General features: G+C 40.7%; 6 protein-coding genes, 1 long non-coding RNA gene and 1 other non-coding gene across 15 annotated transcripts; 5 read left to right on the top strand and 3 right to left on the bottom strand.

Annotated features, from left to right (window-relative positions):
* The first annotated feature begins 77,712 nt into the window (after positions 1 to 77,712).
* Positions 77,713 to 77,785, top strand: TRNAT-UGU (transfer RNA threonine (anticodon UGU)). The gene has a single exon. It is a non-coding gene; the product is annotated as a tRNA-Thr (tRNA).
* A 6,552-nt stretch (positions 77,786 to 84,337) lies between these two features.
* HHIPL2 (HHIP like 2) lies at positions 84,338 to 95,436 on the bottom strand. Its single transcript, XM_067729536.1, is given in 10 exon segments — positions 84,338 to 85,130; positions 85,830 to 85,912; positions 89,017 to 89,098; positions 92,671 to 92,772; positions 92,775 to 92,815; positions 93,905 to 94,238; positions 94,241 to 94,406; positions 94,409 to 94,586; positions 94,702 to 94,714; positions 95,397 to 95,436. Coding segments are annotated over 10 exon segments (1,344 nt in total). The 3' UTR covers positions 84,338 to 84,825.
* A 3,725-nt stretch (positions 95,437 to 99,161) lies between these two features.
* TAF1A (TATA-box binding protein associated factor, RNA polymerase I subunit A) lies at positions 99,162 to 135,856 on the bottom strand. 5 transcript variants are annotated; one of them, XM_067729702.1, is made up of 11 exons: positions 135,720 to 135,856; positions 134,173 to 134,298; positions 130,101 to 130,270; positions 125,664 to 125,777; positions 120,358 to 120,556; positions 115,784 to 115,914; positions 114,847 to 115,005; positions 108,343 to 108,409; positions 107,109 to 107,232; positions 105,445 to 105,599; positions 99,162 to 99,728 (listed from the first exon to the last, which is right to left on the bottom strand). In XM_067729702.1, exons 2-11 carry the CDS (start codon positions 134,291 to 134,293, stop codon positions 99,595 to 99,597), a joined length of 1,374 nt encoding a protein of 457 aa, XP_067585803.1. In that variant the 5' UTR covers positions 134,294 to 134,298; positions 135,720 to 135,856; the 3' UTR covers positions 99,162 to 99,594. The 5 variants fall into 5 exon arrangements, with proteins under 5 accessions (XP_067585803.1, XP_067585801.1, XP_067585799.1 ...); XM_067729700.1 differs by having other exon boundaries at positions 134,173 to 134,305; positions 135,713 to 135,851; XM_067729698.1 differs by having other exon boundaries at positions 134,173 to 134,307; positions 135,719 to 135,849.
* A 76-nt stretch (positions 135,857 to 135,932) lies between these two features.
* On the top strand, positions 135,933 to 139,244 carry LOC137220091 (uncharacterized). The gene is made up of 3 exons (XR_010941468.1): positions 135,933 to 136,042; positions 136,229 to 136,376; positions 138,914 to 139,244. It is a non-coding gene; the product is annotated as an uncharacterized lncRNA (long non-coding RNA).
* Positions 139,245 to 156,670: 17,426 nt separating this feature from the next.
* MIA3 (MIA SH3 domain ER export factor 3) lies at positions 156,671 to 210,459 on the top strand. Of its 2 annotated transcripts, XM_067729691.1 has the most exons (29): positions 156,671 to 156,842; positions 159,688 to 159,821; positions 163,591 to 163,677; positions 165,932 to 168,734; positions 170,310 to 170,471; positions 172,728 to 172,873; positions 187,737 to 187,868; positions 190,794 to 190,815; positions 191,530 to 191,618; positions 192,242 to 192,319; positions 192,405 to 192,515; positions 193,841 to 193,912; positions 194,092 to 194,196; positions 194,887 to 195,009; positions 195,119 to 195,230; positions 196,364 to 196,419; positions 196,510 to 196,600; positions 196,747 to 196,885; positions 202,673 to 202,774; positions 203,837 to 203,897; positions 203,997 to 204,032; positions 204,112 to 204,179; positions 204,303 to 204,403; positions 204,573 to 204,710; positions 205,422 to 205,490; positions 205,616 to 205,695; positions 207,662 to 207,812; positions 208,827 to 209,069; positions 209,745 to 210,459. In XM_067729691.1, the coding sequence occupies exons 1-29, from the start codon at positions 156,710 to 156,712 to the stop codon at positions 209,963 to 209,965; spliced, it is 5,865 nt and encodes a 1,954-aa protein (XP_067585792.1). In that variant the 5' UTR covers positions 156,671 to 156,709; the 3' UTR covers positions 209,966 to 210,459. The 2 variants fall into 2 exon arrangements, with proteins under 2 accessions (XP_067585792.1, XP_067585793.1); XM_067729692.1 differs by lacking the exons at positions 156,671 to 156,842; positions 159,688 to 159,821; positions 163,591 to 163,677; ... (2 more) ...; positions 172,728 to 172,873; positions 209,745 to 210,459 and adding an exon at positions 186,481 to 186,774 and having other exon boundaries at positions 208,827 to 209,676.
* Positions 210,460 to 211,645: 1,186 nt separating this feature from the next.
* Positions 211,646 to 254,268, bottom strand: AIDA (axin interactor, dorsalization associated). 2 transcript variants are annotated; one of them, XM_067729696.1, is made up of 10 exons: positions 253,976 to 254,266; positions 246,176 to 246,245; positions 238,631 to 238,684; positions 238,165 to 238,219; positions 232,883 to 232,946; positions 232,536 to 232,642; positions 217,651 to 217,773; positions 215,552 to 215,674; positions 213,624 to 213,741; positions 211,646 to 213,511 (listed from the first exon to the last, which is right to left on the bottom strand). In XM_067729696.1, the coding sequence occupies exons 1-10, from the start codon at positions 254,083 to 254,085 to the stop codon at positions 213,415 to 213,417; spliced, it is 921 nt and encodes a 306-aa protein (XP_067585797.1). In that variant the 5' UTR covers positions 254,086 to 254,266; the 3' UTR covers positions 211,646 to 213,414. The 2 variants fall into 2 exon arrangements, with proteins under 2 accessions (XP_067585797.1, XP_067585798.1); XM_067729697.1 differs by lacking the exon at positions 215,552 to 215,674 and having other exon boundaries at positions 253,976 to 254,268.
* Positions 254,269 to 254,323: 55 nt separating this feature from the next.
* On the top strand, positions 254,324 to 274,825 carry BROX (BRO1 domain and CAAX motif containing). Of its 2 annotated transcripts, XM_067729694.1 has the most exons (14): positions 254,324 to 254,707; positions 255,325 to 255,387; positions 257,623 to 257,739; positions 260,562 to 260,668; positions 261,007 to 261,103; positions 263,959 to 264,054; positions 265,029 to 265,101; positions 266,097 to 266,202; positions 266,915 to 267,004; positions 268,756 to 268,841; positions 269,678 to 269,759; positions 270,057 to 270,207; positions 271,411 to 271,570; positions 272,564 to 274,825. In XM_067729694.1, the coding sequence occupies exons 3-14, from the start codon at positions 257,639 to 257,641 to the stop codon at positions 272,648 to 272,650; spliced, it is 1,236 nt and encodes a 411-aa protein (XP_067585795.1). In that variant the 5' UTR covers positions 254,324 to 254,707; positions 255,325 to 255,387; positions 257,623 to 257,638; the 3' UTR covers positions 272,651 to 274,825. The 2 variants fall into 2 exon arrangements, with proteins under 2 accessions (XP_067585795.1, XP_067585796.1); XM_067729695.1 differs by lacking the exon at positions 255,325 to 255,387.
* Positions 274,826 to 284,188: 9,363 nt separating this feature from the next.
* FAM177B (family with sequence similarity 177 member B) lies at positions 284,189 to 287,899 on the top strand. Its single transcript, XM_067711186.1, has 4 exons — positions 284,189 to 284,356; positions 284,642 to 284,708; positions 287,261 to 287,358; positions 287,717 to 287,899. Exons 1-4 carry the CDS (start codon positions 284,189 to 284,191, stop codon positions 287,897 to 287,899), a joined length of 516 nt encoding a protein of 171 aa, XP_067567287.1.
* The last annotated feature ends 459 nt before the right edge of the window (positions 287,900 to 288,358 follow it).

Below are 288,358 nucleotides of genomic sequence, written 5' to 3'. Positions count from 1 at the left end.
GAAGAGTGGCCCCCGCTTGCCACAACTAGAGAAAGCCCTTGCACAGAAACGAAGACCCAACACAGCAAAAATAAGTTAATTAATTAATAAACTTCTACCCCCAACATCTGCTTTTAAAAAAAAAAAAAAGTTCCCATTTCTGGATACCTAGTTGGACCTCTTGGCCTCTTCCCAGCTCAGGAAGTGTGTTCTTCTTCCCCTTTGCACTCTCATTCTGTCTCTGATCCCACATCTTGTTTTTAGCAATATAACCCAAAATACATCCTTAGTCTTCCTTCCTTTTAGCCCTCCGTCCTTCCCTCCGCTCCACCTCTGCCTGACATCACACTAGCAGAAATATCCCACTTGTTAGAAGGATAAGGACTCTTTGCAGACTCTGCACATTAATAGGACCTCAGCACCTCTCCTGGACCTGACTGAACAGCCAGACGCATGAAGTCTATGGAGATCTTTTGGTGTCTTTCTTTCATCATATTCATTTGTGCGGAAGGGGAGATTAAAATAAGGTTGAAGAACTCTAAGTGGATTTCAATCATCAATATTGCTCCTCTCTACTCAATCATGAGGACTCAAGGGTGGTCCATGCTCAATCATTAGCAATCCTGTGGCCCAGTGAGAGTCCCCTGGTTCCCATAGGCCCCCCCCATCAAAAGTAACTTTGTCCCCTGGCTGACCTCGACTGCACCCAATCTCATTCACACCCACGAGAACAAGAGCCAATAAACTGGATTACAGCCCTGCGATTTTGCCATCCCCACACATCTGGGCTCTGTTTGGGGCTGGTTAGTGAACTCATTGGTTGTTGGTTGGAAGAGTTTTGTTTTCATTCACAACTTTTCAGAAAACTTTGGAAAGTTAAGCTTGATTCAGAGTCTTCTCCGGGGTTCTCTTCTGGTCATTTCCTCTGGAGAGGAGAGAGGAAATACAAGGTAGCATCTAAGAAAACAAAGGCCAGTGGCTGACAGATCAGGGTGTAGGGGCTAAGCACACACAAGGATAACCAGGAGTCCCTTCCACCTCCCCCAAAGCAGCTGGGAGACTGTACCCAGTAAGGGGGAGGGCAGCTCGTTCTGACCTTGTGTGGCTAATGCAGAACTATGCACAGATACACCAGGGCAGCAGATCAAACCGGGGACACTCTCTGCCCAGCACCCCCCTTCCCTCAGCTTCAACCTGTCTCTCCCAGCAGTCTGACATCCCCTCCCTCTTGCTTTCCTGAATGTGTCCTTCCCTCTTGTGGTCTTGACTTTTCAGAAATTTAAAGCCCCTTTAATACTATTGACTCTGTCCTCCTCTCTGCAGACACACAGAAGAACACACATAGCACAGATTTCAGACACACATATGCACACACGCATGCCCACACACACAGAGCAAAGATTTATTGCTCTGGAAATGTTACCCCTTCTACAATTCTTTGAAAAGTGAGAGATTCCCCTCCAGAGATGGAGCTGGAGGGCATTGGTTGGGGGAGAGAGAAAGGCCTGCATATTCAGGCAGCCCACCCAGGCTCCAGGCATCTGGTGGGAGTGGGGTGGGTCAGGAAAGGGGAAGGAGCCAACATAAATCACAAAGGTTGGCAGACTGGAAATGCCACTTGTCCTTTGAGAGAGCTAAGGCTTTAGAGTCCTTGCCGAGATTCAGATGCTTCAGAGCTTTATCAAAACATCTGGTCAATCTGCAGGTGGATAAGCACCTCCATAGGAAAGCTCTCATTTCCAGAAGCAGAAGCTGCAGAGCAGTGAATCTCAAGGTGGAGACAACAGCTCAGTAAGTTACCTGGGGAGCTGGTACAAACTACACATGACCATTCCTGAGATTCTAAGAGGCACGTCAGGCCTCCAAGGCCAGCTTGCCTAACTTTAAAAGCTCCCAGTGGGGCTTCCCTGGTGACGCAGTGGTTGAGAGTCTGCCTGCCGATGCAGGGGACACGGGTTCGTGCCCCAGTCCGGGAAGATCCCGCATGCCGCGGAGCGGCTGGGCCCGTGAGCCACGGCCGCTGAGCCTGCGCATCCGGAGCCTGTGCTCCGCAACGGGAGAGACCACAGCAGTGAGAGGCCCACGTACCGCAAAAAAAAAAAAAAAAAAAAAAAAAAATAGCTCCCAGTGATCCCATTACGTCATCACTGTAAAGTCTTCCTGATACTGATTTTAACTCCACAATCTGGGCTGCCACACACACATACAGGAGGGATGGGACCTGGCTCTGAAATGTGCAATACCAGGTTGATTGGAAGCGCAGCTGCCTGGGCAAGGAAACTAGAAGGAGGAGCCCAAAGATCTCCACAGACTTCTGGGAAAGAGTCGGGACAATATTTTAGCGTATCCCTGAGAGCTCTAAATCTTCTTGCTACTTATAATGGCTGCATCTAAAGTTGTCAAAGGAAATGCAATCCTGGATAGCATATCTAAGAGTTTAGGGTATGATGAAGAAGACAGTGCAGACCTGCTGCCCTCCACCTGTCAAGCCACCCAGGGAAGGAGACTGTGTTCAGTTCTGGGTACCACTTTATAAGAGGAAGGTGATAAGCCACAACTCATCCAGAGGACAGCAGTGAGCACACTGCAGGTTCTGGAGGGCTGTCACATGAGCAAGAAGAAAGGGGTTCATTAATAAGGAAAGCAGAAGGCTAAAGTGAGCAGCACGACAGCCTTCAGGGCTCTGAAAGGCTGTGCCAGGAGGAGAAGAGGTTGTTCTGTATAGCTACAAGAGGGACAGGTGAGAGGAATGAAGGGAAAGGCACTGCAATAAGCATTTCACAAATATCACCATTCAGTCCTTACCACAACCCTGTGAGGTAAGTGTTTTCATACCCATTTTCCAGACAGGCAAACTGAGGCTTGATCATTTAAATAATTTATCCAAGTTAGCCAGTTCCCACTGGAAGAGAATTACATTCCAGTCTACATCTGTGTGATTCCCAGCCCTATTCTTTCCATTACTCCATAAAAGAAAATTTACCCCAGGAGCAACAATTAGAGGAAAGAAGATAGTGATTCAACATAAGAAAGAATTGTGCTGGGTGCTCTCAGTGCCTCACCCCAGCCCGTACCCCAAGGTCTTTCCTAGTTGTGCATCCATCTCCCCAGGTGCTGAAGAGTGTTGACTAGTAAACACTATCTGCTCCCTTCTTGGGAGATTTGTCCTCTAGCAAACAAAAAGCTAGCCCCTTGCCCCACACCAGACTCCCCACACTGCATACCTCAGCCAATGACTGACTGGCTGACACAGAGATACAAAAGGCTGGACCCCTGAGCTCCCAGCAGGATCCACTCTGTGGTGTACTTGTGCTCCAGAGCATCCTGTGGGACGAGACTGCAGCTAGTGGCAAGCAGAGTGCTCCTTATTACTAGCATTGTCCCCTGCCTGATTCACTCTCCGGAGCATACTCCCCCACTTGCAGAAGAATCCGCATCTAGGGCTGTGCTTCTGGAGAAACCCTAAGGTGCCTCATACCACTGGCTTCTTAGAGTCCGCAATTCAAGGTGTCCAAAGGGTGTGAGTTTGCAATGAAGAATCAAAAGAATGGATGGGAGATTCATAATAGGGAGGGAAGGTTGCTAAGGGAGAACTCAGGGTCCAGCACTGTTCTTGCCCTGCAGAGTTGCAACCTCAAACACTCCCCTGAGAGCAGTGTGGCTGACTGAACCCCAGCCCTAGGCTTCACTCTCATGGCCTGTGTGATATATGATTACAGCACAACTTTATTCCCTGGTAGAGTTTCTATTTAGCATTCATAAAATGTTCCAACCCAGGGGTCAAAAGAGAGAAAAATAAAGGGAAGGAATACAATTAAGCAGAATCATTTCTTATAAATACAGACACTAAAAAGAAATAGTTTCTCTTTCCCTTTCTTCCTCCCACACATGGATCAACAGGATCCTCTACTAAGACAAACTCTATGGATGTGGTTGTCCGCAGTCTGAATGTGGAACGGGGTTGTGGTGGATTTGGAAGTGTGCCTCTCCAATCCCCCCTCAATGAAGGATTTCCCACCCCAGTTGCTGGAAGTGCTGTAAGCAGATAGCCTCCAACTGTCAGCTTTCAGGTATTGCCTTTGCTGCAGAGAGCCACCGCACAAGGGTCACACTTTTGTCCATGTGGTCCACATCCAGTGACCAATCCATGCAAGAATACAGAGACCTGGCCATCTCAGCCCGACTTAGGACAGCCCCTGTGGTCCCCACTCCCTGGCTGTTCGTGCCCAGATGGAATCCCCTCTCCTTGAATGACTTGCTTCTAACAAACAGAATATGGCAAAGTGATGGGATGTCACATCTGTGACAAACTTACAAAGACTATGACTGCCATATTGCTAGCTCGCTCTCTCTCTCTCTCTCTCTCTTCTTGGAACCCTCTCTTGCCCTTTATCCTGCTCACTGTCTTGTGAGATGCCATATGCAGAGGTCCACAAAGAACAGAGCAGGACTTTTACCAGTAGCTTGTGATGAACTAACAGCCCAGGAGAAACTGAATCCAGCCAACAAATACATGAGTGGGCTTGGAAGCAGATTCTCTGAGCCAAGCTTTTCAGATGAGACCACAGCCCCAGCTAACCTGACTGCAACCTTGTGAGAGCTCCTGAAGCAGAAAATCCAGTTAAGCCATGCCCAGATCCCTGACCCACAGAGGCTGTGAGATAAGCCTTGGGTTCAATGTTACCAAACAATAAATAACTAATACAACCCTGAGGAGGTATTCTAGCTCCAAAGCTCCCCACAGGGTCAGCTGAGGCTACTACTGGACCTTCATTAAAGTAAGAAGGAATACACCCACCTTTTTAAGGAATACACTCCCTCTAGCCCCTCTATTAAGGAATACACTCCCTCTAGCCCCTCTATGAAGGAATACACTCCCTCTAGCCCCTCTATGAAGGAATACACTCCCTCTAGTCCCCTAATATTCCTCTATTAAGGAATACACTCCCTCTAGTCCCCTAATATTCTCCCTTTCCCCTCCCTTCCATGGATGTTGATGCCAAGAGCACTCCTTAATAACCATCCTGTAAGTTAAACTCCCTCTCTGACTCTGCTTCCTGGAGTCCCCAGCCTGTGACAGGGCTCATCCAATAAACATCTTATGGAATAACTGCAGCCTCCAAATGCAATTCTTGTTTAGTAGTATTTAGTAACATCCCTAAAAAATACATGATTCCATTCAATTCGATACATATTTATCAAGTACAAAAGTGAATAAGGCTGACAGATGTGGTCACTGGCCTCAGGATCTTATCACCTACTGGGGAAGACTAGCATTCAACAAGTAATTAATGAACTATGAACACAAACCTTCAGATTCTTGAAGAAGAAGGATCGAGAGTTAGCATCTCATCTTTCCTAATCCATTTTCTTTCTCCTCCTCCAAAAAGAGAGATGGAAAGGGCACCAATCTGTCTACTTCACCCCAGATGATCTTCTCTTCCGATGCAGAACTGGGAAGCCCACATTCTTCCCAGGGTCATACTCTCAGGACAAGGCTGGGACTTCTACCCCTGAACTAGAGTGAGCCGATGAGTCTCTTGATAGGCTGTAGATTTTTGAGAGCTCCCCCAAATGTTAAAGAATAACCTAGAGGTGAGGAATCTCCAGATCAATCTGTACCCAGTGAATCTTCTGGGCCCTGGGGGTCAGCCAAAGTTCATCAGCACGTCCTTTCCCATAAGTGACATAAGAGAGAGAAGAATGTTGGAGAATGTCTCAACCAAAATACCAGGACATGGTCCCCTACCGTGATCCTAACCAAAATCATTACCATTTGAGGAGCTGTGTTTTATTTGCCATCTTCTTCATAGCATTTAACATTACATGAATTATGGTACCCATTTGTTTACTTTTTTATTGTGTGTATTCACTTAGAATGTAAGTCTTTTGACGGCAAGGATTTAGATTGTCCACGGCAATGTTTCTAGTGGCTAGAGCAATCCTAAGCCATAGGTGGAATTTGATGAGCATTGGTTGAATGAAGGAGCCAATGAATGAATGAGCGAGTGAATAGTTTAGTGCCAACCTTTGGATCCTCAGATCTTGCTCCATTTTAACAGTATAGAAGCTCTAGAGGAATGGAGAGAGGGGGTATCCCCACATAGCAAGAGCTCTGGCTGAAGAAGCGCAGGAGATGTTTTAATACTAGGCACTTTGTGTCATTTATTCCTCACCACAAACCTATGAGGTAGCACTTTGATCTTCATTTTACAGATGAGAAAACTGATGAACAGAAAAGTGAAGAAACTTCTCCAAAGTCACACAGCTGGAAAGTCACTGAGCCAAAATTTAAACTCAGATCTCTCTGACTCCAAAGCCTTAGCTCTTTTCCTTCGGCCTACCTTACCAAGACTGAATTTACAGACACAACAAAAGTATAATCCATTTATTTCAACAAATACTTTCGTACCACCAAAGGTATGTCAACTGTAGGCACTTTAAGAGCAGGAACTGAGTCTGCCTTTACGCATCATTGATCTCCAAGCCTGGGACCACGCCTGGCACAGAGTCAGTGCTCAATAAATATTTGGTGAATGAAATATGTGCTAGGTGCCTAGACTATATAAAACAGCCACCATTGTTTTCCTCATAACGCTTAGAAAATAGTGGGGCCACAACCACACAGGAACACACCAGAAAGGATGATCATGAGAAGAATTTATTGAGCATTTGCTATGTATAAAGTGCTCTTCTAAGCAGTTTTCACTGATTAATTTATTTAATCCTTTCAACAGCCCTTTGTGGTTGGTACTACTATGATCCTTAATTTACAGATGAATGAATGGAAGCCCGGAGAAGTTAAATAGCTTGCTGAAGATCACAAAGCTAGTGAACGGTGGAGGCAGGATTTGAATCCAATCAGTGTGGCTCTGCACCTGTGCTCCAGCCATAGGGCCCTCTACTGCCTCTGTAGGATAGACCATGATGATCACAACAGAAGTGGGTACCTGAATGCTGAGAATTCCTAAAGGCATTTGATAGCATGAACTGAGAGAGGAGTGGATTGACACATATATTAGTCCACTCAGCTGCCATAACAAAATACCACAGACTAGGGAGCTTAATTTTCTCACAGTTCTGGAGATTGGAAATCCAACATCAAGGTATCAGCAGAGTTAGTTTCTCCTGAGGCCTCCCTCTTGGGCTTGCAGATGGTGGCCTTCTTGCTGTGTCTCACGTGACCTTTTCTCAAGGCCTTTGCACGTGGCGTGTACGTCCCAGGTGTCCCTTCTACTTCTTATAAGGACACCAGTCGTAGTGGATTAGGGTCCCACCCTTACAACCTCACAAACCCTAATTACCTCTTTAAAAGCCATGTCCTCAAAAAACAATTACATTGGGAGTTAGGGCTTTAACATACGAACGTAGGGGCAGGGGAGGGGCACAGTTCAATCCATAACAACCCTGTTTGAAATACAGCACCATCAAAAATACAGGCTTCACATCTGCAGCAACATGGATGGATCTAGAGATGATCATACCAGGTGAAGTAAGTCAGACAGAAAAAGACAAATATCATATGACATCACTTATTTGTGGAATCTAAAAAAAGATACAAATGAATGTTTTACAAAACAGAAGCAGACTCACAGACATAGAAAACAAACTTATGGTTACCAAAGGGGAAGGGGTGGGGGGTTGGGATAAACTAGGAGTTTGGGATTAAGAGATACACACTATTATATCTAAAATAGATAAACAACAAGGACGTGCTGTATAGCACAGGGAACTATATTCAACAACTTGTAATAACTTATAATGGAAAAGAATCTGAAAAAGAATATATGAATATATATACACACACACATATATATACATATATATCTCTCTGAATCGCTTTGCTGTACACCTGAAACTAACGCAATATTGTAAATCAACTATACTTCAATTAAAAACTTGAAAAAAATTACAGGCTTCATATATCCCCAGTGAGAGCTTCCACAAGCCCTGTGAGACCAAGCACAGCCACAGGTCAGGAGCAGAGCCATGTCTCTGTCCTGATTTGATCCATCTGTCCCCTGCCCCTCTGCCGAGACTTTCCCACCCAAGGGGCTGACTACCTGAACAATATGCCTTCCTGACCCCATCGTCAGCCACACACACAGAGGCCATGTCTACCCAGAGCTGCTGTGTTTGTGAAGATGATGAATTATTGATGTTCTGTTGGGGCCAGGCAAGTGGGGTCTTAACCCCAAGGAGCAGAGGTAACCCCTCCAAACAGAAAGCCCCTGGAGACTCGCCTCCCTTCAGCAGCAGCTTCCCGTAGTTCCTTAAGGGAAGGACACACACTCAGTTCATAAGTGTAGGGATTTGGTTTCAGATTGATGCTAAACTGAGTCTCCTTTTTTTTTTAATTTATTTATTTTTGGCTGTGTTGGCTCTTCGTTGCTGTGCGCAGGCTTTCTCTAGTTGCGGCGAGCGGGGACTACCCTTCATTGCGGTGTGCAGGATTCTCATTGTGGTGGCTTCGCTTGTTGCGGAGCTCGGGCTCTAGGCGTGCGGGCTTCAGTAGCTGCAGCACGTGGGCTCAGTAGTTGTGGCTCGAGGGCTCTAGAGCTCAGGCTCAGTAGTCATGGTGCACAGGCTTAGCTGCTCTGCTAAGCAGGGCTCGAACCCGTGTCCCCTGCATTGGCAGGCGGATTCTTAAGCACTGCACCACCAGGGAAGCCCAAGGCTAAACTGATTCTTAAGAGGCTTGAGAGAGAACTCTCAAGAAGGCCTTCTTAAGCTGATTATCTACAGAAGCCAAGATGCGATCATGAACTTCCTTGCTCATCTCCTAGGTTTAGGTCTGGAGGGGAGCCATTTAAGGAAGTGGGCTTTGAGAAGTTGTCTGCCCTGTCTTCCTGCCTTCCAATGGGATGGCTCCCAAACAATTCGAGAGTGGTATCAAACTGCTAGGATTTGTAAAAACTTCCAGAAAAGGAGAGGGAAGAAGAACACACTAGCTGGATTTGGGTCACACAATCCACCCCTCAACCAGCAGCCACAGCAGTCCAGAAGAATAATTCGTCCACCTATGAATTACCTTCAGGAAAACAGCAGCCACCTGGAGGGCAGTCAGGTGTTTGCCCATGACCTAGGGGAAGGGGGGAACCCTGAGGATCTTTTGTGCTTTGTCAGGTGGGGAGATGGAAATTACTTAGCTACACTTTGTGAAATTCAGCTTAAATAGAAGGATGTTCACTCACGCTCCCACCCCACTGTGAAAAAGCTTTAACTGATTCTGACTGCAGAAGAGCCAAGGGACATTGTGGGTTAAAACTTACACCTCCAGTGAGCCAGCAAGGAGCCAGCCCTGCATACAGAGTACAGTGCAGTGTGCCCAGCATATGATATCACAGCCCTGGCGATCCCCCCAGTGCCCTAAGGTAACAACTATGCTATTCACAGTGTCTTTGCTTCCATAATCTCCAAAATCAAATCCAATCTAAATGTGAGATGTTTCAAGGAGAGAGATCTCTAATGAGCATTTAGACTGAATGGCAAAGCACAGTCTCTTTTTTAACTGCATTAAATTGAAGGGCATACTTAGAACGTTGCATAATTGAAGGTTACGTTTCAGGAGAGGAGGTATCCTCAACGTGGTATGTCAGTTTGGGAGTCTATATGACAGTGGAGAGGTGATGAGAAAGGGGCCTATACCTAGAAAAGTTCTTTCAAAAAACCAGACCACTCAAAAGAACTCAGGCCATTTCCTCTTCTAAAGCATGACGTGTGGATCGCTCTGTCACAGGCCAACTGTGGGAAAGCTGGTATTTTATGTCCGTCCAGTGAATAGGGGTACCATCTTCCTCATATTTTTCTTGAGGGGCCTAGAATTCACACAGGTTCAGCATATTTCCCAAGATGACTCAGCCAATACCCAAGTCTTCTGACTCCCAACCCTGTTCTTTGTTCAAAGCTCTATGTGGTCACTTGGAAAAATAGGGCGCTGTCTTTATGAGTCTCTTCCCACCTCACAGACAATGCATCTACTTGGCCCGCCAGGGGTGGGTAACCATAGAGAGGTGCCTCTTGCACACTCCATTGCACCCTTTCTTCTCCACAGTACGTCCACTGTGTGTGCAGAACTTCAGTTTCAGCACATGTGCACACACACACACACACACAAATTATAATGAGACATGGAGATAGGAAGATAGTTCACTGGGAGATTCACAGTTCTGACCAATTCCATATCCTAGGGTTTTCTGATCTCTCTCCTTAAAAAATCATAGCCCTGACAGATGGAACCCCAGTTACACACACAGACACACAGACACACCAACACCCACACCTCCCCCAAGTTCTCAACCACTAGTCTGTCTTTCAGAGCCCCCTACTGTGGTCAGACTGGCTTTCTCAGTGGCCCAGCTCAATCAGTCTCCACACATAGATCACACATGGATTAAGAGATAAGTAAGTGCTGCCCACTCCCACCTCATCAATCATTTAGATCCAATCTTTCATGGGGAAGGGACAGCACATGCCATAGTGGCTCAGAACAGAACTTAGGTCACATGGAGTTGGATTTACATCTCCCTTCTCCCGCTCGCAGTCTATGGCACTACTCCAGAGAGCATCACACTGTCACCTCCAGGGGGCGCCATTCACAAACTGCAATGTGAATGATGCCCCCAGAGTGTGGGCAGGCCACAGTCCTACCCACTAACTTGAGCAAGTGCTTAACAATCTGATCCTCAGTTTCCTTTATTTATAAAGTGACTACTTTAATGTCTACATCACCAACTTATTATTTTAAGGTCACCTAGTCTAGGATCAGGCCCACACAAGGACTGTCAGAGGGACTTGCTTTAAGGGCTTCATGAAAAGAAGTCTACAAGCCAAAGTTTTCCCGTCCCTACCCATGAGCTTTACTTAATTTGCCAGCCAATCTCAAACCCAGGTAGTTTTTACTACCTAAGTTCTTCATGGAAAGGAGTAAAATTGAGGAGAACAAAGCCACTATGGGACAGCTGAAGTTTGGATTAGAATGATAAGGAGCCATCCCCACCATCCACTCCTAACCTGCCCCCATCGGACATGCCACCTCATCCTCAGAACAGGGGAACCATGAGACTCTCACTCCTACTCTTCAGACAAGGGATTTGAATATAGAATTAACAAGGATAAGAGTTGGATACGAAGGAAAATAATCTCTTACGTTTTTACCATGTACATGTCATATAGTTTGTTGTAAGTGGCTCTTCCCAGCTAGGGTTCTGGGAGAGAGTTATGCTCTAAGGCTAAAGGGCAGACGCCTTCATACATACAAGCATACACATCATACATAATGAATTGACTTCTCTCCTTCTCATGGTACTATCTATGTACCAAGGTTAAGAGAATTGAGAAAATCGTCACTCAAGTTGTCTTCAGTGTTCCTTAGTTAGGATGAGGAACCCAGGAGATAAACAAGGAAGATAACATTATTCCCAATTTACCGATGAGAACACTGAGTTTAGAGAGGTGAGTCACCCATGGTGACAAGACAAATAAGAGACAGAAGTAGAATTTGGTCTCCAAACTCCAAACCAAATGCTCCCAAAGGCACTCACATAGGTGCCTAAGATGTGTCTTAACAGCAACTGTAATCCTCAATCACATGAGCGGGAGCTCAGAGACTTTCAAGGAGAAAGGGACTTAAAGTTCATCTGCTGCAATGCTCTCATTTTACAGATGAGAAAACATCGTAACAGGTGTCATTGCAATGTCCACTTCTCTCTAATGAGGTTGTTTCCACATTCCAGTTAATAGTCCATATTAATGTAACTTTTCTAATGTAGACATAATGGATTCTGCTAAATAAAAAAGATGCAGTGGTATCTATTCTTTTTCATTAACTGAATCACTTTGCTGTACACCTGAAACTAACGCAACATTGTTAATCAGCTATACTCCAATATAAAATAAATTTTGTTAAAATAATAACAATGATAAAAGTAGAAAAAATGCAATGGTAACAGATGGATTCAACAAGTCCTGTCTTTTTAGTGACATATTTATGTCCAGTGCCCTGGCTGGCCAGAAACTAGCAGTGTGACCTGAGGAAAGTCACTTCAACCTTTCCAGGCTCGAGTTTCCTCATTCAGATAATGAGGAGTTTGGATTGGAGAATTTACTTTCCATTAAGGTGCCTTCCAACTCTAAAATCCCTTACCTGTGAAAGTACTTTAAGAGGTCATCTACTACAGCCATCCCTACCCCAAACCATTGTTGAAGAGCAGTTTTAGTCCCACTTCATCGTTCTTTGTGTCTCTCATTCTGCAGATGGCTTTGGAGAAGGCACGTTTTTAAAACCTGTAAGGTCCAAGCAACATTAACTCCAAACAGCCAGACCAGTCCTTCAGACGTTAAAAGACAAGAGTGTCCCATTCCCCAGACGCAGCCCTAAGGCACCCAGCTCTGTGCCAGAGTGATGTCTACACTCACATTGGCAGAGCCCTCTTCCTCAGACACCCAAGATTTACTGCTCTAACCTGAGGCAGCCACCTGCTTCTGAGCCTCTCTACCCTGGAAAGGAAGCTAGGTACAAGGTATTCCCAGCAGCTCAGTTTCATGTGGTCAAAGTCTGTCTGATGGTGGCAATTCTTCTACAAGAGAATGACTATCAGGTGTCCAAAGGGGTTATTGAAAATAGGAAGTCAGTGTATAGAGTCCAGTAGACACTAAGAAGATGACAACAGCAGGTAACAAGTTGGACAAGGCAAAATATGATGGGATTTAGAAACGCAGGGTTTCACTCAAAATTGAGGGTGTTTTTTTTAATAATTTGTATTTGAGGAAGTATAAAAATACAGAAAGTAAAAAGAAAGAAAACTAAACTAGATAAAAAACACCCATAGTTTCTCCACTCAATTAAAAATTAGCATTTTTTTACATGACTCCCTAAATGATAAAAAGAAATAAAACAGAATAAAAGATGAAGCATCCCCTATAGCCTACTCTCTGGAGCTCCCCTTCCCCCAAGACCCCCGTAAAGTCAGACACATACCACACACACACACACACACACACACACACACACACACACACACACACACGCATGCATATGTGCACACACACGGGCATACTTAGTCACAAGACCATTCTCATGAATTTAGGGTCTAATCTTTTAACACATTTCATAACTCAGTTTTTGTTTATATATCTAGATCAGATCCATTTAAGGGAGCATGAAATGCTCCGTAATAACTAATCACAATCTCTGAGTTTTTACTTACTGGTGATGCCTTATGGGGATTTTTGCACTTAAGATACCTCTTGCTTATTCTAAAATATATGGTTTCCATTACACAAATATATATATATATTTGCAAATTTATATATATGTACACAGGTAATATAATATGCCTATTTATCCCACTAATGATAAGGCACTTCTAATCAGAGGTCCACTCACAAATACCTGCACTACTTCTCTTAGCGATTCTTTGGATTCCTGTGTCTGCCCTCAGGTCCATATGAACACTCAGTCCTTGTCTGGCGTAAAAAAGTTATAGTATCAGAGGTTTACATCTGGTTTTAACTAGAGAACTAATGGATAAAATCTTGTTTGTCTTTTGACATTTCCTTAAAATAAGAAAAAGTAGTCAGTCCCATTTCATGATGGGGCCACTGAAACAATGTCATTATTGTCATAAATAGAGAAGGATCAGAGAAGTACCAGGTCCAAAACTTACAGTCTTTCCTGACCTTAATCAGGCAAACAATCATACAGACAAGTGAAACACTGCCTTGAAGGCTCTTCAAGACCTACTTCCGGATCTCACGAACTACTTCAACCTCTGGTTTTGCAGTTGAGCCACAGAGCATGGGGAAAGTGCTCAGTGCTGGGAAGGGGGATGGAAAGTCAAGTTCCGGACTTGGGGTGCTTGACTTCCAAGTCATGTGAGGTCCATCCTAGAAAGCTGGGAGTGAGCGTCAGGTTCTAGCCATAAATCCTAGAGGCGGGATCCTGATTTTCAAATGATACTCCATGGAGCAAAGGAGATGACTATAGAGCAAAGTAGTGACTACGTCAAGCACTGTGTTGAAATACTGAGGTCACTTTCAGGCTCTACAACAAAGAATTCTGTGATCAGTTAGCAATGTCTGCCATTGGCACTGAGGGAAAATATCATGTTACCTGTATGCAACTTCTATATTGAAAGAAACTATCAAAATTTAAATGTTAATATTCCTATTAGATGTCAACTGGTTTCTTTATAACACTCCTCTTCAAACGTTCATTTGCATGCTCCCTAAAATGTTTTTGAATATCTATGTATTTTTTTAGTTGACATCTAAAATTTTTCATCATAAGTTTAGAATCACAAAGGGTGTGATTTATGGGATGTTATAAATATTAATATTTTAAGATAAATACTAATATTAGTCTTGTAAGTATATGAGATGGAATTTAAGTAACAATTTAATAGCCACCATTATCCATTTTTTTTAAATAAATGAGAAACCCTTTATGTCAGAATATTTGCAACACTCCTTTTCCTCCTTGATTTTAGTTTCTTTCTATTTCTCTGCAAATTTTTATCCTAATTAATATAATATTTTATTTGCATAAAAGTGTTTTATCATAATTCACTGCAATAAAATATGTTTAAGTATTTGATAACTATAAGGCTTTAAGAGTTTTTAAATTTTCTCCTGGATTGAATTATTGTTATATTTATTAATATAAAATTGATCAAAAGAACATGAATATATTAAAATTTTCACTAAATAATTATTAAACAAATGTCATTTTTAAAATTACATCTCTTCATAAGATTGATGAGGTTGGTTTTTTTCAATTAGGTCTTCTATATGCGGATAAAATTACTTATAGTTAGACCGAGACAGAGTTTAGGATCTGTTTAGAAAAATTGTGAAAGATTTTGACATGGGCAAAAGAGATTTTGGGGTGTTCTTTCCATGAAAATCTGTGTGTTGCCTAGAAAGATGCCCCTGCTCCCACGAAGGTTATCTGATTCTATAGGGTTACATGACTTTGGTTGTCTTTGACAGTTTACTTTACAACTCTGCAAACTGTAACACATTGAAAGTAATAAAAATTATTCTTGTCCATAGAAAATGTAAACCAATTCTGTCCAACAGAGATACAATTGATTTCTGCTTTTTAGAAAACATGATTCCAAATATTAGATTCCATTGCCTTAGAAGATTATAAGCAGTATTGCATCTATTAGATTCATTACAACATTTATGATTGCCTGTATATATGTATGTCAGGATTTTTCCTTTTTGAAAATTATGTTGTAAAAATCAGTTATATTTCTACTTTTTTTTATAGACAAAAGCACTAAAAAATTTGTTCATATATATGAGATAGATAGATAGATGATAGGTAGATGAGAATGGAAGTTTAGTTACAGCAAAGTCACTCTATCTGATGTTCTGAGTATAGGTCAAAAATCATATAATAATCTACAATCAACATTTATTTTAATGGTCTTAGGACTAAACTCAATTTAGTCCTCCTTCAGTTTTGAGCCCCAGGGAAAGACTCCGAATGGGAGAAAGTTATTCATTCACTTTGTAAAGTGGAAGCAGGGTGCTTGTAAATAAGAAGGTAGGAGAGAAACACTACAGGCCTGTTTAAAGAGAGAGAAATTTTAGGAGAGAACATGTGTAGGAATTGAGGATATTGATATTGATTCCCTTAAAAGTTCTCTGGAAAGTCTTTGTGAACCTTCATGAGCATATGTGCACAATGTGAAGAGCATTCCTTTAAGTCATCTGGGAGAAAAGCCACCCCATGCAGAGCCGTTGAATTCAACAGAACCAGCTGAGAGTCCTCCAGACTTTGACTTTGTTTCCCAATTTTCAATCTTTCCTTCCTTCCTGATTTAATTCTAGCATCCACCTTGCTGGACTCCAAGTTTCTTCCAGCAATTTCTGTACAAGTCTTGGTTGCTTTGCCTCTGGGATATGAACTGACTCAGTCTTTGATTCACTAATGCCCTGAACTCACCTGACCCTTTTGGTTTGCTTTTCTGCACAATCTTCCCCTTATGCCAGGAAGTGTTTACAAAATGCTTTTTAGGCTTCCACCTCCAAAGTTTTCAGGCACTAAAACCTGTGAGAGTAGAGGCCCAGAACACCCCACAAAGAGCACAAATTTATTGTCTCATGCTTTAACTTAAACTTTCACTTGAACTTTGCCTTCTATTTTGCAGTTTGTCAGCATCCATCTTAGTTTTCTAAGATATTTAAAATCACCTGCCACTGAATAAAATTGATTCTCGAAGAGGAAATGTCAGGATTATCTTGTGACTTAGAGTACCTCCTTGCATTTCACCAGGAAGTTCTGTTTAAAAAGTGTCTCAGGAAGCCATTAAAAACCATGACATGACACGTAATCAGGTCAGACTTAGCAGAGAGCAGGCCCTGAGAGAATGAAGCATAAGTTAGGTAAGTTTTAAATTTGGGAAGAAGGTGGATAAGAAGGTTGGGAACATACAACCCTTCCATTACAAATGGATGTTGTAATGGAGTCCTAGACAGTTGTGGGGGAAAACATCCTGGAGATACCCGGAGAAAGAAGGCACTAGGAAGGCATGGCAACAGGAGAAGGAAGGGTGCAGTAGAAATATACAAAGGATAGATTGTTCATGATTTTGGACAGTCGTCCTCCAGATCAACAAAGTTGTAGTCAATAGCACATAATATAGGGAGGAAACAGAGCTAATGCTTTTATTCAGACTTCTAAGGAGCATAACCCAAAGGCTAGCCTCCTTTGAAATGACAGCTTCAAAACTAACCCCTGAGTCAGGAGTGCTCTAAGCAAGAACGTCACTTTAGGAGGTGGCAAGAGAAACACTGAATCTTCCTCACCAGAGAGGACAATTTCAACCTCTTCTTTTATCCCAGGAAGAATTAGAAACATATGCTCATTATTTTCAAGGTTGCAGGGGGAGAAATAAAAACAGCCTATTATTTTCATACCTCATTTGCAGAATGGACAAGAGAGAACACATAGCCCAGAGGAAAATGGGCATCCTCTTCAGGTCCTTGGGATGATGGGATCTGCTCCATCCTTGAAGCCCAGCAGAGGGAGGACCTACTCCCACAGGTTCACGTACAGCAGGGACCAAGACATTAGCTGCTTTGTTGATAATAATTTTATTGGCCCCCATCATCCTCTAAATCATGGGGCATCTAAATGATAATGCACTATGATGAATGGGCTGAATACCTATCAGAAGTTCAATAATTATTGATCCAAGGGCAAGATTGGGACAACTGGGTGGAAGCCACACATATGAAGAAGGCTTTATTGCTGCCCTCAAGGAGTCTTCCTTCTAATGCATGCAAGATGGTCAATAGCCAAGTCCTTTAAATATGTCCATAGTGGGGACTGCCCTGGTGGTGCAGTGGTTAAGAATCCGCTTGCCAATGCAGAGGACATGGGTTTGATCCCTGGTCCGGGAAGATCCCACATGCCACAGAGCAACTAAGCCTGTGTGCCACAACTACTGAGCCTGCATGCCACAACTACTGAAGCCCATGCACCTAGAGCCCTTGCTCTGCAAAAAGAGAAGCCACCGCAATAAGAAGCCCGTGTACTACAATGAAGAGTAGCCTCCGCCAGCTGCAAATAGAAAGAGCCCACGTGCAACAACAAAGACCCAATGCAGCTAAAAATAAATAGATAAATTAATTTTTTTAAATGTCCATAGTGCATATAGGATCAATCCATCAATAATTATATATTACTCATCCACTTTGTATCAAGCACCACACTAGACGCTATGAGATTCTCAAAGAAGAAAAAGATTTGCGACCTGACTTGAAAATGTTCACAAGCTGGTTGGGCAAATGGGATTCACCCACATGTGACATTTGTTGAGCAACAAAGAGTCAAAATGTTTCACAGGCAGGAATGGGTGTTCAGAAAAAGGAGGGGTCAGTGAGGTCTGGAAAGTCCTAAAAGGTTTTATGGAAAAAGAGACATTTAGCCAAGCCAGAAGAATAATTAGTATTTGGGCAGAGCTGAGAAAGAAGACACACTTTACAAAGACAGCAATTGGGGTAGAGGCACTGAGGAAACAACAGCCATAACAGGAATTGGGGGCATGGAAGGAACACCAAAGATGGGGCATGATGGTGTGGACAGTCTGTGTCAGGAGTGGTGGGAAACAGAGTCAGATTAAGGAAGGTCAGGCAGAGAAGGTAGGCTTGACAAGGTCATCAAAAGAGGTTATGATTGGGCTTCCCTGGTGGTGCAGTGGTTGAGAGTCTGCCTGCCGATGCAGGGGACATGGGTTTGTGCCCTGGTCCAGGAAGATCCCACATGCCGCGGAGCGGCTGGGCCCATGAGCCATGGCCGCTGAGCCTGCGTGTCCGGAGCCTGTGCTCCACAACAGGAGAGGCCACAACAGTGAGAGGCCCGTGTACCGCAAAAAAAAAAAAAAAAATTAGCTTTGAGTAAGGAAAGGACATAGAAAAGCAAAGTTTTGAAAAGAGCATCTTGAAATAAGTGTGTTAATCTAATTGGATATGAGTTTTATCTTGAAGCCTAACCTGGAGAAAATGCTGGAAGAGGTAAGCCCCAAACTCAATTTGCAGTGTTCACAGTGCTGTGTGCACAGCAGTTGGCCTTCATTCAGTCATGCGTTCAGAAAACATGGAGTACCTACTATGTTCCAGGCACTGTGCTTGGCACTAGGAGTACAAATATAATGAATAAAATATCATTCTTTTCCTTGAGTCCACAAACTGCTCACCTTGGCTCTGTTAGACTGAATTGGTCACAATTCTTTATGCATGACACAAGCAGCAGTTTAAAGTATGCTTGTGTGGTTGGACAAGCTCTCTTGAGCTTCTGCTATCTTGATGAGAAGAATTTCCCCCACAGACCTCCTGCCCCTTCAGCCTGGACCCAGAATGAACATGTATAGAGCAGAGTTTCCCAGCCAATCCATGGACCTGAAGCCTGGAGGAACATCAGCTGACCAGCAAATATACAAGAAATAAATGCCTATTGTTACGAGCCGGTAAGTGTTTGTGTTTGTTATACAGCAATAGCTGACTGATACACTTGCTCTCAAGGCCCTCCCTAATCAACCCACAATCTACATTTCCAACCTTATCTCCTACTTCTCCTCTACACATATTTTACAGTCCAAGTAAAGTGGACTACTCACTGGGCCCTCAACCAACCCTGCTTTCCCACATTCGTGTCTTTATTTGATTCAAATCTCACTACCAACATCATTCTATCTCTGCCTATCAAAATCCTACTCATCTCATGTGCTACCTTCCTCTAAAGCTTTTCCTAATTCTAGCTGTAGAGATGTGAACCACCCTAGACTGGCTCAACACTATCTCCTCACCCCCAGCCCTACTCACTTGTCTTACATCCAGGCCAGACTTACCTTAGTGATAGCTCATGTTGTTTCTATGGTTACAAAGCCCAAGCTACCACTGCTGCCACCACAGACCAAAAGGCACTCATGGTTAAAAACTGACCATATCTGTGCACTGGACAGACTGGACCCACTGAGGCTCTGGCCTCCCAAGCGACCCCCTGAAGGCTGGATAGCACAAACCCAAATTGGGAGGAAGTTGGTGTCCATGGAGCAGACTTTAGCCAAAGACAAAGAGGAGAGAGGTAAGAGCTCCCTCTTCCTTTTTTATGACTTTTCCATGCAGTATCTCTGGATATGGCCCATGTGATGGAGCAGCCATCTGGTTCCCTGCAAAGCTGCAACCAGCTTAGCAATGCACCATCTTGCATTTGCTTTCCCTTCCTGCCTCACTTCCCTTTTTGCCTCACTGCTATTTCCCTGGGATTGCACCCCCAATAGAGTATTGCATTATAAGATTTTATTTCTGGTTCTTTTTTCCTAGAACTTCAGCTGACACACTAAATAAATATGATCTCTTCTTCCTTTGCCCCCAAATGGTACTTTTAACATCTCATTGATGATACTCTTTTCATTCTGCTTTGTGTTAAAGCTATTTCTGATGGATCCGCCCACACCATTTGCTATGTACTTTATATGTAGTGGGCACTCAATAGTGCTATAGTTAAATGAAATTAAATTTGTATCATTAAATTCAAGTCAAAGAGTAAAAACAATCATTCTAGTGATCAAAATATATTTGTCCCATTGGTCCCATGAACTATATTACCTTCAAAACTCTACTCCAATTTCTGCTTTTCCCAGAAGTATTGACACAAAACAATGTTTTGTTCCATTGGACCTCACTGTAAATAGAAATATGAATACTTGCAACAACTTTGTGGGGATGCACAAAGGCAGAGAAAACATGTGGCTAATTAAGGACTGGGCAGGGGACAGTTAATATTTGTAAATCCTTAATAGAATAACAGAGTTACCACCCCCTTGCCAGCATCATGACAACATCCTCCTTCCACCTCTGTGTAAAGAGTACTTCTAGATGTTTCCAAACACAGCATGTTCTCATAAATCACAGTGGCATTAACTGAATCTCCTTAGACTCACAATCTATCACTACAATGATAACAACAGGAAAAATATTACAAAATCCAATGCATTGTTGATGCATTGTGTAACGAATGCCCATTCAGTAATTACACTCCCTCCTATTAAAAATGCAGGGTAGTGTAGTTGGCAAGAATTAAAATGTTTGCTATAAAAATAAATTTGAGGATTTTCTCTTTTTTTAATTTTTATTGGAGTGTAGTTGATTTACAATGTTGTCCTAGTTTCAGGTGTACAGCAAAGTGAATCAGTTACACATATACATATAGCCACTCTCTTTTTAGATTCTTTTCCTGAGGATTTTCTGATTCAAATGCACTGTTGTTGTAATGTTGGGCATATTTATGCCAGGATACTTACAAGCACCATTACCTCAGCATAAGCAGTGATTCACTTGTTGTTTTTACCCACTCTCCATAACCCCCTTCCCATGCCTCCACCACCAAATCCTCACTTGTGGCCCACTCTCTGCAGAGGATCCTTTTCTTATAGCCAGAGGCTTAGGGCATGGCAAAGTGAGTAACAACAAGTCAGGGTCCCAAAATGGGACAAAAACAGGGAAGATTTCCAAAACGCTGTACATGGCTCTCCAGAAAAGAGCATGGATAGAGCCACAGTGATAGGACAGCTAACGGACAACAGTCCTCCTCCCCTGAACTAGTGGTTTGGAGCCCCACAACCAACTGGGGCTCGTTGGGGGGATGATCTCCATGTGGAAAGGATTCATCGTGGCCACAAATCAATCTTAAACAGCTCACCCCACCAACATAAATGCTCCGGAAGGTCACATCCTCCCATCCAGACTTCACCCCACAGGTTGCCCTCTTGTGGTTTCCTTTGCCCTCTGAGTATGATTCACTTTCATGCATTTTCCAGAATAATCATTTTGCAAACAGAAGAGCAGATGATACAGTGTTCTGGGATCCTGAGAAAGCCAGGGATAGGGGCAGGGGAGGAGCAGCCTTTGAGCAAAGGAGGTTTCAGTTCCATGAGACATGTAGACACTTTCTTATTAACAGATAAACAGGACTTTTTAAAGTTTCATTTGCCTGAAAACATTATTTTGAAACAGACCCTTTCTACCATTTACAACTGGAAATGTTTTATTCCTAGACTCAGAAAAAGTGAGAGTAAAAGATAATTCCCTGGGGGACATTGACACCCTGGACCCTGTGAATGAAGGTGAACTGAGTAAGGAGGAACCTGGAAGATTTGCTCTATCAAGAACAGTTAAGGGGACTCAAGCACTGTTCTAGATTGAATTGGCTCTCCCAGAAAAGGCATGTTTAAGTCCTCACCACCAGAACCACAGAACGGGACCTTATTTGGAAATAGGGCTGTTGCAGATATAATTACTTAAGATGAGGTCATACCGGCATAGGGTAGACCCTTAATCTAATATGACTGGTGTCCTGATAAGAAAGGGAGAGAGACACAGAGGGAAGATGGCCATGTGAAGACTCAGAGACACAGGGAGGATGCCATGAGAAGATGCAAGCAAAGATTGGAGTGATGCCGTTACAAGTCAAGGAACTCCAGGGATCATCTGCTATCATCAGAAGCTAGGAGAGAAGCATGGAACAGATTCTCCCTCGGGAGGATCCAACACCGCTGACACCTTGATTTCAGACTTCTACATTCTAGAACTACGTAAGAATAAGTTTCTGGTTTTTTAAACCACCCAGTTCATGGTGCTTTGTTACAGCAACCGTAGGAAACCGGTGTGGATGCTGACCATGGAAAAGCTGTCTCCCCACATGAGAATGACTGCTACATCAAACAGGGTGTATACTACCTCTGTGTGGAGTCAGCAAGAAGAAACAGGATCACTGGTTGCAAGACACAGCTCAACATAAAAAGAATCATGTAACAATTAGAGCTGCTTACCTAACTGAGTGTGGACCACCCAGAAGTCCATGAGACCCTTCACTGTATTTTGACTGTTCCTACAGAATCTAGATGACATTTTATAAGGGGGATGGTACAAGGGGTTCATAGTTAAGATGATATTTTCACCTCTAAGATGCTTTAATTCTGTGTGGTTTTCACAGATATGGTTTGCCACCATCCCCATCCTGATCCCCCAAGGAGAGCCATAGGGTTTAATGAGTCTCTGTACACCTGTACCTATTTGCCCTGAGGTGCTGGTGTATTATACATGTTTGCTAACATATTTGCATTTCTTATTTTGTTTCATGATGCTGGTAATGGAATGGGTATGCATTTCCTAAGTACTCACCCGTTTTGTTTTGTTTTATTTTGTTTTTTGACGGGAGGAAATGCTGTAATGTGCTGATGGTAATGGGAAGTGGTGGCTGGTTTGCAGATGGATGATCAAGATTAAAAACAGAAAAAAAAAGAAAAGAAAAGAAAAGAAAAAAGCTTTGCATCAGGACACAGGACGTTGTTTAATCCATGGTGAGAAGGCTTGTATGTCTTGCACTAACAATTACCTAAAACCAGTCAAGACAATCCCTGGCACTTTTTTGGTTGCTTTTCCCAGATTTGAAATAAAATGCTATTTGCATTCCTTAAAAATCTAAGCAGTGAGATGAGTAACGTGTCTTACAATTAATGAGTCACATTTAAACCTGAGCAGCAACTCCGTGTGATCTCCAAGTCTAACAGACCGGGGAGGTCTTGTAAATGAAATTGCTATTCAGCAAACATATGTCCTTGGCGGTCCCTATTGGAGGACAGTCAGTGGGAAAACAAAAACAAGGAAAACCAATTACTGCAATTTGTACACCAAGAAGGACTGCATTCGATCTATGCGTAGAAAAATGCCTGGGTACAAATGGAAAAATGGCACTTAAGTGGTTTCACCATCATTTTTACTGATGACTTTTCACAAGTATCAAAAGGCAGAGGATGAGAAGTGAGGGAAAAGGGCTTATGGTAACAGCAAGTTACTTCCAGCCTCTGGTTTGGATTACTCTACTCCATAACGACTACAGTGAAATGGGCTCTCTAGTTGATAGGAAAGAGAGTGAGAGATCTTGCTAATGATTAGTTAAACCAAGTGACTCTGTCCTCTGTTTCCACCCCAGCTGGGTATTTTACAACAACTCAATTCTGACACTAACCATCCAGGGTTATTATCAAACTCCACAGACTTAAAAACTCAGCCCTCCACAAGACCACCCTTATTCCAGCTTCCAGACACAAGTTTCAGGGGTCCCCAGGCCACCCACATGTCTGACAAAATTGTTACAAATTTGGGGGTTCCCAGGACCCCCTCAGGTTCAATAATTCACTGGAACAACTCACAGAACTCCGGAAAGTGCTAAGTTACAATTGCAGTTTATTACAGAGGGTCCACACAGGGCTGGGTCTGGGAGGGAGTCAGAGCCTCCGTGCCCTTCCCCTGTAGAATCAGGCACATCCCCATCCCAGCACATCAGTGTGTTCATTAGCCAGGAAGCGCCACTGAGCTTCAGTGGACAGAGTTTTTATTGGCATTTGATTACACAGGCATAACTGATTCAATCATTGGCCACATGATTGAACTCAATCTCCAGCCCCCTCCCTTCCTCAGAGGGTGAGTTGGTCCAAGGTTCCAACTTTCTGATCACGTGTCTGGTCTCTCTGGTGACCAATATCCATCTTGAAGCTAAGGAGGGATCCACCACAATTCACCCCATTAGCATTACCAAGGAACTCCTTCACTCAGGAAATTCCAAGGATTTTTGAAGCTCTGTGCCAGGAACCAGGGACAAACACCCCCAAATTCCATCACCGCCCCAGTCCCGTCCCATCTCCTGTGTTCACCACACACTTGACAAGCACAGGTGTTTTACAGGGAACCCAAGACATCTGGCCTCACCCCGTCCCTAGGCAGGGACGCACTCAGTTATTCCTCTATCTTATATAAACTTTTAAAAAATGTCATCAACTTGACCTCACAGTATCTTCTATAGTACTCTGCTACATGCAAGTAGTAAGTAAATGCCATCTGCAGTAGTAAAAGGAAAGGGACAGACAGAATCATTGAGCCTGGGTCCTGTCATCATCTCTCACCAGGCTCAAGTGAGGACAGACCTAGGAATGAAGCCCTGTGCTTGTTCTGTTAATAGACATATGGTTCTGGCAGAACTCAAATGTAAGCAGCTATTCCTCTTTACTTTAAACTCTGAAACCAGTCACTAACATTTCATGAGCACTTAAGCATTTTATATGTATTTAATTATTCAAGCCCCTCAAATATCTTATGAGATATTAACCAATCCCCTCTTGATGGACATTTACGTTGCTTCTGAGGTTTTTCTTAACAAAAGCAGTATTACAGTGAAAAACAAGGGTAAATCCTAAGGTTTGGTGTCATGAACCAAAACTTCAGCCACTTATTATTATCCCCATTTTATAAATGAGGAGACCAAGGCACAGAGAAAATAAGGATTATGGTTACAATTTCAAACAATATGGAAAGGTATTAAACGATAAGTTAAAATCCCCCTCCCTCTCTGACCCTCAGACTATTCACTAAAATTAATAACTATTAAAATTTCATTGTGAATCCTTCCTTATTTTAAGAATATCATTCAGTTAGGACAGTAAAATAGATGATAGACAGAGAGATAGATAGCTCTTTTCTTTATAAAAATGGAATCATAGTAAAATATATATTCCTTTTTTACTTAATGTTATTAATTGGCTATTTCTCCATATTAGCACGTACAAATTTACCTTAATCTCCTTAACGATATATCATAATGTATTTAATCCATCCCCTCTTGATGGACATTTACATTGTTGCCAATTTTTTTCTTAGTAAAGCAATATTACAGTGAATGACGAGGGTAAACCCCAAGGTCTGAGTATCGTAAACCAGTACCTCATTTATCTCTCATCCCTCATCCAAAGCCGTGGTAGAATCACAGATACCCTCACAATATTGGCCCTGAGACAGCCTCAGAGTCTGTGCCCCAGCAGTGTTCACAAAGCTCTGCAAGAAGCATCTTGGGTCTGTGTTTCTGCTCAGTGCAGGGATGCAGACCCCAATCAGGGAGCTGTCCCTCCCACCAAAACAAAGTAGAAGGTAAAACTTCCCAGTATTTCAAGACAACAGAGAACACAGAAATAAAACACCCAAGCAGTTGGCCAAAACACAGAATACTTATATCAGAGGAAAGCCCAAAACCTGACCTGGACCTTCCATGGGGGGAGGAGCATCCTGAGTGGAAAGGGCAGGTATTTCAGAGTCAGGAGGCACTGCAACCCTGCCTTTTACCAGTGATCTGACCTGAGCATTAGCCCCGTTTCCTGATGTCTAAAAGGCAAAAAGGAATAATAATTTGGAGCATACAGAGGAAAAATTTATGAAGAAATGTTACATAAAGTACTGTGATACCAGCTAATGATACCTTCCAAATATTCCCTCACATATGCCCAGGTAGCCAGAGATGTTTGTTATCATCTTGTCTATGCAACACTTCATTCAGGCACTTTACATCTGCAATCTGCTTCATCCTGTAGTAAAGATGAAAGTAGGCAAAATCTTCCCCAGTTTACCTATGGAGAAAGTATGGGAAAGTAGAGAAGTATGTAAGGGGCAGGCGGATATAGTTATAGCTGAAGGCACTTGACAAGGAGAACCAGAACCAGAATGCTGCTGGCTGCCAGCTCAGAGGGCTTTTTCTAGTCATTTACATCCTGTTGTTTGCTGTGGACATCAGCACATAATATAATGCCATGTTCTATCATCTCTGGACTGGAGTAAAAGATGTAGCAAAGTGTATCATTATCATGTACCCACTTTTGTGACTCTATTTTCCCCATTTTCCTGTGGTGGCTTAATTCCCCTGGATGCACTGTTTTCATTCTACAATCATTAGCTGCAGACATGAGTTGCAAGGATTAGAGAGCCACAGTCAATCTGTGTGATAGATGGTGGTCCTGTGTTCTTGCCTCTCCTGGCCGGGGCAGCTCATGTCTTGCCAGAACCAGACCCCAGAGCAGCAGGCTCCACATAAGAACAAATGAACCGCCATCAGCTTAATGCAGGGCATGACCAAAGGATGCTGAGTGTTAATAGGCTGGATTCCCTCTCTGGAGAGTCTAAAGACAGGGATCAGAAGTGAAAGGATTAATAATGCTGGATAGTTCCTAGGCACTTAGTACGATGATTCATCAGCCTTATAAAGCCCTTCGCAAGACCATTGCAGAGTTAATATATACACTTTCAACGCAGAATGGCACAGAGCAAAAACATAGACTCAGACTTCAAAGAGCTGGTTTCTAGTCAAAGACCTGCCACTTTCTAGCTGTGAGAGCTCAGGCAAGTGTTTTACCTCTCTGGGCCATAGTTTACTTATCTGCAAAATGGCGATAAATGATACCTGACTTGTCTACCTCTGAGATTGTTGGGAGAATCAAGCAAGATCACTCACGTGACAGTGTTTTATGAACTCGGAGGTATGACATAAAGTGGTTTCGATGACACAATGAGAGTGACAATTGATGGATGGATCGATTGATTGATTGATAGCGTCCTTCCTTCCCAGACCTACCACAGTCCTCATTATCATATTCATCGGGTTTTTTTGTTTTTGGGGGGGTTTTTTGCGGTACGTGGGCCTCTCGCTGTTGTGGCCTCTCCCGTTGCGGAGCACAGGCTCCGGACGCACAGGTTCAGCGGCCATGGCTCACGGGCCCAGCCGCTCCGCGGCATGTGGGATTTTCCCGGACCGGGGCACAAACCCGTGTCCCCTGCATCGGCAGGCAGACTCTCAACCACTGCGCCACCAGGGAAGCCCCATATTCATCTTCTGTGAACAGGAGAATCACGATTAGACTTTTGTGAAACATATTTACTCCTCACAGGATGTTCTTTCTATAAATGAGTTTTAGGTAATAATCCTGCACTGAACTTTCATAGTGGGAAGAGACTACATTCCAGAATTCCCCACTTTTCCAAGGCCTAGTCAAGAGGCAATGGGAAGTTTGACGCCGTGTCCTCTCAGCTAAAGGTCAATGTCTGTGAGCAACTAGTAAGTTCAGGCATATATGTATCTCTCTTTCCCGTGCTAAATTTTCAATTAAAAGGACTTGTCATTAGAACCATTAGCTTTGAAAATTGGTTTGCTGAGCCTGACTCCCTGGCTTGATGGGCAATATTTTGCAAATTTAAATGTAATTTGCAGAATTGCAAGTATACTTTTATTTCCTGAAGTCTGTAAAGAAGACAAATGTCCTTGTTCTGGGAAAGAATCACAGGCACTATAAAGTTTCTTTTTTTTTTTTCTTACTTGTTCTCACCACAGAAAAGAAATGATAATTATGTGTCATGACAAAGGTATTGGCTAACACTACGATGGCAATCATATTGCAATATATAATTTTATCAGATTAACACGTTGTACACCCCAAACTTACACAATGTTGTATGTTAGTTATATCTCAGTAAAATAGATATATGATTGATAGGTAGATGGATAAATAATCAACAAACAACTTAATCCCTGGGACCCATGACTGTACCTCATATGGAAAAGAAAACTATGTTGCAGAGGTGATCAAGTTAAGGATCTTGAGATGGAGAGACTGCTCTGCCAGTATTATCCAAGTGGGCCCTAAATATAATCGCATGTGTCATATAAGAGCAAGGCAGCAGATTTGACACGGACATACAGAGGAGAAGGCAGTGTGACCAGGCACAGAGGCTGAGATTGGAGTGATGCAGCCATGAGCCAAGGAAGGTCCCAGCCACCCAGCTGGACGAGGCAAGGAATGGTTTCTCCCCTAGAACCTCCTGAGGGGACACAGCTCAGCCAACACCTTGATTTCCGTTTAACTACACTGATTTCAGACCTCTGGCTTCTGGTACTGTGAGAGAGTAAATTTCTGTTGTTATCAAGTTGTGGCCATTTGTTACAGCAGCCTCGGGAAACTCATACATTGATGTTAGGAATCAATAATTCCAGGGTAATCGGAAAGATGTGCAATTATAAAAATCAAAGGAATTAAATATACTGTACACACTACTATTAAAATTAAGTTGAAACTATCAATATGAACTCGTGGATTCTTAAATAAGATATTGCACTGACTCTAAGAATTACCTTTTTGGTTACCTTTTTATTGAAGTGTAATTAACATATAGCATTGTGTTAGTTTCCAATGTAAAACATAATGATTCAATGTTTGTCTGCACTGTGAAATGATCACCGCAAGATGTCTAGTCAACATCTGTCACCTTACATGGAGTTGACCCTTGAACAATACAGGGTTTAGGGACGTCAACCCCCCACACAGTCTAAAATCTGTGCATAATTTTGCAGTCGGCCCTCTCCTCCACAGCCATGGTTCCACATCCCTGAATTCAACCAACCATGTACGTCTAGTACTGTAATACGTATTTAGTGAAAAAATTTGTGTATAGGTGGACCCTTGCAGTTCAAATCCATGTTGTTCAAAGGTCAACTATGGTTACAAAAATTTTTTCTTGTGACAAGAACTTTTAAGATTTATTCTCTTAGCCACTTTTCAATCTGCAATACAGTGCTATTAGCTATGGTCACCATGCTGTACATTACATTTTATATGTTTTTACTTATTTATTTTATTTATTTATTTATTTATTTATTTTTTGCGGTACGCGGGCCTCTCACTGTTGTGGCCTCTCACGTTGCGGAGCACAGGTTCCGGACGCGCACGCTCAGCAGCCGTGGCTCACGGGCCCAGCCGCTCTGCGGCATGTGGGATCTTCCCGGACCGGGGCATGAACCCGTGTCCCCTGCATCGACAGGCGGACTCTCAACCACTGCACCACCAGGGAAGCCCTTATTTTATTTTTTTAAGTTAATTTTTATTGGGGTAGAGTTGCTTTACAATGTTGTGTTAGTTTCTTCTGTACAGCAAAGTGAATCAGTTATACATATACATATATCCCCTCTTTTTTGGATTTCCTTCCCATTTAGGTCACCACAGAGCACTGAGTAGAGTTCCCTGTGCTATACAGTAGGTTCTCATTAGTTATCTATTTTATACATAGTAGTTGTATATATGTCAATCCCAATTTCCCAATTCATCTCACCCTCCACCCACCCCTTGGTGTCCATAAGTTTGTCCTCTACATCTGTGTCTCTGTTTCTGCTTTGTGAATAAGTTCATCTGTACCATTTTTCTACATTCCACATATAAGCAATATTATACAATATTTGTTTTTCTCTTTCTGACTTACCTCACTCTGTAAGACAGTCTCCAGATCCATCCACGTCTCAACAAATGACCCAATTTCATTCCTTTTTATGGCTGAGTAATATTCCATTGTATATGTTTACACATCTTCTTTATCCATTCCCCTGTTGATGGACATTTTGGTTGCTTCCATGTCCTGGCTATTGTAAATAGTGTTACACTGTTTGTGGGAATGTAAATTGGTACAGCCACCATGGAGAGCACTATGGAGGTTCCTTAAAAAACTGAAAATAGAACTACTATATGACCCAGCAATCCCACTCCTGGGCATATACCCAGAGAAAACCATAGTTCAAAAAGATACATGCACCCCAGTGTTCATTTACTTATTTATTTTATATAAAGTACCTGATTATTCTTCCTTTAACAGATATATTAACCCTAAAGACTAATGCAACTCTTTCTCATTCCTCTGACAGAGTAGAGTGTTAAGGGACAAGAGCTTGGCTGTCCTGGTTGTTCAGTCCTTGGGGTCCAGGGTGGAGCCCATGGAGGGCAGGAGGGCGTCACAGAGTTGAGACCAGTGAGGAGAGTCATGTGCCGTGTCCTGCAGGAGAGCCGGAGCCAAATTGGAAATGGATGTCAGAACAAGCTGTCGACCCTGAGGATTTAGCCAGCAATAGAATAAAGACAATGGGCCAAAAAGGGACGTCGAGCAATGAGAATATGTCCCAGTGTCACTATCTATGGGACCATCTTATCAATTGCTAGCATCCATTTGCCAATGTGCGCCAGGATCACCTAAGTGAATTAAGACGATGTAATACTTTGTGAGTTGCATGACTCCAGAAATCCGCTCATCTAAATATTTTAAAATACCTTGTTTAAAATGTGCTTCTCTACTCTTTAATATGGAATCAAAAAGGTACAGTGTGGGACTAGCAATTATCTAATCAATCTCCCTGCCTATAGGTAGTCTTCCTTCATTTATTCCAAGCAGACAAAGGTCTATCCTCAAGAAGTCTGAAGAAGACAAACTCACAGCTTCCCCAGGTAATTTTCCTATAAATGTAATCATGTTTACCAAAAGAGACTTCTCCTGGGATTGTGCTTCCCAGTTCTAAAATCACCAAGCCCATATTTGCCTTCCTTCCTCCATTTTTTCTTGATCTCTGCTATATTTTCCTAATGACCCCTTCCCATGTAGCTTTTCTAACACACCAAATTTGCTTTTTATTTCCAGTGGCATCAAAATAGATATTATACACTTAAAAATGTATGTGCCAGAGACTATGTAAACAGCCAAGTCTAAACTTGACTTGTTTATCAGGCAGGAAGACAGAAGCTCCCTGGCACCTAACTCAGGACATGTGCACAATTAGAACCAAAAGGTGCACTGTACTCAGTCCAGCTGGACACATGCCATGGCTTAAGCCAAGAAAGTGAGCATTGGAGCCCCATCCAGACCTGTAACACACGAGCTCTTACAAGGAGGCGCAGCACTAATCTCGCATTCCAGCAGGTCACAGTCCTTATGCCAAGCATTCCAATGACACTCCTTTTCTGGTCCTTCCTCAAAGAAGGAGCTGGGGATACTGCCAAGAATCACATCTTGCATCTGAAAAATGGATCCCAGAGACATGTGTGCACTGATACCAGGGTTGGGTCTCATGGTGCTAAACTTCCAGACTCTATTTAGAGGAAGGGAAGCTGCTTCCAGCTTCCCAAGCACCTTCCTGGCTCCCCAGTACTCTCTCCCCACAAACACACACATACATATAAGGTCATGGACAAATGTCTGTTAGCCTCCTGGAGGAAGTGTGACACTGTCTGCAAGACTACAGAGGTTCCATTTGTATTTTGAATTGTTTTATTAGGGCAAGAATTTGTTAAAAGTGTAGCATACACACACACATATGACATATCCCTGGTAGGCATTCCCTCTGTTGCACAGATTCATTTATCCAACAGAGAGCTGGTATCCTTAGGAATAGAAGTAGTTGTGGCATCAGTAGTAATAACTAATAGCTACCATTTACTAACTGCCTCCTATGTATTAGATATTGTTCTGAGTGCTTCACATCCATAATTTCCAATTATCACGTTCACGCTTTGACTTGAGTTTTTGCTTCTTCTTCTACTGATGCTGAAATGGAGGCTCAGAGAAGCTTAGACACATGATCAAAGTCACACTGCTCACCAGCAGAGACAGAGCCAGGATGCAGGTCCAGCTGCATTCTGGTCCAATGCCTGGGCTCTTCACACTGCGCCACAACCAACCCCTTCTCACAGTGAGAACGAGGTGGAAAAAGGAATGTGGGTTCCAAGTCCAACCTGTCTGTTAACTAAATCTCCTTAGATGTAATTTATGACCCCAGTACTTGGTTGAAATAGAGTTGGCCTCTTTTATGACTTTTTTTTCCCTTGCAGACATTTTGGCGCTCTTCTCTGAGTGCTTTTCTCTTTTCTTAATCTACTTTTAGCATGAGAATATTTGCACATATAAATAACACCCCCTCATTTGCATCTTACCAAGACACAAGTCAAAATGCTCTTGGGTATATTATCCATCTTCCACTGTATGTTCTCCTCTGCTTTACCAGTTCCATGTTTTCTTTTTCTTTTTCCTTTTTCCAATTCAGCCATGTAGGATAAATAATACACTTGTTCTACAATTGAAAATTAATCTGAAAACAGAGGGCTAAGTCGTACAGTATGAGAGGAGGACAGGTCCTGGGGAACATTTCATCTCCCTCCTTATATTAAATGGTTTCACCAGATGTTATGAATGTGAGGATATAAACTTTATCCCCCAGAAGTCTGAGTCAATAAAATTTTTTTAATTAAAAATAACAGAATAAGGGCTACTGTACGTGGGAAAAATTGCCAAGCTATAGACTATATTATTTAATAATAGGCTCTACATCTCCAGATTATCATTAATTTTATGAACCTAGGCACTTTATAAAACATTGATCTATTTAACATTCTTCTTCTCTCTACCTGAAACAATCATACTCTCTTCCCTGCCCTACTTTTCCCTCCCCTGGCTAATTTCACTCATCCTTTGGGGCTCATGTTAGCTATCACTTTCCCAAGAAGTCTATAGACTCCCCAGGTCTGGGTTAGAAGACCTGCCTATGGACCCACAAAGCACTGTATTCTCCCCCCATTATAGCCCTTTAAGTTCTCACTCACAGTCCTTTCCACTCTTACTCCTCACCAAATCCTAGATGATACGCATGTCCGTGAAGATAAACCACCCACGTGATGATACATCCAGCAATGTGACCTTGAAGTTCATGGATCTCCCTAACTCTGCTCATTTACTCCACTGCATTTGGACCACCCATCCTCATGGCCACACCTGGTTTTGTCATCACCCAAAAATCTTGAACTCCAATATTCTACTCTCTGGCCATTCTGCTAGCCTTTAAGTTCCCGTAGTTTCTCATTCCTACTACACTTACTCCCTGGCCTCACAGAGTGTTCTAGTCTCTTGGCTTCTCAAACTTTTGCAGTCAGCAGTACTTTTCCTTCCCATCCAAGTCTACATCCCTGAATAGGTTACCTGAACTATTCTGTCTGTTAACCTCGATTACCTTGCATTGTTATCTGTCTACCATGTTACTTAGGAATATTCCAACCCTGAGTCAACCCTCCAATCCTCCTTCTCCATCCCTGTATCCACCAGCTGCACCACTGACAAAAGTCAGGCAGCTCTCAGGGTTGGTTCCACTACATATTCATGGCTTCAAAATTCATCTGAGCTCTAACACCAACCAGCAAACCTTTGACTTGTCCTTGGTCGGTCCCTCTTTCCATTCTCTGCAATAATTATTCCAAATGTTTACCATTCTCTTTCTATCCCTTAGATTTCTTTCTTTCAGTGGATGATTTTACCTCATTTTTCGTCAGTGAAGCTGAAGTTATGAAGTGTGATCTTCCTCATCTTTTCTCACAATTATCTGTTCATTTATTTACACCCATATCAGTTTTGATTCCTTCCCTCCAACCTCAGAAGATGTGGTATCCTTCCACCTAGGACCTTGCTCTTATCTCCCTGGACATGGTCTCCTCCAGAAACCTCCATAACTTAACCCCCCCCTTCCATGAAGAACATGAAAGAAACAAAAAGCAGCATATCAGCCTTCAAATAATTTAAAATCTGCTTAGAAAGACAAGGTGGAGAGACATTGGGCCAAATAATAAAGCAGATGAGTAAAATCCTCAGCCTAGTATTGTCTCATGAATCTAGTACCCAATCATAAAAAGCCAATACTGAAAAGGACTACAAGGTCATCAAATGCCTCTGTTCCAGGTAGGCATCCAACTAAATGGACCAAGAAAGATAGTTGTCCCATCACCCATTAAAATGCTCCAGAGATGGAAATTCCAACAAGTTTCCATTCCAAATTGGCAGTTGAACTTCCCCCAGGAGCATTCAGAAGAGATGTATTTTGACGGCGAGCCAAACCTTTCAATTGTCTCCTATTTCTTGAAATGCCTCATTCAAAAAGACCACAAGGCAATCAACTAAAATTACTTTCTGGAAATGAATAATGTGAAACTCTGGGAAAGTACAGTCAGCCCCGGGACTATCAGAGTTACAATAGATAAATTTCTTCTTGGAGGACTTGAAGATAACTTACAAGAGTAGGGTGATCTTCGCCTGGTATCTGAGAGTAACCATATCTAGAGAGTGAGACATACACACTCACGTGTGTGCGCACACGCACATGCACACACACACACACACACACATATACACACACAGCTTACTTTGCCCCAGCCAGAATCTCTGATGTCCTTCTCTCCCTTCCTCTGCTTTTTCATTTCTCCCTGGGAGACTCAGTCTGAAGCCCTGATATTTGCCCAGCCTGCTTGATGGAAGTCATCCAACCCTGTACGGTGACTGATAAAGGCCTTGCAACAAGGTCATTAATCCTGGACAGTCAGCCAAACCCAATGCAGCAGTCACAAGGCTGATGCTCTCTATTAGCCATGGAGTTAACTCCACTTTTCCTCTAGGCTACAGCATCACAGATGCGAGACACAGCGAGACACTGGAACCTAAGAGCGAAGACCACTGCACAGGGGCAGCCAGAATCCCCCAAAGAAGATTCCTGCCAGTGAATGTGAGACCATCTGTAATAGTCATCAGTAAAGTAAAGCCATGTTTTAAAGTTCCTGCTTATACGATTTAGCCAAACTTTATGTCCAAGATATATAGCCCCCAGATTTTCCACTCCTAAAATAGTTTTCCTTCTTGGAAGGATTTAGTCACTGAAATACATGAATAAGGCTTGAAGTTATTGGGAAACAGTGTGGTGGTATGTATTAAAGGGCAGGGAACCCAATTAAGGACCGGACTGAGAACCTGGACCTGTCTCCACCACTAATGTACGTACAACAGTGACCAAGTTGGAGTTCTCTGTATCCGTGACCACAAAATAAAGAAAAATTAGAGAACTAGGAACACAATACAGGTAACTAGAAGTAAATTATATATATATATATATATATATATACACACACACATATATATAATTCATATATAATATATGTGAATATATATACATATATATCCATGACATTATTACTGCTGCATATGTATAAAATGGACCTTAGTTTTAATAAAAAGAACTAAATAATTTGATGACTCAATTTATTCATTTCAAATCATCTGCTCCTTCCATCAACTTTGAGAAACATCATGGCATGAAAGGAAAGAGTACTATATGGGGAGTCATCTAAATTCATTTCACCAGTGAGAAATCCAAGACCCAGAGAAATTAGATGACTTATCCAAGATCTCACAGCTTTTAAATGGCCAAGTCCAAATTCCAGCCCAGGTCTTCTGATTCCAAAATATGGTTCATTCTCTACGAAAGGAAAATGCTGCAGGTTCTGCACAACTTATCACTGAAACTTACCAGTTATTGCCCCTCCTAGAATATTCTTCCAAATTACAACACCACATGGATCTTGCTGAGCAAATTCTATATCAAATTTAAAGCTTCCCTGACTTTAAAGCTCTACCTGTTTTAACAAGTTCAGTGTCTCCTGTCTCAGTACTAAATATATGGAATTCTGTACAATTTTTCGGTTTGTATGACAGCTATTCAAAAAGAACAGGGCTCAGAGGAATTGCTGGTACAACAGGTGTAGTTTGGGATTTTGCAAGGAGCTCAGTACCCTATTAGAAATGTGTATTTGACATTACCTATGACTGTTTTGCTATGGTCTTTAAGAAAAAAAGGCCACTTTTCTAGACCATAATGGTCAAAGAGTTCTCCATGGAAAGAGTTTTAAACAAAATACTTTTGTGCAGATATAGATCACCAACTTACATGAAGTTCTTTGGAATATAATTACCTATTAAAAAGAATGGATTAAAGCAGTGTTGTCCAATACAAATATAATGCAAGTAATTTCATATCTTCTGATAGCCACAATTTTAAAAAGTAAAAGGAAATAGGTGAAATTAATTTTAATAATATATGTTATTTAAATTCAGTGCATCCAGAATATTATCATTTCAACATGTAATCAACAAAAAAATTATTAACAAGATAGTTTACATCCTTTTTATTTTCATTCTAAGTCCTGGAAATCTGGATTAGCCACATTTCAAGTGCTCAATACCCACACGTGGCTAGTGGCTACTGTATGGAACAGAGCAAGGTTAGAGAAATCTATTCATTCAAGGGGATGCTCATGGTGTGTTTTTAAGGGGGAAGTGCAAGGTAGAGGATATTAGATAGTAAGAGTTCATGTTTAAGGGGAAAAAGGAACCTACACGTATCAGGTGTATTTATGTAGGCTTGGATGAATATGAAGAAAGATGTTGAAGAGTATATACATCAGGCTTTTAACACTGGTTATTTCATGAGAATATGAATTGAATGGGCTGGGTGGTAGATAGAATACTACTAGCTATTTTACATACATCTTTGTATTGTTTCACACATTACAATGAGTCTGTATTAATTTTTTACTTTGTCTTCAATCTACCAAATAGATTGGCAAAAGTTGGGGGGCAATGGGTTTAAGAAGAGGAGAATTTTAGTTGATATAGCAATCAGAGCACATGCTTTCAGAAAGAAAGCAAATTAAAGAAATTTTATATTTAACTCAACACACTTAATGACAAAAACAAATCTGTTTGGAAATGATGTAGAAAAATAAGTTGTTATTTGAATTTTAGAATCAAAGAATATTGGAGAATCAGAAGTCAACTCCTCCTCCTGCCCCATCAAAGAAATTATTCCACCTCAGCTTGAAAGGGAACGTTTGGTGTCTTACCAGATATAGCCAGTGCTAAAAGGTCACTCCTTTGCCAGGAATCTCATTCCAAACCAACTGCCTTCCTAACCCAAGTTTCTCTTCACATTTCAAATGAAAACACCAGAATTTGACAAGTCAGTTAATAGCAGGAAGAAGTAAAAAGACATTGCCCCAGTCATACCAAGGCCAAAGGCTACTTTGAGAAATGGATAGTGGACAGCAGGGTATCAATATAGTTCTGAAGGTAGATGAGGATCACCAAGCCCAAACCCATCTCAGCAGAGAGGGGCCAGGAAATGGCTAGAGAAAGGAGTTCAAGGAGGGCTCAGAGTAGATCCTCAAGATCACCCTCACCACTACCCCTTGACAAATCTTCTTCCTATTCCTGTAATTCATCAAATTATGGCTTAATCTTTGCACGCGGCAAAGTAAAATGGAAAACTGTGTCAATAAAAATGCTGACAAAAATACGGCCTAAAACATACACCTGGATGATTCAGAGAAATTAATTGGAAACAAGAGTTGGCTAAATAACTCGTTCTCCATTCCACTGAGGTTAGGAAAGCAGGCCCCTTAAAAACAAGATAGAATGGAAGCCTTAAACTTCTTTTAAAAAGTAAAATCTTAATAATAAAAGAAAGATAGCATGACAACTCTTTTCCCGTTCAGCTGAAATTATTTTCCATAGTCCTTTCCTGAAGATTATTCTCTATATCCTGCTGTAATCAACATAAGAGACTTCCACTTACAAATCAACTCATCCATGAGCCATATCAAATGATGAGCTAATGCCTTTTGCTCTGGCAGACTCTCCTACTAACATGTGAAACAGACTCCCACAATAATGACTCAATACCAGAGTTCTGAAAAGAATAAATCAGCAGACACTGGTGACTTTTTTAAAAAGTCAGCTGTGGGACTTCCCTGGTGGTGCAGTGGTTGAGAATCCACCTGCCAATGCAAGGGACACAGGTTCGAGCCCTGGTCCAGGAAGATCCCACATGCCATGGAGCAACTAAGCCTGTGCACCATGACTACTAAGCCTGTGTTCTAGAGCCCACAAGCCACAACTACTGAGCCCGTGTGCCCCAACTACTGAAGCCCACACGCCTAGAGCCCGTGCTCCACAACAAGAGAAGCCACCGTGATGAGAAGCCTGCACATTGCAATGAAGACCCAATGAAGCCAAAAATAAATAAATAAATAAATTTTTTTAAAAACTCCCTAAACCAACCACTTGAGAGTAAAGGGCAGTCTGGGACATCCATCATACTGAAATAAATGCAACACCACCCTGTGACGACATGGTGTGAGGCACAAGGAGAGGGGAACACTAAGGGTCTCTGTCCTCAAAGAGCTTCAGTTCAACCAGAGCCCTCAGATGGATGAACATGGAAAGTCAGCTCTAGCAATCCCTGAAATAGGCCAAGTAACAAGTGGGGTTGGCTGGGGACAGTCTCAGTGTGTTGTCCCACCATAAAGATTAACGGTCTTCCTTCCCACCCTCCCAAGAAAAAAAAAAGCTCCCTCTGCTTAAATAAATAAATAAAGTCAGCTGTATGGAATCAAGGTCTAAGGAAAGGAAGCAAGGAAAGAAGAGACAGACAGAGGACATGGATAAAGCATGATGGGTGGAAATGAGTAGTGAGACATGTAACAGAGCTTCAGTTTGCTATTTGCAGTTAATCATAGCTCTCTGATGCTATAAGTCCCTATTCCAGAAAAAAAAAAAAAAGACAGCAGAGTGGGAAGACCCTGAATTTACCTTCTCCCACAGACACCAAAATTACAACTACTTACAGAGCAACTATTTATGAGAATGTCCTAATGATTAGCAGAAAAGAGTTCCCACAACTAAAGACACAGAAAAGGAACCAGAACAAGATTAGTAAGGGGGCAAAGATCTAGTATAGTCAGGACCCACACCCCAGGTCAGTGACTGACAAATGGGAGGAATATCACAATCATACATGTCCTCCCCAAGAAGCTAGGGGTCTGAGCCTCACATTCAGCTCCCCAACTGAGGTCTCCCATTAGGAAAATGAAACCCTAGAATGCCTGGCTTTGAAGGTCAGCAGGGCCTGCATGTGGACAACCAGAGGGCTATAGGAAACAGAGACATCACTCTTAAGGGTGCACACAAAATCTCACACACTCCAAGGCCAGTGCAGAAGCAGTAGTTTGAAAGGAGCCTGGGTCAGACCCACTTGCTGATCTTGGACAGCCTCTTGGTGAGGCAGGAGGCAACTGGGACACCCCCCCGCAAGGATGGAGACACTGGCAGCAGTCATTTTGGGGAGCTTGTTCTACTGTGATAACACAAATGGTAGCAAGCCACAAGTTTTGGAATCCTCCCTCTAGCCTATAAGCATCAGGGACATGGCTCCACCCACCAAGAGGCGGGAACCAGCCCGGAGCCCCTCTGGGCTGTGCAGACAACTACAAAAGAAGCGTAACTCACCCTCCAGCAGACCTGCAGCAATTGCACAAGACATGGCCTTGTAGCAAACCACGGTGGGGTTCATCCCCGCCTGCCAGTGTGCCCACAAAAATATAAACCTCCAGTCATAAAATAAGCAAGCCATGGAGATGTAATATACAGCGTATGGAATATGGTCAATAATATTGTAATAACTTTGCATGGGGACAGATAGTTACCAGACTTATCGTGGTGACCATTTCATAATGTATGAAAATGTCAAATCACTATGTAGTACACCTGAAACTAACATAGTATTGTATGTCAACTATTTCGATAAAGAGAGAGGCAGAGAGAGAGAAGTTCAAGAGAGTGTGCAAATAAAAACATTATAGATATATATTGCTTAGGGAAAAAGCATTGTCATTGTCTTTTGGAGTCTCATGACCATCTCTTCCAGTGTCTCCCTTTGGTAGCATTTGAGGCATTTTAAGACTTCCATGATGTCAAAACTTGATGGTAATGTGATTTATTCCCAATATCCCTTGATTCCCCTAGTAGCTCATTATGAATCCATCATATCTTAACTTGTCTAACGTCTTGGACTTTTCTGTAATCTCAATCTGTGATGTGTTTCAGAGAATAATAGTTCCATATCATAGAGTCAGTGAAGACTTTTCTTGTGTTTGTCCTTAAACTGTTTCTCTCAGGCTTTAAGGGTTGCCTCTAAATTCTGTTACTGTGAAATTTACCATCAAGTCCATGTTTGTGCTATGTTTGTTCCCTTATAGTTTTCTTAACTTCTAGTGTTCCACCCTCAACCTGTACATACAGGACAGCCAGAAAAACAGACAGATTGGACTGTTATTATTTCTGCCTGGAAGGGTTTCACAGTGGATGATTTTCTACCAGAAAAAAAAAAAAAACTTTAAAAGCTTAGCCTCACATTAAGTCCCCACTTTATATCAAGCTATGAGGTCAATATGGAACTTTCAGGAAAGAACATAAATAGAAAAGTGACCACAAGGAACATGGCACCTATTTAACAAATTGTTTGCTAGACTAAGAGCTTTAATCACCTGTCCCTAGATCTTTATCTTCTTACCTCCTACCTATCCTCTGGTTTAAGATTCAGTATCACTTCCCCCAGAAAGCCTCCATGACCCACCAGGTCCAGGCTGTAAGCTCTCAAGGGCCCCTATAACACCTTCTCACTCGCCATTTCATCATTATATTATAGTTGCCTTTTATTTATCTGTACCATGTTCCCTGAACCAGACCATAACTCCCATGGCAGTCTTGGCTTCAGACATTATGTCCAGTGCCCGTCACAGTGCCCCCAGACAGTGCAATAAATAGATGAGAAATGCATGGATGAGCCATTTTATCATAAATAACAAACTTTTCGACTGCATTAACAAAACAATGTAATGTGCATCCTTAAAAATTTATAAGCCATGTGTGACCAGGTCCCATATGAAGCCTCCATCACACTATCCACTCCCCTTACAGCAGGGCTCAACACCTCAATATACCCCCAAAATTGATTAAAATTCATCCTTCATTAATAAAAATGAATACTTTATTGAAGAGTTCATGGGAAGACAAGGAATGAGGTTTACATTCTCATACCATAAGGAAAATTTTCTTTAAAATCCCCTGCATACTTTTCTATTCTTTCCCATGAAGTTCTCCTAATAGCCACATCACCCGTCTTCTCTTCTCACGGCCCCCTTTCCAGCCTCGGAAGCCCCCTGGACACAGCCCCCTTCCTCTCTCAGCCCTTCCTCAGCTTCTGTCCATCTCCATGCTTTAGGTAGCAAAGATTCATTCCAACTTGCATTTGCCCCATCATCATCCAGTCCAACAAATAAATGCTTCACCTTGGGATCCACCCTCATTAGAAAGCTGAACTATATATCAAAATTACGTAAGCTTTCCCTGAAACCTACTTACAGATTGCAAGTTCATAGAGGGTAGAGATCATGTCCACTTAACCAGCCAGACCAATTCCACATCCAATCTACCTTCTTGGCTTCCAGTCCTGAAAGATTTGTCAAAAAGATCTTTCCTTTTATTCTATGTATTCTGTGATCATCACCTGTCCACTCAGAAGTGGGAGGGGACAGGAGTTTCAGCAGAAATTGTTTTTAAATACATTTCAAGAACCTTGAAATACCTCTTACCAAGTGGGCATCAAATACTTTGAAAACTAATCATCTCAGTCAAGGTTCAATCAGAAAAGCAGAAGCAGTAGGAGCTTATATTAAGAGATTCATTACAAGAAATTACCTATGCAGTTGTGGGCACTGGCTGAGCACACCGATATCCCTAAGGCAGTGAGTCAGGAAAGAAAGATCTCAGCGTTACCGAAATCAGGTCGGGCTGCTCACCGCTAAAAAATTAATACTCGAGAGAGAGACAAATGTTGGTAGAAAGGAAAGATGCTTTTAATCAGAACGCCAGCAATCTGGGGAGATGGTGGACTCAGTGTCCCCCAAAAACCATCTCCGAAGATTCTGCTCGGCCATGAAAGTTTTTAAAGGGAAAAGGGGAAGTAATCTCAATCATTGAGATAGGGGGTCAGAGTCATTACCGTGCCCCACTGTGTGCGAGCTTGTGTGCCGGCCTGTATGCAGGCTTGTTGACGCCTTGTATCTTCCTCTAGATATTATCTTGTTCACACAGTTTAGTCACACAGTTTGGGAGATTACTGAAGGGGAAGCTAGGGAAGAGATCTAGTCATCTGTTAATCACTTATTCTTCATTTCCACTTACTTGATCTATGGAGAGAACCAACAGCTTAGGCAAGGTATTGTGTGATCAAAAGATTTGAAAGGTGTGCTTGGGCCAGAGATGAGTGGAGCATGGCGGGGGGGGGGGGGGGGGGGCTGGTTAAAGGTTAGTGACAAGACCAAAGGGGTCTCCCGCAGAGAGCTCTTTCCTGCCCAAAGCTGCTTACGTGGGGCTGGAACTCACAGGCACAGGCTCAAGCTGTCATCCAAGAGTAGAATTCCTTCTTCCCCTTGGGAAGCCGCAGCCCTGCTTTTAAGGCCTTCTACCGGATTCAGTCATGTCCCCCCCAGGTGATCCAGCATGATCTCTCTTAGTTAAAGTCACCTCCTTGGGGTCAACATGATAGATAATTATATCTGCAAAATGCCATCACAGCAAGACTTAGATTAGTGTTTGTTGAATAACTGGGGACTGTAGCCTACACAAGTTGACACATCAAAGAGGCCGTCACACCGTAGTAAACACAATAAGAAGAAGAAGACGCACCTGTGGATCATTCCATGCCACACACTTCACATATGTTTTCTCTTTTACTTGTCACTATCACTCAATGTGACATCACTATCTCATTTTACACAAACTCTTCAGGATGACGATTAGGGTTAAAATGCCATTGGGAAGGCAGCAGCTTGTACAATACTCTGACACATTTTAGAGTTATTAGCCAACTGCTCTCTGTTAGTACAGACAGGAACACGAAGGGTGGAGAGGAGATTCCTCCTCCAGCATCTAGCGGAGAACGTGACAAAAGGCTCCTGGTTGGTGCCCCCGTATCCCATCCACCAGGGCCCACCTCCCACTTCTTCATTCAGGGACTGCTCATCAAGGGACTTCAGGGGCCAAAGACTTAGTACAGAGATTTAATGCAGACCAGAGTTTCTCAGCTGCATCATTACTGGCATTTGGGGCTGAAGAATGTTGAGGTGCTGTCCGTGCATAGATAGGACATAGCAGCATCCCTGGCCTCTGCCCACTAGCTACCAGTAGCAACCCCCCCTCCCTCTAGTTGTGACAACCAAAAATGTCTCCAGATGATGCCAAATGTCCCTGGATATGGGGAGGAGGGAGAGCAAAATCCGGTTGAGGACCACTGGTGTAGACCAAGAGTTCACACAGATGACACCTAGAAGGAAAGTGTGGAGGCTACAACGTGATCACTCCAAAATAGAGGTCAGTGGTCTCTCTCCAGGAACGCACCCATTATTTGGGAATACAATGTACTCTCACCTTCAGGCATACTCTGCTCCCTCAGCTACCTGTCTTCTTTGCCTGGATAATTTCCAATTGTCTTTCAGACTCTCTGAGCACCTCAGGTCTGGGAAAGGTGCCCCTCCCATGTGTCCCCCACAGAGGCATTCATTGCCTGGTCTCCTGCCTGTCTCCCCCACTAGATGTATGTTCCATTCCAGCACTAGCTGTGTCTTACTCAGCACTCCATTGCCTACGCCTATCACAGTGTCTAAGACTGGTGCTCAATTAATACTCTTTTTTTGATAATACTAAAATCTAAATTTTATTAACTTTTTACCCCATGCCAGGCACTGTGTTAAGAAAGAATGAAAGGGTAACTTGTTAATGAGGAATGAATGAATGAATATTGAATGGGAAACCTGATATAAGCTACATGTTATCCATCATGGTCAGAATTATACTAATTATCTCAATACTGAGCATATTCCTAAATATGCAATGCAAAGACTAACAATTTGTAAAGAATTTGTACCCTGTTGTGATATTGTGATATAATAAATATATATTTGGGTCATCCTTCAGGGTTCCTGGCTCAGCTCCCAAAACCCTTGGAATTTCCTGAACAATAAGAGAAATGGGATCACTTTTTGTTATAATATTTTGTCCTTTGTCCTCATTTCCTGAAATCCCTTCAGAGCCCTCAAGGTGAAATGGGTATCACGTTATCAGCCCCTTTCCACCACAACTGAGTTTATGTTAATGAGGGGACTTTGGGAAATCACCTAAGAATGGGGGCTGGTTGCCAGGGGAACCAACCTGAATAGATGGTTGGAATTTTTAGTCCCAACCCCTGATTTCTGGGGAGGCAGAGGGGCTGGATGTTGAATCAGTCACCAGTGGCTAATGATTTAATCCATCATGCCAATGTAATGAATCCTCCATAAAAACCCCCAAAAAGGACAAGTTTTGAATAGCTTCCAGGTTGGTGAACCAGAACGCTTCCATGTGCCATTGTGTTGGGACCCAAATTCCATTAGGACAGAAGCTCCTTTGCTCGGGAACTCACCCTATGTATCTCTTCACCTGGTTGTTAATTCCTATCCTTTACCATCCTTTGTATCAAACCAGAAATCAAGTGAGTTAACTGGTTTCCTGAGTTTTGTGAACCCCTCTAGCAAATTAATTGAACCCAGCAAAGGGGTTGTGGGCACCTCCGATCTATAGCCGGTCGGTCAGAAGCACAAATGACAACCCGGACTTACAATTGGCATCTGAAGTGGCGGGCAGTCTTGTGGGACTGAACCCTGAGCCTGAGGGATCTGACGCTATCTCCATGTAGATAGTGTCAGAATGGAGTTGAACTGTAGGTCACCCTGCTGGTGTCTGAGAACTGCTTGATGGCGTGGAGAAGAAAGCCCCTACCTTGTGATCGGTCCCAGAATTGAACCTATGAAATACATCTTACATTAAAACTTCAGTGAACATAGTTTGTCCATCCATAATAATATGGGGGTGCACATTTAAGGTATTTCCATCTTTCAGAGACATAAGTAGGAATATCAATTATCACATTTCACTCATGGGGGATGAGTCGCTTGAATTCAGTTCTTGATAGAACACCGGATAAACAGCCTTTTCTGAGGCAAAGACATGGTTTCTACACGAACTTAGTCACTTTTGAACCGCTGAACCATAATAAAAGGATCAGCAATTTTCCTTTCCCCCAAAAGGCAGTTACCATGGGCCCGAAGAGACATTTCTATTCTGTACTTAGCCTAGATTTTACACAAGGGACTAAAATGTTGCATTATTTGAGCCCAATCCATCAAAACTAATGAGCCTCCTGCACTTGATGGTTCCTCCTCTCCATCATAAGCTATTATTGGCGACCTATGTATCCTCCTCTTTCCAGAGCTGCCCAGGGGCTCAGCCACATAACTCGGGCATAACTGCCTCGTAGTCTTGCAAGCAGCCCTGCATGTTCGTGCAGATGGCCGTGCTGAGAAGCAATTCTTCAGATGGCTCCAAAGAGCTCTGTGCAATTAAGGATATGCAATCTGGAAAGGCCCCAAGCCCAGACAGTGTACCCAGTGCTCTCCATTCAGGCCTTCCAGTGATCATTGGCTCAGCCCTGTTCCTCCAGTGGTGAGAGGAGTGACCTAGAAGGAGAGGGACAGGTATGCTCCTGTGCCGTGCTCAGTGACCGTTCTGAAATTACAGAAGGAGAGCAGTTGGAGAAGTAACCTCAAATAAATATTCATGAGAAGAAAAGCAATTATCCACCTTATGTGCCACCTGCCCTACCAACCCAACTTAGCCCACACCTGTGGGAAGCGGAGGGGGGCATACACACAGATCACGGCTTCCCCTCGAAGGCACTCACAGAGTCCAAGGGTCCAATGCCAAACCAGGAATTTTGGCACACCTGACCTGAAAAGATGGAATTTTTTGTGTGTGACCTTTAAAACAGGAACCAAAGCCATAGAAAGATGGCATGGGGTAATGGAAAGAGCAAAGTTTTCCGAGTCAGACTGGCCTGGGCTCAAATCCCAGCATTAACCCTTCTTAAATCCTGCCGCTTACTACTGATTAGCTGGACAGCTTCACCATCCTCACCTGCACAGTAGGGAGAGACACTTACCTGTGTCAAGGGCTGGGAGACAGGGCAGAGGGACTGAGATAACAAATAAGAAGCATCCAAGCGTGGCTGAAATGAACAACTATTAGTTCCTCCTGTCCCCAAGGATTCCATGTCATGGGGGAGAGACACGATTTGCCAGTGTCAAACCATTAACACTGATTGCCATAGTGGTGGACGAAGGTATGCAATTCCTAGAAGTTTATTGACTCCCCACAGGACTTTTTAAGGACTTGACATAGTTAAAGGATTTGGTATTAATATAAAATATTTCTTGACTATTTTTCAGTTGTTTTAAATAATGTAGCTCGTTGCATAAATTCTTTATTTCCGCATCCAGAGCCGTGACAAGGACAAGGCCACCAGGGTTTACCCAGCATTAAAACATTTAGAGGGCTTTCCTGGTGGCGCAGTGGTTGAGAGTCCGCCTGCCGATGCAGGGGACACGGGTTCGTGCCCCGGTCCGGGAGGATCCCACATGCCACGGAGCAGCTGGGCCCGTGAGCCACGGCCGCTGAGCCTGCGCGTCCGGAGCCTGTGCTCCGCAACGGGAGAGGCCACAACAGTGAGAAGCCCGCGTACCGCAAAAAAAAAAAAAAAAAAAAAAATTTAGAACACCTCAAAATTATAAATTGTGCTTTCAAAAGTGTTTTACAAAATGGCAGAAATGAATAGAACCAGAGAGCCGATGTCAAGAACAAAGACCCCCATTCACCCAGGGGCCCCTTCTGAGCTCAGGGACCGTAGTCCCACACTCACACCCCACCCTCCTCTGCACCACGTCCAGTGGGAGGCAAAGGATGGTCTCCATTGCCCCCAAGCTGATATTCCCTGGCAGTACACGATCCCCAACCTCATGAAGCCATCCGAAAGCAGACTCTGGCTTCCTACAATGAAAATTCCAGCTTTCAACATCATTCCAAGTGGGCGGGGTAGGAGAGATGGCAGTTAAATCGGGGGACCCTATGAAGAAGACGATTTCTATTCTAACTGCTTATGATTTGCGTCCAGGCTGTACCCTTTTTGCTTTGTTTTTTGGGTTTTTTCCCAGTTTGTTCATCTGAGTGTGTGTTTGAAAAACCAGGGAATAGAAGGAGGAAGAGAAAGGATTTGGGTGACTGATTACTCCACTCGATAAACACCCTGGGCTCATGGTTCAATGATGCCAAGAGAGAATCGAATTATTCTAATTCTGGGCTGTCAACCACTTTCCTTTGCCAAAGCAGAATAGGGAGCAAGTCGTTGGAGGCACCTGGGCCCCTTCCTGCCTTCCAGACAGCCAGGTGGCCATCACTGCTGCCTCCAAGCAGAGACAGATGTCAACCACCAGAGCCTCTGTAACCTGGAATTCTGCTTTTACATCGACATTTCTCACCCTCCTCACAGGGAGGGGGGTCCAAAGTTTGACTCAGTGTTGCAAGCTGGCTTCACCCATGTGACACACCTGCCCTCTCCCGGCCTGTCCACAACATTCACACCTCCCACTGATGGCCGTGACTGCCCCTCAGCTCCCGGACCCACCCAATTCCCCCAAATAGAGATGGACAGTTTGCAAGAGAAAAGGCAGCAAACAAGAGACCTCTCGTCCAGTCTCACCACCTCTCCTACCCTGAGGGGAGAAACACACACGCGCCAGCCCATCATCAGAAGCCTGAAGTATCTACCTTAGAACCTCAGCCTTTGAACCCATGAAACCTCATGCCTGAGGGTGGGAACAGAATGCAGGTTTTCCCCTCAAACCTGGAGTTGTGCAGAGTGGGGCAGCCCAGAAGAGGCAGGGGAGGGAAGGAGGAGAAAAAAGTTGGGGGCTTCCCTGGTGGCGCAGTGGTTGAGAATCTGCCTGCTAATGCAGGGGACACAGGTTCGAGCCCTGGTCTGGGAGGATCCCACATGTCGCAAAGCAATTAGGCCCGTGAGCCACAACTACTGAGCCTGCGCGTCTGGAGCCTGTGCTCCGCAACAAGAGAGGCCGCGATAGTGAGAGGCCCGCTCACCGCGATGAAGAGTGGCCCCCGCTCGCCGCAACTGGAGAAAGCCCTCGCACAGAAACGAAGACCCAACACAGCAAAAATAAATAATAAAAAAAAAAAAAGAAGGGAGTCATCCTTTAAAAAAAAAAAGAAAGAAAGAAAAAAGTTGGTTCATAAGACCCTGCTGTTTGGGGTCAAGACCCAAGGCAAGTCTTCTTTTTGCAAGTTCATGACCATCCTCCTCCACCATAGCCTTTCTAAGGGTTTTGAGAAAGAGCCCTAGAAGGAAACTGTAGCTCCTTCCCTGCCCTTGACTCTCTGGAAGCCCTCTCCATCTCAACCCCTGGGCCCACACAGCCTGGCCTTGGCCTCACCTGCGACATGTGTACACTCCTCGCTGCCCCTGTCTCCGAGGTCCCTTGGTACCCAGCCTTTCCTCCCTCCTGCCTTTTGCTTGTAGGCCCATATGCTCATTGGCGGTGCTCACCCAGCTGTATCCCAGTCCTGTCCATTGGAAACACCCCTTGATCCAGCTGATCCTGGGGAGACGTCAAGGAACGGCCTCGACTCAGAGCACAAGAAGGAACTCATGAGGCCACGGAGCTGGTGTTTGTCATCATCGTCCCAGATTCTCTTCCATACATTTTCCTACTGTTTCCATTCCATAAAAACCGTGATGAAGGTCATTGAGGGTGATGAAGAGAAATAGGAAAATGCAAACAAAGCCCTCGTGTCCGGGGACGCATGGGCCTCGTCCGCAGGCAGAGCTGCTAGAGTGACATGCGGCCTCAGGCCAGTGTTTATCAGCAGAGCCTGGCCCAACGGCAGCGTCAAAGGGAGGCTGAAGGATTAGAGAAGGGCAAGATGGATGCGGCCCCTGTGAGTAGTGTAGAGGTCAGCAAGTCACCCTGTCCAGCTATAAATACACGAGGTGTGACATCTTGACAAATGTGGGGATCTCCCTTATTTTCTTATTTTTTTTTTTTTTTTGCGGTACGCGGGCCTCTCACTGCTGTGGCCTCTCCCGTTGTGGAGCACAGGCTCCGGACGCGCAGTCTCAGAGGCCATGGCTCATGGGCCCAGCCGCTCCGCGGCATGTGGGATCTTCCCGGACCGGGGCACGAACCCGCGTCCCCTGCATCGGCAGGCGGACTCTCAACCGCTGCGCCACCAGGGAAGCCCCCTCCCTTATTTTCTTTTCGATGGCAACTCTGGACATATTGCAACCCAGTCGTTGTATATAAATATTCAGACCCTGACAGCTCCACAGAATGCCTTTCCCCACCCAACACGGGTATTCTCTGTTGCAGCCTACGACTCGAAGCTGGGACAGAGCTGGCCTTCAGGCACCAGCAGGAAGGTGGCTCAACCACAGCTGGGAAAAGGGCTCACTTGTCTGCCCCGCAGGTTTGGGAAGAAGTAAGGATCCTGAAGGGTCCTGCCATCACCTCCACACTGCCTGGGCCACGTGGTGAACAATCATATTAAGTTTCAGCTTTAGATGCAGCATATGGCTTTGCAAAAGTCTGGACAGGGGCCTTGTCATCCCCTCTCCCACTGTCTTTCCGGGAAAAGAGACGGAGGTTAAGATGATAAATCTTATGCCCCTTAGACAAAACCAAGCCCATGATTCTCCGCCAAAGATAATTTCGTTCTCCATGCAGTGACTCGGCATAACATCTGTTATATTAAAGGTATTTGAACGTCCTCTTCCCTACCCTGTATCCTTGAACCGTGGTCTTCCTTTCTGCTTTTCTACTCCCTGCCCCAAGCCTGCATCCAGGAGCTTGTGTTTTCCATCCAGGTGAAGTTCCTCCCCAACCCCCACTGGCTACAGAAACCTCCTTATTCTCTTTCACACATTGTTACCTCTGCCTGGAATGTCCTTCTCTCCCTCCTTGCCCTTTTGTCCAACAAGAAATTCCCACTTCCAAGCTCAGCTGGGACCCCCGCTCCCAGGCTGTGCTGACCCCTCGCTGCCTTCCCACCTTGGAAGTAAGCGCCTCTCCTAAAGCCTTGACTACACTGTTTTGCAATTACATGTTTACATGTGTCCTCCCGGGAGTATCTGATTTTGTTCATCTTTATTTTCTTCATTGCTCTGCCCCCAGCCAGCATGAGAAGCATTTTAGATGCATTGAATACACTGACCAAGACCCTGGTCTCTCTACTTAATTCTCCAACTCTCCCAAGACCAGCATTATTCAGCCGCAGCTGCATTCCCGCCCTGCTTTTCAGAGCACGGAGGGAAGTCGTGAAGGGTGTTCATCATTCCTGACAGTTTTCTATCACACCTCTCACTCTAGATAACCTCCTAGGACAGGCCACCTAGAAGAAATCTTTTTAAACTATGCTTTGGAAACCAGGTTTGGTAGCAAAACCCCTTTGTCACAACAGGAGGGTCAACAACACACTAGGAGAGAGTCAGAAGAGGGAGAAGCAGAAGGACCTCGGATCCTGACTTAGCAGCAGCGATGCCCTGAGGATGCCAGCCCTGTGCCAGCTCCCCAAGCCCCAGGGCAGACCCTTCCCCCCGAGGGCCTTTAGGCAGAAGCACCTCCCACACAGGGCATCTGAGGATGGAGGGCAGCCCACAGGGAACAGGCTGCTTCATCAGACATGTTTACCCTGCTGCCTGCTGGTGGCCAACTATTCTTTACCAGAACTAGACGATACATTTCATAACCCACCAGAACTTCAGCAGATGGAGAACTTGATGGGGATGACGATGAAAGAATCACTTGAAGGGGGAGGGATAAATTGGGAGATAAGGTTTGATTTATACACACTATTATCTATAAAATAGATAACTAATAAGGACCTACTGTATAGCACAGGGAACTCTACTCAGTACTCTGTAATGGCCTATATGGGAAAAGAATCTAAAAAAAAAAAGAGTGGCTATATGTATATGTATAACTGATTCACTTTGCTGTATACCTGAAACTAACACAATATTGTAAATCAACTGTACTCCAATAAAAATTTAAAAAATGGGCTTCCCTGGTGGCACAGTGGTTGAGAGTCCGCCTACCGATGCAGGGGACACGGGTTCACGCCCCGGTCCGGGAAGATCCCACATGCTGCTGAGCGGCTGGGCCCGTGAGCCATGGCCGCTGAGCCTGCGCGTCCGGAGCCTGTGCTCCGCAATGGGAGAGGCCACAACAGTGAGAGGCCCGCGTACCGCAAAAAAAAAAAAAAAAAAAAAAGAATCACTTGAAATAGGAGGGTCATAATATAGGCTGTGGGCCTCTGTTAACCCATCTAAATTATCTCTGTACTCCAGACTCAAGGGCAGCCGTCTCTTCATCACAATAACTCCTAAATTTATGGGACCTGGCCACCTCTCAAACATTTCTCTTAGCAGAGAGATGTTCCTACAAGGTGGAAGGTCTTGACTGCCTCCATCAGGAAGAAAAAAACATCAAACTTGCACCTGACTGACCCTCAAACTAAGTCCTTCAGTGTTTCCCATCTATTGCCTTTCTGCCTCCTTGGTTAAAAATGGGAATGGCATTATGAATTGGTGAAGTAAAAAGAGAACGTGATCCGGAGTAACAGAGACCAAGGTTCCAATCTCAGCTCCACCGTTTACTCCCTGTGTAACCTGGAGCAAGCTCCTTGATCTTGCCAAACCTCATTTTCTTCATCTGTAAAATGCGAATGAAAGTGTACACTTCAGAAGGCTAATGTAAGAAACAACCTAATGTCTATAAAGCGTCTAGCAGGTTTCCTGCAATGGAAGAACTTCAGTAAATGCTACTCCCTTCACTTTGACCCAGGTTCCCAGAAGGTAGGTGTTACATGTGTAAAAAGGGCTTCATAGGCAAATAAATTCGGAACATGCTTGGTTAGACAACTTTAAACCCATTTCTCCTCTGCAGGACTTTTCAGAGCTTTTAACCTGCCAACATGAGCTGTGAATCTCCAGGAGGTACTATAGTACCAAGGCTTCCCAGGCCACTGTGACCACAAAACCCTCTTCATAGACACCACTCGGGGGCAGTGCTCTGGAAATGATGCTTATAAAGAGAATATAGTTTATAATGATGCTTATAATGATGCTTATAAAGAGAATATAGCAACTAGATGCTTTAAATTAAAGAGAATATAGCAACTAGATGTCACACTGTTCAGACGACTTCTTCTGGAATATGTAAACAGCCACTGGTTCCCTTTAGGGAAACCATCATCAAAGTAGAGAAGTCAAACTCAGTTTACTGCATAAAAGGAGTGCTTATCCCAGCCCTAACTTTCTGCTAGACATGGACCATCGAGCAACACCTGCTGCCTCAGCTTCACTGCTAATCATCTCTGCTGATGTTTCCCAGCACTTGCTTTTCTGGAAGAATCAGAGGCCAAAAATAAAAGCAGAGGGGTGAATGATTAGGCATTTTTTTAGGTGTTTGTCTGATTGGATGCCTCATATATGAATGTACTCTAAATAGGGATTTCTGGCCCAATTTGTAGCAACAGAGAAATTTTCAGCCATTTTATTAAGTTTTCACACGCTTGTAAAGGAAGCAGGCTAAAGACTTGCGTGCCCGGTTGGCAGAGTTAGAAACCGACAGCCAGACAGTGCCGCTGGAGAGCGAACCACCGTGAGAGGAGGGCATAGCCTCCCTGAGGCTCTGGTTTAGAGGCTTAACACTGTCTTGTATTGTCCTCGTCACTTCTACTCATCAGTTGCGGATCCTGGCAAGTTGTGAAACACGGCCAATCCTGCTTGTAAGTAAATTTCACCCTGCAGAGGAAGGGAATTAACATGCATGCTCCGTCTTTCCAAAACTGTCTGCCAGGTGTGAAGAGCCCCTCTAGATGCTGTGGTCCAATCAAGCTCTGCCTAGTGACCTGCCTACAAGCTTCACACGAGGTTGTGGATTAGATGCAAGGACAGTTTATCCCTTCATGCAGATGAGAATGTCAGACGGCTCGCCATCACCACCGTCCCCTGAATCCCGGGGCACACTTAATCCCGCCGCTAAATCAAATGCAAAGCATAATGGTATCGACTTGGGCCAGGTGGAGGCGAGAGCTTTAAAAATAAGTGTTAATGTTACCAAGTTGCAACCTCAATATCCCCCGTCCCCGCGTACCCCTCCCAGCTCCCTCCAGCTGCCTTCTTCTCAGTATCATCCCATGCCTAGAGCAGTGCCTGCTCCGACAAAACACACGGTCATTTCTGCAGAATGAAGAACCATCTGTTGAGCTCTTATGCTAGGAAGCCCTGTGTGGGGATCTTATCCTCACACCAGCTCTGCTAAATAGATAGTCTTCCCATTTGACAGATGATAAAATCATGGCTCAGACACGTTCAAAACATACCCAAGGATGCTCTCGCAGCATCTATATCCCAGGCAAGGCCAGAGAGGACTGAGGAACTGGACAGCCAACCTCCCCATGTCTGAAGTGGTGGACATCTGACTCAGTCACTGTTGAGTTGCCATTCCAGAAACTTCGAATATCGTTGAAAATGGGAAACAGTAATGCTGCATTTGTAATCTTGACACAATAATTTCCCTCCTCCATCAAGTGCTCCCTATTTGCCAGGCATTATTCTGCATAATTTATATATGTTACATATGTAATCCTCACAACAACGCAATTAACTAGGTATGATTCTTGTCTCTCATTTCAGGGAGGAGAGGACTAAAGTAAATTATGGTCAAATGAATTCTGAAACATGCAAGAGCCAGAATTCAAATCCAGACAAGGCAGCCTGGCTCCAGAGCCCACACAGACTCCAAGCCCTCCATTTTCCCATCCTCCTGCTTTACTCTCATGGCAGGGAGGACTTCTTTTCTCATTAGATTAAGCGTAGTGACCAAATTTTATTCACCTTGTATATATGTGTATGTATAAACACACCCTTAGCACAATACATGGCACATAAGTGCCTCATAAAATTTTAATTCTTACATTAGTTAACTCTACCTGACTGTCTCTTTTATGTTCCTAATTTGTAAGTGAGAAATCATGTATTATTTTGGTCCCATTTTTATAGGCAAGAGGTTGCCTTATCTCTTTCCAAACAGCTTTCAGAACTCATCAAAAAATAAAAAGGGAGTCCACCTGGAACAAAATAGCAGAAGCCACATCTGAAAATAAGCTCTTCCTAACAAACACACCAAACTCTCAGGAGGAAGTTTAGGGAAGCTGTTTGGGGAATTGATATGACTCACTTTCACCAGTGATCATCGACAAACTACCTGCTGAGGGTTGAAGAAAATCTAGGAGCTTCTATCCTGCAAGATCTTGACAAGACCTGCTTCAGCCCTGACTGCCACTAAAACCACCTGGGAAACTTCAAATAAATGATGCTCAGGCCCACTCAGAGGCCAATGTTGTTGGTCCGGGGAGGGGCGGGGGGGTGGGGTCCCCTCCGGCACATCAGCCTCTTTTAAAAGCTTGCAGGTAAATGTAGCCAAGGTCAAGCCTCAATATACTGCGTTCAGAGCGGGACAGATTTGTCGGTGGAAAGACTCAAAGAATGTTCCTTACAAATACAGCCCAAAGCATAGGTCCTCACTTTGGAATGATGTTGCGTTTTCATTCAGTTTTTCACGGCACCTTCACAAACAGAGGGTGTATTGGTGGGTGGCTGACCTCTGCCCACCGAGAAGGCAGAGAGCTGAGGTAAGTCCATTGCAGAGACAGGTCAGCGGCAGGTAAAGACTTTAAAAATCACTGGCTCACCATCTATGGGGTCAACCTGGCACTCCCCAGCCCACCACATGGAAACAGCTTCTGCCCCCAGCCCCACCCCAGGACACCTGGTAACAGTCCAGCCAGCACAGCCCACGGTGGGAACCCCAGGGGATGCTCACAACACAATGTCTGAACTGTCCACTGCTGCACACCCAGGGCCTGGAACAATGCCTGGCACGTAGTAGGTTCTCAATAAATATATGTCAAATGAGTCATAATATTGGGAACACTTCAAGCAGGACAGTCAACAAATTCTCAAAAAGTCTGTGGGAGGAAAATAACTCAAGTGACTAAGGCCACAAATATTCCAAAAGCACTCGACTCAACCAACGAACATTTCCAAAATATTATATATAGAATGGATAAAAAAACAAGGTCCTACTGTATAGCACAGGAAACTATATTCAATACCTTGTGATAAACCATGGAAAAGAATATTAAAAAGAATGTGTATATATATATAACTGATTCACTTTGCTGTGCAGCAGAAATTAACACAACAGTGTAAATCAACTATACCATCAATTTTCAAAATAATAATAAATAAATAAACAAGCATTTCATCAGAGCAACTAAGAGCTTAAAAACCTACATATTTTTATGATTTCATATATTTTATGTAATGTCCAGGCATGTGCTCAGCATTGTATAAAAAGGTAGTTATATACAATCTAACCTAAGCTTCAGAGTAACTAAAAGCTTCAGAGTTACAAAGAGGTAGAAACTAGTATTAACTAGACTTGAATGTTACCAATAAGGAAACTGCAGCTTATAAAGTAACTTGGCCAAAGTCGAGCAGTGAGTAAATGGTGGGGCTGCCTGATGTGGAGTCTGTGCCTTCTCACCACACTCCTCCAAGGCAAGGTATGGAATACTCTGGATTAGAGACTCACAGCTGCAGGGAGAACTAGAAAAAACAGAGCATGGATGACCACAGACTAGGTCCTCCATCCCCTACCCCAGGTTCGGGGTGTTGAGGGCAACAATATGACCTTGTGATGGTTTCAGGGAAGCAGCTGTAAATTCTCTCAATCCTCCCAGATCCAGGAGCCCAGGATGGAGTCAGTGAGGTGATTCAGTTGATTCCCAATCTCTCTAGCAAGACTCTAGAGAGAAGTGTCCCCACCTTCCTTGGGTCTCTCCCACCTGTGTCAGCCTCCCTCATCACAGAAGAAGAAATCAACACCACGGAGACCACCTGCACTTGGTCATTGGAGGCTGGGGTGGAGGCAATGGTGAGGTCATGGAGGGAACTGTGGCATGATTCAGACTACAGCAACTGTAATCAACCTCGGTATGAATATTCGTGTCTCACCCAGTCACTCACCTGCAGAACAACTTAATAGCCCAAGCAGACCCTTCAAACGAAATAGTGTTGTAGATCTACTAACATGTGATCAGTAGGAAGCTCACATTCACCCATTCTGCAACTGTCAGCTCTTCTCTCCTTCCCTTCCTCCCTCCCTCCTCATGCCCCCTCACCTGTGTTCCTGAGCACCCTATACCCACACATCTCTGAACGAGTCCATGCACACGGCAGATGAGTCATTCATGCATGTATCTGTCTCTTCTGCTAAGCTGGGATACCCTCAGGGCAAGGTCCAGGTCTTCGGTATCAGTAGATCTCCAACATCTTGCCCTGTTCCTGGCATGTGATTTGTCCTCACGTTGGTGGTCCGGTTAAAGTCCAACCATCATGCCAAAGTGAGCAACATTACCGAGGTCTTAGATGTCAGAAGGTCCTTGTGCCTTTACAGGGGTTCAGCATAAGCTGTTAAAATATAAATCAGAATACATGGGATCCCTCTTAGGCCAACTTTCCTTCCCTAGACACCAGGCTACTGAGACACTTCAGTGTTGTCCCCACCACTTCAGCCTTCTCATCCCCAGGTCTCTGACCTACAGAGGCACAATGAAGCATTTTCTTTCTTTTTTTTTATTTCAGGATTTTTTTGATGTGGACCATTTTTAAAGTCTTTATTGAATTTGTTACAATATTGCTTCTGTTTTATGTTTTGGTTTTTTGGCCACGAGGCATGTGGGATCTTAGCTCCCCAACCAGGGATCGAACCCGCACCCCCTGCATTGGAAGACAAAGTCCTAACCACTGGACCACCAGGGAAGCCCCACAATGAAGCATTTTCATCACTGTGATGACTCATTTATACAGACACACAGATTGGCCTATTCGCCAGTGCACGTGAAAAACTAGATATGGAAAAGGAAAAACTTGATCCCAGGCCAAGGAGTTTGCACAGCTTAAATTTATCCAAATTATTTTGGCTTTATTACCACACTGCAAAGTCTACAAGACATGGAAGCAACTTAAATATCCATCAACAGATGAATGTCTAAAGAAGATGTGGTGTGTGTGTGTATACACACACACACACACACACACACACACATATATATATATATGTAATGGAATATCGCTCAGCCATAAAAAAGAATGAAATAATGCCATTTGCAGCAACATGGATGGACCTAGAGATTATCATAGAAGTAAGTCAGACAAATACAAATATATGATATAACTTATGTGTGGAATCTTTAAAAAATGATACAAATGAATTTATTTATGAAATAGACACTCAGACATAGAATACAAACTTACGGTTAGCACAGGGGAAAGGGGGAAACAAAGATAAATTAGGAGTTTGGGATTAACAGAAACACACTGCTATATTAAAAATAGATAAACAACAAGTACCTACTGTATAACACAGGGAACTATATTCAATATCTTGTAATGACCTATAATGGAAAAGAATCTGAAAAAGAATAAATATATATATATAATATATATATGAATCACTTTGCTATATATACCTAAAAGTAATATAACATCATAAATTAACTATACTTCAATTTAAAACTAAATAAATAAAATGAAAGAAAAAGTGCAGAATTCTGGTAATGGGCAAGTTTAAACCAAGACCCACTCCTGCAGTTACTTGCAATTACCACTTACCGCTTGAGTCTGCAGTGAGCTGTGTAGAAATAGCCAGTGTTCCCCTGGGGCTCTGCATGCCACCTGATGAGGTCTCTGGTGCCACCTGCAGCCTCCCGATGCCATCTCCATCCTCAGTAAGGCGGAGAGAGTGAGGGTAGTAATGTGAGGTGTGAGAGAGGGAGAGGGTGCATATAATAATGAGATGACAATGGAGGTGAGGCCTTGTGTGAGCAGCCTGGTGACAGCAGATAGAAGTATAAGAAGGATCCTGACTTCTTGGCCTGTAAAACGTTCTGAGCACCTCAATTCCAATGGGACTTGGAACTCAACACTGCCAAGCAATTCTCAGGTACCAGCTGGGTGTCCTACAATTCGACTCAGTCTTGACACTATTTACACAGAGATAGCATCAGATCCCACACATTAAGGGCTCAGTGCTACAAGACTGCCCTCCTCACCCTACTTCAGATGCCAGTCAAAAGCCCTGGTTGTTACCTGTGCTTCTGACCAACTGGCTATGAATCAGAAATTCCCACAACCCCCTCTCAGTTTTGATTAATTTGCAGCTCACAGAACTCAGAGAAACATTTTACTTACTAGATCTCTGGTTTATTAAAAAAAGGTTATAACTCAGGAACAGCCAGATGAAAGAGATGCATAAGGCAAGGTATGGGGAAGGGACATACAGCTTCCATGCCCTCTCCAGGCTCACCACTCTCCCCAAATCTCCATGTCTTCGTCAACCAGGAAGCTCTCCTAACTCTCTCTTTTTGAGTTTTTTATGGAGGCTTCTTTACAAAGTCATGATTGGTTACATCATTGGCCAACCTTGATTGATTCAACCTCCAATCCCTCTCCTCTCCCTGTAGGTCTACAGTGGGACTGAAAGTTCCAACCCTGTAATCATATGGTTGGCTCCATTGCCAACCAGCCTCCATCCTTAGGTGAGGACCAAAAGTCATCTCATTAATACAACAAAAGACATCTTTATCACTCTCATCACTTAGGATATTCCAAGGGTTTTAGGAGCTCTGTGCTGGAAACGGAGACAAAGACCAAATATATATTTCTTATTATAAATCACAGTATCACAGCCTAGCATTCAGTCATCCAACAAGACTGGAGTCAAACCCCAGGTCACCATGTACGAGCTGTGAAACTTTGGGCAAGCCCCTGCCTGTAAACTGGGTTATCATGACTGCATGTCACGGGGCCACCATGAGGATGAAGTTACTAACCGTATATAACTGTGTTGCAACAGTGTCTGGCACATTATAAGTGTCATAAGTTTGTTATTGTCATTATCTGGATTTTAGTCCACATTTCTGATCACCTAAGTGGCATCAAACTCTCTTAGCCCTAGTTCATTCAACTTTCCTTCATTCATTCAAGAGATACCTCTTTTTATTTTTTTGAATTTTTTTAATTTACTTTTTATACGGCAGGTTCTTATTAGTTATCTATTTTATACATATTAGGGTATACATGTCAATCCCAACCTCCCAGTTCATCCCACCACCACCACCACCCCCCGCCGCTTTCCCCCCTTGGTGTCCATACATTTGTTCTCTACATCTGCGTCTCTATTTCTGCCCTGCAAACCGGTTCATCTGTACCATTTTTCTAGGTTCCACATATATGCGTCACTATATGATATTTGTTTTTAAGAGATACCTCTTAAGTGCACAATAAATTGAACTACCTGATCATCTCTGTACTTGCCCTCAGAGCTTTCCCACCTAGACCATATTTCCTTCTCTGCACGGCCAAATCCAAACTCTTTGAATTCCCAACCACCTCCTCTATGAAGCCTTCCAGGTTAATCCCAGTGGGCGTGGCCCCCCCCCTCAATTCACAGGGCACTTCACTTTTCCTCTCATATAGCATTTAATACTGTATAACCCAAACCTTAGCTTGAAGCTCCCTAAGGGCAGAACCAGTATATTATTCATCCATATGTTTCCCACAGTATAATCTCTCACATATAGTATGGAGTCAGTAAATAAGTGTGGAATAAATGAAAGAGAATTTAGGCTAGCAACCAGGAGAAAGAGGCTCTCTGGCCTCTTACAAGAACCTGTTTAAAGAAACAGGAGATCATCAATTCAATTCCCCTCCCCTAAAATTGATGCCAAAATCTCAGCTTCTTTGTACACTGGTGCCAAATTGAATCTCGGAGACAGAGTTTGGGGTGAAGTAGAAACGGATAGCTTTATTACTTTGCCAGGCAAAGGGGGAACACAGCAGGCTCCTGCCTCATAAAACTATGTGTTCCCCACTTGGAGAGGATAGTGAGAAGTTTTATAGTAATGGTTCAAAGAGGGCGTGATCAGCTCATGGACATTATTCTGATGGGTTGGTGGTGAGGTAAGAGTCAGCATCATCAACCTTCAGGTTCCAACTGGTCTGGGGTCTACATGCTTGTGGGCAGCATACCATTGTTAATCGTTAACTTCTCCCACCTGGAGGGGGGTTCAGTATCTGCAAAACAGCTCAAAGATATTGTTCTGTGTATCCATTGATGGGGAACCAGGACCCTGCCCCAAGGATGCACTATTGTTTCTCTTGACTGTTCCTCCCATGTCTCTGAAAACCCTCCCTTCCCTAATTAGCAACTGTTTGAACCTGCCCTTGGAACTCAGGGGAGGTCATGGAGGCTGAATGAAGCCTATGTCCTGTAATCAAGAAATGGGGGACACAGAAAAGCTTTTGTGCCCAGGAGGCCCACAGGGTCCTGCTCGGTTTCATGAGGCCTTCCTATATGCCCATAGCACATAGTTCAAACCTTCTTTGCCCTCCCTAAAAAACTGCACAGTCTCTCAAGGCCTACCACCTCATGGCACACTTTACCATTATCCTGGGGCCACCAGAGTGAATGCCTCCGTTTCTCCCACTTACGTCCATCCTCCCCCCTTCCCCACATTGCTAGGAAACCCAGCCTTCTTCTTTCCAAAGGCTGCCCTTTCCTGGGCTCAGGACCCTGTTCCTTATTTTGATTTCTCCCAATCTTGCTCTCTCCCTCCAGCATCTTCCCCTCTAAATTTCCATAAATTATTTCTCCTTTGCTTACCAGGATCAGCTCTGCCCAGGGCAACCTTGGACAATTCACTTAACCTCAGCTATAAACGTTAAGAGAATAAAACCCATCTCTCAGATAACGTTAGGTCTCCTTGAGAACAGAGATCACTTATTTTTACTCTTATTTGGGCATTCCTCAATATCTTGCAATGGGTCTGGCATATAGTAGGTATTCAATAGATGAGACAAAGATAAGATTAATGAGTAAGTCCCAGTATGAATTAATCAAACCTCCCATATTAATTGAATCAGTTTTTCTCTGAGGAAGAGCATTTGACGTTAACACCTCACTCCCAATCAAGTGAGAAAATCCCGGCTGGGCCCCTTATCTCAGAAGGAGTCTTTTTTTAAAATTTTTTATTGGACTATAGTTGATTTACAGTGTTGTGTTAGTTTCAGGTGTACAGCAGAGTGATTCAGTTATATGTGTACATATATCCACTCTTTTTTACATTCTTTTCCCATACAGCTCATTACAGAGTATTGAGTTGAGTTCCATGTGCTATATAGTAGGTCCTTATTAGTTTCCTATTTTATACATAGTAGTGTGTAATGTCAATCCCTATCTCCCAACTTATCCCTCACAGCCCCTTTCCACCCTGGTAACCATAAGTTTGTTTTCTAGATCTATGACTCTATTTCTATTTTGTAAATAAGTTCATTTGTACCATTTTTTTAGATTCCACATATAAATGATATCATATGATACTTGTTTTTCTCTGTCTGACTTACTTCACTCAGTATGATAATCTCTAGGTCCCTTCATGTTACTGCAAATGGCATTATTTCATTCTTCTTTATGGCTGAGTAATATTCCAGTGAATATATGTACCACATCTTCTCTCCCCATTCCTCTGTCGATGGACATTTAGGTTGCTTAAGGAAACCATAAACAAAATGAAAAGACAACCCTCAGAATGGGAGAAAATATTTGCAAACAAAGCGACCGACAAGGGATTAATCTCCAAAATATACAAGCAGTTCATGCAGCTCAATATCAAAAAAAAAAAAATGCAATCAACAAATGGGTGGAAGATCTAAATAGACATTTCTCCAAAAAAGACATACAGATGGCCAAAAAGCACATGAAAATATGCTCAACATGACTAATTATGAGAGAAATGCCAATCAAAACTACAATGAGGTATCACCTCACACCGGTCAGAATGGCCATCATCAAAAAATCTACAAACAATAAATGCTGGAGAGGGTGTGGCGAAAAGGGAATCCTCCTACACTGTTGGTGGGAATGTAAATTGGTACAGGCACTATGGAGAACAGTATGGAGATTACTTAACTAAAAATAGAGCTACCATATGACCCAGCAATCCCACCACTGGGCATATATCCGGAGTAAACAATGATTCAAAAAGCTACATGCACCCCAATGTTCATTGCAGCACTATTTATAATAGCCAAGTCATGGAAGAGTCTTTTAGATTCAGATCAAAATGTGATGCTATCGTCCAGAGAGCAATGCCATCCCTAAGCCTCTCACATCTCTAGGCAGAGCTGAGCTGCTGGGCAAATTCACAACTCTCATCAATGTGTAATAGATCTTGATCAATTATAAGACTTCAGTCATTTATGGGAACAGAGTTTTTATGCTGTTGCGTTATATAAATCTGATTTCTTTGGGCGGGTGTATAAATATTATTTGTCAGTATAAATAATTTGTTATACCAATTTGCTGGCTTTACTCATCTGTAAATCCTGAGTCTCTAAAAACCCTGATGTGTGATTCATGTACCCATACCTCCCCAATCCTAAGGGACAGAAGCCTTTCCTGTCACACATGCTGCCCTCTTAAACTGTCATCCTTGGTCTCACCTCCCTTTCCTTATCAAACCCTGGTCACAGTAACTTGAGTCATGCCCTCCCATACCTGAAGCTCCTGAAATGGGGGCCACCCTCTCCCATTCAGCTGCATCCTCCAATCCCACTGCCAGATTGGTTAGCATTTTCTTGGACTTTTCTACAAGATTTCAAACCACTAAGCAGCCCCTCTTTCCTGAATCTCTTGCCTCGTTGCCGGGACAGGACAGCACCACCTGGCTCCCTTTCCCCCTCATCCCTAACCCACCCCTGTCCCCCAAGTTCCAGCCTCAGACCTCTGACCCCTCATTCCTGAAGAGCTCACTTATGCTTTGGCTCCCACCTCCCCTTCATGAGGACACAACCTCCAACTTGGGCCCCTCTAGGCTCCAGGCTGGAATTTCCAGCAGCGCCCTGGACACCTGCACCTGGGCGTCCTGCCAGCTCCATGTTTCTAACACTGGATTCCTCATCATCTTCCCCAAAGCACATTCCCAGTCAGAGATGCCACGTCTCTGTCCATCCACTTGTTCCGCAAGCACAGGGCAGGTTATTGCAGCAGCGGGCAGAATCCGGCCCCCGCCCTCAGGGATGAGAGAACTCAGACAGTAATCAAAGAAATAGATATAAACTACAACGCAGATGGTGATGAAAGAAAATACAGCAGGCTTCAGAGACAGCTGCAGCGAGAGGCTCTATTTTACGCAGATGTTCATCGCTCTCGGTCAAGATGCGCTCCTCCAATAAGTGAGTCTGGAGAGAGAAGAGGATAAGATCTCACCGCGGGACGCATTGATGTCTAGAGAGGAGGGGGGGCAGCCTGGGAGACCGAGAAGGAGCTGCTAGGGCAGTAAGAGGACAACGAGGAATAAGGGCCTCGAGGCAAAGGCAGGAAAAGTGTTTCAGGAAGGTCAACCGAGGCCAGTGCCCCAGTGGGGTGAAGACTGAGAATAGACCTTTGGATCCGGCAACATGGAGGTCACAGAGACAAGACAGGGGTAGATTCAGTGGCGTGTGGAGGAGACGGGTGAGAGAACGAGAGGTGAGAGACGAGCTAGAAACAGCAAGTCTTCCGCGGAGCTTTGCAAAGAACTGGAGCAGCAGCTAAAAGAAAACAAAATCTAGGGTGGGGTTTGTTACGTTGGGAGGTTACCGCATGTTATTTGTATGCTGGTGTAATCCAGTGGAGGAGGAAACTGTGTGGGGCAAAGAGAAGAGGTCGTTGCAGAAGCGAAGCACTTGATGGGAGAGAAGGTTTAGGACCCGGCGCGCCTGTGGACAGCGTGCTTTCAAGAGGAGCAGGAAAGGGTCTCGTTGACACCTCCCTAAAGCCCTAATCTCGCCTCTAATCTACACTCCAGATTCTTCAGTCTTGAATCAATGGCCAAACATGGTCTTTTATTTACCGGGTACTGTCGATCACTTTCACCACGTGGTTTTTGCTCTCACTGCCCTCACTCACAGATCTATTATTACAAGTCTTCTTCTCTATAAAATATGTTTGCTTCAGCGTTCAAAGCACAATCACAGGGAGCCCTCACCTGCCCAGATGAGCAGGCCAAGAAGTTTCTCCCCATCGCTGGACATGGTCTGTGGAGAAGGGGCGCTCCTTGAGGCCTGTTTCCGCAATCATGGCCCTCCAGATGCTGGTCTCCGCTGCCTCCTGCCCATCTGGGCTCCCTGATGGAGCCCAGAGAATGAAAGCAGGGCAAAGAGAAGGCCCCCAGGAGCTACAGCTGCTGTGACAGGTGCTCTCCACACTCACCCACGGATCCCAGGACCACCAGACCTCTCAGCTTCTGACCTACTCATTCAGCAGAAACAGCCTAGGCCAGGGGCAATGGCTCTTAGCAATGACCTCTGTCCAGCCACAAATTCTTAAGGAACAAGTACAGCTCTGCGGATGCCTAAAATCAGTCCTGGCTTCTCCCGTGGCTTTGCATGGAGGTGTGCACCTGGCAGGCACAAGCCAAACACTGCTGAAGCTGCTCCCCCACTGCCACAGCTGGAAGTCACCCTGCAGGGTCAAGGGTAGCTCATCCCCAGCATTGGAGGTGCCCCAGGCCTTCACACAATCAGAGTCTGGGCCTGCGAAAGGAGGAAGGTGCTCTTTCACCCAGCCCAAGGACTGTCTTACTCTTGCCCAGGATGATTGACCGTTGAAACATCAATTTCTTGAACAGTAAAATCCCATCCCTACCTGTAAGGACCTGGCCATTTTCTAGGAGCTCAACGATAAAATAATCCAACATGGATATATTTTCCAAAGTCTAAGCTATTCAGGCCTCTCAATGTCTTGGCAATGAAGATAATGCTAAATTTTATACAGATAAACCCCCAAATATTAAGAGCTAATCCAAAAGAAGTTAATTATTGCTCTCATAAAATCCATTGGGTACTGGAGAGCTGGATGGAGCTCTGGTCCATATAGTCATTCAGGATCCAGGCTAAGCGAGCATCAGGCATCTTCAATACCCGGTTTCCAAGGTCACTGCAGTGCAATTCTGACACCAACTATCTAGACTCAGCAAAGACCCCACAAGCTTAGGGCACGGCCCCCACTTAAGACACCAGCTGCCAGCTCAGGCCACCCACACTTCTGCCCAACTAGCTACAAATTTGGAGGTCTCCACAACCCCCTCAGGCTTGATAATTCACTAGAATGACTTGCACAACTTAGAAAATTACTGTATTTGCAATTACAGTTTTATTATAAAGGATACAAATCAAGACCAGCCAAATGAAGGCAAGGTCTGGGAGGGTCTCAAATGTGGAGCTTCCATGTCTTCTTCCCAGGGAATCAGGATGTGTCACCCTTCTGCCACATCAGTGTGTTCACCAACCAGGAAGATCACCCAATCTCAGCATCCAGGGTTTCCATGGGGGTTTCATTACATAGGCATGATTGATTGAATCATTGGTCACATGATGGAACTCAATCTCCAGCACCACCACCCCCATCCCTTTCCCAGAAGTCAGGAGATCAGGCTGATATCACATGACTCAAAACTTCCATCTTCTGATTCCATGGTTGTTCTTTCCCATGGCCAACCGCCAACCTGAAACTATCAGCGTGCCCATAATGAGTCACCTCGTTAGCACGAACCCAGCTGTGGTCCCAGGGCCCATCATGAATAACAAAGACAAAAGCTCCGTCACCTTGGTCCTCAACACCCACCTGGCTGATAACGGAAGAGAGAAAGTAGACAATTTCCCAAGAAGTAGGTATGAGCCAGGCCTGGAGGTGATATACGTGGCCACACCTAATTGCAAGAGGATCTGGAAATTTTGATCTAACTGTATTCCCAGGAAGAAGAGAAAACAGATTTATTGAACAGTAATGCCACAAGGATACCTTATTAACCTGGGATAATAATATTTGTCTTAGAGGGACAGGCTGAGGATAAGCGATTATAAAGTTTCTTAGCATATTACTTGGTACATGATGGGCAAATGATTAGCCTCCTAACTATTCTCCCTTCCTCCTTTCTCCCTGATCTGTCTTCTCTCTATTCTTTTCTACCCTTTGTTTCCTCTTTAATATTTCTTAAAGTTCTACTTTTCTCAAATCTTTCCCTACTCCCCACCCCATCTGGAGAACTTTGACAGTTCCCCCGTTGCCTTCAGGGCAAAGTCCAAACTCCAGAATCCGGCATTAAGGCTCCCACCCCAAATTTCCTACTTGCCCGCCCGTAACCCCCCATCATGAAACAACTCCTGCTCTCAGAACATACCATGCAGGTCTGCTTCAATTAGATTCTATCTGATCTCTGGCCCCGCCGAAATCATACATATATTTCAAGACCTAACTCATTTCCCATTTTCTCCGTGAACCTCTACTGTCCACCCAGGTGTCACTCCCTCAGACTGAACATGTCATCTCTTCCTACTGGGCATTTGTGATACTTCTTCATATTATTCATTAACTTCCATCTGTGTAAGTCTTCTTACCGCAACTCTATTCTAATTCCCTGAGGGCAAGAACCATGTCCTGTACTCCTTGCATCTCTCTAGGTTACCTAGGGCAGCACTTTTTTGCAGAAAAGAGACCTAAATAAGTACATGTTGATTGAGGCATGAACTTCAATAGTACAATGTACTAGGAAGAGTTCAGATCTGAGCCTAAAATCCAATTACAACATTTTCAAGCTGCATAATCAGAGACAAGGTCATCCTTGAAGACATCTCTAAATCAAGGCTAATTAGTGCTACCAGACAGGGCGGTTGTGAGTAGTAAGTGAGATAAATGTATGTAACGCACCTCGTGGTTTCCTAAAACACAGTGTGCCCTCAACAAATGTTAGTTCCCTTGCCCAGCCACCCTACCTGAAACTGACGACACAGAATGACCTGGGAGGAGACAGGCAAAGCTGACAAATGTACTTTACATTCCAAAGCTCAAAGATTCTGGCCCGGGGGAGGGCGGTGGGGCTCAGCTCTTTTGACAATATGCGGAAGACAAGATGCTCTTTGACTCTCGGGAGGCCTGAAACAAGGTTTGGGAGATGGCGAGATGCTAGCAAGTTCAAAATCAGAGTTATTTCAAGAATCGTTTGCATCTCAAAGGTTTGACCTCAGCAGGGAGCTGGAGACTGTCCACCACTCTGTCACTTTGGCAGGAAGGTGAATGTTCAGCCCCGAAGAATCACTGGCCCAGACAGCCCTGGTTTAATAGCCCAGCAGTAAGGGGACTGGCCTGTCCCAAACCAAATGGGGGAGGATGGAGGCTCATTCGCTCAGGCCTAGACCAGCAAGCTCATGTCCCCCTTCCATGCTGACAGATGTCTTAAACTGGCCCTTAGGAGAGCCACCCTGTGGGACACCCAGTTGAGTCCATGGCTCTTTATAACACGATGAATGGGTGCAACTCGGGATAAAAATAAAGCCCTGCACCTACGTGGAGGAGTAGATGTATATCTGTATGTCCTTTGAATTATCATCAGTGATTGAACGAGAACTCATTGCATATTCTTTCCAGAGCAGCCTCTAGGCACTTTTTAATCCGAGGGAAAAGGCAGAGTCTCTGCTTCTCATATGGGGCAGTTGAGTCTCCTGCCTACCTGCTTTCTCAGAGACCTGAGTTAGCCTCCCAGCTCTACCACCCACCTGCCCCAGGACTTTCCGAAGTGATTCACCTTCGTTTCGTCAGATGTACTGACCTTGCACGTGCCGTGAGCATTAACTGAGAAAGCTGATGTCCCTAAAGTGCTAGCAGTGCCCCTACTGCGCCATCCATGAGAGCTATCAGTACATTATTACACGTCAGGAAACTGAAGAGCAGAGACTAAATTGTAACAGTTTATTAAGCACATGTAGGGACCGAGTCTGGGCAGACACAAGCAAAAATGAAAAGGGACTGAATTGGTGGGAATGGCATTAGCCCATCTCAATTTGAGGCCCCTCTACTGGCTTGAACACTTCTTCTGACATCACGTGTGGCTGTCTGGCCACCTGATTTGCAAACCTTCTAGGTTCTGATCGATGTGCATGCCTTTGGAGAGGTTCAGGCCCTCTCGCAACCATCCTGCCCATTCAATCTATATTTTACAGATGACAGCAGAACACAAAGGCATCAGCGAAATGACATTTCCAAGGTCAAAGGGCTAGTTGGTGGCAGAGCTAGAATGCAGGACTGTTGGGTCTGCAGCCACCCTCTCAATCCTGTACCTTTCTTTCTAAAGCCCTGACCCACATGGGACTTCGCAGTAGCGGCTACAGATGGTGGAGACCAGTGGCAAGATGATTGTGAATTTGCATCAGAGCCAGTGAGTCCAAATCCATTTACAGTTGGGTTGGAGAGACCGCATGGTAACTGCTGGGCAGAGGGGCCAGTGAGAAGTTTGGCCCCATCACCATGACAACATGCAAACAGCACTTCCTCCTTGCCAGTCCCATCCATGGCCACCTGTGATCTTCACTCTGCTTACCTTCTAACGTGGGCCAGAAAAGTGATCCCTATTCTAACTGGTAAAAAACCTGAGGGTCAAAAAAAGTGGCATGGCTGCCTAAGTGCAGGGCCAAGCCGTTCATAATTCAGGAAGAGCCAACCAGACAATTAGAAGAGTCTTCGCATGACGACTACACTTTTATGCAACAGTCGTGACAGAGGCACATCAGTGCCAGATCCCAGGCCTATGGCTGAGCTCAGCTGCTTCTCATTCTCTTCTGAGGCCAGGCCTGCTGGGAGGTTTCATTTAATTGTGTATTTTTATCATTTGATATATGTAGCCAGATGCCTGTAAGCAATAAATGCCCTTTTCCATCAGTTCCAGCAAGAAAATGTACCTGCCATGGTAGTATTTGCTTCATTGGGCTGCTGACTTATTTTAAGAACTAAATCTTTCCTGTTACTATATTTTTCACTCTGGGGTGCATGTACTCCAAGACTGACATTAATAACTTAACAGGGAAGGCACCGTCCTCTCGCGTGAGAACGTAGCGCCACCTAGTGTCCACTCTCTCAACCGCAGTCGAGATAAATAACGGTGGTTAACCTTGACAAAAGTTTTGTGCTCTCAAGGAGAATTTCTACGCGCATTCTTCTCTTCTCGCATAATAGAGCTTGCCTAGCAGTATTATATTTGTGTTATTTTTAATATAAATAAGTTAAGACACAAGGCTCCAACAAGAAAGCTGAGTAAGTTTTCTACTTGCCAACTCCGGGTCATACTTTCCAACTTGGGTGGCTGTCATTTATAAACGATGAGCTCATGAGAGAGGAGGACTAATGCAACCCCCAGGTGCCCAAAGCACAACCGTGGAGAAAGGCAGCCCTCCCGCGGGACCTGATGCAATCGTCCTGGCTTCACTTAGCCTTTCATACCAGCGACTCTAAGCTCTGGATGCAGGATTATCCTCACAGCACCCCCAAGGAGTATAAATCTCAGTGTTACTATTACCTGCAGGAACTCATATGTAAGAGGTGCTAAGTCTTTCCTCTGTGGCAGCTACCCAGAGATGGGGCTGTTTACAGCCCCTGTAAACTCAGCGCCCCTTTGCTCCCCTGCCAGTGCGAGAACCAAAATCTATCATCCCATTATCACTCAGTGGTGCTGGCCTTCAAGCTCCCCATTCTTTTCAGGTATCTAGAGCAGAGTTTCTCGATCATCAAACCAGAGTTTGGCACCATGGAGTTGGATGACTCTTTGTTTGGGGGCTGGGTGGCCTGTCCTGTGCACCACGAATGTTCAGCTGCATCCCTAGTCTCTACCCACTAGGTGCCAGTAGCATCCCTCTCCCCCGTTATGGTAATCAAAATATCTCTAGACATTGCCAAATGTTTCCTGGGCATGAAAAATCAACCCTAGTTGAGAACCACTCTTCTAGAAGGCAAGTACACAGAAATATAAGACAGTAATACTAACAACAACAACTACTGCTGCCACTGCTACCACTTAAAAGGCACAAATTGCATGCTAAGGGGTTTATGACATTATCTTATTTAATCTTCACAACCCAGAAACCAGTTTGTGTTGACTCTCTGAGGAAATACTTTACAGATAAAGAGACTGGAGCTCAGAGATGTCAGGTAATGTGGCCAAGGTCACACAGCCAGCAGTGGCAGTTACCATTTAAAACCAGGCTTTTGTGACTCCAAACCCTGAGCTCATCACCACCTCCAGATCCCGGGACCACAGGTCACACGTGTCTCTGGAACAGTCTTGATTGTCCACAGTCCTTCTAGAGTGTGCTAGCACCATTAAAATAATATATCCAGGTTTAGGTTTAAAGACATAAAGACTGTAGCTCTTCTCTGTAAGAAAATCAATCCAAAGTGTTATGGCAGAGGAGATTTTGCTCCAGGGGAAAGCCCTGGGTCTGGGTTCAGACCCTGTGGCCAATAATTGACTATATGGCCTTTATTTGGGGTCAATTATTTAAGCTCTCAAATCTCTGTTTATTCATCTACAAGATAAAAAGGATGGGTTAAATGAGGTTTTCAGCCCTGGATGCACACTAAAATCATGGAGAGCATACTAAAAGGAACGCCTAGGAGTCACCCGAAACCAATGAAAGCAGAATTTCTGGGGCCTGGGCAATAACATTTCTAAGCCCCCAGGTAACTCAGTGTGCGGCCAGAACTGAGACTCATGGGACTAAGCCCCTCAAGTTCAGTGTTTCTACCTTAGGACCCAACTCCCCTGAGACGGGAGGTCCTCTTTTCCCCCTTCCACAACACACAAAGCTGTTTTGGGGGTGCCTAGCTTCTCTGTCTCCTAAGACTGTCCCAAAAGCCTTGAACAATTTCCTGGGACCTCCTCAGTGTCTCAACTGCCCTCCAGTCCCTGAACGCAACATTTCCAGCCTCTCATCCTACCAACCCAAAGTCTGGAAATCCCACCCCACTGTCTATGGCAGGTGGTGGGTGGAAACTCCTTCTACAAAAGGCTGCAAAGAGCAGGGAACATGACAGAAGACAGCTGACAGCTGCGTCCAAGAAAGACTATCCCCCGCCTGGCCTCACTGAGCGCTTGCCCAGTCTGACTTTAATAAGGTTAATTCTAATCCGTGGTCTTTGGGGAGGTGAGAGAATCTCCTCTTTCTGGACAAGACTCACTGCCTCCTATATCAGCTCAGAGAAGAGTGATAACATCTCACTCAGCAGGTCCCCGAGAGGAGCTCTGGATGCAGAAATGGGGCTGCATCCCTTCTTTTGCCTCCTGCCACCTCCGTTTCCGACAGATGATAGGAGGGCTTCACTCAGTACTTCTAGGACCAAATGAGTAATAAAAGTAATTTACATCAGTAAGCGCTCCCCAGACACCAGGCTCCGGATAGAGTATTTACACGCACTTCTTCATTTCTTCTTCCCAAGTACCCACGTGAGAAGGCATTATTGTTATTAACATCATCATCATCATTATCCCCATTTTACAAATGAGGAAAGCGAGTTGTCTGCATTCACCCTTCCTGTTCCTCAGCCTTGGTCCCCATGATGCCACCAACTATCTGAATGATGGCGGTTTCCCACCGGCCCATGAGCTCTACAGGGACAGGGACCACATCCGGTTTGGTTCACCACTGACTCCCAGACTGGCAGGAAAAGAGCCAGAATTCAGGCTCAGGTAGGCTGGGCCCTGCATGCCTGGACAGTCTGTAAAGAAGGCTGAGAAACCATTTCCTGGGAGCTGAGCAACCTGTCAGGAGTGTGGACCATGACAGACACGAAAGAGAGTATCAAAGGAGGATAAATGGCTAGTGGTGTCAAGTACTGCCAAGACACCGAGGTTTTATCCATGACGAGGCCAGGGAGGGTCATTTCAGGGGAGCTCTGGGGTAGAAGGGAGCTGGAGGGTTGAATGAGTGGGAGGTGAGGAACAGAAAGAACTGTTACCAAGTCCAAGCTTGTACTGCTCTCCGCAACACGGGCCAATAAATCGAGAGACAAATTGTTGGGGCAAGAAATAGGGACTTTATTTGGAAAGCCAGCAGACCAAGAAGATGGCGGACTAGTGTCCCAAAGAACCATCCTCCTCAAGTTGGAACTCAGGCCTCTTTTATACTGAAAGAGGAGGAGGGAGAGTCCTGGTTGCAGCCAAACTCCAGAGGAGATGTGTTAATTGCTTCCTCCCTGCAGCCATTCACACATGGGCCTGGTCCTGTGAGCTAAACAAAGGTATTTTAGCTTAATGCTCATTACCTTGGAGGCAGGGTTCCCAGAGAGGGGCCATTATGTATAATTTAAGCTTTAGTGATTAACTTGTAACAGAATACAAAGTTTCTTCCCTATTATGGAACAAGTGAAGACAACTCCCTGGGGTGGAGGGAGAGTTTGTTTTGGTTTGTTTTCTCTTGTTTTATTATGCTTTTTGTGAGAGAGATTCCAGCACGTTAAAAGCTGATGGGAAGTGTCCAGTGGAGACTGAGAGGCTGAACGTTGGAGGGATAGAGGGTAGAGTGGGTATTGCAGGTCCCCGGCTGTCTCTGCCACAGCCAGAGGGAAGGCCAGAGGGCCGACCAGACCTCGCAGGTCCACGTGGTGGTACCTGAAGGGGAAGTGAGTCTGGCCCTGGGCTGGCATCTTTACACCAGAATTTTGTTCTACCCTCACGACCACCCTGAGAAGGATGGACACTTTAGCCCCTCTGCACAAGTGAAAAAAACGGATCCTCAAAAGTTAGGTAACTTCGGTGCTGCCAGCAAAGGGCGGAGCTGGGCTGGGCACCAGGCCCCTCTGACAATGAAGACTGAGCTGGTCCATGGTGCAGCCTGGAGCCCTCTGCAGTCAGCAAAAGGTGACCAGGACCAGGTGTCACTAGATTCTAACTCAGTTACCAGACCCCAGAGTCCCCGGTCTTCCCACTGCCCTGCCCTCCCCCTGCACTTTGATCTACAAGTGATCAACCTTCACCTTCCCGGAGTGAGCCAGTCTTTGTTGGCTCAGCAGCTCATGAACAGATGCCAGGATCAGTGGCACCAACCAAATGAGACCTTGTCTGAGCTAGTAAATTAGCTCAGCAGGTGGTGGGGCTAGGGGTGCATCTTCTCCAGCCTCTTTGGTCTTCACCCCTCCAGATTCCTCCCTCCCAGAACAACCTAAACACCAGCAACCCCGGTCCCACCACTAACTGGCCGTGCACCCTGACCCAATGACACCCCCGCACGGCTGGTGCACACCTAGCTCCAGACTCAGAATTGAAGTGCGTGCATCGATCCCATCCAAAAGGCCAGCAATCTGATTAAAATCCTGTCTGAGAGAGGTCTATTTTGCATGAGATGGGACCAACATCCAGGAGATGAATTTTGTTACAATGATTTTAATAAGCGGGTGCAATCCATCGGGCATAGGGCAGGGAGGCATTCGCTCTTGAACTGCCCCCAGGAAGGTCAGAGTCCGCCCACCCACGTGTGGGACACATCTGGCCTGTTAAAATCAGACACAGGGCTTCCCTGGTGGCGCAGTGGTTGAGAATCTGCCTGCCGGTGCAAGGGACACGGGTTCGTGCCCCGGTCCGGGAGGATCCCACGTGCCGCGGAGCGGCTGGGCCCGTGAGCCATGGCCGCTGAGCCTGCGCGTCCGGAGCCTGTGCTCCGCAACAGGAGAGGCCACAACAGTGAGAGGCCCGCGTACCGCAAAATAAATAAATAAATAAATAACAAATCAAACACAGAGACCAGACTCACAAAGTCCCTGAGCAGACAAGACCAGTTTACTTATACAAGCAAAGCTTAATTTAGCTTCTTTTGCAAAACAAGCAAAATGTTAACTTGACCTAGATCACTTCTTCCTTATGCTGCTGAAAATCAGAAGCAAAACATAAACTGTTCCCCAAAACTGATACGAGGTAACCAAGAAACCAATTCTTTTTCATTTCAGAACATTCTAATATTGTAAACAATTCTAATACTGTAACCAATCGCTGTGAAGAATCAACAGTCACAGACTCCACACTATATAAGCTGCTCTATAGCAATATTCCTTGGAGCTCATTCCATGGTTCGGTTTCAGTGCTCCCCATTTGCAAACCATCTTTTTGGTGCGTGCACAATACTCTTACTATTTACTGCTTCAGTGACTCATTGGTTTTACTTCTGTTTTTCTTTCTGAACCCTTGACAGCTGGAAGCGGTATGGGTCCGGGCTGTTGAGAAGAGCTGTGTGCCCTGAGTCATTCTAGAGGATGCTATAGCCCCTCCCACCAAGGGTCTGGGCAAATAGAGGAGAGGGTCATCTAGGACTCAGGGTCCCTGACCCCAGCATCCCAGATTCTGAGCCCCTGAGGCCCTCCTGTGTCCTGAGTTCCCATCAACCTGGGGGTGGGGGGGAGGTGCGGGTCAGAGTTCAGACACCTGGGCCAGGCAGCCAGCTTCACTGGACACTAAGAACATTGCAATGCACTCAGGTATTTACCCTTCCTCTCTAGCACTAAATGGAAACCTGGATGGCAGGGATTCCTATTCTGCTCATTTTGAATCTCCTGTAACTAGACAACCCTGTATGCTCTATGCTTCCTGAGACATGGGGCCACAGTCCCTAACTGCTCTCACTTCCACTTGTGAATCTGTGTTGGGTTTATAAAGCAATAGGGTCCTCGACTTCCTGCCCCTCCCCTTCTTTAGTGATTTTCCTCTCTCTCTCCAAGCCCAGACTCTGGGATTCTCCCAGCTAAGGGGTCCTATTCCCACCCCACACCCCTAGATCACTTGTGGGTGGGTGTACAGAGGGACCAGATCCCAGGGAGGACCCTCCAATTTCCTCCCTCTCTTCACATCCTGGCCCTCGGGTACCCACTGAAGAGCCTACCTTTCATCTTGGACGTCAGCCCCTTCCCCTCCTGGGGCCAAACTTCCTCATCTTCAAAATGAAGTGCAGGCTACATAAACTTGAAAGTCCCCCCTGACCCTTACACCTCACGTCCTCACCTGATTTTGGATGGGATAAAATAAGGCCTGCTCCCAGGACAGCGGATGCAGGAACAGTGATGCCGAGGACAGTGCAGCAGAGCCGCTGCCGCAGGTGGGTGGAGACCCGACCTCTGTCCTACATCCCCACCTCCCGGATGCAGGAGACTCAGCCCTGCACAGCTGGAGAGAAAGGAGAGCTTGTGGGTGACCGGCAAGCAAAGCAAACTGCCATGCACACTGCTGCCTTACAGCAAAAAAAAAAAAAAAAAAAAAAAACCACAGCATAGTTGAGGGACTTCTGTTTCTATGTCCTCCTCTCCCTTCACCCAAATTGGACCTTGGAGGCCTTCCCTGCTCCCAGTGCCTCAAGCCGGAATCTCCCCCTGAGATGTTCTGCTCTGGGTCAACCATACACTAGGGGGAGATGTTCAGCCTATGAAGAACAACGCCTGTCATGTTTGTATCTGGTACTTCACAATCTCTGACCACTGTCAAGTTCACAACTGTGTTGAATCCCCCAGAGTGCTCTGAGATAGAACCAGAATGATGGCCTCCATTTTACAGGTGGTGAAAGGGCTTGAGCTAGAGCTCGATGGAGGGGGTCAAGAGAAGGAGGAAGGGATATAAAATTAAATATAAAACCCTCCCAGACATGGTCCTCTAATGCCGTGTTACTTATGAGCAAATTACATTCTTTATAGGATGCCCACCCTACTGATCTTTCGTCCTACAGTTCAGAAGTTTGAGTTGAGAGGAGAGGGTCCATTTTTCCGTCACATCCCACCTGCGGCTGCCTGCAGATCCTCTTCACCAGGGCTGTGGGGAAGGCTGATGCAGGTGAAAATCGCTGGTGAAGCTCCCACTGGCCAGAAGCAGCATGGGATCAAGAGAATGGAGGGGTGCCTTGCTGCTGCCTTGATTCAATGCCTGATCTACTTGTTACAGGTTAACTTGTGTCCCCTCAAAATTCTCATGTGGCAGTCTTAACCCCCAGTACCTCACAATGTGGCCTGTTTGGAGACAGAGTCTTTACAGAGGTAATCAAGTTAAAGTGAGATCACTAGGGTGGATCCTAATCCAACATAACTGGTGTCCTTATAAAAAGGGAAATTTGAACACAGACATGGACACATATAGAGGAAAGAGACACCGGGAGAGGACAGCCATCTACAAGCCAAGGAGAGAGGCCTGGGTGGGATCCTTCCTCAAAACCCTTGGAAGGAAACAACCCTGCCAACACCTTGAATTTGGACTTGTGGCCTCCAGAACTGTAAGACAATGCGTTTCTATTGTTTAAGCCCCACCGTGTTTGATATTTTGCCAAGGCTAGAAACAAATGCACTCCTCAGAATCACCTCAGATGGAAAATAAGCCAGTTCTTGGTGCTTTTGGCAAGATGACGTGAGACATTAAAATCAGGCTAAGATGTTACAGGCAGAAGAAGCCACATAACATGAGAAATGGAGGGGTTTCCTAGGCTTGCTGAAGAGGGAGGAGAAGTTTGTATGCAAACAATGAAACTACCCGAGGAGTTTGCCCTTTATCCTTAGAACAATGAGAAGCCCCTGGAGGCTCCTGGAGCAGAGGAAGGAGGAAAGCCTCGCAATAGGCCAGTCAATCTCAGAGCAAAGGGCAGGGAAACAGGACAATAAGAAAATCCGATAGGCCAAGGAAACTAAAGGGTGTTAAAAATTCCAACTTGTATGGAGAGGCTGTGGAAGTGGAAGTAAAGGAAAATGATGACACGACACCTCCCAAAACGTCTCCCTGATTTCTCCTGGCTCACAAAATGAACATCATCGTAGATGTCATTCATTCAGTATTTATTGAGCACCTACTGTATGCTAGACACTATTCTAGATGCTGGGAATACAGCGGGGAATAAAACAAAAACCCTTGGCCTCGAAGAAGGAACATCCTAACCTGGAGAGAATAATAGACATAATATTAAGCACAGGGCTTCCCTGGTGGCGCAGTGGTTGAGAGTCCACCTTCCGATGCAGGGGATACGGGTTCGTGCCCTGGTCCAGGAGGATCCCACATGCCGCGGAGCAGCTGGGCCCGTGGGCCATGGCTGCTGAGCCTGCGCGTCCGGAGCCTGTGCTCCGCGACGGGAGAGGCCACAACAGTGAGAGGCCCGCGTACCGCAAATAATAATAATAATAATAATAAGCACATTATCTAGAAGGAAAGAAAGCTAAGTAGCATGAGGCAAAAGGGCAGGATAAGGAGGACAGTGCAGCTTTAAAGGGGCAGGGGGTGGGTGTCTTGTTGATAAACGGAATGTGAGCAGACACCTGAAGAAGGTGAGGGAGAGAAGCCTGCAGACCACTGCGAGCGGGTGACCACCATCCTCCTTCGCGCGGTGACGGGTCATGCTGCGGGCATAATTTCATTCCCTCAGTAAAGAGTTAATTAAGCAAAAGGAAATAAGGCATCGTTTCATGATCCCAATCATTAAAAAAAGAGCAGGGACAGAGCTTTACTTATTCACTCTAATGTCTAATAGTATGTAATTACTCAATAAATGTGTTGAATCAATTAATTCATCCATAATCGATAACTTATTTAAGTTATAAGAACCAAAGACATTCCCCCTATAACTTCCCTATAAGTGCGAAACTTGATACAATTTGTCATATAAACACTAGATTGGAGAATTTTTTAAGACGTAAAGGTACCACTCATAACGTCGTCGGAACATTATTTCATTCTTGCATTTTCCCTTCCAGCACTTATCTGTATGCATAACTTATCGTAGGTGTGATTTAGTATTTTGTAATCATAAAATTTTGAGACTGGGCTTTTTTCTACTTATTGTGTTGTCTTTATAATTGTCACTGATAGAGGATGCACAGGGTCAGTTTCAGACTGCCAGAAAGCAATGTTGCTTCCAATGTCCCTGAACTAGAGAAGTGCCCGTAGAAGACAGGCTCCATAGCTCAGTGGTTAGAGCACTGGTCTTGTAAACCAGGGGTCGCGAGTTCGATCCTCGCTGGGGCCTCGTGTTCCTTAGTACTATTTTTTAAAATCGTCCTGTATAAACAAGCACCAAAATGCAAAGTGATTTCTGAAAACGTTACTTCTGGCAGGATTAAAAGTTACTCCTGAAACGCAAATCATGAGCATCCTTACTGTGCTTTAGAAGTGACCCGGAAGAGAAAATCCTGGAATGCAACAAAGAGCAGGAAAAAGAAAAGAAAAGCGGTCCTCTGCGACCCAGCGCTACCCGGACCTGCGGCCCAAGAACCGGCAAAAGGGAGGCGCGAGGCTCCACCAGCTAGTTTTCAACGCCCTGCAGACTCCCAGCACTGAGTTACAAAAGGAAAAGGGGCGGCCGGCGCTGGGAACTCGACCTCCGGCGGGGCGCGCGGGGCGCGCGGAGGCGGTGCTGCGCTTGCAGTTACGCCGCTCGGCCGGCGGGCGGCGCTGTGGCCAGGCTCCCCCTCTCCTGTTCCCGGCCGGCGAGTGCACCTTCCGACACTATTCCCGGGGCTCAGAGAATGGCCAGCGTGGCCTGGACTGAGGCCCGCGCTGCGATGACACGTGGCAGCCCTGGCTTCGGAGCCCAGCCTGGCTCCAAGGTCCTGCCCCCTTCGAGAGGAAGGGGGAGCGATTCATAAAAATAGTCTCGGGCGGTTTGGGAAGCCAAGTTTTGCAACCGGTTTCATTTCTCCGTTTTTTCCCTGAATTTCAGAATGTCGCGTGACAGTAGGGTCACGAGAGCCTTTTCTGAATAAATGAATTCTCTCCACCCAGGATTTCTTGATAAAGGATTGTCTGTAAAGTAGCCACTAGTCACATGTGGCCACTGAGTGCCTGAAACGTGGATATTCCGGATTGAGATGTGCTGAAAGAATAAAATACACATTGGATTTAGAAAATTTAGTACCGAAAAAAAAAGTGAACTGTCCCATTAGTAATTTTTAATTGCTTACGTATTGAAACGATAATACTGTAATATATTGGATTAATTAAAATAAGTACATTAAATTTACCTATTTTTTTAATGTGGCTACTAGAAAAATTTTAATTACATGTGTGGCTCCCATTTGCAGCTTTCATATTTCTGTTGGATGGTGTGGGTTCAAGGAGCCAGGGTCCTGTGACCTTGAGTTCAAGGTTAATTCTTAACCCGTGCTCACACCAGGTAAACCTTTCATCTCTGGGTCTCCCAGAGCCAGTACCGTGCCTGGCAAACAGTAAGCATGGCATTGGTTGAAATGAAATCACATATCTCCCCAACGTAATCTAAAACTCCACAAAGAACAAGAGAATGTTTTTGTTTTTTAACACCTTTATTGGAGTATAATTGCTTTACAATGGTGTGCTAGTTTCTGCTTTATAACAAAGTGAATCAGCTATACACATACATATATCCCCATATCTCTTCCCTCTTGCATCTCCCTCCCACCCTCCCTATCCCACCCCTCTAGGTGGTCACACAGCACGGAGCTGATCTCCCTGTGCTATGCGGCTGCTTCCCACTAGCTATCTATTTTACATTTGGTAGTGTATATATGTCCATGCCACTCTCTCATTTCGTCCCGGCTTACCCTCCCCCTGCCCCATGGTGTCCTCAAGTCCATTAAGAGAATGTATTTCTTAAAGTGGGTTAGTTTTGAGAATGATGTAACTGTAAGAATTTCTACCTTGGCTTGCAAGATTTTAGCTCTGGAAAAACACACATGCTTTTTTTGGTTATTTTGCCCTTCTATGGTCTGGATATCTGCTGCTAGGAGTGCTGGGAGACAAGTGGTCAGAGTGCCTTGAGAAAATAGGCCCCATTTATGCAGGAAAAATATACATAATTATCACATAAGGGGCATCACTTCATTGGCGCTGAATGCCTTTTTGCAAAGCCATTTCAAATCCTCAAATACCTTAATACCAAGACTCCTTACCCTGGCTTTACATGGTCATCAAGTAACACAGTTAGTAAGAAAAAGATGCAATCCAGTCCCATCTCCCTCCAGCCATTCCCAGTCCTCATGTTTCATCCCCTTCCCCCTCTTCCTGCCGGTTTCTATAAAGAACAAGCACATGCAGGTGTGCATTTTTCTGAACCTTTCAACTCCTCAGGCTCTAAGGAAGTTGAATACATGTTGGCTGTGACCTAGTGGTTGTTTTCTCACAGTCCTACCCCTTCATGAAAGTTCACAGGCATTGCCAGCCATCTTCCAAAAAATAAAGCCACTTTGCCGGAGAGGAATACCCTGCCTCTCCCCCAGGTTCCCAGCATTTCAGGGTACCTGTTCAGTTCCTTTCTCTAGACCCGCTATCCTCCTGTTGAAAAGCTGTGTTCAGAAAGCCTTGAATTTGATGGATGTGGTCCTCTATTTTAACAGATGAATTCTGAGCACCTTTCTCTCAGGGCTCAAAACACTTTCCAGTGTTTAGGACTCTGCTCTTTCACTGCTGAGGGTGCAGGTTCAATCCCTGGTTGGGGAACTAAGATCCCACAAGCTGCCCAGCATGGCCAAATAAATAAATTCATTAAATTAAATAAAAGCATGACCAAAAAAACCCACTTCCAGGACAGAGACTTTTTTTTTTTAATTGAAGTATAGTTGACTTACAATACTGTGTTAGTTTCAGGTGTACAGCAAAGTGATTCAGTTATATATATACATTTTTTTCAGGTTGTTTTCCATTATAGGTTATTACAAGATATGGAATATAGTCGTCTGTGTTATACGTAAATTCTTGTTGCTTATCTAGTTTATGTATAGCAACTTGTATCTGTTAATCCCATACTCTAATTTATCCCTCCCCACCTTCTTTTCCCTTTGGTGACCATAAGTTTGTTTTCTGTGTCTGCGATCTGTTTCTGTTTTATATATAGATTCACTTGTATTATTTTTTTAGATTCCATGTATAAGTGATATCATATAATATTTGTCTTTCTCTGCCTAACTTCACTTAGTATAATATTCTCAAGGTCCATTCACATTGCTGCAAATGGCAATATTTCATTCTTTTTTATGACTAATAGTCCATTGTGTGTATGTGTGTGTATACATACACACACACACACATATATATATGTGTATATATATATATATTATATATATCACATCTCCTTAAACCAATTGTCTGTTGATGGGCACTTGGGTTGTTTCCATGTCTTGGTTATTGTAAATAGTGATGCTATGAATATTGGGGTGCATGTGTCTTTCCAATTAGAGTTTTCATCTTTTCTGGGTATATGCTCAGGAATGGGATTGCTGGATCATATCGTAACTCTGTTTTTAGTTTTCTAAGAAACCTCCACACTGTTATCCATAGTGGTTGCACCAATTTACATTCCCACCAACAGTGTAAGAAGGTTCCCTTTTCTCCACATCCTCTCCAGCATTTATTATTGTAGACTTTTTAATAACCAGTGTGAGGTGATACCTCATTGTAGTTTTGATTTGCAGTTCTCTAATAATTAGCGATGTTGAGCATCTTTTCATATGCCTGTTGGCCATCTGTATGTCTTCTTTGGAGAAATGTCTGTTTAGGTCTTCTTCCCATTTTTTGATTGGATTGTTTGTTTTTTTGATATTGAGTTGTGTGAACTGTTCGTATATTCTAGATATTAACCCCTTGTCAGTCGCATAATTTGCAAATATTTTCTCCCATTTCATAGGTTGTCTTTTAGTTTTGTTGATGGTTTCCTTTGCTGTGCAAAAGCTTTTAAGTTAGATTAGGCCCCATTTTTTAATTTTTGCTTTTAATGCTTTTGCCTCGGGAAACTGAGCTAAGAAAATATTGCCATGACTTATGTCAGAGAATGTTTTGCCTATGTTCTCTTCTTGCAATTTTATGATGTCATGTCTTATATTTAGGTCTTTGAACTATTTCAAGTTTATTTTTGTGTATGATGTGAGGGTGTGTTCTAATTTCATTGAGTTACATAGAGCTGTCCAGTTTTCCCAACACTTGCTGAAGAGGCTGTCTTTTCTCCATTGTGTATTCTTGCCTCCTTTGTCATAGATTAATTGACCATAGGTAAGTAAATTTATTTCTGGGCTTTCTATTCCATTCCATCAATCTATATGTCTGATTTGTGCTAATACCACAGTGTTTTGATTACTGCAGCTTTGCAGTATTGTCTGATGTTTGGGAGGGTTATACCTCCAGCTTTGTTCTTTTTCCTCAGGATTGCTTTGGTAATTCTGGGCCTTTTGTGGTTCCATATAAATTTTAGGATTATTTGTTCTAGTTCTGAGAAAAGTGTCATGGTTACTTCGATAGCGATCACATTAAATCTGTAAATTGCTTTGGGTAGTATGGCCATTTTAACAATATTAATTCTTCCAATTCAAGAGCATGGGATATCTTTCCATTTCTTGAATCATCTTCAATTTTCTTTATCAATGTTTTAAAGTTTTCAACATATAGGTCTTTCACCTCCTTGGTTTAGTTTATTCCTAGGTTTGTTTGGGTTTTTTTTAACACAATTTTAAACAGTTTGGTTTTTTTTTACTTTCTCTTTCTGATATTTCATCGTTAGTGTTAAATACAACAGATTTCTGTGAATTAATCTTGTATCCTGCTACCTTGCTGAATTCATTTATTAGTTCTAATAGTTTTTGCATGGAGTCTTTAGGGTTCTCTATATAGAGGACCATGTCATCTGCAAATAATGACAATTTTACCTCTTCCTTTCCAATTTGGATACATTTTATTTGTTTTTCTTGTCTGATTGCTGTGGCTAGAACTTCCAATACTATGTTAAATAGAAGTGGTGAGAGTGGGCATCCTTGTCATGTTCCTGAATTTAGCAGGAAGGCTTTCAGCTTTTCACCATTGAGTATCATGTTGGCTGTGGGTTTGTCATACATAGCTTTTGTTGAGATATGTTCCCTCTACCCACTTTGGTGAGAGTCATTATCATGAATGGATGCTGAATTTTATCAAATGCTTTTTCTGTACCTATTGAGAAAATCATATGGTTTTGTCTTTTCTTTTGTTAATGTGGTAAATCACATTGATTGATTTCCATACGTTGAACCATCCTTACAACTCTGGAATGAATCCAACTTGATCATGTTGTACGATCCTTCTTATGTATTGCTGGATTCAGTTTGCTAATATTTTGTTGAGGATTTTTGCATTTATATTCATGAGATAGGGCCAGACCCTATTTTTGCCATACGTCTTTGAAGAAAGATTGTACAGGAAAAAAATGAGACAGAATGAGCTCATATATTCTTTCCAGAGGTTAGATCCAGTCTCCCTGAACTGCACCAGGATTTTCAGCCATCTTTCAACAAAATGATGCAGGGTGTAAGCCCTCCCATCTTTATGTTGATATCTTCATCTGAGAAGCTAAAAGTGTAAAATATCAGGGTTGGTCAGACCCTGAAATTCATTTCTATCCTGGAGAGTGTGTACAGAGAATGTCGCCTGCCATTTCAGTAAACAAAGGATATTGTGGCTATAAGCCATCAGCCACTGCAGCCTCCCCTGACAGTGCACCCTGAGGAGAATTCAGGATGGAGAAAAACAGGAGACTGGCTCTAGAGAGTTAAGATGCATACCTAAGGAATAATTTCAGTGAGCCCAGACTCTTGCATCTTCCCATACATAGAAAAGCACTAAGATCTTTAACTTGAAATGTCTCTTTGTTGTGATTAACATTAATCTTTTGATGTTCAACCACATGTTTTTTGTTTGTTTGTTTGTCTGTTTGTTTTCAGCAAAAACTCCCATATATCCTGGCTCCTCCCTTACCTCTTTGGAACAGTCCCTCAGAGCTACCTGAGGGGCTGCTATCCTGTGCTATAGTCCTCAGTAAGTCTGCCAAATAAAGTATAATTCCCAACTTTTAGATTGTGCGATTTTTTTCAGTCAACTAGAGTGTTCATAAGAGCTACAAAGGTAGGCAAAAGTAAAGAAAAGCAAAACCATGAGACAGGGCAAAGGAAGGTAGCTAAGAGATGATCTAAAAATGATCTTCAGAAAGTGATGACCAGTGTTTTGCATCTTTAATAAAGACAAAACAAGAGGAAGAGAATCAGAGAGGCTTGGTGTATTTAGATTAGGTTAGGTTACCCAACAAATGGAGTTTGCTAAAGAAACAAAATGGAATCTACTTCTTTGGAAGTCTAAAATAACCTGTCCAGGATATGTCCAACCTCATCTAAAGCAAGGATCACGTGACCTCTAAAAGTCCTTAACAACCCAGGCATTTTTGGTTTTGTTCTGCTTAAGTCAAATTGCCTATACCGTTCTGGATGCTTTGCACAATTTGGAGAACTTCTTGAAGACAGGAGTCATTTCCTCTCTTAGCCCTTTCATTCTTCAAATACCTGGTTAAAAGCTACCAACCCTCATTGAGGTCCCTCCAGGGAGGCAAGTTCACCGGAGGTTGACAGGAGCATTGGCTCAAGTCCAGCTGAACAATTCCCTGCTCCCTGGCTGCTGTGGTCTAGGGCACACGGCTTAACCTCACCAAGCCTCACTTCCCTCACCTTCAACGTAAGTTATGTGGCAACACATAAGAAGCAAGGTTTTGAGGTTTCAGATAATATAATATATAAACTTAGCACAGAATAGGTATGCAAAAAGTAGTCACGTTTATTATGCTATTTGCCAGGGCAAAATAGTAGGCACTGGAGGTACAGAACAGGACCTAACCTTATTCAGACCCTGATCTTTAAAGGGGGCAAAGGAGATGACCATTTTAGAGGGGCTCTCCGAGCTCAAAGAAGCTTGTCTATTGGAGCAAGTGTTGATTTACTACCTTAGGTCACAGGCATTTACAAAGCAAAACATAAACACATAGTGGAATTCCAAGCAGGTTTACAGACTAGTGCACATGAGTAGCCAGGTGCCCTGGCAACATGGGGTTTGGTCTCCCCGCAGAAGCAGACAAGGAGCATCCGTTTAGATGGAAAAATTCCCGTGGACAGGACAACAGTGCCGCCTAAATCAAGCTCTCTCCGCCGGTTCCCACCTCCACCCCCGGCTTCCCATGCGTCTAAGGTCACCTTCAGCAGTAGCAGCTTCCGCGTGGCAAGGTGGTTCTCTGGGCACTCGTCCCCTGACCTGTCACCGTGACCGAAGAGGCAGAGGGACACTTCTGCCAGCTCGCCTCCACTGTGCCGACTGGCTGCCTCTGCCTCGGGGGCGTCTCGGGCTCTTCCTCCTCTTCCCCTGGGGGCCTGGGGACCACGCTCTGGCTCTCTGCTTTGCACCAGACCTTGGAAACGTCTTCCTGCTGCTTGTGGGAGAAGCCGGCTTCTTGGAAGAGCCTTTCTGAGATGAGGTCCGGTCTGGACTGGAAGCTAAAGTTGCATTGGACAGTTTTCTAGCAGCTTCCTCGGACTTCTTCTTTAGCAAGTCCAAGACAATTTCTGGGAAACAAGCGTTTATCTAGGAGAAATATTAGTTCTGGAAAGTAGCTCGAAGAATCCTATGGAATCCTATGCCCACTTGAGGGTTCTTGAATATAAATTCTTTTGAAGTTAATATGTTTAATTCCCTGGCCTTGATCTAAATAGATTACTTTTGTAATGGGACTACTCCAGAGATGCATGGCTCTAGAATAGTTCCCTTAAGATACTGTCCCTCCCCTGTAAGTCTTTCCTGACTACCCTCCCGGGGGGAAGAAGTTCTCACTCTGAGGGCCTTCTCAGTCCCCTGGGCATGCTTCTAGCCAGAACCTCAATGCTATATTTATTTCTTCATTTGCCTGCACTACATGCCCTCCTCTCCTCTGATTCTAGACTCCTACAGGTCAGGTTCACTGCTGTATCCTCAGGGATTGGCACAGGGACTGCCACAAAGTAAGTACTAGATGAATGAATGAATACTTGAACGAACAAATGAATGAAAGAATGAATGGCAGCAGGTCACAGCAGAAGCAGGTGCTGCCCCCTCTCACCCTGGTACACAGAGGAGACATACAGACCACAGGTAATAGTCCTCAGGCAGAGGATAAGCCTTAGGTGAGGAAATAAGACCTGCCACTCCGGGATTGCCGCTGTTTGCAGAGGGCACTGTGCCGGCACCTGGATGCCAAGGCCTGAGCCTAAAGACAGAGAGGGACTCACTAGCAAGTGGCCTGAACTGGACCCGCTTACTCTTGGTTTTCACCGGCACTGGCTTGTACTTGCGCTTGCCTGGAGGTGCTCGCCTAAAAACAGAGAGAAAAAGTGAGGATACAAGACTCTGAAGATGGAACCATGAAATTCCGGTCACCAAAGGCATACATGTGCAAGAACTGGGTTCAGCCCTCCCTTATCCATAGGGATGGGACAGATATAACAGGAAATCTGCGATGAGCTCAGACAGAGAGGAGAAAGGACATGGACATCACAGGGACACTGTAGTGAGGCACTTCGGGGACAGTGTAGTGAGGGGGTTGGAGCATGGGCTTGGCAACAGAGAGAATAGGGTACAAATCCTGGGGACCATGGGCAAGTAAACCTTGCTAAGTTTTGATTTTCGCTTCTGTAAAATAGAAAAAGTAATATCACCCATCCTCACAGGGAGGCGAGGAGGATTAAATAAGAACTGTGTGCTTGGCACACCATAAGTGATTGATATATAATTTTTTTAATTCTTTTTTTGTTTGTTTTTTTTGTGGTACGCGGGCCTCTCACCACCGTGGCCTCTCCCGTCGCGGAGCACAGGCTCCAGACGCGCAGGCTCAGCGGCCATGGCTCACAGGCCCAGCCGCTCCGCGGGGCATGAACCTGTGTGGGTTCTTCCAGGACTGGGGCATGAACCTGTGTCCCCTGCATCAGCAGGCGGACTCTCAACCACTGCGCCACCAGGGAAGCCCTAAATTATTTTTTAAATGAGATTTTAAAAAACGATTGGAGCAGTGCTCAGCACATACAATTTTCTTTAAAGAAAATCTCTTCAGATACTCATGGCACGGCCCCTTAAGTAATGGCAGCCTCTCTACCTCCTAGTATTCTGATTCTCAAACTGCTGTCCCCTGGGTGCACCTTCTGAAACAAAAGGGACTTTGCAGACTAGGAACACTCCCGGCTAGTTGGTGGTAAAGCTGAGATTCAAACCCAGCATCCGGGGTCTATGATTCTAAGGGAAGGGCAGAAGGAAAAGATGGAAGGGGAAAAGCATACGTAAATAAACCAACTGCTCCTTAGAATGCTGGGGAGGGTGCATTTAGTGCAAAGACGGGCTAAAGAAGTAAGCAGAGCAGAATCTGGACCCACTGCTACAGAAGTCTGTACAATTCAAGTCGTCATTATAACTGAAGTGAATAGGTAGTGCTGAAATGACTGAGCCAGAAAGAGGAATGCGTTCCTATCCTCTGTCACCTCTTACGAGCTCTACCTCGGGCAAGTGATCAAAGGTAGCTAGGCTCAGTTACCTTATCTGTAGATTGAGGGTGTTACCCTGTCTCACTGGGATTCTGTCGGCATCAAATGTCAGCCTGCACACACAGCACCCAGCACAGTGCCTGGGACACAGAAATGACTCCATAAATGTCAACTGAGAGAAAGGCGCATGAGAAGTGCAGCAGCCTTCACAGTTGCTTTATGATTGATCTCTCACGCCACTAGAGGTAAGCTAAATTATCCCCCAGCCGAATCAGGAAACCGTCAAAGGAAAGAAAAAGGGATTCACATTGGAAACCTGTTGATAGAAAGAACAGAAAACTCCCCACCCAGGCACCTTCAGCCTCTGGAAGCACTTTAAAGACCCTGGGTTTGCTTCATCCCTCAAGCACAGGAGATCTGCATGGAGTAGACCCAGCAGTGGAGACAGCCAGTCCCTAATTCACCCCTGACAACCCTGCACTCCACCAGGAGAGTCCCTGGGCACAACCTCAGGGACTGAGTCTCTTCTGGGAACGTCTGAGAACACCAAACCCAAGCCCGGTTGCCAAGGGGAGCTGTGCTGGGCTGGGCTTCTGAGCCCTCACCAGCAGCACATGTACTCCGAACACCACCCCAGACATGGTAACAGATGCCTCACAGGGAAGTCTTCGTCTGCAGGTCTACCTTCAAGCTGATTCACGGGGAGACTTTCTGGCTTTGGGTAAGAATCCTGAGATAAATCCCGCACACTGCCCAGAGCTCTCAGGATGGATACACTGCATCACTCTCCCAGGGACAGATACGGACACACCTTCAACAACCTCACAAATGGGAGTCTGTAGTATGGCTTTTGCCTGATGAGTTGAAGGTTGGTTAGTCTCTGAGAAATGTGGGCAGGAAGCAGAGTTAAACATCGTAGAGTCTACCAAGTGAATAAATCCTCTCACTGAATTCCAGGAAGGATCAGGTGGAGACACTGAGAAACCTGACAGTTTTAGATACTCCCAGGGATTGTCCCAGGACCTCACAGATACCAAAACCCACTGGTGCTCAAGTCCCTTATGTAATATGCTATGGTGTTCAGCATATAACCTACGCATTCTCCATATACTTTAAATCATCTCTAGATTACTTGTGATACCTAACACAATGTAAATGCTATGTAAATAATTGTAGATAAATATAACTGCTATGTAATTAGTTGTAAATATTACATAAATAGTTGCCAGGGCATGGCAAGTTCAAGTTTTGCTTTCTGGAATTTTCTGGAATTTTCAAAAATATTTTTGATCCACAGTTGGTTGAATCCACAGACGTGGAATCCATGGATACGGAGGGCCAACTGTATGTGCCAAAGACCAGCCCATGGGACAGGGTGGCAATATCTACTCAGGTGGGCAGAGGTGTACACCCACTGTCAGATGATCCCAGACAGAAGTCTCCAGAAGCATAAAAAAAAAAAAAAAAAAAGACAGGAGCCACAGGTCTGGACTAGTCATCCTAGAAAGGCTCAAGATCCTCATTTCCAACCACAAAGAGACCGTTTCCCCAATATTCCATAATTCCTACAGATGCATTGTCCTGCAATTTGTCTGCCCAATCTGCTTTTTTTTTGTTTTCATGTATTTATTTGGTTACGCCGGGTCTTAGTTGTGGCACGTGGGCTCCTTAGTTGCAGCTCACTGGCTCCTTAGTTGCAGCGTTCATGTGGCATCTAGTTCCCCGACCAGGGATCAAACTCGGCCCCCCGGCATTGGGAGCTCAGAGTGTTAACCACTGCGCCACCAGGGAAGTCCCAGACCAGTCTGCTTTGCATCTAAAAGAAAGATACGCTCCGTTGATCGTATCTGGTAATTCTTGGGGAGTGAGGACTGTTTTTCTGACCTGCCATGGCGATAAAGACAAGCTCCAATCACCTGAGAAGAAAAGGTAACCCAAGTCCCACCTCGATGGGTCAACAAATTTGTAAATGGATCCATGCGGTGTGTAGGCGCTTGGGTAGGAGGTGGCCAGGAAGTAGAGCTCCCCTGATAAAACAGGAACAGGCCATCAAGGACAGGACACAAGGCCGGGCCAAGACAGCTGAACACACAGAAAATCATCACCAGGGGTTGTGGCCCTGAAATGCGTGAGCCCCAGGAAGGGGTCCCTGAAATCCTGACTGACAGTGAGGCCTCAAGGTCTGTGAGTTCCCCAAGGAGAAAGTCCATCTCAGCCCCCCAGACCAGCTTGGGGTGTCCCCCACCAGAGGCACGTTTCTGTTCATGTTCTCTGAGCCAAAGGGCTTCTCATCTCATTTATCACCTCTTTGCTTTCAGAAACTTCACCTCAGTGAGCCTCCATGTCCCTCCCCAGTTCTCCATTACTGATAAGGAGTCTCCGTAAAGCCCAGAGATAGGCAAGCCACAGGCTGAGGCCCACTTATTAGATACTTTATATTCTATTACCCCTTCCTTACTGTGTTAGTCCCCCTTCCCCCATCTCACCGTGTCCTCCAGCTCCACCTTCTTCAGTCTTGGGTTCCTTATTTCCTGTGACACCCTCCACTCCTCGGCACCCCCTTGGTCTTCTCCACACCCCACAGAAATCACCTCCACCCACTGTCTTCCTCATCTCTTTTACCAGGGGCCCCTTTTTCCTCCCATTTCCTCATGTTTGAACTCCAGAAAACACTGCTCCCTTCTCATGGTAAGTGCCTCATTCCACCTCGTTTCACGGTTCCCTGTGAGGGACAGTGTAGGGTTTATGAGCCCAACTTTGGGTAGATAAAACTGAGTTTGAAATCTGATAACACCCATTACCATCTGTGTTGTCTTGGGCAACCTCTCCACCTGGGTAACGCTCGTGTTATTTATTCACTTGTAAAAGGGAGATAAGAATATCCTCCCTGATTATTAGGTATTAAATGAGAAAGTATTCAGTCATCGGCAGTTCCTCTTACTTCCTTATGTCTCTGTTCCCTAAAGCCTGGCACCGTGACAGTTTTGTGAGCCTGACACAACTTTTGTGCTATCGCACTGGGTTTAATGCCCTTGCTGTTGTGTGATTTACACAAGCTCTCTCTCAACCTTATGGAAGGAAATGTCTTACTAAGGTGCAAATTGGAAAAGTCTAGAGCTTTAGACAGCTCTGAGCTAGTTAAACAATCTTCTTCCTTGAATTCGTGGAGAGCAGTGACTAATGTTTGTCTCAGGCCGAGTGTGAGACTGATGTTCTTTGCAGAGGTAACGCACACAAGGTAACAACTGACTAATAGACTTTGGTTTCGTGTATTGACAAACTGTATTTATAATCTTCCCCTTGTAAGGGGGTCTGAGGACTTAGGACAAACCCTTCCCTAGAGCCAGTTTGCCCCTCTGATTAGAAACCCCAGGTACTATCCAAGGTGATGCTGACATTAGATAAATGAGGTGTCTACCAACTGTCTTCATGTGCACAGGTCACCCTCGGGCAAGGGTCCCTCCAAACCACGCAAACAATTTCTGGTCTAAAAGGAGAATTGGAAACCCTGCATTGCTGCATATTCCCTACACATGACTACAGTTGGTGTAAATTATATGTTCCAAACATGCCATAGATTTGGACATGCATGTATTTTCAGGGGAAGACAATGCTAGAAGTGAATTTCATTTGTAGGGTCTGACATTTTTAAAAAATGTATTTTAGGGCAAAAAAAACACACCAGAAAACTATAACAGGCCATGTAAAGCAAAATGCACACAATGTGAATTTACTGCAAGCTTTGTGACCTCAGCCAGTCCTCCTGAAGATGTGCTTCAGTGACTGACATTCAGAAATCCAACCCTTCAGAACTCAGCCACGGGTAGCCCCACACCCGCCACTCACTTATTTATTTACTCACTCGTTTATTTGTGCCAGCTGTTGGTTAGAAGAACTCAGGAAATAAACTGTAGCAACAGTGAAGGCAGAGCTCTGGTGCAACTAAAATGTGGCTTATCTCAAGCTGGTGACTAATAGTAAAATAATGAAATAAACTGAGTTCTAAACAGGTCAATAATGGGAAAGACTATAACACATGCAGAAAATCTGAATCACTCTTTGCAAAAACACAAAAGCAAGCAACTCTGGAAGAAAATAACTTGCCTCAGGGACAGCCTCCCTGGCTTTAGGGAGCCATGGCCGCTGGGCCTGCGCGTCCGGAGCCTGTGCTCCGCGAAGGAAGAGGCCACAACGGTGAGAGGCCCACGTACTGCAAAAGCAAAACGAAACAAAACAAAAAAATATTCATCCTGAACTATCTATTCATAAGCTAGCTGAGAGGAAACGGTGCAGCTGCTGACTGGTTTTCTTTATGTCCAACTCAAGTGAAGCTCCTGTACAGCCACCCGTGGCTCAGAGTGGAAAGTGGGAAACCATCAAGGCTTTGGTTTACACTTGTAGAGTCCTGTGTCTCGAAGGGACCCCTAAGAGATCATTTTATTCTCTTCCTTGCCTCGAAGCATGGCTAGGTGCAGTGCCAAATACCGGAAGGATCACAGGCCTTGTTGCCACTTACATAAACAAAATAAAATTTTAACTTTCAAATTGACACATAACTTATGTAAAGCTTAAATTAAAACCTCATTTTCTTATTTCAAAATTTGAGTATATTTATTAAAGCTGAGTCCCTCTCTCTCTCTCCCTCCCTCCCCCCCGCTCTTATGTGCACGCATGCCTTGCTTTGCTGATGCCCTTAACATATGCCTAATCTCTCTAGTGAGTAGCCTCCTACCTAGCTGTCTACCCTTTTCTCAGATCTCTCAGGAAAGAAATTCTCCCTTGTTCATTCACAGAAGTTGCCTAACAAACTGTTGGCAGCGTCAGGAAGAGCCCAGCCCAGCCGGTGGATCACCAGAGGTACCTTCTCTCAGGCAACACCAGCAGGATAAACACCCACTGCCTGCCCCACTGTTGGCCCTGTCCACGTTTGTATAATTGCAGATTAGAATAAAATCAGGAAGGAAGGAGTACATGCACCTCCTTCATAGTCAAAGAATTGAAAATACTACAGTGTAGACCTTGGCCTGCCCTGCACAGTGAGCTGTGCAGTTCAACAAAGAAGGGGTAAGTCGGCATAGTCAATCTGTTTCCTCTTTGGTGAAATAAACGTAACAATTACATCATGGGGGTGTTGTGATTACTAAATAAGATTTTAAAATGTAAAGTGCTTAGAACAGTATCCAGTACATTATAAAAGGTGACTAGGGCTCCCCTGGTGGCGCAGTGGTTGAGAGTCCGCCTGCCGATGCAGGGGACACGGGTTCGTTGCCCCGGTCCGGGAGGATCTCACATGCCGCGGAGCGGCTGGGCCCGTGAGCCATGGCCGCTGAGCCTGCGCGTCCGGAGCCTGTGCTCCGCAACGGGAGAGGCCACAACAGTGAGAGGAGCGCATACAGCAGAAAAAAAAAAAAAAAAAAAAGGTGACTAAATGACAGTGAAAATAGAAAAAGTGGTAGTTGCATTTTCAATAACAATAATAAGAGTAATAATAACAATAGTAATAATAATGATTATTATGATAATAAATGTTCAGTTCACAATGCCTGTGATTATCTAAGTTCCAGTAAGCAGAAACAGAATAACCTTGTACGTTTGTTACCTGCTTCACCTTCAGCAAAGGAGATGATAAATTTGCCGTATGTGCTGATCAACCCTGGGAAGGCACAGGACTCAGTGTTGCCCTGGCAAATGTCCTGTTTCTCCATTTCTTGGTTTTTCTATCTTCCTGCAAAGCCATAAGTCGACTAGATGAAAAGCAAAACCTTATATTTTAGGAATCCATATTTTCACCCTGCAGGATATTTTTTCCTCCTAGAATCAAGGAATCCTTGACTATCAGGAGTGAGTCTCCCATAGGAGACCAATAACTAGCTTCCCTCAGGAATCAAAAAAGCTGCTGCAGAGATATTTCGGTCACCCACTTGCCCTAGATGGGTAAGTTCACTTGCTATTATAAGAGGAGCTTGGTGCTCTGTGAAGGTTGCACCACTACAAAAGACTAATCTAATTTTTATTAACTGGTTAGTTGCTCAACACCTCTAAGCCTCTACAAAATCTATCAATCTATAAAATGGGGGATGGTAAGAGAATTTACCATAGGCAAGCATTGTGAATGTTAAATAAGATAATATATATAAATATCTCACTAAGTGTCTGGCATATAGTGAGGGCTCAAAACCCAGTAGCTGGGGCTCAGCCTCACTCTCCGCTCTACAAGAACTCTCAGTCCCTTCCTTCGGGCAACCACACAGGGGTCAGTCTATCACTTCTTCATGCTCTTTTCAATCCCCTAACCTGTCTATATGGGAAGAGAGAGACAAGGCAGAAAGGAGAAGGAAAAAAGGCAGCATGGTAGAGTGAAAGAGCAGGAGTGTGGGGTCAGTTAGAACTGAGCCATTCATCTGACCAGCATCAGTAACTTAATGGCCTTGCGTCACAGCTTCCTGCAAGGATGAGTATTCCCATGTTATGGTAAAGGACCTGGGATCTAATGGTCACGCAATAATCAGAGGCTGCTATTATATTTAATATACTGATATTATCTAAAATCATTTCTCAAACCCTTACGGCTGCCGGCCTTTGCTTACCCTCTGTAAACTCAAGCAAGCATGGTTCCAGGTATAACTGTAAGGTGGGTGGCTGTAGCCATGAAGAAGCCATGGACTCAAGAAGCTAACTTGGGTTAACCTCAGTAATCAACAATGACTCCTTTATCATCATTATAAGCTAGTAGGTCTAAACCCAGGAAAGCTCTCCTATATCATCTCAGAGGACTGATTGGCAACATTTTGAAACACAGTACACAGCTGCAGATTCTCGTGGGTATACCTCACCTCTCCGATTTGGGATCAGCTTTGCTGGGATCTGCCCGAGAAAGCTTCATCTCACTAATCCGAATCTTTTCGACCCTCTTCTTGCCCAGGCATGAATAATAAATATAGAACTTGCGGTTGCGGTGGAATTGGGGATGAAAAGCCAACCCCAGGAAGCCTCTCTCATCCCCCATCCAGGGAGTGATCAGCACGATGCTCTTGAGGTCCAGGAAGGGTTGCTCCAGGTGGCTCCCATCAGGCAGATAGACCCCCACCTGCTCGGCCACGAAGAGGTGACGGGTGCCGTCCCCAGCGTGGACCATGGAGACCGGGTTCCTCAGCCCGGGGGCCACAGGCAGCCCCGAGGGTTCTCGGCCACCACCCCCAGGTTGCGGTTGAGATGGCCACTCCTCAAGACGTTAGGGAAGCAGTGGGCCTTGTCGGGAAGGTTGAGGAGCCATTAGAAGCGCGCGCCATCCTTTTCATGGGATTCCTGGAGGCGGCGGTCCTTGGTAAGCAGAGCAGGGAGACTGCGGAGCGGCAGTTAGAGTGGAATGCAGAGCAGTAGTCAGAGCAGAGGTCGGGAAGGTTCCGGAGGGGCGTCCGCGGGTTCTCAGCATCATAGCGGTGGGCTGCGCAGGGCGAGCACTCCTGGAAAAGAAGAGGCAGCTCAGCCCCAGCGGGCAGACGGACCACGGTGGAGCTGGAACCAGTTTTTGAGCAAACAGTGGGAAAAAAGATCTGGGAAAGAACCAGGATTCTGGAGCTCCTGTTACCAACTACTGGTAAAGCTCCTCTCTGGGACCCAAATTTTCTACCCAGTTAATGCTTCTGAAAAGCAGAAAGGGAAAAAAAAAAATCCTCACATTCACTACACCATCTCTAGCATTTTAAGTTCATTCTTGACATATAGAGTTTTATTAAACGATCACTTTTTTCTAAAAAAGAGAGAGTACCAAATGTCTCCATCTTTCCCTTTATCCTAAATGCTGTGTCTGTAAGATTTGATTTCTTTTTGCACATCTGAAGCAATGTGGTAAGGGTTTTACATTTGTTGAATCTCAGTGTTGGATCCGTAGTGTTAATTACTTAATTTTCTGTGCTTTTCCGTATGTTCAAAATATTGTATAATTTAAAAATAAAATGATCAAAATGAACACGCTACATCATTCCCAGGGATTAGGCATCTAGCAATTTCTTCCCTTATTTATTAAAAATATTGAAGTGTTTAATATACAAAACACCATGCTGGGAGCCACACAAATTTAAATTGTGGCTCTGGGGCCATATGACTGCTCTTGACAAACATACAAGGACTGTGAACCAAAGGAATATCTGCTACTTGGGCCTCCCTGAACTATAGCGTTTTCTAGGAGGAAAATAGAATATTGTGGGCAGACAACCAACTCTCAATAGTGACGAAAGGCAGAGGCAAGTGAGATGAGGAAAGTAAGAACGACCAATTTAAAGGGGGTAGTTTGGGGCTGTGGGGGTCCTCTGGCCCAGAACCCACTTCTGATCACTGATGCCTCCCCCAGGGCCGTCTCATTCATGTCTGTTCTCTCATCACTTTAACAGAGGGACCAGCAGCGTTTCTCAGATATGTTGAGTTCCCCATTCTTTCTTATTTCAGCCCTGATTGCAGACTGCAGAGCGACTTCTTGGTTATCAGAAAGAGCAGAAGAAAGAGCCCAGAGACTCACAGCATCTCTCCCTGGGCTGTTGTCTGCTTCTATTCAGGATACGTGTCAGAGCTGCTGACAAGAAGCCATATAAACCACTCTGAGTCCCTGGCTGAGCTGTCCACCCCTGGGGAGTAGAAAGAAGAGAGATGGAAGACAAAAATAAGGATGAAATACCCAGGAGCAAAGGAGGCTGTGGACATATAATCACTACCATGGCACACTCTTATGCAGCAATTTAGAGTCTGCACAGTTGCCTTTACTCAATCAGCTCAGTAACTATCATTTCTCTGTCTTAGAAAATGAAGGCCCGGGCTTCCCTGGTGGCGCAGTGGTTGAGAGTCAGCCTGCCGATGCAGGGGACACGGGTTCGTGCCCCAGTCCGGGAAGATCCCACCTGCCACGGAGCAGCTGGGCCTGTGAGCCATGGCCACTGAGCCTGCGTGGCCGGAGCCTGTGCTCCACAACGGGAGAGGCCACAACAGTGAGAGGCCTGCGTACCGCAAAAAAAAAAAAAGAAAATGAAGGCCCAGGAAGAGTCTCTATTGTGTGCCAAGCACTGTCCTCTGCACGGGGGCTATGACAGTGAGCAAGGTGCGCAAAGGGTCTGTTCTAATGGACCTTACGCTTGCCCCAGGTCAGAGAACCATTGAATGGATGGGCCAGGGCTGTTGTGACTCTACTTTGGCATGGTGTGATCAAAAGGGCACGAGACTTGGAGCCTGAGCCTCCGGATTTGTGCCCCGACACTGTTTGACCTTCAGTAAGTCCTTTAAAACTCCTGATTCCTCATCAGTAAAATGGGGGTCCTAGTAGCTGCCTACAGGATCATTGCTGGGAACACACCATGTGTGGGGGGGAAGAAAGAGGAAGAATAAAGTTGTGAATTTTAATAGACACTTGTAGCTTATTCTTTTTTGTTTCATTTTTGGTTTTGTTTTTAATTTTATTGAAGTATAGTTGGTTTAAAATGTTGTGTTAATTTCTGCTGTACAGCAAAGTGATTCAGTTATACATATATATATTCTTTTTCGCATTCTTTCCCATTATAGACATGTGTAGGTTATTCTTATTCCTCAAATTCTTAAAACTGGAGAGCTGTTGAATTTGGCTTTCTGAAACCTCACCCAAAAGGGAAGGGGGAGGCAGGAGAGAGGGAGGGAAGAGACATTTTTATCAGAGGAATATCTCAGAAATTAAGAGTCTCGGTGCTGCTCATAAGAGCCCGCTTCTGCCCAGATGGTTTTCCCAGAGTTAATTCTCCAGGAAACAGCCAAGGGGTGGAACCCGAGGTAAGAGAGGACAGCCCGGAGCGATGCCTCACAGGTGGCTGGCTTCTGTGCCAGCCTCTGCTATGTTCCCTTCACTGGGAGTTGGGGTGGCCCGTTGGCTCTGGAATCACAGCAGGAGAGCCAAGTAATTGTGCTGACATGCCCAGGCGGGTCTCAGATCAAAGGTCTGCCTGGATTTGCTGTGTCTCACCCCCAGCACATCATGAGAACACTCCTCCTCACAGCAACCTCTTTCACCTGCTCTCCAACACAGACTCTCCCCTGTACCCCTGAAGCCCTCTTCCCACAAAGTCAGTGTGTGCATTCTGCATCCAGCGTGGGTTCGGGCTGAGACCTACTGAGGTGATGTCTGCCAAGCATGTGGGTTTTGGCTACTGGAGAGCCAGGAGAAGCAGAACCTCTGAGTCATTGCCACTCAGCAGCTTGAAGCTCTCCTAGGCCAGGTCTGGAAAGCTGGGGAGAGCCCCCATCATCACACCAGAGACCCCCTGGCACAAATGACCAGGACGAGGGCTGCATCCCCACGGATGCCACCACTTCCCCCATGTGCTCTGTGAGCACCACAGGTGTGTGCTGTGCTCAGCTCTCAGAGCCCTGCAGGGAGGACCCAGACCATGGCTGCCCAGACAGCTCCATGAAGAATACCAATCGCATTCTTCTGGGGCCTGAGAAAGCATCAGGGCCCGCAGAACCCCAGAGGGAGAGCTTTGGGAAACCTGTGGAAACCAAACTCCACCTCAGTGTGTCTGTGCAGAGCCCAAAGCCCCAGGTGGAGGCAGCTGGCAGGTGAGCAAGCTTCTAAAGGGCTTTTAAAATACAAACGTTTTTGTAACTAAGAGAAAAGTCAAGGGGAGGGAGTCCTTAGAACGATCCCTGGGGTACTGTTCAACATCATACCTCGTTGAATGTTGCTTTTTAAAACATAATACAGCATCAGTAATTCATTGGTGGCTGTGCTGATTCCACGGGGTTGTTTGCTCGAAGTTCAGATAATGTCATTGCTCTGGAAGCCTTGGGCGGGAGGAGATACACTTGGACCAACTTCCACCAGTGAATCTACAGCCCTGAGGCCTCAGAAATGGGAGGTGACCGTTTACCCTGTGACGTGTAAGAATGAGTGCATTCTCTTGTTCCGTGTAGGACCTGAGAGTACTTTTTGGTTGTACTAACGTTTGTCTCAGTTTTCCTTTGCCATGAAAAAAAAATTGAGTCCAAAGGAATGCCTCCTTTTTGGAAAATAATTTTAAATGATTCTGTTTACAGAATTAGAACTCGGCATTAAAAAAATTAACTTGGACATATGAAAACACAAATCTTCCTACCTACCCAGGACATGTAAATCAGATCTTATTGCTTTGGGCAGAGTGATTACAAAATTAGCAGGGAGAGACTGGCTTGCAGGTCCCATCAGATGTAATGACAGCATGAATTTCTCATTATTAAAATATGTAATTTAATATAATATTATATTGCATAATATATTTTAGATATAATATTTTAGATATAATACCATAATACATGTGGTTATGTAATAATTATGCAGTAATTAATTTTATCATAGATGTCTCAATGTCAGTTCAGTAGGTTTGTATGAGCATGTGCAAAGCATTATGCTGGAAGAGGAATGTTGAACAGAAAACTGATGCACAAAACAAACTTTTTCAAGAAATTTATGCTCTGAGAAGAAAAGTTAAAATAAATTTCCAAATAATACAAGGCAGATTATATTAAGATAATAAGGAAGGAGCAAACTGCCAGTGGATTCCAAGGAGGGAGAGATGACATCAGGCTGGAGGGGACAAAGAAAAAAGTCTTAATGAAGGTTGATCAGGGTATTGAGATAAGGTACAGATGGGGAAGAACGGAGGACAAATTTTGACTGTGAGGTGAGCTTAGGAAATAAACCTGGAACCACCAGCTGGGCCAAGACCGAGTATCTGAAATCACTTTAGTTCTCACTTTTGAAGCAGGCATGATATTTCCTTTAAAAATTATTGTATTAATTCGCTAGGGCTGCCGTAACAAAATACCACAAACTGCGAGGCTTCAATAACAGACATTTATTGTCTCACAGTTCTGGAGGCTGGAAGTCTAAGATCAAGGTGTCAGCAGGGTGGGTTCCTTCTGAGGGCCAGGAGGAAGAATATGGCCCCCGTCCCTCCCCTAGCTTTTCAGGGTTTACCAGCAATGTTTTGCATTCCTTCGCTTGTAGAAACATCACCCCAATATCTGTCGTTGTGTTCATACAACTTTCTCCCTGTGTGCATGTCTGTGTCCAAATTTCCCCTTTTATAAAGACATCAGTCAGATTAGCACTCACTTTAATGGTCTTATTTTAACTTGATTAACTCTATAAAGATCCAATCTCCAAATAAAGTCACATTCTGAGGTACTGGGGGTTAGGATTTCAATGCGTCTTTTTGGGGACACACAATTCATCCCATAGCAGTTACACACACACACACGTTGTTTCCTATGGCAAGTGCCTTTTTTTAAAAAAAATAAATCTATTTATTTATTTTTGGCTGCGTTGGGTCTTTGTTGCTGCACGCGGGCTTTCTCTAGTTGCGGCGAGCGGGGGCTACTCTTCATTGCGGTGGCTTCTCTTGTTGCAGAGCACAGGCTCTAGGCACACGGGCTTCAGTAGTGGTGGCATGCAGGCTCAGTAGTTGTGGCTCGTGGGCTCTAGAGCACAGGCTCAGTAGTTGTGGCTCGTGGGCTCTAGGGCGCACGGACTTCAGCAGTTGTGGCGCACGGGCTTAGCTGCTCTGCGGCATCTGGGATCTTCCCCGGCCAGGGTTCGAACCTGTGTCCCCTGCATTGGCAGGCGGATTCTTAACCACTGCACCACCAGGGAAGCCCAGCAAGTGCCTTTTAAAAACGATATTGTGAGGTTAAGTTCTGGTGTTTATCCTAGAATCAGGTCATGGAATAAAATTGAGAAAATATAAAAAGAAATGCTCCAGCTCAGTACTCTTGCATATAGTTTACTGATTTCTCTGGCATTTATCTGCCTTCTCTCACAGTCTGAAAATGAGCAGGCACGTTTAAGCTCAGGGAAAGTATTAACAATTCTTCTCATTTGTATTATGTACTATAGTTTATGAAGTATTTTCTCACTTCATCTCATGTGATCTTCACAATAATTCTATTAGCTAAGCAGGGTAGATATGCCATTACCAATGTATAGACAAGTGGCTTAAGTCTGAGAGGTTTCATGAAACATTTAGGGTCATGCTTTAGGTGACCGCAAAAGATGGCAAGGAAGTTTAGGTGTTCTGAATTACATCCCAGATTTTTCTCATTCCATCATGATGTATAAAAGTATTTTTTTAAAAAGAAAGTACACGAACTTCCCTGGTAGTCCAGTGGGTAAGACTCTGCACTCCCAATGCAGGCAGCCCAGGTTCGATCCCTGGTTGGGGAACTAGATCCCACATGCATGCCGCAACTAAGAGTCCACATGCCACAACTAAGAAGCCCGCATATGGCAACTAAAGATCCTGCATGCGGCAACTAAGACCCAGCACAACCAAAATAAATAAATATTAAAATAAAAATAAAAAAGAAAGTACAGCAATCAATTTTACTTGTCTCCATTCTGTAGGTAAAGAAACAATGAAAGCATATGATAAACCCAGGATTCAAACCTAACAGTCTCCTGAGGCCCTACCCTTGGCAGAAATTCACCAAGATTATTACTGCCTATGGGACAGGTACACTCAGTCCATAGCTTTCATAAATTTTCATTCAGTTCTACTCAATATTTAATAAGCCAGAAATTCTGTTAGGTGTTGGTGATATGGAGATTATTAAGGCTAGGTAATATACTACTGAGAAAGACAGATGTACAAAGACCATTAAACAATGTGGTGATTTCACAAGAGTCTGTATGGGGAGGGATCAGTGAGGACACAGAGAGGGAACCTTCCATGCCCAGGAGAAAGGATGGGTGATGGATCCCCTCTATTCTTTTTCCTGCTCCCTAGCTCAGGGCACTACAGGTTATAAACATGACTAAACTGGAAGGCAGTACACATAGCACAGAGTGTGACCTTTGGAACCACACTGATCGGGTTATAGTCCTGGAGCCAGCATCTACCAGCTGTGACCCTGGGCAAGTGACTTAATCTCTGAAGACACCACTTTCTTTCTTGTTAAGATAGGGATAATTCATAGGACTGCAGTGATGAGATGATGAAATGTAAAGCCCAAAGTGCTTGATAAATTTTAGCCATTATGACTCATGAAACTAGCTTTTAGTGGGCTTAAAAAAATTTCACAGTTGGAAAAAGTTTCACATTGCTCTTATTGCACAATTAGATACAAACATTTGATAACCATATCTACTCATTTCTCCTTCATTCTCACCTCCATCCTGCTAGGGACCATGAGAATTCATAAATCCTATTTTAGAGTTTTTGACTATAGGTTTCAGGGAGTAGATGCCCTGACGATCTTGGCTTAGGCTTTGAGATTCTGTCCACATCCTCTGGGAATTTCACCCTTATAGTGTTGATCTTATATGGAACTCCTTTACCACCCAAGTATGGACTCTCAGTGGTGAAGCCGACCCTATTCATTGGTAGTTTTCACTTGCTTTACTTTGGTTCTGTGGGGCACCTACTTGTTTCACACAAATATTATAAAGTTGGGTAGTTATTTGTTGATAGTCCTTTATTTACGAAGTATAAAATATCGAATTATTGACAAAGCATAATTTGTCCCCTAATTTTCTGACAGATGGTTTGAAATTGGTAGGAATGTAAGCCAATGGGGAAAACGTGTGGTTTGCCACCTTAATATCGGACTTGCTCTGAAGTTAAGGAGCCTTCATGGAACTCAAATACTAGTTATCTGAACAGTAAATGTATATGAACCAAGACAGTTTTCAAGAAGCACTTACTCCACCAGTTACCACAACATATTAGAAAGCTCAGCTTATATTCCAGGAAAGTTGTTCTTGGCTTCTGAGCAAAGCTTTCCAATGGGCTTCCTGTATGACCCTGGGACACTATTTCTCCACTGTCCAGCTACCTACTGCTGCATTCTGGTTTCCAAGAGAAAGGAGAGGGACACAGTAGTTCTAGAACATGTCTTAGATTGCTGTGCAAGGCAAACAAGCAAAACCAACAAAGCTAGAATCCTTTAAAGTTAGGCCAGTGCCAGCTAAAAGCAACCAGGCCCCTCCCACCCTCTCTGACCCAAATGAGTCCTCCAGAGTCAAAGGTAGCTCTCTACCAGAGGTCACTTAACCCCACACTGCCATGTCTTACTACCAAAAGAGAAAGAGGAGGAGTTCTTTTCTAAATCCTTCTGTTTCCTCAACAGAACTCATCACCAATATGTTCTTCATGGTGGTAAACCTAACATAGATCATTTGCATCTAAAAGAATACACATGTTCATTTAACAGTCCCACAAGTTATATTTCATTACACAATTATCAGAGGCAAATTATCTGCAAACAGCAATAACTGCTGTAGAGCTATATGCTCTGATTAAACAAATGTATTTTTATTTGAAGATTATTCCTTAATAAATGTTACATTTAACAGTACAAAAAAAAAGGAAAAATATATTTACAAAGAGCAAAGGCAATGAGACTGTTTCTTCAGTTATAACCGATAGTAAAAGAAAATATAACTTTTTCATAGCCAAATAAGCTACCTTCTTAAAATATCAAATAAATAAATACATTTAAAGCTATCAACTGAGTTACTACTCTGTAGCTACTAATCTGAAGTAACTAAAATTCAGTATCAGAGTCCTGGATTTACAATGCTGTATTTTTTCACTGATTTCTTTATCTGCTTAATTTTCTTCTTTAAGACTTGATGATCTTGTTTTGAAATATTCCGAAAATATCTACAACCTAAGAAACAAAACAAGGCAAAATAAAAAGTTTTAATACTTATCATCAAGTTCTTCAAGTATATTTCTACATTTTAAAAATTTTGCTTCAACTCTGGCATACTGATGATTCTAAAAGTAGAAGGATTTGTATTATCTACACCGATATGTCTAAGCCCATTCTCAGAGCTGTCACCAATGAAATGTACTGCTTCCTACGTACAAAAATATTTCTGATGCGTCATAATTAAAGCATATACTTTAGCTTGTTTTCTACCTTCCCTCCTAAACCTTAGTTAAGGTGATATGCATATTATATATATTCGTATATTAAATGAGCCTTCTCCAGAAGCAAACTACTAGAGCTCCCTTCTCAATGATAAGTTGGTAAAAGAGCCAAAGATGCATTTATGACAATAAGGAAGTTCTCTGTAGAAAACCCTGATGTGAAGAATTAGAATAAACAAATCACAGGTTAGAAGAAATCAAAAATTTAATCTAGTCATTCCCGCCATCTAGCAGGCAGCTGGATGGTGATCATGCAGATATGCCAAAGGTGCCAAAGGTGCTCATCAGAAGTTCTACCTGCTTTTCGTAGTCTTACAATGCTAAGAGGATCACTAGTTAAGTATTTCAGAGACATGAATCAAATTCCTGTAAGAAAAACGTAAACTGGATATTATAAGAGATTTTCTCTATTTAATAAATGAGATCATAAAAAACATAGGAAAAATTAATTTTATTACAGTCTCAGTTTGCATTTATTCATAGTCTCTGGGAACTTGCTAGAATATATATTGTACCTAGAGTAACAATTTTTTTTTTTTTTTTTTTTTGCGGTACGTGGGCCTCTCACTGTTGCGGCCTCTCCCACTGCGGAGCACAGGCTCCGGACGCGCAGGCTCAGTGGCCATGGCTCACGGGCCCAGCCGCTCTGCGGCATGTAGGATCCTCCCGGACCGGGGCACGAACCCATGTCCCCTGCATCGGCAGGCGGACTCTCAACCACTGCGCCACCAGGGAAGCCCTAGAGCAACAATTTTATTATCCCTGAAAATAGTAAGGTGAGAACTGCTAATATTTTATTAGCTGGGAAGCAGTGGCGTGTGTGGTGTTATATAATAATTTGTGTTTCTAAACACATCTACCACTTTAGCAAAAACAAAATACTTTGTACACAGATTTCTGCTTCAGTCTAGAATACAGAAAACTGGAAAAAACTCTGCTACCAATCTAACACAGAGAAAAAGCCAAATAAACTACAATTCCTAACTTCAAGCCCACCAAGCTAAAGTCACAGGGCAGCCAAGCAGCCTGAACTGTTGGGAGAAAAGGCCCCTCCAAGGAGAAATGGGCCTGGTTCACCTTGAGCAGAGCATGGGAGGAAGGGCAGCCACCGTACCCTACTCCAAGCTCAAAGCAAACGGAGGCCACGACTAAAATTCGAATCCCAGGAGGTACTGAGGGTAACCAGATCAAGAACAAAACCCAGCACAACTCCCAATAGACTGACTCAACCCCCATACTAACACCCTGAAAGAAGAAAAGGTGAGTCCATTCGCAGACATTTTATGCCTGATATTCGCAGGATACCTCAGAATGTATAAAGCACTTTGATGTGATGTTTGTGTGATGCTTAACAATCCTGTAAGCAAATAGGGCAGGTGTTACACTGCCCATCTCAAACAGAAGGATCCCAAAGGTTAACTGCTTGACCTAAGTGACATGGCAAGTAAGGGACAGAATTGGAAGTTAACCCAGGTCTCCCGACCCAACTCAAACCCAGGTACCTTTTGATATCTGTACCAGGAACCTCTACACTCATAAAGTAGAAAGTCACAGTCCAAATCACATTTGTTTCTTGTCATCAGTACATCAGAGAGAAATTTTTAAAACTACTTTCATGTTTGCTAATCCTTTTCCTCCCATAAAATCAGTATTTTACTAATCTAAGTAATCATCTGAAACATTAACTGAGAATACTAATTCCAAATCAATACAAATTATATCTAAACCGACCTGAAGAATCTCTTTAGGATACTTTAAACTCTCTGGCCACATAGTGCTTACTCATGGCCACTGTGAGGTCACTTTCTTCACCTCTGGACACGTTCTGTGGCAGTCTCATTTCAGTACTGGCTACCTTTCTATATTTCAGTGGTACAAAGCAGGTAAGAGTTTTAACAGCCAAGATATTCCCCAAAGAAAAGACCAATTTCCCTTTCTTTTAAGAGGACTTTTAAGTAAGTTAATAGGAGGTATTTTTTTTTTCTTTTCTGAAGGGAAGAAAATATCTCATCCTTACAGCAACAGGTAAGTAAATATAAATAACATAAAGCTGTCATAAAAAAATGAGGTCAATAAAGAATATTTTTCTATGTCTAATATAGTAGATAATCTCAGTAAACTTTCTCTACAGCACAGCCAAATGGTCATTTGCTGTGAAAACGGTGCATCCTTTATCTTAATAGCCCCTAAAGATACTCAAGTTAGAGCATAAAAACCAATGACGATCAACAATATGAAATCACTGTTTCCAATCCATGGAAATTCCCTACAAGCAGATCACCTGGCCCGAATTCAGTATTCATTTTTCCACTCAGCAGTTATTTTTCCATCATATAATACCCTTAGATACTGTTTAGGTAAACTCTAATATGAATGAATGGTCACACTTTGTAATTTCAAAATCACCTGAAAGCTATGGCTAGATAAAAAGAAAACAAAACATGTACCTTTTCCTAACAATAACCCAGCTACCAAAGCTTTCTCACAAGCTAAAGCTTTATCTTCCTTCCAATCACTTTTTGCCCGAAAGTAGCTGAAGTGAAAGCTTGGCCACCAGTTTTTCCTGGAGTTCCACTCTTCTTGAACCCAGGCAAGATGACTCCTGGAAAAGAAAAGTGTCAAAAGGGAAGGTCAGTGATGGAGACAGACCTATAGTGTCAGAATCTGAACTTAAGTAGGGTCTGTGGAAAGATGACAAGGAAGATGTTTCCAAACTAGCTTCCAAGTATAGCCATGGCATAGCACACGCATGAAAGCAAATCCTTTTTTGTCCTCTTTGATCTCCACGTCCCATTTTCCATTTAATGAAAGAGCCAGTTCAGTACAGCACAGCAGTTAACAGCATAGACTCTAAGGTCAAAATCTCAGATTCAAATCCCAGATCTTCCATCTACTATCTATGTGATCTTCGGCACGTTGCTTAATCTTTCTGAGCCTCAATTTGCTTGAGGATATTAATGGTGCCCCTCTCATAGCACTGTTATTAGGATTAAACTGGTCCATAGTATAGCAAGTGTCATATAAAGCTCTTTGCATGCTGTCTGGTACAAAGTACATTTTCAACAAATGTTAGCTATTGTTATTTATTTCTTAAAAGTTACTTTAAAACCTTACTTTAAAATTATATGCTACAAAGAATTACTATCCAAATTGAGATGGCATTATTATACGAACACATAGGTTTGACAGCTGAACCCAGGCAGTGCTAAGTATTCCTCAATAATTTAATAGAGCAAAGACTTATTTAGTACCTATTTGCCCCTGTGGCAAAACTTCTAGAGGTTTAAAAAGTGAGCAGCACATTTCTCTGCCTTCAAGAACCTTGGGGTTAGTAAGGGTTTGTACAGTGCTTTAGATTTGGAAAGTGGTTTACAGGGAGTACATCAACATATCACACCAAAAATACTTCCTAATCAAGACTGTTCTAAGGTCAAGTCAGGTCTGAAGCCTGAAGCAAGTTCCCACTGATAATGAATTTCCTAAGCAACTAAAATGGATATAATAAATCAATGAAATTTAATTTTTGTGATATCCTTTATTCTCTCACACACAAGGTAAAAATGACAAGGGCCACTCCTTTTCTTTTACTCAAAATGTGGCACTGATGATTATTTTGATCAGAGGGATAGCTTTAGATACCCAGCTCACAAGGGACTTAATAAATATTTGCTGAATGAATAACCATGACGATTTTATGAGGTCCTAAAAAAACCCACTGAAAATGACTGAGAACTGTTGGGAGAAAAGCTGCTTCCCATGTGATCTTACAAGTTGATGACACAAATCACAAACAGCTTTACAAAGAATCTAGTGAAGAGTGGAGGTGACCCCTTCTGGTCCCTATTTCCAATTAGAAAGCACAAACTTAGCTCTTAGCAGAGTAGTGGTAAGGGCTGTTACCCATTTTGATAGCACAAAAAGTCCGGATAGAATTTTTGTATGTTTTACTTGTGACTTCTTATTTCCTGCTCTTCTGACGTACTCAGAAGAAAACAGCTGAAGACACAGTTCAAGAAATCCAAAAACATAAACAAAGAACTTTATTAGCTAAAATACTATAAAACATTATTTATGCTGATCCAGTAATAAACACTGTATGTTTCTTACTTACCCCATTAAAGTCTGTCTGAGATATTTTGCCAAATATTTCCAAGCAGTTATATTTTTAGTGCATCCAGCAAAATCTAAGACTCCAAATAATACCTCCAACCCCAGTTTACGGTGTTCTTCGTTTTCTGCAATGGTCACAACAGTTAGAGTTTACAGAAAGCACTGAAGAGCACAAAGCTAAAAGATTATATTCCACTGATACAGTATCACTGAATCATAAGCCTTCTAGTTTAACAGTTTAAAACAATTCATTATGATCATACTCTCCTGTGATGAATCTGAAGAATTTGATAATTTAGTCCACATTAATGAAGGCAGGGTGGTGAGTCTGACCTCTATATGGGTTTATACTACTGAGAACATTACTTAAGGTACCGGCCCTATTTGGGCATTTTATATATGTTCTCTTCTATTACGAGAAGAACCGAGGTAGTCCCAGTACCTACTGGACTTAGCAAGCGGATTTCCTATGAAGAATTATGTTCTTTTCTATACTGAGGTGAATCCCAGTAAAGATTAAAATAAGCTGAATCATATAAATTGAAGCCGTTTTTCTTTTGCAACCATTGCCTAAATTCTATAGCAGAGGTTAGCACACTTTTTCTGTAAAGGGCCAGACACTATTTAAGTTTTGCAAGCCTTACAGGCTGTCATAACTACTCAACACTACTGTCATAGGGCAAAAGCAGCCATAGACTGCTTTTATATTTTTGTATATAAATAAATGGACATGGCTGTGCTCTAACAGAACTTGATTTATGGAAACAGGCAGGAGGGGACTTCCCTGGTGGTGCAGTGATTAAGAATTCTCCTGCCAATGCAGGGGACACAGGTTCTACCCCTGTTCCAGGAAGATCACACATGCCACGGAGCAACTAAACCTGTGCACCACAACTACTGAGCCTGCGCTCTAGAGCCTGTGCACCACAACTACTGAAGACCGTGCACCTAGAGCCCGTGCTCCACAACAAGAGAAGCCACCACGATGAGAAGCCCACGCACTGCAACCAAGAGTAGTCCCCACTTGCCATAACTAGAGAAGGCCTGGGTGCAGCAACGAAGACCCAATGCAGAAAGAAAGAAAGAAAAGAAAGGAAGGAAGCAAGGAAGAAAGAAAGAAATACTAAAAAAAAAAAAAAAAAACAGGCAAGAGGTGGTTCTGGCCCATAGCCACAGTCTGCTGAGCCACAGTCTATAGCTTGTCTGCACAAAGAGATTTAAAACAAACTACTTACCTGATTTTCTCAGTAATCTATGGAATTCTAACATCAGTTTATGAGATGGTACAATCTGATACAAAATCTGGAAGAAAAGATAATCTTGTAATTTTTACACATTCGAAAGGCAAGATCTCTAATTTCAGCTTACTTTCAAATAAAGTTCTTACTATCTAATATGCCCTTGGTAAAGGAATCAAGGATTTAAAAGATACTTTGCTTTGTTTTTTTTTTGCGGTACGCAGGCCTCTTACTGTTGTGGCCTCTCCCGTTGTGGAGTACAGGCTCCAGACGCGCAGGCTCAGCGGTTATGGCTCAAGGGCCCAGCCACTACACGGCATGTGAGATCTTCCCGGACCGGGGCACGCACCCGTGTCCCCTGCATTGGCAGGCGGACTCTCAACCATTGCGCCACCAGGGAAGCCCAAAAGATACTTTGCTTTTATCCAGTTCAATTATGGTATAGAAAGGTGTTCTATGTAAAGCTATTTAAAAAAAAAAAAAATCCCTCCTAATAACAAGATAGTTGGTTGGGAGGGTGGGGGGATGTGGATAGACGGAGACATTTTTATTTTCTCTATACTTATACTGTTTACCACACTTAAAAACTTAATTTCTTTTCAGTAGCCAGGACTGAGGAAAAAAAATAAAAAGAGAATCAATATCACATAGGAAAGATATTTAATATTTATTGATCACAAAAGGTCACAGAATATACAAAACAAAACCCAAAAAAAGACAAGGCTAGTTATTTTGGAAGATTGTGTTCAGGAACACAGTACATTAAGAGTATTCAAGTCAATATTTTTACAATCTTTTTACACAATAGGGACAAGTTAAAGGTTTTTCTTTCTAAAAATAGGATGGACAATTTTTATGAATATGCAAAAAATAGGATTGAAAGTATATTTCTCACTTAAACACATTTAATATTAGAGATGAATTTATTCTGTCTGCTGCTGAGGTAATTTAACCTTACACTGAAATAATTTCCCACAAAATGAAAAGTAAATTTGTTCATTTCTCTTAATAGTTTTTAAATTAGAGATCAATCAACATGATCAATATACCAATATCAGAGAGTATTATTAAAACTCAGTTTTTACAAAATCACATTTTCTTTTTTGATTTAGGGAATTCTGTATATGGTTCAATTCACTTAGATTTTTAAAAAATATTTTATTGAAATATAACATATGTACTAGAAAGGTACACAAATCATGAGTGTGCCATTCAATAAACTTTCACAAGTTATACATACTCACATAATCAGCACCCAGATCAAAAGATAGAACACTATCAGAACTCTGGAAGTCTTTCATCAGTTTTGTAAAATTCTTAGCCATTGACTCATTAAATATTGTCTCTGCCTGTTTGTTTGCCTTTGAACCCCATTCTCTCTACTTTCCCTGGGCTCCAATTACAAGTAGTTCAGACCTTTCACCAAGTCCTTTGTACACTCTTTTCTGCACTTTTTATCCCTTTTGCTCTTCCTTCTTTAGCCTGATTTTCTACACAGTTCATTAATTCTCTCTTCTGCTATGTTCAATCTATTTAAACCCATTTATTGAGTTAATTTCAAATACTGTATTTTTCAAAAGGAAAACCAGAATTTCTCTAAATCTATCTTGTCTTGAAGATAAGTGTTGAATACAGTTATTTTCTATTCCATTTTTTTAAAGTCTTTTCAGAACACCATTAATGAATGACAACCTGAGTGAAGTTCAGCATCTTGCTTTTGTTGTAACTGTCCTTAGTATTTTCTTGCACAAATGGGTAAAGAGAAATCTTGAAGAGTAAAATTAAAATAGCAACTTTAAAAGTATATTACGCAGTTTGCAGGTAAGACTGTGGTACTGATATTAAGATAGACATATAAATCAATGGAACAGAATTCAGTGTCCAGAAATAAACCATATATATCCATGATCAATTGATTTTGACAATGGTGCCAAGACAATTCAATGGGAGTAAGAAAATTCCTTTCAACAAACAGTGCTGGGACAACTGGATATCCACATGGCAAAAGAATGAAACTAGACCACTACATCACACCACATACAAATATTAACTCAAAATGGATCAAAGACCTAAAGGTAAAAACTAAAATTATAAAACTGTGAAGAAAACCTAGGTGTAAATATGTGTTACCTTAGATTAGGCAATAGTTTCGTAGATATGACACAACTAAAGCACAAGCAACCAAAGGAAGAACAGTAAATTGGACTTTATCAAAATGCATCATTTTTGTGCTTCAAAGAACACTATTAAGGGAACTCCCTGGTGGTCCAGTGGTTAGGACTCGGCACTTTCACTGCCGAGGGCCTGGGTTCAATCCCTCGTGGGGGAACTAAAATCCCGCAAGCCGCACCACTCAGCCAAAAAAAACCCATTATGAAGAAAGATAAAGATAACCCACAAAAAGGGAGAAAACAGAAAATAGTTGCAGATCATATACCTGATAAGGGTCTAGTACCCAGAATATATATAAAGAACTCTTACGTGTCAACAACAAAAAGATAAGCAACCCAATTAAAAAATGGGCAAAGGAATATTTCTCCAAAGAACATAAACGAATCGCCCATTAGCACATGAAAAGTTGGTCAACATCATTAGTCATTAGGGAAATGCAAATCAAAACCACAATAAGATACTACTTCCCATCTACTAGGATGGCCATAATAATAATAATAATACAGTAACAAATATGAGCGAGGATGTGGAGTAATTAGAACCCTCATACATTGCTGGGGAGAACGTAAAGTTGTGCAGCTCCTTGGCAAAACAGCTTGGCAATTCCTCACAAAGTGAAACATAAAGTTAGCATATTCTGGTGATTCAGCTTCAAGGTATGTATACCCAAGAGAACTGAAAACGTATGTCCCACAAAAAGTTTTACACAAAAGTTCACAGAAGTATTATTCATAATAGCTGAAAAGTAAAAACAACCCAAATGTCTATCAATTGGTTAATGGATAAACAAATGTTGTATATTCATACAGTGGAATAATACTGAGACGTAAAAAGGAATGAAGTACTGACACATGCTACAACATGGATGAACTTAAAAATATGCTAAGTGAAAGAAACCATTCACAAAAGGCCACATATTGTATGACTCCATTTATATGAAATGTCCAGAACAGACAAATCTATAGAGACAGAAAATAGATTAGTGGTTACCTAGGGTTTGGGTGGAGAGGGTAGGTGTGGGCTAATGGGCACAGTATTTCTTTGGGGGGGGGGGTCATTAAATGTTCTATAATAGATTATGATAATGGTTGCACAACACTGTACATATACTAAAAAAATTGGATTGTGCATTTAAAACAGTGAATTTTATGTTATGTAAATTCTATCTCAAAAAAGCTGTTAAGAAAATGTAAAGTGCCTTGAATCAAGAATAAACCAGATTTTCTTTAAAAACATTTTTTTAAGTATTATGCAGTAAAACAAAGCCTGTTGAAAACTTTATAAAATGTACAGTTTCCACATCTGAAGGTTTGATGTCAATTTTGATGACTATACAAGTACAGATTAGAGCTAATTGGCTTTTTAAAAGGAAGACGTAGAAAAGGATTTTTCTCAGTCATTTGTATAGGCTGAAAAGGACCTTTCTTTTTCCTCTAAAATATGATTAGAAACTGACCATGAAATATATAAAGAACTCCTAAATTCAATAACAAAAAACTGAAACACCTAGTTCAAAAAAGGGATGTAAACAGACATTTCTACAAAGAAGGCACACAAATAACCACTAAGCACATGAAAAGATGCTCAACATCACTACCCTCAGGAAAATGCAAATCAAAATAAAAATGAGATACCGCTTCGTACACCTCAGGAGATCTATTATCAACTTCTTAAAAAAGAAAAGTAACAAAGTGTTGATGAGGATGTGGAGAAATTTAAACCCTCATGCACTGCTGGTGGGAATGTAAAATGGTACAGCTGCTATGGAGACAGCTTGATGGTTCCTCAAAAGGTTAAACAAAGAAGTATCATATGATCCAGCAATTCCACTCCTAGGTATATACTTAAAATAACTGAAAGCAGGGACTCAGACACATACTGTACACCAATGCTCATAGTGGAGTCATCCACAAGAGCCAAAAACTGAAAAGAACCCAAATGTCTACCAAGAGATGAATGGATAAATAAAATGTGGAATATATTTGTATAATATATATATATATAATGGAATATTATTCAGGCTTAGAAAGGAAGGAAATTCTGATACATGTTATAACATGGATGAATCTTGAAAACATTATGAAATAAGCAAGACATAAAAGGACAAATACTGTATGATTCCACTTAGATGAGGTTCCTAGAATGAGCAAACTTATAAAGAGACAGAAAGTAGAATAGAGGTTGCTGTATGCCTGAAACTAACACAGTATTGTAAATCGATTATACTTCAATATATTTAAAAAAAAAAGTAGAATAGAGGTTACTAGGGGTTGGGGGAGCCTATTGTTTAATGGATACAGAGTTTCTGTTTGTGATGATGAAAAAGTTCAGGAAGTAGACAGTGGTGATGGTTGCACAAAATTGTGCATGTACTTAATGGTAATGCCATTAAAATGTGCACTTGAGGGACTTCCCTGGTGGTTCAGTGGTTCAGACTTCGAGCTTCCAATGCAGGGGGCGCAGGTTCAATTCCTGATCAGGGAACTAAGATCCCAGATGCCAAATAGCGCGGCCAAAAAACAAGAAAAAATGTGCACTTGAAAATGGTTAAAATGGTAAATTTCATATTACATATATTTTACCACAATAAAAAAAAATTTAAGGAATACCATATACAGTAACAATCCCAAACTTGAAAGACTTAGGGGTAAATTTAACAAAATATATACACTAAAAACTACAAAACATTTCAGAGAGAAATAAAATACCTAAATTAATGGAGAGACATACCATGTTCACAGTTTGGAAATCTCAGTATTACTAAGATGTCTATTCTCTCAAAATTGATCTACAGATTCAAAATCCCAAGATATTTTTTGTAGCAACTGACAAACTGATTTTAAAATGTACATGAAAAGTCAAAAGACCTAGAGAAGCTAAAAGCAATTTTGAAAAAGGACAAATTTGTATGACTTCCATGACATGATTCCAAGACTCGCTGTAAAGCTACCATAGTCAGGATGTGTGGTATTGGTATACGAATGGAAATACACATCACTAGAACACAATAGAGTCTATATGCATGGTCAATTGATTTTCAACCAAGTTACCAGTGTAATTCAACAGGTAAAGGATAGTCTTTTCAACGACCCTTACCTCACACTACACAAAAAAATTAGCTCAAAACCTGTCCCAGACCTAAACATAAAACTGTAACACTTCTCGAAAACAAAACACAGAAGAGAATCTTCATTATCTTGGAGTAGGCAAAGATTTCTTAGACAAAAAATACTAACTGTAAAAGAAAAATGAGTAAATTGTACTTAATCAAAATTAGAAATTTCTGCTCTTTGAAAGATACTGTAAAGAAAACAAAAAGGCAAGCCACAGACTGGGAGAACATATTTACCATCCATATACCTGACAAAGGACTTGTACCCAGATTATATAAAAAAACTTCCAAATCAATAAGACAAATAAGAGAAACTGAACTTTCATACTTTGATGGTGGGAATGTCAACGGTATAGTCTCCTCAGAAAACAGTTGTGCAGTTTCTTAAGTTAAACATATACCTTCCAGCAATTCCACTCTTAGGTAACTACCAAAGAAAAATGAAAATATATGTGCACACAAAAACTTGTACATGAATGTTCACAGTGGTATTCATAATAGCCAAAGAGTGAAAATAACCCAAATGTCCATCAAGAAGTGAATGTATAAAAATGGAATAATACTCAGCAGTAATAAGGAACAAATTACTGATACAATAATATGGATAAATCTCAAAAACATTCTACTGAGCAAGAAAATCCAGACCTAAAGAAAAAAAAAAAAGAGTACATACTGTCAGATTTCATTTATATGAAATTCTAGAAGAGATAAAACTAATCTATAGTGACAGAAAACAGATCAGTGACTGCCTGGGGCCAAGAGTACATGGGCAGCTTGGCTGCAAAGGGAAATGAGGGACTTTCTAGGGTGATGGAAATGTTCAATATCTTAATTATTATGGTGTTACATGGATGCATATATTTGTAAAAATGCATCCCAGTGTACATTTAAAATATCTGTTTTATTGTATGTAAGTTAAATTTCAATAAAGATGATTTCCTAAAAAAAAGCAATGCAGAACTTTCCAACCAGGGTGACAAAACAGTTTCTGAAATATTGATCCTCTCCCCTCCGTCTCACTTGGGCAGAAGATGGGGGAATGGTAGTGATGGGGGGTCTGCCGGGAGGCTGCAGCCTCCTGTCTTTACCTCAGTGTGCCATACATACACTGTCATTTTCTCTGGATGTTACAACATGAAAGTTGGGAAGCAGTGACCTAAGAATGTCTTAAAGTAGATCCCCAACCCTGTTCAAACACTGACATAAAAATTCTCTACCTTAAGCACACTTATCAGTTTCTCTCTTGGTGCCTTCTCTCTCTTTAAAAAGTTGTATAAGTAGATATGAGCATTTGGATTTGATGGGAACTTTTCATCATAGGCGTAATTGGTAAGCACCTCTCGGGCTCCATCTTGATCCCCATAGAATTCCAGCATCTATATAAAATAAGTCATGATATCTTAGCTAAATTCTGTAAGATAGCTATAGGAAATATCATGTACAACTTAACTTTATTGATAAGCACAAAAAAAGTCATACAACTGAAAAACAGCATTTACTATATAGGGAACAATAGTGATGCCAGTTTTTGCTTCCAACAGCATATGTTACAACCTCCATAGAACACAGAAGATCATAAAAAAGGCCTACATGGTTTCCCATTTTTCCCTTATCATATTTCGTTACTGAAAAATGCAGCAACTTCAACATAAGAAGTGTTCCTATGAGAAATAAAGTCTTCAAAGTAGGGCACATTAGGACCAAAAAAAGACCATACGATGCAACTAACCTCAGTGCCCTACATAACTTTAGCCACAAAAGGAGTGCATAAGGAATTATAATTCCTTTCCTTTCATTCCTTCCCGTCCTGACACAGGAATTTCCAGATTCACTAGCATACGGTTTCAGAGATTATCTTCGGACAGCATAATTATCACTTTAGCACTAATGAAACTTTCAAAAAGCAAGGGACTTCAGCATCCATGGATACTGAGGGACTACTGTATTTGGCCATGACACATTATCCAATGGTGAAAATAAACACAGTAACGTTTACAGTATATTGGTAAAATAAACAAAACTTATCCAGACCAAAAAGAAGCATCATATTCTTTTAATTTTTAAACAATTTTTTCCATTAGTTCCTTTCTGATCAATAAAGACTAAGCTTATAACAAAATGAAACTAATAAAACCTTATGAAAAGTTTACTTACCTCTACATAACTCTTCACAAAAGGGTCCCAAACTCCAGGAATCTGAATCAATGCACAAAGGTTTATAGATGTCTTCCAGCTGTGGTTGAGCATATTCTGGGACGCTGTGTTGTAAGCATAATCATCCTCATCTGTCCAAAGACAAAAGATTTTTTAAAGTATTCAGTACTGAGGACTTCTGCAGAATCAGTACTCAGTAACCTACCCACAAGAAAAGCTCAGACCCTGATGGCTTCACTAGTGAATTCTAACAATCACTTCAAGTATAGTACTAATTCATCACAAACTCTCCCCCTAAAAAAGGACAGAGAGAAAACACTTCGCAACTGATCTATGAGATCAGAATCACCCTGATACCAAAACCAGACAAAGACAACACAGGAAAATTACAGACCAATATCTCTTATAAGTATAGATGCAAAAATTCTCAACAAGATACTAGCAAACTGAATCTAGCAACACATAAAGTGGGATCTATTCCAGGAATGCAAGGTTGTTTAACATCTGAAATCAATTAATACAATATTCCAAATCAACAGAATAATGACAAAAACCTCATAACCATCTCAATTGTTGCAGAAAAAGCATTTGGCAAAATTCAATAACCTTTCATGATAGACACACTGAACATCTAGGAAAAGAAGGAAGTTCTTCAATCTGATAAAGGGCATCTTATGAAAAACCCACAACTAATATCAGAATTGATGGTGAATGACTGCATGCAAGAGAGAATGTCCTCTCTTGCAACTTCTATTCAACATTATAATGGAGGTTCTAGGCAGGGCAATTCAACAAGAAAACAATACAAACAATGTCCAGATTGGAAAGGAAGAAGTAAAACTATCTCTACTTGCAGATGACATGATCTTGTACATGGAAAATCCTAAGAATACATTAAAAACTTATTATAACTAATAAATGAGTTGAAAGTTGCATAATATAAAATCAACGCACAATAGTCAATTGTATATCTATACACCTGCAATGAACAATCCAAAAATGAAATTAGGAAAATAATGTCATTTACAATAGCATCAAAAACGATAAACTACTTAGGTATGAATTTTACAAAAGAGACATAAAATTATAGTCTGAAAAGTAGTATTGTTCAAGGAAATTAAAGAAGACCTAAATAAATAGAAAAGACATCCTGTGTTCATGGGTTGGAAGATTTATTAAATTAATCTATAGCTTTAATGCAATTCTTATCAAAGTCCCAGCTGGCTTGTTTGCATAAATGACAAGCTGATCCTATAATCCATATGGAAATGCAAGGGACCAGGAATAGCCAAAACAATCTTTAAAAAGAAGAACAAATTTGGAGGATTCACACTGTGACCTCAAAAGTTACTATAAAGCTACAGTAATTAAGACTGTGATATGGGCATAAGTATGGATATATATAGATCAATGGAAGAAAATTTAGAGTCCACAAATAAAACTTCATATATGGGCAACTGATTTTTGATAAGGGTACCAAGACAATTCAGTGGGAAAATAATAGCCTTTTCAATAAATATGCTGGAACAACTGAATACCCACATGCAAGATAAAGTTGAACCCCTACATACCTCACGTGATATGAAAAAATTAACTCAAAATGAATTAGAAAACAACTGTAAAACTATATAACTCTCAGAAGAAAACATAAGTCTAAATCTTCGTGACCTTGGAGTAGGCAAAGGCTTCTTGGATGCGACAACAAAAGCACAAGCAACAAAAGAAAAAACAAACAACTTCATCAAAATTAAAACCTTTTGTGACTCAAAAAACATCTAAGAAAGTAAAAAAGATAACCCACAGAATAGAAAAAAAAACACTTCCAAATCCTACACCTATCTGAAAAGGGACTTGTACCTAGAATATATAAAGAACTCTTACAACTCAATAATAAAATAATAAGTAATTCAATTAAAATAGGAGAAAAGGATCTGAATGCAAATTTCTCCAAAGAAGATATACAAATGGCCCACAAGCACATGAAAAGATGCTCAACATTATTAGCCTCTAGGGAAATGCAAATCAAAACCACAAGATACTACTTCACACCCAGCAGGACAGCTATATCAAAGACAGATAATGGCAAGTGTTGGGAAGGACGTGGAGAAATTAGTACCCTCCTCATACACTGCTGGTAGGAATGGAAAATGGCACAGCTGCTTTGGAAAGAAAACAGTCCAGAGGTCCCTCAAAAGTTCACAGCAACATTATTCAAAATAGCCAAAAAGCGGAGAACAACCCAAATGTCCATCACCCAATAATGGATACATAAATGTGGTATATCTATACAATGGAATATTAATAAATAAAATAAATAAAAAGGAATGAAGTGCCATTACATGCTACAATGTGGGTGAACCTTTAAAAACATAAGGCTAAGTGAAAGAAGTCAGTAACAAAGAAGTCAGTCCTACATATTTTAGGACTCCATTGTATGAACTGTCCAGAATAGATAGATCTCTATCTAGAATAGATAGATCTCAGCAATGTTGTGATCCTTAATCTGGGTGTAGTTACATGGATGTTTGCTTTATAATTATCCATTCTACCAGACATTTGTTTTACACACTGTTTCAGGATATATTTCACAATCTTAAAGGTTTAAAAAGAGAATCAGTCTTTCGAAAGCAAGCTGATAGAAGCACAAAACACTTTTTGGTACCAGTGCCACTTTTTGGCCAAAAAAGTAGCCCCCACCCCCAAACAGGGATTGGTATTCTCTTCCCAGTGGGTCAATTGAATAAATATCAATATGAACCTGGAAATGAAGTGGTAACAGGAAAGTAGGTATGAAATGATATCCAAAAAAATGGTTAAGAAAGAAAGGCAGATCCCTGAGTAAGTACAAGTTAGGTATGGATTTGCCATGGAAGGGGATTCCCAGCCGCCAAGTGCATCAAAGCTAACGAGCACAGGCCACAGCAGCAAGGAAAAATCCCAAACCAGCTCTGAGCATACATTCACATGTTCCATTCTTATGAGCTGGTTATACAGAACTAGTTCTAACTTTTTTTTCTCATTAAACAGACACATGAGGTTAAAGACCATCTAAAGAGCGCCACATATTATCCCATCTTTATCTCTTGTTGCTACAGAAGAGTGTCAGCTGCAGAAGGTACTGAATTATCTATCCATGGGAGTGATGGTGTAAATGCCACATTCCAACTGCTTTAATCATCATATATTTGCTTGAGTTCTACTTAAAGTGTAGGAAGAAAAGTAAATACTGACTTTAAAACTTACCTAAATCAGTATCAGCAAGCCTTTACGGCAGGCATTATGGCAAGGTTAGCAAAAGAAACAGAGAACAGATATATGACCTCAAAAGACTGATGAGTCTACACAGGGAGATACAACAAAAAACACACATGAAAAAACTTAGAATGACTAAAAAGCAAAAGGTGAAGAGCCAAATGATATAGGCTGAACATGCAGCTGATACGTTAGACTTAAGGTAAAATAAGGCGGGGTCTAATGAGTCTTGAAGGGCAGATGGCATTCTAGAGGAGGAGAATGCACAAAGGCCTCACAATATTATCATGATGAAGACAGCATTTCCGAAGTGTCTTGGGGGAGATCAAAGATGGGAAACAGGGGCTTCCCTGGTGGTGCAGTGGTTGAGAGTCCACCTGCCAATGCAGGGGACATGGGTTTATGCCCCGGTCCGGGAAGATCCCACATGCCGCGGAGCGGCTGGGCCCGTGAGCCATGGCCGCTGAGCCTGCACGTCCGGAGCCTGTGCTCCGCAACGGGAGAGGCCACAACAGTGAGAGGCCCGCGTACCGCAAAAAAATAAAAAAAAAAAAGATGGGAAACAGGAGGGAATTTTGAGATTAGTGAGCCCACATGCCCAGAGACCAAGGAAATACTATCACATAAGGACAGTAAGGAAACACTGCTTAACACAAATGACGTGATAAATGTCAGAACTGAGACTTGGGTGGAGGATGTGAAAATAGAAAGGAAGGGGTCATTCCTAGAGGAGTTATGGAGAAAAACTATACAAGGGAAAAAAAGTACAGAGAACGATCACACAGCTCCAAAGAACAGAAATTTAGGGACAGGAGAGGATGACATCACCACAGAAAGTCAGTTTGAGAACACATAGTTAATTTTTGGGGTGGTCAGTAAAGAAAGAAAACTGTCTGTTCTGACCTTTATACAAAAGTGAAACAACATTATCTTGCCCTACTCTTTAAACGTATTTTCCTAAGAAACAACATTATGAAACAAACTAAACTCCACTGTAAACACACAGGAAATAATGCTTCTTATATGCAATAATGCCTGCTGAAGAAAATTTGTAACCTATCGTAGAAATCATGTTTAAGAAAGCAGTGAATCTAAAATGGTCATGAACTTAATCTATGAATCACCTAATTGATGTCTGAAAAGTTTTTTTAAATATCAGAAATTTTATAAAGGATGATCAAGAATTTTACATCCACAGAAATGTCTGTTCTCTGTACTATCTAGATAAAGCCAAGCTTGGAAGTAGGGGAATTAGATTACTCCTCCAGACCCCTTCTGTCCCTCTGAGTCAGTCTTACTACTTATTACTCATATTCACTCACCAAGCTGAGACAATTCCATCTTCTTTTTAGACCAAATATAATACTGCAAAAGCCCTTTATAGGCCTGAATAAGGTTGATTAACACTTCCTGAGAAGACGACTTTTCACCGTATCGCCATGTCTCTGCCTGGCTGAGATTTCTGTTCGCATCCTCAAGCATACCATGATGCAGAAGGTATAATGCATGTTGTAAGGAGATCTGCAACAATAAGAAAAAGCCCACCGTCATATAGGTCATTAAATAACCCTTAGTCAAAAAGCTCAGTAAATATATGATACATTCAGGCTAAGACCTTGGTAGGACACAAATGTTGGAGCAATATTGTCCTCATCAAAAATTTCAATCTAGCAGAAAGACAAATGAAAAATTATCATTATGTAAATGAGAACTAAATTATATAAACTTACAAAGAGAAGGCAGTGTGAAAAGAACAGGGACGTTGAAGACAGAGTCCGGGCTCAAATGCTACTTTAAAGCTACATAAACCTGAGTAAGTTACTCTCACCCTTTGTGAGTCTCCTCTTTTATATGGAACAATTATTATTAACCCTTTTGAAGGGCATTAAGGGGATTAAGTGAGATGATATATTTGTATACTACCTAATACCTAGTTTAGCCCATAGCAGACAATAAATTATTTTATACATGTTCTATAAACTCAGAGAAAACATCTTAATAAGGGGTGTTGAAGAATGGCACTGGTTCAAATGGAAAGTGTATGCCTGATACAGGAGAAGCAATAAGAATAATTCCACACAGAAGGGAGGGGCAATATAGGTGTGGTAATCTTAATAAGAGGTACAAACTAATATGTGTAAAATAAGCTGCAAGGATACATTGTACAACACAGGGAATATAGCCAATATTTTACAATAACTGTAAATGGAGTATAAGCTTTAAAAATTGTAAATCACTATACTGTACACCTGTAACTTACACAGTATTATACAGCAACTATACTTCAATTAAAAAAAAAAGAGTAATTACACAAAGAACGAGCAATACAAATAGGGAGGACATTAAGGAGGAGAATAATGGGAAGTACAGTTAATCATCTGAACAGAGTCAGAGTTCAAACCTTCATCTTAAACTACTGTAATAATTTCTCAACTGGTGTCTCTAATCCTGCCCCCACTACAATCCATCTTCCACGTGACCGCCAAGGAAATCTCATTAGTCATTTGTGTAAAATCCTTCAACAGTTCCCATTGCCTATAGAATAAAAATCTAAGCTCCTTAGAAATGGCACACAGAGTTCAGCTTCCCCTGGCTTCTACCCACATGATTTTTAGAGTAACTAAAGCATTAGACACAGAGCTATTAAACTCTTTATTATCTCCTGCCATGCTAGACTACTCTTTCCTGCAGTATGCACTGTGAATACCCACTAGCTTTATCAGACTCATCTCAAGCCTCACTTCCTTTCTTTCCCGACTCCCCTATTCATTCAATCCCAGCCCTTTCCAAAATTCCAGAGAGCCGACCATTTTCCACTTTGTCTTCTCCCTGTACAGTACACTTCTACTATGGCACCCATAACCATTTATTCCATTTACATGCCTGTCTCCCCCTACTGCAAGAACCACGGCTAGCACATTGTCTGGAAAACAGCAGCAAGTGTTTTTAAAATTGTTAACAGCAGAACATGTTTTATTGCCTATCCTAACTACCACCCTCAGACTCCAGAGTATGAAATAAGGTTCCTCTCAGGTTTCTTTACTTCAACTGAGTAGATTCCATGAGCTTAAAAGGATCTAGCCAATAATTTACTTAAAACTCTACCTTCCCTCCCCAATCAAATGGCTATCCAGTTTCTCCCTGAAAGAAGAAAATGGGAGCACACAACACCAAGGCAGACTATTCCCTTTTTCCAATTGTTCACTTACAAAATTCTTCCTAAAGTAGAACCATATGCTGCCTCCATTTAGTTTCTACTTGTAATGTATGTGGTCTACCAGAAAATAAGATCATAAGGGAGAACATGGCACATAAGAGAAGCAAAAAAGTTTTCCTAAATTAATAAAATCTGAAAAGAATCCTAAACTAGGTAAAATCATTTTTCAAAATTAGAGAGCAGTGGGAATATAAAATGCTACAGCCACTATGGGAAACACTTTGGTGGGTCCTAAAAAAGTTAAACATAGAATTATATGTTCATACATACTTTATATATATATATATATAATATATGTATTTGTATATATGACAAAAATGTGATCCAGCAGTTCTAGTCCTAGGTATATATCCAAAGGAATTGAAAGCAGGAACTCAAACAGATACTTGCACGCCAATGTTCACTGCAGTGTTATTCACAATAGCCAAAAGGTGGAAACAACCAAACAAGAGATGAAAGGATAAACAAAATTTCACAGATACATACAATAGAATATTATATTGTATTAAGCCACAGAAAGGGATAAAGTCTGATACATGCCAACACATGGATAAATCTTGAAAACATTATGCTAAGCGAAACAGCAGAACATAAAAGGACATATATTATACAATTCCACTTATATGAAATACCTAGAATAGGCAAATGCATAGATACAGAAAACAGATCGGAGGTTACCAGGGCCTGGGAGGAGGAGGGAATGAGGAGTTATTGCTTAATGGGTACAGAGTTTCTATTTGGGGTGATGCAAAAGTTTTGGAAATACTAGTGAGGGTTACACAACAATGTGAATGTAATTAATGCCACTGAATTACACACTTAAAAATGGTTAGAATACCACATTTTATGTTATACATATTTTACCGCAATTTAAAAATATTTGGAAAATAGGAAAAGTAAAAACAAAAAATCAGAGGGTAAATATTTTAGGCTTTGCAGGCCATATGGTCTCTATCACAACTCTGCCATTGTCCTACTAAAAGCAGCTACTGACAATATGGAGATGAATGGGTGTGGCAATGTTCCAATAAAACTTTGTTTGGAGGCACTGAAAAAAAATTAAAAAGCAAAGCATTTAAAAATTTTATTGAGAAAGTGCTTTTAGTCTCATATATACTAGAGAGAGGGAGATGTCATAACATTTTGGAGCGTGTCAATTCTTTTGGATAAGGCTTTTATTAAAGGAGAAAGTTCCACCTAAACATTAGAAACACTGAAACATTTTCACACATGGATCAGAACAGTCAATATTGTGAAAATGTCCTTACTACCTAAAGCAATCTGTAGATTCAATGCAATCCCTATCAAAATACCAATGGCATTTTTTACAAAAATAGAAAAAAATAATCCTACAATTTGTATGGAACCACAAAAGACCCTGAATAGCCAAAACAACCTTGAGAAAGAACAAAGCTACAGGTATCACATTTCCTGATTTCAATCTATATTACCAAGCTACAGTAATCAAAACAGGATGGTACTGGCATAAAAACAGACACATCAGACAAGTGGAACAGAACTGGGAGTCCAGAAATAAACCCATCCATATATCGTCAACTAATATTTGACAAGGAAGCCAAGAATACTCAAAGGGCAAAGGACAGTCTCTTCAATGAATGTTGTTGGGAAAACTAGATATTTACATGTAAAAGAATGAAACTGGATCCCTAACTTACACCACTCACAAAAATTAACTCAAAATGGATTAAGGACTTAAAGGTAAGATCCGAAACTATAAAACTCTTAGAAGAAAATAGAGAAAAAAATTCCTTGATATTGGTCTTGGCAATGATTTTTTAGGGTGTGACACCAAAAGCACAAGCAATAAAAGCAAGAATAAACAAGTGGGACTACCTCAAACTAAAAAGCTTCTGCACAGCAAAGGAAACCATCAACAAAATGAAAATGCAGCCTACTGAATAGGAGAGAATATTTGCAAATCAAGTATCTGATAAGGGGTTAATACCCAAAATATATAAAGAATTCATACAACTCAATAGCAAACACAACAAAAAACACATTACAATTAAAAATGGGCAGAGGACTTGAATAGACATTTTTCCAAAGAAGATACACAAATGGCCAACAAGCACATGAAAAGGTGCTCAACATCACTGTCAGGGAAATACAAATCAAAACTACAATGAGACATCACCTCACACCTGTCAGAATGGCTAGCATCAAAAAGACAAGAGATAACAAGTGTTGGTGAGGATGTGGATAAACAGGAAACTTTGTATACTGCTGGTGTACATTCTCTTCAGGATGTAAAGTGGTCCAGCCACTATGCAGAATGGTATGGAGGTTCCTCAAACAAATTAAAAATAGATCTACCATATGAGTCAGCAATCCACTTTTGCATATATATCCAAAGGTGAAATCACTATCTCGACAAGATATCTGCACTCCCATGTTCACTGCAGCACTATTCACAAAAGCCCAGACATGGAAGCAATCTAAGTGAGCACTGATGGAAGAATGGATAAGGAAAATGTTACACACACACACACACACACACACACACGATGGAATATTATTCAGCCACACAAAAGAATGAAATATTGCCATTTGTGACTACATGGATGGGCTCTGAGGGCATTATGCTTAGTGAAATAAGTCAGACAGAAAATTGTAATATTGTATGATCTCACTTTTATGTGGAATCTACAAACATCCGACCCATAGAAAGAGAGTAAAATGCTGGCCACAGGCTGAGGGGTGGAGAAATGGAGAAATGTTGGTCAAAGGACACAAACTTTCAATCATAAGATGAGTAAGTTTGAGGATCTAATGTACAGCATGGTGACTATAGCACTGTTAACTTGAAAACTGTTATGAGGATAGAGCTTTAACATTCTCACCATAACAACAACAACAAAATGGTAGTTATGTGAGGGGATGGAGGCATTAACTAACCTCATTATGGTAAACATTTGGCAATACATCCATGCATCAAATCATCACATTTTATACCTTAAACTTACATGATATATGTCAATTATATCTCAACAAGGCTGGAAACAATTTTTTTCTCAAGTATTCAAATTCCCAATTTGTTTAGCTGTTTCCCTTTTCCAAAAGCATCAATTCTCAGAGATCTCAACTGACTTAAGTAAACATATTAGAATTTGGCCCAACATCATAATGAAGCACAACTGCCACCTCTGAAGGACTGACTCTGGCAGCCAGAGATACACAAAGAGAAGATAGTTTCACTCAGACAACGTGGTAGGCAACAGGAAATGGAAAAGTAAATGGTTCTCACGATGCTGCTTTCTTTCAGCTTCTCTTATTGACCCAGGTGTCTTACCCCGTTTCTCATGCCTTTTACATTACCTACCTTATCACTGAGACAAGCAATTTTTAGAAATGAATGCCCCAGATGTAAATTCACAAAACCTGTATACTCACCTTCAAGTAATTCATGACACCAATATTTTTCATCCGGTCAGCAAAGGTATTGAAAGTCTCCACACTGCTTTTGGGATGATAATAAAGAATTTCACTTCCAAGCCTCCAAATAATCTGTCAAAACAGAAATTACTAACAAAACTGTAAAATCCTTGCCTTAACCAATATCTAAGAAAGCTATTTTTTTATGATTACAGCGTTAAAAAACCACCTATAGTTCCTTTTTCTAGACACCACTACCGTCAACATTTTACTGTACTTTACCCAGTGAAACTAATATTATATCTTATGGGATAAAAATCTTTTCTGCTGATTAAGTGAAAATACCAGGTAACTACAATAGTAGTTAGTAGTCTAAAGAAGGTAAGCAGTTAAGATACATATTGAAAATAACATTTTTAACTAGTATAGCAGGAAGAATATTAATGTCAGAAAACTTGGGTTCTATTAATATTGGCTTCTTCACTGCTCTCAGCCTCATCTTTATTATCTACCAAATGAGAGCTATGGACTAGATGTTTCTTGAGATCCTATCAAGTATCTACAACTATTGACTATATTTAGACTATATTTAGAGCTCCAATTTAAGAATTTTTATCGGCTATGGACAAATTTTAATAAAAATATTTTCACCCCAGACCACCAAAACTTTGGTGACAGAACTTGGAGCTCTTCTTTTGCATGGTCTATTCTCTTACCCCAATTTAAAGTACTTCAATAATAGTGACTTCAAAGTAAATTTAAGTGGATTTTAAATCAATCCTTTCTCTGAACATACATACTGATTGTTTTGTGTAATCGTAATACTCATCTTCCCAACTCAGAAAGACCAAGATTTCATTTACAGAACACCAAATTGCAGTATTTTGATGCTTAAAGAAAATGTGGAGATTATCCTATCACAGTGGTTCTTAAACCTTGTTGTATGTAAGAATTACCTGGGACACCACTTAAAAATAAATATTCTAGGGATTCAGACTTCAGTTCAGTAGAACTGGAGTGCAGCACAGGAATCTATATTTTAAACAAAAGCCCTATGTGATTTAAACAGAGCCCAAACAAGTGTCTGGAAACCACTGATTTAATTCTTTCATTTTGTAAAACAAACTCTGGACCAAAAGAGACTGTAACTTGCCCAATGTTTTACAGATCTATATAACTTTAGTCCATTACTAAACTTTCAATCAATGGTTAAATTTTTTTCTTTAATATTTTTTGGCTCTATTAAATATCTAACTGATGCAATGGTTACTGTAATAGTAAAAGCTACTTGAGATATTCATGTGAAGTTATTTGTGGATAAACTGTCTTTTACAGAATAAATTTAACAATATATGCCAGGCACTGTTCTAGATCCTTGCCCTTGTGGAATTTACATTCTATTGTAGAGAGACTGACAATAACCAAGAAATATAATAATTAAATTGGCAAGTATTATGGGAAAAGAATGAAGCAGGATAAAGGGATCAGGAGTGCCAGCTGGAAAGTGAAGGGGGTTGGTGTGCAGTTGCAATTTTATTTTATTTATTTATTTATTTATTTTTGGCTGCGTTGGGTCTTCGTTCCTGCGCACAGGCTTTCTCTAGTTGCGGTGAGCGGTGGCTCTCTTCATTGTGGTGCGCAGGCTTCTCATTGTGGTGGCTTCTCTTGTTGCGGAGCACGGGCTCTAGGCACGCGAGTTTCAGTAGTGGCTCGTGGGCTCTGGAGCACAGGCTCAGTAGTTGTGGCACAAGGGCTTGCTCCACGGCATGTGGGATCTTCCCGGACCAGGACTCGAACCCGTGTCCCCAGCATTGGCAGGTGGATTCTTAACCACTGCACCACCAGGGAAGCCCCAGTTACAATTTTAAATAGTCAAGGTAGGGCTCACTGAAGGTGTGACTTGAAGGAGGGTGACCATAGTGATATCTGAAGAAAGACCTTCCTAGGTAAAAGAAATAGCAAAGGCAAAGGCAATCAGGAAGGAGTATGGTTGTTTAAGGAAGAGCAAGGAGGCCAGTGAGGTTGGAGAAGGAAAAGCAAGTTGGACAGTAATAGGAGATGAGGTCAAAGGGGGAAAGGGAGTGGGCAGAGCACAGAGAACTTTCAGGCAATCTGAAGGACTCTGGCTCTTACTCTGAGTGAAATGGGAAGACACTGCAGTGTTTTCAGCAGAGGAGTGACATGATTTGACTTATGTTTTAAAAGGACTATGCTGGGCTTCCCTGGTGGCGCAGTGGTTGAGAGTCTGCCTGCCGATGCAGGGGACACGGGTTCATGCTCCGGTCTGGGAAGATCCCACATGCCGCAGAGCGGCTGGGCCCGTGAGCCATGGCCGCTGAGCCTGTGCGTTCGGAGCCTGTGCTCCGCAACAGGAGAGGCCACAACAGTGAGAAGCCCGCATACCGCAAAAAAAAAAAAAAAAAAGGACTATGCTTCATCATTAATCATTAGGAAAATGCCAACCAAAGCTACAATGAGATACCACTTCACAACCACTAGGATGGCTAAAATCAAGAAGACAGACAATAATACGGTTGGCGAGGATGTAGGGATGTTGGGACCCTCGTATATGGCTGGTGGGAACGTAAAATGGTGCAGTCACTCTGGAAAACAGTCTAGTGGTTCCTTAAGAGGTTACATGTATTTTATGCCCCAGCAATGCCACTCCTAGGTATACACCCAAGAGAAATTACAACAAACGTCCATACAAAAACTTGTACATAAAAAAAAAAAATCTTGTACATAGATGTTCAAAGCAGCATTATTCATAGTAACCAAAAGTGGAAACTACCCAAATGTCTAAAAACTGATGAATTGATACATAAAATGAGATAAAGCCATACACTGGAATATTATTTTGCAATAAAAAGAAATGATGTACTAATATGCTACAATATGGAAAGGCTTGAAAACATTATGTTCAGTGAAAGAATTCATTCACAAAAAGCCATATGCTATATGATTCCATTTATATGAAATGTCCAGAATAGAAAGTAGATAAGTGGTTGCCCGGGGCTGGGGGTTGGAAAGGAGCAACTACAAGTGGGTACAGGGTATCTTCTGGGCAAGACAAAAACTGTTCTAAATTTAGATTGCCGTAATGGTTGCACATCTCTGTGCAATTGAACTGAACTGTTCAATTTAAATGGGCAAGTTGTATGGTGTGTTAATATATCTCAATAAAACCAGTTTTTTTTTTTAAAAAAGGATCAGTCTGGTTATGCTTAAAATAGACTGCGGGGGTGGGGGAGGGCAAGAAGTCATCTAAGTGAGGTGAGAGGGACTTGAGGCCAGGCGCAGCAATGGAGGAGGTGAGAAGTACTCAGAATGCAGGGAGCGTGCTTTCAAAGTAGAGCTAACAGGGTTTTCTGATGGTTTGGATATGGGGTATAAAAGAAAAAACACCCCAGAGTTTGGCCCTCACAATTAGATACATAAAGGAAATGTCATCTGAGATGAGGAAAATTAGGCTGGACAGGGAATATCAGAAGAGCTAGTTTAGATATGTTACTATGATATGACATACCATACTAGCTGATATTAGACATCAAGAGGTGACGCTGAGAAGACAGTTGGATACAGAAATCTGGACTTGAAGAGAGATGTCAGGACCCCAGATACACAATTGGGGATCGCCAGCATGCAGACTGAATGTAAGGCTATGAAACTGAATGAGATCATCAAGAGTGAGTTCAGATAACGATAACAACTAAGGGTTAGAGTTCGTGGGTAGTCCCACGTCAGAAAGCAAAGGAGAAGAGGAGCAATCAGAAAAGGAGACTGAGGAATGGCCAGTGAGGTAGGAGAAAAAACTGAGAGTACTGCATCCTGGAAGCCAGACAAAGAAGCTATGTCACACAGGAGGGAATGATCTACTATGTTTAATATTGCTGACAGATCAAGTTAGATGAGCACTGAGAATCTGCCACTGGATTCAGCAACATGGAGATCACTGTTGACCTTGACAAAGCAACTTGGTAAAAATGGTGATGGCTGGTGGGTAGTCTAACTGGAAAGGGTTTGGAATGGACGGGTACACACAACTCTCTCAAGGAGTTTTGCTGAAAGGCAGAATGGAGAAATGGGGCACAGCCTGTGGAAGAAGTAGGGGTCAAGAGATGATGCTAAATGGGAGAAATAATAACATGTTTGCTTGAAGATGGGGAACGTCCTACAGAAAGGGGAAAATAAGGACACAGGGAAAGAATTATTTAAATGAATGAGTATTGGGGAATCTGAAAATTCAGATTTAAAACTATTTTTGTCTCCTTTAAAATGATAATAGGAAAAAGAAGTGTGCAAAAAAACGTCCTCATACAAACTCTCTACCCAAAACCACTTTTAGTAGCTTTTAGTAAAATCAATCAATAGCAAAAGCTATTCTGGGTGAAGTTCAAAAGGCAGAAAACTCCCAGGATTCTGTCCTATCTTCCAGCGGACTCAGACCTTACTTACCTCCGGTGCAACCTGTCTCTTGTTGCTATCTGAATCTTCCAAGATCTGAAAGTAACTGTGCATGTATTCTGCAGCTCGCTGCCACTGGTGCTTCAGCAGAGCTTCTTGGATAAGACTTAAACAAGCACTTGTTGTCTGCGCAAAATCCTTCTCCTGTTTTCCTCCAGTCGCTATCAGGGTTAAAGAGGAGAGTCTTGACCCACAGTGACCACAAATCAACAATTCAAGAAACATTTCTGATAAGCATAGTTTTAACAAGTAGAGCAGTAGGTATTACTTAACCCAACCCATCCCCAATTCCAAAGCTGGTTCCATTTGAAACAAACTCTTCCACCCATTTTAACTAGTTTTAGCAAATGAAAAAAATGTCTAATTAGAAGATGTCTAATTTGACATTCTTGGGCTACCGAGATCACCAGATCCTTCAAATCTGATTCAACTGTCCTTTCATCCTTGCACTGAACAATCTGGGAAGAATCTCTTAAAGAGGACCCCAAAAGCACAGTCCCAAGTATTTAGAATGGGTAAAAATCATCAGGGTCATCCTAGGAAAGTATGGTCTTTTTTTACCTACCTATGTTCTGAAAACACCAAGAGGTGCACTTTTATTTTTTAAGGACTGAGTTCCCAGTAACTCAATGGTGTAAATGCAAATGAGATTATAATAACTGTAGACATTGGCATTTATATCTCTAAAGTACTGACAATCCTCTTGTTAAGAATATTTGTGCTTAGTTACAACCCCGGTTATGAGTAACAGGTGGCATATTGCCACCTCTTCTCTTCCCACGCTACTAAAGACGCGTACAGGCCAGCAGTCTTCCATTTGGGGTACCCTCACCCCTGGGAGTACACAGAGACTAATAAGTACCATGCAAAGATAGTTTTACAGCAATCAACTTGCAGATCTTCAACTTTCTCACATACTCTTTCCTAAAGTTGATCTCCTAGGAAACTGTGCCTATACACAAGGCTTCATGATCAAAATCATATTTTACCTTAAGGTGAAAATACAGGTGTTGAGTGTTGAGAAAGTGAACGACTCTAACACATCCATTTGCAAGTCAGGTGATTTTTAATTCTTTGCTTATCAAAACTGTAGGAGAACCTAATAATTTTTTATTTTAGATCACTATGTAATTTTTTCATAAATAATTCAGAAGGAATCCAAAGACCTGATACATTGCTATAATTAAACTCCATTCATTGCCAGCTAGTTACTTATGTGACTAAACTTTCTCAGAATTTCCACCAATTAAAACAAAATACAGTAGAATTGAAGCTAAATCTTTTCTCATTCTAGGAATACGTAATATTCATCCACAGATATAAGAACTGGAAAAAAGTGATAACCTTACCCATTTTATTGAGATAAATAAGCAATAAAAATTTACCTTTAATACTTAAAATTTAACAAAACTTGTAACACTACTTATGTTATTTTGATTCGGTGGGTACAAAAATCAATTACAATGATTTCTCAATCCAGAAGAGATTTTAATACTTAAAACCTTACAGGATATTAGCAAAAATTAATTAAATGTAGATACATACTTTATGGCAAGAATAAAAGTATAAAAGAAAAAGGAACAATATAAAATTTCCATCTATTAAAAGCTTTTTCATAAATACTAAATGGATGATAAAGGTATCACATCCCTATATCATTTAGATTCCACCAAATTATTTTTTTAAGTCACATGATAATTTCATTTAAAAGTGCCAATATATGCCAAAAATTATGCCTTTTGCAACTCTCAAACTTATGATACAAGTTTTAGATGGCACCTTAAAACTGTGCAAGATAGTACCTAATTCTTCAGGGGAAAAAAAAGTAGAATACTATATCTCTCTTTTTTTTTTCCCTTAAATATTTATTTATTTATTTATTTGGCTGTACCGGGTCTTAGTAGTGGCATGCGGCATCTTCATTGCAGCACGCGGGATCTTCAGTTGCTGTGTGCCAGATCTTTTAGTTGCCGCATGCAGGATCTAATTCCCTGACCAGGGATCAAACCAGGGGCCCCTGCATTGGGAGCACAGAGTCTTAACGGCTGGACCACCAGGGAAGTCCCAAAGACTATTTCTCTTGACCAGTGCTTTTCAAACTTTTTAAATGTACATACAAATCACCTGGGGATCCTGATGTAGTCTTAGTATCCCCAGGGAGCTTATTAGAAATGCAGAATACTATGTCCCACCCACCTCTCTGAATTAGAAGCTGCATTTAACAGGATCTACACCCAAACTCCCAGTATCAGCAGCAACACCAGGCAGCTACGCCAAGAAAGTGACAAAATACCTCTTCCCTAAAACCTCGGTTATTCACCTAAAGGAAAACTGATCTCAGGCCAGACTCCCTTCTACCTCTCAAGTTTTCACAGCTCAAACTGGAAATCAACTTTAGACTAGGATACATAAATCCTTGGAAAATTCCCCTCCTGTCTTCCAACTGAGCCTAATTACCTCAGGAGTAGCTCTCATTTCACCCTTTGTGAGCAAAAGATAATCTTATTTGTTGCTGATACACTTTAAGAATAACTGTCAAGGAAAATAAATTTGATGGAATGAGGTACAATAAAGAACCAGTGCCACCAACCTAATTTCTAATTTCCTTGAAATAACCTGGAAACTTGTCAGCCTGTCAACGAATATTTTTTGAGCACTACCACAGCCAAGCACTATTCTAAGTGCTCACCATACAGCTTTATTCCAGATTGGTGCCCACCTTCAAAGTTTTTATTCTAGGGGACACACCCTTCAAAACGCCAAAAGAAATTTAAGAGAATAAAATATAAATAATTGTTAGGCAATTGTGTTTTCCTGTTATGGTTAATTACCACTACAATGTCAACATTACCTGCAACTATATTCTCATTGCAGACAGGAAGTATTTGGGGTTTAACAGGCTATCTGTAATATATAAAACATGTCTAAGCATGTAAATTCTGGTCTTAAACCTACTTGTTTGTGGACTGACTCAAGCTCTCTATAGAACACTGGTGACAGACACATGCCCAGGTATGCCTTAAAACTAGCAGAAACTTTAGATTACTAGTTCCCTACAAGGGGTGTGGTAGCATCCCCTCTGAAGTACCATTCATTCAAACCTGGCTCAAACCATGTACATTAATTCAGCAAAAATAAAATGAGGAAAGAGGAAGTAAACTATTATTTTTCAACACTCACTATGCATGAGGCTCTATGCTAGGCACTTTACATCTATTATCCCTTTTTTCAATATATGTATCTCAATGTAGGCTTTGAGATCAGATAGGCCTGGATTTGACTCCTGATACCGGCATTAAGAATTTTAACTTCTTCTGAAGTTCAGTTCCCTCATCTCTAAAATGCCTAGCACATAGATTTACTGAGGATTAATTTACTGAGATAATTAAATGAGACGGTATTTAGATTAAAAAATAAAGAAATAAGCGCTAAACTCTAGGAGCCAGGGAATCTCAGTCAAGGGGAAAGAAAGCCAGGCTAAGAAAGATATATTTGTGGGCAATTAGAAAAGTGCTGGTTCAAATGTATTCCCAGGACTACGCGACCCAACACGCCAACATACAGACAACTGCTTCTTTTATATATTCTGATAAGGAATTTATTCCATGGAAAAACTTGTTTATTTCTACATTAGATGAAAATAGAAGAAAATATTCCTTTCTTGAAATCTATTATAGATCAATTCTATTAGGGCTTATTTCAATGCAATTCAACAGAAACTTCTGGTATGTACTCCTCAGTGGTAGAGATCATATCTTCTTCAACTATGTATTCCCAATATTTAACCAATGCCAGGGATATAATAAATGCTCAGTAAGTATTACTGGGGGGAAAAAAGTGTATCTATCGTAATACAGACTGTTATTAATTCAAAGGAAAAGCATTCTAAAAGAAAAAAAGAATCTATTTTTATTATTTCTTTTTTATTAACAGCCTAAAAAAAAATCCTCATACATTCTTATTTTGAAAGTTGAACCAGCTTGGTTATCCATTTTTGTATCTATATTGAATCTTATCATCTCCTTGCATTAGAGCTGAAATGGTTATATGTTATTTTACTTACCTATGGTTTCTATATGCTTTTGGAGCCAAGGAAAGCACATCCCTGTACCAGAGGGCGCACGCGGTTCCCCCTGTTCATCCTCTGTTGTGGGCCTTATCAATTCTTCACTGAAATCACTCATACCTATTCCAGACTGAGAATATCAGTTACTTTTTGTACATCTTAATCCACAGGCTTCTCAGTTATACAGAAAGACAGCCATCTTTTATCTAATAAATATCAATGATCAACAAAATTAATTGTATCTGGTAGTTCCTTTAAAGTAAGAAATGAATTTAATTATGTCAGCAGCAGCCAAAATCAATGACCCATTTAAAAAAAAGACAACTGCAACTACTACTATATTTCAAGAAGATACAAAGATAGATAAGATACTAACCTTTTAAGTTAAAAAAAGTCATCTAGGGGAAGAAACATCAAAATAATGTATAATAAAACAATATGACAAATAATAACAGTAGTAGTTAACATTTATTGGGCCCCTTCTGTACACCAGGGCTACAAAGTATCTAATTTAATCCTTACACAAATCCGGAGGTAAGTGGTATTACTTTCTTCCATTTTCATGCTGAAAAAAACTGAAGGGCTCAGTGAAACTATGTAACCTGGCTCAGTGTCACAAAAAGGTGAGGACAATATTCTGGTAACTAGAACATCAAACACACTTGGCATGTACAGAGTTTGGGGTGTGCGTGGAGGAGGGGGGCGGAAGGCAGATGGTGGGAAAAGAATCTACAAAAACAGCCTTGTGCCAAGCTGAGTTTGGAGTTAACCGTCCAGATGCTCAGGACCCCTCTCCCTCCTTCCACATATCCAATTGATTATTAGGTCCTGCTGGTACTACCTGCTAGTACTTCTCCTATCTTCTCTCTGCTCCGCAACTCTACACCACTCCCCTGGCTCGGGACACCTTCAAACTGTGTCTGGATTGCTACATTAGCTTTCTAACTATTTACCCTGCCTCAAATTTGGCTTCTCCACATCACAACCCGAATAAACCTTTCAAAATCAAATTCTGGGGCTTCCCTGGTGGCGGAGTGGTTGAGAGTCCGCCTGCCGATGCAGGGGACACGGGTTCGTGCCCCGGTCCGGGAAGATCCCCCACATGCCGCGGAGCCGCTAGGCCCGTGAGTCATGGCCGCTGAGCCTGCGCGTCCGGAGCCTGTGCTCCGCAACGGGAGAGGCCACAACAGTGAGAGGCCTGCGTACCGCAAAAAAACAAACAAACAAAAAAACAATCAAATTCTGTGGTTACGAGCACAGAATTTGAAATAACACTTGAGTTTGAACCCGACTCACACGTATTTTAAGGAGTCATTCCAGAAGAAGCTCTCCCTTCCCAAATTCTCAAAGCCTAAATTGGTGTCTTGCAGTTGTCACGGTAACCAAAGCTGCCCCACCCCTCCAGGCTCGCCCTCAGAACTCAAGGTTTCAGAGGATCAGGAGAAAATATGAGGAGAACACAGGTGAATCCTACTACAGCCATTCCCGTTCCACTGTGAACGCAGGCAATGAGGTGGAAGACAACCGCGGGACTTACCTGACTAAAGCCAGAGTTCTTCTGCGACACCAAACTCAGTCTCCAGACTCCGGACGAGCGTGGGCAAACTCTCACGGAGTTAGCGACTTGAGAGCGAAAGTGCAACACCTGACCCCGGCGTTCCGGCGGCGCGCAGGCGCAGCCCCGCCCCTAACTCCCGATTGGGCGCTGGAGGCGCCTCGACCCGGAAGTGACCCGGAAGTGGCTGTGTACAGCCTCCTTCCCATTGGATTGGACCTAGGTGTACATCTTAATCTGTCTGAGCAGAAAGAAGTGGGAGACTTTAATTGCAAACGAAGATTAATGCAACGTGAGGTCGGCTGGATGAGGGTAACAGTCCAAATAGCAGAATGTCACTTTGCCCGAGTAGTTCCCTGTACGACGACCTTTCAGTTACTGCTTGGCTTGCTGGCGCGAGCAGCGAGCCTCGGAGGCGCGGCTCGTGGCCCTAACAAGATAAATCTCTGCATAGCCTGTTAATTGCTTCCTTGAAATCTTTTTTCTTTTTCATTAAAGGTTTGGCTTTGAATTAAAATGACCCTGACTGCTTCCCCAAAATTTGGACGAAAATATCTTTTCCTTCTCAGCGGCAGTGGTTCTGTGCACTGGTCTGGAGTCACTTTTCATGAGGAACGTTGACGAACTTATGAAATAAGGGTTGAACGTAAGATGGTTAAATGTGAAATGAGGGGAAATTGAGGGGTTCTAGGGAAGATGATCCTGGAAAAGCAGAGACTCGTTGGAACACAATATTTCCAAAATTTGGGGGTTCATCTGTGAAGGAAGAGTCAGACTTTTTTCGTAGCATCAGAGAACGGAACTAGGACTAAGTAGTGAAAGTTAAAGAGAAGCAGCTTTAAAGTCATTACAAGAGTCTTGTTCATAACTAAGGCTGCACAAATAATGGCATGGGCTCCCACAGGTATCTTTTGAGTTTCCCCTGCCCTGAAAGTGAAGCATTTGAGCAGAATCACAATATTGTACAGGTGATTAAAGGGTCTAGTGAGAGTTTGTACAGGGATTCCTTAAAATGCTGAAATACTTGATTATATGTTCTCTTCATAAATAACTGTGCAGTAGCTATGGGCTTGTGAGAAAAATTCTCCTGCTGCTTTTTGTGTCATAAATCCTTGGTCTCACTCAAGCCCCTGCTCTAACTCCACAGGCAAGGCTGATAAATGACAGTTGTGGTCCAAGAGGACACACAGAAAATAATATAGCCATACTTTTCTAGTATAAAGGTTTGGTCTGGCTACATTTCTTCCCTTGCTATGAAGTATAATTTCACCAAAGCCAAACTAGAATGGATTTTATCTGGCTAGAAATTCATGCTCCCACAAAAATGGGGAAGATTTTTCCGATTTACCTTAACATTATCAGACAACTGTAGACAACAGTAGACAAAAGACAGAACGTTAAGAACTAACATTGATATCTTTCTGTGCTCTACCTACCTCTTTCATTTTCCATGGTACAATTCTGGTAGAAAATGTGTTGGAGAGAAGAGAGTAAAAAGAAAATGACTATACTACCAATAGCATAAACAAGATTTAAAAAAAAGAAATGGCATGACAAAAATGCAAACATAAAACAAAGCAAAGCATACCAAAGACTTCTAGATTCCAATCTAAGGGAAAACATGTTCTAAGGAACAAAAAGATGTTCTTACAATTGCGTTGTGCCAAAGAGCAACTTAACATGATGAATTACATTTTTTTAAAACTGCAAACTCTTATTTAGACAATATTATTCCCACAAACCTTTCAGTTATTCCCATGAAGCTTTATTAGATTCCCTGCAATCTAATAGTTTCAGGCACCAATTAGAAAGATTAGATTCACCTGAAAATTCTCTAGAAAAGATACTTCTTAAACCTCATTAAAATGAACTTCACCAGGTTTTCTCACCTCTGACATGAGACAGTGTCAAGATTTCCAGTCCTAAATGCTCCTCTATAAGGAAGAGACCTTGGCCCAAGACAACTAACAGCTCCTTGATCTCATTCCATAAAATTCATTCTAGCCATAAAAGAAAAATCATTTGTGTAGGTTTTTTGCTGACCTTTAGCTTACAATCTGCAGCAGGGGTCAACAAACTCTCTCTCTAAAGAGACAGTAAATATTTTAGACTCTGGGTGATACAGTCTCTCTATCACCACTACTATTTAACTCCTGTTGCCGCACAGAAGCAGTCATAGATAAATGTAAATGAATGAGAATGTCTGTGTTCTAATAGAACTTTATTTACAAAAACACGTGGCAGGCTGGATTTGGCCTATTGGCCATAGTTTGCCAACAGTTGCTCTAGAGTACCAAGTAATGTTTATGCTCACAACAGATTCGATTAGTATACATACACACATACATAAAATTTTAAAGATACATGATCATATTAGTGATGATTGTTGTATCCGAAAGATATCTATACTAAAAATAATTACTGGTATCATCATACATCTCAATCATTATGGTAGTCACTGACTATATTGCTTCTCCTGGGTGCTTTAGCATACAACTGGTAGCTGTTAATGCCGAGGAGTAACTCCATTCTATTGTGGGGAAACCTGGTTATAAGGGGTAAATGAGATCAGCCATCATGAAGATGATGTATATTTACTTAATTACAATATTTTTTTTACCGCCCCACCTCGCGGCTTGTGGGATCTTAGTTCCCCCACCAGGGATCAATCCCAGGCCACGGCAAGGAAATAGCCAAGTCCTAACCACTAGACCACCAGGGAATTCCCACATAATGACAATTATTATCCAAATAACTCTACATACTGCATCTCAACCTATATTCTCCTAAGTTTTAATTGAGAAGCATGTTCTTTTGTTAAGAATGAAGGGGAAAAAAAATCCTCTACAGTCATCCCAAATAATTCAAAATATATCCTGCAACTGGTAGGAATGTTCCACCCAAAATGACAATAGAGCTCTAGTGAGAAACATTTGCCTAAACAAGTAACATGTTCTGCAACTGTTTTCCTACAGTTCAACCTAAGGGGATAAGGGCTCTTGTGCAAATTGTTTTATTACACATTCAAATGTCATTCTTGGTTTGTTTATGTTTGCCAAGAATAGTAAATGTGTTTAAGGTAATTATGAAAAATAAATGATAACAAAATAACAAAAGTCTGATTGCAAACAAAAAAATTGGGAGGTTTTGAGATAATCACCATTATTCTTTCTCTTTCCACAGAAGTTCCAAGAGAGGTTGGCCAAAAATATTTTAAATTCTAAAACACAATTTTAAGCTTTGCTTTTCTTTAAAATGTATACAAAATAATGTGCAAATATGTATAATATATGGTTTGGATCTGGTGTTAATATTTAATCCCTACTTTCTAGAGCTGTGCTGCCTTTAAATGGACCTAAATTGAGATGTACTGTAAGTGTAAAATACACACCAGATTTCAAAGATATCATATGAAATAAAGAATGTAACATGCCTCATTAATAATTATTATATTTATTACAAGTTGAGATGATATTTTGGATATATTGGATTAAATAAAATTTATTAAAATTAATTTCATCTGTTTTGATTTTAATGTGACTTCTAGAAAATTTAAATGACATATGTAGCTGGAATTATATTGCTATTGGACAGCATTGTTCTAGAGAATCAGTGAGAACTAAGGGAAATATCAAGTTATATTTAGATTCTCTGTTTAATCATTCTAGTTTGATGTCATTGATTCATCCTCTTACGTATTCCATACCGTTTCAAATCCCATGTAGAATTAAATTGGAATGAGCTTTTGTACTTGCAGAGAATTCTTACTCTTTCCATGTGCAATTGCTTAGGATCCACTCTTGAGTGCAGTCTTCATAATGGTATTTACGTTCCGGTTCCTAATTTATACTGCTTGTATCAATCAAAATGCTGAACCTTCAGGAGGTTTGCTGTGTATGATCTGTAACATCTGCTGTGATTATATGTTACATCAAGGGCATATTTTCTCCCTCTCAGATCTCAATGTCTCCTTCCAGAAGGCACGTTTGACCTCACAAGCACACTTTGGGGGTTCTGTTACCCTCCATGCTACCTTTTAGTAAGAAGGGAACAGTTTCCATGGTAGAGGTACTATCAAAAAATGTCTCCTCTGTGACAAAGTCATTGATTTGCAGAGAGTCTTGTACCATCAACCATTCCTATTGGCTGTAAGAGCCTGAAGTTCTGCTGTTTAATTATTTAAACAACATAAATGGGCAACATTTTAATATATTATCCCATTGCTTCTATGTATGTATTTATTTATTTATGGCTGTGTTGGGTCTGTTGCTAAGCGTGGGCTTTCTCTAGTTACTGTGAGCAGGGGCTACTCTTCCTTGTGGTGCGCGGGCTTCTCATTGTGGTGGCTTCTCTTGTTGCGGAGCACGGGTTCTAGGCACGTGGGCTCAGTAGTTGTGGCTCATGGGCTGTAGAGTGCAGGGTCAGTAGTTGTGGCGTTCCACGGCATGTGGGATCTTCCCAAACCAGGGATCAAACCCACATCCCCTGCATTGGCAGGTGGATTCTTAACCACTGCGCCAGGAGGGAAGTCCCTCCCATAGCTTCTTATAGAAACGTTATGAAGTTTTACCATGAGCCCCAATGTTATAGACAAGGAATCTGAGACTCAGAAAAGTTAGCAAGTTGCCTAAGGTCACACAATTAGACTTCTGATACCTAGTTTAATGCTTTTGACTACATTCTCTGCCTATGCTATTGTCCTAGTGAGGAAGTAATTCCTATTTGAAAACCATAAATAGGTAAAGCCAGTTTAAACTGTGGAAATTGTGTTGTCCAGGCCCTACCCTGGAATTTGTTCTGTATTTATTCAAATCACCAAATATTTGACTTCTGTGAAAATAGTGCCAAGGTAAATTAGGCAGAACCAGAAACAAGAACTTCTATATAAGCCTATGTGTTACTGGCAATTTCAGATGTTTGAGTTTCTTTCTTCGTTCAGTAGAAATGGGAATAATATTTGTCAGGACTAGACAAATAGTACATGGTGATAGGAGACCTTGCCTCGTATATGACGCGCTCCCAGGAGAACATACCCTTTGACATGACTTTGACGTGGCTTTTTAATTGTAGGGAGAGGATTTAACTCTACTGGCCATGCCCAACACAAATCTTCATTCTCCTTGGCTTTTAGAACAGGATACTTGCTTAAATTCCACTTCAGTTATATGATCCCTTTACTTAAAGTCTGATAGCTTTCTGTTTTTTATCCTAAGTCTAAATTATTATGCTTGATTAATAATCTTTCAAAATCCGACCTACCCTAGCCACCCAAATTTATCTCCCACTACTTTTTAACAGGATCATTTCACTCTAGTAAGATTAGGTCTCATTACTGTGGTCTTTTCTCTTATGTTTCTTTATGTCCATCCCTAGTCTCCCTGCTCTATCAGTAAGCAACCACTGTCATAGGTTAGTTAGAATTTTATATAGATGCAGTTTTACAGTGTGTATTATTTTGGGGGTCTGTGTTATTTCACTCAGAATTTCTTTGTTGTTGCTAGTATCAATAGTTCCTTGTTATTGCTGAGCAATATGCCAAAATTTAACATCTATTTAGCTGTTGATGGACAGCTGTTTTTTGTTTGTTTGTTTTTGTTTTTTGTGTTTTTTTACTATTACCAATGAAGCCACCATGAACATTTGCGAACAAGTCTTGGTGTGGACATATACTTTTATTTCTCTTGAGTGAATACCCAGGAGTGGAAAGACTGCATTCATATGATAAGGTGTAATTTTTAAAGAAATTGTCAAACTGTTTTCCAAAGTGGTTGAATCATTTTAAATTATAACCAGCAGCGTTATGAGAGATCCAATTATCCTCATCCTTGGCAACATCTGTTATCAGTCTTTTAAATCAGACATCAGTCTTTTAAATTTTAGCCATTCTAACGGATATGCAATAATATCTCATTATGGTTTTGATTTGCACTTCCCTAATGACTAATGGTATTCAATATCTTTTCTTACATTAATACATACCTGCCACATTTGTGTCTTCTTTAGTGAAGTGTCTGTTCAAATTTTTGACCCACTTGTTTCAAATTGGTTTTTTTGTCCTCTTATTAATAAGTTGTAATAGTTATTTATATATTCTAGATACAATTCCTCTGTTGAATGTATGTTTTGCAAATATTTTCTCCCAGTCTGTGGTTTACCTTTCCATTTTCATAACAGTGAATAGAAGTGAGAGCAAACTTTTTTAAAATTTATTTATTTTATTTTTGGTTGCATTGGGTCTTCGTTGCTGTATGTGGGATTTCTCTAGTTGCGGAGAGCGGGGGCTACTCTTCATTGCGGTGCACAGGCTTCTCATTGCGGTGGCTTCTCTTGTTGAGGCGCACGGGCTCCAGAGCGCAGGCTCAGTAGTTGTAGCACATGGGCTTAGTTGATCCGCGGCATTTGGGATCTTCCTGGACCAGGGCTCAAACCTGTGTCCCCTGCATTGGCAGGCGGATTCTTAACCACTGCACCACCAGGGAAGCCCCAAAGCAAACGTTTTTATTTTTATAAAGCCCATATTACTAGTTTATTTATTTTAGAGTTTCTGGTTTTTGTGTGTATTTTTGAAATCTTGGCAAACCTGAGATTACAAACATTTTCTCCTATGTTCTCTTCAATAAGTTGTTCCTACATTTAGGTCAATGACCTATTTCCAGTGAGTTTTTGTATATGGTGTGTAGTAAGGGTTAAGGTTGATTTTTTTTTTTTTTAACCTATGGCTATTCAGTTGTTTCAGCACCATTTATTATAAAGATTAACATTTTTCCATTGAACTGCCTTGGCATGTTTGTTGAAAATCAGTTGCCTATATATGTGTAGGTTTATTTCTAGACTGTCTATTCTGTTCTGTGGACCTATTGTGTGTCTGCTTACACCAATATCACACTATTATAATTAATGTAACTATAATAAGTCTTTTTCTTTGCTTCAAAGTAGTAATATATTTTTAATACCACCTCATTAAAGAGCTAGCCCACTTCTTCCCAAAATCAGCAGAACATTTTTTCAACTTTAGAGTACATTAAGGCCAGAGACTTCTTTTCTTTTTTTTTTTTAAACATCTTTATTGGAGTAGAATTGCTTTACAATCGTGTGTTAGTTTCTGCTTTATAGCAAAGTGAATCAGTTATACATATACATATGTTCCCATATCTCTTCCCTTTTGCGTCTCCCTCCAACCCACCCTCCCTATCCCAACCCCTCTAGGTGGTCACAAACCACCGAGCTGATCTCCCTGTGCTATGCGACTGCTTCCCACTAGCTATCTGTTTTACATTTGGTAGTGTATATATGTCCATGCCATGCTCTCACTTTGTCACAGCTTACCCTTCCCCCTCCCCATATCTTCAAGTCCATTCTTTAGTAGGTCTGTGTCTTTATTCCTGTCTTACCCCTAGGTTCTTCATGACCTTTTTTTTTTTTCTTAGATTCCATATATATGTGTTAGTATACAGTATTTGTTTTTCTCTTTCTGACTTACTTCACTCTGTATGGCAGACTCTCGGTCCATCCACCTCACTACAAATATCTCAATTTCGTTTCTTTTTATGGCTGGGTAATATTCCATTGTATATATGTGCCACATCTTCTTTATCCATTCATCCAATGATGGACACTTAGGTTGCTTCCATGTCCTGGCTATTGTAAATAGAGCTGCAATGAACATTTTGGTACATGACTCTTTTTGAATTATGGTTTTCTCAGGGTATATGCCCAGTAGTGGGATTGCTGGGTTGTATGGTAGTTCTATTTTTAGTTTTTTAAGGAACCTCCATACTGTTCTCCATAGTGGCTGTATCAATTTACATTCCCACCAACAGTGCAAGAGGGTTCCCTTTTCTCTACACCCTCTCCAGCATTTATTGTTTCTAGATTTTTTGATGATGGCCATTCTGACTGGTGTGAGATGATATCTCATTGTACTTTTGATTTGCATTTCTCTAATGATTAATGATGTTGAGCATTCTTTCATGTGTTTGTTGGCAATCTGTATATCTTCTTTGGAGAAATGTCTGTTTAGGTCTTCTGCCCATTTTTGGATTGGGTTGTTTTTTTTTTGTTATTGAGCTGCATGAGCTGCTTGTAAATCTTGGAGATTAATCCTTTGTCAGTTGCTTCATTTGCAAATATTTTCTCCCATTCTGAGGGTTGTCTTTTGGTCTTGTTTATGGTTTCCTTTGCTGTGCAAAAGCTTTTAAGTGTCATTAGGTCCCATTTGTTTATTTTTGTTTTTATTTCCCTTTCTCTAGGAGGTGGGTCAAAAAGGATCTTGCTGTGATTTATGTCATAGAGTGTTCTGCCTATATTTTCCTCTAAGCGTTTGATAGTGTCTGGCCTTACATTTAGGTCTTTAATCCATTTTGAGTTTATTTTTGTGTATGGTGTTAGGGACTGTTCTAATTTCATACTTTTACATGTACCGGTCCAGTTTTCCCAGCACCACTTATTGAAGAAGCTGTCTTTTCTCCACTGTATATTCTTGCCTCCTTTATCAAAGATAAGGTGACCATATGTGCGTGGGTTTATCTCTGGGCTTTCTATCCTGTTCCATTGATCTATATTTCTGTTTTTGTGCCAGTACCATACTGTCTTGATTACTGTAGCTTTGTAGTATAGTCCGAAGTCAGGGAGCCTGATTCCTCCAGCTCCATTTTTCGTTCTCAACATTATTTTGGCTATTCGGGGTCTTTTGTGTTTCCATACAAATTGTGAAATTTTTTGTTCGCTAGTTCTGTGAAAAATGCCAATGGTAGTTTGATAGGGATTGCATTGAATCTGTAGATTGCTTTGGGTAGTAGAGTCATTTTCACAATGTTGATTCTTGCAATCCAAGAACATGGTGTACCTCTCCATGTATTTGTATCATCTTTAATTTCTTTCATCAATGTCTTATAATTTTCAGCATACAGGTCTTTTGTCTCCTTAGGTAGGTTTATTCCTAGATATTTTATTCTTTTTGTTGCAATGGTAAATGGCAGTGTTTTCTTAATTTCACTTTCAGATTTTTCATCATTAGTGTATAGGAATGCCAGAGATTTCTGTGCATTAATTTTGTATCCTGCTACTTTACCAAATTCATTGATTAGCTCTAGTAGTTTTCTGGTAGCATCTTTAGGATTCTCTATGTATAGTATCATGTCATCTGCAAACAGTGACTGCATTACTTCTTTTCCGATTTGGATTCTTTTTATTTCTTTTTCTTCTCTGATTGCTGTGGCTAAAACTTCCAAAACTATGTTGAATAATAGTGGTGAGAGTGGGCAACCTTGTCTTGTTCCTGATCTTAGTGGAAATAGTTTTAGTTTTTTACCATTGAGGACGATGTTGGCTGTGGGTTTGTCATATATGGCCTTTATTATGTTGAGGAAAGTTCCCTCTATGCCTACTTTCTGCAGGGTTTTTATCATAAATGGATGTTGAATTTTGTGGAAAGCTTTTTCTGCATCTATTGAGATGATCATATGGTTTTTGTCCTTCAATTTGTCAATATGATTTATCACATTGATTGATATGTGTATATTGAAGAATCCATGCATTCTTGGGATAAACCCCACTTGATCATGGTATATGATCCTTTTAATATGCTGTTAGATTCTGTTTGCTAGTATTTTGTTGAGGATTTTGCATCTATGTTCATCAGTGATATTGGCCTTTAGTTTTCTTTCTTTGTGACATCTTTGTCTTGTTTTGGTATCAGGGTGATGTTGGCTTCATAGAATGAGGTTGGGAGTGGTCCTCCCTCTGCTATAGTTTGGAAGACTTAGAGAAGAATAGGTGTTAGCTCTTCTCTAAATATTTGACAGAATTCACCTGTGAAGCCATCTGGTCCTGGAACTTTTGTTTGTTGGAAGATTTTTAATCAGAGTCTCAATTTCAGTGCTTGTGATTGGTCTGTTTATATTTTCTCTTTCTTCCTGGTTCAGTCTCAGAAGGTTGTGCTTTTCTAAGAACGTGTCCGTTTCTTCCAGGTTGTCCATTTTATTGACATACACTTGCTTGTAGTAATCTCTCATGATCCTTTGTATTTCTGCAGTGTCAGTTGTTACTTCTCCTTTTTCATTTCTAATTCTATTGATTTGAGTCTTCTCCCTTTTTTCTTGATGAATCTGGCTAATGGTTTATCAATTTTGTTTATCTTCTCAAAGAACCAGCTTTTAGTTTTATGGATCTTTGCTATTGTTTCCTTCACTTCTTTTTCATTTATTTCTGATGTGGTCTTTATGGTTTCTTTCCTTCTGCTAACTTTGGGGGCCTTTTTATTTCTTCTTTCTCTAATTGCTTTACGTGTAAGGCTAGGCTGTTTATTTGAGATGTTTCTTGTGGTAGGATTGTATTGCTATAAACTTCCCTCTTAGAACTTCTTTTGCTACATCCCACAGGTTTTGAGTCATTGTGTTTTCATTGTCATTTGTTTCTAGGTATTTATTGATTTCCTCTTTGATTTCTTCAGTGATCTCTTGGTTATTAAGTAGTGTATTGTTTAGCCTCCATGTGTTTGTATTTTTTACTGATTTTTTCCTGTAATTGATATCTAGTCTCATAGCGTTGTGGTCGGAAAAGATACTTGATACGATTTCAATTTTCTTAAATTTACCAAGGCTTGATCTGTGACCCAAGGTATGATCCATCCTGGAGAATTCTCCATGAGAACCTGAGAAGAAAGTGTATTCTGTTGTTTTTGGATGGAACATCCCATAAGTATCAATTAAGTCCTTCTTGTTTAATGTATCATTTAAAGCTTATGTTTCCTTATTTATTCTCACTCTGGATGATCCATCCATTGGTGAAAGGGGGTGTCAAAGTCCCCCACTGTGATTGTGTTACTGTCAGTTTCCCCTTTTATGGCTGTTAGCATTTGCCTTATGTATTGAGGTGCTACTATGTTGGCTGTGTAAATATCTACAGTTGTTATATCTTCCTCTTGGATTGATCCCTTGGTCGTTATGTAGTGTCCTTCTTTGTCTCTTGTAATAGTCTTTATTTTAAAGTCTACTTTGTCTGATATGAGAATTGCTACTCCAGCTTTCTTCTGATTTCCATTTGCATGGAATATCTTTTTCCATCCCCTCACTTTCAGTAGGTATGTGTCCCTAGGTCTTAAGTGGGTCTCTTGTAGACAGCATATATATGGGTCTTATTTTTGTATCCATTTAGCCAGTCTATGTCTTTTGGTTGGACCATTTAATCCATTTACATTTAAGGTAATTATTGATATGTATTTTCCTATTAACATTTTCTTAACAGTTTTGGGTTTGTTATTTTAGGTCTTTTTCTTCTTTTGTGTTTCCTGCCTAGAGCAGTTCCTTTAGCGTTTGTTGTAAAGCTGGTTTGGTGGTGCTGAACTCTCTCAGCTTTTGCTTGTCTGTAAATGTTTTAATTTCTCCGTCAAATCTGAATGAGATCCTTGCTGGGTAGAGTAATCTTGGTTGTAGGTTTTTCCCTTTCATCACTTTAAATATGTCCTGCCACTCCCTCCTGGCTTGCAGAGTTTCTGCTGAAAGATCAGCTGTTAACCTTGTGGGGATTCCCTTGTATGTTATTTTTTGCTTTTCCTTTGCTGCTTTGAATATATTTTCTTTGTATTTAATTTTTGAGAGTTTGATTAATATGTGTCTTGGCGTGTTTCTTCTTGGATTTTCCTGTGTGGGACTCTGCATCTCCTGGACTTGATGAACTATCTCCTTTCCCATATTAGGGAAGTTTTCAACTATAATCTCTTCAAATATTTTTTCAGTCCCTTTCTTTTTCTCTTCTTCTCCTGGGACCCCTATAATTCGATTATTGGTGCATTTAATGTTCTCCTAGATGTCTCTAAGACTATCCTCAATTCTTTTCATTCTTTTTTCTTTATTCTTCTCTGCAGTAGTTATTTCCAGTATTTTATCTTCCAGGTCACTTATCCATTCTTCTACCTCAGTTATTTTGCTGTTGATTCCTTCTAGAGAATTTTAAATTTCATTTATTGTGTTGTTCATCATTGTTTTCTTTTCAATTCTTCTAGGTCCTTGTTAAACGTTTCTTGTATTTTCTCCATCCATTTCCACGATTTTGGATCATCTTTACTATCATTACCCCGAATTCTTTTTCAGGTAGACTGTGTATTTCCTCTTCATTTGTTTGGTCTGGTGGGTTTTTACCTTGCTCCTTCATCTGTTGTGTGTTTCTCTGTCTTCTCATTTTGCTTCACTTCCTGTTTTTGGGGTCTCCTTTTTGCAGGCTGCAGGTTCGTAGTTCCCGTTGTTTTTGGTGTCTGCCCCCAGTGGCTAAGTTTGGTTCAGTGGGTTGTGTAGGCTTTTTGGTGGAGGGGACTAGTGCCTGTGTTCTGGTGGATGAGGCTGGATCTTATCTTTCTGGTGGTCAGGACCGTGTCCGGTGGTGTGGTTTGGGGTGTCTGCCACCTTATTATGATTTTAGGCAGTCTCTCTGCTAATGAGTGGGGTTGTGTTCCTGTCTTGCTAGTTGTTTGCCATAGGGTGTCAAGCACTGTAGCTTGCTGGTCGTTGAGTGGAGCTGGGTCTTAGCGTTGCGATGGAGGTCTCTGGGAGAGCTTTTGCTGTTTGATATTACATGGAGCCAGGAGGTCTCCGGTGGACCAATGTTCTGAACTTGGACTCCCACCTGAGAGGCACAGGCCTGACACCCGGCCAGAGCACCAAGACCCTGTCAGCCGCATGGCTCAGAAGAAAAGGGAGAAAGAAGGAAAGGAAGAAAGAAAGGGGGGGGGGGGGAGAGAGAGGGAGGAAGAAAGAGAAAGAAAGAAAGAAAGAAAGAAAGAAAGAAAGAAAGAAAGAAAGAAAATAAGTTATTAAAAATAAAAGAAATTAAAAAGTAATAAAAAGAAATAAAGAAAGAAGGAAGAGAGCAATCATACCAAAAAACAAATCCACCAATGTTAAGAAGTGTTAAAAACTATACTAAAAAAAAAAAAAAAGGGGGCTTCCCTGGTGGCGCAGGTTGAGAGTCCGCCTGCCGATGCAGGGGACATGGGTTCGTACCCTGGTCTGGGAAGATCCCACATGGTGCGGAGCAGCTGGGCCCGTGAGCCATGGCCGCTGAGCCTGTGCATCCGGAGCCTGTACTCCACAACGGGAGAGGCCACAACAGTGAGAGGCCCGCGTACCATAAAAAAAAAAAGGAAAAACAGAACCCTAGGACAAATGGTAAAAGCAAATATATACAGACAAAAATCACACAAAGAAGCATACACATACACACTCACAAAAAGAGAAGAAGGAAAAAAAAATTATATGTCTATATATTAAAAAAAAAAGGAAGAGAGCAACAAAATCAATAAACAGATCTACCAATGATAATAAACTCTAAATACTAAACTAAGATAAACATAAAGCCAGGGATAAATTAGATGCAGAAAGCAAACCCCAAGTCTACAGTTGCTCCCAAAGTTCACTGCCTCAATTTTGGGATGATTTGGTTTCTATTCAGCTATTCCACAGATGCAGGGTACATCAAGTTGACTGTGGAGATTTAATCTGCTGTTCCTGAGGCTGCTGGGAGATGTTTCCCTTTCTCTTCTTTGTTCGCACAACTCCTGGGGTTCAGCTTTGGATTTGGCCCCGCCTCTGCGTGTAGGTCGCCTGAGGGCGTCTGTTCTTCGCCCAGACAGGGCGGGGTTCAAGTAGCAGCTGATTACTGTGCTCTGGCTCACTCAGGCCAGGGTGAGGGCGGGGTACGGAATGCGGGGTGAGCCTGCTGCCGCAGAGGCCAGTGCCACGTTGCAACAGCCTGAGGAGCGCTGTGTGTTCTCCCGGGAAACTTGTCCCTGGATCACGGGACCCCGGCAGTGGCGGGCTGCACAGCCTCCCGGGATGGGAGGTGTGGATAGTGACCTGTGCTCGCACACAGGCTTCTTGGTGGCTGCAGTAGCAGCCTTAGCGTTTCGTGCCCGCCTCTGGTGTCTGCGCTGATAGCTGTGGCTTGCTTCTGTCTCTGGAGCTCATTTAGGCGGTGATCTGAATACCCTCTCCTCGCGCACCCCAAAACAATGGTCTCTTGCCTCTTAGGCAGGTCCAGACTTTTCCCTGGAGTCCCTCCCAGGTAGCTGTGGCGCACTAGCCCCTTCAGGCTGTGTTCACGCAGCCAACCCCAGTCCTCTCCCTGGGGTCTGACCTCCGAAGCCTGAGCCTCAGCTCCCAGCCCCATCCCACCATCCACCCCAGCGGGTGAGCAGACAAGCCTCTCGGGCTAGTGAGTGCTGGTCGGCATGATCCTCTGTGCGGGAATCTCTCCACTTTGCCCTCTGCACCCCTGTTGCTGCATTCTCCTCTGTGACTCCAAAGCTTCCCCCCGCCCACCCCCTGTCTCCACCAGTGAAGACGCTTCCTAGTGTGCGGAAACTTTTCCTCCTTCACAGCTCCCTCCCGGAGGTGCAGGTCCTGTCCCTATTTATTGTCTCTGTTTATTCTTTTGGCCTACCCAGGTATGTGGGGAGTTTCTTGCCTTTTGGGAAGTCTGAGATCTTCTGCCAGCATTCAGTAGGTGTTCTGTAGGAGTTGTTCCACATGTAGATGTATTTCTGGTGTATTTGTGGGGAGGAAGGTGATCTCCACGTCTTACTCCTCCGCCATCTTGAAGGTCTCCCTATTATGGTCTTCTTAGTGGATATGAAATGATAGCTCATTGTAGTTTTGATAGTTCATTGTGGTTTTGATTTCCTAATGGCTAATCGTGTTAATTATCTTTTCATCTACTTATTGACCATTATATATTTTCTTTGGAGAAATGTCTATTCAAATTATTTGCCTATTTTTAACTAGGTTATTTGTCTTTTTATTATTAAACTTAAAAAGTTCCTTATATATTCTAGATCTAAGTCCCTTATCAGATATATGAATGGCAAATATGGTTGGCTTTTCACTGTCTTGATTAGATCCTTTGAAGAGCAGAGGTTTTAAATTTGATGAAGTGCAATTTATCTATTTTCTATTTGGTTGCTTATGCTTTTAGGGTCATACCTAAGTCATCATTGACTACTCCAAGATTTCTCCCTATCTTTTCTTCAAGGATTTTCAATCTTCCCAATTTTACATTTAAGACTGTGATCCCGGGTTCGAGCCCTGGTCTGGGAGGATCCCACATGCCGCGGAGCGACTGGGCCCGTGAGCCACAACTACTGAGCCTGCGCGTCTGGAGCCTGTGCTCCGCAACAAGAGAGGCCGCAATAGTGAGAGGCCCGCGCACCGCGATGAAGAATGGCCCCCGCTTGCCACAACTAGAGAAAGCCCTCGCACAGAAACGAAGACCCAACACAGCCAAAATAAATAAATTAATTAATAAACTCCTACCCCCCCCCCAAAAAAAAGACTGTGATCCATTTTGAGTTAATTTTTGTATGTGGCTAAGGTAGGGTTCAATTTTATTCTTTTGCATGTAGATATTCAATCGTCCCAGCACCACATGTTGAAAAGACTTCACCTTATCTTTGAAAAATATTTTCATGTGATATACAACTCCAGAATTTCATATTTTACCCCCAGCACTTTAAATATATTGGTCTTCTGTCTTCTGGCTTGCATGTTTCCAAAGAGAAATTTATCTTTACTCCTATGTACATAGTGTGTCTGTTTTCTCTAGATGAGTTTCAATTTTTTTTTCATTACCACTGGTTTTAAGCAACTTGACATGCATCGATCTAATTTTATTCATGCTTCTTGTGTTTGGGGTTTGTTGAGCTTCTTAGATCTGTGAGTTTTCATCTTATTTGGAGTGCTTTCATTCATTATTTCTTCAAACACCTTTTCTGTCTCCTACCTCCTTTAGGGACCCCAATTACATAAATATTGGGCTAACCGAAGGTGTCCACACTGATGCTCTGTTCATTTCTTTCAGTCTCTGTCTCATTTTGCGGAGTTTATATAACTATGTCTTCAAGTTCACTAATATTTTCTTCTGTGTCTAATCTGCTGTCAATTCTGTCCAGTGTATTTTTCATGTCAGCCATTGGTTTATTCACCTAAGTTTGATTTGGATCATTTTTCTATCCTCTGCGTTTTCCTTTACACGTTTATGCTTTCCTACAGAATCTTGAACATATGAAATATAATTGTGTTAATGTCCTGTGTAATAATTCTATCATCTGTGTCATTTTGGAACATTCCAATTGATTTTTCTTTTCATTATGGTTTGTATTTTCCTGCTCCTTTGCATGCTTCATAATTTTTTTTTTGTATTCCAGACATTGTGAATTTACCTTGTTGAGTGTTGGATATTTTGTACTCTTTTAAATAATCTTGACCTCTGTTCTGAAATGCAGTTAATTTACTTGAAAACATTTTTATCTTTTCAAGGCTTGTTTTCAAGCCTTGTTAGGCAGTTTAAGAGTAGCTTTAGATCTTAGGTTGATTTTTCCCTTTACTGAGTACTCTACCTGATGCACTGAATATGACAGGTTTTTCACTGTGGCTAGTGAAAATACAAACTATTCTCTACTGCAGTGATTGGTCTCCTTGTCCTCTCATTGGTTCTTTCCCTGGCCTCAGGTAGCTCCTCACACACAGGCAGTTATCATTAGTCAGTTGAAGACTTGAGAGAAACCTTCTGCAGATCTCTGGAGCTCTCTCTGCAAAGTTCTCTTTTTTTCCATGTAGCTCTCTTCTCTCCTGTACTCTTCCCTTATGCATTCCAGCTGTTTCGGCCTCCCCAAACTTTCAAATCTGTCTCTTCAACTCAAGGAGATCACCTGTTTGAGTTTCCCTTTTCTGGTTGTGTCCTGGAAACTTTATATGGGAAGTAAGTTGGGACAATCATAGCACTCACCTCATTTGTTCCACTTATTTTAGGGGTCACTGCCTATACTGCTTGTTGTTCAATGTCTAAAAATTATCATTTCATATATTTTGTCTAGTTTTCTAGATATTGAATTGAAGCACAGAGGGAGGGTAAATCTAGTCCCTGTTACTCCCTCTAGACTGGAAGCTGTAGTCCTTAAGAAATGTTTTATCCTATTCCCTGGACTCTGAGTGGTTTCAGCATTGGGAATAGACAGGCTTATTTCTGATAACTTCAGTGTTAGGCCTTATGGATGTTCCTGGGTAGGCACGATGGGAGGTTTACAATGATATATGTTATTATGCTGTCTTCTATTTGTTTCAGATGTACTTGTGTTGTTTTCTCAATCAGATTGCAAATTCTCTAAGGTCAGGGACCCTCCATACCTTATATTTTATGCTCAGCCCCCCACCAAACTAGACACATTTATTTTTTGACTTTTACTCAACCTTTACTTAGTGAAAATTCCATTTGAGGTGTTAACAAATAATGCACTTGAGATTAGAATTTGTGTTGAACATCTGTGGGTTGGTTTTTTTTTTGCTTTTTGTTTTTTTTTTTGCTGTGTTGTGTCTTCATTTCTGTGCGAGGGCTTTCTCTAGTTGTGGCAAGCAGGAGCCACTCTTCATCACAGTGCCTGGGCCTCTCACTATCGCGGCCTCTCTTGTTGTGGAGCACAGGCTCCAGACGCACAGGCTCAGTAGTTGTGGCTCACGGGCCTAGTTGCTCCGCAGCATGTGGGATCCTCCCAGACCAGGGCTCGAACCCGTGTCCCCTGAATTAGCAGGCAGATTCTTAACCACTGCACCACCATGTTCAGGGAAGCCCTGAACATCTGTGTTTAAATGCTATGAGTAAAATTGAATGCTGATTCATCCACTATAATTATATATATGCAGGCCGGAAGAACTACTACCACCACTCTCACTGTGGTCAGCTGAGATTTCTTTTGATTAGCCACCAAACTTGTTAATATCTCTCTAAGGCAATAATAATAGTAAAAAATAATGCACATAAACCCCTAGAAAATCTACAAACTAAGCAGCCAGTTCCTTAGTAACTGAGTACTCCCACTCCTCATATAAAAGCATACGTGCAAATCAGTCAAATTAAATATTAGTGAAGTGATACTCGGGTCATTTTGGAATTTTGCTTTTTCCACCAATGAATTGTCATTAATACTACTCTAAATAGAAATAAGAAAAATGAAAATGACCTCTTTATCTGCTTTAATATTCCGATAAGATACAGGAAAAGAGTACAGTGCAATTTCATTCACTCCCTCCACAACAAATATGCCCTCAATCAACAGTGCATATATTCCAAGTTTTGTTTCCAGCGTTGAGGATGCTGCTGAAGGGAAAACAGAAAATGCCTTGCTCTCATGGCATATTCCCTCTCGGTGCTATTTATATATGGAGCCTCCATGTAGGTTAAAAGTGTAGTATATTTACAATACGTGAGGAATTATGGGTTCATCTATCAAATCATTTGTTGAGTACCTCATACATTCTAGACATTTTAGACATTTTCCTTGGAGATTATGTTACACAATGAGTAAGGCAAATTCCTTTCTCCCGTGAAGCTTATATTTGGGGGAGGGGGGCAGTCAAATAGATAAACAAATGTAAGGCAGGTGGTAACTGCTCTGAAGAAAAATAAAGCAGGGTGATGGGCTAGGTAATCATGGGAAGGAGCTCTTGTTTATGGACAGTGAACAGGGAAGGCACCTCTAATAAGATATGGTATTGTTACAGACTCTTGATGAAGTGAGCGAACTAGTTAGCCAAGCAGACTGTTTAGGGGAACTGTTCCAGGCTGAGGGAAAACTGCAAGTGCAGATGCTCTGATGCAGGAGTGGGCTTGGTGTATTTGAGTGAAACTAACAGAGCCAGGGGAGAGTGCTAGGAAATGGGGGTAAAAGGGATGAGCGCGTCAGATCAAATAAGACAGTGCAGTCCATAATAAAGTCATTGCATTTGGCTTGGAAGTGGAAAGCTAGAGGAAGGTTTTGAGTAGAGGAGAGACGTTTATATCAGGAAATGATCGCTCTGGCTGCTATTGAGACAATAGGCTTTGGGAGGGCAGGGCAGAGGCAGGGAGAACAGTGAGGAGGCTACTGCAGTCTTTCAGTTGAGAGATGATGGTGGCTTGGCCTGAAATGTTAGCATAGGAGGTGGTGAGGAGTGGTCAGATCCTGGACGTATTTCAAATGCTTATGCTGAGTGAAAGAAGTCAGACAAAAAAGAATACATAATGTATGATTCGATTTATATCAAATTCTAGCAACTATTCAATACAAATCAATCTGTAGCAACAGAAGGTTGTTTGGAGACAGGCAGGGGAGGGGAGGGAGGGATTGCAAAGAAGCATGAGGACTCTTTGGGGTAATGGATATGTTAATTACCTTGATTGTGGTGGTGGTCTCACGAGTGTGTATGTGTCAAAACTTACCAAGTTGTAAACTATAAATGTGTGCAATTTATTGTATGTCAATCACACCTCAGTAAAGCAATTCAAAGAGAGTGCCCAGGATTGTCTGATGGATTGGACTTGGGGTATGAGACAAAGAGAAGTCAAGAACAGTTTGTAAGTTTTTGACTTGAACACCTGGAAAATAGAATTAAATGGCCAGTTATTGAGATAGGGAAGATTGAAAGGAGCATGGTTTGAGAGAGAAAATAAGAAGTTTGCTTTTCAACATATGAAGTTGGAGATGCCTATTAGACACACCTAAGATTCTAAAGCAATGAAACACAGAGTAGAAAAGAAAAGAAGAACTCCTCATGGCACTGCTGTTTGGACAGTCACCTAATCTATTGTACATTCTCTCCAGATAGCATGGAAACGACACTGGACCAATGGGACATCTCATGGCCCCTATAGATAAACAACTGTGAACATCTCTCATCTTTTCCTTTATTCAGCATTATGGTTTGCATGGATGGGCCACATTCTTTCCTCTTGCTTTTAAAGAATCCAGTCAGTTTGGGAAACCAACTAATGCATTCGATTGGCATTCAAGGTTGATAAATAGCCTTGGCAGAGACAACAGTGAGAAGACCCTGGTCACAGACAAATGCAATGTACTCATCTTGAAAATGAAGATAGTAATAGGACCTACTATTGTTGTGAAGATACATTAAACAAATTGATATGTATATATATATATATGTATATATACCTTAGAATAACACTTGGACGTTAAGAAACCGCTCAATAAATGTTAGCCGCTATTGATTAGCTTTTTCCTCCTAACGACGTTTATTCTTTAGTCGTTTTGATGTGAGTTGTTTCCACTAAATTGTGGGCTTTGTTAGACGAAGGCCTGATATCTTGTCTGTTGATCTACGTGTTTCCCCTCACCATCCTAATGCTTTGTCCAGCGTCTGGCCTGAAATAATAGCGTAAAAGGGAAGCTCAATATATTTGCATTGAATTAAATTATTCTCCCCTTATGGAGAAAGACCCCCAAATCTGAAGATCTCAGCATGAGGACCCATTGCCCACCTCCAACCCCCAGGGCCGGGGGTGGGGAAAAAGAGCAAGCAGGCCACTGGCTCTACTGTATGTCACCGACCCACCATTCCACTGACACCTCCCTTTCCTAATATAAGGGGGTCATGGGATGGGGCCCCCCAAAACCCCTGGGAGTCAGAATAAGAGGGAATCTCGAACTGGAGACGATCAGTGGTAAATCGTGGGTGGGATTTGGTAGTTCGGAAAAGGAAGTACCAAACCAGGAAGGGGGCTGAGGGTGAGCAAGCTTGGGACGAACCAGAAATCAGAAGCTGCAAGAAGGTGTCAAAGAAGACCTGCTGTTGGGATGGCGCGGGGTCGGGGGATCCAAAGTCGCAGAGAGGGGTGGGCGAGGGAAGGAGTCTTGCGGAGGGTCGACTGCGAATGGACAGGGGCAAAGGCAGACGATTGGACGAGGGAGAAGATAGAGTCCCGGTTGCCAAGGCAGCAACCGGAGGAGAAAGCCTTGGGAAGGAGGTGCGAGTGCTGGTCCTCCTCCTCCTCCCGGACCCCCTCCATCCCCTCCCGGAGGCCGTGCTGACGTGTCCGCCAGGGACTCACACCCCGGCGGGCACCGCCCCTCCCCGCCGCGCGTCCCCCCGCCCCCCGCGCTCCGCCCCCCGCCCCGCCCGGGCCGCTTCCTCCGCGTCACCGGCTCCGCGAGGTGACCACAACATGGCTGCGGCGCCGGGGCTCCTCTTGTGGCTGCTCCTGCTCAGGCCGCTCTGGCGGGTACCCGGCCAGCCGAACCCGGACACCGTCCGGCGCTTCTCGCAGCACAAACTCTGCGCGGACGACGAATGCAGCAGTGAGTGCCCGGGAGGGCGGCGCGGGGGCGGGGTCTCGGCCGCGCACCAAGCCGGCCGGGGGGCCGCAGGCCGGCCGGGCGGAGCGCCGAGGTGGGCGAGCCCCGGGTCCTTGCGTCTGTCTCCTCCGGCCCTGCCGGCGCCCGGGCCAGCCGGCCCCAGCCGTGGGGGGCTGCACCTCCCACTTGTTGCCAGCTGTTCATTTTTCCTTCGCCGACGGAGGCGGGGGTGGGTGGGGGGTCGGGGGTGGCCCCCGGTTTCCCTGGGGACCGCTCGCAGCGTCCCCTCCCCCGGCCCGCCCCGGCTCCGAGGAAGGATTGGGGTGGCGCGCCGCTCTCCCTGGGCTCCCCGCGCTGCCCGCGAGCGCTATCCTGCTCCCTCGGCGGGGACCTCGCTGGGTGCATTCCCGGGGCAGATGCGCTAAGGGCTCGGTGGGCGCCTTCCCTGCGGCAGGTTGCTGGTGGGGCTCGGGAAAGGCTTCCTGGCGCTGCCCCTTCGCCCCTCTGCTTCACTGGGATTCGGGGCTCGGACCGCCTTTTGAACAGGGATTGGAGTTTAGGTTTGGGACGAGCCCGGAGTCCAGGCTTGCGGTGTGTTCCAAGGTCTCCTCCCCGTCTCTGCCTCAGTTCTGTCATTTCTGTGCTTGGAAGGCTCCTGCAAACAGCCAGACAGGGAGGGCACCGGAAAGGCCAAAATCTTTCGTTCTCGAAAGAGGCCACCTGGGACCAGCAGCCTCCTCTTTGCGCAGGAAGCGGAATGGTTCCCTAACCGCGAATTGGGGGTGGGAGGGTGGACCGTGGGCGTTGAGGAGGGCAGAGAGCCCCAAACTCAGGTGAAGAGGATTGTTAAAGTAAAAACGGTAAATACTGCAAGAGTTTTATAAATCCAGCTCGCTTCAGCCTTAATCATTACTGCTCTTGGGCTGTCTTCCTGTGTGTTTGCCGGACAAGTATCATCCTTGTGGCCTCCAGCCGGTCTCAAATAACCTTGTAAACTTACCGATAACCACTTCAGAAACGGTTGTTCATCAGTTGTAACCAGTACCTATAGAAAAATGTTCGTTCTGAGGAGGCCGAAGCCTACAGTTTAGCTATTTATATTCAAAATGGGTGTTATTCGAAACCAAATTTCACAATTTGAAGAACTGTAGCACTGCCAGCCGTTAGAGGAAAGAAAGGAGTCAGTCTTTGATTTGTGTTAAGCCATTCCTAGAAGTAACCCTAGGACTGATGTAAATAAACGCCACGAAAGTGGAGCAACTTCCATGAATTGTTCCTGCAGTTTTCTCAGAGTAAATCCGGGTTATTAGCAAGCAGGGTTGGATATAGCAGATGTTTGCTATTCATTGCTTTCAAGCAGTATCCTACCTGGGTTCCTCAAAACCAGTTACCTAGAGAATCACATCACTGATGCTTCCTTAGTATGCAGACATGGTGTTGGAAGGGCCCATGGTGGTCACATAACTTGAGAAATGGCATGTGTCGAAACAGATGTAACCAAACACAACAGGCAGCAGCTAGAGCAGGCTCTGGGTCTGTGTTCTGTTGCATAAAGTGTTTACTTAGTAAGGTGTGTGCCTGTGAGGTGTCCTTGTGTGCTTTTCAGATAGCTGCTCCTCAGTGTGCATATGTTGTCATCTGATTTATTATTACAAATCTGCAGTGATCTCTTTTAAGGGGGAATAAGAGATACATTGCTGTTTCCAATTCTGATAGAATTCCCAGTCTTAAATTGTCCATCACCTTCAACTTGGCCTCTCACCTAATTGTATCTGAATTAGGATGCTGACATGTATTAAAATAATAAGATTTTAGCTTTAAAATCAGAATAACCCCCTTTAAATCTATATGTTTGTCCCTCAAATACGTATTTAAAGATGTGCTTTAATGTACTTATTGCTAATTGGCTGTTAGAGAAAGTGTTATTTCCATTTCATTCTTCTTTTTCTCTGCTGCTTAATTGCATTTATTGTCCATTTCATCTTACATTAGAAACTGTGTATTTGGCCAACAAAAAGAAAAATATTGCTTCTACCAATTTCTAGATCGAGTGTGATTTGTCCTGCATTTTAAGACTGAAGGTAACTACTAAACAATTCTCATAGTTTTGCTTGTCCCTGCCACATATGATTTTGTTTATAGAAACAAAACCCACTTGCCTACTTTTGATTTTGTTTATAGAAATAAATAAACCTTAATGTTGGGTATAGTCAACATTATATACTTTCAGAAAAATAATATCTTGTAATGTGATTGGATCCATAATAGGGTGTGATGTCCTTTTCCATTATCCATATACTGAGGGATAGAGCAACTTGACTGCAAATGAAATGGACAGTGTTTACTGCTGCATGGTAACAGTTACAGCCACTTAAAGATAGAGCCTTTTAGTGGTTAGTTCAAGTTAATTGACCCCTTGGGGGTTCTTGGGTGCTCTCCCCAATTACCTATTACCTCTGCATTTGGTCATGCTTACACTAGTAGCATCTGCGCTCGAATTTACCCAACTGTAAAATGAAGCTTTTCATGATTATGAAACAGCAAAGACTGAGGACTAGATGGTTAGAGAGGGAACCAAGGGTTTCACTTGAGACCAGCCATGTGTGGCGGTGGGCGCATTGGGAAAGTTTCCCTCTCTCCTGTCTACTTGCAGGGGGATTCATGATTTACAATGAATAAAGCTCTATAGATGCTTTGAGCATATGAGTTGAAAGTGATTGGTTCCAGAGAGTACTGGAGAAACTTTATTGTTGTTTACAGTGGATTCTTATATTTCCTGATCAGCCACTATGGACTGTGGAAGTTGAATCCTGATATCTGCTTGTTTTTTTTCTCTCTTTATATACAGTGTTAATGTACCGGGGCGAGGCTCTGGAAGATTTTACAGGCCCGGATTGTCGTTTTGTGAATTTTAAAAAAGGTGACCCTGTATACGTCTACTATAAACTGGCAGGGGGATCGCCTGAAGTTTGGGCTGGAAGTGTAAGTAAAAATTTGACATACTTAATTTTCTTCCTTTGTATTGGCTTGTTTAGCACTGCAGATTTTTTTAAAATTTTATTTATTTATTTTTGGCTGCATTGGGTCTTCGTTGCTGTGCGCGGGCTTTCTCTAATTGCGGCGAGCGGGGGCTGCTCTTCATTGCGGTGCGCGGGCTTCTTGTGGTGGCTTCGCTTGTTGCAGAGCACAGGCTCTAGCCGCACAGGCTTCAGTAGTTGTGGCTCGCGGGCTCTAGAGCGCAGGCTCAGTAGTTGTGGCACATGGGCTTAGTTGCCCTGCGGCATGTGAGATCTTCCCGGCCCAGGGCTCGAACCTGTGTCCCCTGAATTGGCAGGCGGATTCTTAACCACTGTGCCAGCAGGGAAGCCAGCACTGTAAATTTAAGAAACTGTTTCTTGGGGTCTTTGATGGAGTTAACCTGTCCTCTCTGCTAGACTGTGGAAAAAGAGGATGGTTCTGTGTCCCCAGCTGGGGACACAGAAAAGGGACTTAAACAGAACTGAGCTGCTTCTGGCATCAAGTTCTAGGCCTTACCAGCCACAGATGCTCCATACATAGTAAATAAGGATGTGGTGGATATATATACAATAGAGTATTATTCAGCCATAAAAAGACTGCAGTCTTGCCATTTGCAACAACATGGATGGATCTGGAGGGTGTTGTGCTTCGTGAAATATGGCAGAGAAAGACAAATACTGTATGTTATCACTTATAAGTAGACTGTAAAAAGTAAAACGAATGAATGTAACAAAACAGAAGCAGACTCACAGATGCCGGAAACAAACTAGTAGTTACCAATGGTGAAACCTGAAAAATCTTAACTTCATTGTTTCAAAAAGGAAGTATCTGTGGGCTTAATCCTGTAAAGTATGGGCAAGATAGTGTTTCAGGTATTCACGTATGGAGAAAAAAAATAATTTTTTTCTAAATTATTCACATACCTAATCATGTGTGCTGTTCCTATTAAAAAAGCAAAGTATCATTTTCACTGTGTGCTTTCTTGTTTGTTTGCTTGTTTTGCTTGCAACTGCTGGGGCATCCTTTTCCTGCTTTTTTGGACAATTGCTCCCCCAGGTTCACTGAAGCAGCTCTATTCCCAGCCAGCTCTGTGGGTGCCAGGACAGCAGACATGGAAATCAATGACTTTGTCATGCTTTGATGCTTTTAATGAGGAGATTCACTACGAGTGACCTGATTGGGAGGCTTATGAGCTCTTGTCCTTTCCTTTTTATGTGATGTGTGGACTGGTTATTTACTGAAAGTAATAAGAGTCCTCAATGCCCTTAGGATTGTACAAACTCGGAGAAACACCCAGTCCCAAATGTGAAAAGTTTTACTCTCAATAAAACACCAAACAAACAACAGGAAAGAGGGCTTGAGAATCCCCCATCGGGAAGATTCGATTTATTTTGCTGGCAGTCCAGATTCCTAGGGAGGAGTCTTGTAAGACCAGCTGGTCAGGTACAGCTCTTGTATTTAGGCGGGATCCCAGTTGAATCACCATATTCAAAGAAGAATCTGTCCTGTTTCTTTCAAGTCTACTACGTGAGATTTCTACTCTTGGAACATTTTTTCCAAGTCCCTAGGCTGCATTTTTCATGTAGTGGTGAAGCTGGAGCGTTTGGATAAGTGAACTTGACTTTGCATTTTCCCTCTTCCACACCTTTGCTCACGACCATATTCACGTCTGGAAAGCCTGCCAATCTTTCTGGTTCCCAACTCTGACCCTGCCTTCCTAGGGAAGCACTGCCCTCAGCTCCCAGCCAGAAGGGATCTTTGCTGTCTAATAATTGTTTAGGTGGCACTTTGTTTGCACTGCTCATGTGGCATTCCTTTTACTGCCTTGTGTTGTATTTAATGTGTGTACAGTCTTACCTCCTGTGGAGTCAAAAGCTCTGTAACGGCAGGGCCCATATCTTACCCATTTTCCTTGTGAATATTTCCTTTCAGGGCAGGGGCACTTATTTACATTTGTCCTAATAGTAGCTTATGCAGATTTTGTTCTCTTGAAACAATTCCCCCCCTCCCCTCCCCTCCCCTCCCCTCCCCTCCCCTTTTCTTTCTTTTCCCAAATCAACTCAGCAGTTCCTTGGCAGAGATGATATACGGAAGCAAAATTAGATATAAAGCTTACTTTCAGTCATGAGGGCCCATGATTCTGCATCTTTTTGTCAGATCGTAAGAAACGGGACCCACTCAATGTAAAAATACGGAGTTATTTTATGACCTATGCTCTCAGTTGACAAAGATTATACAAAGATAAATGTATTTCCTCTCTTCACATAGCTCTGATTTCCTTCCCTTTTCCATATTCTCTCAATAAAATAAACTTTTCCTGAGAAGGAAGTAAATGTATTTTCCCTCAGTCTCCTGTCTCATTTCATGAACCTTATAGTTAAGGAAATTAAAAACTATCTCTCCTGAGCTTTCAGAATGGTTCTTGTTTTTATTTCTTAGTTTTCATCCTGCAGCTTCTTTTTGTTTCTTAGAGTTTCAGACTTTAACTGCCAATGTAGCAATTTAAAATTGCCTTGTCTTATCTAATCTTCAAGGCAGTATTCTACTAAAACTGGCTTTCACATAGTTGCCAGATATAACAAGAGCCCTGGTAATGAGGATATTTTAGGAGTTAGTGATAAGATAGCCTTTTTTTTTCTTTTTGTGCATTTGATCTGCATGTCAATCTCCTTTAATAATTGGAAAGAGATCTGCTTCTCCCTTTCAGACTGTAGCTAGTAAAAGACAGCGTATGTTTCTCAAGAGGACAAACTTAATATATCTTGGCGGTTAGTGCTATAGATAAATGGGATAATCTTCTATAGAGGTTTACTTTCCAAGAAACTAAGCTTGCTGTGTAGTTAGTATGAATTTTATTTTCTCCCCAAATACTTGAAAATCCATTTGTTGAAAAACCTAGTATAGCCCATGATATCAATAAATATTTGCCTTTTGTTGTAGTGGTCATGCATTTCAGAAATGTTTTTTTTTTTACTTATTAATTTTCATGGCTTTTTTTTTTGTCAGTGTGGTTCTTTTTGGCTGCATTGGGTCTTCATTGAGGTGTGCGGGCTTCTCATTGCCGTGGCTTCTCTTGTTGCGGAGCATGGGCGGCTTTCAGTAGTTGCCACGCATGGGCTCAGTAGTTGCCGCGCATGGGCTCAGTAGTTGCCGCGCATGGGCTCTAGGGCACGCAGGCTTAGTTGCTCCGCGGCATGTGGGATCTTCCTGGGCCAGGAATCGAACCCATGTCCCCTGCATTGGCAGGCAGATTCTTAACCACTGTGCCACCAGGGAAGTCCCCTTATGGCTTTTGTTTATTGGTTTAAGAAAGACTTCTAAGTACTGGTTTATGAGCGATACTGTGAAATGTGCAGATAAATTCTTGTTAGAGGTTATTTGGAATTGTTTCTAACGAGCCTTGAGTTACATAGTTTTAGTCACATAATATACAATAATTTTCTCTTATGCAGATCTTCTAGCTACTTCAGAAATCTCACTTTATGTGCCCTGTGTTTAAAATTAAGCTGAATGTTGAAAGAAAACTTCAGTGGTTTTAGAAAAGTTGCCTTTACAACATTCTGTACTTAATTTTTATTGGAATGATAATCTCTGTAATCATAATAGCAACATGCATCTCTTGTGGTTATATCTACCTATCTTTATATTTCCTCTCACTACTAAGAAGTCTCTCATTTATATTTCTTCTACAGAATTTTGATTGATATTCATTTCTTTTGCCCATTTAATATAGGTTGGGCGTACTTTTGGATATTTTCCAAAGGATTTAATCCGCGTAGTCCATGAATATACTCAAGAAGAGCTACAAGTTCCAACAGATGTAAGTTGTGGACTTTTTGTTGTTATTGTTCTCAATTATAAATTGGTTTATAACTTCATCAGTTACATTCAATTAATTATTTTTGCAAGTCTTTGAATGTGTTTTGATCAAAAAAAAAGTTAACATCTGTGTATCAGATTTTAATTTATTAGACACCTTTAAAGAAAGAAAGGAAGGAAGGAAGAAAAGTTTGAAAAGAATTTACGGGAGACTTTATATCATAATCTGATAGTTATATGTTGAAGCAGGTGTTCTTATACAAGGCTATGTATACTTACTCAGGATTTTTCTTTGCTATTTTATGTGAGGAAAAAAGGATGAAGAATTCAATATCTTTGTATTTAGTTATTAAATTTAGGAGGTAAATACTTTTTTTACAAGTAAGATGAGGTGTCTCACTTTGAAAACTACTCATTGAATAGCTTTTAGACATTTTAAGTATATAGAGATCAGGTTAAATTAATCAAACCCCAAATTATACTAGGTTTTCTTACTGACTGTAATGATTTAAGGGATTAGAGTTATGTGATAGATTTTGGAAAAGGGAACCTGAGCATTTCAGATGAGGTCCAGCCTCAAATCTGCAAGGTCCTGACTGCACAGTCTGTAAAGCATTCATCCAGGGTGCACCAACTTAAAATAGCTTTGTGATGACAAGGATTTTGTGCTCTGGGATCCTCATTCCAGCTGATTATTTTCTGGAGTTTTAAAATGTATAAGAATTGATGCCCACCTTCAAACAGAAATCTTTGAATGACTCTTTGGTGTTGCTGCAAGAGCATGTGAGCTGCTGGCCTGGGGCGCTTCTCAGCTGAGCTCGGCAGAATGGATGAAGTCATAGAGCCACTGCTGTTCTTGAAATTTCCTTGTCTTTTCGAGGGACATGAAATCAGCCCTATTGCCTGTTAGGCTTCACTCCTAATGAAGATGCTGCTGGGAGGGAAATACGCATGAGACAGCAGCTCACTGGTCACAGAGACCTCACTTGTTGGGGATTCTGCCTTCTCATTGTACCCCTCACTACATGCTTCCTTCAACATTACGAAATGGCTTAGAAATGCATGCAATGGGAAGAGGAATCATTCATCCTTACCACACTTGTCAGGTCTCTCCAGAGTATTGTGAGAGTTTAGTTAGGAGAAGGAGATTATCTTTGTTGGCTTTTTAACTTTTCCTTCTGTTTGCGACCCCTTTTATGTCAATTTGTTTACTAGCGAGAGGAAAGGAAGAATATAGACTTAACAGGTAGTCTAAAAGCAGATCTTATTGACAGCTAATCAGAACCCTGATTTAGAGTAGAATATATCCCTCACTGAATCTTGTTTTCAAGGTGTATTTGTGGTGATAGTTAAGTGGGGAGCCCCTTGACACCATTCTCTGTTCCTTAACATTTTTACTTCCCCTGTACCTGTATTTCAGTAAGATGCTTCTTAAGCTGAGTTATCTTTCCCAATCCAAGGAGAAAATGACCCAGAAATCTGTTGTAGACGTAGAGCCTGTCAGCTAGGTGATTCTCCCTGTTTCCAGCTGGGTAAGCAGAGAAGCACAGCCTAGAGGGGAGGATGATGGAGACGCTGGGTGGTCTTCCAGCTTCTCCTGGGCAAATTAGTGTGAGGTAAATTCCCAGAACATCAGGCATAGGTATTGGAAGTCGGGGGACCCAATAAATGATACCCTACTTTTCCCTACTTGTGCTTAGAACAAATCGAGAAACCCAGGAGTCAGGTAGATGGGGACCAGAATGTCACCATTACTTACTGGTAAAGCTTTTTGGAGAACATGGCTCAAGTGTGCGGAAATGAATGGGCTTTTGAACATTGCAGTCTAGAATAAGACAGACTTACCCAGCCACAGGCAGAGCTAGCCAAGTGGGGGTCTCCCCAAGGGGGGCTGTCCCTGTAAAACTGACAGCATGGAAGAGAGAGGGCGTGTGTTCCTTCCATCCAATCTCAAGCAGAAAGCAGGGATGGTGCAGAACAAACCCACCAGCCACATGAATCATTCCTCCCCTGGGGAAAAGAGAATGAAGGGAAGCCAGGAGGAGCATTGCTCAGGTAGAAGTCCTTCCTCATGGAAGCAGGAAGCCAGGGAAAAGTGGGTTCCATCCTCCTATCTCCTGACTCTCCAAGGTTGGCACAAAAGCCCCTCTAGAGCCAAACGTGAATTTGAGATCCTCGCTGTCATTAGCCTGGGTAAGCGTTTGCTCTTGTGACACTCGGTTAGTGACACACTAATGTTTTCCTTTCCCTTGCAGGAGACAGATTTTGTTTGTTTTGATGGGGGAAGAGATGATTTTGATAATTATAACGTAGAAGAACTTCTAGGATTTTTGGAATTGTACGATTCTGCCACTGGAGATTCTGCAGAAGTTAAACAAGAAACTTCTCAGCATGTGGAGGAACCTCCTGAAGCATCTAAGGGAAGTGACCCTGAACCTGAGCCAGTAGAACCCAACTCAGAGGAAAGTGAAAGTATATTATCAGAAAACACTAAGGAACTCAGGGAAAGACATGAGGCTCAGAAGAGCCACCCCCATGTAAATAGTCAAACGGGTCATGCTCAGGGAGAGCGATCTTCATTTGAACCTTTTGAAGAAATGCTGCAAGATAAGTTAAAAGTGCCAGAAAGTGAAAACAACAAAACCAGCAATAGTTCTCAGGTCTCGAATGAACAGGAGAGGATTGATGCTTACAAACTTTTGAAAACAGAAATGACTCTGGACTTGAAAACCAAATTTGGCTCAACTGCGGACGCACTCGTGTCAGATGACGAGACAACCAGACTTGTTACTTCGTTAGAGGATGATTTTGTTGAGGAATTGGATGCTGAGTATTACACTGTGGGGAAGGAAGAAGAGGAGAGTAAAGAAAACTTGGATGAGCTGCCATTACTAACCTTTATAGGTGGAGAAGATACGAAAGCTCCAGCCAACTCTGGAGTTGAGAAACATTCAACAGAGAAAGAGCAGAATTCAAATGAAGAGCAGAAAGTTGAGGAAACTCAGACCCCTGGCGTCAAAAACGGTGATAAAAATATACTAACAACCTGGGAAGATACCATCTTCTCTGATGTCACAGAAGGTAAAGAAAACACAGGTACAGATGTACAGAGTACTGAATCAAAGGAAGGAGAGGAAGGGGATGATGCGTTAGTCCTGCACAGCAAACTGGGGAAACCACAGCCAGCAGTAGATCATACTGACCCTGAAAAGGCAGCAGACGGCCTTTTGAATGTAGAAGTCCCTAAAGCAAATAATGACCAAGACCCAGAAGTGGACACAGAACTTCACATTAAAGGAAAAGGGAGGAAGATTGAGGAGCCCAAGAGGGACCTGGTGCAGGGTGAGGTAGGATTAGTGGATGAGATGCGAGAAGGCATGGCTGTGCGTGGTTCTCCTCAAAGCGGCCACCTCAGCTCTTCGCCGGCTGCTGAAAAGGGTACGGAAACATTAAAACCAGCCTTTGCTAACCAGGAGAATGACCTAAAAGGAGCAGCCGTTCATATCGCAAAAGAAATGCTCCATGAAGAGAAGCCTGGGGGGCGGAGTTTGGAAGGTGTCTCGGAGAGGGAATTGGTACCTAAAGCAGCAGGGAATCAAAGGGACGAGGGAAAGATTACACAGGAGTCCGTGGGTGTGGCCCCAGTCTTGGGCGGTCACCAGCATAATGCTTCCAAAGAGAGCGTGCAGGAAGTAGATGGTTTGGTAAACAGACCGAAACCACGCATGCTTTCGGGGGAGCATCCAGGTGAGGAACTTATAAAGGAATGGCTTCTCAAACCTCAGAATCAGACTAGGTCCTCCCCCCCAGGTGAAACTGGTTTGCCAAGAAAACCGGAAGAAGAGGGTCCCATTCTGGGAAGAAATCTTTCCTGGCAGCAAGGAGATGTGGCTGCCGCAGTTCATAAGCAAGCGAGGGAGAAGAGAAGCCTCTCTGGGGAAGAGGTCACAGAGGTCACAGCGGACACCTCAGATGAAGGGCACAAGCCACTGCCGGCCACACAGGAGGTGGGAAGAACGGGCCAAACTGATAGCACAGAAGGACCAGGTTTCCACACTGAAAATCCAGAAGCAGAAGATGACGATTACAGCCCCGAAGAGCTACTGGAGGATGAAAATGCTGTGAGTGCGAAACGGTCTAAAGAAAAAAGCCCTGAGATTCAGGACAAGAGGTTAGATGTTGACCTTCAAGTCCCTGAAAAAGCTGTTTTAGGTGCCATTAAGACTGATCCTGAAACTGAAGAAAACAAAGAAGAAACTAGTAATATATTGGAAAATGAAAGAAAAAATGAGACTGCAGGTAAAGGGGTAGACAGTCTAGGCAGGGACCCAGGTAGTGTGGATCAGAAAGCACAGAGACCCCCTGAAGGAAGTGACTTTCCTGGCGAGAAAGAAAATCAGACTCCAGAGTTCAGTGAAGCATCTCAGAATAAAGATCCTGGTTCTCTTAAAGAAGACAGCCTTGAGGAACACCTGCAGACCTCAGGGCTCGCAGAGAAGCCTGGGATAGAACTCTCGAAAGAGGATGAGAAGGATGTACAGAACCTCGTGGTTGCAGGAAGCCAGGGGTCCGCTTCTGAGGACCGTGATGACGACCCATTCCCCTGGGCTCCACATACACCCATACAGCCTGAGCACAGCATCCACATGGAGGACTTGCCCATAATCAGCAGTTTCTTTAAAGATCAGCAGTCTCTGCAGCGGTTCCAGAAGTACTTTGACGTCCATAAGCTGGAAGCCATGTTCCAGGAAATGTCATCCAAGCTGAAGTCGGCACAGCGGGAGAGCCTGCCCTATAATGTGGAGAAAGTCCTAGATAAGGTCTTCCGTGCTTGGGAGTCACACATTCTGAGCGAGGCAGAGAAGATGCTCGATGCTCGTGTGATGGAAAATAGAGACCTGGGGATGAAGGACAGTAGCATGTTTGAAGAGGCTGCGGTGCTAGATGATGTTCAAGACCTGATCTATTTTGTCAGGTACAGACACTCCACGGTGGAGGAGACTGCACCCCTGGCAGCGGCACAGCCTGCAGAGGAAGGCTGGGGTGGACCAGCGGAAGGTGAGGTGCCCACCTATGGCCTTGTAGGGTTGGGCTTGAGAAACGGGTGTGGGGACCAGGGGACTGCTGAAGCACCTCGTGCCGTGCTTGTAAAGCTCCGTCCACAGGTCCCAGCATGCCCAGAGGTGAGGGGCAGCACGGGGACGCCCACATGGCCCTTCCTGCCTTTTTTCTTGGAGGCTGCAGCGTGGATAAGGATTTCTTGCCCTGCTTTTCCCTTAGACAGTGAGACTGGTAGCATTCTCAAAAAGAAACATCATAGAAAGATAGGAACAAGAAAATGACGCACAAAGTAGACCTGTTAACAGCGTACAAGTTTCATGAAAGGGCTTTTCTGAACACGTAGAATAACTGCTGTCTGTCCAGGGATGGACTGGCATAACTTTTAACTCGATGCCTTGCCCGAGTTTCTTCATTCCCTCCAGCTTTCATCTTTGATGGATGCCATGTTCTTTCCTGCCTCTTCAGGGCAGTCACTTAGGTAGTTAAATTCTACCAGGCCCTCGGGCTCTCGCATGCAGCTTGATCAAGGATCAACCAGGATGCAGAGCCTTCTAACACAGCGCTTGGCGGAGCAGCTATTGAGGAAATAGTGATGGGACTGACCCTGAGCCAGCATCCTAGTTAAGCTGATTCCTAGCTCCATACTCTTTTCTCTGTCCCCATGCTCTTCAAATGGAGGCATTTGAACTGAGGGTATACGGCAGACTAACAGGGGGACATAAAGCCACAGAAAAATATGTATCTTCCCAGAATGCCAGTTTGGAGACGGGAACATTTTTGCTTTTAATCAAAGCAGCTATATTTTGGATTAGAATGCAAAACTCAAATGAACTTTCAGGGTAAACTATGAGGTTTCAAAGAAATTCACCTTGGCTGTGGGTCGCATTGGGCTGTGTGCTCTGAGCCTCTTAGGGACAGAAATGAGTTCACTCCTTCTGACTCTTGGAGGTACTTTGAAAATATTTGAAAGGCACTTCAGCGAGCTGCCTTTGTACGTAATGCCCTTCTCTGGGCTAGCTCTGTGAAACAAGCATTCTTGTGTATGAAGGGGGCCTGTTATTTCTGGGTAGAATAGACGTCTCCTATTTCTGCTCTTCCTGGAATTCCCTTTTGCACATTTATCTATGTGGGCATATGTTGGTTTGCTAAGAGAAGTTAGGCTTATTGAAGTCCCTACCATAAATATATTTATTTATGAAATACTTTGGGATGAGGGGTTTTCTTGTTTTGTTTTGTTTGTGTGTTTTGCCACGTGGCTTGTGTAATCTTAGTTCCCGGACCAGGGATTGAACCTGGGCCATGGCAGTGAAGGCACAGTAGTCCTAACCACTGGACCACCAGGGAATTCCCGGGATGAGGGTTTCTTTGTCAATTTCATTGTGTAGCTTAGGCATTTGTGAAGTGAAAGGAAAGCAACTGAAACTCTTTTTTTTCCTTGCCCAGTTGTGCCCCACGGGATGCTAGCACACTGAGGGCAAGGGGTGAGGGGCCCTGGAGATGTGTGGTGAGGGGCTGCTGGAGGGGGGGCTGTCTTCGAGCTTTGCCAGCCCAGTGCGTTCTTCTCCCCTATAGACATACAACCACCGCTGGAGGAGAATATTCCATGGGAAAACACAGAAGTTCTTATAATGCAGATTCCTGAAGAGCCCAGCCACATGGATCAACCTGTGACCAGTGACATGGGTACATTAGAAGTGTCCCAGGAGCCAAATACTGAGACAGCTGGAGACCCAGGTAAAGCTTGCTAATTTTTCTCTACAAAGTAGAAGCCTATTCTAAAGAAGCCCTCTGAGGAGATTTGTTGCTAAAGGTAGGAAATAGAGGGGAGAATAACACAGGTGTGAATGCATAAAAAATAGGAAATACCAGAACTAACAGAAAAAGTAGGAGTCAAGACAGGTGGAGGTCAATCATACGAAGCAGGTCAGAGACCATAACTAACCTACCAACTAGTGCTTGGCTAGCATTAGCTTATGCAAGTAACTTAAATCTAAAATACTATTCTTAAAAAGCCTTATGCTCAAAAACAGTAGTTTTCTGCCAGACCAACAGCTGCAGAAACTCTGGGGGTGGAGACCGGCAATCTGTTTAACAAGCAGTCCAGGGAATTCTGATCTGTTACAAGTTAAAGTTTGAGAACCACTGCTCTGAAACTCACAATTCTGTCTTCCCTCCATCTGCCCCTCCCCTCCAATAGAGTACATTGTAGCTTAGTTCTTTTGTTAATTTGCCACCTGGACATAGAAGTTTTTTTTTAAAACAGTGAGGGGATATTTATGTCTAGATATACTATAAGATGAGAGGAAGCAGTACAGAATTTTTGCAGTACATAACGGCCCAGTGTAGAGGGACCCCTGTGAATAGTACTTAAATCACTGAGCACAGTAAACATCCAGTGGGAGAGCAACTCATTTCATTTGGATTGAGAAAGTTGTTTTAAAAATAGAGTTTGAAAGAATGCAACCCAAGTATTAGTATCAACAGCTTTCTGATTTTTGTGTAGTCACTCATTTTACCAATAAATCAGAACAGCTGATTGTGTTATTTTGTCTATCCAATATGGCAGTATGAATCATTACCATTTTACGTTTTTAGAGGTCATGGTCTCTAACCATAGGTAAAGCATTACCCTGTGATACCACAGGCCTGGCAGCACTGGGCTGCCCCCCTGATTTACCCCCTTTAAAATATAGGAGAGGTCACAGCAGGAAGAGGAATTCAGCTAATTTGAGAAGAAACGGCATATTAGAGGTCTCCTGTGTTCCAGAGGATATTGCATTCATGTATAATACTCTACTTCTAAACTCTTGTAACTCAAAAAGGTTCTGCTTGTTGAGAATGAGTCATATATCAATAAGACTTATTATTCTCTTGCTTAAAAACATTCAGGGTTAGGAAAGATTTTGTTTGCAGAATTAAAAACAGAGGTTTTGCCTTGTCCTTTAAGTTCCAGCACAAAATGGCATCAACTACCTTTAGAGGCTGATCTTCCCAAATGGTCCTTCATGCATCTCAGGTGTTGAGGTGCTGACCTGATTGGGAAAACCTCACCAGTGGTCAGATTCATAGGTCAATAGCAACGGAATCTCAGGGCTGGAAGAGATCTGAGTGGCAACTAGTCTAACTTCTCACTAATTGCTTCTTGGACTCCTAGCTGTTTATAAGAAGCACCCCAGACCCAAATAACTCATCCTGAAATCTCCTCCCTACCACCCTGTCATGTGGAGATCCTTTCAGGAAGAGCTGGAATTCGAGCTTTTTCACAGAGCTACAAGCTAGGCCCCCACCTTGTAAGCAGTTCCCTTTCATCTCTCTTGGTGTTTACCATATTCCCTTTTGTGTAGCTGTCATTCATCCATTCAGTAAGCAGTTACGGAGTGCCTGCCAGGTGCCAGATGCTGGTGCTGACTATGGGTGCAAGTCTGCAAACTAACACTCTTTTTTGTTGTTTTTAATTTTCAGTTTTGTTTATTTACATATTCTCTCACATAAAAGGAAACAGAAATCCATCAGTTTTTAACCAACTCAGAATTACAGTTTTTCAGATTTAAAAAAGATCATCCATTGGTATAGATTTACTAACACTCTTTTCTTACTCATTGTTTGCCTGAAGTTTCTAATACAGTGCTTCACCAGCACTAAATAAATGTTTGTTAAATGTGACAGTGTGTATATGGGAAAAGCATAAAATTCTGGTTTTCTCAGTCCCCATGAGTCTATATTGTTCAGATAGCAGTTGCATTGCCAGGGAAGTGATGGAGGGACTGCTGGTGGGTAGAGTGGGTTGGAGATGATGTTCACTTTATAATTGAGAATGTGATGGCTCTAATGGGGGTTCTGAAATGTTTTTATATAATTGTCTTCAGGAGAAGCACATATCCAGGCAGAGTGACTGATATTTAGTGGGCACTCAATAAATATTTTACATGAAGAGAAACAAATCTTATTCTGAAGCATAAATAAAGTATTAGCTTTCTCCCTCAATTTTAGGGATAATTACAACAGAAGTCCCTCCTATCGATGCTGTTGATGCAAAAAAGCAACTAGAAACAAATGCTGAAGAACCATCAAGTGTCACACTTGTGGAAAATGCAATTCTTTTCATATATTCATTCGTGTTTTATTTAACTAAGACGGTAAGTCTGACATACAATTTCTTCAAATAGAATGTTGATCATTACAGTTTTCAAGTTGATTTTAAGCATGAGATGAAGAACTTAAAATGTCTGTATGAAAATTACTCCTGAGCCTTTGCAGGTAGCCTCTGAAACAAGCCGCAGGTGTGTGATGTTGATTGGTGGGTTCTTAGCTCAGTTCAGCACTTGAGAAGGATGTGCTGCCTGCCAGCACTAGACATATGCACACCTGTAAAACACGGTTCTTCCCTCGAGGACCTTTCAGTCTAGCAGGGAGATAAGGACACTGACTTGAAACACTGTATGATATGGGAAGGGAGAGAAGTATTTACCTGATGGTGGAATAATATGTTGAATAAATTAATTCACTGAGGTGGGAGGACGGTCAGAGAAGGTCAGAAGTTAGCTGAGACATGTTTTGAGCAGGGTTGAAGGACCCGTGTGAGTTGGATGTGTAGTTTGTTGTTGAATAGGACTGGGGGAGATGCAGTCACACGGAAGAAGCCATGTTTGAAGAGTTGGGACATGAAGAAATGGTTACTTGGGGAAGCCAGGGAAGCGTTAGTCGGCGTTATCCAAATATAGAGTTAGAGGGTCATGGTCTTTTGGAGGGAGATGGTCACACATAAAGGAAGTTGTGTGTCATGATAAGTGATGTTAGGGATGGAGATCCTTTGAAGGCTTTAAGGAGGAAAGAAGTATGGTCATATTTGTTCCTAGAGTCACTTATGGCAGAATATTTGTTCAGATTTATCTGTCTGAGTCCTGATCCAAATGAGACATTTAATCTGTCCAGAAGCTTAAGCTTTTTAGGACTTAGCGCCCCCTTGTGGTATTTGTTGAAATTCGATGTTCCTCTTGGTAAGTATGGGAATGAGCAAGCTTTCCGAATTTGGAGACAAAGTTGCCCTTGGAGCTATAGAGAAAGTATTGTCTCCAACAAAAATATTTTTCCTTTAGGTTCTGTTATTTCAAGGCTTTTGTAGGAAAAGGGTTATTTTTTGTTATTTCAAACACAGGGGCTTTGAGTGAGGATGGTCCGGTTTCAAATCCCATGTTTATCATTTAGAAGCCTGGGCAAATTACTAAGTTTGAACCTCAGCTTCCTCATCTATAAAATGCAGATAATGCCTACTCCAGCTGTTGTAAGAATTAAATGAATTGATAATGTCAAGTGTCTCGTGTAGTGCCTGGCATTTTATAGGATCTCATCCCCTGCCTACTTCTCATTTAGATGGTCGGAGTGCAGTGTAAAGACATTGAATACCTGGGGAATTCAGGAGAAAGGCCACCAGGATGGGAAAGATGGAGGAAAACCAAACCATTTTTCAGTTTTCTCCATGGTTGTGGTAGTGGCAGCCACCCCGGTGATGGTGTGCATGACTTGTGCAGTTAGAATAATGAAATTTTCAGTGATTAAGGCAGTCTTAGAATTCAAATTTGGCTATCAGCATGAATCATCATCACCTCTAAAATTTAACAGCCTCCAAATGTGGGAGGAATTCTTCATTCATTTTATTTGTGGATAGGCACAGAGCCCTGTTCTAGTCCTGGGCTGGGGGACACAGATGTGGTAGAGGATACAGTCTCTGCTTGAGGGATGGTGGGAGAAGACGCAGACATGAATAGCAAGAGAAAAGGGCGCATGTTACAAACTAACAATGATTTGAAAGGTATTGTCAGGAAAGTATTTTGATGGCCCAGTATGTACAGAGTATTGTGCTAGGAATAAAAGAGTCTAAGAGGTATGAAGCATCTTTCTGATTTCTGAAAGGCTTAAAAAGGGGTGTATCAAATCTATATGAAAGTTGGAAAAATGGAAAACATGAAATCGCTTTCATGAATTATCAAATAAGTAGTATAGATAATTATTTGATAGAGCTGGGGAATAATGGGTTGCTGACTTGTTTGGAAAAACTGCACCAGAAGTCAGATGCATAGATCAACAGTTAATGGAATCTCAGGGCTTGGAGAGATCTGAGAGAACAATTAGTCCAACTTCTCACTAACTGCAGTAATTTCCTCTAGTACAGCCCTGACCAGGAGTTACGAGGTCTGGGCATCAAAAATTCCCAGTGTGATCAACCTACCTTATAAGGCTACACATTGCTCTGTTGGCTAGTTCATTCTTATATTGACTCCAAATTTTCCTCCATATGATTTTTTTTCTCTTAGAATCTAATTCCTTTTCTATATAGTAATCTTTTAAATATTTGAAGTTATTGCTTTAATTTTGGGTTTTTTTTTTTTAGTGTTTTAGCATGGAAAAATTTCAAAATAGTAATAGTAAAGAGAGAGAAGAGTAAAATGAAATCATGGGCCCATCACTCAGCTTAATGGTAATTCCTTAATATCACCCATTATTTGACACATTTCAAAATCCCCCCCCCCCTTTTAAAATTATTCTTACTTAATTTGGGATCTTGTTGAAGTCCAAAAGTTATAAGGGGTTGATACATGCCTTAAATCAACTTTAATCAGATATATATTCCATATAACAAAGTGTACCCATTTTAGGAATATGGCTCAGTGAGTTTTAACAAATGTATACACCCGTGTAAAAACAACCATAAGCAAATACGGAACATTTCCTTCGTTTGAAAAAGTTCCCTTGCGTACCTTCCCAATATATCCCCCAAACTCCAGGCAACCACTGACAGAACTTTTTCTCATGTAGATTAGCTTTTCCTGTTGTAGAATTACAATTATAAAGGGATTTATAGTTAGGATTGAAATTTGCTCAGTCACGTGGTAAGTTTATTTTATCTTAGAAACTGCCATAACTGTTCTCAAGGATGACTGTACCATTTTATACTTCCACTAACAATTTCTAAAACTTCCAGTTGGTCACATATTTGCTAACACCTGGTATTATCAGTCTTAAATTGTAGACATTCTAGTGGGTGTGTCTTTGAGGTTTTAATTGTATTTCCTGATGCTTTATGATGTTGAGCGCTTTTTCATGTGGCCATACTTTTTTGTGGGTTTATGTGTGAAATAGCTCTTCAAATCTTTTGCCCCTCTTTATTTATTTATTTACGTTTTTTTCAATTTAATTTTTATTGGAGTACAGTTGATTTACAATGTTGTGTGTTTCAGGTGTACAGCAAAGTGAATCAGTTATACATATACATATATACACTCTTTTTTAGATTCTTTTCCCATATAGGCCATTACAGAGTATTGTGTAGTGTTCCCTGTGCTATACGGCAGGTTCTTATTGGTTATCTATTCTGTACATAGTAGCATGTATATGTCAATCCCAATCTTCCAATTTATCCCTCTCCCCTTCTTACCCCCTGGTAACCATAAGTTTGTTTTCTACATCTTTAACTATTTTTAGATAAGTTCATTTTTTAGATAAGTTCATTTGTACCCTTTTTTTAGATTCCACATATAAGTGATATCATGTATCTCTGAATGACTTACTTCACTCAGTATGACAATCTCTAGGTCCATTCATATTGCTGCAAATGGCATTATTTTGTTGCCCTCCTTTAAACTGGGGTTTTTTCTTACTAAATATTAAGGTCTAAGAGTTCTTTATATTCATATAGTTTAGATACAACGCCTTTGTCAGTACATATTGCAAATAATTTCTTCCAGACTCTGGCTTGGCCTTTCAATCTCTTAACGTTGCCTTTTAAAGAGCAGATTTTTAACTTTTTAACTGTTTTATTAATGTTTACTTTTATGTAAAGTGCTTTTTATTTCCTGCCTAAGGAATCTTAGGCATTTCCAATGACATGAATATTTTCTCATGTTTTCTTCTAGAAGTTTTATAGTTATACCTTTCATGATTAAGTCTTTGTTCCATTTTGAGTTAATTTTTGTGAATGATGTGAGGTAAAGGTCAGGTTTCATTCCCTCCCCCCCCCCTCAAATGGATATCCATTTGCTCCCATACCATTTCTTTCCCCTTCAGATTACTTGGCACCTTGAGGTGAAATCAGTTGACCATATATGCATGTCTCTTGCTGGACTTTATCCTGTTCCACTGATCTCTATTTCTGTCCTGAGACAATACCACACGCTTTTAATTACTACAGCTTTATAATAGGTCTTGCAGTCAGGTAGTTCTTTTGCAAAATTGTTTTGGCTACCGCATTTCCATGTACATTTTAGAATCAACTTATCAGTTTCTACAAAAAAGCTTGCTGAGAGTTTGATTGTTATTATATTGAATCTATAGATGAGTTTGGGAAGAACTGATATCAACAAATATTAAGGCTTCTAATTAAGTTCATCTCTACATTCATTTAGATCTTCAATTTCTCTAAACAATGATTTGTAGTTTTCACTGTACAAGTTTCATGTGTATTTTGTTTATGTATGCCATGTATTTCATGGTTTTTGATGTTGTGAATGGTATCTTTTTTACATTTTGTTTACAATTACTTTTTTTGTTGATGTGTAGAAATACAGTTGACTTTTGTATGTTGACCTTGTACCGTACTACATTTACTTATTATTTACTTATCTTAGTACTTATTTACTAAATTATCTATTATTTCTAGAGGGAGTTGTAGATTTCATAGGATTCTCTGTGTAGATGATCATGTCATCTGTGAATAAACACACCTTTTTAAAAAGTCAGATTAATTAAAGCATAATTTACATCTCATAAAATTCACCCTTTCTGTGTACAGTTCTATGAGTTTTCAGATTATTTTTTCAAAAAATTTTTGTGTCTCCTTTCTCTTGCCTCTCCTTCTAGGACTCTAACTATACATATGTTAGCTCACTTTATGTAGTTCCACAGGTCACTGAGGCTCTGTTCTTTTTTGTTGTTGTTTTTTAACCCTTTTATGCCTTTGCTTCAGTTTCAGTACTTCCTGTTGCTGTCTTCAAGTTCATTGATCTTTTCTTTTGTGGAATCTAATCTGTTGTTAAGCCCATCAGGTGAATTTTTTATTCCTGATATTTTATTTTTTAGCTCTAAAAGTTCCACTCAGTCCTATTTTATATCTTCCATTTCTCTCCTTAGTATGGTCATTCAAAAAAAATTCTTAAATATATTTTATGATTCTTTTAAAGCCCTTTAAAGCTAATATTCTGTCATCTCTTGCAATTTCTTGGTCTGTTTTTACTTATCTCTTAGTTATGGCGTACATTTTCCTGCTTTTTTCCATGTCTAAAGTTTTTTTTTTTTTGGTTGGTTTGTTTCTGTTTGTTTTTTGGATGCTAGGCGCCGTGAATGTGAATGTTGTTGGGTGCCTGGGTTTTGCTGGCTTCCTTTCAAAAGGATTGAAGTTTGTTTTGCTAAGCTGTTAAGTTACTTGATGATCAGCTTGATCCTTTCTAGTCTTATTTTTAAGATGTGTTAAGAGGTGTAGTATATGTATAGTCTTTACTCCAGGGCTAGTTTCTCCCTACTATGATGACGTTATTCTTCTGTAATGTACTAAATGCCTTGAGCATTCATTAACGTTAATTCATGCTGACTAGCTGAGATACAAATGTCTCCCAGCCCTGTGTTAACTGGGAATTCTTCAGCTTCCAGCCTCCTTATAGTTGTTCTTTTTGCCTGTCATTGTTCTTTGCTGATCCTCAAGGAATCCTGCTTACACAGGTGCTGCTTTGAGTTCAGCCCAAGACTGAAGGAGTCATCCGTGCAGATTTCTGGAACTCTTTTTTTGTGGTTCTCATCTTTCTGGTAACTTTCCCTGCATAGTTCAGGCACCTCAGTCTCCCTGAGCTCTGATCTCTGCCTCCTAGTGAGACTGGTGTACTCTGCTTTGGTTCTCCCTGCCTGTACTGAGGTCTAGAAAGTGCCTCTAGGTAGAAAGCTGGGTGATCACAGGGCTCACCTCATTTGTTTCCCTTCTCTCAGGAGTCACAATTGTGTGCTGCCTATTGTTCTGTTTCTGAAAAACTATTTTTTTTCACATATTTTGTCCAGTTTTCTAGTTATTTTCAGTGGGAGGGCAAGTATCCGATTAGTTACTCTGTCTGTAGATGTCTCCTTTTTGTTTGTTGCAATGTATTCATTGAAGAAACAGGTTTGGCTGCTAGGGGGTATCATAGTGTGGATTTTGCTAACTGCATTCCCCTAGTACAGTGGAACATTTTCCCTTGTTCTTTATATTTCTCGGGGATTGGTTGGTCAGATTGGTAGTCAGATTCAGTTTCAATTTTTTTTTTCAGCTTCAATTTTGTTTGGCAAGAATACTTGATAGAAGATGTATACTTCTATCAGGAGGCAGCTAATGTCTAAATGTCCCTCTTCTTTTGATGTTACTAGTCATTGGTGACATTGACTAAATCTGTATCATAGGCTGCAGAATGGTAATTGACTGTATTATTCCTACTTCATGTAAAGGCTGGGATACTTCTACAAAGAGAAATTTACAATCAGCTATGCTTTACACTGAGATTTGGTGTGTATAGTTAAGGCAGTATAAATATTTGATTCTTTCTGTTTAAATAGTTTTCAAAATAATGAGTTGTCTTCCCAGCATTATCCAGAGATTCCCAGAGGCTTTTGTGTGTGCGTCTCTTCTAATTCTTTTTTAAGAATCATGATGATGTCGTGAATTTGAAAATATTTAGTGCGTTACAATCCACTGTAGTTATTATTCTTATCAGTGCTCAATTTCTCCCATTGTGGGTCAGTGGGAGCCTCTTCAGCTTGGCTCCTGGGCCCTTTTGACACCACCTCGTGGTCACTGATACCTTCCTTGCTTTTTAGTGTAACTAGATGTTCCAAGCTCATTTTGTACATTTTCTGCCCAGATCTCGAAGGAGCTATTTCTCTAAAGAGCCCTGGTTCCTTTTAGTGGGAAATGGTATTTAGAGGCAACATTCTGGGTACTAAGATTGCTTATTGCTTTTGAGTTGGCCATCAGGTCTAGGCCTTTTTTAGAGGACAAAGCTAGGAAATATGTGGGGATTTTCTTATGTGAATATTCATCATGATGCCACGTGGATGCTCCCAATCAGAATTAAGGATGCTAGTGGAATTTAAGCTAACCACATCTATCTGACATTGTATTTTCTTCCTCCAGTGTTGGAAATCTTAGTTTTTACTAACATCAACATAATTATTTACCTTATTTTACAATGTTCACATAACAGTATTAAAAATACCAATAGCAACACTGCCACCAGCGATACGTTATTGAAAATATTGCAAGGATGTTTTGCAATTCTTTTTGTCTTTAACCTATATCCCACTAGGGTATGCCTGAAATAATTCCTTAATGTTGTTCTGCCACCAGCTTGATACACAGTTAGGTTAATTGTTTCATATTTGCTTTCAATTTTTAGGGATTTTTTAAAGATTTTTTATTTTATAATTATCTAACATTTACAAGAGCCCAAGTCAATTTGTAAAACAAGGTCTATTCAGAGAAGTCTAACTTTTGTCCTAGTGTTATCCAACCTGTTGATACCCTCCTCTATATGTATTTTAAAAATTAATTTCATTATCTACCCTACCATTAAAAAATAAGCAAATGATTTCTGCATCTAGCCAAGATAGGTTTTTAGGTACCAGCTTTACCCTCCTAACTGAAACAGCTAAAAAGAAAAAATCAGACAAAATACATGAAACAACAGTTTTCAAGTCATCAGGTAACAAAGGACAGTAATTCCTGAAAGATAGGGAACAGATGCCATGAGGGCTACAATTGTTACATTTTATTGCCTTGAGAAAGTTCCCAGCCTGTGGCACAGAAAAGAGGAACCCTGAGTTAAGGGGATGGAGCTGAAAGTCCAGGGAAAGCAAAGCAGCTAGAATTCACAGCGCGGAGTACCAAAAGGAGAGCACTACACAGAGAAAGAACCCTAGGGATCTTTGAGAGGTCCCCTTCAAGTATTCATCAGAGTATTGATCAGCACGTGAGTGTGACAAGACTATTCAAGGTCAGAGAAACACATCAGTGCTGACACAGGGCCAGGAACAGTACCTCCTAATTCTAGGGGAATTGGGTAGAGTTTCAGAAGGGTCTTGCCTCAGACTAAATGTTGCTCATGCCTTACATAACAAATCTTAAAAGCAAGACCCAAAAGAATCGAATTGTTTCCCAGTAATTTACCTGCATCCCAGGACAAAGCTTAAGAATATCTGCTGTATTAGTTAGGGTTCTCTAGAGAAACAGAACCAAGAGGATATACATATAGGAAGAGATTTATTACAGGGAATTGACTTACACAGAGATGGAGGCTGAGAAGTCCCACAGTATGCAGTCTGCAAGCTGGAGACCCCACAGAGCTGATGTGGTAATCAGTCCAAAGTCCAGCGGCCTGGGGAGCCGATGATGAGATTCTAGTCTAGGTCTGAGGGCCTGAGAAGCAGGAGCACCAAGAACAGAAGACTGATGTTCCAGCTCAAGAAATCAGGGAAGACGGGACAAATTCCTTCTTCTGCACTTTTTTCTATTCAGGCCCTCAGTGGATTGGATGATGCCCACACTGGAGAGGGCAATGTACTTTACTGATTCCATCAATTCAAATGCTAATCTCATCTGGAAACACACACAGACGTATCCCAAAATGACATTTAATCTGGGTACCCCATGATTAGCCAAACTGACATAAAAAAATCACCATCACATTTATTCATAATGTATGGCATCCACTCAAAGATTACCAGGCATGTGAAGAGGTGAGAAAAGATGACTCATGATGAGGAGAAAAATCAGCCAATCAAAACCAACCAAGAGGGCTTCCCTGGTGGCGCAGTGGTTGAGAGTCCGCCTGCCGATGCAGGGGACACGGGTTCGTGCCTCGGTCCGGGAAGATCCCACATGCCGCGGAGCGGCTGGGCCCGTGAGCCATGGCCGCTGAGCCTGTGCATCCGGAGCCTGTGCTTCGCAACGGGAGAGGCCACAGCAGTGAGAGGCCCGCGTACCACAAAAAAAAAAAAAAAAAAAACAACCAAGAACTGCCAGAGATGTTAGAATTAGGCAACAATACTAAACAGTTATTATTACCATTTAAGTAGAGACATTAAAGTTTTTTTTTTTTTTTTAAAGACCCAAATCAGACTTCTAAAGATGAACTGCCTGAGGTGATAAATATACTGCGTGGGATTAATACTAGACTAAACATTGTAGGTGAAAAGATTAGTGAACTTGAAGATACAGTAATAGAAGCTATCCAAAATGAAACATACAGGAGAAAAAAGACTCAAGAAAAATGAACAGGTCATCAGTGAGCTGTGGGGACACTTTCAAGCACTGTAATAAATGTATAACTGGAATCCCTGCAGGAAAGGATAGAAGAGGTGTCCAGAAAATTATTTGAAGAAATAATGGGTGAAAATTTTCCAAAATTTATGAAAACTATAGACCCACAGATCTAAGAAAGTCAATGAAACCCAAGTACAAGAAGCATGAAGAAAACTACACCAAGACATATCATAATCAAGTTGATCAAAATAAGTGATAAAGAGCAATCTTAAAAGCAGCTAGAGAAAAGAGATTTTAGGAAGTAAGATAAGGTTGACGTCAGGTTTCTTGTTGGAAACAAGGAATGGGAGAATATAGTAGAATAATATCTTTCAATATACTTCAAGGACTTCCCCGGTGGCGCAGTGGCTAAGAATCCGCCTGCCAATTCAGGGGACACGGGTTCAAGCCCTGGTCCGGGAAGATCCCACATGCTGCGGAGCAACTAAGCTCATGTGCCACAACTACTGAGCCTGCGCTCTAGGGCCCATGAGCCACAACTACTGAGCCCATGTGCCTAGAGCCTGTGCTCCACAACAAAGATAAGCTACCGCAATGAGAAGCCCGTGCACGGCAACAAAGAATAACCCCTGCTCGCCACAACTGCAGAAAGCCCACGCACAGCAACAAAGACCCAACACAGCCAAAAAATTAATTAATTAATTAATTAATTAATTAAAAAATATATGTATATACTTCAAGAGCAATATTGTTAATCTCCAATAGCATACCCAGCAAAATAATTTTCAAAAACAAAGATTAAATGAAGATTTTTTTCCCAACATACAAGAGCTAAAAGAAATCACCAGCACGTCTGCACCATAAGAAATGTTAAAGGAAGACCTTTAGGCATAAGGAAAATGACAACAGATGGAAATAATGGAGCTACACAAAGGAGTGAAGAATGCAGAAATGGTAGCCATATGGGTAAATATATAAAATGATTATCTCATTATTTAAATATCTTTAAAAGTTAATTTACTGTTTAAAGAAAAATATTATTAATGTACTATGGGGTTTAGAAAATATGTAAAAATAAAACGTATGACGACAATAGTTTAAAGGTCAGGAGAGGGAAAAGTGGTAATAAATCTTGTGTAAAATTCTTATTGCATATATGTAGTATAGTATCACTTGAAGGTAGACTGATAGGTTAAAGATGTATAGTATAAACTCTGAAGTAACCACTAGAATAACAAAACAAGGAGTTATAGCTAATAAACCAACAAAGGAGATAAAATAGAATCATTAAAAGGCTTGATTCAAAAGAAGGCAAGAATTGGGGAAAAAGGGAACAAAGAACAGATGGGACAAATAGAAAAAAAAAAGATGCTAGGCTTAAACTTAATCATATCAAGCCACAGACTAGGAAGGAATCATTGCAAAGCATATATCTCATAAAGGACTTATATCCCAAATATATAAAGAACTCTCAAAACTCATTAATAAGAAAACTGATAACCCAGTAAAATGACAGCACCAAAGAAGATATGTGATGTGGACAGCAAATAAGCACAGTAAAAAAAAAAATCTCAACATCATTAATTATGAGAGAAATGCAGATTTAAACCACCCTGAGTTATCACTGCACACAATAGAATGACTAAAATTAAAAAGACCAAGTGTTGGAGAAGATGTGGAGGAACTGGAAATATACACTGCTGGTGGGGATATTAAAATGGTACAACCACCTTGGAAAACACTTTGTCAGTTTCTTAAGAAGGTGGACATACGCCTGTCAGATGATCCAGCCATCCCTCTGCTAAGCATTTACCCCAAAGAAAAATAAGTTATACATCCATAGAAGGCCTTGTATGTCAGTCTTCATTGCAGCTCAATTTGTAAAAGTCAAAAACTGGAAAAAACCCAAATGTCTATCAGCAGGTAAGTAAATAAATTGTGGTTTATCCCTACAATTAAACACTACTCAGCAGTAAAAACTAATGACCTACTGATATATGCAGCAACATGGATGAATCTCAATTTATACTGAGTGAGAGAAGCCAGAGAAAATAGAATACATAGTGAATTATTCCATATATATAAAACTTCAGGAAATGCAGACTAATCCATTAGGACAGAAATTCTGTGACAAGTGGTGGGAGGTAGGGTTACCAAGGAGATGAGACTTTTGGAGGTGAAGGATATGTTCATTATCTTGAATGTGATGATGGGTTCACAGATGCACTCATCTTATCCAGATGTGCACTTTTAATATGTGCAGTTTTATTTATTGCATGTCACTTTTACCTCAAAGCTGGGAAAAAAAAATAATTTCTCCTTTTATTTTTTTAGATAAAAATATACTTTTCTCCACTCCCTTTAAAAAGATATGTATATTCTAGACATCATACCCTAGCAGTATATAGAATTATTTAATTTCTTTTTTCCAGTTTCGCAGTACAGTTGACTCTTGAACAATACAAGTTTGAATCGTTTGGATCCCTAATTGTACGCGGATTGTTTTCACTAAATGCATACTACAGTATTACACAATCTGCAGTTGGTTGAATCCTCAGATGCAGAAGGAGGATACCAAGGAAACTCGCGTAAGGAGGGCCCACTGACTATAAATTGTACGGGGATTTTTGACTACTCATTGGGTTTGTACCCCTAACCTCTGTCGTTCAGTGGTCAACTGTATACTTTAGTGTATTCAACAACTCTTCTGTCGATGGACAGTTTGGTTACTTCCAGTCTTTTGTTATTATAAATAATGCTAGAATAACATGGTTTTGTGCATATATCTTTCCAACATTTGTTGTTATGTTTCTAGTATCTTTGAGATAGAACTTTAGAAGTTGGATTGTTGCATCAGTAGGTAATTACACAGGTAATTTTGGGAGACGTTGCCAGATTACTGTTTATAGGGGTTGTTATCATTTTGTATAATGATCAGTGCATAAGAGTACCCATTTCCTCTGCATTCTCTAAGAATATGTTGTCAAATGTTTGGATCTTGCGAATATAAGTGAGAAATGGTATCTCAGTGTGGGTTTAATTTGTATTGCTTTCATTATGAGTGAGACAGAGCATGGTTCCCTGTTTGTGAGCTATTCCTACTTCTTTTCCTGAGGACTATCTATTCATTTTTTCAGCTCATTTTACTATAGGTTTGCTGGCCATTTTCTCTATTTGTAAAGTTCCTTATATTTTAGGAATATTAACCCTTTGTAATATGTTACAAATATGTTTTCCGCAGGTTTTCATAGTCAGGCTTTGCTTATTTTGTATTTTTGTGTCCACGGGCTGGACACTTTTTTTTTTTTCTCCAAGTAATCAAGGTTACAAATCTTTTCGTTTGGATTTTGAGACCTAATTAGGAAGGTTTTGCTCACTCGTAATACATCCATATTTTTTTTGTAGTAGTTGTTTGTTCTCATTTTTTACATACAGGTTTCTGACCCATTTGGAATGTATTCTTGTGAATAGTGAGAAAAAGATCGAATTTTTATTATTTTCCATTTGGTTATCCAGTTAGGCCAACACCACCTTATTAAATAAAAAGTCTGTTTTTCCCCCAACTGACTTACTGTATGCTGAGTTGCCAGCGCAGTTGGGCCTATTTCTAGATTTTGTGTTCTGTTCCATGGTCTGTCTGTCTATTATTGGGCCAGTACCAGACTGTTTTAATTACAGAGCCTGCTTAAACCGCCTGCCTACCTTCCACCCATGCCATGCCCTTCTTTTTCAGGCTTTTCCTGCTTGATTGTTCTAATGAATTGGCTTTATATTCAACTCATAGACATACCTTTAAAGATCTGCAAACATCGTTCCCCCGCCCCAGGTTAAATATCTTTAGTTTCTTCCACTTTCAGAACGCAATTTCCAGACTCTTCCTTGCCCTTTTCCACAAGTCCTATAACCCTAAAATGTGGGACCCAGAACTGACCTCATTGGCATAGGTGTGGTAATAGCAAGATTCCCTAGAATTACGCTTTTTAAAAGGGCATCGGCACGAATGTGGGACAGTGTGGACATTTGGAGTCCAGGAAGGGCAAAAGCAAGCAGGACTGGAGCGGGCTGGGAAGGAACCTGGCCCAGGAGACGGCGGCCGAGGCAGGGGGTGGTCCATCGAGGGAGCGGGAACGGCTGATCTGTCTGAGCATTTTAGGGCAGGTACCCGGCGTCTCAGTACCTGGTGACAAAAGGATCCAGCTCTGGGCAGGAGTTAAGTGGCTGGCCTTTCTCCTTTCCCCCAGCCCCCGCCCGCTCTCCTCCTTCTCGAAGCTCCCAGGCCCATGGAACAGCGCTTTCTCGCCCAGTTCCTGCCGCAGGTGAGCCCCGTCATCTTCGCCTCGTTACTTGGTTTCTTCCGCGTAGGTCTCTTCGCTCTGCTCCCCCGCCTCGCTCGACCGTTGGTTTCTTCCGCTACGGCCCGCTTACGGCGGGCCCGGCCTCCGTAGACTCGTGTACTTCCGCCCGCCCGGGGCCGTGTCTGATGACGTGTTTTACAGGAGGAGTAGGGCGAAAGTGCAAGCTGCCGGGGCAGGCGAAGTTCAGTCCCAGGTTCCGCCCCCTGAGCCGGGTCCTTTCTGAAGGAGGAAACGGTGACAGAGAGGGGGTCCGGTGTCGTCCCGCGGGGAAGTGTCGCCTCCGCTCCGCTGTCCCGTCACGATGGACTCAGTTCCTGCCACTGTGCCTTCTGTCACCTCTTCCCCGGGGGACTCGGAGCTTCTGGGACCCCTGTCGGTGCTCTACGCTGCTCTCATCGGCAGGCTCCTGGAGGTGATGGGCCCCCGCCCCCAGCTCTGGCAGGCGGGTGGACGAGTTCTGAGCGGACGGGTACACTGACTGACGGGGCGAAGAGGAAATAGAGTGTGTCAGGCCCGAAGCGGGCGGGACGTTTCGGTGCTGTTTAAGGAGATGATGGGAGTGTATTTGAGAAGGTTTTGTCGCGTGTTCATTTTTTAATTACTAATTACTTACGATGTGCCAGGCACTGTGTTACTTTCTGGTACACAGTCGTAATCAAAGCAAGCGAGCGTCATCATACGGCTCCTTTTCACGTTATCCTCCGCACCTTTGGGGGATGGGGCCAATATGATAGTTAACTTCTACAGGGCCGTGAAAACAGTGTAGAAGCAGACAGGAGTTTAATGCGCTGTCTTTGAGGAAACTTTTAAAATGAAAACATTGGGTTTATAGAAGACAGTTAAATTCAGAGCAGTCTGTCTAAACCAGTTAGTTATCAGGAAGTGTTTGCAGTTTCTCAGCCTTTGTCTTTCTGTGAGTAGAAAACAATTAAGATTTCAAATCTTACAGGAAAAGCTTATATTTGCGTTGTTCATTATCGCTTCGGTTTTATTTGCAGCCATAAAAGATTCTATAGTATGTTTCAACTTTTTGTTTTATGTGGCTTAAGTCATAAAAACCAGCTAAGAGAAAAGTATGATCCAGAGGGATTCGAGCCATGTGTTGGACAACATGATGTGTAGGGCTTATTGCAAAATGGAAATATATGCTCAATGTAAAGACAGATTTATAATGTTTTAAAATACGTCAAGCCAAACAAGAAATAGGAGGCCGCCAGTATCCTCTTTTTATTGAAGCAGTGGAAACTATTGAAGAACTTTGAGGGGATCGCTATGTAATGGAGTTTGAATTCGATTTCTGCGGATGATTCTCTGTGACTGCTTTATAGTAAATTTCTGTCAGGTTTCCCACAATTTCTAATATCTCTATTTCAGCTAGTTGCTACATTGCCTGATGATGTTCAGCCTGGGCCTGATTTTTACGGACTGCCCTGGAAGCCTGTACTTACCACTGCCTTCTTAGGAATGGTTTCATTTGCCATTTTCTTCTGGAGAACTGTCCTTGCTGTGAGTAAATAAAATTAACGTATACCTTTAGACTCATAAATACAGGACTGTTTTATAATCACTTGCCCTGTTGTTTCTTTTTTAGTTACTAAGTTGAACACAAATTAATATTTATAATCCAAGCTAATAGTGTAATCTTTGTTGGTAAAGACATAGGTGAACAAGACGGCATGTGTATAATCTCAATGGGAAAACTTCAGTTTATAAATCAGAAGCATTAAAAATGTTCATGTCCTTTTATATAGTATAATACCATATCTAGTAGTCTATTCTAAAGAAGTAACTGATCATACATTAGAGATCTTGTATAGGGTGTTAAAAATGGAACCGTGTTTATTAGAGTGAAAACTTCACAGAACCTAAATGATCCATCATGGGGGGGTTATTAAATTATTGTTCATCTATATAATGAGATATTAGGCAGCTCTTAAAATTTATGTATTCCAAAGACACTGGGGCACAGAAAGTGCTCACAATTTAATGTTAAGTGGAAAAAAGCAGAAACCAAGACTTTAAAGTGTAGATAAACTGTGTATTATGTAAACGCATATATAAGTACAGAAAAAATGCTGCAAATGGTAAAAATATATATCAGGAGAAGAGGTAAATTTTCAGTCCTTTTCCTTATATATATCTGTTTCACAGATTTTTCTAATTTGATCATGTGCTGTTGTGTTCAGAAAACATCTTTTTATTTGGAAATACATATTATATAGTGTCCAAAGACACACTATTAAAATTTTTATTCCTTAGGGTCTTTTTCTGTGTATAATTTGTCTTTCATGCTTTATATATATATATATATATAGACACACACATATATATGTATTCTCGTACAGATACGTGCTTATGATTGTTTCGTGGTCATCTAACATAATTGAGGAAGAAGATATTCTGTGTAAATGAGCTTTGCAGATGAAAAGCTTTCAGTTTCAGTTGAAGCTTAACAGTTAAATGGCCAAAAGCATTGGATGAGTACCATTCTAAACTTCGAGTATTCTGATTTCTTAATTTTATCAGACATATCATTGTTAATAAGCTTTCTCTCCTTGCACAAGTGATTGTAAAATCACTTAAAAAGAAGGGTCTTTTGCCTGGATTCTTGTGAAGACTCCTTAAACCTCATGGGGCTTTTCCTCAGATACGGGGAAAAAGAATAGAAAGGGTGAACAGAAGGGAAAACGGTGAAAACGTTTTCTGTTTCCCACTCTTAATTCTCCCATCTCAAAAACCCTGACATGGCTTAGATTTTTACAAGGTTATGTAGGCTTTATGTCCTAACTGCTGCCCTGCAGCCTCAACATTTGGGACCTTGGTCCCTACTCTCATTGCCTGCTTGTTGCATCTTCCTGCTTTCCCTCGGCTGTTGATTTGGGTGAAAGGAGGATAAAGGAAGCTTACTCCCTCATTAGCAAGGCTGTGACATTAGAGAAATAGTTATTTATTTCTGTGTTGGAACTCTGAATGCAGTTTCCTGTAACAGCATCGTTAAAAATGGTATCAGATACTGTAATAATATTGAGATCATGGATGATTTGTGGACTGATCTGAGCATCTCATCACCATTTATGATGTTTGACAAGGGAAGTAAGTTCTGGGTTACAAAGACATTTAGTAACACTTTTTTAAAAATTGAGTACTGCTTGTATTTTATTCTCCTGTAATTCGGTGCTGTCTTTAGGAGATGATTTAGAAGATGTTAGCTGCTATTTCTCTCATTGCTTGTGTATTTTCCTGTAGCAGTCTTCTTTTCCCTTTTAGATTTATGACTGCTATTTTTAGGGGGTTGGGAAAATCAGATGCTGCAGTCTGTTAGATTTCTAAATTCACCCAATAGCCAACTTTGATTAGGAGTTCTAAGATGTTTCCTCATGAAAGAGGCATATCTTAGGACAACAATCATGCCTTTAATTTTGTTTCCTCAGAGTCTTTTTCAATTATCATTGTTTCTAGATCTCATTCTGGCTATTTGGGGTTGTCAAGTAAATGATTTGGATAAGTGAAGCATTAGTATGTTTAATATGAAACCACTATTCCTCTTCACTTTCTTTAAATTGAGAAATAATTGACTAGTAACATTATGTTAGTTTCAGGTGTACAAATAGTAATTTGATATTTGTATATATTGCAAAATGATTGCCAATAAGTTTAGTTATTAACATCCGTCACCAATACATAGTTACAAGATCTTTTTTCCCCTTTTCCCCCCTTTAAGATCTGCTCTCTTAGCAACTTCCATGTATATGATAATCCCTTTCCATTATGGAACTTAAGTCCTCTTTTAATAAGATTGGTGCTCATTGAAAAGATACGTGAACGTATCTTTTTTATTTATTTTTGGCTGAGTTGGGTCTTCATTGCTGTGCGCGTGCTTTCTCTAGTTGTGGTGAGCAGGAGCTACTCTTGATTGCAGCACGCAAGCTTCTCATTGTGGTGGCGTCTCTTGTTGCAGAGCACGGGCTCTAGGCACGCGGGCTTCAGTAGTTGTGGCATGCGTGTTCAGTAGTTGTGGCTCGCGGTCTCTAGAGCGCAGGCTCAGTAGTTGTGGTGCACGGGCTTAGTTGCTCCATGGCATGTGGGATCTTCCCGGAGCAGGGATCAAACCTGTGTCCCCTGCATTGGCAGGCGGGTTCTTAAACACTGCACCACCAGGGAAGTCCCCGTGAACGTATCTTTAGTTGCAAAAATAAGGTATTTACCTTAGTGCTTTTATCTATCATAAACTATTAATGAAGTATCACTACCAATTAAATTTGAAATTTTTTTAGCCTTTTCTTATTTTTTAATCCTGTGGATCCTTATGCTGAACCAAACCATTATTAAATTTTCATTCTGTTATGATTTGACTATTGTGTTAAGAACTATAATATTTCTATTAATAAGATGTCTTGATATCAAGTTTAATTTTATTTTTCTCTCTTTTAGGTAAAGAATAGAGTATATCAAGGTAAATATTCAGGCTTATTTTGTTATTTGTACTATTCCCTCAGTACTGGTATTTGATATGAGTTTTGTGTAAGCTAACAGTAGATATGGTGACTTCTGATCTCTGATTGACTTATTAACTCCTGAACATTTTACTAATCCTAGGTTGCTAGCTTAGATGACAGAGTAGATGGTGATGCGAGTAGATGAGATAGGAGTTGAGGTGGCAGCAGGGAGAAGAGGATTCGGCTTGGGCAGATTGACTTTGAATGTTGAAGTAGTGCAATTTATTACCTGTGAACAGTGTTCCTGTGCTAATGGTTTATTCAGTACAGTAAATACGTATTTAAGTAGATAATTTGAGGAATAGAGGTATGTCAATATGCTTGCATTTTCTATTTCTATTTACAAATGGCATATATTTGAAATGATCACATTTTCTGAGAAGAAAGGTGCTCATGAAGGGGAAAGACATTGAGCTAAAACATTTTACTGTATTTCCTGTCTTTGAAATAAATTTAAATTGGAATCTCATTGAAGTAAGGGTTCTTATTATGTTTTTCTTAAATTTTAATATTTTTACATCCTTAATGCTGTTAACTACAGTTTGCTTTTTAAAGGCATAATAGTTAATGCTGAGTTCATTTCCCTCAGAGTGCCAGATAGCATGTCTTTGCTGCTAATGCATTGGGTAATTCAATTTTTGATGATTTTATGGATTTCCCCCCCTTTTCAGTCACTGAACAGCAAATTTCTGAGAAGTTGAAGAATATCATGAAAGAAAATGCAGAGCTTGTACAAAAATTATCAAGTTATGAGCAGAAGGTATTAATTATTCTTTTAGTTTTTTTCCCCCTGTGGTTCCAGCTCGAATTATTTCCTCCTGTCTTATAGTTCAGTTGTCATGGTGGGTTTTTTTGGTTTTTTTTTTTTTTTTTTCGGTACGCGGGCCTCTCACTGCTCTGGCCTCTCCCATTGTGGAGCACAGGTTCCGGACGCGCAGGCTCAGCGGCCATGGCTCACGGGCCCAGCCACTCCATGGCATGTGGGATCTTCCCGGACCGGGGCACAAACCCGTGTCCCCTGCATCGGCAGGCAGACTCTCAACCACTGCGCCACCAGGGAAGTCCTGTTATGGTGTTTTTAAATCATATTAAAAAAAATTTTTTTTATCTCCTACAAACTGTCCAAATGTGAAGTAGTCATCATATGTGTAAAGTACTGCTTTCTTCTCTGAGGGATCTCCTATTTGGAGATAAGTTTTTTTTTTTTTTCTTTTGGCTGTATGGCCCGACATGTGGGTTCTTCCCAGACCAGGGATCGAACCTGTGCCCCCTGCAGTGGAAGTGTGGAGTCTTAACCACTGAACCACCGGGGAAGTCCTGGAGATAAGTTTTGGTAGCACTATAATTTATGTTTCTAAATTTTGAATGCTTTATTTTATTTAGATCAAGGAATCAAAGAAACATGTTCAAGAAACCAAGAAACAAAACATGATTCTCTCTGACGAAGCAATTAGATTTAAGGTAAAAATCCCTTCTCTTTTTGAGATTGCATTCTAAAGACAAAAGAAAAATAATGAGTAATTATTATTAATACCTTTTTTTGTAGGATAAAATCAAGAATCTTGAAGAAACTAATGAAATTCTGGGTGACACAGCTAAAAGTTTGCGTGCTATGTTAGAATCTGAGAGAGAACAGAATGCGAAGAATCAGGACTTGGTAAGAGTTTTGCTGTTAACTGTTACTGTAAATTGGCTTTTCAACTATTTTGTAGGTTGGATGAGATGAACTCTGCATTTTCCCATGCTTTAACTCAAATAACATTGGGAGTCAGGGAAGTTGAACCTACTTCTATGCATTTTCGTGGAATTTTAAATGCTAATACCCCAAGTTATTAATTTTACAGGCCTCAGAAGTATTTTTGTCCTCAGCCCTGGGTAATTTTCATATTGGTTGGCTCTGCCCTTTGAAACATGTAGAGCAAATAAGAAATAGTTGCCCCTTTGAGTGGTCTTAGTACTTTGTTTTGATTTGTTTTTGCATGGTTCTTTTCTAAAAATAAACTTTAAATGCTAGAACAGTTTTTTGTTTTATTTTTTTAATTTATCTTTGGCTGAGTTGGGTCTTCATTTCTGCGCCCGGGCTTTCTCTAGCTGCGGCGAGCGGGGGCTACCCTTCGTTGTGTTGCGCGAGCTTCTCAGTGCTGTGGCTTCTCTTGTTGCGGAGCATGGGCTCTAGGTGCTCAGGCTTCAGTAGTTGTGCCGCACAGGCTTAGTTGCTCCGCAGAATGCAGGATCTTCTTGGACCAGGGCTCGAACCTGTGTCCCCTGCATTGGCAGGCAGATTCTTAACCACTGCACCACCAGGGAAGTTCCTAGAACAGTTTTTGAATTATATAAAAGTTGGAAAGATAGTAGAGAGGGTTCCCATATATTGCACACCCAGTTAAGCTTGATCACCTGGCTGAGGTAGTATTTGCCAGGTTTCTCTGCTATAAAGTTACCCTTTTTCCATCCTCTGCATGTTGTACTCTTTGGAAGGAAGTTACCGTGCACAACCCATAGTTAAAGAGTGAAGAGTTATGCTCCACCTCCTTGACATATTCCTTGATAAGTTTTGGAATTCTGTATCTGAGATTTGGCTCTTTCCCCTCAAGTCCAGCCATTTTTAGTTTAGCAAGAGAATTTTTAAGTGACCTTGGGATTTTTTTCTCTACCACTAGGAAAAATCATTGATTTGAACTGGTTTACTTGAATTTTTTTTCATTTTCTTTCCTTTGACTTTTTTGTCTCATCATGTACCACATTATTTCATAACTAGGAAAGTTGTGGATGGTATGAAATATTTATGTCTTCAGTATTTTCTTTCCTCATGTCTTTACATTGTTGACTTTTCTCCTAGGCCAAGACTGGATCATCTGCTTTTACCTGCTATCTAGGGGATGGCTCTGCGATGTGTTTTGTTAATGTTTCTTCTTTTTATCATGTATCCCAGTGTTTCTACTGAAATTCTAATACATTTTTGTGTTCTTTTTCCCATGGCAGATATCAGAAAACAAGAAATCTGTAGAGAAGTTAAAAGATGTTATTTCAATGAATGCCTCAGAATTTTCAGAGGTAAAGCTCTGTACAATTCCTGCAAGATACATTAATGTGATGTCTTAGTATTTTGAGGAGCAAACATTTGATGTGTGCTAGAAAATGCAAAAGACAAAAACCGTATGTCTAATTGGGAAAGTAACTTTTTATGTGTTTTTCTTTGGAATTATTGCATTAATAGAAGTGTTTTGCATTAGGTTCAAATTGCCCTTAATGAAGCTAAACTTAGTGAAGAGAAAGTGAAGTCTGAATGCCATCGGGTTCAAGAAGAAAATGCTAGACTTAAGAAGAAGAAGGAGCAGGTAAAGGAAAGTTAACATCATAGATTATGTAACTAGGAAACCAGATATCATTACCGCTTGAATATCTTTTCTTGGATATGGTTTTTAAGGAAATGAAGTACGTATGCAGGATTCAATTTTTAGATATGCAGAGTTTAAACTGCGCTCCCCAAATTGAGTGCATGTGTACATTCTCCATCTGTTCTAGGTTTTCTGTTCTTTTGTACAATTCCTTGCAGCTATCAGAATGTTTAGTCTTTGTCTCATCCAGCACCAGCCAAATATTAACTTGAATAGCCTCAAGAGGGCGATGGACTTGCTTCTTAGACCCAAAGAATTAGGTATTTATTACCCTCCTTTGAGCAGTTACTGTTTCTCTGACCAAGGGACGGTTACATGATCTGGAGTCTGGGCTTGGTAGGCAGGGAGACGTGCCCTTTTATTCCTACTGGAAGTGAATTATTTGAACTGGCTGCAATTTTCTGAAGGATGCGATACACCAGATCAGTGTCCTTGACAGCTCTTAGGTTCTCATTGCAGTTCTGAGGGATGGAGTCACTCTCCATCCCTTAACCAAGGCCATAGTATAGTCCCTAATGACGAGCCAAGGAGAAGCATGGCTCCCTGCTTCCCTGGCTCATTTTTTGTGGTCTTGCTGTCTCCAGTGCAAAAGCCATAATGTTTGAAAATTGATGTGTTTTAACTTTGCAGTTGCAGCAAGAAATCAAAGACTGGAGTAAATCACATGCTGAGCTCAGTGAACAAATCAGATCATTTGAGAAGTCTCAGAAAGATTTGGAAGTGGTTCTCACTCACAAAGATGATAATATTAATGTGAGTTCATTCTCCTGAATACGTGCTTAATTCTCATGAATTCTCATGAATCTGGGTAATTGAAATTGAGAGGCTCTTTCTAATAAATATCCTTTTGCTTCTTTTCTAGGCTTTGACTAATTGCATTACACAGTTGAATCAGTTAGATTGTGAATCTGAATCTGAGGGTCAAGATAAAGGAGGAAATGAATCAGATGAATTACCAAATGGAGAAGTGGGAGGTAAGATTGGTTTCAGGGAGGTTGGACCTCTTTTTGCCTTCTAGTCTCTAAGTACACTGATGCTTTTTTCAGCGGTCTGAATTTCCTCTTTAGGGTTAAAGCTGTAGACGCCTGTCACTGAATTTGTACAGTTGGCCCTCTGAATCTGTGCGTTCACATCCGTGGATTCACCCAACTGCAGGTTGAAAATATTTGGAGAAAAAAAATTCTAGATAGTTCAAAAAAGCAAAACTTTATTTTGCTGCGTGCCAGCAGCTGTTTACATAACATTTACATTGTTTAAGGTATTATAAGTAACTTAGAGATGAAGTATGTGGGAAGATGTGTGTAGGTTATGTGCAAATGCTGTGCCATTTTATATAAGGGACTTGAGCATCCACGGATTTTGGTTTCCTGTGGGGGGTGGGGGAGGGTGTCCTGGAGCCAATCTCTTGTGGATACCGAGGGATGACGATACAGGTCTGTATGCGTTGGGCAGAGGTGGGTTGCTGGTTTGTGGTACAGCAGTAGGTATGCACTGGAGCCAGAGCAGCATCCGTCCTGTCTCCCAGCTCTGTGTACTGAACACTCCTCAGTAGGAGAAACTTCTTTCTGAACTTCATGCTTATCATTTCTGTAGTTCTGTGGTTTTAGGGCCACAACCAATTTCAAAAGTACCGAGCGGTTGGAGCCGTAAACTTAACTAAGCAGTTAGAGTGGAGGCTAAAGGGAAAGAGTGTTTACTGATGAGAGAAATGTTTGTAGACACTCTGTCTCAAGTTGGAGATTGTTCACATTGTGGGTGTTTTAACCTACACCTGGTAGCAGATTCAAGGGGAGAGCAGAGGAATGAGTCTTTCTAAATAAGATATTTGACTGGGGGCAGGTAGATCTGAGAGAGAAGAAAGAGCTTTACTTCACATATCCCTTCTTGCTCAAGTACAGCATGGATAATATTTTTATTGTACAAACTGGGAATTCTTTTTTTCAACCTAAGTTTGCACATCTCTTAAAAGTCAAATAGCTGAATCAGTTCTTTTCATTAGTTTGTTTTTTCATTGAACGTTTGAACATGATAATTGTTTGGAGGAAATTAAGAAAATATAGTTAAACAGCAAGGAAGGAAAGAGCACTGAAATCCTTTTGTTTCTTAGGTGACCGGAGTGAGAAGGTGAAAAAGCAGATTAAGCAGATGATGGACATTTCTCGGGTATAATCCTTTTTATAGAGTACTATAAGTGCCTGTGACTTCTTACTATGCCTCACTTTTAAGACTGTTTCTCTCTTCTGCAAATTTTAGACACAGACTGCAATATCAGTAGTTGAAGAGGATCTAAAACTTTTACAATTTAAACTTAGAGCCTCCATGTCCACTAAATGTAACCTGGAAGGTAGGTTGCTTCTTGAAAAGAAATTGCCACTTGAAAAATAAAGAGTGGCTTCCTGTTTCCGTGTTCTCACCCCCCTTAATGCTGGCCGCCTCAGTAAGTTCTCCAGTTCTTGTGCACACAAAGCTCAAATGTTTTATCCCTTACAGACCAAATAAAGAAATTAGAGGAGGATCGCAATTCCCTGCAGTCTGCCAAAGCTGTACTGGAAGATGAATGCAAAACACTGAGGCAGAAAGTGGAGATTCTGAATGAGCTCTATCAGCAGAAGGAGATGGCTCTGCAAAAGTAAGGTTTTCGTGGTTCATTGTTAACAATATTGTCATCTAGCTAAATGTCTGTACTACTATAGATAATCTTGTCTTTTTTAAAGACTGTTTATAGTTTTTTCTGCCTATAATTAGTATAGATTTGTCTTTCTTCCTTTCTGCCTTGTTTCCCATAACTTGCAATTTTTTTTTCCATTTTAACTAATTGTCAGCAATTATTGCCTGTAATTTACTTGAAGCATAATAGTTATGCTACTATAGTAGCATAATAGTAGTAGTAGTAGTAGTAGTAGTTATGATACCCCATAGTAGTTATGCTACTAACTAACAGGTACTAAGAGTTGCTGTTCTGGAAGTGCTTCTTTTGACGATTCATACCCTTTCTGAGGCTCCACCACTTACTCCACTTTTCTTTTGCTGTTGTTAGTTATATCGTTCTGATTTGTCTTGCATTTGTTCTACTAGTTTTTAACATAGCCTTTAAAAATCCTGAGTGATTTGTATGACATGATTTTAAATAGAATAAATACTTCAAAAGGAGTACTTAGTTACTGACAGTATTGTAAGTTTTGGACTTAATGTAGTCAATATTCAGACTATACATGTATAATATGTAATTGTGGCAAGGTTGTTGGGAGTTTGGGATATAGAAATGCTTGTTTCATCCTCAGAGCAACCTATGAGATAGGTACAATTATTATTTGTATATTAAGTATAGGAGGCTGAGGCTCAGAGAGACTAAGTAACTTACCCAGTATCACATCATAGTGAAGCAGGGCCTTGTACTAGGTTTTTCTGACTCTATAGCACATGCCCCTAACTTTTTAACTGCATGTGTTCTCAATGACAACCATATGGAAACCATAAAAAAAAAAGAAAGAAATGCCTGTTTCATGTGTACGTTTAGGTATTAATCTTTTGAAATATACATCTCAAATTTGGAGTTAGATATCTTTTGAAAGATATACTTTCATAGTTCCAGTTTTCTCCACCGAAAATACCTGAATCCTCTAAAATAGTTTATTGGTGGCGGTTGCGATTTGTGTTTGCTCCTATACTTCACTCTTTGGCATTTATAGCAGTCTATGAGCAGGCTTATTTTGCTAAGCAAATTTAATCTTTTTCATATGCTTAGGTTGCTATTGCCAGATGCCATTAAACATTGGAACCATACCACTAACTTTTTCTCTAATTCTTTGCTCACCAAGAAATTAGTTTAGATTTTCCAAGTTTTGTTCAGGCTAGCTCTAAATACCTGACTTGCTTCAGATAAATATTTCCCATTTCATTATTTATTATTATTTTTTAAAAAGCACTTCTCTGGCGACTTCCCTGGTGGCTCAGTGGATAAGACTCTGCACTCCCAGTGCACGGGGCCTGGGTTCGACCCCTGGTCAGGGAACTAGATCCCACATGCATGCCACAACTAAGAGTTTGCATGCCACAACTGAGGAGCCTGTGAGCCACAACTAAGGAGCCCGCGAGCTACAACTAAGACCCCACGCAGCCAAATAAATAAATAAATAAATATTGGGGGAAAAAAGGCACTTCTCTGCCACCAGTAGTCATCTGAATCACCTAAATGGCAATTGTCTTTCTTTATGATATAGTCAGTGTGGCAATATTTTATTCAATTCCTCCAGCATCCATTCAGTCACCATGTCCGGGCACAAATTGCTTGCACTTCATCCCCAAAGCCACTGTGTGTGGTCAGGCCCAAGTCGTCTTTTCTGCCAGCCCTTAACTAATCACCTATCTCCAGTTTCTCTTTCTTAAACCTCTTCTTCCAAGTCTACAGCTGCTAGAAGGAACTTTCTAAAATACAAGTCCTTGTATATCATCATGTGGTTTAAAGTCTGCCGAGGAGCCCCCCCCATTCCCTTCAGGGTCAATTTCCGACTGTTTGGCAAGCACACAGGGCCCCTCAGCTGTCCTGAGCTGCCTCTCCAGGTGCATCTCCTGCAGCTCCTTCTGATGCAGCCTGACCTGACCACAGTTCCTTCATGCCACTCTGAGCTTCTGTGTAGTTATGCATGCTGCTTTTTCTGTAGTAAAAATGTCCTTTTACATTATTTCCACCTGGCAATCTCCTGCCTCCTCAAATGTTTATGTTCCTTAAAATCTTTTCTAGAGTGAGTTGTGGCATAAATAAATAAATAAATAGGTGAGTACTCATTTTTTCCTTATAATGTAATTCCTAAATGTATATTTAGGTTTAAATCTACATATTGGTATTTGCTTTCTATTTGATGGCCTGTTCTGTGTTCCTTTTTCTCTTCTTTCTGTCTTTTGGATTATTTGAATATTTTTAATAATTCTATTTTTCCCCTGTGTAAGCTTGGTAGTTATTGGTTGCTTTACTTGTCTTCATATACTTACCCTAAAGACCACAGCATGTATCCTGGACTTAGTCAATAGATTTACCTCTTTCTGGGCTTTAACTCCCTCCTGAGTTAAGATGCTCCTGCATCTTTAATTCTTTGTATGCTTAAACTCCACAAGATGTTTTTATTGTCTGTTACAGTGCTTCCTGGCCAATATTCACTTGATTTACACACATATTTATACAGGCATACCTGGTTTTATTGCACTTTGCTTTATTGCGCTTTGCAGATACTGCATTTCTTACACATTGAAGGTTCGTGGCCACCCCGTGTCAAGCAAGTCTTTGGGCACCATTTTTCCAACAGCATTTGCTCACTTTGTGTCTCTGTCACATTTTGGTAATTCTCGCAGTATTTCAAACTTTTTCATTATTATATTTGTTATGGTGATCTGTGATCAGTGATCTTTAATGTTACTTTAAAGATTATGAAGGCTCAGACGATGGTTAGCATATTTCAGCAGTAAAGTATTTGATAGTTAAGGCTTGTATGTTGTTTTTCAGACACAATGCTATTGCACACTTTATAATAGACTACAGTATAGTGTAAACATAACTTTTACATGCACTGGGAAACCAGAAAATTCCGAAACTCACTTTCTTTCTCCGCTTTATTGTGGTGGTCTGGAACTGAACCTTCAATATCTCTGAGGTCTGCCTGTAGTTCCTGTAGTTCTTTATCCTCTCCTACACCTTTGGTCTTCCATTTGGGATCACTTTCATTCTACTTGAAGAATGTCCTTTACTGACGGATTTCATCACCTTATCTTTGTGTGAAAACGTCTTTATTTTGACTTCATTTTTTAAGGATATTCTTCTGGCTCTGGGATTTTTGCAGTTATTTAATTCCAGCACTTTAAAGATAACCAGTTAGTTTCTGGTTTTGAAGTTTAAGGAATCCAGTGTCACTCTTATTTTCCCTGTTCGGATGTCTCACCCCTGCTGTTGCTGCCTTTAAAAGCTCGCTTTCAGTTTTTCAGCAGTTTTATTGGGCGGTGCCTAGGTGTGGATGTTTGGGTTTGGCTTTCTCTTCTCCTTCCCCTCCCCTTCCCTAACTATTTTGCATTTATGCTGTTTGAGGTCATCAGCGCCTCCTGAATTTTGGGGTCTTTCTCCATATGTTGATTCTGCCTCATTCTCTCTTCTTCTGAGATTACATTTAAACCTTTTTAAAAATAATTTCCCCTATGTCTGCTACATTCTTACCTATATTTGCTTCATTCCGGATTTTTTTCTGACCTGTCTTCCAGTGTGCTAACATCTCACTTCAGTTATCAAATCTGCTACTAAAATCATTCATTGAGTTCTTAATTCCAGTTACTGTGTTTCAGTTTTATAGTTTCTAATCCTTTGCTGAAATTTGTAATCTTGACTTTCACGTCCATGAATATATAAGGCACAGTTATTTTAAAGTCTGTGTGATAATTCCATTATGTGGATCCTCGATGGGTCATTCCTCTTGTCTTTTAGATTTTAATCACAGTGTCTTGTGGGTGTTAGACAGTGCCTAGACAGTTTTGATTGAGTGGCAAACACTGTAGAGGGAATTGGAGGCCTCGAATGGTGTTGTTTTCCTAGAGAAAAGATTTGAGTTTATTTCTAGCAGGTGGTCATTATTTTAATCCAGTCAGCAATAGAGGTCATTCAAAAATGGCTTAGTTCCGGACTTCCTGGTGGCACAGTGGTTAAGAATCCACCTGTCAATGCAGGGGACACAGGTTCGAGCCCTGGTCCGGGAAGATCCCACATGCCGCAGAGCAACTAAGCCCGTGCGCCACAACTACTGAGCCTGTGAGCCACAACTACTGAGCCCGCATGCTACAACTACTGAAGCCAGCATGCCTAGAGTCTGTGCTTCACAACAAGAGAAGCCACTGCAGTGAGAAGCCTGCACACCTCAACAAAGAGCAGCCCCCGCTCGCCACAAGTAGAGAAAGCCTGCATGCAGCAATGAAGACCCAACGCAGTCAAAAAAAAAAAAAAAAAAAGTCTTAGTTCCTTCAAAGGACACTGCATTGCTCATTTGGTACTCCAAGTACTCTTTCTAGCCTCAACCTAAAGCCCAGGGCTTTTACTAGGGTCCCTCTCAGTGGTAGCCCTGAGCTCCACTTCATTTTCTATGATCCAGGAATATTTGGAAAACTCTATTCAGTAGCCTCCTTATATCTCTACATTGTCTTAAGTGCATGGGTGAACCTAGGGGAAAAGTGGCTTCAGATGCCAGGCTTATTTGTAATTCTGAGATTCCTTTTCTTTTTTTTTTTTTTTACTAGATCTTGGCCTCATATATTAGCTTACTAGCTAATATATTAGCTCTCTGATGCTTTCAAGCATGTTCTTTATATTTTTGTCGAATGTTCTATTTATTTTCAGTGTTCTCAGACTAACTCATTCATTCCTGGAAGCAAAATTCTCTCTGATCTTTTTTCAGGACCCAGTTTTCTCACATCTCTTCCTGAGTTAGGGATTGTTCTGTTGTTAGGTACATCGTTTACATATTAAACTGCAAACTCAGTGTAGGGATAGTACTTTGCCCTTATTTTTATCTTTAGCATCTTACTAGGTAAAGTATGTTATAGCTATTCATAAGACATATGCTGAGTATTGAATGGACAATTACAAAAGAATATACAACCCTTTTTCTCTTTGATTACTAACTGTTTTTACTATAGCTCTTCTGATTATGCTTCTGTTTCATAGAAATTGTCTCAGGTTTCTTTTGAATCAGAACTATGGTCAAAGAAGTACAAGGGTAACAAGAAAATAGCATTTTAAAGCCATGTTGCTACCATTGCAATCTCTGTTATAGTAGATTGATATCTTGAGCTCCAAGGTTAGTAGGTTAAAACCAGTTTCCAGTAGATGATACTCTGATTATGGGACAGCTTAGATTCTTTTTCTATCCAGTAGACATGGCCAATTCTAAAACTTTTCTCTTTCCTTTAATCATAATTCTATTGAAATAGGCAGTAGGAGTCCCACATCTGAAGTGTGGAATTAATCTATGGTTAATTCCACAATTAGAAGACGTTCTAAAAGGCTTTTTGGGGGCTAATTATCATGGTACCAGTCTTGGATTGAAAAATAATCCTTCCAAGATTGAAGTAAGAGAAGTAATTACAGGTCTTTCCATGGTAGAAATAAGAGCAATAATTATCCCCTGCTCTATCCTAATAAGTTTAATTGTGTTAGGTTGATCAGCCCTGGCTTTCCACATAGAGAATTATGAGGAAAAGTTTTAAAATGCAGGTGATTTGCCAACAGGCCAGAGTCTGATTTTTATCCGTAAGTGGCAGGTTTGAATTCCTTCCTATGACTTGTTTGTATGTGTGTTTTAGAGAGGATGGGAAGTAACAAGGCATTCAGACAGATGGCTGGGAGAGCAAGAGAAACACTTTCATTTGACAACTGATTTTATCTTAGGAAATTGAGTCAAGAAGAGTATGAGCGGCAAGAAAAAGAGCAGCGGCTGTCAGCTGCAGATGAAAAGGCGCTTTTGGCGGCAGAGGAAGTGAAAACTTACAAGTGAGTTCAGCTTCTGAGGAGGGTGTCAGTGGCTGATGAAACTACTGTTGGCTTTAAAAAAAAAAAACTGTTTCTTTTTACACTGTGTAGAACAAAATGGCACAGAGGCAGAAATAAGTGGTCAAAAGATTTAATTAACATGAGAAAAAATAAATTTTAAGTTAACAAAGGAAAAAGTGTTAAATTCACAGAAATTTCCTTACACCCAATACTGACAAGACTGTAAGGGAAATTGGTTCATGCCAACAGTTCTGAGTGGTTTTATATATCAGAGAAATTCTTTTTGGAAGGCAGTTTGCTGTATGATGTATTTAAAAAAACATTAAAATGATCATGCCGGGGCTTCCCTGGTGGCGCAGTGGTTAAGAATCCACCTGCCAAGGCAGGGGACATAGGTTCAGGTCCTGGTCCGGGAAGATCCCACATGCCACGGAGCAGCTAAGCCCATGTGCCACAACTACTGAGCCTGCGCTCTAGAACCCGCGGGCCACAACTACTGAGCCCACGTGCCACAACTACTGAAGCCCGCACGCCTAGAGCCCGTGCTCCGCAACAAGAGAAGCCACCGCAGTGAGAAGCCCTTGTACTGCAACAAAGACTAGCCCCCACTCGCTGCAACTAGAGAAAGCCCGCATGCAGCAAAGACCCAATGCAGCCAAAAATAAAATTAATTAATTTTTAAAAAATGATCATGCCATCTGATAGACTCAGTAATCATAGCTCTGGGAAATTTTCTGTGGATATAATTAAAGGAAGAAAAAGCTTTATGGAGAAAAATATTTATAGTGGGATTGTTTGAGAACATATTGAAGAGAACAGTTAAGGAAATTATAAGGTATCAGTTCAGAATCTCCAGCTATTAAATAATAAGGAAGGAAATTATGCAGTATTAGTTTTGATCACACTGTACTCTTATTACAGCCATGTAGAATGTGTTTTTATACATATGGATGAAGTCTGAAAGGGTACAGCTGTAGCTGTTAGAGTAAAGGGAACATGGCGAGATTGTTTAAAATATTATTCAGTTGTGCTCTAAATGATAAAAGCAAGTTTAATTCTTAGGCGGAGAATTGAAGAAATGGAGGAAGAATTACAGAAAACAGAGCGCTCATTTAAAAACCAGGTAATAATTATACTGCCCTGCAGCAGCAGACTTCTTTGCTTTCTAATACATATTATAATGAATCTCTGAACATATTTTTTTATGTGTTATCTTTTTCAGATCGCTACTCATGAGAAAAAAGCTCACGATAACTGGGTAAGATTTTTTTTTTCTTTTCTTTATTTTGTGTGTTGTCTACCACGGCTTATTTTGGATATTTTTTTTTCTCCAATAGCTCAAAGCTCGTGCTGCAGAAAGAGCCATAGCTGAAGAGAAAAGAGAAGCTGCCAACTTGAGACACAAGTATGTGATTTTAAAACATATTTTCAGTGTGTTTTAGAGTTTCTAAAGGCTGTGCTGTGTGGTATCCAATAAGGAATTAATTTTCTGTTTCATATTTAAATCCATTCTTTCTCTATATTCAAGATTACTGGAACTAACCCAAAAGATGGCAATGCTGCAAGAAGAACCTGTGATCATAAAACCAATGCCAGGAAGACCCAACACACAAAACCTTCCACGGAGAGGTAGGGAGCACTTTTAAAGGGCTGCAGTCTATTTTTTGGTGGAAAATGTGTTTAAACTACTTTTTATTTCTGAATATGTGTGTAATATTTATGATGCCCTAGAAATAATCCCAAGAATTTAGAAAAAGAAGGTTCACTTAAAGTGGTAATTATTGCCCGTTGTCTTCAGGTCCTCTGAGCCAGAATGGCTCTTTTGGCCCATCTCCTGTGAGTGGTGGAGAATGCTCTCCGCCACTGACAGCAGACCCACCCGCAAGACCTCTGTCTGCTACGCTTAACCGAAGAGAGATGCCTCGAAGTGAATTTGGTGAGCATTGACGTGTTACCTTGCAGTAAACTGTTTCAAGAGCTTTTTCCTTCTTCGAGAATTCTGATGCAAGCAGCAGTTGAGAATTTGGGTCTGTCCAATATATAAAGAAGGAGATTTCTTAATTTTGTCTTGGTGGATAGTCTATTTTAGATTTGCTTTAGAACAAAAAGCACTTATTATTATAACAATACTATTTGTCATGTATAAGTGTATGTGTAAAACAAATATATAAATATCATTTATTCTTATTGTTTCTTTTCAGATTTTTGCTGTGAAGTATAGGCCTTTATCTTTAAACTTCTGTTGAGTTCTTCTCTTGAATTATATAAAAGTAGCCTTAAAACTATATAATTTATGCAGTGTACATCTGTTTCTCATTAATGTGAAATGCTATAAGTCTGTTTCTAATCATAAATATAATACTTGGTAAGATATGGAAGTCAGATTACATATAGACTGAAAAAACAGCCTATACAATTGCCTGTAGCTTGAAGTACCTGACCAGTGCTATTAACGTGCAGGTCTTTCAATCCAAGATAGTTCTTATTTTAATTCTTTAAGTTTGTGCATAAATTGTTAGTGATTTCTCCTCATACGTATTGGGAGACCCGCTTTAAATTTTGCTTTCTGGGTAGAACTGAAACCTGACCTGTCCACAATTGGTTTATTCTGAAAAATTCATGCAAGGGCTGTTATTTCTCTCTCAAGGGTCAGTGGATGGGCCTCTACCTCGTCCTCGATGGTCATCTGAGGCATCTGGGAAACCCTCTGCCTCTGGTAAGGGACCTAAGTGTGTTCAAAGAGTCTCAAATTGTGGAGGAGGTGGGTAGAGGACTTTGTATTCTTCTTCACAGAGTATACAAATCAGAATAAGTCTAAATCAGTTCTCTGGCCTCCCACAGATCCAGAATCTGGTGCAGCTCCCATGATGAACAGTAGCTCAAGAAGCTCTTCCCCCTCTAAGGTGATGGATGAGGGCAAGGTAAATTCTGTGGTCATTTTGAGTTGTAATTAGGTATTTCAGGAAAACATCTAACTTTCTCTACAACGCCCTCTCTTTGCCTCATCCATCTCCCTTTTGTGTGTTCTGTTATGTCTATGCCATCTCATTTACTTTTTGAAAAAGCAGACTGTTCCCCAAGAGCCTGAAGGCCCTTCAGTTCCCAGTATTATGTCTTTGGCTGAGCATCCAGTAGCACTAAGTACTTGTAGGTTGAACTGGGCTTTTTACTTGGTGTGTTTCTGGAGAGGAGCTGAGGAGCATGACACTAATCTGCTTTGCTTTAAATTGCATGGCAATACTGACCTTACTGTTGACTTGGAAGTGTTGCTGGGTTGCTGAAGTCTGGTTGGTTGGTTGGTTTTCACTCCTTTTTCCTGTTCTGGTTAGGTGATTAATCTCTTTAGAGCATCTGTTGTAGTTAACCTTAAAATGTGAAAAGTCATCACTTCAGTTCTGTATTGTGTGCTTCGGTGTTGAGTGCTCTAAGGCAAATCAGTTCATCATATATTGTGTAAATTCATCATTATTATGTATTTGTTTGGAAGTGTGCTATTTAAGAATATCTTGGGCTTCCCTGGTGGCACAGTGGTTGAGAGTCCGCCTGCCGATGCAGGGGACACGGGTTCGTGCCCCGGTCCGGGAAGATCCCACATGCCGCGGAGCGGCTGGGCCCGTGAGCCATGGCCGCTGAGCCTGTGCGTCTGGAGCCTGTGCTCTGCAACGGGAGAGGCCACAACAGTGAGAGGCCCGCGTACCGCAAAAAAAAAAAAAAAAAAAAGAATATCTCTAGTGGTATACCACGCAAGCCCTATTTTGAGTAATCTGAAATTACAGATCAGTAACAGAGGATGTTTGCTATAAGTGAAGTACTGAATAGTGGAAATCTTTAATTACCTGTTGTGCTAGTTCCCAGCAGTAGCCTTAAATTATGTTCACATAAGTGTATTCTCTTGTAACTTGTGTAGCTGCGACAGCTGGTAAGTCCTCTGATTGTACCTCACAGTGCTTTACTGTGTTGACATCAAGATACATATTTTCATTATTGAGAATTTCCAACCCAGCTTCTATAGAGAAGGATTGATTGGTCAGCACCTCGTAATGTGAAGGACGGCATTACTGGTGAATGGGGGTGGATGCTGGAGCTGTGCCTGCTGAACTTGTATATATAGCGTTATCTCTGTTGGGAAATACTTGCGAGTTCCAGTACAGGACTCCAGGAATACACATCGCTTGAGAGCTCTTTGTGTCCCAGGGCAGCCTGGCTAAGACCCAAGACCCCTTTGAAGTAGCAGACTGACTTCAAAGAGAGTAGAGCCTCCTCTGATAGCAGGGGCAGAGGAGGAAGAGCACTGGCTTGGAGTCAGGCTGATAGTGGGTTCCAGCCCAGCCTCTTATGTGCTGTGTGACCTTCGGCAAGGTATCTAATACTCTCTGCCTCTGTTCCCTCATGTTTAAAGCAAGGTGAGATCTTACAACACATGAAAGGAAATTGAAGGTACTCTGAATATTAGCTCTTCTTACATGTAGAAAATGGATTTTTCATTCCCTTTTGTTCTTTCCACTCTTAATATGGAGAAATGAGCTATTGTGGTGACGGGAGGGAGGGGCTGCCCTAGAAGCAGTTTACTGTGTGTATGGTATGATTGTTAGTTCTTAGTTGGGAATCGCCTCTGTTAATATCCTTTGACAGTCCTCTTGCATCCTCTTCTGTTTGCCCATACGAGCAATAATATGATTATGGTGGAAGTGTTCACTCCTCTGACATTCTTTGAACCCGCCTGAGCTGTCAGTGGGACAGATAGGAGGAGTAGAGTTTTGTTGCCATAGTTCGCTCTTTGGACAAGTGCCTGACATCTGCTTCATTGGGTTTTAGCTTTTACTGGTGTTGGTGCTTTTATCTGTCATATCCAAGCATTTCAGAACTTTCATTACTTCTCCTTTGCAGGTTAATACGGCTGCAAAAGGGCCCCCTCCTTTTCCAGGGGCACCCCTCATGAGCTCCCCCGTGGGAGGCCCTCTACTGCCGCCCATTCGATACGGACCACCTCCTCAACTCTGCGGGCCTTTTGGGCCTCGGCCACTTCCTCCGCCCTTTGGTACGATGATTGAACGGTAGTAATGGACTTGTGAAGTGTATTCATCTTTTCACTCTAATCCTTGATGAAATTTTAACAGTTGCTATGCAGGGCTGTGCAATGAAAGGGTAAAGCTGGCTGAGTACATTTGAACTTTTCTGCCAGTTTCTCAGGACACATGGGGTGCTGCATAATCTCCCTGTACTGAGATGGGCAGTAGGTATCTCTTGTAGACAAGGGAAAATGGGCGGTTCATAGAAAGTCAGAAATATTATTTCTGCCTATGTTTCTTGAACATCTCTGGCTACATACTAGGCTCCGTAATGGATGGAATTAACTCTCCTAACTCCAGGAGCTTAAGGTGTCCTGTAGGACACATACATACATTATATACAACATAAAACTTGTAATCACCATAATGGAAGTATAAGCAACGGGTCACAGAGTATAAAAGAAGGCAAGATTAATCCATCACTCCCCACCTTGGGAGTAAATAGGAAGGAAATGTTAAAGAGAAGGTAGAATGTAATAGCTACTAGGTAGAATGTTGCTGAATTTAATTAGGTGGAGCTGGAAGGCCTTTCCCAGCAGGGCAGACACCTTGATTTTGATGGCATATGTAGGTCCATGCTGACTACTGCATGAGTTTTTAATTGATACAGTAACAGTGGAATTTCCCTTATCAAAATTTACTAACAGTGAAGCCCTTATTTCATAATCTATTGTCTTAGTATGATATATAGTACTTCTAAGTACAAATCAAGCTCTTGTGAGATAAAGACAGCAGAATTGTGTTGTCGAAAAAACCACAAGCCAGGTAGAGCCACGTTTAAATCCAGCCTATGTTGCTTCATGGCTGGCTGGCTACAGGCATGTAACTTAAACTTGCTGAGCCTCAGTTTGCCTCATCTATAAAGTGGGGATGCCACCACCTGACTTCCAGGGGTATGAGGAATTAAAGATTAACATACATGGAATCATCTAAATTTAGATATGTTCATATGTAGTTACATGACTGAATTTTAATTTTTCCAGGTCCTGGTTTGCGTCCACCACTAGGCTTAAGAGAATATGCACCAGGCGTTCCACCAGGAAAACGGGACCTGCCTCTTGACCCTCGAGAATTCTTAGCAGGACACGCACCTTTTAGACCTTTAGGCTCTCTTGGCCCAAGAGAGTACTTTATCCCTGGTACCCGATTACCACCCCCAACCCACGGCCCCCAGGATTATCCACCTTCCTCTGCTGCAAGAGACTCACCGGCTTCCGGCTCCAGAGGTGAGCCCCCGCCTGCCTCTCAGAGCACTAGCCAGGGCTGTTCGCAGGCTTTCAAACAGAGCCCGTAACTGACCTTGGACATTTAGTCTGAGAGAAAGTGGACTGTGCACTGTTCATGACAGTAGAGGATTTTCACTGGCTTCAAAATCCAAAAGTTGATTTTAAAAGGTTTGTTTTTAGAACTAAGCTGCCCTGGCAGTGTGCATTTTTGAGCCAAACAGTTAAAAAATATCATTTCCCCTGCCCCAAAGTAAAAATCACCTTGTAAGCTAGAGCCTCCTTAAAACTTTGAAATGTGCAATAAAGAATACCTGTGTTTTAGTTAATGTAGCATATGTAACTGCTAAATGATTTAGGATGTCGTGAAAAATATGAACATTTCCTGTGGAAATGCTATAAGAACATGTATTTCCATTTATTATCCTATTTTTAGTGTACACCAGTTGAATACAGAGCAACCGTATTTATAAGCTTGATTTTTAAAAAATATCTGGTCGCAACGACTGTTACGCTAAAAATGTTTACTAAAAGATCACTAAACTTTTATCTCCCCTCTTGCTGAAGTTCTTTGTAGTAACAGTTCATAAAAATTTGGTTATTAATATTTCCCAAGTGTCTGTTGATTCATTGTTTTCTCATGAGACTTGTACCATTTTGGAAACATGTAAACTCAAGCTCCCAGAACTGAAGATGGTGACCTGGCAGCACACTTCCCTGGCTCACCGCTCCTGAGTTCAACCTCAAAGTCACCGGGAAGCACCACAACTGATATGTCTTCCTTCTACTTCAGAGAAGTCAGTTCGCCAATTTGGACAGCATTCACGTGCTTTCTGTGGCTCTGCCTGGTTGAGAATGGTTTTCTGAGTATGCGTTTACATGTAGCAAGAATTGTTTGACCTGATATTCTGTTGCTTTTACCGTTCTTGCGTTAGGGTGCATAACAGAAAAATGAAAATGATGTGTCATGACCATAAAAGTAAGAAAATTTCTTTAAAAAACGTAGAGAGTCTGTTATTTCTCCTATACCTTGCCGCTGACTTTCAAGGAATATGGCGAAAAAGGGCAAAGAGTAGGTAATACGATGAGAAAGAATGATTTAGGATTGTGAGGCTTGTAACATGCCCTAGGTCAGCAACCATGGGCTGAACTCAGTTCTTTTTGTTGATTGATCCTATTCCAAAATTCATATTTGAATACTGGCACTTATATTTAAAAATCAGTAAATCTGAGAAGCTAGGATTGCATCATACTTGCTATACCCATTACTTGTACCAGGTCTTTTCAACAATGTTTCTAAGAACTAACTCATCAGACACTTTAAACTATAGTAACTTGGTAGCACATTTCAAGAAGTTTAAGATTTCAATTAAATCAGAATTATAAAGGTTGATATTGTTGTTCACGGCTAGATCATACTCTCGCATTCTCTGAAGTTCTGTGATGTAATGATACTACTGAAGTCTGCACCGTGACTTGTCACCATTAGGATATTTAATCCTTTTAGAATACCTCATAAGATAAAGCAAATGCTTCACTGTGAAACAAAATTTTTTCTTTATACTAAACTAAAAGATGCCACTTTAGAAAGATACGGACCGTTGAAAGAAGACAACGCTTCCAAAGTTCATAACGAATACATAAGGAGTTTTTCAGGAAAAGAGAATTCCATCTCTGTGTCCTGTTTATTATCAAGAATAGAAGAAATTTAAGAGGAAAACTCCATAGTTAACAGCATAGGTTATTTTTAACCATGTAAAATAAAAAGATTAAGTCACAAATACAGCTTTTGAGTATATCAATCTCTTTAGGACGTGAAATAATAGTGAAGTTAAGATAAATTTTTTAAATAGTATTTAAATATAGATTACACCAGTTAGGAAGATAATATAGTAGCAAAGGTAAATTAAATCTATTTCAACATCAAATCCTGGAGTCTTTTTCTTTTTCTTTTTTAACCTCTAAAGCCTTTTTGGTGTTTATTCTGCGTTTCATATCGAGTTGTAGAGAACTGCCACCTGTGGCTTAGCCGAGCGGCCCCAGACTTGCCGTCCCTGCCGCCTCTCAGAGCCCTCTGTTTGCACCCCTTCGGCAGCCCAGCCCAGGCAAGCTGCCAATTTGGAGAGGGTGTGGGGGGCATCACCCTGAGTCACATCAGCCCCAACTGGCTTGAAAATTACGTCTGTTTCAGAAGTCATCTCCAGCTAACTGACTGTCTTTCTGGGCTTAGTTGCTAAAGTCATCTCAGTTACGGAGCAGCAGCGTTTCAGCCTGGAAGTCTGCTGTGGTTGTGGTTACTATTCAATGGCTGATCTTTTCATCGAAAAGTAAATAATTTGTTGGATGTGGAGTATTCTGCGTCTACTGCTTCGAGACAGTCGCTCGTTTTGTTATTTCATTCAGGTATGAATTACAAAGCTAAGCTAATCAGCCGTGTTCGATTTAAGCTTCTTTAACACTGATGAAAGGCATTTGTAGTTCATCTAAACCATACTTTTGTGAATGACAGCAGATGTGACAAACTATCACCTTGATAATACATGTCTTATGGTCTATGAGAAAAAAGAAAGAACAATGTATCAGTTTTGCTACATTTTAATGGTAGGTTTTTTAAGGGATTATTTTTAGGTCTTGTCAGCAACATCAAACAAAAGGTACTGAGTACTCCACAGGGTACAGAGCGCTGCCAAGCACCTCAGAAAATGTACGTGACATGGAGAACGTGTGGTTCTTGCCCCCTGAGGAGCTTACAGTCTGGGGCGGGCAGGGCACGGGGCTGACAACTCACAGTCTAAGAGTTGAGTGAACAACAAAGTAATTTATTAAGGCAAATTCCTCATCCCCTCAAGCTACTGTGGATGGAATCATCTGGAATTGAACTAATCAAGAGGGAAGCAAGACTAAATTGGGTTGAGAATTCTTCAGGCTCATATAGTTTTTTAACATCCATCATAGTAAACAGAACTGACCTAACAGACAACTGAAAGTGGAGACTAGATCTCTTGAAGTGCAAGGGCTAGAACTTAATTGTGGTTACTTATTTTAAAAAGCAAACATACTGAACGGTATTGACTAGGCTTATTACACGAGTTTAAAAGTAGGCCAAGTACTGGCACTGCGTTCCCCTCATGCTAGCATTGGTCATTTAAAATAGTGAATATTAAATATGTGGGCTCCACACCTAACCCAGAGAATGCCCACCCCAAATCTTAAATGTTCTGTGTATCAAATATCCACCTTGTGTGTTCTATGAAAGTTTTATTTATGCCCCATTATTAAGTCAAAAGAATGTAAATAGTCAAATTATAAAAAGCTAATGACCTGCAATATTTCCATATGGATGAATGTCAGTATATCTACATAGGAAATAAATGGCAATCCTATCTACCTATATAAAAAAAAAATAGAATATCTCCAGATTTGCATACTCATCACTACAAGAAGAGGTATGCAGGTTTTAAGGTTTCACAATCAGTTGTCAGAAAAACAGCAGTTATTCCTGCGGTATCTTGTTAGCATCTGACTCAAATTATTTTTAGATTACACGATTTAGAAGACATAAACCCACCAAGAATTTGTAATTATTCTGAGATGGTTCCATCACTAACCCCAGAATCACTATCAGAAAGAGTAACGATGTGATGTAGAAAAAAGCTAATCAACATGACTAAAAATATGCTCACTTTCAGAAAAACGATCCGGTCATCTGGAAAAATCACAGCTACCACCTGCGAACACGCCCATACGGGATACTGATTTGGCCAAGGCACACTATTTCTAAGCAGGAGAACCATGAGATCAGGGTGAATCAAGGCCGTCTCTGAGGAGCAGCCTATAAATTTCCAGACTGACCTTGGGCAGCATAATTGGTCCAATTCCTCTCAAAGCAGTCTCATACTGTCCTACCCACATCAAACCAAAGTTTGACATTAACTCAAAAAACCGAAGAGCATATTGGAGCAGAAGTGGACAGGTGTGTAAACTCTAGCACACTCTTATTGCTGTATTAAGTGTGAAGGTGAGCACATTCCACCCACAACAGTGTCGTTCCAGGAAGCAGGGCAGGAATAGTGGCAAATTAGAAAAGAGGCTATTCATTGCACAATTAATAGAAAAGTGAAAATGTTTTAAGATCTACAATTAAGCCTGTATCCAAAGGAGTCTTCTCCATCAGTGACGTGCTGGACTTTGAATTCTGTGCTACAGCTGTGTAATGGACTCACTCTGGCCTGCTGGCCTGGGTACGGCTTGCTTCCTGCCTGTTGAAGGGCGAATGTGCTACACAGAGCTAGGATGGTTTCTACTGAGTGGTAAGATTCACAGAAGTTCCAGGGTATTCATGTCAGGATCATTCCTTGTGCAAAGTTTGATGCAGATGAAGATAAAGTGGTTTCTTGGTCAATAACTGCAATTTCTTTCTTTTAAAGTCAGTGGGTTTCTTGTATCTGTAACCACAATAGAAAAACCATTGATAACTGATCTATTCCAAGGTGACATATTAAGAAGAGAGAGCAGTCACCGTTAAATTAGTACTAATTCTGAACGTGCATCACTTACAGTTCTATTACAATTGGCCCAGGTTTAATTTCGTCCATCTCCATGAAAGCAAAACACTTGGTGCTGGTAAACCTTTTTTTAGGCTTGTAGTGTTTGAATTCAAAGAAAATAGCTGCACCTAAGGAATTAAGGCAAAGCAGATTAGCCACAGACAGCACATTTCTAGTGTCAATAAATTTTCTTTGATCACCAGAAGCCTATGAACAAGCAACAGTTGTCATAATTTCACAAAGTAACCTCTGTCAAACAATCTCTCTGATGATACGACTGACTATGGCTGTCACCCCAAAACTCATCTGGACCTGAATAGAGGGACATGTCTCCGTATCATCCTATTCTACAGAGTAGAGCAAAACTTCTCGAGCCAGAATGACTCAAGAATGTAAATAAGTTCATCCACAGGTAGAATTATAAAATATTAAGAATAGAAAATACTAAATACTACCAAAAAACCCCCACAGAAGATACTTGTTAAGTATTAACATTACTCATAGAAACGCATTAAGTAGAAAAGGCATGTAAAAGAGTTCATCAAAAAATCCAAACTTAAATAGTTTCTCGAAACAAAAACTCAAAAATTCAGTTTTTTGGAGTTTGGAGTCTGAACAACAGCTGGTTCAGTTTTTAAATGTTAACTGCTTCCTAATACCTTTCTCAGTGTCCAAAGCCCTGTTTTGTTTTTCCTGGAATGACATGTGCTTGTGTGAAGACAGCGCTGAGCAAGACAAGGGCTTAGAGAGCACGCCTATCCCACCCCTCCCCCCAGTGAACAAATGGTGATGAAACATGTAGATAGTTTTCTCTCCCCAAAGCCCAACAGATAAGCTCTCTCCCCCTCCCCACAGAGAAAAGCTAAAAACAGAATAATAAATCGCCTCCTCTGTGTAGCCAAGAACAATTAATTTCTAAAGGCAACGAAAGAGACGGAAGGACGTCAGGGTCTCCCTGTTATCTAGCTCCTTATTAACAAAGGCTTAACCAGAGCGGTGCTGGATCTTGCTTTGCTTTTAAAGATAACTAACATACATCTAATACTTTCACTGATGACAAAACTCACAAGTGACCAGAAGTTTAACAATGTTCAGAAATGTGTGCGCAGCCCTGGCACCTGGGTCCAAACGGAGCGCTTCACATGTCAAGGAAGGAAAGAAAAGCCAATCACTTAGGAGACAAAGGGATGTGCGTGAGGGAGAGATGGGCGTATTTATTTATTTATTTGCCGAGCCGCGTGGCTTGCGGGATCTTAGTTCCCCGACCAGGGATTGAATCCGGACCCCAGCAATGAAAGTACCAAGTCCTAAGCACTGGACCGCCAGGGAATTCCAGAGATGGGCATATTTAGCTTCTGCTACCAACACACACGAAAGGATTACAATTGTTAGGTTACCGGTGACCTCGGTCCCCAGGTGTATGACCCTGCCATGTCCACAAAAGAGTAGCTTCTCTTCTCCCTTCCACGGCAATAACAGAGGCATTTTATTATTTAAAAACCTCATAGATCTTTAAGATAGCAGATCACATTTCTTAGTCTCTTCAGCTATGGAACCCATCTCCTTGTCATCGTGATTGTGTCTGAGGTCTGAATAAATGTGAAAATAAAGTCACATTTGAAAACAGCATTAAAGTCCAAATATGATACCATCATTTTAAGGAAGTTAAAAAAATTTTATTACTCATCTGCATCATCTGTAGATAATATATTTCCTGCATTGCTGGTATGCACAGCTCTATACTTCATGGCATTTATAAGAAAGGACAAAATGTAAAATGAGAATAGCCTAGGAAGATTAACTTAAATGCTTATAAACATAAAGTATACTCATTAGCATTAGTCTCAGTTAAAATGACAGTCACTGTACATAACAGATTCAAAGCTGGAGAATAAAGAGTCACATTCTGAATATAGTTCTACTTTTAGCATCACAAACCTTTGGTTAATTTTTCAACATGCTTCTGGAGCTCAATGTCCACATTAAAATGAACATACGTATCTTCTTTTCTTGAAGCCACGGGAGTATCCTGCACAGGAGTTAAATCTATGCCATTCAGATCTAGAGAGGAAAAAACAGTTTCTGCTTCGAGCCTTCAAATACAAAGACGTAAAAACTGCAAAGGGTTGTGTTTCCTGAAGAGGCAAAAGCCGAGAGGAGATTCTGAGGCCAATAAAGACCCATGTCTGGGGTGAGCAGGTACCTGAAGGCGGCTGGTTTCCAGGGTCATGTGCAGGGCACGGAGTAGAGAGGGTGGGAGACCCCCATGGATAGGAGGAGGAAGCCGCCTTACACATCACAAAATTGGATCCTTCCTAGTTAAGAGGTGTCTTCTGATGACACAGGCCAGTATAGTTTTGTGAATTACATTTGGGGACGTAATATACCACAGTGGTGCTCCTACCCGTTTCCCAACCTTGATCGCGTGCATGACACGGAAAGGCCTATAAATCTAACATTATCAGAATTCCCCTGCTGTATTCAAGTCAGAGGACCAAACAATGGACACGACAGCTGCCAAGGAAACCTTTCCACGAATGAACACTTCTTACATATATTACTTAAATTCTGGTTCCATTTGCTGTAACATAAGCTGATTTACAATAACCAGATGGCACACTATGCATGGTATACTGTTGTAATCTCTGGAGCCAGGAATCATCCAGTTTAATCTAATTCAACACAGACTCATTTAATGACTACTCAGTGTTCATGTATTATTCAACAGACCCATCTTAGGGACCTTAAAGCAAGAGAGTATGTTTGATTACTTCAGTTCCTAAAGATATTTAAATAAAACATGTTTCAGTTCAACCATATGCAAAGGTAACATAATATCTACATTTCATTACATTTTTTCGTATTTTACAGTGTTCGCTCCTGAATGAGAGATGTAGTTTTGTGTAGGGCGTAAATACTTTCCAGTAGACCATGGATTTGAGAACCAGTAACATCAGAAGTTAAAGTATCACAGCATTAGTGCTATGGATCACGGTCTCTCCATGTTAAAACTTTTGCCTGTGGCCAAAATCCTTTTTCTTTTATTTGGTACTAATGAACCCATGGGTCTGAATATTTCCATGATCGGTAAAAGTTCCCTCCATTTAATTTCAGCCCATACCTGTTTGATTTGTCTCAAACTGCAGGTTTATTAACTGTAGACTGGATTAACTGTGCAGTTATTTCTGAATAATAGCATGACAACTTCATCTTCAATCACCCAATAATTACTTTTAAAAGACTGCTGAGTGCTTTACAAATAAAGTGCTGTATAAAATGCTTGGCAACGACAAAACAGTTCAATCACTGTGGCTTCCCTCTTAAACCAATGACCAAAAAAGTTGTTTTCAAGGAAAAAAATGGTTTGCCATTGGATAGAAAAAAACAAATCCTAAGAGTAATCATGCTTAATAATGACGGTAACATAGTTAAGTATAAGAAATACATCACTCGTCTAATGTCCCGCAGGATTATGTTCAGGGCACGGATGTTTATGGACGCGTCCTGTTTCCCTGTCTCCACTCATGACTAATTGAAGGCCTGATTCTCATCCACCTCTGCACAGCTGTCCTATGTACAAACCTCTCTTGGACAGGAACGAGAGGACCTGAAGCGGAGGCGTGGGAAAACAGAAGAACACTGGGCTTTGCAAAGAAAACCACACACCCTTGGAAGGTGGGGGACATTTTTTAAACCTGTTTTCTGAAGGATGCATCTGCTGTTAAAGACAGTGTGTCTGTCTAGTCAGCACCCTTGACAGAATTTTAAGAATAAAAAGATATACACAAAGAAAAAGCTAAAAGCAAATATGAGTGTAAGTTATGGATAGGGAAGTATTTTTAGTAAATCTCTCAGAAATATTTGGTGAGGGAATGATGACCACCTCTTCCCAGGGATTTCGCCTCACTGTAAAATCAACTAAAATAAGTTGTCACAGATATAAAACATCCCCTCCCTCTCCCCACCAAAAAAGTTCCAAATGAGAAGCAACATTATAAAATTCCCCAGAGGGAAGATAGATATACATAGTTATTTACCTTTTACACTAACTGTGATATAGGGATCAATGCATTGCCCAGCATCTTTCAGGCCAATTTTCTCAATTCTGATAGTGAGTAATGTCATTCCTGGTTCTGATGGCAACCTTGGTAATAAAGTACCTGGCAACGGAGAAATAGCAATAAAAATGAGCTCCACCAATAATTTCAAAGTAAATATTTTAACAACATAGAGAAGATATAGCTTTGCTCTTAACTGGCTTAGTAACTAGCCAGGCATCATTTTGGTTTCCAAAACGTACAGACACTTGATGTTATTCTTCTCAGACAAATGCTTAATTAGACACAAGATACATCTACACCTCCATACTTCATATTCAACACTAAAGCATAAATTACTAACTCAAGTTTGTTAAAATTCCAATCCAGGAAGCCCAATTACAAATTACCACATAATTGAGAATGTACATAATATATATGCTTCACATTTACTCCTATATAATATACTCCATATCTCAACATGAAGTGGTAGAACAAGGACACAAAAAGCTTTATAAACATTTGTTATGTATTTCTAAAGTTTGAAAAATTTAATACCAGAATCAATAAATCTTTCAGCTACTATTAATCTTTCAGGAAATAATATTTATATATTTAATTGAATAACTTTACAGTGTAATTTCCCACTCCTTTCTTCATCCTATTCTGTATGCTCTATCCTCTCAGAAATCGGTCCTACTGAGAATGCCACATAAAACCACAAAAGTAATTGTATGTTTGAAATCTTTTCCATAGATCAATTAAATTTTTTAAAACTGAAAAACCACCCAGAACCACACAAGAGCATTCCCCACCAAGAAAATGACGTGAAAAAAGAAATCGACTCTAGTTTGTTCATTTATTTCAAATAATTGATGAAGAACAGATGCAAACAAAAGTTTATTTTAATTTAATATGTATACAGTACCACAACTTACAGAATCTAACATTTATAAAGGACTTTGGTTGACACTCTTCAAGTTTCTATCCAACAATGTGTTATTCTACTTTTAATGAAGTATTTGAAGTACATGAATCAATCAACTTACCATGTTCAAAATATATTATCAATACATTTAACTGACTGCAATGTGCTAGAGGGAATTTCAGGGGGCAATGAAAATGTTCTCAAATTGGATCACACTGATAGATGCACAACACTATAGATTTATCAAAAGTCACTGAATTGTACACTTAGAATGAGTGAATTTTATGACCTGAAAATTACTATAGAAATCCAAGAGTCTTAACTGGTGATACCTGTTAAAATTTTTTTTTGACTAATGACAAGGTAGAAGTATAAAAAGCAGAAAAACCAAAATGGGACATTCAAAGCAGTATTTAATACTGTTTCAAAATTATACTTTTTCACATGAAATATTTTGCCATATTTCAACACATTTTCAATTTTCACAAGTTTTCTTACATTAAAGATAAAAGGTCTTTACTGCACCCACTGTCTATTCTTTAAAAAAAATTTAAATTGCGAATCTAACACATATTCAGAAAAGCAAATAAAACGAGTGTACAGCTTAATGAAATGCCGGAAAGCAAGCATCCAAGTAACCACCAATGAGGTCAAAAAATAAAGCATGACCTCAGGAGTCCCCTTCTATCCCCACCCAATGCTCTTCTGAATTCCTCCTCACTACCCTGGCTTTTAAAATCACTACTAAAAAGCAACCCTGTATAATTGTTTTGTCTGCTTTTGAACTTGAGATTTATCCAATTGTTGTCAGTTTCTGTAATTTGTTCATTTTTATGATTTTCCAGAATTAGTATAATATAGAGGTTGTACAAATACACCAGTTTTTGTATGCATTCTTCTGTTGACAGGCATTTGAGTTGCTTCAAGTTTTTGGAAATTGTTAACAAAGCTGCTGCAAACATTCTTGGATGCATGCTCTGCTCCACCTATGCACACATTCCCCAAGGGAGGACTTACTGAGTCACATGATATACCACCTTCATGTTTGCTATGTAATTACAAACTATTTTCCAAAGTGGTCGTGTCAGTTTCTGCTCCTAGTACAATCTCCATTGTTCCACATCCTCACTAGCACTTGGGAGTTGTCAGGTTCTTCTTTTTGGCCAATTTAGGTGTAGAGAAATACCAATCTAGTCTTAAGCTCATTTTGCCAATGATTAATGAGTTGAGCACCTTTTCATTTAAAAATAAGCATTTGTATTTCCCTTTTCCTAAAGTACCTATTCAATTATTTTGCCCACTTTACTACTGAAATGGTCACCTTTTAAAAATATATACTATTTATTTATTTATTTTGGTTGCGCTGGGTCTTAGTTGCAACATGCAGAATTCTTAGTTGTGGCATGCATGCAGGATCTAGTTCCCTGACCAGGGATCAAACCCGGGCCCCCTGAATTGGGAGCATGGAGTTTCACCCACTGGACCACCAGGGAAGTCCCTGAAATGTTCACCTTTTTCTTAGTGATTTGTAGGAGTCCTCTAATATTTTGACATAAGCTTTTTGTTGGATACATGTTTTACAAATAATTTATCAGTGGCTTTCCTTTTTTAAAAAAAATCTGTATAGTGAAGGGTAACATATTAAAATGTGTACAAATTCTAGGCACAGCTTAATGAATTTTCACAAAGTGAACACACCTGTGTGACTAGCACCATATCCAGGAAAGAAAGATATTACCAGCATACTAGGAGCTTGACTTGTGCCCCCAAATCACTCTCTCCCAAGAGATAACAGCTATTCTTGACTTTTAATACCAAGATCAGTCTTTGCATGTTTAGAATGCCTTTTCTGTTTATGGTGTCTTCTGATTATGGTAAATTCTTAATGTTAACGTATTCAAATTTCTCAATCTCTAAATTCCTTTAGAGTCAGTGCTTTCTGTGTCCTATTCAAGAAATCTTTCCCCACTCCAAGGTCATGAAGGTATTCTTGTAAGAGCTTGTTTGTTTTGCCATTCACACTTCATTCTATAATCCATACAGAATTAATTTTTGGCTATGGTGTGTGGTAGGAGCCCAATCCCATTCTAATCCACATGGACACTCAATTGTCCCAGCACTACTTACTTAATAGACTGTCATCTCACCCATGTATCTGCAGTGGCATTTTGATCATAAATCAAGTGTGGGTCTCTTTCCGGGCTCCCCATTCTCTCATTGGACTATTTCTTACCCTTGCACCACTACCGTAAGTGTCTTACTATAATTTTACAAAAAGTCTTGACATTCGGTAAAGCAAATTCTCCCGCCTTGACATTATTCTTCAAGAGTCTTAACTACTTTTAGCCCTTTGCATTTCCATGTAAATTATAACACAACAGCTGTCAAGTTCTTAAAAAAAAAAAAAAAAAAAACACAAAACATCAAATAACAAAAACACTGTTGGGACTGCAGTGAAGTTCAGATCAATTTTAGAAACAGTCACATCTTTACAAATTGCTTCTTCCAACCCATGAACTGGAATATATTTCTCCATTTATTTAAGACTTCTTAATTTCTCTCAATAAAGTTTTACTGCTTTCTTCACATGGGTCTTATACTTCTCATTGGATTTATTAAACTATATTGATATTTTCTGATATTATCAGAAATGTTATTTCATTTTCTAAGCAACTGTTGATCGTTTATAAAGATAAAATCAATTCTTTTTTGGTACATAATTTTTAAAAAATCAAGGTACAATTCACATACAACATTATATTAGTTTCAAGTATACAACATAATGATTTGATATTTGTATATTGCAAAATGATCACAATAGGCCTATAGAATCAATTCTTATGTACAGATTTTACATCCAGGAACCATGCTAAACTCTCTTACTATCTTTTTTTTCTTTTAATTTTTATTTACTTTTGGCTGCATTGGGTCTTCGTTGCTGTGCGCAGACTTTCTCTAGTTGTGGCGAGCGGGGGCTACTCTTCGTTGCAGTGCACGGGCTTCTCATTGCAGTGGCTTCGCTTGTTGCAGAGCACAGGCTCTAGGCGTGCGGGCTTCAGTAGTTGTGGCTCGCGGGCTCTAGAGTGCAGGCTCAATAGTTGTGGCCCACAGGCTTGGTTGCTCTGCGGCATGTGGGATCTTCCCGGACCAGGGCTCAAACCCGTGTCCCCTGAATTGGCAGGTGGATTCTTAACCACTGGACTACCAGGAAGCCCCTCTCTTACTATTTCTAATTATTTACCTATAGGCGCTTTTGCATGTTCTACACACATATTCATAAAATCTACAAATAATTTTTATCTTTTACTTCTGTTTTTGGTCCTAGTGCACTGATGAAAAGAGGACATAGTAGGCACTATGTCTTGTTATTGATCTGAAAAGGAATGCTTCAAGTATGATTTTGGCTCAAAGCATCCCTTAGAGAACACCCAGAGAACTGTTCTGTTCTCAGTCTGCTAGAATTTTAAAAAATCACGAAGAGATTTAGAATTTAAACCTTTCTGCATCTATTCAGAGGATTATGAGATTTTCCTCCTTAATCTGCTAATGTGAATTGCCTTGACATATTTTACTTATTGAACAATATGTTCTGAAAAATCATCAGTTCATGGAGATTTTCCTGATTATTATCTATAGTATTCTACAGTATTATTCAGCTAACCTACATATGGCAGTTAGGTTGTTTCTAATATTTTATTATTACAGATTACACCATAATAAACAACCTGGCGCATATGCAAATATTTTCTTCATATTCTTAGAGGTGTATCTTGAGAATAAATTCCTAGAAGTGAGATTGCTGGGCCTAAGAGTAAATGTGTACTTCTGAGGTTATTGTTAAATATTGCTGAATTCCCCTCCAAAGGGACTGTACTATTTTGTATTCCTACCAGTGATGAATGAGCATCTGTCACAGCCTAAGCAACAGTAGTTTTAATTTGCATGTCTCTTATTATAAGTTGAGTATCTTTTCATATGTTTAAGGGCTATTTGTACATCTTTGTGTGTCTGTATGTACGTGTGTACTGTCTGTTCATGTCTTTTGCCCAGTCTTTTAATGTGCTTGTTGGTTTTTGTTGTTGCAACTTAAAATTTTTATTTATATATTAAGGATGTTAGCCCCTTGTCTTTTTTACTTTGACTATGGCTTTCTTTCTTTGACAGTCAAAAGGTAATTTCTTATCCAATATTCAAAGTCAATGATATGAGACTATGTTTTTCCCAAGTGAACATTAAAACTGGTTTCTACCTTTGGATGAATCAGTTCATAATCTATAACTGTCTAGCTCTTTTAGTTGAAATGAATGAATGGGATGACATTTCTTTCCTCATTACCAACAAACCTTTTTGCCTCAGACTACACTAAAATCTAATCTAACCACTAAATATATTTCTAACAATTCAATATAAAGGCAGTGATTTCAAGCTGCAAGTTAATTTATTCAGCTTCATTATTCTATAATTCAAGGTAGTATGAAAACATTCCATCATGAAGGTTCAGTTTCACCCTCATTACACCTATTAAAGAGCATCTGCAAGCTGACAATAAAATGAAGACGACAAATGATTTAAAAAGGTGAATATTCAAGGTATTTCATGATGGTTTCCAACGTGCTCTCTCCCTGTATGACCAACTCCTACACACTCGGAGTCTCAGTTCAGGCTAGATTCCCTGTGCTGAACTCCCTTAGCCTTCTTTTTTTTGCTTATCCATAACACACTGTGCACATCTCTAACCATAATTATGTACTGTTGGCTTTGTCTTGTTGACTACATAGTAAGCTTCTTGAAAGACAAATCTGGGTAACCACTCATTTTTTTTATTATTTGGCATTAGTAATAAACAGATCCTTTTTGAGTTAATGTATTGTTGAATAAATAAATGAATTTCACAGCTCTAAAGGTTATATTATGTTCTAGTAAACAAATGGCTAGATAATATATATATTATATATGTATCGATGCACTGTCTTATATGACATGTGCGTGAAAGAAGATAAAATACTAGCATAATACCATACCACCTGCAGCTCCTGGGTTAGATGAGAAAGGTAGCATGTTTATGTACCAAAGGTAAAACCATATGATAATCAGAAATCAAAGCACTACATTAAAAGAAGATTTCTAAATGAACAATTAAAATATTCAACTATATAAAGTAACAGGAGAACAAGCAACTACACTTGTAAAACTTGAAGACTATAATCAGGATAAGAAAAGAAATGATCATACATGATCTGGTATAGACTAAGCTTTTCCAGCTAGAATAATTTGCTATTAAATCTAGAGCAAGGATCAAAAATAACAAATGTTCTTCTATGTGGTAGCACTGCATAAACAACAGATAATCAATGCTTACAGAACACTTAACTACGTGCCAGGCAATGTTCTAACTTTATATGTGTCAACTCATTTAATCCTCACAATAATTCTATGATATAGGTGTTAATGTCAGTCCCATTTAGTTAGCAGAAGGTGAAAACTGGGGCACAGAAAAGTTAGGTAACTTGTCCATTATCACACAGCAGTCTGACCCTAGAGTCCATGCTTCTAACTGCCATGTCCCATTTGCCACTTTTGTAATTTAATTGTCCACAAAGCCTAAAAAGGACCTGCAGGATAATCTGCGTCTCAAGGTCCTTAACGTAAGTCCCCTTGCCATGTAACATACATGCTCACAGGCTCTGGGGATTGGAATATGGATGTCTTCGGGGAGCCATACAGGTAACTGCCTAAACCAGGATTTCTCAACCAGGTTTCCGCAGAATCCTAGGGGTGTGCTGGAGCTATGGCTAGGAGCTCCACAAAAGACAGTGATTAAGAAGGAATAAACGCCACCTGAACTTTGTGCACTGAGCAATGCGTGTTCACTGTGAGGGCCAGAGACTGGGCAGTCCCTACAGCAACTCTATTATTGGTCTTTGAGTCTCATATGGCAATGGGCAGTAGGACCACGTTCATCTGGTTGGATCCATTTTTAGTTTTTCATGCGAGAAAGGGGCAGCCACTGGCAGCTGGTAAGCTCTACAGCGCATGGAGGAAGGCCGCCTGGTGCTGTCAGCCTCTTCTGATTTACCTGCCCTACCTCCCCAGTGTACCACCAACTGGAGCAAACATGTCCTACTGCTGTCAAAGAAAACTGGGGGGAATTATTTGATTCAATGTGGCTTCTGAAGAAGAGGTACAAGCTAGGAGAGGAGGATTCCAAACCTAAGCCTACAGATGATTCTGATAAGGTAACAAAAACGAATCACAAGCTCCAGGGTCATTTTACTGCACTAGGGCAATAGGGGACACACCAAAGTCCACCTTGATGATGAAAACTATTTATCAATATGTTGTATTTGGACCAGTAATCCAAGTTGTCCTATTCCATAGTGCATCAACTGTAGAAGACAATTTATGAACGCAGCTATGGCTCCACAAACATAAAAAACATCACTTAACTACAAATCACAACCATTGACAAGGTGCTAATATTTTGAGGTTCTAATAGCCATTTAAAATAAACAGAGTAAAGGGAACCTTCTTACACTGTTGGTGGGAATGTAAATTGATACAGCCACTATGGAGAACAGTATGGAGATTCCTTAAAAAACTAAAAATAAAACTACCATACGACCCAGCAATCCCACTACTGGGCATATACCCTGAGAAAACCATAATTCAAAAAGAGTCATGTACCAAAATATTCACTGCAGCTCTATTTACAATAGCCAGGAGATGGAAGCAACCTAATGTCCATCATCGGATGAATGGATAAAGAAGACGTGGCACATATATACAATGGAATATTACTCAGCCATAAAAAGAAATGAAATTGAGTTATTTGTAGTGAGGTGGATGGACCTAGAGTCTGTCATACAGAGTGAAGTAAGTCAGAAAGAGAAAAACAAATACCATATGCTAACACATATATATGGTATCTAAAAAAAAAATGGTTCTGAAGAACCTAGGGGCAGAAGCAGAGGAGCAGCTGCAGTCCTCGTCCTTCACCTACAACTCCTCTGTTCCAAGGGAAGCTGATAACACTGCAGAACCTACCGTAAGGAGGATCTCCTCACATGGACTGGTTGGTTCTCTGTAATGGGGCCAAGACACTCTGGAAGAGAGAGATTTCGGAGAACCAGACTAGGAATGGACCACCAGCCCAGAGACCAGGAGTCTGCGTGTTAAGTCCACAGAAGAAAACAGAGGTTACATGGAAACTGAAGTCAATGAAATCCTTTAAGACCCTGTCCTCACATGATTTTTCTTCCTGGTCTATAATGAAAAATGGCATGATGGTCTTTGTTCCAAAACAGTAGTATATCATCACCTAGACAAGACTCCTAAAGAGGCAATGACTTTTTGGATAATTACTGAGAATTATCTCTTTTGAAAACCCTGTGATTTGAGTTTGCTTATTAAGTAACTTTATTTGCTTGACGTTTTATGTGATATTGTACAGATGTTCCCACGGGTGTTGGTTCTAAAATAAGAGGTGAGTTGGTCCTTATTTTGCCTTAGTGCTTCAGAAATTAAACATCACTAACAAGGAGTATATTAATTTTTTATCCACACTTACAGCAGAGTTCAGTCAGGTGTCCAAAATGTAGACTAAGCAATATCATACATATGTGATAATACATATAATCTTGTTAGTTTTCATTGCTTTAAATTTGTAATACTTGTAACTAAACTCACAGATCTAGTACTATTGACACAGATTCTCTGTCATCCAAATTTCTTTCTTTTTTTTAATTAATTAATTTATTTAGGCTGTACCGGGTCTCAGTTGTGGCATGTGGGCTTCTTAGTTGCAGCATACGGGTTTCCTAGTTGCGGCATGCAAACTCTTAGTTGCAGCATGCATGCACGATCTAGTTCCCCAACCAGGGATCAAACCCAGGCCCCCTGCATTGGGAGCACGGAGTCTTACCCACTGGACCACCAGGGAAATCCCTGTCATCCAATATTTTTTAAGTGCACATTTCTTTGTGCTGCTAAAGCATGATAAAAGAAAAAGGACATACATGATAATACTTTGCATTTAAGTAGCATTTTTTTTTCTTTCAAGAAAAATACTTTAGTTATTCTGGGATAATTTTAAACACGATTTAAGATAATGATATTGTTCAAACCAGCCACAGTATTTGGTAGATAGGTAACATATTAAATGTGTCTTCAAATTCTGGCAATAGATAATCTTTGCAACTGACATTGTGGGTAGATAAAAAGTTATGGAGGGACCATTTATTTGTTTTGAAATACTGAGTTCAATTTGGAGGTAGAAATTGTGGTAAAACATTAAAATACACATACAAGTTCTCCTAGTAAGTAATTTATTGTCTAGCAGTTGAGGAAAATGGGTTCCTCTAAGCTTTCACGAAAAAGAGTTTGAAAAACTGTTAAGATGTTTGTTCGTGTTTAAAACTGCTTTAAAAGTTTGAAAAAAATCTTAGGGGCCATTATCATTTAAATAATATTGTATCTAGGTCTATGAAATTAAAATTATAGCTGATTGAAGTTGTTTGCGTACATAAAGAGTATATCAGTGTCACTATCACATTTTGGAAAAAAAATTAATAAACACACATCCACAAAGTCTAGGAGTCAGTGGGCATGTGCTTCATGTAGAAATGCTAGGTTAAAAAGGGCAATCCATCATTCCCTACAGCAAGCAAGGGAGAGTTCCCCACAGGTGTCTGAGTTGCAAGGTTGAATTGCCAGAGTACTTTCAAGAAAGAGGAGGCCAGATGTTGCCGGGTGCTTTGAAGATGAGGGCTGCAGGAGGTAGCATACTTAACAGACATTTCATATGAACCAGTCTCTGCAAAGCTCTAAAGAAAACCCTTTAACTTCAAGTGACAGGATTCTTGGATTTAAAAGAAAAAGAATTAACTTTAAAAGGAAATCCTGAAATATTTCCACGACTGCTTGGGCTTGAGAGAGAGAGAAAAAATATAAATAAGTCTTACATCTTATTAAAAACCAGCCTGGAGAACAAGAGAACAAAATCAAAGAGTATTTTCCTTCCCTTTACATACTAATAAATGCCTGGATGAGGAACACTTTCTCTGATTCCTCTGCACAGCCTGAGAACTTGAGACTTTGGGAGAAGAAAAAGAACTTGGCGAGCTGTGGTCTAACCGTACCCTTGAGATGAGATTCACCGCTGTGCTCCTAGGCATGCTCTGGATTTCCGTGAAGGAAGGATGCCCTGATAGTCATAAGAAAGCAATGAACATTTTGCTGCAATTTTCAACTTCTTATATGTGTGAGCAAGAAAAAACTTCATTTCAGCTGAAAATGAAATTCATGTTTGCTTATTTCTCAAGTTCAACTCAGAACTGAGTACTTGTGCAGGAAAACCCAAGCACAGGTTTCACGCTGAAGAGGTAAATTTCATTCTTTATTTTCAGTTTCAAAAATAAACATGTTTTATGCATATTTAAGCCTATATAAGAGCTCAAAACACCAACACATTTGTATAATTTTGAACCTGCTAAGCCTATGTTTGAGTTTAATCACGTCATTCAGTAAAAAAATGTTTTTTTAAATCTTGAAAATTGTGTCTTGGCTATTTTTTTATTCATATTTCTTGGGCTTATGATTTTAAGAGCTTTATATTCAGCAATGTCAATACATTTTTAGGCCATAAAAAACACGTTATAAATTTATATCCTTGATTTAAATGAAATCTACCAAGCCTATCTTTAGAAGAATTAAATCCTACTTTGGCTTAATCCAATTATTTAACAAAAATTTATGATGTTTGCCGTATGAGTTTTTTAAATTTTGAAGAGGAAAAAGATTAATATCAAAAAAGGTAAGATAATATCTACCTCTCCCCCTCCCCCCATTAAAGGCTGGCTAAAAAGGCGCTTTCGGTTTTAAATGGGAAAAAACGATTCTGGGTCCTACCACATCTGCACACCATACCTTATTCCTCATCAGCCCCACAGTGGTGCTGGTTACAGACCTGTAGGCGTTTGTCAGCACGCATAAACCTGCACACTAAAAAGGGTGAATGTTGTATATGTAAGTGACACCTCAATAAACGTGACTTTCAAAAAAAGTCACAACAAACTTACAATTCAGTAACTTATATAAAAACAAAGATAATAAATTAAAAGTCACAACAATTCCCAGAACTATCTTGCCACCAAATGCAAACACAGCCTAGGCATAACTAAAATCTTGGATTCTCTCAGAATAACAAGGAAAATAAAACGTTTCCTGCTTTACAGTTAAGTTAAAGGTTAAATGTCATCTTGTTATTTTGATGATGTCAATGAATACAATTTTACGAGTCATTTTTTAATGACACCTATAGGTCGTGGACAATAATGACCCCAAACTAAAAACAGCTAATTAAACTACATGTACTCGTTCAAAAAAGAAATTCAGAGAATAGAAGGGTTCAGTAAGCCTTCTGTACCTCTGAAATGAAATATCACAATGCTATATCAGTTTACAAAAATCTATTCAGTTTGGGCTTACTCTTACATAGCAAATGGATTTAATTTATGGCAGAAGTTTCTTTTCAACTCAGCAACCTGAACCTCATAAAAACCTTGATCTGTATATTTCATGGCTTACATCATCTGCTTTAAAGATCTTGTTTGCTACAGAAGTACAGCAAGTGAGCAAACAACCAAGTCAGATAGAAATTTATAGTACTGGAAGCTACGGCAATGATAATATGTGGTTTGCAAAGGGAATAACAACTATTCAGTTAGTAAAACAGCGAGATAATTTCTCTCACCATCTCAGCAATTTTGAAATTTCCTACATATATGACAAAAACAAGAAAAATACATCTCTCTTTTCATAAAGCAAGGTACATTAGGAATAATGCCCTATACCAAAGAAACATTATTAACAATAAGAGCTACCATCTACAGTAATTGTCTCAATAATCCTATAGTGTACGTATTGTTATCTCCATTGAAAGATGATGATGATGAGAATAATCACCTCACTAATATTCAGCATGTGACAGGTACTGTGCTAAAAGCTTTATAAGCTGTACCTTGTTTAGTCTTCACAGGAACCTTATGAGTAGGCATGATTATCATCCCATTTTATAAATAAAGAAATTGAGGTTAAACTGGTTTAAGAATAGGTGCAACTAGTAATGGACAGAGATTAGACTCAAGCCCAGTGTCTGTTGGTTCAAGTCTATGTTGCTCCAACTCCATAATGCCTCCTCCCCAAGGGGCATTATAAACACTGGAATATCACTATTATTACTGTAGTACTTTATTGCACTTCACAGATATCTCATTTTTTACAAATTGAACATCTGTGGTAACCCTGTGTCAAGCAAGCAAGCCAGACTACTGGCGCCATTTTTCTGACAGCATTTGTTCACTTTGTGTCTCTTTTGTCACACTTGGATAATTCTTGCAATATTTCAAACTTTTTCATTACTGTTACAGTGATCTATGATCAGTGATCTTTGATGTTACCACTGGAACCACAGATGTGGTGGAAATAGCAAGAGAACTAGAATTAGAAGTGGAGCCAGAAGATGTGACTGAATTGCTGCCATCTCATAAAACTTTAACAGATGAGGAATTGCTTCGTACAGATGAGCAAAGAAAGTGGTTTCTTGAGATGGAATCTACTCCTGGTGAAGATGCTGTGAAGATTGTTAAAATGGCAACAAAAAATTTAGACCATTACATAGACTTAGTTGATAGACAGTGGCAAGGTTTGAGAGACTTGACTCCAATTTTGAGAGAAGTTCTACTATGGGTGAAGTGCCATTAAATAGCACTGCATGCTAGAGAGAAACTGTGAAAGGAAGAGTCAACCTAGGTGGCAAACTTCACTGTGCTCTAATTTTAAGAAGGTGCCACAGCTGCCCCAACCTTCTGCGACCACCACCCTGATCAGTCAGAGCCAACGTTAGACAAAACTCTCCACCAGCAAGAAGGTTACAACTAGCTGAAGGTTCAGATGAGGGCTAGCATTTTTTTAACAATAAAGTTTTTTTCTTTTTTTAATATTTGTTTATTTATTTATTTCTGGCTGTGTTGGGTCTTGGCTGTGGCACACGGGCTCCTCTCTAGTTGTGAAGCGTGGTTTCCAGAGCGTGCAGGCTCAGTAGTTGCAGTGTGTGGGCTCCAGAGCGTGTGGGCTATGTAGTTGCAGCACATGAGCTCTCTAGTTGTGGCACATGGGCTCAGTAGTTGCAGCGCGTGGGCTTAGCTGCCCCACGGCATGTGGGATCTTAGTTCCCTGACCAGGGATCGAACCCGAGTCCCCTGCGCTGGAAGGCAGTTTCTTAACCACTGGACCACCAAGGAAGTCCCAGCAATAAAGTATTTTTTTAATTAAAGTATGTACCTTGTTTTTTTAGACATAATGCTATCACACACTTAACAGACTATACAGTGTACACGTAACTTTTATATGTACTGGGAAACCAATACATCTGTGTGACTTGCTTTCTTGCAATACTCACTTTATTGCGGTGGTCTGGAACCAAACCTGCAGCATCTCCAAGGTCTGCCTGTACTTTTATTACCAAGAAAGTTATCAGGATAATACATAAATTGTATCTAGCTGTATTTTAAAGCTTCTGGCGTCTATTTTAAAATACATCACAATATATCAGCATAGTACACTAAAGTGAACTATTATAGTTTACCAGAAATGAAAACTGTGTCCTGTATAAGAACAGAACAGAGTAAAACAGTAATCGGGAGAGGCAAGAAATTTATCCAGGGTGGCTGCCTAGGTTACTGACAGAGAGGGAAGATCTTCTGTAAACAAAAAAGCCTTGCCATACGTTATTTGCTTTCCTAAAACAAGATGGGAAGAAAAGGGCATTTGCTTTGTATTCATTCTCCCTGGGTCCAGTTTTTTTTTTTTTTTTAAATAAATTTATTTATTTATTTTTGGCTGTGTTGGGTCTTTGTTTCTGTGCAAGGGCTTTCTCTAGTTGCGGCGAGCGGGGGCCACTCTTCATCGTGGTGTGCGGGCCTCTCACTATCGCGGCCTCTCTTGTTGCGGAGCACAGGTTCCAGACGCGCAGGCTCAGTAGTTGTGGCTCATGGGCCCAGTTGCTCCGCAGCATGTGGGATCTTCCCAGACCAGGGCTCGAACCCGTGTCCCCTGCAGTGGCAGGCGGATTCTCAACCACTGCGCCACCAGGAGAGCCCCTGGGTCCAGTTTTAATGACCACAATTTGATTAATTAAAGAAGTACTTACAAAAGTGTACAGAAAAGAGTTAACATAGCAGGTCTGAGATTGTTACTCTTAGAAAGGCCTGAGTACAAGGTAGACCCCTGACTAGAGTCTGGGAATCTGGATTTTGGGAGGGTTCCTACTATCCCCTGATAAGAATAGTCACTGTGCCTAAGTTATTTTTACAAACAACATGGTTTATGCTGAATTATCTGCTTTCCTTCTAGGAGTCTGGAATTTTGGTCAGTGCTAGGCAGAGGGTGTCTATGTGATCAGCTGCCAGTAACAGCTCTGGGCATGGAGTCTCTAATGTGCATCCTGCTTCCCTAGTGGACACTTCACGTGTGTCATTACAATCTGTCACTAGAGGAATCAAGCACAAGCTATGTGACTCCACTGCAAAAGGACTCTTGGAAGCTTGCACCTGGTTTCCTCCAGACTTTGCTCATGCACCTTTTCCCTTTGCTGACTTTGTTTTTGTATTCTTTCTCTGGAATAAATCACAGCTGTGAGTACAATCACATGCTGAGTCCTGTGAGTCCTCCTACTGAATCTCCAAACGCAAAGGTGGTCTTTGGAACCCCAAAACAGATAGTAAGATACTTTCAGACTATACTTATAAAACAGCTACTGCCCAAAACACGACCATTTGCTTAAGATTGGCATGAACCCTGGAGAGGTTTTACTCTCTACTAGCAAATACCAAAATAAGTTCCAAACACCTTGACCTTGTATTGAGTTAAGTAATGTATATTTTTAACAAGTGATACTCACCGGGAACTCTAGCAGGAAAGGCATCAGGAGACCCTGCTCCAGCACCACCCTCTTCTTCATCTTCTTCAAATTCCAAATTCTCTTCTTCACCAGGTGCTAAAATTCTTCTACATGCAAAAGGACAGAGAAAAGAGTGAGCTACAAAACTAAATATACTAGAGAAGCCTCATAGCTACTCATTTCCTAGGTAAGATGTTGATATAAAAAATGCTGACATAAAATGTTAATGTTACTACTAATGATATCAGTATACCAACATTGATATAAAACATCCAGAATCTCTGAAAAACAGGTATAAAATAAGATGATAGAATAAGAAGACAAATATTGGTGCTTATTTATTTTACCTTAAGGGGACAGGCTGAACATCAAATGGGAATTCTTTATTATATGTAAGAATATTCTTTAGGACTAGAATAAAAAGAGAAAGACGTATGAATTATCTCATGAATCAAAATAAACAATTTTATTGTCAATGACTGATTTTTAGTCAATTTTACTATGCCTATTAATACTTTTTTAAAAATTCCCAATCTTATCATCATCCAGAGCCATAAACCATTGACTATCTTAGCAAAATGAAAATATCCGTACTCCAAGTACCAGTAATTTCAGAGTATTGTTAGACCTCCAAGGAGAGTTACTTCTAGAGTCTCAGAGTCCTTATGGAAAATGAACCCCAAAATAGTTCTATGTACAAAGTCCTAGGTGAGACATGGGGCACCAGAGAAGAGAGTAACTCCTCCCTGGAGTATTTAAATTAAAAGATTGGTGTCAAAGATGACCAATGAGAGGGACATGAGCATATCTTATTCTATGTCCTGATGAAACTTCCCCTCAACTCCATAAAACTGGTAAAGTTTATAGTAGTGAGGTTATAATTCTCATACGTATTTTACCATAGTTTATTACAAATGTGTAATATATACATACATATATGTGCATATATTCTTACATACACACACACACAAACACAAAGAGGGATTTATCCTCAAGAGAAGTCTTCAAACAACATGGTACCACCTCCTGTATTATGGTTGTGGTCAATGACTATATCCTGGCATGTAAACTTAAAGAGAGGTGCTATATGTAACTTAGTGCTTCATATCTGGTCTTATGGATTCCCAGTAACTACCTGCAACTATATGAAGGTGAAGTAATAGCATTAATTGGGCAACCCAAAATATTTCTATGATTTTATACTCAACTTATTCAGTCTCTCTAAGTTTGGAGTCCTGCAGTTGAGAGCTAAAATAGGTATGGATGTTGTCATCCCCAAAAAGGAAATCCCTGTGTACAGGTTGCAATTATATGCCTTACTCCAATCGGAGTTGGATGTGTTTATCAGACTTCTTCTAACATAGGCACTCCTACTAAGCCCTTCGGGGAGAGAAGTCTGAGACTTGGGTCTAGATTCTCACTCATTCTTATTCTCGCTCCCTCTCCAACTCTTACCCTCATTCTTCCTCTCTTTTTCTTATCCTCAACAAACGTGCACTGAGTGCTAAAGATATGGCAGTGATAGAGACAGAGGGTTCTTGCCCTCATATGTGGATCTTAGACCCTAGTCAGGAAAAGCAGACAATAATAAGGCAACAAATAAACAAGATAATGTTAAGACTGCAATTAGTGTAATGAAGGACACAGAGGATGCTTGTGTACATGGAATAGAGGGATAACTTCAGCTGAGGTGAACAGGGCAGGCCTCTCAAACCTGAATTACTAGAAGACATCTGAGCCATGAGCTGGATGAGAGGAAATGTCCACAAGCAGCTCTGGGGCTGGGGCTCTCCAAGAATTAGAGAACAAGCTAGAGCAACAACAAAGGCTCTGGGGCAGGAGCTTGTTCAAGGAGTAGAATGGACTGTAGAGCTAAAGTCTGATAAGCAAGGGGGAAGTAGCAAAAGCTCTGAAATCAGATCTTAGCCCTACAAGGATGTTAATGACTTGAGCATTCACATAACTACTCTGAATCTCCGTTTCCCCAGTTCTATCCTTCCCAGACTGCTGAGAAAATTAAATTAAATAACACAGTATATGACATTGCATGGGAACATTTAAAGTACCATAAAAGTATAAGTCTACATTATTATATGGTAATTTATTTCTCCACAGTTTTCCCTATCTGGCTGACTAGAATCCTATTGTTTCAGATCTCACTAAGAAGGACTATTTTTAAAATTATAAGACTATCCTCTCTAAACTTGGTGCATGAATGCTCCTTGTAAGCTATTCATTCAACTCAAATATCAATTAATTCATCAGTCCCCAACCTTTTTGGCATCAGGGACCGGTTTCATGGAAGACAATTTTTCCACAGACCGTGGGTGAGGGAGGGGGGATGGTTCAGGTGGTAATGCGAGCGATGGGGAGCGACGGGGAGCGATGGGAAGCGGCAGATGAAGCCTCGCTCCCTCACCGCTGGCCACTCACGTCCTGCTGTGAAGCCCGGTTCCTCACAGGCCGCAGATCAATACTGGTCTGCGGCCCAGGGGTTGGGGACCCCTGAATTAATCACTTACACAGTATTATGCTAGATACTGAGAACAGGGAATGGGCGACAAAAAAAAAAAAGATCATGTATATCCATATCAGAAATGATCACATTTTAATAATAAAAAGGAAAAATCAAACCTTAAAATATGTACAAAACAACATCAGTGAAAAAGTTGAAAATCATATTAGTCATTAAGAATATCTTAAATTTGTATTATAATAGAAGAATTAAACAGTATTTTCTTTCCTTAGGCATCAATGCTTTGAAAAGGAAATGTCTGTTTTGCAGTAATAGCCTCTCCTTTATTTTGTATTTATAAGTATAGAGTATATCAGATATTTAATTTGTGTGAATAACTTTGGGAGAAAAATAACAGCTCCTTTCTCCCTTTCTGTAAATGTAGGATAGGTTTCCATTTTCACCAACTATGGAATAACAGGGATTCTAACGTCCTTTTAAAATAGGGTTCTACATAAATTTTACATAGGATTTTTCTTCTGACACTAATATTGATATTTTAGGAGAATTTAGAGAAGAGAAGCAAGTTTATAATTCCATGGAAGGTATTATCATGAGCATGGAGTCTACCACCATTGGGGACTAACTGGCTCATCCAGTAGAAATCACACACACAGGCCCACCCTCTACTGGTAAGAACTCAGCATTCTCAGCCTGCTGTCATGGAGCAGGCCCTGCAACCTCCTGAAGCTGACACTCTAAAAATCTCACAGACACACACCCCAGATGTATTCTTCTTTTGTGGCTGACATTTTTCATTTTTGTGGTAGGCAAAAATGAGCAAGTGCTTCCCATCTGAAAGGTTATTTTTTTAATTATGTGAGAAGATTCCCTGAAGACATTCAACCTAAAAATCTGCCGAGTTCATACTATAGGCAGATCGTTGAATGAGGCTCTGTGGGGAAAATACAGAGGCTATTCACAATCTTGAGGAGAGAAATAAATATAAGTGAGAAAAATACAGGGAAGACTACAATGGGGGCTATAAAAAGTGCTCCTAGAAAGGACATGAAGTAGAGTTTAATTATGGCTAGGGAAAGCACGGAAAGCTTTCAGAGAAAGGTGGGATTTCTTCGGGGCCTTCAAAGATGAATTAATGGAAGGGAACTTCACAGTTTATGGGGTTGTCACGGGGGACCAAGTTTGAGTAAGAAGTAGTCTGCTACTAAGGATTAACGTAAGAAAATCAAGTAACTAGTACTTTCAAGATCTTAGTTTTAGTATGAATTTCAGACAGGATTATATTTTTAAAACTTTGAAGGAAAAATACATTAGCAAAATAAACCAACTAGGACTAACATGTTGAAAGACACAGTCATTCATTAATTTTCCTTTCCTTAACATTCTTAGAAGAGGCAGAGTTCAGCTTGACTAAGAACACTGAATCTGAAATATAGTCAAACACCAATTTATAGAAAATGTTTAATTCTGATAAAATAATTAACTCATAACAAGTGCCTAGATTTTATAAATTCAAAATTAATTACAGAGCATATCCTACTGAGATACAATATACACATTTATGTTCCTTTTAGAGGCAACAGCAAATTAAAATCATCTAAAAAAATAATAAGTACCAGGAAGGGAGAAGTCCAAACGAGAAGCACTATATAAATTCAAACTATAACGAAATGAATCCCAATAATACTCTTTCCTTTCCATTCCCACACCAAATCTTAAAAAAAAACAAAAACAAATAAACAAAGTAGAAGACTAATGCAGATTTTAGTCCAATCTTCCACTAAGATATGGGCCAAAAATCTCTCAGGAACTTGACCTGAAGAACCATGATATTTAGGGTTGATGCCAATACTGCACCATTCCAAGTATTAATAACAGAGTGCAGTGGTAGGAATGCAGGCTTTGAGATCACTTAGAACCCTGGTCAAAATCCGGTTCTGGCATTTACAAGCTGTAAGATCACGGGCAAGTGTCAGTAAGCAAAATGCCGTTGAGACGATTTATCTGAGTGCTTGGCATACTGCTGCTACTCGAAAAAATGGCAACCGTTATTACCAACGAGAAAGTCTCTGAGGCCATAGGAGGAATAACTGAGCGAGTCTATGGAAAGAGATAATAAACATCTGAGTATAAGCGTTTACAAACTTTACAGTCACCCTACATACCTAACAGGTTCTTAAGTTTTATTTGGAAACAAACTGAAAAGAAATGGAAAATAGTGACTAGGTAAGGATCCCAAATCCAAATTATTCTTATCATTTAAAAGTGAACGTTATGATTTTCTTTAGAAACATTATACGACTCAGACATCCCAACTGCAGCTGAAATCTTTTTTTTAAAGCCATCAATGTGCTTTTCTTAAAATAATCTTATATATAGCCAGTTGCAAAAGACCATACATTATATGATTCCATTTATACAAAATGTTCAGAACAGGCAAATTTATAGAGACAAAAAGTAGATTAGTGGTTGCCTAGGGCTGGGAATTGGGGGAAGCTGGAGGGAAATGACTGAATGCTAACGGATAAAGGGTTTCTTTATGGGGTGATAAAAATGTCCTAAAATTGACTGTGGTGATATTCAATACTTGTGCCCTTGCTTATATTTCAAACATTTCCTCTAAGAGAACATTCATTTGAACCAGCAAAAAAGCTTCATCTAGCAGCAACCTAACCACCAAAATATTTGAAGGAATTGTTTACCTCAAAAAAACTTTCAGGAAGGAAAATGAGGACAACAAGGAAATATTTTATAGAGCAGATCAAACAGCTGGACTGCAGTTTTCAGTGACATGCTGTATAAATAAGCATCAATGACTATAACTTTATATTCTCCAGTAGACTCTACTGTAAATGTTTACCAAAGTAATTTAATTATAGTCTTATTAAAGAGATTAAAACAAAATAAAGGCTAAAACAGATAGATGAGGTACGACATAGAATCAAATAATTTTTCATATTCTATAATGAAAGTGAACCAAAGAATAATTACTATAAATATTATAGGAATTATAAAAGCACAAAAAAATTACATAGGACTAGATATTAATAGAAATGATTCAAATCAGCATCTCTGCTAAATAACCTTAATATCCATAACAGCTCAAATATTTTTCTAAAGGAGTATCACTAAAAAATATAAAACAAAACTTACTTGGTTCTAGCTTCTTCAGATCCTCCAGTTTAAATTCTTCTTGGGACTGTGTGGACTGAATTTAAAACATGCGCATTACATATTTTTATTACAAAGATTTCACTGCACCCTATGTCTTTTAAGTGGTTGACGACATATTCAAAAAGTAGCCAAAATAAATGAATCTATTTCTTGCTTTCAGGGTAAAAAAAAAAAAAAAAATTCCAAACTGGTTTTTGTTTTTGTGTTTTTTGGAACATTCAGGCTAAAAATAACAGAAAAAAAATTGAAGTCATATCTTTCATTTTTACAGTTTATATAATATGAACTAAATCTTTTAATATGAGTTTAACCCATGAATTCTTACTGTTATAAAACCTTTGTGAGACGATACTGCTTTTGGCATGAATGCTAATATTTTATCAGAATAGTTCACAATAATTTCTTTTCCTTATATTAAAAAGTTGGAGGGGGGGAACCTATTTACCTGTAAAGCTGCACTTCGTAATTCCAAGCATGTTGCAATTTTGCCTATGGTTTTCTGAAGGAAAAAGAAAAAGCTATAAATACCAAATATATCATAACTGTTAGCTGTCCAAATCATCAAGTTAATTTTCATTGATAAGCAATCTATAATTTTAAAAAATAAGTTAAATTTTACTTCTTTTAGCATCTTGCAGACTTTGGAGATGAGAAACAGGAGGTAAAGGGCTGGGATCGGGCAGAGAAGGTGAGTATATATTCGCTCCTAACCTAATGTGCCACAACCAATTTTAAATCAAGTTTGCTTTGATGATAGCTTTAGATGTGATTTAAAGGGCAATGAAAAGGACTTCAAGCATCTTCCCTAAGCTTTACCTTTTCTTCTTCTCCATAAAGTCTGATATTCACTAAAAGACTTAAAAACAAAAATATCTGAAAGTTAGCACAGTGGTATAATTTAATTTTGACTCAAATCCAATCTTGACTTGTTCAATTAAATATATAAACAATACTAAGCAGAATCAATACTTGTGATAAATGGTGGTAAATTTTACAGTCAGATCTGAGCTATAAAATGGATACAAGTGATAAGGCGTAGTCCCTGTCTTTAATAAGCTCATGTTTCTATTATACAAGACACATTCAGAATCACTGTAACATAAAGCAGAGGCACTTGATTCTATAGGGCTTCAGCGAACTAAGCGGTAATATGTCCTGGAGAAACAGGACAAGAATCGGAATTAGGATTCAAGCCCCAGTGACTGGGAGGATTTCTAAAACTAACGTACTAGGAAAACTGTCATGGTTCGTCTGAAGTCCCAAACTGAAGCAGGGGGAGAAAGGTTTGAAATGTGAAATGCGTGTGTTGGGGGAGGGAGGTCATTATAAAGGGGACCTTCTAGGACCAGCTGCAAAATCTGTTATTACTTTAGCAATAAATCATATAGATAGTTTCTGGACAGAAGAATGACTATCAGATTTGCCCTTTAAGAAGACCGCTGTGTGGGCTTCCCTGGTGGCACAGTGGTTGAGAGTCTGCCTGCCGATGCAGGGGACACGGGTTCGTGCCCCGGTCTGGGAGGATCCCACGTGCCGCGGAGCGGCTGGGCCCGTGAGAGGCCCGCGTACCGCAAAACAAAACAAAACAAAGAAGACTGTTGTGATAACAGTATCCATAGGGTGAAGGAGAAAAGGGAAAAGAATAAAGGTAAGATCAATCAGGTTATTTCAACTGTCTATGTAAACAGTAATCAGAACAAGAACATGAATGACTAGGGTTGAAATGAAAAGGAGGAGACCCATAGAACAAATATGTGCACGAGCAGGCAGCAGCTGGATTATGCCCATCAAGACTTTTAAATCCTTCCTAATAAAAAGGAATAAATCCTGACAATAAAAGTGAATATATATGTACAATATTTGCAATGCCTTCACAAAAAAAATATTCTGGAAAAGAAAAGGATGTTTTTCTATACATACTGACGACCTGCAAAAGTTTAGTCAATTAGATTTGGTGGTTTTCTCTTTCATCAATTTTCTTTGGAAGATAAATGAGGAGCAAAGAGGAGTAACAACTATCGTCCTGGTACCTGGCACCCAGGCTAGATGGCACTACGCAATTATCATGTGGACCATAAACAGCTGGGATAGTTCACAAAATAAAACACTAATTCTACAAATAACAAATGCTAGAGAGGGTGTGGAGAAAAGGGAACCCTCCTACACTGTTGGTAGGAATGTAAATTGGTGCAGCCACTATGGAAAACAGTATGGAGGTTCCTTAAAAAACTAAAAATAGGGTTGCCATATGATCCAGCAATCCCACCCCTAGGCATATATCTGAAGAAAACTATAATTAGAAAAGATACATGCACCCCAATGTTCACAGCAGCACTATTCACAATAGCCAAGACACAGAAGCAAGGTAAATAAATGTCCATCAACAGATGAACGGATAAAGAAGATGTGGTATATGTATATACAATGGAATACTCCTCAGCCATAAAAAAGAATGAAATAATGCCATTTGCAGCAATATGGATGGGCCTAGAGATTGTCATACTAAGTGAAGTAAGTCAGAAAGAGAAAGACAAACACCATATGATATCACTTATGGAATCTAAAATATGACACAAATGAACTTATTTATGAAACAGAAACAGACTCACAGACATAGAAAACAAACTTATGGTTACCAAAGGTGAAAGGGGGAAGAATAAATTAGGAGCTGGGGATTAGCAGACACAAAGTACTATATGTAAAACAGATAAACAATAAGGTCCTACTGTATAGCACAGGGAACTATATTCAGTATCCTGTTATAAACCATAATGGGAAAGAATATGAAAAAGAATATGTATATATTGATATATATATCAATATGTATAACTGAATCACTTTGCTATACACCAGAAGCTAACACAACATTGTAAATCAAGTATACTTCAATAAAAAAATTTTTTTAATTTAAAAATATATAAATAAATAAACCACGACTGAGCAAAAGACATGACTCTTGGTCAAGGAACAAGTAACAATATTTAACTATCTCCACAATCTTTAAAAATTTCTTTTAATCTTAATATAAAAGTTTAGAAAACGTCATATTTTATTTTGAAATTTTACATTTAAATATTATATTTAATAGAACTGCTGCAAAAGGAATCCAGATACTCAGATTTATTTACCCTCTGAAAGAGCTGTTGTGGAGGAACCAGCAACAATCTTTTCTACATAAAATCTAATAACCTCAGATCACTGTTCACATATATCACTCAAATCTGACAAAACTAGTAAATAATTTTAAATATAAATATAATTATATAGTAATAGTAATAGCTAACAACTATTGAGCAGTTACTAAATGACAGACTCTGCTAAGTGATTTACACACATTACGTCATTTAATCCTGACTACAACCCTATGAGTTAGATACAACTATTTTATAGATGTGAAAACAGAAGACAGGTTAAGCAACTTGCCCTGGACATCAGTGTATTCTATACAATAGCAATATATACAACAAAGTAATATACTTATTTTAATACCATTTGGCCATACTTTTTATGTTCTTTAAAAAATGGTTTTGAAAAAGGGTTGTCTGTATTAAGGGACACGTACCAGTGAGTAAGTCTTTAAAAATACTAGTTAACTCCTTTTCCTTCTTTACTATACAATCCATCTGATTTGATGTTTTTAACATTTAAGGTAAAATGTAGTTTAACGACTATAAGTCCACTAATAATCTATTTTAAATTTAAATATTTCTTCACGTTAAGCAGAAGCAACAGTTTTTTACACAGAATCTACTGAACTATGGCAAAATACCAATAAGCATTATTCATAACTATTTTAAGGGACCACACCCAACATCAGTATTAAAAAAGGAGTGAAACACTATCATTTTCAGCTGTAGCAAAACATGCAGCATTTATTGATGTCAAAATCAAGTGCTTGCTACTGTAATTATTTCAACTTTCTTAGAAAGAAATGGTTCAGAAAAATTATTAAGAAGCACAAAGTCATATGTGTCAGAATATAAATACTGACTATTAACTAATACACATTAAGACTAAGCACTCAAAGTGAAGTTTAATTTTAGAAAGATTTAAATAATTAGCACTTCATTCAAATTAACTGCTTATACCTACTGTGGTATAGAAATGGAAAATGTCATTTTCAGAATACTGGCTACTTTACTTTGTCACTTGCTAGGGAAATGGACAACTCAAAAAGAGCGGTGAAAGGAAAAGATGAAATAGAAATATACAAATAAAGAGCAAAAGTAATTTTGCTAAAACGTATCAAGGAAAAATAGGTTGAAAAAATACACATTGTTAAAGTAGTAGAGTCTCAATCCAGACTTAATTTTTTACATTTAGACAGCCAGCCGTCTACTCTTTAGATGGCGGGGGTGGGGAGGAAAGAAAGGAAGAGAGGGAGGCGGCAGTGCAAAGTGGGGACCTATAAAATGTAAAACAAGCATATAGTGCTGGAATTCTCATTACCACTAAATTTGATTCAAAACAGGGAAAAACTTTCTAAGCATCATGAGACAGGATGTTCTAGTCTGTCCAGAAACTTACATGAGAAAATCTACTACACCAAAGCAGGGAATTCAACGGAATGAAAGCTTTTGGCAGCTCTTTTTTGGCTACTAAACCCTGTTGTTATAATGACAAAACTATTAAGAAATGAAATGAAAGCTATGTCAACTGATCATGAGGGAACATCAAATAAGAATTATAAACTTGCTTTTTTTTCCACCAGAAATCTTTGAGAATATTTTGAATAGAAAAGCCATATGAAGATTTTTTACCATCAACTAATAAACTTTAGAGAGATCAGTAGCTCTGCTTTAGAGTTCTTCAGATTTAAAATAAATATTGTGAAGATATATATGTTATTCTCTAAAAAAATAGGATTCCTCTAATCTTAAAATAATAATCATATACAAATAAATATCAATAACTTAAGATCTAACAAAGCATTTATTCATCAAATATTTTTGAAATCTTACTGTGAACTAACAGTAGAAAGCTTCATAAAGAAAGCACTTTAGAAATATAGTGGTTTTTAAAAATCTTCTTTCAAAGTTCCACAAATTATTAAATGGTTGGCATAATTCTAAAACTTGTCACTGCTACAAAAACATTTAAAATAGTAAAAGCATAAAGAATATAATTCCAAATAGAAAACATATAGAACAATTTTGCTTAGAATAATGTAAGGAACATTCTCCATTTTCCTCTTTTAAGGAAAACACAATCGAATTTCTTCTCCTTTGGCTTACATGCCAGGTCTGGCATTCAATTAATTTTGCAGACCTAACAGTTGGTTTCAAAATTTCCCATAACATGTTCTTTAGATCCAATGAAATATTATAAAGGGAGGAGGAGGGAGACTTTCAAAAGCCAACAAATCTGAGAAATACTCCATTACCCAAACTCTTTAAAACTCCAACATACACATTAACATACTAAAAGCCCTGACAAGTCACAAACTCTGTTCATATAACATCTATTAATTTTTCAGAGTCAATGTTCTCCAGATAATGCCTGGGAAATCTTTGTTTTTCTAATCATTTATTAACTTAGAGCCTCTAAGTTTTTCCTTATGTGACATTGAAATAAGGCCTACAATGTCAATATGAGGTTTCTGGCCCATTGTGAATGTTTCACCTGTATTTTTAAAGAAATTTTTTTTAAAGAATTTGTAAATACATACGACTTGCCTTATATTCATAATGTAGTACAGAGTGATTTGGGGGTCCTTCTCCAAGCCCAAGGAATAGGGAGGCAGGCACAACCTCTCTCTGTAGTCACTACTGGCAGCCACATTTGCCTCCTAAGCACGTTTATAAATAATAAATACCTCAGAAATCAGGCCTCGAGGAGGGGAGGAGGAACAGACTACCTCAAAGGTAGAGGTCATTTGAAGATTTAGGGATACGTTTCAAGATCATTTAGGGTTATCTAATCCCTCATTTCATACATAAGGAAATTAAGGCCCAGAGACAGAGACTGGATTCAAGACCAAGTCTTCTGACTCCACATCTCAGGCTCATTCCTTTAGGTCATGGTGCCTCCTGGGCCTTGTGGAGGGTGAGATCTGTGTAAGCTGAAAAAAGACAGCAGCCGGGTGCCTACTAAGAACAGCTATAAATTAAAGATTGAATACACAGCACTGTCAAACACTCCAGCTTCATCCTTAGAAAGTTAAAGAAAATTAAGAAAAAGCTAATTTTTTCTGGTTAGTCTAATCATCAGAATACGACAAAGCTCATTTCTTGATGACATTTTTAAAAACTTTAGTATGTTTTAGGTCAAATCAGTTTATATTTGAGGTCGTGTTGCTCATAGAACCTATACCTAAGCAACAGATGTTGGAGACAAGGCAAACAGGTGATTAAAATATGGCTGTCATTAAACTTTTTAATTTCCTAAGCTTTCATTTTGTTTCCATAGTCATAACACACTTTGTTAGCTGTTAATTTACATACTCAGATATTTGAGATTGTTTCAAAACATAGATGTTTAAACTTTCAATTCTGTGATGCCAGCTGATCACTTCCTTAGCAATTCGTAGACAGATTTCACAAATCTTAGAGGTGATAAAGCATATAGTCCTTCTTCCTTTCCTTTTGCAAACCAGACAATTCCTCTGTGGTAATTATTTTCCAGGGCTAAAATCCTAAGTTTCCTAAATCTATTGTGGATATTAGCAATTATTAAGGAAAAAAGAAAAATATACTTTAAAATTTTAGAACTTCTATTACCTTTTAAAGTACAAAATAAAGATACACTAGATGACACAGACCCAAAAATGTTTTATTAGGGTTTTTTTTGAATTTTATCTTATTTATTTTTTTGTACAGCAGGTTCTTTTTTTTTTTTGATTTTTGAATTTTATTTATTTTTTTACACAGCAGGTTCTTACTAGTTATACATTTTATACATATTAGTGTATACATGTCAATTCCAATCTCCCAATTCGTCCCACCACCACTGCCCCTGCCACTTTCCCCACGTGGTGTCCACACGTTTGTTCTCTACATCTGTGTCTCTATTTCTGCCCTGCAAACCGGTTCAACAGACCTCAAATATTTTTAAAATGCCAACATACTAACTTGTGTAAGAAATATGACTGACCTTAATTTTTGGTGCTTTTTCTTTTCAAAGACTTATAAAGATGAATCAAATGAATACAGGCTTAAGGACTAAAACCAATTTGTTTAGGCTTACTTAAAGAGTGTGCAAAGAATCACGCCCACTCCCACTCCTTGTACAAAAAGAGAATAAAAGCAAATTAAGTCACCATAGTTTTTACAATGTCTTAAGAAATGGGAGGAAAACTGACATGAATTTTTTCATTATCTACGAGATTAAAATTTAACTTAACATTAGATACCTTGAGCCAGGAAAAATAAGAATTGTTTCCTCCCATTTCTTCTCACTGTTTTACAGTAAGGCTTCTTAAAATATCCCATTTTTCACAATCTCTAGCAGTACAGGGAATCAATTTGATACATTAAAATTTTAATTCAAGGAGAAAGAGCACCCTTGAAACATTTTGCAACTTTATGCATTTATTTTGTTGATGGATTCTTATGCTAAATTCTTGACTTGAACTAATTATTTTTCAGTGGTGGCTTTTTTTGTTTTTCGTTTGTTTTGTTTTTTGTTTGTTTTCAGAGGAGGTGGAGAAGGAGGTAAGGAAGTTCTGAGTTAAGTAAGTACTGAGGTGGGATGCAATTACTCACAATCAAACTCCAGTCTCTGGTACCCCTTCCTTCCCAACCAAAGTGTGGATGGTCTCCACTAAATGTCTAAATGGCTGAGTAAAGAAATTCATTAAGTGAGAAATTCATTACATGGTAAATCATGTGGTATCTCTAAAGTAATTACTTAATGTTCAGCGAAGCATAATCAGTATCATTCTTTGTACTTAAGTATAACAGTTTTTGTTGTTTGTTTTTGCTTAATGGACTCAAAAGACAGAAGCCTTTTCATTTGGAATCTGATGTATCTAGAGATTATTTTATGGTACCTTTTGTTCTTCTGTGAACTCAGAATTATTGTGTTGAGCTTGGGCCTCTTTTTGTAGGTGTCTTGCTAATCTGTAAGAAGAAAAAAACATGCTTTAAAATTGAAGGAAAGCAAACTATTTCAAGTGAAACACGGTAAAATAATTTAATTCTTAAAAAAGAGTGAAGTACAATAACACTTTTCTTCTGTTTTCAAAGTATAAATCTACATTATCTTTAGAATCTAACTCTTTATACAATGACAATGGAAATAAGATACTTTTCATACCATTTCACTGGGACAAATTTCAGCTCGAGAGAGCAAAAACAGAATCATAGAGGTGGAAAGAATCTCAAATGACATCGAATTCAACTTTCCTTAGTACACATGAATTTCTTCTACAACAAGCCAAGAGCAGTTGTCCAGATTCAGCTTAAACACTTTCAGTGAGCACCAATTAATAGTACCAGCCAGAGGTACTTTATCAGTCTATCATTAATTTGCTGATAAGATTAGTTCAAATTACAGCCATGACAAAGTGATGATACTCTATCAAATTATACTTTTGAACGTATTTTTCATGGCAAATAAAGAAAATCCTCTACCAATCAGACATGGAAATCACTGTTTGCTCAGTTATCATCATCCTTAAAAACAGCAGCTAGGCCTCGGATGAGTTTTCAAGGATGGATCTGTGTTACAAGTCTAAGCTCAACTCTTACAGCTAAACAATAAAAAGAAAAATAACTCAATTTAAAAATGAGTAAAAGGTTTGATTGAACAGACATTTCTCCAAAGAATATATAAAAATGGCCAATAAGTACATGAATATCATCTCATTAGTTATTAGGGACATACAAATTAAAACCACGATGACATACAACTTCACACCCACCAGGATGGGTATAATTTTTAAAAAGAGGGAGAAAAAGTACAATGGGTATTGGCAAGGATGTGGAAATTGGAACCCTACCACTGGAACTGATGGTAGGAATGTAAAATTGTACAGTCACTGTGGAAAACAGTTTGGCAGTTCCTTAAAAAGTTAAGCATAGGGGGCTTCCCTGGTGGCGCAGTGGTTGAGAGTCCGCCTGCCGATGCAGGGGACACGGGTTCGTGCCCCGGTCCGGGAAGAGCCCACATGCCACGGAGCGGCTAGGCCCCTGAGCCATGGCCACTGAGCCTGCGCGTCCGGAGCCTGTGCTCCAGAATGGGAGAGGCCACAACAGCGAGAGGGCCGCGTACCGCAAAAAAAAAAAAAAAAAAAGTTAAGCATAGAGTTACCATATAACCCAGCAGTTTCAAAATCCTAGGTATATTCCCAAGAGAACAGAAAACATGTTCACACTCACACACACAAAAACTGTACACGAATGATCACAGGAGCAGCATTATGCGTGATTAGCCAAAAACTGGAAATACCTAAAATGTCCATTAACTGATGAACGGATAAACAAAATGTGGCGCACACATTCAAAGGAATGTTATTTGGCCATAAAGAGGAATGAAATACTGATACATGCTACAACATGAATGAACCTCAAAGACATTATGCTAAATGAAAGAAGCCATAGAAAAGATCACGTATTATATGATTCCATTTACATGAAATATCCAGAATAGGTAAAGCCATAGAGATAGAAGGCAGATTAGTGGTTGCCAGGGGCTGGGGAAATGAGAGAATTGGAAGTGACCCACATCAGGTAAAGGGTTTCTTTTTAGAGTGATGGAAATGTTCTGGAATTAGATAGTGGTGATGGTGGCATAACATTGTGAACATACTAAAAACTAACCAATTGTACACCCTTACAGTGATAAGTTTCATGTTACGTGATATTTATTTTAATTTTTAAAAACTTGCAGGGGGGAAAAAAGAAAACAAAGAATTGAAAGGATTTTTTTGGTGAGACATTTTGTAACTACAAAAGAATTTTAAACTATAATTCCCAAGCATACTATACTATCCTAGGTGGGGAACGGAGGCAGGGATACAAAGGGTAGCAAGTGCTAGATTTCCCACCAAGCCGTTGCAAAAGACAGTTCACCAAGTTTCCAAAAAGCCTTAGATGGAAGTTTTAATCTATACAATCATGTCTTTAAAGATCAAGAGTAAAGTTCACTTGATGACCTCTATCTAATCTATGAAAGGTCTGCATCCTCCTTATCATAACGCAAGAAACTCCTACATAAAATCATAACGTTTGCCAGGATAGCTCCACCATGTTACTTAATCAAAGTGCTTCCATCCATTTATTTCTTTTCCCCCAAAACTGGAAACCCCAGAATATTTGTCCTAAAATGTCATTCATAGACCCACTCTGTGGATTTTATACAGGAGTAAGTACAATTAGAAATAGCCATAGCCATACTTGTCCCGTACTTGGTTTCCTTTCTAACTCTTGCTGGCCTACCATCTACGTAGAGTTCTCTTCAGGAATCACAGTCTACACTTAACAATGTCAACTACACATCCCTGAATTCAGGGAAGTTACAGTGTTGCACAGTTTCTTTATTTGACAAGTTCTACACACAATATGCCAATAGTGACTGTAAACCTAAGCAGGTCACTGTCAGAAGAAAGGATATAGCTCTAAACTCCTGCTCAAATGCTAGCAGTCAGTAGACAATGATGTCAAATTCAAACAGAATCCTGTTTTTAAAAATTAGGCAACAGGCTGGAGGAAATATTTGCAAATCATATATCCTATCTGATGAAGAACTGATATCCAGAGAATACAAAGAACTCTTCTAATTCAACAGGGAAAAGACAAACAACTCAATTTAAAAATAGGCAAAAGGAAAAAAAAAATAGGCAAAAGGTATGAAGAGACACTTTACAAACAAGATTTACATGGAAAATAAGCATCATAAGAAAAGACACTCAGTATTACTAGTCGTAAGAGAAAAGCAAATGAACACCACAGTGAAGTACACTACATACCCACTAGAATGGCTATAATCAAAGAGACACACAATAACAAATGCTATCAATGTACAGAAACAGGAACTGTCATATATCGTTGGTAGAAATGTAAAATGGTGCACCCAGTTTGACCAACCAGCTTCCCTTTAAAAATTACACATAAATTTACCATATGAGCCAGCAATTCCACTCCTACATCTCTACACAAGAAGAATGAAAATATACGTGCACCCAGGCTTACACGTGAATGTTCACAGCAGCGTTAATGATAACAGTCGAAAAGTAGAAACAACTCAAATGTCTACCAAGTAATGAATGGATACACAAAATGTGGTATACCCATACAATGCAATACTACTCAGCAGTAACAAGGAACAAGGTACTGATACATACAACAACATGGATAACTTCAAACACATTATGCTAAATGAAAGAAGCCACATACAGATCACATATCATATGATTCAATTTACGTGAAATGTCCAGAAAAAGTTTCATTTCATCTTTAGAGACAGAATATAGATTAACGGCTGCCTGGGGTTAGGGTGGGAACATGGAATGACTGCAAATGTGCATAAGGGATCTTTGTGGGGTGATGGAAATGTTCTAAAGTTTGATTGTAATGATGCCTGCACAACTTGGTAAATTTACTAAAAGTTCACTGAATTGTAAACGTAAAATGCTGAATTTCACTGTATATAAATTATACCTCAATAAAGTTATTTTTAAAAACTTTTTGTAAAACCTAGGCAAAAAAATTAATTTTCTAGGGCTTCCTTGGTGGCACAGTGGTTAAGAATCCACCTGCCAGTGCAGGGGACATGGGTTCGAGCCCTGGTCCAGGAAGATCCCACATGCCGCGGAGCAACTAAGCCCGTGCGTCACAACTACGGAGCCTGCACTCTAGAGCCCGCAAGCCACAACTACTGAGCCCGCCTGCCACAACTACGCTTCAGCCCGCGTGCCGAGAGCCCGTGCTCCTCAACAAGAGAAGCCACTGCAATGAGAAGCCCGCGCACCGCAACGAAGAGTAGCCCCCACTCGCCGCAACTAGACAAAGCCCGGGCGCAGCAACAAAGACCCAACTCAGCCAAAAATAAATGAATAAATAAAATTAATTTTTAAAAAATTTAAAATTTTTAAGCCCATAAATGATTGCACCATTTTAAGACAAAGTGAGACATAAATCTGTCCACTGAGGGAAAATCCACCTGCTCTGGGTATCAGATGAGCAGGTAAGAGTTGACATTCTATTAGTAAAGGTAAAAAACCTATCAAATATTTTTCTCTAGAGAATAACCTCAGTTTCCAAGGGTGCCTACAGGTAATACAGGACTGCTCTCAAGGGGAAGTTTTAAATATCCTTAAAGCACATAAACAAGTGACCCACAGAAACCCCACAGCAATCCATGACAGAAACAAGTGCTTCTCAAACTATTTAGAGTGAAGAACTAGTTTTTTCCCCTGCAATCTGTTCCAGGCTAATACTTTTATAAAATAAAATAAAAACTATCATTAAGATGTCACACCACAATGAAATTCCTAAATTTTAAATCCCCATTTCTTTATTTATCTCGTTGCAGACCAGCAAGGACGTGGGACCACACCTTGAGAGGCACTGACACAAGGCATAATAAGGATGATTAACAAGGCTTATCCAATCTTCAAACTCACCCATTCATTTAACAAATACTTATTGAGCATCTGTGTGCCAGATTAATGCCTCAGGACTGATCCTGTGAAACAGCTGATTCTAGGCAGCAGAGTCCATGCCACTCTACCCTAAGTTAGGGTGCAGGTACCCCCAGGTTGCTGAAAGAGGTGGGCTGCTAGAGGGAGTTGTTTTTAATTGATCATGTATATTTTAGATAGCAATTTTAGTTTCGACATAATTTGCTTAAATCTTCCAACAGTACTGTGGCATCAACTCCTTAATGCTCCCACAGCATATTCCTGAATCAAGCCATTCACTAGAATACAACAATTATATAATATCTAAATAAATAATTACTTGATAACACTCTAGTGCTACTCTGGACACTACATATACAGTAGAGAACAAAATAGACAACCCCTCCTATACCCTGTTTTCAAAGAGCTTACATTCAAGTGGGGAGAGAGACAACCAACCAAATGAATACATAAAATATATTGTACTTTAGATGGTGATAAATACTATAGAAAAAATTAAGCAGGATTGGGGGTTGGATCTGCAAGACTGAGGTAAAGGGAGTGGGAGTGGACAGCATACTTAACTGGACAAAGAGGGCCTCGCAGAGATAATATTTGGACAAAGACCTGAAGGAGGTGATCAATTGGCCCAAGCAGATAATGGGGGAAGAGTGTTCCAGAAAAAGTACAAAAGCCCTAAGGCAGAAGCATGCTTCAGGAAACAGCAAGGAGTGTGGCAGCACTTACTCTTTTCCTACTTCTGTAATAGCAATACCCATTTATTCTAAAATCCTCCAGCATTTCTCACAATGAAAAATAAATAAATAAATAAATAAAATCCTCCATTAGACTCAATACTTTGAGGATGGATATCAAATCTTATTCATTTCTATACGCCCAGCTCTCACTTGCTGAGTGATGAAACTGTTTAAGCTGTGATATTCTTACCTTACCATAAGTACAAACACATCCACTCCCTCCCCCACAAAGTCCCCATCCCATGAATTCACTCCTGTGTGTTGCACAGCTGTAAAGACACAGCTGCCTCTGCGGTCAGAAAGGCCAGTTCTCCCAGACTTCTCCTTCTTCTCGCTCAGTATCTAGTCAGTTACTAAATCCCATCCATTCTTTTTCACATCATTTAGTGGCCCCCAAATGGTCTCCTTTTCTCACAGATAATTCAAATTAAAAAAAGACAACTGGCCTTCATTTTTGAGTGTATTAATTTTAAATTCAACATCGTGTATGTAGCCTGTATGTTTACAAAATTTAAGCCAATCATCACATATTTCTATTCAAATTTGACACTGGTGGTTTTTATAGTAATTTTAGAATTACTCTGAATCATGAAGTTCAAGGTTAGTAATGAGGTTCAACAATAGATTTGTTGGTGCTTATTACTCTCTTGCTGAGATATTTTTAGAAATTCCAGCTAAACAGCTTGCATATGCAATTTTCCTTTGTAATTTCAATTGGACATGGTATTCTTCACTTTCCATTGTGAGGTCTGCTGCTGAGTGCCAACAGCTGCGATGTCCCACCATCACAAGTGAGAGGCAGCTTTAGATTTCAGGCTACGCAAGTTTAGTTAATGCAGAATGAGTATACATGGGTGCTCACTATCTAACTGGCTACAGTATGAAGGATACATTCTCTGGGAATGAAGGAAGTCTTCTAATTTGTCCAATTCACTTATACAACGCATCTTTAATAAATGCCTTAAACACTACATAGTAGAGCAGACAGGATTTGGAACTGGGAAAAAAAAAAAAACAACCCAGACTTCAGCAGTATAGTTTTGTGACCCTAGGTAATCCGGTTAACCTGAGCTTCAGTTTCCTCATTTGCAAAATGAAAATAATAATATTCTCACCGAGCAGTTGCAAGAGTAAAGTGAAATCAAGTGAAAGTGCAAAACAAATGACAGTAGTTGCTACACATGGCAAAATGGCCCGAACCATGGTGGTTTTCAGGGCTTTTGAAAACTACAGGCAATTCAAAGTCAGTAAGATGAGATAGAGAACATCCACGCATTTAAATTATCTTAATGGCCAGATAAACACAAGTAACTATTGTAGAAAAAGAATACAGGATTTAGATCTTCCAAGCACGAATCGTGTATTCTTTCCAAAAGACGCTGGGGCGGGGGGAGGGGGGGTGGATTTTACTTACACATGGTTTCGAACAATAACTTGCTTTAAACCAAGAAGTAATTACTGTTAACAGTTTGCAAACAACAGCATTTCAGCAGGCAGTTCCTATTTTCAGTAAAATGTGCAAGAAACTATAAGCAAGGTTTAATATATACGCAAACCTTGTCTTTTAATTTTAAAAACACCGCTTAAGTTTTGGGAGGAAACCATAAAGGGAAAGAAATCGGACTTGGGTAGATCAAAGAACCTGGTGCTCACATGTACCCTGCGGCTATACATTATACACAGGAAAAGGAGGAGGGACCCAAGGAGGCGGTGGTGACTCCTGTGCGTGGTCTATTAATTCACATTTTGCTCTCTTCTGTTCACATCCTGCAGGGACTCCACCCAGAGCAACCGAGCGAGGGGGTGGGTGGGACTCACCCAGCCTAGCAAATAACAGTCCCAGAAACCGAAACGGAATCGAGGTGAATTGGGAAAACACGGCTCCCCAGAAAGAGGGGTGGAGAAGGGGCTCGAGAGGAGACCTTTCTTTGGGCTGAGGAGATACCTCCGGCCTCGCTGCCTCCTGGGGGGCACCCCCTCCCCTCCCCTCAATCGCCACCAGTTCCCTCCTGCCCTACACAGGGGAGGAGGAAGGCACAGTACACAGAGCGAGGCCCCTCATCCCGGGGACGTGGGCGGAGAACACACAAGTATTCCTCCGAGATTCTAAAAGAGAAACTGAGGGGCGGCAACCTGAGAGAGGCGGAGGAGAGGGGAAAAGGAAACTGACTGCAGAGCGGGGGACCCATGAGACGGTGGCAAGGAACTCAGTAGGTAGCCTGAATGGGCTGGCGCCCCAGGAAAGAAGGGCTACCTGTTGCACGGAACTGGCCCTGCTGAGGCGGAGAGCGAAAAACCCCAGAGACTGGACCTTGGTCTCCAGGGCCAGTGGGATCTCAGCCCCAGCGCCTGCGGGGCCCCACCCTGAGAAGCCTTGGCTGCAGATACAGTGATGAGAGACACCGACAGAAAGAAGCGGGAGGCGGCCGACTGGAGCCGGTCTGGCCCGCTCCCGCGGTTAGTCACTCACATCTGATACTCGTCTATCGCCTCCACCAGCTGGCCCCAAGAGTCGAAGTCGGCGCCTCTCCTAAAACTGGCGCCCCAGCGCTGCAGCAGACTTCGGGTCACCTCCGACATGGCCGGTCCCCACCCCGTCCCCTCCCGCCCCTACCCCAGCAAGGCCGGGCTCTAGGGCGCCATCCTCCCCGGGCCTGGCCCCGACATTAACAGGGCCAAGAGGAACCGCTACGGCCACCGCCACCACCCGCCAAGGAGCCGCCCAAGCCCATTTGCCGCCACAGCCAAACTTTGCGGCTCTGAAGCGGCCGCCCCGCCGAGGCTCCGCCCCCGAGGCCCGCCTCGTGTTAGGTTGAGGCCGCCCCGCTCCACCGAGCGGCCGCCATTGTTATTGAGGCATTCTTCCTCGGGGTGGGAGGCCTGGCCATCTCTGCTGTTTGTCTCTGGAGGAGACCGTAGCTCAAGAGGGAAGACTGTGGAGGAATATCTAAGAAAGGGCTGAGGAACGGAGTGTTTTAAGGGGACTGCGACAACGCGGCAGCCTCAACCCAAGAGCGGCGCGCACTGCCGCCTCGGTAGCTGTCATGGCCGCCCTGACCACGTGATCGGCTCCCGCAGGCCTGGTTTCCGTCGCTCAAGTTCGGTAATCCGGGCTCTGCGACTCCCTCCCTTTCTCGTTTGCGGACTCGGACACTGCCTTTCTTCCCTCTGGAGGGGTGCTGTACAGACATCGAGAAATCCGGTAAGTATGTCATGAGGATGGGCGTTTCCCAGTACTATCCCTACCCCTGTTGTCTCCCCGGAGTCCCAAGCAATAGGGTCAAGGTTTTTACACAGGTTCCATAGACTCTCGGATAGTGGTCCTCAAAAGTCTCCTTCAAGTGTTTCAAGGCACTAGAAGGAGATTTGGGGGGACCACTATCCGGGAGTCTATGGAACCTGTGTAAAAAGTGCCTTGGAACAAACGAGAGAAAGAAATTCACATTAGCCCCACGAATCAATGGTATTAACAGCTATATTCACTGAATCGCCTTGCCCGCCTCTCCACTAGCGGTTGGGGGCGGGGGGAGGGTCTTATGGCTACATAGGAGTTTGTTTAGGCACCTTCTGCCCGCCTCTCCCGGGTAGATAGTATCGGCTTTCCACGAAAATGCCTGTTCAGGAGGGGCACGCTAAGGTGTGCGCCTGCGCAAGGTCTTAACGGCGTTAAACCGGACGGGGCCCGGGAGGAAAAGGCTGGGTGGTAAACAGGAAGTGGACGTCGGGAGCTCGGGGGCGGTAGGTTCGTCGCGGGACCCAGGGTCTCCGGAGTGGGGAACCCTTGTCGGTAATCGGACTCTTCCTGTGGCCTCGGCTTAGGTGGCAGCCTCGATCCGACTGTTGTGCTGGTGGCTTCAACGGCACCCTTCCTTGCACCTGCAGGTGGGTGTGTCGTCCTTTTACCCCGCCCTTCGAATTCTTGAAAACTGGAGTGCGGGTCTCTGACCGGACAGATTGGGTAGGGATGGGTAGAGAACACGGTACTTACCGTCTTCGGTCCTGAAGTAAAGATATGCAGAACTTAAGACATTTTCATCCAGGACGTGGGAGGCCGCCTTAAAAGAGTATTTGTGGAAAATTTGTCACGGTCAAGTGTATTGTGTGCCATTATCTCTGGGAGGCTTGGTTTATATGCACAGAGATGCAGTATTAGTTTATTTAGGTTATAAAGGAGATTTACGTGGATGATATTTAGAAGGTTATATATTTTTGAAGGACTTGTTAAATGTTTTGAGTTACTCAAATGAACTTGCTCAATTTTTCATTGAATACACAGTGCGTTTCCTCATCCTTAAATAGCTGGTGCTCTCCAAAGTCGGTTTTGCCATGAATAAATATGGTAAGGGAGGTGCATAAAGTAGATATTTTTTACACTGTGCAGCCCACGTTTTTTTCACCGATAAGAAAAATCCATGGACAACATTGTATATAATGCTTTCAAATTAATTAAATCTTACCGATTTTGTCTCCCACTTCCCGAAATCTAATTGCCATATTTAAGTCTTCAACTACACCTTCCTGTATTATCTTCGGTATCTTCCCAAGGACTTTTAAGCAAGTGACACACTCCTTTTTTCGTTTCTTTTTTAACCTGAAAGGTGTGGAACTTAATTTTTTTAAGTTGGCATTTCACTTAGGTAGTTTTTTAAATGTTTTGGGTTTTAAGGATAGACATTTTCTTTTTAATTTATTGAAGTATAGTTGATTTACAGTGTTTAATTTCTCCTGTACAGCAAAGTGACTCAGTTATGCATATATACATTCTTTTTATATTCTTTTTCATTATGGTTTGTCACAGGATATTGAATATAGTTCCTGCTATACAGTAGGATTCTGTTGTTTATCCATCCTGTATATACTAGTTTGCATCTGCTAATCCCAAACTCCCAGTCCTTCCCTCCCCTACCTGCCCTCCCCCTTGTCAACCACAAGTATGTTCTAAGGATAGATATTATTTTTTTTAACCAACTAAACTGAGTTTATTAGGGACTAGAAGAGAAATCACAATCAGTGATATGCGAAGATGGGTGACCATAAGCAAATATAGAGAACAAGCAAGGGGAGCATGCTTTTATAGGGAAAAGAGGAGAGTTGGGAGGGGCTGTAATAACCAGAGAGTCCATTGGAGGAACCTGGGAGTCCAGAGTATGGAGGCTTCTCATTGGTTGGCCTGCTACAGTCTGACTGGCTGAGCTGCCATGGATGGAGAGAAGTTTTCTTCTTCCTTCTGATAGTAACCTAGAGGTACCTTCCTGTCAGAGATGTAGGTTTACTTCTCTCCTGTTAACTGAGGTCTCCTAGCGGGACCTGAGAGCCCTCCCTACAGGCCTGTCCCAACTCCAACTCTACCTGAGGTTTCTTCAGTTACACATGCTAAATATGTTCATAATTCAGCCATTTTTTTACCATTTTAAGGATAGATTTCATGTGGGGTTTTTTATCATGAAAATATTGATTCTTATTAGCTATTCTGTGGAAAGTATATTTATTATAGAACACATGCTACAGCCAATCAGTTGGCATCAGCAATATCATGTGGGAGATACAGTTAATGTAAAACCTATTTCTGTCAAGTAATCTTAGCAGTCTAAATAAGGGTCACCATTTAAACCTCTTTCGGAATCACGTTCCTCTGCTCCTGTGCCCTTCTCATTTGCAGCTGTCCAACCAAAGTCAAGTACTCCGCTCCTCAAAAGTGTAGTTTGGGGACCAGCAGCATCAGCGTCTCAGGTCCTACCCCAGACTGTTGAATTAGAACTTGCATTTTAACAAGAAGCCCCCACCTCCTGCCCTGACGTGATTTTTATACACATTAAAGTTTAAACATTACTGCTCCAGTATCTTCAGCGTTGCAGTTACTGTGAGCACATTTACAAATGCTGTTTTTTTTATAGGCCTGATCTAAGCATAGGCTGCTATAAACAGTTAAAAAGAGATTGATGTATGGCAGTGAAGCATTTTATTTATGTATATGTCTGTTTTATATATGTTTTATATTAAAATGTATATATCCTGTAGTAATTTTCAACTTTTACTTTAAAAAATATTTTAATATGATTTACACTGCTTATTAAATGTTTTATGTTTAATTTTTATACATTTGTTTTTTGTCAATAGGAAACACCTGGAGAGAATGACACATTGGTTTCATAGGAACCCATTAAAAGCCACAGCTCCTGTCCCTTTTAACTATTATGGCGTAGTCACTGGCCCTGCTGCTTCAAAAATTTGCAGGTAAGTTTGTCAGTCTTCACAAGTACTGATTGAGCCCCCCATGGATACGAGGTACTTTTTTAGGGTCATGCACAGTGCAGAAGTATGTAATACACTGTCCCTAACCTTAGACTCCTTATAAACTTACAAATGACATGTGAAAAGTTAAGTCATAGATTATTTAAACTGGGTCCTCAAGTTTAGGTCAGTGAGTGAGTCCCAGAGAGGCTAAACAGTCACAATTAAAAGAGTTAAGCTATATGTTACAACAGTACAAGAGACTCCACAAAGTCATATATGGATATTGTTCATTGGCCAGATAGTAAATTAATTGAGTTCTGAGCAGGGAGAGGTCCCTATGACCTGAAATAGCCTTCAGAGTGTTCAGTAGCACAGAGGACTTGAGCTGGGGTTTAAATGCATTGTATGGCTTACATCAGGGGTTGCCAGACTGTGTCCTGCAGATTGGCCCAGTGATTGTTTTCATAAAGATAAGTTTTTATTAGAACATAGCGCCCCCCCCCACTTATTTACATATTGTCTATGGCTGCCTTTCCTCTCTACAGTAAGATTGAGTATTCCCAGGGGAGACTTTATGACCTACTAGGCCTAGAATATTTATCTTCAGGTCCTTTGCTGACCCCTGACTTAAGATAGTAAGAATGGAGAGGAGAAAGTCATTTCTGTTAGGTAAACCTTTGTTCTAGGGAGTATGAGTAGAGCAGTTTAACTGGCACAAAAGAGATAGATGCAAGAGAGATTTCGAAGGAGGCATCAACTGGCCAGATGTCTCATTTGCTCTGGAAAGTTGAAAAGGATTCATTTAGTCTATGAGATACAGAACCTAGATGATCAAGACATTGGTGGTACCAGTAAAGGAAAACCAAGAGAATTGCTACTTTTTGTGAAAAGAAGTAATTGGAGTAAAAGGTTGATCTAGACCAGGGGTCAGCAAACTTTTTCTGTAAAGGGCTAAATAGTATATATTTTAGGCTTTGTGGGCTACACACAGTCACTATTGGATATTCTTCTTTGTTCATTTTTGCAAAATTAACCTGTGGGCCGTATAAAAACAAGTTACAGGTTGTACTTTGCCAACCCCTAATCCTAGACATTGGTCCCAGCTTAACTGTTTTATCTGTAGCATTGGGCAAGTCTCTTACTAATTACTCATCTGTAAAATTACTCATCTGTAAAATTAATAACCTAAATTAGATACTTCTAAGGTACACTTTTCTCGAATTCTGTCATTCTAATATGAATATAATTTTGCACAAGTTGGTTTGCAGGTGATGATTGAATGCCTACTTGGAAATAGCTAGCAAAGTATTCGAGTCTAGAATAGGCCTTAAGGATTCAAATTCTGGGGACTTCCCTGGCAGTCCAGTGGTTAAGACTCTGCGCTTCCAATGCAGGGGGCCCGGGTTCAATCCCTGGTTGGGGAACTAAGATCCTGCATGTTGCGTGGCATGGCCAAAAGGAAAAAAATTCAGATTTTTTTCCGAGTCCAAGAATTACCCCTCCCAGCTTTTAATTAAATAACTCAACAATGACAGATTCATAAGGTAGCCCATCCCATTTTGGGTCAGCTGTATATAGTTGTTACTATATACTTTCTTGGAATCAGCCTCCTTAGAGCTGGTACCAATAAATATTCCATCTAGACCATTCAGGTTTAAGTTTGTGCTCCTTTGTAAACATCAGTGCTACTTACAGTCCTTCTAAATCTTAAAATATTTGAAATGTTAGTATTACTTCACTCGACACAGAAATTTGAGTATGTGCTTTATCCCAGACACTAAGTTCTGGGTATACAGTTCCTACTGTCTTCGTGCTTACAATTTAAATTTAGTCTTTAGTCATTTACACCCAATTGTCTTTAGTCATGGTCCATGTAATATGATTTCTGGATCCCTATTTAAGCAAGTTGCCTTCTGAAAGAACATGTGTAACTGGAACAGGACCAAGTTAGAGCTGATAATGTAGATCTAGATTAGATGTAGTTATACTCGTAGATGAGACCTCAGAAGAGAGAAGAGCAGAAAGCCAAAGACTGAACATTGCTGGAGGTGGGAATATGAAGGGGACATGGAAGAAAATAGAGAAGGAACTTTTAGAGATGAGAGGAGAATCTGGAAAATTTGGCGTTATTGGAATCAAGGGAGAAAAGAATTTTGAGAAAGAAACAATAAATGTCTGCAACATTTATTGCTGCAGAGAAGCAAAGGAGAATGGAGATGAGGGAACAGTTTTAAAATGACTAGTGGTCACGTGTTTTTGCATGTTTGTGTGTGTGTTGTATTATAGAATGCAATTTTAAAATATGGTTTTGTACTTAAGTACATTTTGACATAATGTCAAATTTTGACATTGTAAGGGGATACTAAAATTATGTACAAATGTTAAATTTCCATTTTTCAAAAAACTTCTATTGTGAACTGGTCAGATTAATTTACTCATTCATAATTCTTTCCTCCCGTCTTAAAAGCTTGTGTTAGTTTGATTTTTTAAAATTAAAACTTGCTGTGTATCTTTATTATATAATTGTATTCATGATTTGTTCCTTTAGTTGGACTGAGTTTATTTTAGTACAACTTTTAAAACAACTGTTACTGGAAATTTCGCTTACCTCCAGTGTTAGTCCAATTAAATTCATTCCTGTATACTTAGTAATATCTTAGAGGAAGGGGTGTGTGTGTGTGTGTGTGTGTGTGTGTGTGTGTGTGTGTGTGTGTGTGTGTGTGTGTGTGTAAGCTTTTACAGTTGAAACTTTTAAGCCACTTTTACGTAGATTCATTGTAATACAGCTTACTTAACATTACTCTCTTTCTGTCTCATTTAAGTGACTTGAGATCATCTAGAGCACGACTGCTTGAATTGTTCACTGATTTGAACTGTAATCCACAAATGATGAAGAATGCAGCAGATTCATATTTTTCACTTTTACAAGGTTAGTTATTTAAATCAATTTAAGTTTTTAAAAGTCAACTATGTAGAAGTTCATATTTGATTCTTAGACTTTTCAGATTTGAATAGTTTAGTCTTCTAAGTTATATTCTTCAGTATGCTTGAGTATCAGAAATGTGAGAATGTAAAGGTAGTATGTGGTCTTTCTAACATTTTGAAAATTAAATGTGTGCATATTTCATATTATGTTACCTTAGGAGAAGGGTATAGAGGGGCTGGGAGTTTCCTTCGGGTATCTGAAAAAGTCATTCTCCGAAAAATGTTCTAAACAGACACGTGATATTTCCTGTAAAACTGAAAATGTTTTCTACCTTTTTATAGGTTTCATTAACTCATTGGATGAATCTACCCAAGAAAGCAAGTTACGATATATTCAAAATTTCAAGTGGACTGATACATTACAGGGACAGGTTCCAAGGTAAGCAGCACCAACAGTACTAAATTCAAGCCATTTTTGTAACTGTTTAGCTAGTGATTAACTCGTAGCCTCTGTGTGGAAGAAGTAAAATGTAAGTCTGATCAGCATTTTGCCTAATCAGGAAATTAATATAAAACTTTTGACCTAAACTCCTAATGCAGTCTATTAAGTACAAACAGAATTTGTTTCTTCTGGACCAAATCATTTTTGAGATAATCAATATAAACGTTAACTAGATTGAGCAGCCTTGACTTTTAATAACACACAAAGAATGGTTTGGGAATTTGAAACCCAAACCTAGATTTTGGTCTTTGCCTCCATCCAAGCAGAGCAGAACTTTGCTTTATCCACTACTTTCCTTTTCTGATGGATAGTTCAGATGTCTCTGGTTAGTCTCCTTCTTTCATTCTCCCCAGTTCCACCCCAGTTCCATACTCTTTTGACTGACAGTACTGTATTTGTTTTTCTTCCTAATTTCACTGTTTCTGCTCTTTTTAAAAACTTCCCCTCAGAACTTTCTCATCATTCACTTGAAACTAGTTAGATCTAATTATAACAGGAAACCAATCATAATGGTGCTAAATTTTTAACTACTTTTTTTTTTTAAACACCATTGGGTTATTTAAATAGTTATATATCTTTATCTCAATTTGCTTTAGAATTAACCATTTTATAAAATCAGAAGGGAAGGAAATGGGGATTGGCAAACAACCAGGGCAGGCATTACAGTGGAAGGAGTGTGGACTTTGGATTCATACACACGTAGATCAGCCTCAGAGCTTCTCCTGTGTGAACATCTGCTTCCTCAACTGTATGTTGGGGTTACAGGTATAGGGCTTTTGTGAGGAACAAAATAGGAAATTTTGTATTAAGGGGCTGATATAATGCCAGGCATTAATAGACATTCAATAAATGTTAGTTTCCTTCCTTCCTTCCTTGGGAATATTGTATATAATAGAATTCACAAATTGGGTAGGAAGTTGTGGACTGTGGGTCCTTTCCAAATTTTAATATTCTGGGATACCAAGGTTTTCCAAGTAAGTCTTCATTTTCTGTTTTGCTTTATGTACCCCTTTGTACTTCATCTAAAATTAAGGAATATTTTCCTTAAAAACTTTTTTTAAAGAATCAAACCTCTACCATTGTTACATTACAAAACTTTGGCAGATTCTAAAGTGTTTTGTATTACATAAATTTGGCAGTTTTCCCCACCATGCTAAATTTTCATTCCTTGTGACAGCATTTCTCAGCATAGCTTTATGAGACAGTGAAGAATTATGTGGTAAAGGCCTTAAGTTATAATGTTGAGTATTCAGTACATCCGAGATTTTTAAGTTATTTAATCCTTGATTGCTACTTACACAATGAAAAGTGTGCTGTGAGTATATCTTCTGAAAAATGTTTTTTCAACTGTATACACTCTTAACTACTACCTAGATGTGGTACAATAGAAATGGAGTGTTTGGGAGCAAGGCAGATTGAAATAAACGAAGGGTAAACAGGAGAGAGCTATTCATGAGACCCCATAAAAATTAGCAAAACTATCTTATTATTTAAAGATAAAGTTATAAATTAGATATGCCTCTTAGATCACCATTACTAGAATTACTAGATGTAATTAGTCGATGTAATTCATTGGAAAGTTCCCAGTGCTGGAAAGAATAAGCCGTTAAACTATGCATTAAATTTTTTTGGCATGGTGAACTGTTTTAAGAAGTTTGTTCATAACTGTCATATTTTTGTATGTTATAATGTATATTAAACAGGATAGTTTATAAGGTATTTTTTAATTACATGTTTTGTAACAAATCTTTTATTTTTAATCTAAAAAGTTTCCATGTCTCTGTTCCTTCTAAGATGGAGGCAGCAATTAAATAAAAAATACAAAGCAGAATCATGATTCTCGTTTCTTCCCTTTGGGTAATTTTTCTGTATCTTTATTAGTATTATATGTGTAATAAGGGTATTACTTCAGGTTTTTTACTTCATCATTTGAGATAAGTGAGATAATGTGTATAAAGAATTTTCAGGGTCTCATCAGAACAACAGTGAATAAAAATATTATTTGCTTTGTGAGCTTTTTGCCATCTTTGTGTCATGTTTAGTTATAGAATCTGAAGGAAACAAGATATAAAATACACTTATTTTTGAGACCTTTTTCTTTGTAGTATACCAATTGGCTTGGCATTCAGAATCTTCTACAGTTTCACATCAGCTTGGCTTTTTGCTCTCCTGCTCCTCGATTTCTCTCTATGAACTGGCAACTTCAATCAAGCTAGTTGGGTTACTGCCACCAGAAAAATCTTTATCCTTTCTTGTGCGTTAACAGCATCATTCCCTCATCTGGGATGTCCTTCTGCTTCCCTTCTAGCCATCTTTCAAGGCACAATTCAAACTCTGTTTATACCATTAAGCCTTCTTTAACCATTCTAGCCTGAAATGATCTCTCCTCTGAAATCCATTTTCTTAAAATGTGGTGTAAGAATCACCTGCTCCAGAATCAACTGGATACTTGTTAAAAATGCAGATTCTGGGCACTTCCCAGACTTTCTTTGTGGGATAAGTTCCAGTAATCTGTATTTTTAAAACTATTCAACGTACTGTAATCTTTGGGAACTACTATTCTCGTGTTTACTATTATGAAGTACATTGTGGACCATTATGTTTAGTCATTCAGTGTTAATTGTGTGTGTGTGTGCTTGTGTCTTACCTCCCAACCTATATTAAACACAAGAACTCTTCATTTTTTCAGTTAGCATTTAGCTCTTTATGATTTTGTGTAAGATGTATAGCAGGCTTCATATAGAGATGTCTCAGTCATTGACAGTACTTAACGATCATGTTTATAATTCTAGTGCCCAGCAGGATGCTGTTTTTGAATTAATTTCCATGGGATTTAATGTAGCTTTATGGTATACCAAATATGCTTCAAGACTGGCTGGCAAAGAAAAGTAAGTTAAAAGGGAAGGGTTATGTGCATATTATTATTTTTCAAACGTATGGAGCTTCATTATTAAAAAGTCTAGGCTACTGATAAAAAGTATCACTTCTAATAAATGTAAGGTTGCCTCATAAAGTTAATATTTTAAGTATCAGAATTATGGAGCCCACTGTTAAAAGGGAAAAAATTTTTAATAATCTTGTCATGGGGGTGGTCTTTCTGAATAAAACCCCAAACCAAGAAAAGGGTTGACTATTTGACCACATAAAGTACCATAAACAAAGTTAGAAAACAAATGACAGATTGGTCAAAAAAATTGCAGTGCATGTGACAAATTGTTTTTATAATACTTTTACAAATCAACAGGGAAAGATCAACAAATCGAAACTAAACAGGCAATTCACAGAAAAATACAAAGCCTTATAAGTTTGTGAAAGATGTTTTGAAGGATTAAGGAACTGTGAAATAAAATGAGATACAGTTTTTATAATAGTACAATTGGATATTAGCAATATGAAACTGGCAACTACCAACTGTGATGCGCCTGAACATGGGAATAATATGCAGCCATTTAAGAATGGAGTTGAATTCTATGTGCTGATGTAAAATTGTCTCTGAAGTAATTTAGGTGATTAAAACAAGAGCAGAGTGGTGAATATTGTGTATGTATGTGTTTTTTAAGTATGTGCATGCATTAAATGTATATTAATTTTTATGCTTGTTTATGCACAGAAGATTATCTGGAAGGAAAAACAAGAAGGCTTTGTCCAGACCCCTAAACAGGAGCTCTCTTTTTCACTTGTAGTATCTTCTCTTTGGATATTTTTCATGTGCATTTGTTAGTTTCTTAAGTGTCAAAAAGAAGAAAACGTAGTGAAAAACACAAATGACTAACTTCTGTGGATTTATGAGAATGTATTAGTTGTTGGTTTTAATACCAGAAACGGGATTCATCCTGTAACTAATGTAACCACTATCTTTCAGCATAACAGAGGATGAAGCAAAAGAAGTCCATCGAAGCTTAAAAATTGCAGCTGGGATTTTTAAACATTTAAAGGTAAAATAATAATAATATATATTCTTAATGCTTTAATTCTTGAATAATTTTTATTTAATTCTTTGCGGGGTGGGGTGAAGGAATTATTTCATCATGTAGAAAGAACTAGTATGTGTTCTGTTTTCCTTATGTTAAGTACCTTGTTGATGAGTGCAGCCAATTACAGAATATTAAGTGTTTCCACTTCAGAAAATCATCAGTGAATTTTACAATTAGACGATGCAAGTGGTACTTCACTGCTTATTTTTCAGTCTCTTCTGAAAAGATGAGAGAAAACAAAGCACAAAAATTGATAGTTCTGAGCATTTCCCTTGCTGTATGCAGCAGTTGCCAGGAGCCATCATGATTCTGCAAAACCAGATTTTCTGAGTATATTCTCTGTATTTCATTGAAAATGCCAGCGGGGCAATCAGTACACACTAATTACATTAAATTGCTTGGAGATGTGATGAGAATTAGGGGAAAGACTAACGTATTTTCCAACCAGAATTACCCCCACCCCATTCTAATTAAACTACTATTTACTGAAGGCTCCTGGAGGCCAGTGTTGCATTTTCTCATGATAAGATAGTTTTACAGTGATGAAAAAGCTGTGATCCTGAGTGAGCTACAGAACTGTAGTCTTCTTTATATCTGCTATTATTAATGTGAATGAACAGTTTCGGCTGTCATGCAAAAGGGAAATTTGGTTTCCGTTTCAGTTAAACATTTTCTAAGTTGAGAATATGACTTGCATATCTAAGCAATTTATTATGACCCAAATTTTGCTCTTGAATTTCTTATTTTTACAAAAATTTATAAGAAGCTTTAAAAGTTTTAGTGTACAGGAACTTTTATTCTCTGTAAGCTTAACATTGCTCCATTTTACACTTTGTTTGTACCCTAAATTTCTGAAAAACCCCAAATTGAATATCTCATAACTTCAGTTTTCTTTCTAACAGCTGAGTTAAAATAAAATTTGGCTTCTTTGTTTTTTTTTTTTCTTTCTCTCTCAGGAAAGTCATATCCCAAAATTAATTACACCCGCAGAAAAGGGGAGGGATTTAGAGGCACGACTCATAGAAGCTTACATTATCCAATGTCAAGCTGAAGCTCAAGAAGGTATCTTAAATATTGTAAGATTTTTTTTAAGAAAGTCTGTATTGGCATTTAGTTCTTTTTTTAAAAATCAGAATTAGCTGGAATTGCTGGAGTTTCAGGATTTGAGAAATTTATAGTGAGGAATTAAAAAAATTGATTTTTACCTTTAGCATTTGCCTTCATTTTTCATTAGCTGGAAAAGGCCTTACAGTTTAATGATTCTTTTTAAGAGGATTTTGATTTCATGCCATTTCTGGCAGCATAATTAAGTCTATAACTCATCTTTCCCCCCACTCTACCTTGCTCATTTCTTTTCTGCTTCCACTGTTTGGCTTACCTTGAAATCTTTGCCTTTCAGTGGCAGGAAATAAATGAAGACTTATGTGAAAACAATAAAGAAACTTCGTTGGCTTTTGTTTTTCTTTATTTCAAACTCCAGTGCCCTGAAAGTATTTGTTTCCTCTTACATCATGCGATTTTGTAGTAGGGGTTTTCTGTGATTAGTAATTGGCTAGTGATTTATTTAAGGAAGTGGTATCAGAACCAACAAGCTCAGTGTTTTCTGCTTGTTTATGTTTGCATTTTCTGTAGCTTACTTTTCATGTTAAAACTTTTAACAAACTGTATTAAAGTCCCGAATAGATATCAGACTGTCTTTTGCTATTATAATTGAGCTTAAGGTAAATGCAAGTGAACTTAATCATACATTCACTTCATTATGTTTTGGTTATAGTAACAATTGCTCGAGCAATTGAACTGAAACATGCTCCTGTACTAATTGCTGCCCTGGCATATGAAACAGCCAATTTCTATCAAAAAGCTGGTAAGTTCTATTTTTAGTCTTTAGATTTTCACATTAAGCTCTTGGCTTAGTAGGGAACAAGCAAAGCAAAAGGACTCTCAGATTGTTTCATCTTTTGCAAAGCTGTAGTAATAGCTGCACTATTTTATTAATCTTGTTGAAAAGAAAATAAAAGAATTAGAGCTGTTTACGGTTAATATGCTCTATAACTTCTAGTGAAAAGGATGATGCTATCCTTTTTAACCAGTTACATCTAATAATTAAACAGCTGTTTTTCTTTTGAAATGTTTTTGGTCTTTATAACAACCTTGTAGTTACTATCCTTATTTAGACAAGAAACTGAAGTCCAGAGAATTAACATAACTAATCTGTAATTTAACTGCTAGCAGGTGGGAGGCTGAGACTAGCACTCAGATCTTCTCCTTAATGTATTATTCTTTTCAGTCACTTATTTAGGAAACATGCATATGTTTCTATTTATCAGATGGTTACTCTTTTAGTTGCTGGGTATAGAGATGCACAGTCTAGGGAAGGAGACAAACATGTAACCACATTATTATAGTATGAAATGAGGTGTGGTTACAGGGTTGAAATAAAAACCTAAAGGATCTGGGCATGCTAGAGAAGGCTTTCTAGAGGAAGGTGGTGGTTTAGCCTTATTTTGAAATAGAAATAGAAATTCTAGGTTTGCTGGGATGCTTTAGCATATGGGAAGAGTAGAACATTCTGTAGTATGTACAAAGATTAGAAAGAACTTAGCACATTCTGGAACTGAGACATGTTTTAGCTGAAACAGGATGAGAGCTAGGAGCAAAGGTTACGAAAGTGTGCATATGTGAGGCTGTGAATTGGTCTGTAAGCCTGTCTGAGAAGTTTGGCCTTCATTCGGTAGGTATTTGGGACCCCTTAAAAGGTATAGTAAAGTCAATCTGACTTGACTGGACTTGAATTTAAGAAAGGTCCCTATCGTTGCAAGATGAGAAATGGGCTTACTAGTGAAGGAGTAGCAGGCTGACTCTACTTAGATTATAATCATTTCTTCCTAAGTACTATGGAAGAAATGATGAAGGTTTTGACAAAGATAGCAGAGTAGGAAATGGAGAGGAAGAAATACATTCGAAAGGTGTTTGGCAGGATATATGAGCATGTGTGTTTTATACAAGATGCAGGGATGGGGTGGTGAATGAGGGTTAGGAGAGTATCCTTGCTTCTGACTTGGGTGACTAGACTATTCTTGGCATTGCTGTATTATGAAAAAGGTTGGAAAGAGGTACTATAATAGTACTCATATTTACTTTGAAGTTCTTAGTCATTGCTATTTTTATCATTATCTCAAACTTAAATTGCATTAACCATCAAATCTAAATAAATAAATAAGTAAATAAAATAAATCACTTTAAATAAAGCAAGGGGTTTTTTTGTGTGTTTTTTTGTGTTTTTTTTTTTTGTGGTACGCGGATCTCTCACTGTTGTGGCCTCTCCCGCTGCGGAGCACAGGCTCCGGACGCGCAGGTTCAGTGGCCATGTCTCACAGGCCCAGCCGCTCCGCGGCATGTGGGATCTTCCCGCACCGGGGCATGAACCCATGTCCCCTGCATCAGCAGGCAGACTTCCAACCACTGCGCCACCAGGGAAGCCCAAAGCAAGGTTTTTAAGGTGTAAATGCTTGAGTTTTAGACTTGAATGGTCTTTTAGCATCTGAACACATAAGCTATAAGTCTCCTAGTGAATCAGGGTGAAATTATATTTTGCTTTTTAAAATGTAACTTTAGATCATGCTTTATCCAGTTTGGAGCCTGCATACTCTGCTAAATGGAGAAAATATCTTCACTTGAAAACGTGTTTCTACACAGCTTATGTAAGTATTTTTAGCCCAGAAACAATGTAAATTACTGTCTCTCCAGCCCCTCGAGCACCAGTTCTGTCATCTCGCCTGACTCTTCGTTAGCATTTTACAGATAATGGACAGCTCTCAGTTAATGTTCCCTGATAGTCAGTGCAGCCATTGTGGAGTAAAGCGAGTGGAAGGAGATGATGTAGAGCTGGGTTATAGCAATGGAATTACTGTTTGATTCAGACCCACTTTTAAGCTGGAACCTTCTGCAAACTTCATGAGAATTCTCTCGTTTCATCCTGTTCACTGAGAAAGATATTTACTGATGCTAATCTAAAGACTTAGCCATACAGTGTATCACCTGGGTTGGTGAAGAATCATAAATAAGATTTCTTATACCTTATAATCTGCTTTCAAACACACTGCATGAGACCATGTGCAATCCCTGCATTGATGGTAGACATTTAAAGAATAAGCATGTTCTATTCCAGCCTGGTAACATTTTTCTTAAGACCTGTTTAGTCTTTAACCTCAAATCCTTCCTCCTTCTCCCTCTGTATTAGCACACTAATTTCCCTCCTTTATCCCCTCTGCCCTAATTTTAAAAACAGGTTTCAGCAAATAGTTTTTGCTCTCAGTCCATGGTTAGAAGGCTAGTTTGGCTCAAGGCTTGACGTAATTCCACTTTATATACCAGCAGAGATGGGGGGAAGCTTATTCAAGTAAAGAGATGTAAGGGACTGCATTGATACTTCAAACAATGGACAAAGGCATTTCTTTGTCTGATGCATATAGAAAACGATGATAGTGGAAAGCATCATTTGAGGAGAGAATGAATAAAAATTTGTTTCTTTTATCAGGCTTATTGTTATCATGGTCAGACTTTGTTGGCTAGTGATAAATGTGGTGAAGCAATCAGGTCTCTTCAAGAGGCAGAAAAATGTAAGTATTCCTGCCAGAATATTAACTCCTCTTTTAAAAACTAATGTTTAATCATAGAGGGAATGGGCAGTTAAAAAGAGATGCTGGCGGAGTTCATGAAAGGGAATGAGAATCAGTGAAGTAATTGGAGGAAAGAAAAAAGTGCTTCGAAAACCTAGAACTTGTAGAAAATACCTACCTACCCCTTATACTATTGTTGGTAGTGCTCTTATGCTAGTTAAAGAGCATCTCTGATTAATAGCCTTTTTAGTATAAATAATCAATAATCAAATGACTGTATATCCCTTTCACATGCAGTTTATGCAAAGGCAGAAGCATTATGCAAAGAATATGGAGAAACCAAAGGCCCTGGACCAACAGTCAAACCTTCAGGACACTTGTTCTTTAGGAAACTTGGAAATCTTGTGAAGAACACCCTTGAAAAATGTCAGAGAGAAAATGGATTTATGTGAGTACAGCTCAGTATGATTTTAGTAGTCGGTATAGTATGTGCAGTTGGCCCTCTGTAATCTGTGGGTTCCACATCCAGAATTCAGCCAACCGCAGATTGAAAGTATATGGGGGGGCAGGGAGGGGGGATTCTAGAAAGTCCTTAAAAGCAAAACTTCAATTTGCTGCAGGCTAGCAGCTATTTACATAGCATTTACATTCTATTAGGTATTACAAGTAACCTAGAGATGATTTAAAGTTTACGGGAGGATGTGCCTAGGTTATATGCAAATACTACTTCACTTTACGTAAGGGACTTAAGCATCTCTGGATTTTGGTATCTGCCAGGGTCCCAGAACCAATCCCCCGAAGATACTGGGGTTTGAACGTATTTATAATGTTTAAATAATAATATCGTTTTAATAATATCACAGTTTGTTAGTCTCTATTCCCATACATTTTATATCAAGTTGCATTGAAGTTGAGCATTAATTTTCTATTTAAATTGGTGATAGAATTCACTTGTGTTAGACCTAATTTTTATTCTGCTTTTGATGATAACATATAAAAGCAGGTTTAAAAATTCAAACATGAATTATTAATATATAGCCCACTTCTACTGTCCTAACTTTCTCTTACCTTTGTTTCCCTGCCATTCCTTATATACATACCTTCTCTTGGCATACTCATCTCATTCTCTTTTCAGCCACGTATAAAGCAGGGAAATTAATTTTCTGTCAGTTCTGTTTAGGCCTGTCAAGCAGTTTTCCATTATTAAATCAGTGTTGTTCAAACTGTAGATCAGTACCTATGGAGGTTGTAGAATTAATTTTGTCCCTGCTTTTTGTCTTGCATTCTTCCCTTTATATTCTACATCTGGTCATGCTGTGCTTTCACATCCTTGAACGTGCCCAGTTTAACTTTTATCACTTCCTTTGGAAAGCATCCCTGAGCCCCCAAATCTGCCCCTCTTTTAATTGCCCCTCTTTTGTGTTCTCACAGCACTCCACATCCCTCATAGCTTCAGTTACATTGCACAGTTGTTGACAGGGTTTCTTGATTTTGTCACCTACTCATCTGTAAACTACGTGAGACAGGAAATTGTTCTCTATGTAATTTATCATTAAATTGTCATTTCCTTGCACAAGGTCTTGGACATAAATAGACTCTCAAATAGTTAACAAATAACTGAATGAATTGCTGTTTCCATTGCTTTTTGCAGTTACTTTCAAAAAGTTCCAACAGAAGCCCCACAACTGGAACTCAAAGCAGTTTATGGTCTCGTAGAACCTGTACCTTTCGAATTTCCTCCTACAAGTGTGCACTGGACACCAGAAACATTGGCTGCTTTTGATCTCACCCAAAGACCCAAGGATGACAGTGTACGGGATTGGGTTTTTTCCATTCATTCACAAAAATTTCAAAAGAGAATTCAGACTTCACAGTTTGATATTGTCCTCTATTTAAATAGATGCATGTATTTGTCTAAATGTTAAATTAGCTAATTACAGTGCTTGGTGTAAAATCTGAACTCTTTCAGAGGTAAACCTCTAGGCGCTAATTGTCTTCTGATTTTTTACATAGTTGAGTGATGTTGTTTTCAACACATTATCTTGCCTTTTTACAATTCGTCAGAGCCTCCTTTAAGAAGAGTGTGGGAGGACAGGTCTAAAAAGGATGGCTCATCCATGTTTATATTGCTATAGCAATGCTGTTTTTGATTCAGCATAGTGCATGGTATTTGAAGATTTGACCTGATTTCAACATTCTGTGACATCATCCAGGGGTAAAATTAGACTGCTTTATTCATTTATATCTAAGTACATCTTAGTGTACTAAACCAAATGGTAGATTAAGTGGAAATTTTGAGGTTTGGCTACCAAAAGAGAGGGGGTCTGTGAAAAAAGGGATGGGAATCATTTTGTAGCCATAGCTACTTCTTCGAAATTTTTTTTTTAATATAATTTCCTACCCATACTAAAACCATTATTCCTTAAAATAACAGTTTTTGCATCCTGTTCAGCCTCTTAAATAATGTCCTAAGAGGTAGCCTGTTACTGTCACAAGTAATCTTCAAACTTGAGGGTTCCATGTGCACAGGTTGATGGCTCAGTTTCTCCCTCCTCAGAAAGAGTAAGAGTACCATTAGCTTGATGTTTGCCTACCCATCAGGTTTGCATCTTCACTGAAGTGTTGCTTTCCTGTTATGTCTTTAATTGAATTGGTTTGTATGTAGCTTCTGGCACAGCTTTGTTAGTCTCCGTGCTGTGTATTTTAGTATATCATCTTTATATTAGTCTGAAGTGGAATAGATCTAGTGTTTGTTTTCCAGATCTTAGTTTATGTACTTACACTGTATTTTTCTTTCTCCATAGGCTAAACCCAAACCAGAAGAAGTGGTGAAACCTATGAAAGAACCAGATATCAAACCTCAGAAGGACACTGGGTGCTACATCTCCTAAAATACATTGATACAGTGTGCACTTTGAATTTTCTTCCAGATAAGATAAACCATGGAACTTCATCTTTCTTGAAATGATTTCTCTGAAGCCTATAGATTAATTTAGTACATTCAGAGGGAATCTGCCTTCAGTTTATTTGTTCTTGATTTTTAACACAGTGTAAGTGTTTTCATGCTTTGTTTCCGAACTCCTTTTTAATCAGGACAACCTGTGAAAAAATTTTATTGTGCCTCTAAAGGGCATATTTGGGGGTTGGGTTTTTCTTCCTGAACTCTGGGTAGTAGTAAGTTTCAGGTTAATACACTACAGGCCAGAATCATGTGGTTTCAGGTGTGTTTTTCTATCTTCACAAAAAAAAGTTTATTTTCCTTCCTCTTATTTGATACCAGAAGAATGACAGGAGTCAGTTTTTAACAGACAAGGTTTTTTACCCCTCTCCGATACGTCAGTTGTAGCACAACTGACTTGTTATCTTCTGTGTCAGTTACCTTTTCTGGTTGGGGGGAAAAAAAAATCACTTTTAGTTAAAGATCAAAAAATCTTCATACCAAATCCCTTATACATGTTAGAATCTATAATTTACTTAGAAATCAGTGTTTATAGGTATGTTGAGACCAGTTAAGAGCTTACTCTTATGCTGATAGCCCTGTACTTCATTTCAGTCTCAGTAAGCAAACCTACAATATTTTTTAAAGTACTTTTTTCTAATGGATTTTTTACTTAGGGGACAGAACTTGGTAACAGCTCTTAGTATTTGTGTGAAAAGACAGTGAAAATGTTTTTGCAGAAGTCAAATAATGCATGATGGAAAGAAAGAACTTTAAGCCTAAACAAGATCGGTTGTCCTGAATTACACTGGTAAATCTCTACTACTTTGTTACAGAAGTTAGAGTAAAATGCCTTTGTTAACCTGATTTCAGTGTACATGGTTTTTATATAGTTTTCTAATACACTTATCCTGTCAGAATTGTATTGCTTTAGGCCAAAGGCCATAGCAGAAACTTAGAGAGCAAACAGGTACAGTATATCTTAAAAATACCTTGTAATATTTGAAATAGTTTAGTATATACAGAAACCTGGGAAATAGTGGATACATAATACTTTAATAAAAAAAAATCACACATGTAGGTTTATCTTCTTTTGATTATTCTCCTGGGGCATCACCTAATTTTTCTCTTATAAATGACAGATTGGTTCAAATAATAGGAGTAGTAATAGTAGGGTATGTTGAGAGCTTACTTTGTGCCAGGCACTGTGCTGAGCACTTACATAGATAAACCTTTGAATCCACACAGCAACTCTGTGACAAATAAGTAAAACCTGCATAAAGTATTGAGACAGGAATAAACATTTCATTATGAAAAATAGATTATACCTATCTGAATATTGTGCTAAAATAAATGATAAATCATAGTTTATACTCATGGGAAAAAAAGCTACATAGAATCAGTGAGGGTTTTTTTAATATATATGGAAATGCTAATTACTCCTTGCTATATAACATTTAATATTTGAAGCTGCAGTTTTCAGAATCAGTGGAGTAATAACTGAACAGACATTTATTTTGTTGTTTATAGAAAAAACACTTTAATTTCCCTGTATTTTTGTGCTCTATGCCTTTTACTGACAAAACTTCAAACTGTACTTGATGTGAGCTTATTACTCTTGGCCTGTAAGATCTATTTATTTTAGAAACAAGTGCTTATTAGTTACTAAATTTTCACATTTGAAAATTTAGTAACTAGGCTAAATTTATTGACACAATATGTGTCAGTTTCACATATTGACATTTTTATGGGTCATACTTCCATATATGGAATGAAAACATGTAATATGCTCAGTGCTTCTGTAAAGTGCAGTAAATACTGGTATTACATTTAATCAATAATTGGCAACTTTAAGATAAGCAGATAGTAAATATTCTGTTGACTCAGCAAAGGTGACACTTTGACTAACTATCCCATTATATATAATATTCTTTGAAATCATCTTCAAAATTTGGGGAAGTGAGTAAATGTAAAGAGGTTGCATGAATGTCATAGATGTAATAACTATTTGTGTTAACTATTGCATACTTAGTTCAAACCAGATAATGACAACTAACATATCCTGCTAAAAGTGTTGTTAATATACTGAATTATCTATTTATGAAAATAAAAGTGATTCTACTTCCAATTTCATGGGAATTTTTGTTTTTCAATAAATATTTTTATGTTTATTAAGCCAGTAACAAGGTTAATACAATGTAAAATCATATTTCTTCACAGTTGTATTTTAAAATGACAGATGCATTTGCATCAGTTGTTTTATGCTACATGAATTCATTAAACACTCAACGTTCCTTGACCTATTTGGTTTCTACTTATGCTTATTGGTACTTACCACCTTTTAATCTTGAAGTAGGGTTTCAGTCAGCCTGCATATATTTTTATTCACAGTATTATCCAGCATGCTGCAGTCTTGTATACGGTGGTGAGCTAAGCTAGAGACCTTATCATTATTGCTGTACAGTACTCTGCAGAAAACTTTTTACTTTGGAAACTTTGAGGTAGCATTTTGAGTGCTATATAAATATACTCAGATAAAATCATATTCAGAAATATTTCCTTCTAGAGTAATCATGCTTTAGAAAATGAGGCATTTTTTTGTCTCGATATGTGCGTAAAAATAAACTTGTGTCATTTGGTTTACTATACTTTTGTATCTAAAGACTTTAATCTGATATTTGAGTAATTTGCTTCGAATTTACATTCTTGTTTTAAAAAATGTTTTTGTAGTAAACTAAAGGGATTAAAATAGTTAATCTGGAGGGGGCGCCTACTCTGAATTATAGAACAGAAAACGGTGTTGGATTGTATTTACCCAAAAGGCCAGAGCTATCACTTATGCGATTCAGCGTATCTGATGACTGTGATGTGCTTGAGGTGGGTGTACGCTCATAGCTCCCTCTAAGAGTGCTCCCCAGAGAAAATGTTAGATCACCCAGCGGCTTGATATTGTCCAGAGCTTCTCTGGTCGTTTGCCTCAAGCTATTGATCTCAGCCTTCTGGGGCTGACTGGGCAGGGCCTAAGGTGGCTGGAGCTCCCAGGCTGGTCACCTCCAGAATGTCAAACAATGAATTTCCTAGATCATCTGCTATGATGTAGGAAAAGTTGAGAAACACCCCAATAGGACAGGCATGTCAGTAATGTCACTCTTACCCCTGGTGGCTGGGTGCATGTTTATGGTCTAATACTGAAAATAAAGGTAGAAGAGTCCAGCCAGGTGATGTTCTGTCAGCATTTCTCAAGGAGGAGCAGTGGTTTGTTTATACGTGTGTTTGTTTATTCAGATTTCACATATATCCTCCCCAGAATGCCTCACTCTGCCTGCCTGGGGTGAGTCACCAATTGGAGTGGGCCCATCTCCTCAGGTGAAACGGCATGGAGAAACTGGCAGTGAATGCTGCCCTGTGAAGCTGTGAAGTGGGGCTTTGGCTGTCCCATCCTTGCTTTTACCAGAGGCTCAGCCTTCAGACGCCCTCAGGGGAAGAGGGAAAGGGAGGAGGGGGCACTGCAGGCCCAGGCAAACAAGGCTGACGCACTCTTGGTAGTTACCCAGGGCCGGTTCCGTTAACCTGGTTCATTTGAAAAAAAAAAACTTTTTTATAAGACTGTTCTCTTTATTTTTCCAATCTATTATGTAGTACCTTCCCCCACCCATTGAAGTGAACTGACCATATGATTCATTTATTAAATACTGAGTTCCAGCTGTGTCAGGTACTGTAGTGGCAGGAGGTAAATAAGGCAGGGAGCACACAGGTAAAACCCCTTCCACCCTGGCTGGTGGGCGGGTCAGAGAAGGAAGGGAAGAGGGAAACAAAAACAGGATAAGTGAAATATAGATTGTGTTCAATGTTGATAAGTACTAAGGAGACAAAACAATGACGTAAGCTGTCGAGTGGTGGTGGTGGTGGTGAACGAAGTCAGCTGGTTCTTTGAACGACTGGAGCCCCGGGAAGACCTCGAGCCAAAGACCTGAAGGAAGTGAGGGAACAAAGTCTAAGGGAAGACAGACTCATCCAGAGAACAGACCGCACGCACAAGGTCCCTGCAGGGCAGAGAGCCTGTGTGGTCAGGGAACGGCAGTAAGAGGGCCAGTGGCTGGAATGAGACAGGAGCAGCTCAGGGGGAAGGTATCAGTAGAACAAAATGAGGCAGAAAAGTACTGGGGCCAGATCTACAACCTTGTAGGCCATTGTAAGGACTTTGGCTTTTACTCGGGGTGAGACGAGAACCCACTGGAGAGTTTTTTTTTTTTTTTTTTTTGCGATACGCGGGCATCTCACTGTTGTGGTCTCTCCCGTTGCAGAGCACAGGCTCCGGACGTGCAGGCTCAGTGGCCATGGCTCACGGGCCCAGCCGCTCCGTGGCATGTGGGATCTTCCCAGACCGGGGCACGAACCTGTGTCCCCTGCATCGGCAGGCGGACTCTCAACCACTGCGCCACCAGGGAAGCCCCCCCACTGGAGAGTTTTAAGTAGAGAAGTGACATGGTATGATTTAACATTTAACAACTCTTACTGCTTTTTGAGTGTAGATGGTAGGAAGCCAATTAGCAGACTGCTGCAATAATCCAGGTGACAGATGATGGCTTAGACCAGCGTGGTGGCAGTGGAATGGTGGTATTAAGACTGGCAATAACCCAGAGAACTTCCTGTTGGATTTAATGTGAGGTGTGATTAAAGGAGAAGAATCAAGAATGTCTCCAATGTTTTTGGCCTGAGGATCTGGAAGAATAGGGTTGCCATTTATTGAAATGGGAAGACTGCCAGAGGAGTAGATGTGAGTGTGTGAGTGGGAGCTGGGTGAGTGGGTGGGGTAGTTTCAGGAAGGAGAAGCGTGCACTGAAAGTATGAGCAAAAGGTTTAGACATGGATTGAGTTGTCTGTTAGCCGTCCAAAAAGAGACGTCAAGAAGAGACTTCAAGTAGACGGTAGATCTATGCATCTGAGATTCAGGGAGATAAAAATGTTGGCTATAAATGTGTGTGTAGATAGTATTTAAAGCCATAGGGCTGGGACTTCCCTGATGGCACAGTGGTTAAGAATCTGCCCGCCAATGTGGGGGACACGGGTTCGAGCCTTGGTCCAGGAAGATCCCACATGCTGCAGAGCAACTAAGCCTGTGCACCACAACTACTGAAGCCCGTGCACCACAACTACTGAAGCCCGTGCACCTAGAGCCCGTGCTCCACAAGAGAAGCCCCTGCTCGCCACAACTAGAGAAAGCCTGCACGCAGCAACAAAGACCCAATGCAGCCAAAAATAAATAAATAACTTTATTAAAAAAAAAAAAAGCCATAGGGCCAAATGAGGAGTAGGTGAGTCCAAGAGCTGAGCCCTGGTGTACTCCAATATTGAAAGGTCAGGGAGATTATACGGTATGTTAATTGCATTATATACTTGGGAACAATCCTTGATAAACTAGATTTGGGTTTTTAAAGAAAAAACTAAAGGTTCTCCTACGAATTAAACTGAGGTACAAAGCATGTTGTGGGGAATACTTGACCCTCTGAAATATCACTTCCAAAACATCCCAGTCTAGGTACTTGGTGTGAAGTTGGCAACGCTCCCAAGATTTTGGTAAATAAAAAATAAGTAGATTCCACGCAGTTCAGTATTGAGCCCCCTCTATATTGACACACACTGTGATTACAAAGATGAATTTTGCATAGCATATTCTGAAATGTCCATTAGGTGGCAGAAGAGCATTCACTAAATCGACTGTAAGCCAGGTAGGTCTCTCTCTCCCTCTCTCTCTCTCTCTCTCTCTCTCTCTCTCTCTCTCTCTCTCTCTCTCTCTCCCTCCTCTCTCTCCTCTCTCTCTCTCCCTCTCTCTCTCTCTCTCCCCTCCTTTCTCCTCCCCCATCTCTCTTGCCCACTCTGCTCCTTTAGCACTCTCTTTTAAAGACGAATATGTCAATTTAATGCACAACACTATTTTGCAAAACAAGCCACTGTTTTCTTCAGAAAGCCAACAGATATCACTAGTCTGTAATATAACAGGGGTGAGCCAGGTGAATGGGGGCTTGGGGTACTTCATTTGGTTCAGAAATGTATGACTTGGGAGATGGTCTGGAAAGGAGTAAATTGATTATAATAGACTGTTAGGCCTTATTCTTAAACTTTTGATGTGTAAGCTTTTCAGCTGGGGGCAAAGCAGGGAGGCCTCAGAAAGCAGAAAGCAAAAAAAAATCCTCCTGTAAGAAAATAAGCAAGACTTCTTAGCCCAAGCGTGGCTATTGGAGCTTTCTGCAGTACACCACATGACTAAATCACAAGTCTGTTCAATTCAAATTTATTTACTTTTGGCTGTGTTGGGTCTTCGTTGCTGTGCGCGGGCTTTCTCTAGTTGTGGCAAGCGGGGGCTACTCTTCGCTGCGGTGTGCTAGCTTCTCATTGTGGTGGCTTCTCTTGTTGCAGAGCACGGGCTCTAGGCACGCGGGCTCAGTAGTTGTGGCTCGGGGGCTCTAGAGCGCAGGCTCAGTAGTTGTGGTGCACGGGCTTAGTTGCTCCAGGGTATGTGGGATCTTCCCAGACCAGGGCTCGAACCCATGTCCCCTACATTGGCAGGAGGATTCTTAACCACTGCGCCACCAGAGAAATCCCACAAGTCTGTTCAATTTAGAAGTCACATTTCTTCCTGCTCTCCTTCAGGCACTGGTCCCCAAACTGGCCTGCCCATTGCAATCACCAGGAAGCCTCAAAAATAATTGAGGCCCATGTCCCACCCCAATAGACTGTGGGTCTCGGGTGTGTCCTGGCCTTGGAATTTTAAAAAAGGACTCTCAGGTAATCCTAACATGAAGACAAGTTTGAGGGCCACTGGGTTTATTTAATGCTGCACGTGTAAACATAACTCACCTTCCCACAACACAAATTCGTTCCGCCCTGTAAGACACACGCAAGAGAACCTTTCCACGTCAGCACAAAGGCTAGTTGTATTAATTTGTCATCTACCGAACAAATTCTAACACCAAATTTTGCACTACTTTCAAAACCAAAGCCAATTAAAGCAATGAAAGAAAAAGCAGAGGAATAATGGTGAGTTGTTTTTTGAAAATGTTTTTATTTTCTTCTGATTGTTACAGAGCATATTTTATTTCTCATGGCATTGAAAATATTTACTTTTGCAAAACTGTTACACTCGGCATATTTTAAACACCAAGTTAAGATCTTTTTTTTTTTCTGCTCTTTGGCATCAGAAACTAAGTAGTTCTAGTTTACTTCTCACCAAATAGTTTTAGTTTACTTCTCACCAAGGTTCTTTTGTGATACACTGCCACTAAGTCAGTCAGGGAAAACCATGAATATATCCTTTAAGACTCCTCAGGGGACCCTGGGCTGAGAAGGTCTCACATCACCTTGCTTTGGATAACAAATTTAACCCTTGACAGGCTTTTTGTAATTCTGACCTTTAACAATGGCATTGTACAAATAAGATTTGGTGACTGATTCATGCATACATAAACATATGTATGCATGAATATATATTTATATGTATATTCAATCCTGTGTTTATTGCCCATAAAACTTTTAAAAAGTCAATCTGCTGGTCTTCATTTTGATAGATGGCTGATAATTGATTCACTCATATATATTATGATTACTGACTTATTTGGAATTATTTCTAATATTTTATTGGTGTTTTCATTAATCATGCTTTTCCTTTGCTCTCTTTATCCCCTTTTTCCTGCCTTCTGTTGGAGTGTTTATTTCCTTTTTTTTTTTTTTCTTCTACTGGTTTTGAAGCCATACATTGTAATTCCATTATTTTGCTAGTCACCTTTAAATTGTCAGCATGCATACTTATCCTCTCCAAAGTATTACAAAACAATACTTAAAGAGGTCAACCCCTCATATTTTTGTTATTGTTAGCTAATACCTAATACTTCTTTGTTTTTATACTGTGCCCTACCAAAGTAGTGTTTTTAAGAGTCACTATTAAGAGTTTCACTTTGTTTACTTGTTCATTTACATTTGTTTCTTGCATCTCACTCTTACTTCTGCGTTCACTTTCCTTCTATTTGACACAGAATCTTATATTATTCATTGTTCAGTGAAGATGCAGGAATGCTTAACTCAGTTTCTATAGGTCGTAAAATGTCATTGTTTTACTCTCAAAAATTGTTCAGCTGGATATTGAATTCTTTATGACAATAATCAACTGTCTTCTGGGCTCAGTTGTTGCTGATTTGAAGTTAGCCTTTAGCCTAATCTGCCTTATCTATTATAAATTTTAAGATTTTCTATAATTTCTATGATCTAGGTTTGATTTTATTTTTTTATCCCTCTAGTATTCTTCATGTTTCTTATATTTGAAGATTTGTGTCTTTCTTCAAATACGGAAAATCCATAGCCATTACCTCTTCAAACATCACCTCCCCCATTATTTCTGTTCACATCTTCTGGAACTCCCATTAAAAGTATATTGAACTTTCTCATCTATTCTTAGCTCATAACTTTTCTTTCATGTTAACAGAATATATATATATGTACATATATATATATATCTTTATCCTGTTTATGAGAGATTTCCTCAGATTTCTTCACTATGTTTAATCTACATCCAACCTATCCTATGTTCCCATATATTTCATTTCTGGAATTTCTGTTTGGTTCCTTTTCAAATCAACCTGTTCCTTTTGGATACTATAATGTTTTGCTTCCTTTATCTCTTTGAATATATCAACCATGTTAATTTTATTTTTAATTTAATTTATTTATTTATGGCTATGTTGGGTCTTCGTTTCTGTGCGAGGGCTTTCTCTAGTTGCGGCAAGTGGGGGCCACTCTTCATCGCGGTGCGCGGACCTCTCACTATCGCAGCCTCTCTTGTTGCGGAGCACAGGCTCCAGACGCGCAGGCTCAGTAATTGTGGCTCACGGGCCTAGTTGCTCCGTGGCATGTGGGATCTTCCCAGACCAGAGCTCGAACCTGTGTCCCCTGCATTGGCAGGCAGATTCTCAACCACTGCACCACCAGGGAAGCCCAACCATGTTCATTTTTAAAGTTTCATGTTGTTCTATTATTCCTAATTCTTGGATGAGGACTCTCCCATTTTTTTCATTTCATTTGCTGAACCCTCCTCATGATGGTTGGTTTCCTCATGTGATTTGTAAGTTTTTGCAATGAGCGCATCCTTGGCCAGGGTTATTTGTAGTGGAGGTCCAGTGTTCCCTGTCCTGTTGAAGCCTCCCGCCAGGGTGACTTTGCTTTTGCATCTGAGAGTTCTGTGGGCTGCACTGCCTCCAGGTTACTCGGCTTTGCTTCAGGTCCTTAGAGGTCCTTATACCGTATGAGGGCTATGAATCTGGGCCACGTACCAGTATGGGGTCCTGGCCTCGGGCTCCAATTTTTTTTCAGGTGACTATTTCTACCCAAGTTGCCAGGAGATGACAAATTATTTTGCCACTTTTGCAGGCCAACAGGTAGTTTTACTCGTCCATATTTTGTAGCTAAGATAGTACTTGATTATCTTCGTGTTATGCAGGTAGCTTTGCTTCAGCTCCCCACACTCATGGGATTTGTAATTTAGACTCTCTCCTCTCTGCGCCAGCATTAAAACTCTAGCCCCAAGGCCTATACCTGGTTCTGAAACTCCAGGAACTACCTCCGCTTCAGCTCACCCGTATGATTTTGAGTATCCTCTCTTTTTCTGGCACCTGGGTTAGCTTTCTTCCTTTCCTTCTCTTTTTCCCCTCCTTCTTCCCTCCCTCACTCCCTTCCTTCCCCTTCCTCTCTCTGACTCTCTTTCTTACTTCCTTAGTGCAGCCTGATTGAATGTTTTGTTTGTTTCATTTTATCCCGCATTTCTGTGTGTTTGGAACAGGAAGAAAAATTCTTCCACATCAGCTCGGCCTGTCATGTTTGCTGATATAATCTTAAAATATATTAAGACAAGAGTGTACTTACTACGTTAGAACAGTGCCTGATATATATACATCATTAAGTAAGTGATAAGTACTTGACAATAGCTAGCTTTTATTAAATACTTACTGTTTTCTAAGAATTGTTCTGAGTCCTGTATGTGTCTTTACTCATTTACTCCTTAATTTTACAAGGTTGGTACTATATTCACACACATTTTCAAATTATATTATTCTTATTTTATAGATGAAGAAACCAAGACACTGGAATATTAAGCAACAGGATTTTGAACCTAGACAGTCTGGCTCCAAGCTCGTCAGCTTTATTAAGATTTAACTTAAATAAAATTAAGTCTAGATTTTGATTCGCTTTGACAAATGTATATACACAGTCGAGTAACCACTACTACAATCATACTATCTCTTAGAACAATTCCATCACCCCAAAAAGTTCCCTTTGCCCGTTTGTAGTTAATCTCCTCCCACAGCCTGTCACCCCTAGCAAACACCGATCTGTTTTCTACCACTGTAATTTTGCCTTTTCTAAAATGTCACATAAGTAAAATCATACAGTGTCTGGCTTCTTTTACTTAGCATAATGCTTCTGAGATTCCTTCAGGGTATTGCAAATATTAGTTGTCCATTACTTTTAATTGCTGAGCAGTATTCCGCTGAATAGATATACCACATTTTGTTTATCTTTTACCAGTTAATGGATATTTGGATTGTTTTCAGTTTGGAGCTCTTACAAATACAGCTGCTATGAATGTTCACATACAAATCTTTAGATGGATATATATCTTTATTTCTCTTGGGAAAGTATGTAGACATGGAATTACAAGATTACATGGTAAGTATATGTTTGACTTCTAAGAAACTGTCCAACTGTTTTCCAAAGTGGCCATACTAGTTGCAGTCCCACTGGCAAGCAATTTATGAGAGTTCTAGTTGCTTCACTTACCCCTCAACATTTAGTATTGTTAGTCTTTTTAATTTTCTCCTTCTAGTGACTATGTTGTGATATCGCATATGGTTTCTATTTGCATTTGTCTAATGACTATGACATTGAGCACTTCTCCTAAGTTTATTTGGCATCTGTAAATTTTTGGGAAAGTGTCTGTTCAAATTCTTTGCCCTTATTTTAATTGAGTTGTTTATATTTTATAAATTGCAGTTATTTTTTATATATTCTGAAAATAAGTCCCTTATCAGACATATACTTGGCAAATATTTTCACCTGTCTGTGCAAAGCCTGTACTCTTTACCACTACTTATATTGCGCCTCAGTATTTATCGAAATGATTGAGGAATTTCCATAGGGCGATGGCCCCTTCCTACCCCTACCAGCAACCGCAGCTTTTGCAATTAATAAGGAATCCTGTTGACATTTTTGTTTGAAGACCCAAAGTTCACATTTTCACTACTAATTGAATCTTTTCTGTTTTGGTACAGAACTAAACTGTCTTCTCTTGGATTTGAAGAACTGATGAGATCATAGCTGCGATTACCTCTGAACTCTCTGTCTTTACAATCCATTGAAAATGATTAGACACGTCTCTGCTATATAAACACTGTCCTGGGCAGATTGTCTTAAAGCGTCCTGTTTTTCATTTGCCAGTTTTTTCCTTATGGAAAAAGACAGTTTCCAGCAGTTAGAACTAGAAAAGCGTAGACCTTCCAAAAGGAGGACTCCCAAAAGAGTTATCCATTTTGTTGATGGTGACATCATGGAAGAATATAGCACAGAGGAAGAGGAAGAAAAAGAGGAACAGAGAACAAATTCAACACTTGATCCTGTAAGCTTAGAATATCATTATTAGCGAACATGGGGGCTGAGTGAATGCGAAATTAAGGCAGATGAGGTTTGTGGAAAACACAGTTTTAAGCTAATTCCTTGCTCTCCTTGGTTTGCTTTATACAGCCAAGTACAATCAACTTATAATTTTGATAATCTTAGGTTTCTCATCTATGAGAGAAAATGGAACCTATTACGAAGTATTTTGAAACTTCTACACTGCAGACTCTGCAGTCACCACTCCTGTTATTAATTTATGCTGATTTGGTTTCTCTTTTTTTTTCAGTCTAAACTTTCATGGGGGTCCTACCTATGGTTTTGGGCAGGGCGAATAGCAAGGACCTCATTTTCTAGTAAGTACTGCTAAGGTTATTTTTTTCTGTCCTAAATATAGACTTACAGACCCTCAGAGTTAGATGGGACTTCCAGTGGTTTAATCCACTCCACGGCATTCTGAAGAACTGGTCACTTCCATATCTACGCTTGAACATTCCCGAAGGCATAGAACCTCACATCTTCAGGCAGACCCTCCCATCTTTTCTCAACTCTTTTTAGTAAATTCTATCTTCTATTCTATCTTCTTTTAAAGTTCTTCCCATTGATCCTAGTTGTCTTTTTAAAAGCCAGACAACACCAGTCCAGATTCCTCTTTCATAGAATTTCAAATATTTGAAGACAATAGTCAGTCCTCCCTGAGGTGACTGTTCACCTGGATAAACTTCCAAGTTTTTTCTTTTTTCAACTGTTACCTGACACAGGTCCAAGTTCCCTTTTCATAATCACTCTATTATAAACAATTTTAGTGATCCCTCCCAAGGACATAATGAATAGCCTAAGTGGCTACTTACAAGAGACAAAATACTAAATCTTATTTTGCCTTTCATCAATTTTTTAAAAATCACAATTGGCAACATGTAATTACTCATTTCCTTCTAACTTGCACATGCTTGTGTATGTGATGGGGGAAACAACTTTAAGAATCTGAGAAAATATAAAATATAGCTCTTAGGAATTGATCTTCATTCATTCATTCAGTAAACATTTATTGAGTCCTCATGTATGCTCAGCACTGTGCAGGACCCTGGGACACAAAGACAAATGACAGTCTTTGCTTTCAAGGGCCTTAATAGTCAATGGGTAATATAGGCCGGTAAACATGCCCATGATGATAATTTGTTGTTACAACCTCCATGGCAGGAGGAGTGTAGGGACTATAGACTGGGATACTCAGGAATGTTGGTGTACAGAGGAGACATCTTAAGGATGCTACGAAAGTATGTCTGACCAAGGCCAGCTTGGGGACCATGAAAGTGACCAGGGGGTCTTTAAATCACATTAAAAGTAATGATAAGGGAGATTTAGTCAGATGGTATGAGCCCTAAGTGCTTTTTGATCAAGGTGCAAGGTTTGTAATTTGGAAGTTACTTTAGAGACCCAGGTGAATACTGACCTTACCTCAACCAAAATATGTTGGCAGAAGAAATGCTGCCTTCCAGAGACTTCTATGCTTTAGTTAGGGCAAGACTGTTTGAAGAGGTGAAATATTTTGGAGGGAGGGAGCCTTAGAGATTAGATCAGGTAAAAGAAGCAAAACTCAGTACAGCAATATGAGCGTGTGAAGGAGAACAGGGACTACAGTGATTTCTATGTTGGGCTTTGACTTCAGATGACAGGGGCGGGACACACAGGGAATCAGTCTGCCTTCAGGGTTCCAAATGGAACTGTAGCCTGAAAGGGCTTCTGCCGGGGGCTTCCAGATTTTAGTGAAGGCATAAATACGCTAACAGTCTGATCTTTACACAGAGACTTTGGTTAGAGCTGGAACCCAGACGACACTGGTAATTAATTTTTTCCATGTAAGATTCTAGTAGGTCATAAACAGGAAAACTTCCTGAGATTTATTCTAATGTTTTAGAAACTTCTCTTATGCACATGTACTAGGCACTGTGGCAAACAAACAGATTACAGAGCTAGAGTATTTTTGAAAGGATAAAGCACGTTAAAAAAGAATAGACGGCATCATTTTGATGCACTGTATGAGCAATTTCTTCAGAAGTGGAATGAATCATGGGAATCAGAAAGTCCTATAACGGGGTGAGGCACATCAGAAGTCCTATACTTTTACAGGAGAACATCTCTAGGAGAGACCTTTTTGGAAACCCCTCATTATTCATGCTAAACCTTTATCCCTAACTCTTAACAATCCCTGAGGCTGCAGGCCACCTTGATATTGTAACTGAAGGCAGACAAGGAAGGTCTTAAATTGCTGCTAGGAAGGAGTTTGTTTTGATGCATGGAAAAATTTCTGACATGGGTCTCAGTAACATTGGATTTAATTTGGGGTATACTTTGCAACATACTCACAGCGGATGATCAGATGATACACATGGGGATAGGCAACATCTGTTCTGATTGCTCAGGACCTGTACCTGTTATTAAGTATTTTGAAAATCTCCCCTGATATATTCATCTGGAAAGGATAGTTTACATGTAATCCTATGTGAAGACAGAAGATTTAACAAATTCCCTTTGAGTCCTAGGACTTTTTGAGGGTCTGGAGCAATTGAAATCTTTTGTCAGCCTTGAAGTTAAGTATAGTAATAGACCATTTGAGGGCAAGTTGAAACTTGAGTTTAAGCTTTAATTATTATTATTCTTTTTTTGCGGTACGCGGGCCTCTCACCGTTGTGGCCTCTCCCGTTGCGGAGCACAGGCTCCGGATGCGCAGGCTCAGCGGCCACGGCTCACGGGCCCAGCCGCTCCGCGGCATGTGGGATCCTCCCGGACCAGGGCACGAACCCGCGTCCCCTGCATCGGCAGGCGGACTCTCAACCACTGCGCCACCAGGGAAGCCCTAAGCTTTAATTATTAATTCAGTTTACCAAAGCGTTTTTCTTTCTTCTAGCATGTGAATTCCTTGGTGGAAGATTCGCTCTCTTCTTTGGTCTTAATCAACCCAAATACCAGTATGTGTTAAATGAGTACTATAGAACACAAAATAAGGTATGTGACATCCCGCTGGGGACACCAAGAGCCCTGAGATGGGAATGTTGGTTGTTCCTGATTTGGGCCCTTACAGAGGAGTATTTTCCCACCTGGTAATTCATGTAACTGCAGTTTCACTGAGCTCCCATGGTCAGACTGACTTCTTTTTCCAATGCCCCTCACCCCATGATGCTTATTCGTATTTGCCTCTCTTGTGTGAAGTTAGAAGGTCCTGAGATAGTTCGTAGATGGTAGTTGAGTGTGAAGCCTGAGATCGCATAAAGGGGAGGCTTCTTATAAGGCTGTCTCTATAAGAGGGGGAGATCAGAGGTATTGGGTTTAGTGTTAAACATTTCCTTATTTCTCTCTGTATCAGGAAAGTGACAAGGAAAGTGAAGGGAATGGATCAAAGGCCCAACCAGCCAATGTTCCCAATGAAAAGCATCACCTGGAGGCAGGGGCCCGAGAGTATGGAACGAGACAACAGGACATTGCCGAGGGCATTCCTCAGTGGAGTATCTCATCCAGCGAGGGCCTGATGGCAGATTCCAGCTCCTAATGGGCAGCGGGGCTATAGTTCCCCTGGATCTCTCATCCTCGGTCATTGATTACCACGGCAACAGCACCACAGGTAGCACTTCTGAGCCAGATCTGATCTCAATCTCTTTGTGATTTATTCTCCAGCAGCCAGGAATTGTAAACAATCATAAGAACAATTGTGGATTCTTTCTCAATGTAAATTTTTATTTATAAGCCCAGCAGCCCAACTCCACCCCAGTGATATAAGTCCTGTCCGTCAGTTGTGGGCTACTAGTATTGACATTTGCACAGTAGTATAAATGCCTTAAGGAACGTGGGCACAGGAGTTTTAGTCTGAAACTCTTTGTCACATGGCGAGGGTACAGAAAAGGACCCTCTGTTCCTCAAAAGAAACTTAGGGCATTATGAAGTCTAAATCCTTTCAGGGTGTCCTTTGCAATAGCTATGTTGGCTTAGTTGGGGCTTGCTTTGCAATAAG

Source organism: Pseudorca crassidens, chromosome 2 (assembly GCF_039906515.1).
Source record: "Pseudorca crassidens isolate mPseCra1 chromosome 2, mPseCra1.hap1, whole genome shotgun sequence".
NCBI lineage: Eukaryota > Metazoa > Chordata > Mammalia > Artiodactyla > Delphinidae > Pseudorca > Pseudorca crassidens.
The sequence above is the reverse complement of the archived record's forward strand: the minus strand, read 5'-3'. Positions and strand labels throughout refer to the sequence as shown.

Bases quoted from the DNA above. Each gene is read 5' to 3' on its own strand.
- FAM177B (XM_067711186.1), top strand. From the start codon at position 284,189: ATGGAAAAAGACAGTTTCCAGCAGTTAGAACTAGAAAAGCGTAGACCT. The intron at 284,357-284,641 runs GTAAGCTTAGAA...TTTTTTTTTCAG, and splicing joins CAAATTCAACACTTGATCCT to TCTAAACTTTCATGGGGGTC. The intron at 287,359-287,716 runs GTATGTGACATC...TCTCTGTATCAG, and splicing joins ACTATAGAACACAAAATAAG to GAAAGTGACAAGGAAAGTGA.
- TAF1A (XM_067729702.1), bottom strand. From the start codon at position 134,293: ATGAGTGATTTCAGTGAAGAATTGATAAGGCCCACAACAGAGGATGAA. The intron at 130,271-134,172 runs GTAAGTAAAATA...TAACCCTGATAG, and splicing joins AAAGCATATAGAAACCATAG to CGACTGGAGGAAAACAGGAG. The intron at 120,557-125,663 runs GTGAGTATACAG...TTATTGTTGCAG, and splicing joins GTGTCATGAATTACTTGAAG to ATCTCCTTACAACATGCATT.
- AIDA (XM_067729696.1), bottom strand. From the start codon at position 254,085: ATGTCGGAGGTGACCCGAAGTCTGCTGCAGCGCTGGGGCGCCAGTTTT. The intron at 238,220-238,630 runs GTAAATAGGTTC...TTTTAAATTCAG, and splicing joins TACGAAGTGCAGCTTTACAG to TCCACACAGTCCCAAGAAGA. The intron at 213,742-215,551 runs GTTTGTGATGCT...TTAATTCCTTAG, and splicing joins TGTTGAAAAATTAACCAAAG to GTGCAGCTATTTTCTTTGAA.
- MIA3 (XM_067729691.1), top strand. From the start codon at position 156,710: ATGGCTGCGGCGCCGGGGCTCCTCTTGTGGCTGCTCCTGCTCAGGCCG. The intron at 163,678-165,931 runs GTAAGTTGTGGA...TTTCCCTTGCAG, and splicing joins AGCTACAAGTTCCAACAGAT to GAGACAGATTTTGTTTGTTT. The intron at 190,816-191,529 runs GTAAATATTCAG...CCCCCTTTTCAG, and splicing joins AAAGAATAGAGTATATCAAG to TCACTGAACAGCAAATTTCT.
- BROX (XM_067729695.1), top strand. From the start codon at position 257,639: ATGACACATTGGTTTCATAGGAACCCATTAAAAGCCACAGCTCCTGTC. The intron at 270,208-271,410 runs GTGAGTACAGCT...TGCTTTTTGCAG, and splicing joins CAGAGAGAAAATGGATTTAT to TTACTTTCAAAAAGTTCCAA. The intron at 271,571-272,563 runs GTACGGGATTGG...CTTTCTCCATAG, and splicing joins AAAGACCCAAGGATGACAGT to GCTAAACCCAAACCAGAAGA.